At 40.3% G+C, this 286,843-nt stretch overlaps 2 protein-coding genes and 4 long non-coding RNA genes across 9 annotated transcripts; 3 read left to right on the top strand and 3 right to left on the bottom strand.

Moving 5' to 3' along the window:
* The first annotated feature begins 45,136 nt into the window (after positions 1-45,136).
* Positions 45,137-47,722, top strand: LOC143138989 (uncharacterized). The gene is made up of 3 exons (XR_012990311.1): positions 45,137-46,179; positions 47,464-47,569; positions 47,659-47,722. It is a non-coding gene; the product is annotated as an uncharacterized LOC143138989 (long non-coding RNA).
* Positions 47,723-48,346: 624 nt separating this feature from the next.
* On the top strand, positions 48,347-49,459 carry LOC143138983 (uncharacterized). Its single transcript, XR_012990310.1, has 3 exons — positions 48,347-48,549; positions 48,640-48,744; positions 49,023-49,459. It is a non-coding gene; the product is annotated as an uncharacterized LOC143138983 (long non-coding RNA).
* A 14,742-nt stretch (positions 49,460-64,201) lies between these two features.
* Positions 64,202-199,292, bottom strand: snupn (snurportin 1). 4 transcript variants are annotated; one of them, XM_076302570.1, is made up of 9 exons: positions 199,254-199,292; positions 172,167-172,331; positions 130,347-130,530; positions 129,616-129,720; positions 129,324-129,420; positions 101,807-101,904; positions 74,657-74,734; positions 65,260-65,340; positions 64,202-64,967 (listed from the first exon to the last, which is right to left on the bottom strand). In XM_076302570.1, exons 2-9 carry the CDS (start codon positions 172,322-172,324, stop codon positions 64,662-64,664), a joined length of 1,107 nt encoding a protein of 368 aa, XP_076158685.1. In that variant the 5' UTR covers positions 172,325-172,331; positions 199,254-199,292; the 3' UTR covers positions 64,202-64,661. The 4 variants fall into 4 exon arrangements, with proteins under 4 accessions (XP_076158685.1, XP_076158682.1, XP_076158674.1 ...); XM_076302567.1 differs by having other exon boundaries at positions 199,204-199,285; XM_076302559.1 differs by lacking the exon at positions 199,254-199,292 and adding an exon at positions 190,494-191,248.
* On the bottom strand, positions 183,655-185,069 carry LOC143141936 (uncharacterized). Its single transcript, XR_012990834.1, has 2 exons — positions 184,739-185,069; positions 183,655-183,818 (listed from the first exon to the last, which is right to left on the bottom strand). It is a non-coding gene; the product is annotated as an uncharacterized LOC143141936 (long non-coding RNA).
* A 28,211-nt stretch (positions 199,293-227,503) lies between the features above and the next one.
* On the bottom strand, positions 227,504-276,247 carry cav1 (caveolin 1). The gene is made up of 3 exons (XM_076302545.1): positions 276,136-276,247; positions 275,356-275,523; positions 227,504-228,617 (listed from the first exon to the last, which is right to left on the bottom strand). The coding sequence occupies exons 1-3, from the start codon at positions 276,169-276,171 to the stop codon at positions 228,276-228,278; spliced, it is 546 nt and encodes a 181-aa protein (XP_076158660.1). The 5' UTR covers positions 276,172-276,247; the 3' UTR covers positions 227,504-228,275.
* Positions 275,824-284,000, top strand: LOC143141848 (uncharacterized). Its single transcript, XR_012990802.1, has 3 exons — positions 275,824-275,912; positions 283,675-283,729; positions 283,861-284,000. It is a non-coding gene; the product is annotated as an uncharacterized LOC143141848 (long non-coding RNA).
* The last annotated feature ends 2,843 nt before the right edge of the window (positions 284,001-286,843 follow it).

Here is a 286,843-nt window from a genome sequence, read left to right as displayed (position 1 = left end):
ACCCATTTTTCACCTTTTTAGCTAACCTATAGATATCATGGGACATAAATTAAGCAATTTGCATAGTGCAGTCATGTTTTTTTGTAAACAAGCCCCTCAAAGCATGTCTATCTCTAGTAGCCCAGATAGCAAACAATCATCGAAACCATCTTCAGTCAACGTTCTGCTGCCAACATTAACTTTATTGAATCAACATTGAACTCTGTTGTTAATCCGACAACAGTTTGCACCCTCAAGAATAATGTTAAACCATTACTAAAATTCAAACGTTTTTTAAACCACAATTCACATAGTGAAATATTTGGAAAATGTATCACCTGCTGTTAAATTATATTTGTCTAATTTATAAATGACCATTGACAACTTCATATCAGGTTGCAGAGTAAACCGACATTAACAGAAATAGCACCCAAGCATTGTGTCTTGCCCACCCAAACAAAGTCAAGAATTGTTTTATTTAGTTGTGCATCTGCGCAATGTGCAGCCTCAACCCAGATTGGATGTAGATAAGTTGGTGTTGAGTGTAATGGTAGCTAGCTGGTACATAATTGTACAGTAGACCTATGTATGTGTGTTAAGTAACCCCCCCCCCCCCCCCCTTTTGATGCATTAAAAGAAAACTCTGGCCATTTTTCATATAGATCTCTGTTTCTCGAAGTCACTGAATACTGACAGTATGAGAAAACCCCCCAAAAACTATCGGTGCTATCTAGCTTGAGTTGCTGCAGCCAACAGCTAGAGTAGCGAGGCAGCTACAGTGCTACACTCTGGGGGCATCTTTAAATCATGGCCCCCGGAGTGTAGCTACTCTACTCTAGCTGTTGGCAGGGATTAAATATAAAGGACCCTGATTTGTGTATGAAAATAAAATACATTAGCCACACCATGTATCAAAATAAAATACTGTATTTTGAAAGTTTACTAAAAATACTCTTTAAAGGGAGCATGATATCATGTTGCAAACCTTCCATATCTGACTATTTAATCTATTCCTTCATCAGTACACTGACTCTGTTGATTAAGTAGACAGTGTTTGAGAACCAGAGCTGGTTACCTATGAGAAATGACATAACCTGCAAATAGTCAAAAGATCAACTATGCTGACCTGCCTGTTACATCTCATAGCCTACGTATCGTTAACGTCATGCAACATCAGTCTTCGAGCCATCTTTCATTGGAGGTAGCGATACCTTGTCCTACCTACACACACTTTTTTGGTAGCAGTCTAAGCGAATAAGCCTGGTAAAGGGTCAAAGATGAAAGTACAGCAAAGGCATATTTGGTATCCCTGGAATCTTCTTTTATGTTAATTAAGAATTGCATGTGCTTACAATGCCAATCCTTAATGGAAAAAGATGACAGATATCTCAGTGAACCACAATGACATCAGTATTAGTCCAAATAATTTGCACATGATGACATCAATCTCCAGAGCTGTTTGAAGGATCTTCATCAAATTTGGCATACTTACTCACTATAAGGGCCTGAGGCACTGAAGTTACTCAAGGTGGAGTCAGTTTGAAGGATCTTCATCAAACCTAACCTCAGAAGAAATAATGACTATTTCACTGGTGATGACACTGATCAATTTTGACGTACTTGTATTAGATGATTAATCAGAATCATGTAAAAATTATATGATGTCAAGATGTTGATGATGAATATATCTTAATCATCATTAGTCATAATGCATTGGTTGAATTGGCTAAAACTTCATATATTGATTATTATCTTAGTGGGATTATGGTAATGATGATGATATTCACATGCCCAAAATGCATGTCTGGCATAGCGCCACCATTTTGTAACAGAAAGAATATTTGTCCTACCATTCATAAATGTTTCATCAGATTTGTTTCAGGTTTGATGTCAATTACCTCATAGGCAGGGGCCCAATTTGGGGCAATTTGGGGGCCCAAGGCGAACACAGCCACGGGGGCCCTCCATATCTGTTCTTTTAATACAAAAATGCAGAAATTGGCCACCCCCAGTGCATCTGTCAAAATATAACCTTGCACCAATTGAAGACGGAGAAGTAAATAAGGGAATTAAATTTCAGTTTATGTAAACCAAAATACCAAATATGTTTATTTTTTATAAAATCACACTGGATACTTATAACCACCAAGTAATGGCACAGGCTACAGTATGCCAACAGTCATACAATATGATAACAGTATAAACAGTATGTTAAGTAGTATCATTCCATGTCAAATAGGCAATATCCAGGAAAATGGTTGCTGCACCGTCTCAGATTTTCTACCTAATATTTAGGTCCCAAAACTAAGACCTGCAAAATATGTTTTGGTTAAATTCCAATGTTTTCATGATTTTTTTCACCTTTGATTTTGTGTCATTTCTCTCTCAGAAATGCCTGATCTTGGAGGCCATATTTGGGCATTAATGTCTTGAAAAGTATTATTCCTAGCCTGCCCAAACTTTGTCTGGTGGAAGACAGACATGTTCTCAGTATGACTGGACCGTTAAACATTTGCACTGCATGTCATGAAGCCCTATATAGAAGAAAAAGTGCAAAACTGGTGATATTAAGGGTCTTGTAAACTCATTGTTTGTATCCACATGGCACCAATCATTATTTTGTATACAATACTTTATTGATGTTGAGCCAATATTTGAGGTCTTTGCAAAAATTGCACATGAAGATATAAGGATATAACAAGGTGTGATTGCATTTTTGGTAATGATTTTGATGTAATAATATAGTAGGCATAGCCTATGTAAATAATGGTTGATACCACATGTGTACAAGTTTAGCCTACTAGCCTACCATTAATGTCATTTTTTTTTTGCACGTTTTACCCATGTTACCCATTATTGTGCCTAGACGAGGTTTGAACAAAATCTGAGATGGTGCAGCAACACATCTGATTGACACGAAATGACCCATAGTATACAGTGTGTGTGTGAGAGGAAAGGGTTGGAGAGGGGTAGAGAAGAGATTATATGTTTATGTGTAGGCTAACATGTTCCATGTTCCATATGTGTTGTGCATGCACATTACTTGAAAAGAACTAGCTCCAGTTATGTATGAACAGTGAAGGTAACGATCTCTTAAACATGTGAAAAACGTGAACTTGAAGAAGTGAAAATTGAACAATATGAACTATGAATATTGAACAACTTGAAGCTACATCTATAAGTGTGAACATGCTTAACAAAATATGGGAACAAAAAATGGGAAACGTGCATTACGAATATAATCAGTGGGAGCCCTGTGCTTGTTTTCCTGCAACAAGAAGGTTCCATCTGGGGGTGATGGAAGACAGTGACACCCTCAGTGTGTTTGAAATGTCCAGTTGATTGCGCAATTTGGTCTTAGTTGCAGTCATTGCCGAAAACCCGGCCTCGCATAGATACGTGCTGGGAAATGGTAGCAACGTTTTCATCGCTTTTACGGCTATCTCGGGATATTCTGCTTTGGTTTTGATCCAAAAACCCGCCAGAGAGGTTTCCTTATACACACTCTTAAGACCACCGTCATTTGCAATTTCGATCAAATGCTCTTCCTCCTGCGCTGACAAGTTAGGACTATTCAATATTGACAAATGGGTTGCGGACCCACTCATTGGTTTGCCGTGTATCTTTGGAGGATGGGAAGTAACGCTCAAACTCATTTGAAAGCGCAACAAGGTTGTTGCTCATTCTAGCAGTTTAGCTAACTTCGTGTGACACTACCGTTCGCCAAGAAGGTGAAGTGAGCTGACCTGAGGCTGCGCAGCACTGAAGGCAATATGTAAAAGTGTTGAAGGCGGGACAGACAGACGTAAGAAAATAGACCTTGCAAAATGCAAACATGCGTGCAATCAAACAACTGCATATAGGCCTATGTCATGTAAAAACGTGACATTATTGCGAATTAAATTTAATTTAGTTTGCATGCATTTTTTTTTTTAACTCATGTTGTAGGCTACGGCCCGGTTAGGAATGTCCCACAGCCTGGTACCGGGCCGCGGCCCGATGGTTGGGGACCGCTGCTCTAGGGCACTTAAAGTTAGCCTCGTGAGACCATCTTGATTTTGTGAGCTTCAGTTTTCCACTCGCAGATCAGTCTGGCATCTTTCCGATAGAGAAAATTTGGAGCAGTTCGCCAAATGAGCAGCCAATCAGCGTTGGTTTTGAGGTGGGTTTAGCTGTAACGCAACTAACAACATGACGGCATCCACAGATGAGATGAGCATTGCGCAAGTTTTATCTGAATTATAAAATATTCCTGGGGAAGTTGTGAAGCTATGAGTCTCAGAGAGAGAAGGAGATGGTCTTAAAAGGCAACGTTTCGATCTCAACAGATCGTATTTGCCTGATGAAGTAAATAAAGTATCTCTCGGAGCCCATACAGTGTGCAGACCATCTGCTTCTCTCTCTGACACGTTTTGTCTGGCACCTGTTACAACATATTTTGGATGTGCGTCTCTACAAATAAGCTATGAGTCTCAGCCATGCAGCTGGGAGGAATGAACGACACAGACGTCCTCCACGGCCGATTCCAATCCGTAATGGAGGAATATACTTTCTTCAGAAGTGTAGAGCCTACCGTGAAAACTTGGTGGGGATTGTCATTGATGAGGTTCATGTCACATACAAATGGTATGTTTTTTTTAAGTATATTTTTTGGGCTTTTTATGCCTTTAATGATAGGACAGTGGAGAGTGACAGGAAGCGAATGGGAGTGAGATCAGGGGTGGGATCCGGAAAGGACCACAGGGCGGGAATCGAACCCGGGTCGAACGAAAAATTCCTAGATGGACATGCAGAGCAAATGCAAAGCATCCAGAGTCATCTGGCAGAGTCAGGTTAACTTAAAGTAGCCTTGAAACACAATTGAGGCCTGAAACCAGGTCCTGTGAAGCTGTAACTAGATAACTATAGTAAAATATGGATTTTTCACAAATGTAGATAAAACTAGACTCTCCAGAATGTTAGCTTTCATTTGACACCAAGATTATGCTTCTACTCAAAGGGGTTCTTGTGTAGTAAGACCTTTATTGTCAGTAGGTATTGGTACATTTCCCATCAAAATTTAGCTACGAAGCCATTCACATGACGTTTGAGGGGTGTTATGTAGGACTCTTACTCTCTTGTTTGCCCCAATTCCATGCGATTTCTTATATCTCGAGAACCATTGGTCGCAGAGATACATGGGTGGGCTTAATCTAACCATGAGAGTCACGTGAACATGCCGGACGGAAGCGTCTTCCAGCACACAGAAAGGAGTTTAAAATGTATTTGTTTCTAATTCTTTGCTTTTGTATGAGCTGGACACCTACCAAAGGTATTATGAATAAAACAACATGGATATTCCACTACTATGGATTCTTACCGACATTTCAAGACCATGTATGACGTGTCGAACTATTGGCATCCTTGTCTAATCCACATTGAAAGTAAGAGTCACAGTAAGTGATGGCGAACTGAAGCTTTCTGAACCAGTGAAGCTTTCAATCCAATTGTATCGAAAAAAGGTTCAGTACTCGAAGCTTCAGAACTCTATGAGGACATCTGGCGGTGAAAGTTAATGATAGCATTGTGTCACAAACTGCTTCATAGATATTAGCCATGAATATCTTTGAGTCGAAGATGATTACATTTTGAGTATGAAATAATGAATCACACACAATGACATAAATAACCAAGCCTATTTGGGACCTTGTGTAACCTGTGTTGTGTTGAACCTGCGCAGTTCAGCCCTGCACACGCCCGGATTCGAACCCACAAAACAGCTACATCATGGGTCGGAGGTCGAGCGTGTTAACAATCAAACTAAATGCCTAGGATAGCAGCACTCTTGAGGCGTCGGGAAGTGAGATTTGAGTCAATTGATTGGGGAAGTGCTTTGACAGTGGCAAGGGCATACTTTGGGACAGTGAAGGTGCTTGTGACAGTTAACAAACAGTGATGGTGCTTATGGACAATATACTCGCTATGAACTCTCTACTCGCTTTAAACTTACTTGCAATAAACGCTATACTATACTCGCTATGAACTTTCTAGGCTATGAATCAACTCTCTACTCGTTAAACTATCTAATGGCTATTACCTACACTTTCTATAAACTCTCTACATGCTATAATAATCTCTATTTACTATGAATTCTCCTGACTTTGTTGACTCTCCTACTGCAACAACCCACAAAGTCGCACCCTGTGTCGCGCAACTTTAAAGAAGCCCTATGCAGGTCTGGTTATTATTTGTTTCTGGGTTTTCGCCTGATTTGGGCTCGCATTTTTCACGACATAGCTCCCCCTGCAGCTTCGGTAGCAAGTGACTGCTACACTAAACCCCCACTAGCTAGCGAGCTAGCAATCAAGAAACCAAGCTAAACACATACAGGACTCACAATAAAAAGGTCGAGCAAACACATTGTTCAAGAGACTATCAAACCACATTACAAAAACGAAGTTCACCCAAGGCTAGGCTACTTACAATTTCAACAGTAACAAAGCCAAGTCGGAGTCCGTTTTGCAGTCTTCTTAGGAACTACAATCTGACTACATTTTCGAGGCGCGATTGGATACTTCCGCTGAGTCACATCCGAATTTGTTCAGTCCGGGACCAGAAAGTTGCATATTTGTTTTTTCCGCGGAGAAGCACTAGGGGGAGACAAAGCACCCACCAAACGACCCAAAAAGTGTTGTAGAACCATCAGAACGACTCTCAACCTGCATAATTAATGTCATTTTTGCTAAAATTGTTGCATAGGGCTTCTTTAAAGCGTTGAATTCAATTTCAAAGCAGTCACGTGGGTGTGTGAGAGGCGAAGCTTCGGACGTCACTGGTCACGTGATTATCACAAAAGAAATCAAGCTCCGATGCAAACCTTCACTCCAAATTGGTTCATGTCTTCGATACACGCCTTGAAGCAGGGGGTTCACGGGTAACATCACTAGTCACATTTTTACGAGGGGGTGGAGGGGGGAATTTTATAGTAGTTAGATAGATAGATCGATACTTTAGTTTGATAAGATGTATAGTGCAATTAATCAAATACAGTAATGCACAAAACATTTTTGTCATAGAAAGCTTACCATAGATCGATTCCTGAGACTCTTAGCTTTAAAATGAGGTATATTACGACTATGGTGCTTCATGATATGGTGCATAAAATTGATTGGAATGATGTTTTTCACTGTCAATCTATTTGTAAAACAGGCCTACCTGCGGGTATGTAATTGGGCTACAGGTTTTGTAAAGGAATAGCATGTTTGACACTGCATTAGTTAACATCAATGACATCAACAATATAAAATATAAAAAAACATAACTCTTAAAGAAGAGTAAGCTGAAGAGATGAGACTTTAAACCCCTCTTGAAAGTCTCAAAACTATTACACAAACGCAGAATATTAGGCAAATCATTCCACCAACGAGGGACCAGTGAGGAAGAGAGTCTCTTATTGTTAATGGTTGGTTGACAGAGCAGACACTCATCAGAGGACCACAGTGGGTAATTGGGGATGTAGAGCTGCATCATGGAATACAAATAGCAGGGAGCAGATCCATTAAGTGTCCTAATTAGCTGGACATGGTCTAGCACAGGGATGGGCAACTGGTGGCACGCGGGCCACATGCGGCCCTCGGATCAATTATCGAATATCATTCAAATGCTGGTTTTACAGGTCTTTACCACATCTGAACCGGATCCTTATTGTTATGATACTGTCCACCAGTAGAGGGCGCTTCCTATATATATACAGGTGGGTCTCAAAAATATTTAATATTGTGGAACAGTTCATTTTTACCCTTTAATTTAGTTAAAAAAGTGGATCTTTCATATATTCTAGATTCATTAGATATAAAGTGAAATATGTCAAGCCATTTTTTGTTGTAATCTTGATGATTATGGCTTACAGCTCATGAAAAACAAAAATATTAGAATATGGAGGTTATATTACAGAAATGCCGACCTTTTGAAAAGAAATGAACTAATCTCACTAATTTGACAAATCTAAAATAGTTCATTTATACACTCAATACTTGTTCTGGCTGCTTTTGAACAAATTATTGCATCAATGTGGCGTGGTATGGAGGCAATCAGCCTGTGGCACTGCTGAGGTGTTATGGAAGCCCAGGTTGCTTTGATAGTGACCTTAAGGTCATCTGTATTGTTGGGTCTGGTGTCATTTTTCTCTTGATAATAAACTATAGATTCTCTATAGGGTCCAGGTCAGACAAACTGTCTGGACAAGCACAGTAATACCATGTTAAGCAAACCAGTTACTAGCAGTTTTGGCACTGTGGGCAGGCGCCGAATCCTGCTGGAAAAGGAAATTAGGATCTCCATAAAGCTTGTAAGCAGATGGAAGCATGAAGTGCACTAAAATCACCTGGTAGAAGGCTGCAATAACCCCAAATCATCACTGACTGTGGAAACATCAAACTGGACTTCAAGCAACTTGGATTCTGTGCCTCTCCACTCTGGACCTAACCTGACTCACGCCAGATGAATTTTGTTCCGCTTAGCTCCGCCTAGCTTCACTCACATCCATCTGGGACCTCTTCCATTGAGAGTGATTTCTGCACCCAATTTTATGGTACAGCCAATCAGGACACAAGGCGGGAGTTTCATAGATGTGACATAGTGTAGAAGCGACTGTGAGACTGTTATCAGCGTCACGGTTGGCTTCGATGTGAGTGGTTGAAGTAGCATGTCAATAGATGACAGACATTTTTTGATTAGGCCCAGCCTTCTGAAGCAACACTCAAATGGATTGGTCCCAGATGGATGAGTGGAGCTAGGCGGAACGAAATTCATCTGCCGAGAGTCAGGTTACTCTGGACCCTGATCCAAATAAATTCTGTTTTTATGTGAAAAGAGGAGTTCTGTATCTTCTTAGCCCAGGTAAGACGCTCTAACCTGGTCTCTGATTCAGGAATGGCTTGACACTAGGAATATGCTACTTGTAGCCCATTTCCTGGACACGTCTGTGCGTAGTGGCTCTTGATGCAGACTCCAGCCTCAGTCCACTCCTTGTGAAGTTCTCCCATTTTAATCAACTTTGCTTGATAATTCTCTCAAGGCTGCCGTCATCCTTGTTGCTTGCGCACCTTTTCCTACCACACTTTTCCATTCCAGTCAACTTTCCATGAATATGCTTTCATACAGCACTCTGTGAACACCCTGCCCACCTTCTGTGGCTTACCTTTGTGGAGGGTGTCAATAAGTGCCTTCTATCAAGTCTGCAGTCTTTCCCATGATTGTGGTTGTGTTTACTGAACCAGACTAAGAGTTTAAAGGCTCAGGAAACAGACATTTCTGTATTATAACCTCTTTATTTTAATATTTTGAGGTACTCATTTTTGGTTTTCATGACCTGTAAGCCGGACTATCGAACCCTACTGGTCAGGCATTTTTGGCCCTAAAAAGGAGATACAGGTGTGTCTCAAAAAATAAGAATGTCATCATATTCAAGCGGCCCTCAACTCGACCGGGCACACCTAATTAAATACAAAATCCTTGCATTAGCCTTAAATATATTTTCAACTAAGTGCCGTGGAGCACTGAAAGTGGACAAATGTACTGTAGGCCTGATTGGCTATCACTCTGACTTATTAGAGGTAGCCATGGAGCCCATGATCTCCATATTCAAGTAGGCTATAGAAGCAATTATGAAAGAGTTTCTGCAAGAATTCAATTTATAATTTTAAATTATTCAAAAGGGCAACAATTAAACTATACAATGCTCAACTGAAGCCTATGTAAAGAGCTAAATTACCTAGATTGTGGTAGACCTTATTGTAATTTATTTCAGTTATCACTAGGCTATAGACCTCTTCACGGTCCACATCACAGAAAAGGTATGCGCATGTCAGGGTCAGAAAGCTTTCCATCTAGGGCTGGGATAAACGATTATTTTTTAAACGATTAATCTAGCGATTATTTTTTCGATGCATCGATTAATCTAACGATTCATTTTTTCAGTCCGATTCGATTTTTATTTGATTATTGATTATCTCCCCATTAATTCACTAATAGCAACTTATACATGTTTATTTACATATCTGCATGAAAAAACTAATTCTTTAACATTGCAATATATGTTTATTGCTCTTAAGATTCCAAAATAAAAGACTATACAAGTGCAAAGTAATGCATTCTTAGTCAGAGGTAGCATTCAATAAAGTTCAGTAGTGTATGTCTAATTGAGTGCCTGTGATTTTAAGACGTTCGTGTGGGAATCCTTGCAATTAACATTAACACAGTTAAAAGGCTGCTGATGTGTGGATGCAATTCATAACGTAGTTAGTTCAAATAACGGTTCGTTCTTCTCCTTTGGACAAGCACGTTTGAGTCTTGTTAAACACTTTTCTATTTACATCGGGATTTTGCAAACATTGTCAATAAAATGAGCCCTGCATGAGTAACGAATACAAGCAGCTGCAAGTAAGCATGCTAAACTTGACATCCAAACAGTATTCTAACGTTAGCTTTGAGATACTGCTTGATTGCATACTGTAACTTAACTTAGTTTAGTCTCCTCACTGTACTATGTTGTGATAAGACCTTAGCAGAGTTTACTTTAACTTTAATGCAGCAGTTTTGAACAAATTTGCGCGGCATGGTCACGATGCTAAGCGGATTTAATAGCAATTTAGCTCACTGTGTTCTGGTTTGGCTAGTCTACTAAAGTGTTACGTAGACCTTCAGACTGGATTGCCCCTCAAGTCATGTGATTTCAGGGAATCAGAGACCTTATTTTAACACAATAGTGGCAACAACAATCCTTCAACAATCGTAAATATTTTGTTAAATGCACATGCAGAGGAGGAGCAGTGTGCTCGTTACGAGAGAGAGCGGGCGGGGCGAGGAAAGGCTGTGTGAGTAAAAAGTGCAGCTCAATGAAATTATTTTATCTTATCTTTAATTTAAATAGTAGGCCTACAACATAGAACATCAATGTGTGGTGGCCGTTTTTGATTTCGAGATGCCCAGCCACAGATTAGTCAACGTATGGAAAACACTGAAGGTGTCCAATTAAAAATATTTAGCAGCACGTTATGCTTGACGAATCGACGCTCATATTTTGCGTCAACGTATTTTTTTGCGTCGACGTCATCGATTACGTCGACGCGTTGTCGCAGCCCTATTTCCATCCTATTCACCTTATTCAGCCCCGCCCATTTTTTTAAATTCCACGTTGTCTTTAAACGTCCGGTCGGCTAGCTACGTCTAGTTAGCTTCATTGGGATAACACGGCAGAAGAGGATAGAGAGGCTAACTTACAGAACAGCCGCTCCAAAGTCAGTTTTTTTCCTAACTTCAGATAGGAAAGCTGTATAACAGAAATGTCTTAAGTCACCAAAATCCTAAATAAACGTTCCTAACTTTAGGATGACCCATAATATATGATGCCAGTCATCTCGATAGAGCTCTGCTATCTCAAAGTATCGCAATGGATGTACTGCTCAATCGGAAGTTCGGAGACAATGTGGGCAAAGCTAGCGCCCCCATGTTTGCGCGCGGAATAAGGTGAATACATACAGTCGGTTAAGACGTTCGGAAAGGTTACCGCCCCCCACGAGTGGGAAAGCATGCTAACCTCACACAATGGAAGTCAATGGGCGAACTAGCTAACAGTAAGACTTTATACATTCGTTTTACATTCAGGTGGAGTTCTGCTTGTTTCTGAACACAATAATTTAAAGGAATTATGTTTACTTAACTGCCCAGTGTATGGTAACAACTTAATTCACCCTCGATTGCCCAATGTTGACGACAAATTTCTCTGGAAGCTATATTCCATGGTAGCATCATTAGGTTGCTAACTTTATATCGTCAGTGTAACATAACCAACTGGTACACATTACTTGTTAAAACTATTCCCACGGCCATTGTAGGGAATGTGCATTCATGTGAGAATAAATTCAGATGCAACTTACGAGTATGTGATGTTAAGGCAAAAGGGTTAGCTTGCTAAACCGAGCTACAAAGTCCGGCCATTGAAAGCAGTTCTACAATGAGCACACTCGAGACAGTTCTGGCCGTTTAACTGGAATTAGCAAAATGAGGGAACTTAAATGTTACTCTTAACCTCCTTGACACACAGATAACTCTCAGTTGAAACGTGTTTGTGCCGTTTAGTGATGTTTGCTAAAAGATTTAATATTTTTATAGGTGCTTTCTGTACTCAAGCCGGTGCACCTCCATTAGATTACATGCAATCGAAACAAATGTTTTCCCCCTCGGGGGCTTTTCAGCCACGGCAACAGGGGGCGGTAACCACGATTATGACTAGTTGCCGACTGTATCTATTGAGTGTGTATGAAAGAAACATCAAGAAAAATGCTTATTTGTACTACTTTTATGCATGTGCTGGGCTTGTCAACCAGATAGCCGTATATGTCGGGCTAATGAATCTCTGGCCACTTGCTAACGTTGTCTACCCATTCTGTAGTCAGGTGGCTTATGTGGGTTTGAAATGTTAATTTTTAAAGAGCGGTTGGACTGTCTTTCTCCATTGAACATGGAGAAAAATTATGTCTCCATTTTTTTTACCTGTTTCAACCCTATTTTTCTGAAATTGTATATTTCACTGTAATTAACACCATACATTTTGCCTAAATCACTGGCTATGTGAATAAAGTTCACAAAACAGATATTTTCAACAGTATGATTGTATGTCAGTATTATGATTGTATGTCAAACAATAAGAGATAAGATCAAGAACCAATCAGTTTCACCAAATACACATACTCCATTGCTGAAAGATAGCGAAAACAACAGAATCACAGATGAGACCTCGAACAACATTTAATTCATTTACATATACACAAATTAGATCTCATCTCCACAATTTCCTCATCAAAATATACAACTAGTCTACTAGACCCTATTCGTACTCACCTTCTTAAGACTGCTCTCCCTTTCTTGGATGTTTTGCTCTAGATCAGGGATTCCCAAACTGAGCTGCCACTAATTCAATGCGATCAGGGCATGTACCGCAGTCGTTTAAGACATCTGTTATTAAGCCCTCCCTCAAAAAAACCTAGCCTTGTATCAATAGATAGATAGATACTTTATTGATCCCCAAGGGGAAATTCAAGGTCTCAGTAGCATACAGACATCACACACAACATGCACTTACAGCAGAAAGGGTAAATATAAGTATATACATATAACAAAACTCCACTATACAGTAGAGACCGTAGAAGATAAGAAAAACTAACAAAACTAAATACTAAATATACTATATAAATTAAATAAAATTCCACAGTGTGCTTGAGGGTGAACAAGCATGAGACGCTTGCAGTGACAGGGCCGGGACTGGCCTGTAGTTCTGTGTGCATGGTAAGGTGCTCAAGAGAGTGAGTGTCATGGTGAATACTGGTCCTCCTGGATCTCAGAGCTGCCTTTGATACAATAGACCAGCGGTTCCCAAACTTTTCCCTCCGCGTACCACCGCCTACATTCCGACTCGGCTCGCGTACCCCCACCATCCGACACATAAACCCCCCCCCCCCGCGTTGACAATATTTGTCCGTTTCCCGGTTTTAGGTCCGTGCATTTGGTCAGTTAAAAAGTTATGAAAATTAGCCTGCATAGTAGCCTAACTACATCCACATACAATATCTTATCTTATAATAGGCCTACAACAACGCATGACAAGGATGTATTCGTTTGTACAACACTAACAGCCTAGAAAGACTAAACTTAGGCTACCTTTAGTTTGTTAAATGTAAAGCCTAGCTTAATGTTACCTTTCTTGCCCATCTGAAATAACTCCTAGCTTTGCTCCTTCCCTCCTTTCTGTTTTTGTTGTTTTCAAAAACCTGTTATATCCGCGAAACTTTCCCCCCACGGACCATCCAACGCATTCAAAAGTAACGCATTCTATTAGCTATTCCAGGCGTCATGTTTAATAAGCTGCCCTTTTTTTGATGAACACATACAGAGTTTATAAATGATATCCTTTAATTTCACGTTTTCATATCATTATGACCTGATTCGAAATTATGTATTTATTCATGAATTAATTACAAAAGATTTAAATTTTATAGTCTACCTGTCCGCCATAGCCCTTTTCATCTCGCGTACCCCCTAGAAGCAGCTCGCGTACCACCGGGGGTACGCGTACCACAGTTTGGGAATCCCTGCAATAGACCATGACATACTACTTAGGCTTGAAAACTTGATAGGCATCAAAGACTCAGCAGTCACTTGGTTTAGATCATACCTTCCTAACCGTCAACAATTTGTACAGGTCCATAATAAACCATCTACCCAGAATATGGTAAAATAGGGAGTGCCTCAAGGCTAAGTACTGGGCAGATGATACACAACTATACCTCTCCATAAAATTAAATGATGAATTAACCCATTAGCCAAACTTGACACATGTATAAGAGATATAAAGACATGGATGACGAATAATTTTGTGCTTTTGAACAGAAGTCATTGTTTTAGGTTCTAAAAAGATGAGGGATATCCTATCCAAATCACAGGCTACATATAGTGATCTTCCACTGACCTTATCCACAAATGTTAAAAACCTAGGAGTTATAATTGACCAGGACCTAGCACTAAATAATCACATAAAACAGATCACCAAAACTTTATTTTACCATTTAAGGAACATTTCAAAGATAAGGAAGTCTGGTAACACTTCATAACTACACACAATTCATAATTTATTAAGCCTGTGTTACCTATTAGTTAATGGTTTGTTCATCATTAGTATTTTTTTGTTCATACATAATTTATAATCAGTAAAGCATTTGTTCAAAAAAAGCTTGAAAAAAGCTTGGTGAACAATGGGGGGTCTTCTGCACCACTTGCACAAAGTTGTGAATAGCTAGCCAAGTGTGGCTGCAAATGAGAGTGCCGTGGAAGATGCAATTGTTTTAGATTGGGGTTCACTTGCACAGAACTGTGCAATTGCAAATGTGAATAAAAAAGTAAGTTTGCAGTGGGCGAGAGCCGATTTCCTGATTCTGGACCGTGATGTATATGTACACCGTCCTGGATATGTTGCCCCCAATACAACACTTGCTGACTGCCAAGCAGGGAGGCATTGGCTACCATTTTTAACAGTCTTTATTATGGGCAGGGCACAACCTCTCAATCTCAGGCTGGACACTCTAACCACAAGGCCTTTGAGCTGGTAAAAATGTGAATAGAACTTATGTTATTTTTTCAATCCTTCCTTTTAACTCAGTCCCAACAGAGTATACTATTAAAGCAACACCCACCTTGAAAAATGCCATGAATTTTTGCGATTGCCTTTTTCTAAAAGTGTGGCCGAATATTTTTAGGGACAAACATATTTTTCCATTAACATGTCCTTTAGAGAGTATTTGTATCAAATGCTATGCTCGGATCACTGTTTGAGTAATTGATATAACTAGATGTACCGCATAGAAGTACAAAATATGACCGCCGCTCAGTCCTGTACATCCGTTCCGCGAAAAAAAATACACTAATCAATTTGTTTCCATCTTTTACTCCATCCCCCACTCTTGAAATTTTTGTGTATGCTTGTTTGGCATGCCTGTGTGTGTGTGTGCGGCTGCACAGAAAGTAGCCTACTGGTGCTGCAAAGGTGAATAGATTGTAGAATAGCCAAAAAAGTTGTAGCATTGTTATAAAACCTTTAAAATCTCTAAACAATCACAAGTAGGGCAGTTCATCACAGTTCATCCATTGCAACTGGATTGATGAAAGGTCACTTACACCTGTAGGTTACATTTTATTTGGGAAAAGCAGAAGGTATCAGCATAATGTTATATTTTTTTTTATTTATTATTTCTTTATTTATTAATAAACAAAAACATATCTGTCAGTTCCATGCAGTTTTCAACAGCTATCAAAAACAAAGGTCATTTTTGGATGGATGGATTTTTTGTGAATGTTTTGGATGGATGGATTTTTTGTGACTGTTTCTTCTTCTACATAAGATTTTAGTCATCTTTAGTTCATGTGATACTTTATTGTCAATGCACAAATTAAGTACCAGTAGTCTGAAACGAAATGCAGTTTTACATCTAAGTATATAAGTATAAGTATATATACTCTTTTGATCCCGTGAGGGAAATTTGGTCTCTGCATTTATCCCAATCGGTGAATTAGTCAAACACACTCAGCACACAGTGTACACACAGTGAGGTGAAGTACACACTAATCCCGGCGCAGTGAGCTGCCTGCAACAACAGCGGCGCTCGGGGAGCAGTGAGGGATCAGGTGCCTTGCTCAACGGCACTTCAGCCGCTTCCTACTGGTCGGGGTTCGAACCGGCAACCATCCGGTTCCAAGTCCGAAGCGCTAACCAGTAGGCCATGGCTGCCCCACGAACAAATAATGGTATGGCAGTCTCTGTGCCATGGCCCAGCAGACAGGCTCCAGCGAGGAACCAGTGGTGCAAATAACTAACATGTCCAAATGGGCCTTCATAAAATGCGTCGCTAGACTGTTCATACACATTTTAACAGGCCAAGTTGAAGAGCTGTTGTCCGTTATTGTTCGTGCAAATATAGGCTGATTCATGTTCCCTTGCATTGTGTAACTGAGGTCCATGGCTAGTCTGGCTTTCACCATACCAAGCTCAATCTTTTAAGAAATCAAAAAATAATCAGACAGATCAGGCTGGGTTCACCCAGCCTAGTCCATGGTAGGCGCCCGATATTGTTTAATTTTCCGATTGAGATATCCACGCTCTGGCTATTCTAAATGCAAAAATGCATCAGGGAGTTATGACAAAACCGTAACTGTTAACAAACTAAAACCTAATAGAAAGCTGTTAGCTTCCCTAAGCTACAGGTATAAGGTAGGCCTATTTACAACATAAATTGTCAATAGGCTATGCTGGCGACACAAATAAAATCGCCTTTGGAAACCAATGGCTTACGTCTTACAGTATCAAGCGGACTTAAGCTGCCACATCGTGGCAAACAGTTGTAATAAAATTCACGCAGCTCCGTGAATCACGGAAAGTGCGAATGAAGTAGTCACTTCTAAATGGGACCAACTACACAGTAGCTTAAGGTTTGTTGCTAAAGCAGCCATAATGAAAGCCATAATGAATGTGTCATTGTTTGGATAGGCTACTTCACACACACATGCTTTTTAATCTCACAGACCACAACTACCAGGCTAGAATCAAAGCACATCGATTCCCCTCTCACACCCTGCACACACTTAAAACAAATAAACAGGCGTCTCAGTCTCACGCATGTATAGCCATAGGCAAAACTGTATCAGACCGGTGTAACGTTAGTAAATCTTCCATTGCACAGAATGATTTTTGTAGCACGTGCAACAAATAATATTACGATTATGTGTACAGCCCTGCCTTGGATACATCTCTCAAAGTGCGCTCTAAAATATTTGGTTTAGATGTAGATCATCACGGGTGCATTCATTTTGAAAATAGAGTATTGAAGTAGCCTAGTGGGTGTATGGGAATGAACGTTAGCTCAGATGCTTTTTGAGACTTTTTTGTGGTCTTAATGCAACACTTTACAAAGCACTGACAGGGCCACCAAGGACTGTGACCAAATCAACAGCAGAAAAAAACCTATTCAGCAAGCAGAAATGTCCCGGCCCGGTGTTTGCATCATAGACAGGTTATCTTTCAGGTATATTTTCCATTAGAAAACCATCGCGTTAGGGAACGTTGTGGCTAACTTACTTAGCTTGTTAGTAGGCCAGAATGAGATGACAGTCGAAAGATACAATTAGAGTGCTGCTATCAATTTGCTTGGTATAACCGCATTTATAGTTTTCTACAAATGCAATCAAATTGGCCTCCATCACTCAACCAATGCTAACGGTAACATTATTGTACCTAGGTCCTTATTGATATTATAAGATTAACGTACCTGCAGTAAAAACCAAGCATGTCCGATAAACATTCTCAGATTTATTTCGGCTTCAAGAAGAAATGGGAATTACATTTCATGTGAAAATCGTCCTATCCTTATTAGACGTTCTCTGCGGTAAACTACAGTCCTTGTAGGAAGCGTCCATTGTTTTTCCAACCCTATTTTAACTTCCAACAAAATTACGTCTCACTGCAAGGATGCGCCATCTAGTGGACAAACAACTACGTATCGCCAATACTGGAAATGCAGCCATGATGATGATAATGATGGATATTTGTCTTTCCTTTAATCCTACTGAATTTGTAATTATGTATCGGCCGTTCTAATTGCCGATACCGATAGTATGTCCGTGCCTGTGTGTTAGGGTGCATCAAATTTGAATGGGAAATTTTAATTTCAAAATATCAATTTGGCTGGCATTGCATTTTGTTCCAATTAACATAAAAATGACTTTTGCACAGTTTTGAGTAATTCCATTGAGATTTAGGGGTGCCACCTAACACATGAACTTTGGCGAAATTTCGAAAAATTTGCAATTTTTAGTCTAATTGCCAAAATTTGACCTGGAAATGTTGAGTACAGTGAACTTGTATACAGTAACATGTTCTATAGGGTAATCAAAGTAAAAGTTGTTTGTTTGCCCTTTGGGTAACTTGGGCATTTCTCAGAATTCAACTTTCAAGATTCTCCATTCACTGTCCTATAGACAAAATGAATGGAGGTCAATGGGACATGTTCACGTGGCCTTACCCTGAATTCTGTGCGCCAGTGATGGATGTCGGACACACATATACAATTTAATTGACTTTAGTGTTAAACACAAAGGGCGATACTGACAAACTTAAAAGAACAAACCCTCTCTAGTGGCTAACTCACTGACTAACAGGGCCTAATAGTAAGAGCTGACACTAACTAAACTCCGAACTTAACTGCTCAGTCTGTGCCAGAGTCTCTGCTCCACTGAGCAACATCACCAGGGAGAAAGAGAGAGGGAATGGAACCTGAACTCTGAACCTAGCCAGTGTGTCTCCCCCCAGATATGTCTCCCCCACCCGCCACCCAAGAGTAACCGTCCTATTCAGGGATTAGCTTGGGTTTGCAGCGGCAAAGGTTTGGTTGTTGGTTGCGGTCATGTTCAACTCACACACACACACACACATACACACACACAAACACACACACAAAGACACACACACACACACACACATACAGACACACACACAGAGAGAGACATACACACAAAGACAGACACACACACAAACACACAGACACACACAAAGACACACACACACACACACACACACAAAGACACAGACACACACACACATACAGACACAGACAGACACACACACACACAGAGACATACAGACACAGACACACACACACACACACACACACAGACATACACACACACACACAGACACAGAGACACACACACACACAGACACAGAGACACACACACACACAGAAACACACACACACACACACACACAGACACACACACACACACAAACACACACACACACACAGACATACACACACACACACACACACATGTTCTCCACACCCAAAGAGATAAATAGAGAGAGAGACAGAGAATAAGGGATACAAAGGTGAGAAGAAAGACACACCCAGAGAAAGCGGATGAAAAAAGGAGAGACAGGGCCAGATGTATGTTTTTGTGCCCACGTCAGGCATATTTCATTCGCAAAGTGCATGTAAAAGCATGGCGAGGTATGTACAAACAGGCCGCACTGAGGAAAAAGCGTAGACTGCCTGTCGTGGGAGCTGCAAATGGCTATTTGCGCTTTTCCGTGTCATGCATATGCATTCATAGGAGGGTCAGGGGTAAGTGGGAGTATCGCGCAAACACAGGAGACGACAAGTGCTAATAGCATTGATTAGGTGTTCCGCCATATGTATGAAAACAGCGCATGTCTGTTTTGCGGTGAAAAACTTGCGCCTGTTAAAAGCAGGTGTAATCAAAATCGCGGTTGAATGCGTCAATTAGAGAAACTTTTAGAGACAGCTGAATAAGTATTCAGAGCATCAGTTTTCTTCATTGTGCAATAAATAGTTCAAGTATTTTTAAGTAGATTAGTAGAACTACTAGGCCTACTCTGTATGTGGCTGCTCGTTGACATTTTATTATCATGTATGATCGCTAAAGTTTGATTCTTTTTAATGTCACAATTGGTTAACTATTCAACTGTGCTTGTGGTTCAGCTGTGGGCACGCAATTAGCTTTGCAGAGGGGTCGGGGAAACAACTACAGATATCATAGTAATATGTAATAACACATCCAACACAGATCAAGATCACCTCAAACAGAAAGATCACCTCAGTTTTCTTGAGCTGTAGTATTGTTTACCTCAGATCTCCATGGCGACCATTGAGCACTGTTAACCACTTTATCCAACAAAAACAGATGTGCGGTGGCACCCCTAAATCATAATGTACTGGAAAAATATTTTGCATGTGTTGTTTCTACATATATTGGAACACTTTTAGCACCCAGCCATATCAAAATTCAAGAATTGTGTTTTTTGATGCACCCTACTGTGTGTGTGTGCATGTGTATATGTGTGCACCGCCATCTATAGGCCAATGAGTGTGCAGTCACTAAATGTACACATGACCTAAATTTTTTTAGACCCCCCCCATGGATGAAATTCTACGAAACTTGGCATACCCCCAGAGAATGCTAGGTTAATCATACACATGCAGTTCTGAACATCTTAAATGAAGATAGGGGCGATTAAAGCAGAATGATATTACATTTTCATTTTTTACCGGGGGGGTGCAAATCACAAATGAGTGATTATGGGCCAGGTTGCCCTTGAGACCAACATACCATAAAAAATTCTGCCACGGTTCAGGTAGTTATTTAGGAAAAACTGCATTTTTTGGGTTTCGGGGGGCCCACAAGGTGGGGGAGTGGCCCCCGGGGACCAAACGAAAAGTTTCCGTAAAAGTCTAGCGGGGCTACATACACACCAAATTTCATGTGCCCCGGTGTTTCGGTGTCCCGGGTATCGTTGACCAAAATTTCAGGAAGTAGATGATGGGGGGGAAAAAAAAAAAAAAAAAAAAACTTTGACAATCCCTATTATGACTGCTTCGCTAGCGGCGGTCATAATAAGCATTGAATAGCAATGGGGGCCATCTTGAAAAATGGCCACCATATTGAATTTTTGAGAAAAGTGATCCTTTTACCCTTTCTTTTCTTCACACTTACATAGGCTACGGAAGGCCTTACAGACTTCAGCTGGTACTAGCTATGTAAAAGTCTATTAAACTTGATTTAACAGAGATCTCTGCTCAGAGATCTCAGAGATCTTTGTGCTCTGAATGGGTGTAGACAAGAACTGGCAGAGCAGGCTAGGCCTACACTCAAGCATAGGCATGAATTGATAGTATTGATATTGAAAAATAATTTTTTTTAAGCAGACAATTTTGAGCATTTTAGGCACAATTTCTTGTTAAAGAGATCAATCATCAGCCTAAAAATGTTTTATAATGTTGTGTTGTTTATGTGGTCCACTTTTGCACACTACCTTGTAGAATATCATTGTTTTTGGCACCAAACCCTATGCTATAATACCAGCAATGTGAGGTTTATGGACAAAACACCAAATTCGACCTTTTCTGAATTTGACCTCTGATTTGGGTTCTTCAAAACCTTCCAAAAAATGGAGACATGTTTATTTTGATTTTAAGAACCCCTAGAACAAAGATATAATACTCTCCAAAAATTAACATGCGAATCCCACAAGCCCCCAAATTAGACACATAGGCCCCCCTACTACTGTTATCAGCTCAGGATTAGGCAGAAAATCTGCATTAGCTAAGACTAATTTATTTAGGTACGGTTTGCGGCCCTTGGGTAACAATGACAGTGCATACCTTGACAGCTCAACATGCCGGTCTATTAGCTGCGCCATTTTTCTGACCCCATGCTGCGCGCGCACCCAACCTAGGCTTTGGATGATTACAAACATTGGGGGTCTATAGGACAACTGAAACAACACAAAATAAACAGGGTAACTTTGTTGCCTGTTTCTGGAAATATTCCTGTAGGCTATACTACCTACCTATGCTGGTACATTGAACAACATGAACATACAACATGAACTTAAACTTATTCATTACATTACATTACATTTGGCTGACACATTTTTAACCAAAACGACTAACAACATGGTTGTTTAAGTTTTAAAGCAATTCTCTCAACAATTATAGGACAATTTAAAAAAGGTAGAGTACAGTAAGAATAAGTGCATTATTGAGTGCTGATTTTAAACAGTTGAGTGACAGTTCTAGACGGGTGGTAAGTAGGATCAGTAAGACTAGTTGTAAGTAGTGCTATGAGAGGAGATGTTCTCTGAAGAGCTGGGTCTTCAGGAGTTTTTTGAAGATGGAGAGGGATGTCCCTGCCCTTGTAGGAACTTGCAGTGCGTTCCACCAACGAGGAACAACAGATGAGAAAAGTTTGGATTGGCCTGAGTGTACTGGTGGCAGAGCTAGACGTTGTTCGTCTGAGGAGGGCATTCAAGTAGGTGGGAGCAGAACCGGAGACTACTTTGTAGGCAAGCATTAGAGCCTTGAATTTGATGCGGGCAGCCATAGGTAGCCAGTGTAACTGGATGAGCAGCGGAGTAACATGTGCCCTTTTGGGTTGGTTGTAGACCAGGCGCGCCGCCGCGTTCTGGATCATCTGAAGGGGTTTCACTGTGCAGGCTGGGAGTCCTGTCAGGAAGGCGTTGCAGTAGTCAAGTCCAACTGAACCAGGAGTTATTCCCCACTGTCTTCCAGTAGCCTATTGTATAGGTTATAGCTTAGTTAGCTTGTTCATGAATATGACTTGATGTTTTGTAGCCTACGTTTCCGTCAGTCTTTTATCCCATCTTTACCAAGAAAACCCTTTCGACACCCTACTTTAAGAGACCAACCACCACTCATGCTGTTGATGTTGAATTATGGGTATCTGACAGAAACTGATCAATCTGACCAACAATTAACGTCGATTTGACACTTTTTAGCTGTCCGGGTTTGCAAATCTTTCATTTATAAAACTTAAGTTGCGCTATTTGTTATTATGATCACAGCACAGCTTTACTATGATATCATTACCATATCATTACATTATCACAATTAAAAAGTCATCATAATCATCATCGTCAATATGGTATGTCACACATATTGCCCCATCATTTCTTGTTATCATGTAGACTCAACTAGGCTACACTCTCCACCACCTGCTCACTGTCCCTCTGCTCTGCATGCTTGCTTACATCTCCTCGTTCAAATTCAACGAACTTCAACATGGGTCGGCGTTGTAAGTGTCAGATTGTCTGTAGTAGCGCAAGTAGGTAGATAATAGGTTATCATGAAAGCAGTTTAATTTAGTAGGGGTTTGACACCCAGGTGGAGTTAATATTAGGCTATTTAGGTATTTATTTATTTGGTGGCATATTCATGGTTCAGTGCATGAAGCCTACTACAGACAATCTGACACTTCCAATGCAGACACATCGTGTTGTAAACCTTTATTAAAAGTGGAGCATCACAAAAACTTCCATTTGAACTGGAGTTAAACAGACAAATCTGTGACCAGGTATTAGAGGATCAACCATCAGCTGAACACATTTGCAAAAAAGGGGGCAGTTATGTTAACTCCAGTGGCAAAGTCAGCAGTCCAGCCAATTAACATGATAGCCAAATACCGTATAACACCGGCACCCGCCACAATTTCAACATGTAGGCTACTTCCATTAACTATTTTGTTGCGCTCATATAATCCTGGCTCTGAGCCAAAATGGTAGGGGTGGGGCCTGACAAGAGCTGTTATTAGATCAGTCCAGTGTCAGTATTGAAAATGAACCAATTAGCCGCTGACTGTCCTTCCTTTAGTCCGATCGTTGGCCAAATGAATCATACCCAGATAGCAAGCACACGTTGTCACAACGTTGCCATTGGTTGGCAGTGTCGGAGGTGGAATTTCAACGTTGAAACAATGTCACAACAACCGCAGCGCCTCAAGCAATTGTATATAGAATGTTGGTTTATAGAATGTTGGATTGTTCTGCGACAAGCTGCGTCAAACAAAAATATTTAGAGGATCTACAACGTTGAAACACAGTCACGCCAACGGCAGTCCACCGACTGGCTGCAACTGCAGCGAATGTCAACAACGCAAGATTTCGGGTTTTATTATTTATTATTATTATTTATTGCATTTGTGAGATAATTTTAGAAGTTTGTAAGACCTCTTAAAGGCCTCTTAAAACAAGAGGATTTACAACGTTGAAACACAGTCACGCCAACGGCAGTCCACCGACCGGCTGTTTGCAACTGCAGTGATTATCTTAAACGTGCTAATTACGTGATAAATTATAAAACAATCTTTTTTAATACTACAAAATAACATTTGCTAAATGAACCTTAACTTTTTCAGCCATAGGTGTGTAGATTATACATACCTGCTTCTGTTTGTAAGACTAGGATATTTGTTTTCCCACATGCAATCAAGAAAAGCAGTAGCCAACTTATTCCTATGACCAATAAGTAACTAAGTATACCCACAGAAGTCACTGAAAAAGAGTGCATTTCCCAAATAGGTCAAGCTATCGCAACTCCAACAAAAAGTATACTATAGCTCACCCATTAGAAGTTCCACTCTAATGGGTATAACTGTTAAGCAGTTAGGCTATTCATGGTGGAACTGATGTCCAACTTTCTGGTTATAGGCTAGATGAGATCCAAGCACTAATCATGTAACATCAGATATTTCAGTTGGAGTTGCCCGTGACCTCACCATAAAATATGACTGCCATGGTCCAATAAAGTTTTTCTGATAGAAAATTCCTTATGTCTGACTGGGCATTATTTAAATGTGTATCATAATGTGCCACTGCAATTACACCTAATACAAACAAGTAAATCTTTGTATTAGACAAAGTTAATTTGTCAAATGATTTCAGCCTTCCCCCTAATAACTCACAATTTAAGTGAATGTCATCTTACAGTTTCATGTAAAGTATGTTTGTTGCTGAAAACCATGACACAAACCCAATGTTTACAAGCCCATCATTTATTTAATACTGGCATTTCACAGTATACGAGATCACTATTTCACTCATGAGTGAGTAATCACTTTCCCAGTAGCGTGCCATTAAGTCCCAGCCAATCTCATTCTGAGCTGCAGAGAGCACCTGAATGGACCAGATAGAAACAAAAAAATATACATTAGACAGAGAAATAGATAGCATGGATTTTAAAAACAAACAAAAAAGTTGCATTACATGTTTGTCACACTCATTTTACAATGTACAGTGGTGCTATTTAGTCAATCACCCTCTAACACACACACACAGCAACACAGCTGAAGGTGTGTGTATTTGCAAGCATGGATCAAATAGGCCAAAGGCACATTTACAGTGGTTTCTGTACTTACTTGGTGTACTTAAATAAAAATATTCAATGGAAATAACAATTGACCAATTTCAATATATGAATTTATCTTGTCTAGGTTCTTATTGAATTGAATTTCCCCTTGGGGATCAATAAAGTATCTATCTGTCGATCTATATTGAAAACTATATTTTGAACTTTTTTCACTGTTGTGTAATGATTGATTGGAAGCATACTCTGACTTCACCACAAGTTGTGTTGTTTGAAAGAAATATTCATGCTTTTCATGTTTTTAATGTTTATCACTGTTATAAAAAATGCCCAGCAAGAAACAAGTCAGTGATTGGTCAGTGTACATGTGGATAATGCAGAGCGACATACATGGCATGGTGCTGGTAACAACAGGAAATGGATGCTTCTGAAACAGAGAAATGATATTAGATTAGTAAACAGAGTGTGCTTTTAGAACATTGGATAAATGGTTGCTGATAATGGGCAATGTAGATATTGCATTAAAAATAAGCCATTTCTTTCTACAACAGTAGAGAACAGTTTTGCAATTATGTAAGTGCATACTGTGTGTGTAAGGCGGTCATACTGGTTTACTAGAATGACCAACATAACCTGGCATGGCCAGATAAATCAGCAATGTAGACCGGCAACACCAGCTAAAATGACTTGAGATGATACGACAAGCAAAACCAGCTGAATTACCATCGCAAGCTGGGTAAACCAGCCGAAGCTATGTTGTCGCATGAGTTTTGCTGGTCTAGCAGGTCAACCATCATAGGGTGGTCAAACAAGCTGGTCAACCAGCAAACCACCTTAAGCTGGTCAGGCTGTTTTTTTTCAGCAGGGTAGCCCTGACTGTAGCCTATAGCCCTGGTCCCTTGTCGGACCTCATAGTTCAGCAGTTAGCCTACACATCAGATGTATGGAATAATGAACACAGTATGCCAGGCTGTGACAAGTAAATACAAACGTTGTTGACATGTCACGCAGTTTCTAAGCTAAAACATCGCCTCACTATCCGCTAGCTGCCTGTGCCCTGAATACACGGCAGAAAAACAGTCTGTGTTGTGTTACGCTGGTAACAGGAAACAGATGCTACTGAAACAGAGAAATTATATATTAGTAAACAGAATGTGCCTTTGGAACATTGGATGAATGGTTGCTGATAATGGGCAATGTAAATATTGCATTAGAGATAAGACATTTCTTTCTACAATAGTAGAGAACACTTTTGCAATTATGTAAGCGCATACTGTGTAACCTGAAAACTGTTGCACTGATTAAAAAAACAAAAAAACAATGTAATTGATCTCAGCTGGTATTTTGTCTATAATGGAGTGGAATGGAAATTTCTAAGTGATCCCAAACTTTGGTAGCCTAGAAATCTAGACGCACCCTAGCGGCCAAGGTGATGTAATTTGCTGCCAGGGTAGTCTAGCAACTCTCCGTTGGCTTGCGAGTTGGAAAAATTCAACTTCAGTCAGGCCAATCACATCGTGTATAGAATCAGTAAGCGGACTTAACATAATGATGGCATAGTTGCGACTGTTCTGCGTGAATTCCCTGCTACTTGAAAACAAAGAAGATGGATGCTGCTGCTGGCGAACAGCGTGACACGAGTTAAGCTTTGTTTAAATTGGCAAAAGTTTGAACAACTAGCTCCGCTGGTGGGAAAATGCATGGTTGTAGCACTATCCTATTGCGTGCAGAGGGAATTTGAAAGACAACCGTTTATCCCGCCCCTTGGACTGAGCACTGCGAATGGTCCTACATCAAGATGTGAGGTCTGGCTCATCAGGCTAAAACTTTGGTAGTGCATGTTTACAAGAATTCCCCTCACAACTCCAAGCATACAGACAGTGTCTTCATCATCCTCAGCCTCCATTGAAGAACATAAGACAGGTGAGTGTGCCTCCAGTGTCAACACACACAATCTGACATCTCATAGCTCATAGGACTACTGATGTGTGTGTGTCTGGGGGTGTAATATAGTTACCTTCAAGGAAATAAAGCCCTCATAAGTACATTTTTCCAGAGTCTGAAAGCACACACACACACACACACACACACACAGAGAGAGTAGGAGAAAAAAACTGTAGGCTACACTACACATTACAGGTTAAAAGGTCCACTGTGTTCATCAACAATATAGAACATATAGGTTGCTCTCGTGCTTATGATGTAACACACACACCTGCGCGCGTATGAATAAAAGTTAACTGAAATCAACTGATTTTCAATTCACCTGGGATCGCCAACGACAGACTTTGGTCTAACATTAGACACTGTGGTGTTTTGGTCAACATTCAGGTAAAGTAGTGGTTATAAGGTCACTTTCAAGACCGCAACACCATAAACCAAGAACGATAACTGTGTAAATTAGCGTTAGTCGGATTCGCTCGCTAAAGTTAGCTGAAAACGGTTACGTTAACGTTAGCTATATCGCTAGCTGCTATAGCTTGCTTGATGCTAACAGTTATCTAGTAAACTTTACGCTATTGTCTGTCACAATAATGGCAGAGAGCAACAAATTGCTATCAAAAAGGTCTTTAAGACGGCATACAAAAAAAAATACAGAGGCCATTGTCTCTATGCTACAATCACTTAATGTGGAAAAAGTTAGCGTTACCAGAGAATGTCTAATAAGGGGAGAACTGCCACTCTCGGAAAACTTCCGGTTTCTGAACTGGTTGCAGTTCCTTCTGTGGTTCCACATGAGGGCGCTCGTCCACGAGTGCAGAATGCATGGAGGTCTATGGAGCTATACCCCTCAAAATCCACTTTTCTCGGGATATAATTTTTTTTCAAGTAATTTGAACATTGTATTCGAAAGGGGAGGCAAAGAAAATAAACTTGGTGGAGTATTATATTTTTTAAAGTCACTTAATTGTTCTAAAAAGCCTTTCAAACGTGTCAATGACGTCACTCATTAGCACAATGCTAGCGTGTTATGGGCAACAACGACCCAAACTGTAAGAAATCAAAAGGACTTAAGTACTCGTTCATTCAACTTTTGACCTATAACCCATGTTGAAGTTATACAAACTACAATCAAATCTGAGATTTGTCAACGACAATCAGGTGAAAGAGACAAATTTAGCCGTCTAGCTCCATTGACTCCCATTCATTCTGCACTCATGGCGATCGCCCCCAGTGGAAATATGGTGGAACTGCAACCAAAATTCGGTACAATGGGACTTAATACGGAGTGGCAAGGCTCTCCGTAGACGGGCTCTGGCGTTACTCACGACTCCGACTGCTCCGACCATGGCTCCGACTCCTACATGTCAGGGACGGAAACGTTAGACAGCTGTGATGGAGGAGACTGGTGTAACGTTAGTACTAGCTCTAGTTTAGAGGACATAAGCGCCACCTGTGGTCTGGAGGAAATCCAAAATATCGATTACTGTATGCAAGACGAGGACTTTGACATTGACATTGACAGTCCTGATGAGGAATATGACAACATTAAATTACGTGACGATTTAAAGGCGTGGGCAGTGGAAACAAACACACCAATCAGCCATCTTTCAAGTCTTCTTGCTGTCCTTAACAAACACCTGCCCGATGCAGATCTCCCAAAAGATGGTCGGACACTTTTGTCAACTCCTAAAAGCATAGAGGTGGAAGAAAAAGCAGGGGGCTCCATGCACTATTTTGGATTAGCTAAAGGTGTATTGGTGAGGATGCAGGACAGTCCCACCCTAACAATCGCTCAAACACTCCACCTGCAAATCAATATTGATGGCATGCCACTTTTTAAAAGTAGCAATAACCAATTCTGGCCAATATTGGCATTAATTGAAGAAGACCCAGACCAAATTCCCTTCGTTGTGGCATTATACTCTGGGTTTAAAAAACCATCAAATTTGGCAGAGTATCTCTCCGATTTTGTGGAGGAGATGTCAGTCATCTCCTCAAGTGGTGTTATGTACCAACAAAATCACAAAATAATCATTTCGGCCTTTGTATGCGATGCACCAGCAAGAGCATTCCTCAAAAACATAAAATATCATAATTCGTATTACGGCTGCGAGAGGTGTGTTCAGGAGGGTGTTTGGTGCAATAACAGATTAAACTTCCCTGAGACAATGGCGGCACCACGTACAGACGAGAGCTTTAAGGCCAAATTACAAAGTGATCACCACAAGGATGGTGAAAGTCCCCTCACTGACATCAACATTGGCATGGTCTCCCAATTTGTGCTCGATTACATGCACTTAGTGTGTTTGGGAGTAGTGAGAAAGCTCATTTGGTTGTGGATGCGAGGCCCACTACCCACAAGAATTGGCAACCGAACAATAACATCAATATCACAAAAAATAGTGGAACTTGGAAAAAGCTTGCCAAAAGAGTTCAATAGAAGAGGGAGATCCCTAACAGAGGTGGACCGTTGGAAAGCAACTGAATTTCGGACATTTCTTTTGTATACGGGTCCCATTGCTCTCAAAAACGAACTGCCTGATGTTATGTACGATCACTTCCTCCTTCTGCATGTGGGCATAACCATTCTATGCAGCCCACAGCTGTCAAAAACATACTGTGATTACGCCGAGAAGGTGATCAGAGTCTTTGTCCAAAACTTCTCTGTGATTTATGGCGATTTCATTGTGTACAATGTCCATAGCTTAATCCACCTGGCAGACGATGTCAGAAAATTTGGCCCCTTGCAGAGAATTTCTGCCTTTCCTTTCGAAAACTTTCTGCATCAACTGAAAAGAAAGATCAGAAAGCCAAACCAACCTTTGCAGCAAATTGTAAAACGCATCGCTGAACAAAAACTAAACAGCAGTGTCAGTCAGTCAGTCAATGTCAGTCCAGTGTTGCACAGTCTACTCTCTCACTACACCTGTCCCAAATTCTTTTTATCAGTCCATGCGCCTAACAACATAGTTTTGAGTGGGCACAGCATATTCAGAATTGAAAAAATGTTCAATGCTGATGGCTGCACACAGTTTTTGGGACGGAAATTTTTAAACAGACAGTCGTTTTTCACATCCCCAGTTGACTCCCTCAATTTGAATATTGCTTTTGTTCAAGGACTGTCTGTAGAGGTGGTGGCTTTGTCAGAGAAAACCATTGATGCCAAAATGGTTGCAATGCCTGTCAAACATGGCTTTGCAATATACCGACTGAACCATACATAATTAATAAATAAATAAATAAATAAATAAATGAGTTAGTTAGTAATAAATAAATAAATAAATAAATAAATAAATAAATAAATAATTTAGTTAGTAATAAATAAATAAATGAATAAATAAGTTAGTTAGTTAGTAATAAATAAATAAATAAATAAATAAATAAATAAGTTAGTTAGTTAAAGCTAAGTTCATCTGTTCATCATTTCAGTTTACAGATCATGTTCGCAATTGTACTATTTACGGAAAAGAATGAGGTTGAAGTGGTGCCCACAAGCTGGCTGAGTGTCGACCAAAAAGTGTCGTTCTGGCCACCATACAAAAGTATGCAACGGGGTAAGGTGGCTGTCCAGAATCAGGAGGATCCTGATGAGACATGGGGGGAGTTCTTTGTCAGGGTACTGAAGAAATATGGTGAGACCCTCCTGTAAACAAACACAGAGAGAAAGAAAGAGAGAGAGAGAGAGAGAGAGAGAGAGAGAGAGATAACATGATTCATCATAATGCAACTTCATTTCATTTCTATACATGCTGCAATATGGTTCCTTGTTTAACAAATGTTTCCCTCAAATACAGATTCTTATGAAGCGGCCAGGAAGAAACTGGTGAGGGCCACCAAGAAAGACTCCCTCACTTCTGAGGATGAAAGTTTCAGAAGGCCTAGAATGTAAGAACCGTACAGTACACAAATTAACAAAAGTCTAAGATTCACTGATGTTTTAATACCTGTGGTGTTGTCCTGTTGTCATACTGCAGGCCCTCTGCCAAAGTGGTGGAGCAGTTTGAAGCTCTACCTCAGCCACGCCATTCCATCGCCAACCAGCAACCAGCAAAACAACCAGCGAAACAACCAGTGAAACCACCTGCGAAACCAGGCTCCTCCAAACAGCTACCTGTACTCCAGCCTGTACTCCAGCCACCACCGGTGTTTTCATCGGTCTTGAGTGCTCCCACTACCTCCTACTCACAGCCTGTGACAAACACATTCGGTACAAAACATTTTGCTGGTCTGCAACATGACTGATGATATCATTTGTGTAACATAATCATTTAAGTCACAACACTTTCTAAAGCAATGTGAAATGTTTCTGTTTTTCTATTAAACCTTTCTTACCTATAGAGCGTGACCAGCTAATTTTCAGGGCCTTGGAGGAGATAAAGGCGCAAGTGCGCCAGAACACCCTCCTTCTCCAGGCCCTGGCTAAGAAGCAGCCAGCACAAGCAGCGCCCTCTCTACCAGAGGAATTCACATTCCCAATTCAGACACAAGAACATCTGAGGAGAGTGGAGAATGTGTTATTAGAGAAAGCACAGGAGAAAGCTATGGTATGTATTTGACTACATTGATGACCACAACATGGTGAAAAATTTCACGTTGGTTGAATACTTTGGAACCAACTGCATTATGTTTTGTCAACAGTACACATTCTATACAGTTAAGAACAAAAGTATTCATACCCCTGGCAAATATTGATTTAATGTTAATTTTCTCTTGACCAATATGTTTGAAAATGACACTTCTACATGGCTAAATGTTGTAAGATAATGTGGTAGAATCAGTTTTCATATTTTTTGAACATTTTTATGAAAAATGGCATGTCCAAAATTATTCATACCCTTTTTAAATAATCACTGGAAGCATGTTTATTTGTCATCACAGCTCTCAAAATGGTTCTCATAATACATACCAAGCCTCTCAATGTCTTCACAATGATTCTAGACAGCTAGCCTAGCCCCGCCCACCTAGATCTTATTTCAGGGAGATCTAGTCTGGAAACCTAGTTCATAACCATTTAAAAATCAAGCAAAAGCTATATTCTTTGTTCAGGTGTGTCCTTATAAAAGGTTAAGCAGAGTTGTGCATTTTAAGAAGAGTGATCCATGATCAGCATCCATGATGACCAAGTGGTCCATTTTGGGATGTGCTGCAAATGTCAACCATCAAAACACCATATCCACAGTGCAGAATAGCTATTATAGAAATGTATTAGCTTGGGGTGTTTTTTTCCAGACAATGGGACCTGGTGACCTTCTCAAAGTAAATGGTAACACTAAAACAAGGGGCTACAGTAAGATTTTTGGAGGAAAAAAAATCAGGCAGTCTGCCGAGAAACCCGTCCCAATAGGCGGCATCGGGCCATTAAACCACACAATGATCCAAAACATACAGCCAAACAAGGCTTTCCAGTCATTATCTAAAAAAAGGTATGAATAATTTTGGACACAAAATTCATACATATGTAAAAAAAAAGATGAAAATGCTTCTATTTCCATGTTTCTACCACATTGTCAAGCAACCTTTTGACATGTGGCAGTTTCATTTTCAGTCAGAACAAACATATTGGTCGAGAGAAAATCAACATTAAATTAATATTTGCCAGGGGTATGAATAATTTTGTTCTTAACTGTATAAAATCTATATACATCTGTACATTTCTGTTCTTATCTGTAGACAACACACCTTACAGCACTTGGTGGGATGAATGCTGGGGACGCGGTCAGGAGAATAATGCGTCACCTCATCACAGACACACTGGCAACCCAATACAATTGGCTTGGCCGAGGAGGCCAAAAGAAGGCTTTTGCAGCTTTAAAAATCACTGCAGCTATAAGAGGTGTCTGAATGCCACTGCATTGCTGTCATTGTAAAAGAAAAATTAAATACAGTGTGCTTAATAGACACTTTTTGATTCTCCTGGAAATAGTGCATTGTATTTTCAATGATCAAGAACTGTTACCTGTTCAGGTGCTGCGGCAGCGCAAAATATCACTGCCAGCGAGTGCGACAGCCACATTAAGAACTGGCTTAAGTATAGCAGTGACCGCAGTGGAGGAAGGAAGAGGAGAGCTGAAGAACCGCAGAGCCCTGTAATCGGTATGTTACAGACCTGAATAAGAAGAGGGAAATCCAAAGACATAGTGGCAGACATTTAAGTATATGCAATGGGTCATTCCAGGTTAAATCATCTAAGGTTCTTGCTGCACCATCTCATATTTTGTTAAAACATTGTCTTAATCAAGAATGGGTCCCAAAACCAAAAGCCTGTAAAATATTTCTGTTCAAATCCTGTCTTTATCACATTCATATAATTGTCAGTCCTTAGAATTACTTCAGTTTTGTAGCTTGGAATTCACATTATCTAGGAAGCAATGTTTGAGCATTTATGATAAGTATTATTCATGGGCACTACTATTTCGATATATGATGGCGTCAAAATAGCTATTTAGAATCATCAGTGTCTCTACACATGAACTCGAGCATTGAGAACATTGTTCGTGTACACAGTTTACTAAAAAGAAAGGTTTTGGACAACTCACTCCTTGGCTGGCATGATGGCGGCGAGCAGAAAAACTAAGTTTTTAAAAACCTTTCTTTTAGTAAACTCTGTGTACACAAACAATGCTCAAGTTCATGTGTAGAGACACAGATGACTTCGATCAAAGTTTCATGTTGTGTCGAGCCTTCTTGGTGTTTTAAAAATAGCTATTTTGATGCCATCATGTATCAAAATAGTAGTGCCCCTACGATTTCCATTAAAAAAGCCATTTGACCCGAAAACGACGACAAGCTAAAAGTGGCGCTTCGGACGTAGGCTATAATTATGCTTTTAAACTAAAGTTTGACTAGGGTACATTCACAAAAACACCCTAGGATGCATTCTGGCCAGTTACGCTTTAACAGCCCCACTGATGTTCGTGTTCCTAGCCTAGGCTACTCCACCAATTACCAAAAAATGCAACCTCGTTTAATCTTAATGCGCATTTGTTGCAGAGACACCGTGATTTTATATCATCCAAAGCCCAGCTACATTTCTTTGAAAGACAACGATCTTTAAACAAAGCAGGCTACCTACAGTACATAGATGGCAATATCAGTTGTGCTTTAGACTGACAGAAAATACTGAGGCAAAAAGTCCTACCCAAAATAGAAATCTCTCCGATTTTCTATTAGCCTATACATGGCGGTACTCGGGACTTTCAACAACAGTTGCTTATATTTCTGTATTATACCAAAAACATAAATATCTATGTATTTTAATTATTCCAAAGTAGCATAGGCTACAAAATATGTCGAGCTATGTGCTACATTTGAAGAGTTTCAAAACGCCACCATTTTAATGAATTTTCATAAATATTTTTTTTTACATTTTGTTTTCCAAATAATTTCAGTTGAACTGTAACTGGGTGTTGTTATTTTATATATCTTTACTCAATCAAAACAACACAATACACATTAAATAACCTGAATGTTTTAAAAAAAGGAGATAGCGTTTTGGAACCAAACTCTTCATTTCTTCACACAAAAGTAACCAAGTTTAGCTTAGTCTTCTAACCTTATTTTAAGACAATAATTAAAAATCTTACCTTATCACATGTCAAACAGTCACCAAGTGTGCCCTAGCTATGGCTAATCCTAGGCCAAACTGACCTAATGTCGCGTGGTTCATGCAAACATCACGTGCATTCATTCTCAGGTAACATTTTGTCGCGTGGCTTTAGTAGGCCTGTGCATGCTGTGCATTTCACGATTGATTGCAATATGAAAATGCTATTTGCAAATGGAGATGCATTTTCAACTAAAAATATAGCCTAGCATGCCTCAATACAACGCAATTCAGATCGTTACAACGTTAAGCGCATTTTCATATAATAGATGGGGACAGTAAACATTTTTTAAAAAATAATTAAAAAAAAACATTCTTACCTCCTAGGCCTAGTTTCAGTGATAACCTCCTAAATGGGCAATCTGTCACTGATGGTTGTCTCCTTTTCTCCACAGCTACTCAGCGCCAGCGTCTGCGTCAATTGGAATTCAGTGATTCGGATTCCAGCGATTCTGACTCCGAGTAAGTAGCACATATGGCAAACCCCACATACTTTGCATTGTTTTGATAAATGGATCGATGAGCAAACTCTTTTGTTTTTCCAGAATAGTTCCATGATCTGGAGGAACCGGAGCAGCCCACCCCCCAATTCCTTGTTGGTGTTTTTTTTAAACATTTTTTATTAATTTATTTCTTTGTTATTTTTGTTATTGTCAATAAATATTATAAATAATATTAACATTTATAACATATTGCCTGCCTGTCTTGAATTAAGCAACAAGCCCCAAGAGGCCACTGGTTTTAGAACAGCTGTTAGGCATGATGCGCAATTGCGGAAGCAATCATTTCCATATAGGCTTGTAGGCTACTGGAGAACAAGTCATTGCTCATGATAATAAAAGTATAATGTTCATTCATTTTCACGGTATGGACTAGCAATGGAAAATAAAAACAAAATGTTGGCAATTGGTTATAAGCCAACGTTTTGCAATAAACGGATTTTTGTAGGCCTATTGTGACGCACGACGATTTTCTCCGTGCCAACGTCAAAACAACGTTACCCCACCGGACAAAATGAAGTTGGCACAACGTCAGTAAACAACGTCATGCCAACGGATGATATGCCGTTGTGCCAACGTTGTGCCAACGTATGCTTGCTATCTGGGTAGCCTATTCTATCGGCCCAAAAGCTGTGTTGGCCCACCGGAAAAATGTCAGAGCCGGTATGCCAGAGCCGTTAAACTCTCAGACTATGCCCATTCTGTATATTCATTTAGAAAGACAGGGCAATAACTTCACAGAATCCCCCTTTGCCCAGTTAAGGACAGCAATAGTACTACAAGGATAATAGTACTCACCCGAAGAGAAAAGTTTGATCTTGAGTCTATATTTGAAACTAGCTACAGTTGGGGCAACTTTGATGTCATCTGAAAGTTGGTTTCAGAGCTGAACTGCATAGCAACTAAAAGCTGCTTCACCATGTTTAGTTCTAACAGCAGATTTTACTAAGAAATATTTCTCCTGAAACCTGAGAGGTCTGAAAGGTGTGTACTGCTGAAGCGTGTCTGCTAGGTAATTTGGTCCCATTCCATTTAGTGATTTATAAACAAGCAGAAGAGCTTTAAAGTCAATTCTGTGACTTACTGCAAGCCAATGCAGTATTGGAGTAATGTGGTCAGTCTTTTTAGGAAGGCCTGTGAAAAGCCTGTTGCAGTAATATTGGAGATTAATGCATGAATAAGTTTTTTTACATCATGTTTTCACATTAGACCTCTAAGTTTGGCAATGTTTTTGAGGTGGTATAAAGAATCAGGGAACTGTCCCTAGTAAATATGTTACATTTCAAAACTTTATAGATATGGGGCTTGTTCGAAAAGTTCATTCATATAGAGGACTATATAGGGGGCTATCTAGGGAAAAAGTGAACCTGTCGATTACTAATTTCGGACACTCGGGATGTTGCTGTTGCCACATATTCATGCGCCGGATTTTCGTCAATTATCTCGGTCGCATAAACAAACGCAAATGCGAGTTGACACACGTGTGTGAGGCCATGGACAACAACGGTGCTGTTTCTGGATGAGTATTAAGGCTGGGATTTCGCAGCTGCATTGAAATAATATTTGAATATATATGGGTCATTCTACAGATTCGGTGCCATTTCAGTAGTGTTAGTGTCCCAAGATGTATTACTGTTATAACCTTTCAGAACATTTATCAAACTACACTTAAATTACAACATTTCAAAGTTTTACATGTTTTTAATATAGAGTAGAGAATAGGATTTTAAACTGAGATGAATTTCAATACTTATATGTTTGCTTTTCTTAAGAGTATTAAGAATTCCGCCTGTCCCCATTGACCATCATGCAAATAGTGGGACTCATTTTGAGTACACAGTTTTAAATAATAATGTTTTTTTTTTTGTTAAATTAATTGTATATGCCCCCTTTTTCATGCATTATGCATTTTCTCAGGAAAAGGCATTTTATTTTCAGAGAAATTTAGGCTTTTACCCCTGTCCTTGTATTTCTTTCAACCCCGTAACGCAACAATTCCCCCCCTCACAATAACATAATGGTTTGCTCCTTTGGACATCATTTATGCGGAAGTGACATCATAAAAGTCTTCAGAGAAGCCTGGTGTGACAACTGGTAAGCTGCTCTCTCATTTTTTATAAATATTTCATGTTATTTAAGCACATATGGGCTTCGTCAATCTCAGGTATTCAACTCTGTTGTGGGGGAAATTCATAGTTAAGAAGATTTTACCAAAAATTGCTTTTAAAGCTATGAAGTATAACAATGTTTAAATTGAATAAGGCCATGTGGCACACTGGTAGCTGCTAGCATCGCGAATTAGCAACAGATTAGCACAAAATCTTCAACCCCATCACATTCAACCCCATCACATTTTTCAATGTTACGGGGTTGAATGGCTGTTACAGGGTTGAATAGCTATTAAATCTTAGCAATATTTAATGTATTTTACTTAATACCAATCATATTTTCTTGTTGATGTGAATGTTTGTTGTTTACGGCTTTACAGTATCAACTAAAAGTAAGAGGAATTTTCGAATGAATAAGTTAAAAAAGTGACAATGATCTTAGTCTTGGAGAGTAAGCAGGTCATTGACTTGACCTTGACCTACAATTTCAGATTCAACAATGGCAAAAACAGCCGCAGAAAGGCAAAGAGAGTACAGGGCAAGAAGAAATGCTGATCCAGAACGAAGGGAAAGATACCTCAAGAGTGAACGCAAGAGATGGGAAAAAGATGTTTTAGCAGGGAAGAAGAAAGGAATTGGAGATCTAGACAAGAGAGGTCAAAAGATGAGGAGAAAGGGATGGAGAAAAGCAAAGGAGCGGCAAAAGCAAAGAGAAATGTCTGTTAACACTATTGCCACCCCTCCACAAAGCCCTGATAGAGACATGGTGATATCACATGAGCCCACAAGGTTAGGAAAAGATATTTACCATGTGGAATCAGTTATCAGGTGTGTCTATGTGCTAGAGAGAGTGTGAGTGAGTGTAGGTTTGCACACCTGTGTGTGTGAGAGTGTGAGAGAGAGAGAGAAAGAAAGAGAGAGACCAATAGAGAGTGCATACAAATATGATTTCTGATATGATTGATATGATTTCTTTCTTGATTATATGATATGATTTCTTTGTACACTCTTCAAAAACTACTTAGCATTTATTTATTTCTACTGCTTATGAACTTACCTTGTTGTGTCTGTATGTTTGTTTTAGACAATCTGTGGAGGGGAAGAAAAAATCAAAAAAGACAAAAGACAAATTGAGAAAGCAGGTCGCAGAATTACAGAAATCTCTTGATGAAGAGAGGAGGGCCAAAGAAAAGTTTAAAAAAAGGCTCCAGCGTTTAGAAAAGAAGACAAAATCCACAGCTGTAGCAAGTGATGTCAGAAGATCTGTGCTGCATCACACAGCACTCGTTGCGCAAATAAAGGATCATTATAGGAAGGCAAAAACTGAAAGAGAGAGGCAAATAATATCTAAAATTGTGGCGGGTAACATTATTAAAAAGTACAGACTGCAATCATTTTCAGAATCTGCTTTGGGTTTTTCAAAGAAACGCTGGAAGCTCACAGGAAGTGTATCTACATTTCAAAGGAAGGTAATCTCAAACTTTGTGGACATCAAGAAAAGGGTGAGGGATTTCTTCATTCATGATGATATAAGTCGAATGACCACTGGCAAAAAGCAAACTAAAACAAAGGACAAGCAGAAGAGGTTCCTCCTTGACACGTTGAAAAATCTGCATAGGAAATTTCTTGCAGAGAACACAGAAGAGTTTTCATACTCCATGTTCTGCCGCCTCCGTCCTTTCTGGGTGGTTTACCCTTCCCTTGCTGATCGGGACACTTGTATGTAGGGATGTCCGATATTGGCTTTTTTGCCGATATCCGATATGCCGATATTGTCCAACTCTCAAATTTCGATTCCGATATCAGCCGATACCGATGTCGATATGTGGGTTATTTTTCCTCAAAACTAATTTAGGTAACATCTCCTGTTATGGAATTAACACAACATGCTTAATGTTATTGTGATGCCCCACTGGATGCATTCTTGAATGCAACAAGGCTTTCCAAATGTTAACATTGTCTGTGCAAAATAAGAAAAATACTTCAACTTAATTTAGGGAAAAAGTGCCATGTTTATTTTTTTTTTTTTAATTGTCTCAAACAACAGTTTGGATTACACTCTCCCTGAGATAATCTTGACAATGCCCACAACAAATAGGGCAAATTTGACTTCTTCACAAATGATAAAACATTGTACCTGAACAACTATGTGCAACATAGCAGAATGTAAAGCCAACTAAAATAACAGGCATAGTGTATGACAGGCTACCCTTTTTCTGTGTTAAATGAGCCTGCATTTGTAGGATGCTTCATGAACTGTTTCTTTAACTAAAACTCAATCACCTTAATTGAATGAATGCACAAATATGAGTCACGGGTGTCTGTTTTTACAGACAAGACAGACCCTCACTCTAAACCCGTCCTTCCTCATATACAGATATCTAGGCTATATTTAACATTTATTTTATATTTGGCCTGTTATGAAACCATGTATTGAACAATTTAAGCACAGCTCAGCTTTAAGAAACTCAAATAGCCTAGATGCATGCTTAGCATTTTGTGATCATGAAGGCTACTTTCACAAACTCTTATAGTCAGCTGTCCTCTGATTTACCGATATCTAGGCGACATTTGTAATATTTGTTTTGTATTTGGCCCGTTATGAAATAATGTGGAACAATTTAAACACAGTGTAAAACTTAAATCCCAAATTTGGAGACATCCACGTATGTTGAAATTTACTGCAAATTCAAAACGGGATTAGTCTGGAACGGCTAACTGTACAGGGGACTGCTTTACACCTTTCTGTTCGGTAAGGTCTGCTGTTTGTTCTGATATATGGTTTGTCATGTGTTAAACGAAGGGTTCTGAAGTATTCCACCGAGATGAATGGGTAGGGAGATGGACGCAAAACCTTCGGTAGAATTTATGATTAAATTGAATGATATTATTTACTTTTCTCGTGAACCGTTCACCACAGCAATTAGCGGCTAACATCGATTAAAAGCTGAGAAAAAGCTCTTTCATCTGATACTTGTGATGTCTGTGTGATGAGTAGGATGGGTTAATTTGGACGCACTTTCTTTCTTGCGCTGTCACTTTCTCCACTGCGTAATTTGGCCATAGGCCATAGGCTAAATATATATCGCTATTAGTAGGACGCAAAGCAGAATATTTAAAGAAGGGGGCACCAAGCCACCGTGGCCTGTAAACCTCTGATTTTCAAAGGGGCGTCACGGCCAACGCAAGGGGCTACTACGGCCACGAGCAAGTTTGTTACTGCAGCCATCCACGCTTGTTTGTATGCTTCAAGACGCAGATTGATGAGGTCATCATCTGTGCGCCGGTAAACGCTTCAGGAGCGCATAGGCACTATTTGGGTGTAATGCAAGCATTATGTTATCGGTTTTAAGGCAAAAAAAATCCGATAACGATATTAACAGATATTACATTTTTATGCTAATATCGGGCCGATAATATCGGTTGGCCGATATTATCGGACATCTCTACTTGTATGTGTAAGCTTCACGAAAACCTGACTTTTGTTGCAGAGAAGCTGAAACAAATTAAGCTTATTGAATCGTCAGTGCTTGAAGATTTAGTTGAAAGTGTGTGTTGTAGTTCCTTGAATAAGCAGTGTATATACGGTGAATGTGAACTATGCAAGAACCAAACTGTTCCAATGTCAAGCTTGTATGCTGGTGATGAAAACGTTGTCTTTCTCCAGTGGATGGTCAAAGAAAAGCAAAGAAAAAATGAGGAAGGTCAAACAGTAAAAGTCACTGTGAAGGATGAGGTCAACAAGACGCAGGAACAACTAGTAGAGTTGTTTCATACACTCCTCTTCAGGTTTCGGAGACATCTCTTCAACATTAAACAGCAGTATGCTTACTGTCGTGAGCTCAAGAAAAACATGTCTGCAGAGGAGTGCCTTATCCATATTGATTTTTCAGAAAATTTCACCTGCAGATATGGGACAGAGATACAGTCTGTTCACTTTGGTTCATCTCATGAACAGGCCGTCCTCCACACAGGTGTCCCCTACATTGGACAGAATCAGCAACCAACTTGCTTCACAACCATATCTCCATCAAGGCATAAGGCTCCTCCTGCTATCTGGGCACACCTCAATCCTGTGCTTGATGACCTGCAACATACCCACCCCAACATATCAACAGTACACTTCTTCAGTGATGGCCCTTGTACCCAGTACAGGCAAAAAGGCAATTTATTTCTGTTCAGCACAGAGCTGGCCAAGAGGGGCTTCAAGGCAGGGTCTTGGCATTTTTTCGAGGCAGGGCATGGGAAGGGAGCACCAGATGGTGTTGGTGCAACCCTAAAAAGAACTGCAGACAGGCTGATAAGTCAACGATGTGACATCCCAAATGCTCACACACTGTACAGGGTCTTAGAGGAGAACAACACTGCCATCAAGCTGTACTTTATTGAAGACGAGGCCATCGAGAAAGCCCTCCAAGATATGCCAGCCAATTTACCAGTAGTTCCATCCACAATGCGGATCCACCAAGTTGTTTGTGTGGCTGCAAGGCAAATTACATACCGTGATGTGAGCTGTATGTGCACAGTCCACAAGCAACTGGAATGCCAGTGTTTCAATACACAACATTTCACATTTACTCCTAAAGCTACATCAATCGTGTCACGGAATGAGGTTGATTGGGCAAATCCAAACATATGCGGGAAATGGTGTGTGGCCAAATATGATGATGATTTCTATCCAGGAATAATTCTAGCCACAGATGAATCTCATGTGCAGGTCAAATGCATGTGCTGTGCTGGACCAAATAGGTACTTCTGGCCACTTCTTGATGATATCCTGTGGTATCCATTTGAGGACATCTTGGAACACATTGATCCCCCTACTCCGGTGACTTCTAGACACATGGAAATACAGAAGGAAGTGTGGGCTAGGCTCTCTCAGTTAAAATTGTAAACAAATTGTAGGCTTACCTATAGGTTATAAATGTTAAGATGTTTGCTCAATGTTCAAACAGACATTCCTGCCATTATCAGATGGATATTTGTATGAATTATTGTTATCAGAAATACTGTTGTTCATTAATGTGTTTTAATCTGTCTAGATTTCATCTACATTGTTTAGATTTTTGAAGCTATGTTGACAGTAGGAATGTAAAAATGTTTAAAATGTTTTAAAAATGGCAACATGTGCGTGATCTCACAAAAAAAAAGATAAAACATGACACGTGATGATTTTCAACCCTGTTACGATGCATTCAACCCTGTTATGAGATGATTCTTTTACATTTTTGTATTAAATAAACAGAATATAACATCAATAGCTTCTTTATTGTGTGTATTAAATCAGGGTGAATAAGTCTATTTAAATTTTGTCAGGAATTACGCAGCATTCTTGACATTTCTAGCGAAAATGTGGAGTTGGATTAGACATTTCTTCATAATAAGCTGGAAAGGATGGTCCTTTTAATTTTTTTAAATTTTCTCTTTAATTACAATATGCCATTATTTACAAGGGACATCTAAACTGTGAGATTATGCCAGAAGCTGATCTCAAACTTATTGGAAAAATTAATAGTTGAATAACAAAATGACTGTGATGGGGTTGAATTAAATTGGGACTTGTTTAAGAAAATAATGCAGAATAATAACTTAATACTCTATGTTAAGATGGGAAAAGGTATTTTCTATCAGGTACACACATTACTTTGTCACATCAATTAAAAAAATCTTAACATTTTAATGTTAATTATTTTATCCTCCTCAATCACAAATGGCACCGAATCTGTAGAATGACCCACATGTATACATTTGATTATTAAAATAAAACAGTGTAACTGAGATCTGTGTAGATCCTAACTTTATTTAGGCTAACACAACATGGGGGTTACATTAGTTACGTTGCTGAATTTGCCTACGAAAATATGGCTACACATTTGTAATCCTAAAGATATTATCAACTATATAACATGATATAACCGTTAAACGTTTTTAAAACTTCCATAGGCTCTCGTGCATGTATAGCGTCTTGTCTTGACTAACGTGAGCTAACATCGATACAGTGAGTGTTTAGAAATGGATCCGATTCAGGCCTTAGTTGTGACTGTTGGTTAAAGTATTGGTGCTCAGGTTAAGAAGGCGAAATAACACGGCAAGGGCGAGACGTCTCCGTATTTTGCTCGCCAGACATAATGTCAACGAAATGGCAAGGGTAAATATCACATTTATTACTAGCGGCGTTACTGTTAATGCTAGCGCCCTTCTTGGCAGGACGATTTCATTCAATATAGCTTAATACTGCTTGTTCTTTTATAGAAAGTCTGTCGACACCCTTTGTCAATTCTGAGTTTGATTTGTAAAAAACAAACCCCCGATAAAAACAAAACTGTTACGTTAGTATTAGGCTACGGTTACAGTAATATCTCACGAGCTATGGATCTGTCTTGCAGTGAAGTTGGTTTAACGATAACGTTAGGCGTACACCTTTTTAAAATATCCACAAGGTGGAGCCATAGGAACAACAGTTAGGCAAACGTGTTCATAAAGTGTTATCCCACAACTAACAGACTTTGCCTTTCAGAAGTTAAAACAAATCTTTTATATTGCTAATATATTGCAGAATTCTCACTTATTTCTCATGATCCTCCTGTTGACGTGGGGAACCAAGTAACCTTTCACATAATTGGCTTGCAGCAAATATATTTTTAATTGCCATGCAATGAGGTGTCGACAACTTTTATATTTCAAGTGTTGTACATAAAACATTACCATCTTACTTCTTGTTTAAGTAGTTCACTATGACAACTTAAAAACTACAAATAAAAAACACACTTAGTAGTTTAGTAGTGACACTTTATTTGGTGCCCTTTACAGCCGGAGCCTGCAAGATACTGTGTCAGAAATTAACATATGCCCCTGCTACAGATGTTTTTGGACGGGACCTCTGACCTGAAGGAAGATTTTCGCCTTGGCCGTCCAACAATAATGAGGCTGATTGCGGTCTTGCGCACTGACGACTGGCGGTATTCTGGCTGGGGCCTTGAACTAGAGGTCCTAGTATTTCTGTTCTGGCTCGCCAGTCCCACCGCTTACCGAGTGGTGTCACGGGCCTTTGCCATGCCACGCAGCACTATACATGATATAGTCCACAGGGTGTCAAGTAAAATCCTTGGGTTCAAGCAAAGAATTATCTCCTTCCCCTATGTCATGGAGCTGGACGCCATCGGCGCTGGATTTGCGCAGCTGGCACGTTCCCCAGCCTTTTCAAAGGTTGTGGGAAGCATTGATGGCTGCCAAATTCGCATCAAGCCTCCATGACAAGACCAATCATGTTACTTAAATAGAAAACTTTTTTTTTCAGTGCAGATGCAGGCTGTATGCAACCACAAGGGGCTGTTCCTGGACATTTGTGTTGGCTACCCAGGGTCAGTCCACGATGCCCGTGTGTACAGGAACAGCCCTATTTTTGCGGACAGACATACCCGTCACAGGGTTACCTTCTCAGGGTGTCCGCGCGGTAGTAAAAGGTAGTAAATAGAATCTACCAAAATTAAGGCCCTTGAAAGGTAGTAAAAGGTAATAAATGCAATTTGACTTGGTAGTAAATTTTTCATCACCACCTCAATATATGAGTTTACATTTTTTGCTTAATATTTGTGTCTACATGTTTTAACTGCCTAATTAAAAAATATATACGTGCTAACAGGACCTGAGTGAGTCGGAGTCGATAGCAATGATGTAGAAGTAAACTGTGTAGAGTTCCGTGGTTGCCCCACTAACACAAAACGTTAAGGGAACGTTCGGGAACGTTAGTGTATGGTTCCCTAAAGGGTAGTTCGAACCAAACCAAAAACTAACGGTTAGGGAACGTTACCTAAGGGTTTCTTAACGTTCCTAAACGTTAAGGGAACCAACCAACCAAAACGTTCTCCTGTGGTTGCACAGTACCTTCACACAACGTTCCCGTTTAGTTGTTATTGGTTGTTTTTGGTTGTTCTGAGTGCACCCCCACGCCAGTAGGGGGAAGACGCCTGGTCTGCATTCAGAACCGATTGCAGTTTCACGTTGGATTAAACAAACAATAATACTTCGGTAAATAAAATATAAAATATTTTTATAATAGTTTTCTGCTATCACTAGAATACATTCAGAACATGTTTCATTTGTTCCTGTAGCCTACCATTACCATTTTACATTCACACATTTTACATTATTTGCATTCGAGGCTTCTGATTAGGTGGCAATGACGTCAATGGTAATGCGTCTCTATTCATTCCAATTCCATGCCGTGTTAAATGTGTTATATGGCATTGTGTGATTGATTGCGCCTCTATCAGCTTTAGAAACTGGAGACAATAACAGCTATAGTCGATACTAACACAAGCTCCATTTCAGTTTTTGAAGTAACATACAAAATGTTTGCAGTCACTTGATTTAGATCCACTCAAATGATTGGTCTTATAAAATCTAAGTAAGGTAAACATCATATCAAGATAATATTTATTTTAGGCTAATATCAATTTTACTAAATAAAAAATATATACTTTTGTGCTTTTTTTTACGTATTAGGTGAACTTTAAACAAAAATCTATCAATAGAACACTTTTCACAACTAAGAAAATTCACTTCTTTCATTTCACAATTCACTTCAGTTCAATCAGACAGGCTCTCCCTTACACGTAGGCCTACCCCCACGCCAGTAGGGGGAAGACAGCGCCTCTGCTTTCAGGTGATCGATTGAAGTCTTGTCCTGACTTCCATAAACGGGCTCTGTTTGAATTCCGTGATTCTTGAACGCCGCTGGAAGAAGTCTTGGAATGGATTACACTCGTCTTGAATTCGATCTCACGAAAGTAAGTGAAATATGTTACAGTTTCATGATGTAGGCCTAGTGGTTGTAATGCAAGAGTTTGAGGTTTAACCTTATGTCCTTTCACTTGTAGGGCTTTGTTATATTCCGATTCTGCCAAGTTTGTAATTTACCAGAGCACATTGCTCGTTCGTCTTTGTTTGAGCTGTTCTCAACGTGTTATGTTTTGCAGCATTGTATGTTTTGTGTCATCGTGTTAACCTGCTCACGTTGATGTTACAAATAATAGCACTAGGCTACCGTTTCTTTTAATTAGTTTTAGTGTACAGTCAGTCCTTTTAGGCAAGTCACTCGGCAGCAGTGGTGTAGGCTAGTGGATATAGGCCTACTGTAAGTAGCTGGATCTAGGCTACTGTGATGTAGGCTAGTTAGCTGTAGTGGGTAGGCTATACTGTGATCAACCCCAAATGAATCCTAGTCTATTTTAAGTGGGTATACTGAGATGGTGATGCTTTTTAAGTTGGTATAACCTACTGAACAGTCCTGCATATGTAGGCTACACTAGAGCCATAGAGATGGCTATAGATAATGTCAGAGAATGTCTAATAATCTGACTCTGATAATGTATAGGCTACACTGTCGGCGGCCATTTTGTAACACAGTTGATCGGATAGACGATTCAAGTGAATAGACCTCTGAATTTTGCCTTCAAAAAGCTGAGATCCGGTAGCCTATCTTGCCATTTTTGCTATGGGAAAATAACATGGGGAGAGAAATATTGCACTCTCCCGGGGACGAAGAAGTCTGAAATGCAGACATTTTGCTCAACACACGTTTGTCCTCTGCCTTCGAGTGGTAGGCTAACTGTGATCTTCAACAGGCCTACGTTAAGACAGCAACTTAGATTTTTGCTACCCCAGACCTAACTTGCAATGTAACTTGTCATAGGTAGTTAGGTTAAATTAACACCCTGATCTCCTTATAGGCAAAGATGGCAGTTTTGGTTCCTTTTTGTAGGCGAACTTCAGAGGTCTGTTGGGAAGCATACAGGAAGGGGCGGAATGTGTGTAGTAGGCTATACACAGCTGCCATACTGGCTTTACAAACTAAGCCCATGCATTTCTATGGATGCTGTGTCTCCCCATTAGAAATTCTCTGGGCTACAATACAAAAATCAAGTCAAAAGCTGGGCCAAATATCCAGTCAAGAAAATCTGGTTGTGTACAGATGACTGATTGCTGCAATACTATCAATAATAGTTTTCTCTATATGGAAATACTGCTTTGCTCTACTACTGGCTCACAAAAACCTTGTTCTCTTAACGTAGATTCATACACCAAAGCTATGGAAAAATGTCAGCGGCTGATGGACACTTCTAGCATTGAGGCGGAAGATGCGAGCGTCCACAAAAGGCAGTGCATGGTCACGTGATGGTAAGACCTCTTAAATACAGACTACATTATTTGCACAATTCAAATATTCTTTTTGCAATCAGTGCAGATTGTATGGTCTTTTATTTCAGATGAATCCGTTCCGCAAGCAAGAAAGCATTCCAGGATGGTGCGTGTGCCTGGAAGCCCTGTCTAAGTTAACATTTATACATGTATTATTAAAGAAAACCAGTTGAGTCATATTTCCTACCATGGAACTACTGACATTCATGTTTATTAACCTAGTGCATATCATGTTACTGTTCTGATGTATTTGTCTCTTCCTGCCTTTTATTAGGTCAGCAGATGTCACTGCCTCCACCACCTGCATGTGAGTTTTTCTTTTTAGCGATTGTTTAATGTAACAGCATAGGTTTATCTTTTGCAAATGTCATGTGCAAGAAAGCTACCATAAATTAACTGACCAATATTCATATTTACTTTCTTTTTAGATGAGTCAACACCACACAGGCAACCAGCTCATTGCCCAGAGCTGGATGGGTCTATTATAACGCCTGCCACTTCATCTTGGGACCCAGTTGAAGGTACAGTGTCTTTGAATTTTCCATTTCCAAGTAAATACAATTTCATGACAAGGAACTTGAGAGTAAGTAACTTTTTTTTTGTTGTAAACAGCACAAGTGACTCATCACACAGGGGGGGGGGCTTGACCATGGAGACGGAAATAAGAGGTAAGAACACTCACTTAATTTGTTCACATATGCAGGTATATAATATATTTAACAACTAAAACTAACACCATCCATTTTCCATAGCAATAAGGACAATCATTACCGCATGGCACAGCGAATGGACGCATTTGAGGAGAAGATGGATGAGCTGCTCGTGCTCTTAAGGAGCTCCCAGTCACCTCCCTCTGCTCCAGTCGATGACATATTGCTGTCGTCCTGCTCGACAGTCACTGAGCTGCAGGAGAGGAGGAACAAAATGCCCTCCCTCCAGGACTTGGGTGCCAGTTGAAGGTACAGCGGCTTTGAATTTTCCATTTCCAATTAAATGCAATTTCATGACAAGGGATTTGATTGTAACTTAACTTTTTTGGTTGTAAATAGCAGAACTCGTCACACAGAGGGAGGTGACTCCTCGCCCAGTCGGTCGCCCAGTGCTGGATGGGTCAACTTTGACTCGCCCTTCTTCACCTTGGGTGCCAGTTGAAGGTACAGCGGCTTTGAATTTTCCATTTCCAATTAAATGCAATTTCATGACAAGGGACTTCCCTGCGCTAAATGCTGCAGAGGCGGAGGACCTGATTGGGCTAGCACTGAAGTTTGCCCCACACAGACGGTAAATTGAAATTTGTTCATAACAATCAAAGGAATGGGAAAACTACTTTTTTTGTGATCAGAAAAAAAGGGTTGTTAGTAAGGCACTTTGTCTTGTTTTTTTCAACATGTTCATTCTTAGTATGACATCAAACTTTTTTTTTTCTTTTTAGGCAAGCTGAGGACTGATCTTGTTGAGACTCGACTCGGACTTGAAGGACTGGAGCTCTATTTTTTTTTTAATTATTTTTAAAGCTTTTGTATTTTTTTTTGTTGTATTAAACCTTTTGTATTTTTCTTTAATTAAAGCTATAGTATTGTCTATCAAAGCTATAGTATTTTTTTGTATTACAGCAATTGTATTTTTTACACACAAAAACAACCACACACAGGAGCAGCTTCTTTCGCACTGTTATCACTCTGTGGATAAGTGGAGTCATCCCCACTTTGACACCTGCACATTACTTACTTTATCATTCCAATATACGTCTTGCACTCTACATTTGCACTATTACTTTGCACTCAACAGCCCACTCCATGTGTACTTGTATTGGTATTATGTCTTTGTATATTGTGTTGGTATCTGCCACAATGTATATTGTTGTCTATTGTACAGTGTGTCTATTTGTTGAATGTAGCACCTACCAAAGTCAAATGCCTTATGTTAATATACTTAGCTAACACTAAGTCTAATTTATATATATATATATACACACACAGTGAGGCCTTTTATATTGTTTTTTTTGTCTTTTGATAATTTTATATTAAAGTTATAAGTTCCATCGATTTTGCCTGTTCATTCTTTCCTGCTAATATATAATAATGCATTCCTGCTCGTGCTGTTTAAAGTAATTGGTATGCAAAGGTTGCAATGTTAGGGGAGGGTTCCCTAAAGATTGCAATATTTAGGGAAGGGAACGTTCCCTAAATGTTAGGGAACGTTATGGGAACAGTTAGGGGAAGGTTTCTAAAGTTTGCAACGGTTAGGGAACGTTAGGGGAAGGTTTTTTAAAGTTTGCAACGGTTGGGGAACGTTATGGGAAGGTTCTCTAAAGTTTGCAACCTTTAGATAACGTTAGGGGAACGTTTTATATAACCAAGAACTAACGTTTCCGGAATGTTCAGCAAACTTTCCATGGGAACCAAAACTTGCTCAAAAACTAACCTTAGGGTAACGTTTGGGAACCAAAAACTAACGTTTCCGAAACCAAAAACTATGGTTCCCAGAACGTTTTGGAAACCATAAATTGTTAGCTGGGTGACAGCCTATCAGCGACGCCAACAAACAACATTTTCGCCTTTTTGCTTCAGTTGATATTACAGGGATACAAACAACGCGCTTTTCGGTGACTCCTTCACGTTGCTTTGGGCGACTTATATGAATCGTGCAGATCCGAAGAGTTTTTTAGGGGCCAGGGATGCAGGGATGCTTTTCGGCGACTCTCGCGTTTTTCACGTCATCTATCTAGGCCCTACCGCAGGCTACCAGAGCAGCGTTTATCATATGGGCCTGCTGGTCCGGTGTCCGGTGCTTCTGTCACTCATCTAATAATATTTGTTCATGTAGCAAAGGAGCGGTAGATGTAGGCCTAGGCTATCCTATCACTCTGATAGCAGCTAAAAAAATATAGGCTACACTCACTCCGTTAGGAGGCAACTCTCTCAGTTTACACTAGGCTACTTCAGCTGGAAGTTTTAACAACTGTAGACTTGACTAGTGTAAGCTTTCGTTAAGCTGACGGTAGCGCTGCCATCTGACTGTGATCATCCAGAACCGTGCAATAAAATTCCACCTATCCCATCAGTAACAAAGTTCGAACTAGTCACTGACATAGTAACTGACAACCGTAACCGTAACCGTACAGTTTTTAACGTATCCTAGACCTAGTATCTAATGTTACGTAATTGCAAGAAAACGAGTGAAAACTATTCCTTAGTTTTAACCACGCAAGTGCGCGTGTCATTTATTAAAACGGTAGAAAACTGAATCAAAGACGGTGCATCAACAAAAACAGCATGCAGTTTAAAAGTCCCGTTATTTAAAGTCCCAGACATTTAAAGGGACAGCGATCACTCAAGACAGACCTACACCACAACTGAGTGATGAACGTGAAATTCTTTGAATAGCCTACAAAACACTGCATTTAGATGACAACTGCGTGAAGAACCACGCTAAAGTTGATGGCGAATTAAGTTTATGGCATTCACATTTAAATCATTCAATAGCCTATGAAAACTTGATCAGTTAAATTGTTCTCATAAAAGGAACAGCAGGCCTACAAAATATTCCAAATAGGCTAGTTTTATTGCAGTGACAGAAAACTGCAACATATGAGTTTAAAACCATGTTAAATTTGAAAGCATCTAGCTAGTGACAGGAGGTTTTAGGGGGGGAAAGAAACTCTGTAACCTACTTGATTCCACAGTCAATGTTCAGTATTTGGCCTATAATTTAGCCTATACTATTGGCATTTGAATCCATGAAAACTAACCAAAATCTATAATTTCCTATCGACAACAGACCAGTAATGCATCGAATCGCATTGCTACACATTTTGAAGTATTGAAAAGAATCAAATCAATGGCTTAAAGAATCTATATTTTATCAAATTGTGATTAAACTTGATTTACACTCCTAAATGGCATCCTTACCTACCTACCTAACTGTTGTTTTGGGAAGTATTTATCATGCAAGCATCGTGCATCCATGCTGAGTAATGCAATGAAATAATAGTTTTCAATTTTGCATCAGTAAAGCAGTCCACTGATGTGCATGTTTTCACGGACTGCTTTGTGTCAAATGTGCAACAACAATACCATACCAATAATAATGGCTTTATCCATATAAATAGATTTCTGGGCCTATCCTTAGACTGGAGTTGTTGGGTTTTTTTTTTTTTTTGGGGGGGGGGGGTAGTCGGTGTTTGTTCTTCATTTTTCACCACACATGTTTGGTGTTTTAGCGTCATTTGTGCCAAGGTTATCATTCACCTTATTAGGGCTAAGGGCTGGTTAGGATAACTCAAGAACTAGGGTTAAGGTAAGGACAACTGAAACTGAACTCCTCGACACTACAAAAAAACATTGTCATTGACAATGACCATACTTAATGATCACAATTAGAAATTATTAGTGTACCTAATATTTATGATTTATACCTTATAGCAAGTAGTAAGTGGTACCACCCCCCCCCCCCCAAAAAAAAGGGCTGCTGCTTGATGTCGTGTTGGTAGTAAAAAATATTGTGGAGGTAGTAAAAAGTAGTAAATTCAACTCTATGATTCCTGCATATACCCTGCTTCTCCTTGGGGACGGCGGGTACCCCTGTACACCATCACTGATCACCCCATACCGGGAACCTGTGGTGAGACCAATAGAAAGGCGGTTTAATTACCATCACGCCAAGGGTCGTTCTATAATTGAGCGGGCCTTTGGCATCTTAAAAACGCGTTGGAGGACAATCTTTTACAAGGCCCTGGAGGTGAAGCCCACCTTTGCTCCGGTGGTGATAGCATGTTGTGCAATTATGCACAACATTGCTATGAATTTGGACGACTTGCGACGGAGGAGGTGGTCAAAGTGAGGGATGACAACCAGGATCAGCCTCACCAACAGCAGCTGGATCCTAGTGGGGAGGAAGTGAGGAGGCAACTGGCAGCTGCTGTGATGGGTCAAATCCAGGCTGTTGCTCCAGAAGGGCATGATTACATCTAAATTAAAACATATTTTTACCCCAATGTGCTTTGAGTGTATGGAACACTGTTTCTACTTTATGCAAAGCCAATGTATAAAAATCTACAGTAAAACATAAAACAATTATAATACTAAAAATGTAATTGAATATAATAATTTATTAATTAAAAATAAAACACAAAATAAATAATAGTAAAATACAAACAACATTACAGCTTTTCCACAAGCCTCTCCAGGATACTGAGGAGCCTGCCCTCCTGCTCCTCGTCCCTTCTGGCCCTCTCCTCCGCTCTCTCTGCATCCCTCTCGAGGAAGTCCAGGACAGGGTCCACCTTTCTCTTCCCTGTCCTCTTCCTCTGGGTCTCTTTCTCGCCCTCCTCTTCTTCCTCACCTCTCGGCTCAGGGGAAGCCACTGCAGACTCACTGAAGTGGTCACCCCCTGCGGATGTGATGAGGACTGGGGGGCTGATGGAGGGTTTTCCTCCCATCGCCTCATCCATCAGGCTGTACCACTTCCAGGTACCTGCAGTGGTTTCCCCTGACTCTGTGCTCACACCTGTGGGGGGGTTTTTGAGCTCCTGCAACATTCAATGTGGTCACAGTTAGGGCATTGAACCTGCAACTTTGCAGGCTACTGAATGCTAGCCCAGCTCCTTAACCACTGCATTACCGTCAGCATATGCATGTCTTCCTTATACAGGTTAAATGTTAAATCAGGCTTAGAAAATGAGAAAAATTATAAAATTGTAAACTCTTAAATGTAAACCTTGGCATTGCCACAAACTACTTACTTTGTATTTTTTCTTTAAGTTCTCCCACTTTTTCCCTGCCCTAGCAGGGGAGACCACTGCCTCCAGCCCCATCTCCTTCAGGATAACCCTACAAGAACATTTTTACTATCATTTCACATGAATATCACTTGGTTAAATTCTTATCTTTTTGTAGTTTTACTTATGTATTTCATGCAACAACTTACTTCCATCCATGCTGGGCAGCATTTATTTTGCCAGAGAAGAGCCTTTCCTTACTCTTTCTCAGCTTGATGAGGCGGTCAACGTCCTCATCAGTCCCTGAGCACAAATACATCTCATTAATCAGAATAGTCATGTATTTAAAATATTTAAATGTAGGTTATCTCCTTAACGGTTCTAACTTTGTTTACCTTGCTCTAAATGCCACTTTGTTTCAGTGATTGTGCTACAAAACTATCAATCTCTGTAGCACCAGTGCAATGACAAGCCCTTGCTATGCCTGTAAGTTAGCCTACATTGCCTGTAAGTTAGCCTACATTGCCTGTAGGCTACCGGTAAGTTAGCCCACTACCTAGCCTACATTGTAACATTACAAAGTTACGTGTTACGTGTTTATTCATCCCCTTGTCAACTAAACTCTTAATAATAATTCAAAATATAACTAACGTTAGCTTGTAGGATGATAAAGTTGTTGTGACATTACAATTACATGTGGGGTTAAGAGAGTATTTTCAGCTAACGTTATGCAAAAATCTTGTCAATGTCAAACGAACTAAGGTAGTGTTACCATTAACGTTAACATACACGTCCTTTGCCTTAACGTAACGTTAACAAATCGTAACATTAATTGAAAATATATTGCGATGACTAAATTCTGACTCAACTGATTACACGGGAATGGATTCATTATCGTAACATTATATTAACCACCAACAACAAAACATCACTTACATTTGTAGATCATAGCGTCCATCTTCTCAGCTGGGCTGGCGATATCAGCTGCAGGTCAGCTGTCAGGCTACAGACGGCTGTTTTGAGTTTCGCGGGAATCGGGATGGCCCGCAATGCATTATGGTCTAGGTAGTGTACAGCCTCTGTACCCTATATTTAGGCATGTCGCGCGACGATTTTGTAGGGGACGAATGTAGTGAACGAAATTTTCAGTTGGATTTCGAACAACACTACAAAATGGCTGATTCACTATATAGTGCACTATATAGTGAACGAGTGAACTTTTTGAACAAGCCCTAGGTTACCATAAGGGCTGCTATAGACTCCAATTATGGAATATAAGCAGAATAATGAGAAAAGCCTGGTAAAGGTAATGAATAATAAGTGCAATGGGGAGTTACAAAGCTTTGCTGCTTGGCCGCTAATTAAAGAAAATGGTCATGACATTAGTTAGATGGTAACGATTTTTGACAAACATATAACCGATAAAACAGATAGAATTGAACAAAATGAATGTTATATTTATTACATTTTTACCCTCCCACTAACGTAATAACTTTGTAATCATTAGATGATAATGTAAGAGAAAAACAAACTATATTGGTTGCTAGGTAGATGAGGTTTAATATAGTTGGAATGACTGAACAGTTAAATAGGTGGATAGTTTATATGGTTAAATTATTTGCTAGGTAGATGAGGTTTAATATAGTTGGAATGACTGAACAGTTAAATAGGTGGATAGATTAAATGGTTAAATTATTTAGGTAGATAGTTGACGATAACTGACAGTTGGAATGGCTCTAATATTTGCTAGCAGTTATGCTAACTATGTTAACAAAGATAATAATGCTAACCAAGTTACTTAACTTAGCTAATGATTTATAGTAGTTATGCTAAAATATTAAGAATGCTAATATGCTAACCATGTGACTTAGCTAACTTAGCTATTCATTTTTAGCAGTTATGCTAACAATGTTAACTATGCTAACCATGTAACTTAGCTAACTTAGCTAATGTTTTCTAATAGTTTTGTCAAAAATTATAACTATGCTAACAATGCTAACTAGCATGTTAACTATGCTAACCATGTGACTTGACTAACTTAGCTAATCATTTTTAGTAGTTAAGCTAACTATGCTAACTAGCATGTAAACAATGCTAAACTGCTAACTATGTTAACCATGTGACTTAGCTAACCTAGCTAATCATTTTTAGCAGTTATGCTAACTAGCATGCTAACTATGTTAACTATGCTAACCATGTTACTTAGCTAATCATTTTTAGCAGTTTTGCTAAAAATGCTAACAATGTTAACGATGTTAACATGCTAACTTTGTTAACCATGCTAACTAGCTACAGTGGGTAGGAGTCATAGTTGATGAAAAGTGTTGACATAGTTGATGACAAGTTAAAAGTTGTTGATAGACAGCTAGTGAATGTATATAGTTTAAAAGTTGAATGTAGATAGTTTAAAAGTTGTTGATAGACAGCTAGTTTAATAGATAGATAGTTTAATGATAGTTTAAAAGTAGACAGTTTAAAAGTTGAATGTAAAAAGTTCAGTAGTTTAATGGGTTACATTGTTTAACAGTGGATTATTGTAGTGAGGACTTTTATTTTGAAACAGTTTTGGGCAGAGGAAACAGTTGAATAGGATGTGTAGTCTTAATTGACCCAGATTGTATGCTTAAAGCCTGAGACTGGCAGTTGATCCAGGTGGCCTGAACACCTGCCAACACCTGATGTCATAATCGGCAATGTTAAGTCTATGGGGATTTTTAAAAAGTTTTTCTTTAACCCTTAAAGGTGTAGCGTCACACCGGTGTGACGGGAATGTTGAGAAATGAACGTTCTAAAGAATATCTGGGTTCATTGAATTCAACATAGAATTTTAGAACCTTCAATTGTTGCGGAACTTAGAATGTTCAAAAACCTACACCTTTAAGGGTTAATAGTTTAAAAAGTATAAAAGTTGAAAAGTTGAAGACATAGCAGCTTAGTCCGTTTGAATACCTACGTTACAAAGTTTGAATGAAGTTTCTAAGTTAAACTGTTCAAGAGAAATTGCGTACGGAAAAAGTGGTAAGCGGAATAATAATAAGAAGTTGCCTAGGAAGAACAGTACAGTGCATTTTCATGCACTGTAACTAGAAATGCAATTCCAAGGAATTACCAGTGCACAGTGTTGGGCAAGTTACTTCAAAATCGTAATGTACTATGCATTACTTATTACTGTCATTTCAAAGTAATTTGTTACATTATAATATTACTGTCTCTGAATTGTAAGGCATTACACTACTATTGCATTACTTTTAAGTTACTTTCACCAAAATATCTAGAAATATGGATTTGCCATTCTAAATGCAGTTCATTACGCTCAATGCAGCTCATTGCTCATTGAGGGAGATGTGGTATAGCATAATGACTGAGCTAGGCTTAAGGCTAACAACATACAGTAAGAATGCAATAGGCGCAGTGCTCATGATGCAAAACAAGGAACAATCATAGTCAGAATTTTGTTAAAAACCGACAAAAGGTCAAAGTCTGGTAAATTGTGATATAAATACTGTAACTTTAAGGCCTAGGCCTGCCCAATAGAGAGCCTATTGTAAATCAAAGCTTAATAAAGACATGTCAAGATGGTGGCCTACTGGCCATTTTGGTCCCCTAAGTGAGTGGCTTTGAGTGAGTGACATTTAAATGATAACTCAAACACCTAAAGTAAAATAAAAGGCCTATTATACAGACCATTACTGTGTGTTTTTTTAACATTAATTTCTGAAGAAATGCTGTTTTCTTATAAATGGTGCACGTCACTTTAAGAGCATTGATCTTTACGTTCTCATAATGCCCTTTTGCCAGTTCTTGTTTACAAGCCTTGTTTGTTGAGTTACATTGATAGCACAATATTAACAATAATATGCACAATGTTAAGTTGTTTTAAGCAGCCTTCATTGCTTTGGAAAGTATGCAATGACATGTTGCTTCACATTTCGTTTTGCAAATAAAAGTGAATTATGAGCCTGGTATCCACCTAGCTATCTGAATGGATTTTTTTGTCGACTTGGCATATCATGTGCTTCATGTAGCCTAAATGCTTGGGAAACGAATTATTGAAGACCCACCAATTCCATACTAGTACTACAGTGTATGTGGTGGCGATTGAGAGAATCCAAAAAGTATCAAACTTCCATGTACCATGGTGTTAGTGCATTCTGACATTGTAAACGTTATTGATGAAGAGTGAAACGCAGTTTGCAGTAAAGCTACTATTCATTGGTTACATTTGGGTGCCCCCTCTGTCCTTTGGTGCCCTACGCAAAGTGCGTGATGCGCGTGGTGCGCGTGGTGGGAGCGGTGGCACTGCCAGGCTACACAATCTTTTTCTGCATTTCTATCCCTTTATTCTCTTTAATTCAAATTCACAGCTCAAAGCTGACATGCACTAGAAGAACATAGTTTGTGTTTTATCAAGAATAAAAAAGATTAGCGTGGCACCACTTTAGATGTTTCATTAAATGACTTGTGCTATTTCGCGAGGCATAGTGAGTTCTTTCGGTTTCGCACACAAAGTGCACTAACTATTATGTTCTTCATATCCTTGTCTCTGACAAGCTAAAAATAATGAGCGTAGGGTTATGTCCATCCCGCAAATAGAGTCCGACTTTGAGTCTGCTGCAGCCACAGTCATCTTCAACCAGTATCAGGAGTTCTACTATTTTGCGCGGATTTTTTCTCGTCTGTTGTTCTCGCGGTGGTGTTTGCGAATATGTATCAAAACAAAACAAGCGCTTAATTTTGGGTTAAAATGCATTGTAACGCGCGTTACTGAAGTTTGTACCGAGTAAATATTACCCAATTTTTTTTTGGTAATGCCTTACATTACCGCGTTACCGCAAACAGCAATATATTACAGTAATTACATTACTTTTGTAACGCATTACTCCCAACACTGCCAGTGCATGAAAATGCTAAAGTTGTGATGTAAAATATCATGTATAGTTAAAACAGATAATACAGAGATGGTTACTACGGTGATGCTAGGATAGACATGGTGGTTGCATAGCTTAATAAAAGTTTAAAAGTAGACTGTTTAAAAGCTGAATGTAGATAGTTTAAAAGTTGTTGATAGACAGTAGATAGTTTAAAAGTTGTTGATAGACAGCTAGTTTAATAGATAGTTTAAAAGTAGACCGTTTAAAAGTTAAAGGTAAATAGTTTAAAAGTTGTTGACAGATTAGAAGTTTAATGAATGTTGATATTCAAATACTTAAATGGCTGTGTATAGGTAGATATTTGATGATAACTGAAAGTTGGAATCGCTCTGATGTTTGCTAGCAGTTATGCTAAGATTTTTAACTATGCTAACCATGCTACTTACCTAATGTTTTATAGCAGTGCTAAAAATGCTAACATGCTAACCATGCTAGTTAGCTAACGTTTTCTAGCAGTTTTGATAAACATTCTAACTATGTTAGCAATGCTAACATGCTAACTATGTTAACCATGTGACTTAGCTAACCTAGCTTATCATTTTAAGTAGTTATGCTAACTAGCATGTTAACATGCTAACTATGTGACTTAGCTAACCTAGCTAATCATTTTTAGTAGTTATGCTAACTAGCATGTAAACAATGCTAACATGCTTACTATGCTAACCATGTGACTTAGCTAACCTAGCTAATAATTTTTAGCAGTTATGCTAACATGCTATAACTATGTTAACCATGTTACTTAGCTAACTTATCTAATCCTTTTTAGCAGTTTTGTTAAAAATGCTAACTAGTTAACTATGCTAACCATGTTACTTAACTAACCTAGCTAATCATTTTTAGCAGTTTTGCTAAAAATGCTAACAATGCTAACTATGCTAACTAGCTACAGTGGGTAGGAGCTAGTTGATGACAAGTAACAGTTGCAATGGCTGAACAGTTAAAAAGTTCAGTAGTTTAAAGGGTTAAATTGTTTAATAGTGAAATATTGTAGTGAGGACTTTTATTTTGAACCAGTTTTTGGCAGAGGAAGCCGTTAAACAGGATGTGTAGTCTTAATAGGGCCAGTTTGTATGCTTAAAGCCTGAGACTGGCAGTTGATCCAGGTGGCCTGAACACCTGCCATAGGATTCTAATTGCTTAACGGCCGTATTATGATGTCATAATCGGCAATGTTAAGTCTATGGGGATTTTTTAAAAAGTTTTTCTTTAACAGTTTAAAAAGTATAAAAGTTTCAAAGTTGAAAAGACATACCAACCTGATCTGTTTGAAGACCTACATTACAAAGTTTGAATGAAGTTTCTAAGTTAAACTGTTCAAGAGAAATTGCGTACGGAAAAAGTGTTAAGCGGAATAATAATATTAAGAAGAAGAAGTTGCCTAGGAAGAACAGTACAGTGCATTTTCATGCACTGTAATAAGAAGTTGCCTAGGAAGAACAGTACAGTGCATTTTCATGCACTGTAATAAGAAAAATAAGAAGTTGCCTAGAAGAACAGTACAGTGCATTTTCATGCACTGTAAAAAGCCTTGGAATAACAGTACAGTGCATTTTCATGCACTGTAATAAGAAGCCTACGAAGAACAGTACAGTGCATTTTCATGCACTGTAATAAGAAGTCTCCGGATTTCAATAGATGGGATGCATCCCCTCTAATAAGAAGAAGCCTAGGAAGAACAGTACAGTGCATTTTCATGCACTGTAATAAGCGTTATTTGTATAGCACTTTTCATACACAGAATGCAGCTCAAAGTGCTTTACATTTGGAGCATTTAACACAATAATAGAAAGAAGAAAAAATTTAATAATACAAACAACCAACAATAAATAAAACAGATTTAGAATTAAGTAAAAATTAGAATTCACAAGATGGTAAGGAGATCGATACAACAACACTTACAATACCATTAATGTAGTGAAAATAGGAAGACCCTGTAAATAAAATAGCAGCAGTAGAATGTAAAATAATGTGAAGAAATAGGCTACAAGATAAAACTGAGTTAATTAAAAGCTCTCATATACAGGTATATTTTCAGGTCTTTTAAAAATATGTTTACATAATTTGTACAGAGGCATGGTGTTCCATAGCTTTGGTGCATAATGAATAAAAGCAGCTTCTCCACTTTGCTTGTGGAACACTTTGGGCACAATTAAAAGGTTAGCAGTTGGAAGATCTTAGGTTCCTTTGTACAATTTTCAATTCAATTCAATTCAATTAAAATGTAGTGCTCACATAAAATTATACAGAGTATATGTAGTGAAATGCTTTGTCCACTGTCTCCATGGCTCTACAATGTGTAAATAAATAAATAAGGAAATAAATAGAAAAAGAAGAAGAAGAAATGTCTGAAGTGCATGAGGTGTTTCCAACATGCTTGTGCTCCTGCTACAGTCCTCATTCAGTATCCGGATAGCTTGGGGATAAAAAAACGTTTCTGTGTTGGCCCTCAGGCAGTGATAACGTTTCCCAGAGCGTAGGGCAAGGAAGAGGCAGATTTTCTTTACTCTAGACCAGGGATTCCCAAACTGTGGTACGCGTACCCCTGGTGGTACGTGAGCTGCCACTAGGGGGTACGCGAGATGAAAAGGGCAATGGCGGAAAGGAGTTAAAAATGATTAATTAATTAATACTCTAATTAATGAATAAATAATACATAATTTCGAATCGGGTTATAATGATATGGAAACGTGAAATTAAAGGAAATCATTTGTAAACAATAGGCTATGTTTTCATTAAAAAAATAAGCTACACACAATACACGTGATTTCCTGCGGGCAGCCAGAATATCTGGCGCGTTAGTTTTGTTGAAGTAGAACAAGTAAACATGGAAAAGTGGCTAAAAACAGGGACACTGTCCAAAAGGTCTAATTAAAACGATGGAAGAGGAGAAGCGAGAGAAACAGAGCAGGACACAGGAAACGATGGGATGGAGGCAGACTAATGAAGGTGGAGATGGAGCGCAGGGGGATAAAAGAAAGAACGAGACAGAAAAGACTGCGCGAAGAAAACAAAAGTATGATGAGGCATACAGTATAGTCCTAGGCTTCACGTGGATTGGGAGACAGACTGCCCAAAGCCACAGTGCGTGGTCTGCACCTAACCATTCTAATGTGGTTCTCCACACTGTTTTTTTTAACGTGAGAGCTCATAGACCAGTTGTACATTTTGATTATGTTATCATGTAGGGCGGCTAATTAAATGCCTGGAATGAGTCAATAGAATGTGTTACTTTTTTATGTGTTGGATGGTGGGGGTACGCGAGCCGAGTCAGGATGTAGAAGGTGGTCCACGGGGAAAAAAGTTTGGGAACCGCTGCTCTAGACTTTACTCTTCTGATGTAGATTTCCTCTAGGTTGGGTAGTACACTCCTGGTGGTACGTTTAGCTGATCTCACTACTCTCTTTAGGGCTTTACGGTCTAGCTGAGTGATGTTTCAATAGCAAGCTGTTATATTCCCAGTAATAATACTTTCAATGGTGGCTCTGTAAAAGTTCTTTAGTAATTGCTAAAAAGGTAGCCTAAGTACAGGTGTCTGAGGTGAGAAAGACGCTGGTGTGCCTTTCTCACCAGTGAATCAACATGTTTGGTCCAAGACAGATCTTCAGAAATACGAACACCAAGATATTTAAAACTCTCTACCCTTTATTCAATCTGGAGTGGTTGGTAAACTTTCTGCTGATCACGCCTGATATTTTGAAATGAATTAATCTAGATTAATAAATCAATTTTCTCCCTAAAGACTAAAGTTTTTAAAATGGCATATTAAATACAACATAAATCACAAAATAATGAGTAACCGGAAAGATAAAAGTAAAACACTATCATTATTTAAATGATAATAATGACACAATTATTTTGTTTTAAAGTATTAATTTCTTAAGAAATATTACTCATTTGATGCTGTTTCACCAGCTCCATTCAAATATAGCCTATGGCTAGTCCACAAACTATAACATTGTTTGTGCCACATGTACAGCACAATATTAACAATGATAAGCATGATATTAAGTTGGTTTAAACAGCTTCCTTTGGAAATAGAAGCATGCAATGATGATGACATGATGCTAGCTAGACACGTTCTGTTTGCAATTAAAAGTTAATTATGAGCCTGGTAGCCAGTAGCACCTAGCTAGCTGAGTGTATGCAATGTAAATGCGTTTCAATCGGCATATCATGTAAACAAATTCAAAGACAACTCTTCAGATTCTTGTCCATTTTCCAAATCACAGTGAGTGCAGCCTATGTCAAGGTGCCCTGGCTGTCAGAGTTTATCCCACCCACACAGGTCAGTAGTGGGAACCGGATAAATCCGCAAAATCCTCTAATCTCGTCTTTGTTCATAATTTCCTATTATAAGTTTCTTATATTAAAAAGGAGATATCAATTATCAACAATGACAAGCCAGCTGGAACCTGTCACTCGTTTTCTCTCCCTCTCGTGCGCGCGTTCGCGTTCTCAATTAAATGGAGGAGCATAAGTTCCAGTTTGATCTTAATGGAGAGGACCCAAAAAGTATCATCTTTATGTAACATGCTGTTGGAGCATTTTGACATTGTAAACGTTGCCTACCAAGAGTGAAAAGCAGTTTGCAGTAAAGCTACAATTTATTGGCAAAATGTTGGTCCCTCCTGTCTCTTGGATGCCTATACGCACAGTGCGTGATTCGTGTGGTGGTAGCGGCAGCACTGATCACTGTGCTTTTACATCAGGCAACTTTTTAAACTGAAACTTTTCGCCTACAAGCTCCTCACGGTTCCTCTCCATCTTCAAACTCCATAGACAATAAAATAAACTCTCAGGCTTGCGGCTTCCGTTACATGACATCAGCCCACCACAAAGGAAATAGGTAAACACAATACGGCGATTAACGTGTTAATTTGGACAGCCCTACTATAAACATCTCCTTAGTCTTGGTAGGAGTAGGTTGCTGTCTTGGCATCAGTTTGAAAGTCTGTCTACCTTATTCAAGTAAGCCTGCTCATTGTTCTTAGAAATGAGACCAACTACTGCTGTGTCATCAGCAAACTTGACAATGATGTTGGAGTCATGTACTGCCGTAGATCCATGTGTGTAAAGGGAATACAACAGTGGACTTAACACACAGCCCTGTGGTGCTTCAGTGTTGAGGGTAAGGGATGAAGAGGTGTGGTAGACTGTAAAAGGTAGACTGGATATGGGCCTACAGTTGGATGGTGGCATCCAAGTTATTCTTTACAACAGCTGTTTTCAGGGACTTAGGAAATGTGCCGGACAATAATGATGCATTTACAATGTCAAGCACGTCTGTTGCTATGAGGTGAAGAAACAACTGGTAGATAGAGTGTCTAAGCCACATGTGGAAGAGTTTCATACTAGTCTATCAAACTAAACTCTGACATCAAGTTAGTTTCACTTCCCTTGAAGCTGGCAGTTCCAGATGTTGAGTTAGCAATTGAGAAGATATGTTTATTCTGATTTTAATAAAAAAAAAAAAATCATTGCATTTATTAGTTGAGAGACGTTCTGGTGCTAATTGTGAGGGGCGGGGTTTGTTAACTTCTTGACAGTTGAATGCAAGGCTTACTTGTACAGTACTTCTACTGATGATATTTGAGAAAAAAGAAAAAAAAAAAACAGCCTTGCTTCTCATATATTTTAAAATTATACATGCGGAGCATGTCTTTATGGATTTCATAGTGGATCTGAAGTTTGGGGACTCGAGTCTGAAACTCGGACTCAAGTCGGACTTAAGTTGCAAAAACAGTGACTTCAGACTTGACTTCTCTGCAGTGTACATACACACAGGTGTATGCAAAGTTGTACACAAAGATACATATGGCCCATAGATTCAAGTAGTCCAGTAAAATAATCATTTTAGACACTTCCTTTCCACTGGTCTGAAAAATGTTATGAAGTAAAATAAAAGTGCATTCTTTTTGTTTTGTTTTTGGTGTTTGCCTGTACATATGACAAAAACATCACTTCCATGTACATTTGTCTGGTTACTGACATTTTATTTCCATATGAACACAACACACATGAATTAGAATATTAAAATCAATTCACATTTCCAGCCTATACTGGTGAGTATCAGTTGGATGCAAACACATTAAACCTTAGCACAACATGAAATGAAAGATTAAAATGTAAGGAACCAATATATATATTTTTTAAATGGTTCCCAGTTAAAACTTCACATTCAGATAAAACATTGGTCCCTATAATGAAAGTATGAAGACTAAAATGTTGGCTAACAACACAATTATATCATTACCATGGGTAATTTGTGAGGATAAATATCCCGCTGAAGTAACCTCTACAAACCTCTACTCTGAGGGAAGCCTTAATTTGCTAAGCACCATCCACATTTCTTAACCTTCTCTTTACCTCAAGTTACCATGCAGTGCTTAATGGTTCTAATCTGCAGGAGTTCTGTTTGTGTTCAGATGCCCATGTGTGCTTCTCTCTTGTTTTGGAGGGAGTGTGTTTCTTTAACATCAGGTGTAGAGAGATGTTCTAGCTCATACCGGCCATTCTGCTCAGCTGGATGGACATCACTGTATATTGTCTTCTGCTTAAGTATTTGCTGAAGCTGGTGCTGTGCATACTCTGGCTTACATGTCAGGGGACACTGAGGTACCTCCATGCCAATAATATCACCTATCATGTAGGGTCTTAACCAACCCACTAAAGGGGTGCTGCCAGGAGTATAATGAGTGTGCCGGTGGTAGAAGAGGAAGCCATCTACCTGAGGGAGAGGGATATCAGTATTAAAAGATGCGGTGTATTTTATACCAGTGAAACCTTCTTAAAATAAGTCCACAGGGTCATATTCTTTACAAAAGGATTCCCACAACAGCCAATATCATTATAGGTTTGCTGAACAAACTGAATGGATAATCAAAACAGCAGTGACCCGAAAACACATATGCTTCAGAACACTCGATAACAATGTTTTTCACAGATGCTACAATAATAGTTGGTAGGTACAATGATATAACATAATTTTGTCTGAACTATTCGCTTAAGGGTTTTCTTACATTGAAGGTGTACTCTTTGACAAGTGCTTGCTCAATGGATTCTTTTGTGCACGCAGTGCTCTGAAGGTTTACAAACCGAAACTGTAGAAGGAAATCAAGATATCATGTGGTTAATCCATTATATGTACTGTATCTGACAAGTACTTTATTAGACCTTACATGGAATGATTTATTATAATCTTTAACATTATGGGCCCCATCATACAACCAGCATTTTCTTGTTTGTGACAGGAAAGCGCATTTATAGTTATTCCACCAGGCTCCCACGCTAAGGTGAACCTTGCGCAGCCACGGGATGATGAAAAAACTAGGTGTCACTTGCATGATCATAAATTGCTATTTTGACGCATCTGAAAATGATAACACCCCTGACCAAGAAAAAATTGGTCTTAAGTGAAATGTGCAGTATTACACTTTTACAACAGAGTACAAGTACGGACGGGCGTAGTAACAATAACTAGGGGGCGCGGCTTTTGCGAATGGTCATTTTGAATGCAACAGTTTAGAACAAATTCGTGCAGCATGCTAATGATGCTAACCAGATTTAATAGCAATTTAGCCAGGTTCTCTTGCCAGATTGTTAATGTTTGGATTACATGTGCATGCTGAGGAGGGATGCACCTGTTGAGGGAGAGCGAGAGAGAGAGAGAGTGCACGGGGGCAAGGACTCATTGTTGAGGTAAGCCTACTTCTATCGCCTACTCTGGTAGAGTTGCACATACTAGCTACAATGCAAGATATATTTAGCCTATATTTAGTCATTCTTAATGTGACCGGTCGAGGCAAACCCTTCGAGATACTCTCAGATAACGGAACCAACTTTAAAGCTGGAGAACTTGAACTGCGGGAAGCTTTTGCCTCGCTCAGCCCAACAAATAAAGTTCACCTTTAACCCCCCAAGTGCGCCTCACTTCGGGGGCTGTTGGGAGAGGGAGATAAGGTCACTGAAGCAAGCCCTACAGGTGACTATTGGCTCACAGTTACACCCAACACCTTGCTGATGGGGCGGCCTGATGCATCACTTCCTCAGGTAGTGTATCCCAAGTCAGAACTCCTCAGCTGACGAAGATGGTGCCATAGCCAACTACTCGCAGATCACTTTTGGAAGACCTTCATCAGGAGCTACATGCCAGTGTACAGACCCGCCAGAAGTGGCTTTCAGACCCTCCCAGTCTGGACGTCGGGGATGCTGCTATATATCATGCATGTTGCTTGTGTGCTGCATGTGCTAACCTCATGGCCATTGGCGTTAGCTTAGCACTAACCATGGTAAACTACATGAATGCCACCTAGTGGACAGATGTTGTAATTGTATCAAGCTGCATATTTACTATGCTGCATATTTAACTATGACTGCATTTCCGGCGGGAACTGCGAAAGTGTGCTTGCCCTGGTCCGGTCACCAACGTGAGCAGACAGTGGCATACGCTATGCTGAACCTGGCTTGATCCAGGCATTGTAACAGTGCCTTTCAGTGTTGGAGCAGTGGCAATATCTCAAAAGCTCTAGGAGAGGGCTATTCAACTATTAGCTTGCGGGTTGAATGCGGTTCGTTGGATTTTACCTGTGGCCTGCCTTCGAATTTAGCTTCTATGACTGAGATCAAATCAATAAAATAAAATGACAGCAGTGATTGGCTGCAAAAATAAATAATGTCACGCGTCTTGCGCCTCTCAAACTGGGCTATCAGGTAACCAGTGGCGGCTGGTGGTTAAAAAAATAACGGAGGAAGGAATGTCTGCTTGATTGGCGTTAGTGGCAAATGTGAGGTTGTGATGGCATATGTGAACAATAGAGTATGTAGGCCGCCTACCCAGACACATTTATAGCAGCAGTATGTACTATGGGGGGGACAATTTGTTCAGGGACAATGGACTTTGTAATATAATTTAAATATATAACTCACTTTGGATAATAGTGCTAAATTAATAAATGTAAATGTAAATAAATGTAAATTTAGGTCTGGGAAGTCAGGGAAGATATGTAGGTCTAGTTATGAAATACTGTTTTCCAGATGTGCAAAATTACGGAAAGTCTGGAGGTTTTGCTCAGTGTAATACATTGGCAAAAAAGTCTATAATAATAAAAATAGACACTTGTTTTATAAAACCATGTAACTATTTACCATTAAAAATAGACCTTAAATGTGGTTATTTGTAACATGCTATTGTTTTTAAAGCTGTTAATGTGACAGGCCAGCAGTAGGCTATGGCTGATTGTTTTCTGTGCTAACGTTACCAGTTAGCCATGAGTAGCCTATTTGTCTGACTATGTAGAATTCAGTAGCCTACACTTACCATCTTGTTTTGGAATATGAATTTTTGGAGCTGGTCTTCCTGCTTTGATAAACATTATCAGTGTATTCGCAGTGTATTTGAATGTATAAAAGATTTGAGATTGTCCTCTGATTCCATTGTACTGTTTATTTCACGAGCAAAAAACAAGCTTTCCGTTCAACATAAGATTCGTAGTTTGCCTGCAGATAACATTCTTGAACCGTTGCCGCTAAAAACAGCACCCCCTATCGCAATTGAAAATTACTGTACGGAGGAGCTTCCTCCCTTGGCCATTGAAAACGACGTGATTCACGAGCCGCTGGGGTCCGAGGCGTTTATAATGGACTTCAATGAGGGGCTTGAGGAGGAAGCTCCTCCATACAGTAATTTTCAATTGCGATAGGGGGTGCTGTTGGCATTTTGATCTAGGGGAACGATTTTGTTCATTCAAAGTGTTAAAAATAGTAATATTAACAGTAATTTATCAGATTAGTAATTCACTTTATATATTTGTTATTTTTCTCTGAAATTTTAGGGAGGGTGTTCCTCCCTTTCCTCAATGAAGGAGCCTCCTCTGCAGGTAACCTACAGAGGAATTGAAATTATGAAATATGACCAAGGCATTAAAAAGCTGCTTGTTTGTCAGGATACTTTTTCACTGATTTATTTTAAAAAATATGAGCTATGAGTGTGAATGTTATATATTCCATTCCACAAATTATGTTTTACTGGTTTATTTGACAAATAATCTATATGGATTTGCTCTATAAAGACCTTATGTCTGTTTGGGATTGTTTTGAGAGCCTATTGATGTAGCCTATCTCAGATGTATCTCAGAATAAAGGAATACTTCATATTACTCTAAACCACCGTCTGTAAATCAACTGTATACTACTGCCTACATTGCACTATATTTCTTGACCTGTCTCTGTATATTTCATCACCTTTCTATACTTGCCTCACATTGCAACACAGCTCAGATCTTTGGTTGCTATGAAGGCCAATCGTTCTAAATGGATGGTTGCTATGGCCAAAGACCTGTTCTATCTCTGCCGTTGTCAAGCGGGCTATCGTAGAATTCTGATTAATCTTATCTTATTTGAAACATCTCTATTTTACTTAGCCAACTTCCATACAGTGGGTCCCATTAAGAAGTGGCCACTTCATTCGCGCTTACCGTGATTCACACAGCAGCATTATTCAATTAATCTGTCACCATATGCCTATGCCTACAATTGCAAAAAAAAAAAACATTTTAATTTGATTCACATGAAACGTCACATTTAATGTACATGTTGACAATGAGTAGGCTAGTTTTGGTTGTTGGTGGTGTTATTGCATCCCTTAGTTATGCCTACAACGCAAGTTCCCTCGCGATTGGAAGCTCCTGTAGACCATAGTAGACGCATTTTAAAACATCGCGTTAGGAGTTAGTAGTCCTCGCCACTTCTTTTAAGCTGTCACAGACGTACAGTGGGTCCCTGTTAAGTTTGGACGGGTTCCTTCAGGAATCACGATCCCCATTTTCTTGGCAGAAATGGCACAAACTGCAGTTGACACAAACAACCACAAGGTGTCACTTGGGTGCCACTACTATTTTTGATGCGACTGACTTACTGCTTCCATGACGCAGCGGGGGCAGGGGAACTTAAATTGATCACGGTAGTTTAAGCTTACACTTGACAAAACATTCTAATATGAAAATGTAGATGCAATTGTTGTAAAATGGTGCAGCTCCTTTAAGAAAGCACCGTGTGCAGGGATGGAGAGAGAGAAAGTGAGAGGGGATATGTGTGTTAGAACTTAGCGTGTGGAAAAAGTATGTGCTGTTGAGACTGGAGAGAGTCATATTCAAAATAATGCAAAAAAAAAAAACAATTATCCTCATTCATTGCAACCAAAGCATGCCTGCTTGCCGATGTTCAAACGAAAAATATATCAAAGCACCTTTTGCGTTTGAATGTAGCACGAAAAAATTTTTAAACAGCTGGACAAATGATTTAGCTAATTGATTATATAACCTGTACACCAGCAATTGTTGAACATTTACCTGTACAAGTACATTGACAGTAGCCCAGCCTAACAGCATGTTGTAGGCCTACTGTAGAAATTTCACTTAAATTGCAACCGCAACATGCCTGCTTTCCAACGTTCAAACGACAACGAAAAAGATAATAAAACAACAAGAGGGTTGAGTCTGAATGACACTGAGTTTTTAGACACTGAGTTTTTGTAGTTAAGAAATATTTTCGTATAAAAAAAATTGTCATTCTTCAATCTCCTTCACTGACGCCTATGGAAAAGGCTTAACGTCCCAAAACAACGATCAATGATCATCAAATTTCTCTCTCGTATTGCTCCTCATAACCATCTATAAAAAAGTGTTTTTTCTTTTCTTTTTGAGCACATCCGAATCCCAGGACATAACGCACTGGACCTTATAATAGGCTCGAGATATAATTCCAAAGGGGGCAGATAGGGGCCACTGCACTTAAAACTTAAAAAGATGAAGCTTTCCGAACTTTGAAATTGCGATCAGTGACTGGCATCGGGTGAACGAAGCTTTTCGAAGTTGAACAGGCTATTTGCTATTTGCTACAAAACTATTTGCGCACCTCCATGTCACAGGAGAGACTAGGCTCTCCCTTCTATGAAAAAGACGTTAGGCTACCTGCAAACTGGCCTATTATTTCATTGCTGAGTTTGCGGCAAAGCAAGACATTTTTTTTTTTTCCTGAGTCAGGATATGGCGAGTCAGTGTCATTTATTTGTCCAATGTTAGCCTATAGATACAGACCAGTACATCTTATCAATAGTTTGAATGTCGTGTGTGTTTCTGCTCATTGACAAATACCGTTCAGCACAATGATTCATGCCCAATTAATTCCCCCTGTTAAAGTGTTCGCCTTTGTTAAGCGTTCATCTTCCGATAGTTCGTCAAAGTGACGCTTCACTCTCCGTGCTCTAACATTTTCAAATGTACTCTGAACCCCCATTTATTTGCGAGTGTCTGCGCTGTAGCCTTGGCCTGGTCAAAGGCACGCAGGTAGTCAGAAAGGACCGGTATAGAATTTTCCAGCAATTGCATTGCGGGGGTAGCGACGGAGGTCACAGGCCCTGGTGCGACTGCACTTGCTGCACCAACTATATTTACGCCACTGCGTGGAGCGCTAATGTGTCTACTGTAAATCATTCATGTGCGAAAGTCATTAGGCTGGAAGCGCTAATGTGTCTAAGCTCATTAGTCTACTTTCAATAGGCCTACTGTACAGCCTGAGAGGGGGAACATAGCCTACTGTAGAGTAAACAATCAGTTTACTTAGTTACATTTGTTTAGTTAAATCTCCATGATATGCTTAGCCTATAGAAAGACGAAGTCGGGAAAGTGCTTCGGAGAAAACGTATTTATTGAAATAATGAACAGTCTACATTCAACATTCTACAGTCTAAATTTAAAGCACGTTGAATCCCTGGGAAGATCTGCGTGTTGTGCGGAGGAATTCGTTGATCTTATTGATGCAGTCCTTCAGTTCACGCTTTCAACCGATCATTCTCGGCGTCTCTCTCGGCTACTCGAGCTTTCTCCCCTCCCCCACCCCCTTCTTTCACAAGCAGTGCAGCTTTCTGAAGCGGTGCCTTTTGAAGCTAATGCAACAAATACCACCAATATTGTTGTGTGGCAATAAAAGTATCCAGGGTTTGCGCAAGTAGCCTAAATATATAAATAAATTAAGGACATACAATCCTTAACGTGAAAAAGCTTAACGTAGCTTAATGTCCCAAAACAACAAGTAGTTTTATGCGCTCATTATAAAGAAAGTTTAACGTGTCCCAAAACAGCTGTCAATTAATCACCAAACGTCAAGAGGGTTGAGTCTAAATGACACCGAGTTTTATACACTGAGTTTTTGAAGTTAAGAAATATTTTCGTAATAAAAATGGTCATTTAACCAATAAAGGATGAAAAAAATGTAGCCTACAGTAGGCTACATGCAACCCAGCAGAAGACTATTATAGGCTATTGGCAAATCATTGAGCATCATTCACACATTGTATTCTGCACAGTTTCTACACGTGGAGCGCTAATGTGTCTAGGCATACTGTAAATCATTCAAAATGTGTTTAAGTCATTAGGCTGGAAGAGTGTCTACTGTCAGTGACTAATGCGAGAAGCGGGTTCTGTGTTGTAGGCTATGCATTTTTCCGACACTTGGCTGCAAGTTCCCCTCCCCCACCCCCTTCTTTCACAAGCAGTGCCTTTTGAAGCTAATGTAACAAATACCACCAATATTGTTGTGTGGCAATACAAGTCTATCCAGGGTTTGCGCAAGTAGCCTAGCCTAAATAGGCCTATATAAATAAATTAAGGACATACAATCCTTAAAGCTTAACGTAGCCTAGATTAATGTCCCAAAAAGTCGTTTTATGCGCTCATTATACATGGATTTCTATGAAACGTCACGAAAACATGCATGCGCAACCAAGAGGCAGAAAGCACCATAGAACAGCATAGAGCAATGCAAAAGAGCAAAAGAATAAAATGAGTTTTTGTGCTGACAACTGCACCAATTCGAAATCACGATGGTTAGAGAATGTTAAATATGTTCAATATCCCTAACGGAATGCATGTCTTCGCCAAAAATGACAAAATACGATGTTATGTTATTAATGCAAATGAACGGCACACTTTGAAATATAGTCGGAAATGAGATGTTATTATCATTGAGACAACAGGGGTATACAATAAAATCCGATTGTAGCTTACAGCAGCCAACTATTTAGGTTAAGTTTATAATGTTGTGGACGGCCACCAAGCGTCTTCTGCCCCACGGCTGCGGCACAGTCTTGAGTGACCGGATTCGTTTTCCTTTGTCATATGAATGCTGTCATTTTGTTAACATTACTGTTAAGGAGATGCTGTAGGCAAAGGCTATATTTCAACCTCGTTAGTGTCAGAACTATTCACAAGCTTTCTGGGCAGCATTTTTATGTTCTGTTAGCAAGCGAACTTCTCATGACTACCGACAAAGTAGCCTATACTGCCAGCTGACGAAGCTCTCATTTTAAAACATTACTGAGAGACAGACACTGTACAATCAAGAAATCTTGCCACTGAATCCAAAACAATGTTTAACATTATGTACAAGGCTTAGGCTACAGTGGACTAGCATGTTGCAGGGGCTGCTAAAAACACAGAGAAACGCACTGAAAACTCGGCCAATCACAGCCCTTCTTGCTGTCGAATGTGCCGTCTGGTTCGACCGTGAAACGCTACAGCGGACTATGCTGCCCCCAAGCGGCTGCAGTTGTACTTACATTTCACCATTCACCATGATCGTGAATGAAGTGTCAATTTTTAACGGGGACCCACTGTAGGTGCTACTTTTACGGCTAAAGTGCTTCGTAAATTACTGTTAGTAAAAAAAATAGCAGTCCTAAAGTTACAAGTGATGGAGTTACGAGTGCAAGCATCTTATATCAAATGACCATGGCATTACGCTAAACAACATAAATCCCAATTAGCAACATACATCTCCTCCCTATAGCTAGCCACACAAGAAATTAATGATACTAAATCTCTGCTTAGCATGCTTCTCCGCTTAGCATTCTAATAACAGAAGTAGCACAACGTTAACTGTATAAAACACTTACTTTCATAAAGGACGCATACCATCCAGCACATACACATGGAAACTGATATTTTAGGTTCTTGGCCACAAACTCAAAACGTGTCTCTGAAGCCCTGTTCTAGAATCTTTGCTCTGAAGGCTGCGTTGCTAGGCAACATCAAATAAACAAAATGAGAGTCTTTTCAAGGTATTAAAAGTGTACTTGTGATTACGAATGTGTGGTTTGCAATTAGAATAAACAAGAAATAACATTTCCAATAATTTCCCATGATAAATTACATAATATTTGCACCTTTTCATATACAAAATTTGGTATCGATATGTGACAGTGTTCCTGAGATATGGACGACTTCCTGTTTCGGAGCTTCGCCGCCGATTTCGTTTGGCTGTGATGGGCAAACGCTTCTGAAAATCAAAAATCCTTTCTGTAACTTTTGTGAGGTTTGGTCCAAGGATCATGTACGTCAAGTTCGGACCAAATTTGTGACCTGTGAAACTTTAGTTTGCAAGCACACTTAACTATTTGTTCAACCAAGCAGTGTTGATATAATTTCTTTGTATTTGTACATGACATTACATTCTGTATTTTGTACATTTTTTGTTGCTGTAATTACTTTCACTATTGATTGACAATGGGTTACCATCGAAAACAGACAAAAAAGCAACACTTAGCCCAAACATTTTCAAATGACTGCAGGATAAATGTCCTTACGTTTTTTATTCAGAGGAGTTGCTGCTTACATCTTGTGACAGTGCGTCTTCAGCTGTGCTTCATATGTGCCTATTGCCATAGACTAGGTTTTTCTTGGTCAGTGGCGTAATGCTTTTTAGATAGTCTAAGATAGCGATTTTTAGATAATGCGCTAAACCACACCTTTTGTTGAGTGTACGATAAGAATAAGCTTTGCATTGTGAATACCAGCGCTGTCGCGCTTGTCAATTGACAGCTGCATTAAATAGACCTACCTATGCATTTTCTATATCAACAAAATGGCCGCTGCGAACGTTATTACCTGATTATTACGTAGATCGAATATGCCTAATTATATTGACTGTCTACTGTATGCACAATTGCACAATTTCAACCCAAATTTTGCTGCTCTTATTTCTTCATTGTATGTGCCTTCTTATTTTTACTTTTTATATTGTTTACTTGAATGTTATGTTTGTCTGTGGACGTAATTGGTAAAATATGTCTTGTCTCCACCGTGGGATAGTGGGAAACGTAATTTCGATCTCTTTGTATGTCTATTGGACAATCCCTTTCAGCTGCATGATAACAGAGCACCAACGATGCGCCACATATTTTATATTTTAACAATGTGCATGCCGAAGAGGAAAATGATAACTCTGTCAGTCACAGACTAGCAAAGACCAGGCTAAATACATCTTGAGAAATGGGACCAGACATACACAGCAATTGTAACTGCTGTCAGGTTTAAAATAGACTATTTTAATAGTGAATGCTATGAAGGATTAATAACAACTTACAGCATTTTGCTTGGTAATTTCCAACAGGCCCCCTTCTTCCTCCATCTTTGACTGAAGCCAGAAAAACCTGAATTCTGTCTGAGAAAAGAAAAAAAAAATAATACATAATATTCTGGAGCAATCTTTTGCCCGTTGCAAACGAATTAGGTTGGTAATGTACATCGTTTCGACATGAGTAAGTTACATAAACACAATTCTTCATAACTGCCGTGTTAGTAAAATGATTGAATGTCCTGTGAATTAATAACTAGATGTAACGTCAACATGTGATTACTAGCTGTCTTTCAATGATATAATGTTAAAATGTTTTCCGCTAAAATGGGTCGTGATGCAGATCAAATGTATCTTTATGATGATGCGCCGTTAGTAGGCTACGTAAAGGCATGCTGCACACACTTGGTTGGGCTAACGAGCGGCCAAAGAGTAGTAGGCTAGCCTAGGCTGACTCATTAGTTATGTGCCGCCAAAGATTTTTTCACCGTCACTAATTCTGTTATCAACATTCCTCTTTGGCTGCTACTATTTGCGATGCACTCTGCTTTCGACATTCATTTACATTAGATTCCATTCTTTTCACCAGCTTCGCACTTTGCAGCCGGGTAAATCACGATTCAGTTATATTTGGTCGCTGCTCCATAAAATCCATTGTTCATCCAGTGTTTGCCTGTTAAAAACTTCGGCGTTGATGTGTGTGGCAAGTGACAGTGCACCTAGACTGTAGGCCTATAAAATGGCAATGCACTCATGTTGAAAAGTTCCTTCTTTTCAACTGAACTCAAAGATAATGAATATAGCATGAATATAATATTTTCTGTTTGTTATGCCCTTTAAAGTGTGTGGGCCTACATTTTGTGCATGCACTTCTGCAGTAGCATTTATTTCAGTTTATATCAGCTATATTTCTGAAGAATATATTGTGTTGCCTCAGGTCTGCTGCACATCTTTTGAAATTTGATTAGAAATAATCAAATAGACCTATGTCTTGAAGTTCAGTTAATAAAGTAACTTGCTTTGCTTTCATTTGAATCCCAATCAAGATAAACCATAATTGCTTTTATGTTAATATGGACTCCTGTAAAGTTCAGAAATGCAAAATAATAGAATTTTAATCATATGATAAAATATGTGATTAATCGTGATTAACTATAGGAATTCAAAGGTGTAATGCATTCCCGTGTATAGTTAGCCATTCCAGAGTAATCCAGTTTTGAAATAAATTGTTGCAAAATTCAACATGGCCTTTAGGCTTAAAAGCATTTCTTAAAACGGATCTGTGCTTACATCGCCTAGATATTTGTAAATCTTAGAATCAGAGAATATACAGCTCATGGTTAAGAGTCTGTCAATGTAGCCTCAATGATTTTTAAATGTTAAATATAGCCTTTATATCTGTACATATTAAAATCAGATTATGTAGGCTACACAGTATAGTTACTGTAGATCAAGTTAGACAGCTCCAGAACTCATGCCAATGATTGTCTTAAAGGAGCCACACCACTTTTATGACACTATGGCATATGAATGCTGTTCTGTTGACTAATCATGATATCACATTTTATACCGTATCTATAGTGGCTGGTGAAAAAGTTGAGTGGCTTTTTTTTTGGGGACCGAAAAGCAGTGACCGTTCATTTGAGTAAATGCTTTGTTTGTGCAGTTATCTTGAGTCTGTGCGTTTGTGTGTGGTGCGCTTGGCACATTGTGATAAATGTGATAACCATTAGTTATAATAGTGCCATTTTGGGTAGGCCTAGGAGTTGCGTGACCAACTTTTAAACATTTCTCGGGGGAGAAACCCCTGAATCCCCTCTTACATAGGACATTTCATGTCTGGGCTTAAGTCTCGAATGTGTTGAGTTTTATTAGGCCTTAACAAGCCCGCAGTAAGCTACAATGCATGACTACAGGGATTAAAGTGAAAAAAAATCGTTTGACTGAACTTTTTTCAGGCCATAAATCATACGTTGTTCATATCTACCTATAGAGATAGCACCCCTTTTGTGGTCGCGACCTATTGGTTTTTAATGTACAAAAAGATGCAGAACAGCAAAGTAAAGGGAGTATTCGCCTTATTCACACGACGGCCATTGTTTAAACCAAAACGAGGCTACAGGGTACACTTACTATATAATTAATGCCACCTACTGGTGAATGCATAGAACATAACAATCCTATGGTTTGTGTACCCTGTAGCCTCGTTTTAGCTGCCAATGGCCGCCATGTGAATAAGGCGAATTGAGAGTGTTCTTGATTGAGATTGAGTTTTCCTGATGAACAAAAATATATTTTAGTACCATCCCTGACCATTGCTGATTAGCCATTGCTGTTCTTTTCTACTGCAGCAATATTGTAGAAAGGCTTTAACACACTCTTATTTAATTACTTCAGGCCAAAAGTGTTTAAAGGGGAGATTTTTTTCTTGTTAATATGCAATTCAACACCAAGTAAAATCTATAAAATCAAGTTTGCAAGACTTCCCATTTCCTCATCAAAGTAACGAATCAGAACATCATATTTCCATTGTTGCCTCATCCACATTTAATGAAAACATGGTAATTTTGAGTTTTACAGACAACTCAGTTTTCCAATGAGCAGCAATACTGTGTGTGCTCATGCAGGAGGTCTGCGCATCTGATAACGACAATCTGGAGACGGCACTTTTGTCTTCAGCAACAGATTGTATAAGGTTGACTGTGACAAGAGGTTGCGAAATGGTGAGGGACCGGTCGTGTTGCGCTATGAAAGAACATGCGTAGCCTACTTTCTAAACGTAAAAACGGTCAGCCATAGATAAACGTAGCCTACCTCTGTCGTGGTGGCTAGTTGCACCAGGTAGGGAAGATGTCCTGAAGTGCACGAACGTTAACCTTATGGCGGTCTTCTGATTGGTGGCGTGCTAAAATGTTTTCCTATTGCATCCATAAACAATTTTCTTGCAGCGAACCGCGCAAAATCAAACCCCTGGCACTTTAATTTCTTTACACCATGGCTTGTTAGTTCTCCCCCGTTTCCAACAGCTGCCCATCTCCATTTATTTTTTAACTTTTGACACCTGCCTTCCTTTAGCAACAACGCATCCATGACAGCTAGTGGCCTTGCCAAATAGACGCACACAAATCATGACGCTAATATGCGAGGTTCTGGTAGGCCTACTGTTTATGGTTTTGTGCTATAAATTAATAATATTTTATAGCAAAGTTTTAAGTTGACTATTTTAATTGTATGGCTATTTTTTGTCAACATACACTCACAACCTACTGTCATTAAAAGTGAGGCCTAATCAAAATAGGCTACAAGGCCGTCTGTGCGTCACAAACACGACTGACCCCCTTACTCGACAGTTCGCGATGATGACAATATTATTATTATTTTATGTTAACACGCTCAGTCAAAACCTTCCGTCGCAAATTGTGAAAAACATTGTTGTACATGTCATTACAGACGGGATAATAAATTGCATAGGCTACGGTTTATATTGCGTCGCTTTACACATAGCCTAATGTTAGTTGCATTGATTAAAAACTGTAACAATAATAGTAGCCTACATCGGGTAGCATAGCAGGCTATCTGTTCTAGTCATAGGTGACACCCAAAATGAATGACCTCCCCTGACAAGAGTTCGCGATAGTAAGAAATTGTCTACATTGATGCACGGAAAGAACACAGCCGCTTCTTCTCCGAATTCGCACATAGAGCTCACAATATCATATCCAAAAAAGTTAAATGGATTGGCCAACCTCATCAGCTGTCTCGATTGTGTCACTATAATCCAACTTTTAGACCGTTATAGTCCTCCATACGTGTTCTTTTTTTTTAAGCAAACGCCCGAGAAGTGTGTAGCTTCAACATAAACAAAGCGAAACTCATGGCTGACGTAGGCTATCTTCTTGAGCGGTCACTGATTGAGACACAGAAAGTTCTCAAGAACACTATTAGGTCTTTAAACATTTACCTAATATTTGTAGTTGCCTTTAAAAGGAAAAGCAAAGGTGATAGTTCCCCCCCCCCCCCTCCTATTTTTTTTCTCATCGGATCTGCATCGATCTCAAATATGACATTTTTAAAATCAAATTGACGGAAATCCGTCCTACGACAGAGAACTTTAATTAGTACGGTGTCTTGTGTAATTCCGCTGGATTTTCTTGTAAAAATTGATTTTTTTGCATATTTTGCTAGTATTGAGTCTAAGGAACAAGATTTTTTTTGTCTTCAAATTTTCACGATCCATTTTCACACTTAGATGACATCATCATTTATATAATGCATAATTAAGACTGGGACTACTGTCACTTGGGGGTTAAATGTGAGAAAACACTGGTAAAGAGGGTATTCTGCCTAATTTTTGGGTGCTGATTCTGAATATCATATTTACTTAGCTGATTTTTTAGTTTTAAACCTGCTAATTAGCATTTGCGGCCTAAAACTGGCCTCCATAGGCAACATAGAATGGGTGAATAGGGTAAAAAATGTAACTCTTTGGTATTCTTATGAAACTTTACTAGTTGATTATTTATGTAGAGACAATATTTTTTTGCATTACAAGTTTTCTGAAAATATATGTTTATGCATGTAATTTAACAATATCTCATTAATTATGCGCTAATTTGCATACATTTCAATTACAGACATCTGAATATTGGATAGTTAACATTAAATGTAGTGACGTTCAGGTTTGCCTTCAGAACTTTTTCTGGATTCAGAGCCTCAAAAGAATGGCTTGTTCAAGCACCAGTCCTAGGTTATGCCGATTTCAGTCATCCCTTTATCTTAGAGACGGATGCATGCCATGCAGGATTGGGGGCAGTTCTGTCACAGGAGAAGGATGGGTTACAGCGACCAATAGCCTTTGCTAGCCGGGGCTTGCGGCCAAGTGAGAGGAACATGTCAAATTATAGTGCCATGAAACTCAAACTCCTTGCAGTCAAGTGGGCAATCACAATCAAAATGGCAAGTATCTCCTGGGCAACACGTTCACCGTGTACACTGACAACAACCCCTCCAATACCTGCAGTCAGCGAAACTGGGCGCTCTGGAACAGTGCAGGGTTTCTCAGCTTGCCCTCTTTATTATAACATCAAATATCGTCCTGGGACAGCTAATTGCAATGCCGATACCCTTTCTAGGCTTCCCACAACTCTTTGCGATCTGTGTCACACAGCCTGGACGTCCCCCTGCCGCTTGCCATAGCCAACATGCAAGCCTCGAGTGCACCTATCCAAGACTCTTGGATGACAGAATCTTGTATGGTGGACACCATCCCTGGTCAAACCAAAAGAGACCTGAAAGTCCTGCTAGGTACTGATCCCTGTATTTCCAGATACCTGTGGTTTTGGTGACAGGGACGACCACATACCCGTTAAGACAAGTGGAGTGAACCAAGGGAAGTCCGCAGCTGATAAAGCAGTGGTCCCAGATGCAGGAAGTGGATGGGACCTTGTACCGAGCGATCTAGGCTCCTCCTTCCAGGGATCCAGTGCTGCAGCTTTTGCTGCCAAAGGTGTTGCGAGTTGAAGTGCTCACTAGCCTACACAACAACCACGGCCATCTGGGGGTGGACAGGACCACAGATTTGATATGACAGAGGTGCTTCTGGCCCCAGATGTGGCATGAGATGCAAAAGTGGCGTTCTGAGTGTGAGCACTGTGTGGTTGCTAAAGCAAGACAACCCAAGCCAGAACCTTCTTGGGAAATATGTTAGCCTTTGTTAAGCCTTTGTAGATAATCTCCATTGACTTTACTCTCTTGGATTGGGCTAGCATAGGAGAACGTTCTGGTAGTCACAAATGTTTTCTCAAAGTTTACCCAGGCCTTTCCCACCCCTTATCAGAGAGCTTCCACCGTAGCTAAGATTCTAACTGAGAGATGGTTCTATGTGTATGGTGTGCCAAGGAGAATCCACTCTGATCAGGGGCGCAGCTTTGAGGGGGAGCTGTTGAAGCACCTGTGTGACACCTACATCATAACAAAGACTAGAACCACCACTTTCAACAGGACACTTCATGACTTGCTCAGGACCTTACCCCCTGAAAAGAAGCGTAAATGGCCCCAGTTGCTCCCTCAGCTCCTGTTCGCCTATAATACCACCATGTACCAGTCCACACAGCACTCCCCATACGAGCTTATGTTCGGTCAGAAGCCACAGTTACCAGTCGACTACCTACTTGGAAATACTGGAGGTGACCACAGGGACAGTCCACCGACTGATTGGGTGGTGCAACATCAAGAGTACCTGACTTCTGTCTATGCTAGTGCTAGGAGACACTTAGAAGAGGCTGCGGCATATCGTAGGCATGGTGGTCCTAACACTGTAGTCCTCTTCAAAGTGGTTGTATGCACATCCAACCTCACTGAGGCCAGGTGCAGGACAAAAAAGCTTATCAAGGAAAGAAGAGTAGTTGTCCGCACACTGCAATCATAACACATAACGCAACGTTTCGACCCACCAGGGTCATCAGTTATGTTTTTAACTCAGTAAATGTAGTTCTTCTGGGAGATTGCAGTGTGCGGTCCTGACACTGTACCCATATTACCACCTGGCACTCTAGTCTTTCAAGTGGGCAGTGGTAGTGTAGTGGTTAAGGAGCTGGGCTAGCGTGCAGTAGCCTGAAAGTTGTCGGTTCAATTCCCGGCTTTCACTGTTATGCCCTTGAGCAAGGCACTTAACCCCAAGTTGCTCCGGGGACAATGTGATCCCTTGTAATATAGCTGACATACAGTATGTAAGTGACTTTGGTCAAGAAGTGTCTGCTAAGTATAATGTACAGTGACTCTTTTGCAAGAACCATTTTAACGGTCGCCACAAAATCCAGGATACATGGGTGTCTACCAAGTATGAAATTGTGGAGTGTCTTGATAGAATTGGCACACACTATAAGATCAGGCCGTATGGGGAAGAGACCTTCCACTCATAATACTGCCGGACAGCATTCAAACCCCTTCCACCTCCCACATTCTGTTTCACATGAGTTCTCTGCCAGTGTAGCAGAAGTAAATATTCTCCCCGTCCCCTTCAGGCCTTGGCAGTAGATAGGTATGCTACCAGGAGGGTGAACTTTAAAGCCAGATGTGTATGTGGAAAGGCTGACCTGCAGCGCTGGCTTACACGCCCACCCGTGGGTGGTGATCATATACGTAGCTTTCTCTCTGGGAGAACACAACCGGTCATTTGATATTTTTGCCGCATGGGTGTTTGTGGTTGTTGTTGTTGGAAGAACATGGCTTCATTCTTAATTCTAAAACTTCATTGCTTCTCTCGCACGCCCGGCCTGTTGGCTGTGGATAACCCGTTGCTTTTAAAGAGAGCAAATGCACATGGTTTAGTGTCTAAGCAATGTTTTCCCTTGAGTTTTTTTTTTTTGTATTAGTTCAGGCTGTGAGAGGGCCATCCGTGGTTTGTCTGTTTGTTTGTACCTTATATTCTTTTGTTTCTTAATTTTGCCTACTGTTACTCAACTACCCATGCCTATGACACCTAGTGGTGTACTGTGTTGCCTGTACTATTTTAGATTATTTCCAAGACAAATTTATCTTAAGGTAGACAATAGAATGACATGGCAGGTCAAGGAAAGCATCAAGAAAAGCAAAGATTAAGAAATCGTTTTTGACATAGGCAACAAGGGTGGAGGTGTTTTTACACTTTTCAGACACTCAAAGTTTGAAAACTATGGATATTGTTTTAGAACCAACAACCTTTCTACATTATCTGGGGGTTTTGTGTGCAAAAAGTGGAATTAATTGTCAAAAAAATAGAAGAAAATGTGAAAATCACTTTTCGTACTAGATATAATCACTTATTTTAAAACATACAGAAAAAAACACTAAAGATGGATTGTGAAAATTTGAAGACAAAAAAAATCTTGTTCCTTAGACTCTATATTAGCAAAATATGCAAAAAAATCAATTTTTACATGAAAATCCAGCGGGACCCTATTTTCCAAACACAGCGTACTGTACTAAATCCTTGTGACTAATGTCCAGCTTATTATTTTAACCCTGTGTGGGTCTCTTAAAAATGCATCAAGTATAATTAATAAATATGGTTTTCTGTGCAACATATGCATACTTTGCTATTGTTTCAACCAGCCTGTTGTCCATAGCCTGTCAAGAGAGTGGCGCCGGAACGATATTTCGCATAGGCTACTCAATGGTGCTATTTCACACGCATTATAGCGACCCTCACTCACCGGGGCTAGGTGGAAGGTGTTAATAGCAGATTGGTGTAGCCTACAGTGGACAGTCACTTGAGATCAGGTCTGCATTCTAGAATGTTAAGACGCATCAAGACGCATTGCCTGTTACACACACCTGTTGCGCATTGCCATTCGCACTGCTGCGTAAAGAGCATAACTATCTCAGTGACAGGTGTTAATCGTGTTAATTACACGTTAATCACACGTTAATCACGATGTAGCCTAATCAGTTCTGATAAAACAAAACAACTATTTGTGAACACTACTGAAAAATACGAAATACCAAAAATTTCTACTCAATACATTCAAGCCAGCACCTAGACACGGCTATAGGCCTGTAAGAAAACTCTGACACAAACTGCCTGTCATTTCAATTGTTTTTTAAAACGTGGACGGGTAAATTTTAACAGCTATATGTTGTAATAGGCTTGAACGGAAGTGGCAATCGAATCCCTTTTGCGCTCCGCACAGGTGCAAGAGCGGGTCACAGTCAATAGCCCTTTTCACACAGAGATCACGCAAAATTTGCGGGAAGAGGAGACGTTTTTTTGCCGCATAGTGTGTCACCATCAGATGCAGCAGGTGTGTGATTTTCAAAACCATGGCGGGAGAACCGTCTGCACTTTGGTTAGCTGCTGCGCACATTTTTAGTAGCCTACCCTATAAATGCAAGTGAAGTTGCTTTGCATTATAGTGCAGTATGTGTTGATGCTTAGAATGTCGGATTCTTGCGATTGCGTCTTTGGACAATAAAAAGTAATTTGGAAGGGCAATTGAAGAGAAGCAAGGAGCAGTTCAGATGAAAGACTCAATGATCTTAAACGCAGTAGACAAAGACGTTTGTCTTCTTGGTCAATTTGCGTTGGGATCTAAAACAGTGGCATATAGAAATATTCAAATGGGTGAGCACAGAAGAAAAGAAACGGGTGGGCAAAGCGAATTTGATTGAACATAAGAGGGGCCTAGATTAGATACACTATGAATCATAGGCATGTTATATTTATGACATAAAAGTGGAATTTACTGAAGCATTTCATCACAGCTGACAAATTAGGACCCATCCCAGTAACTGTCTGTTCAGTTTGTTGAGGTCAGGCAAGCGCTTCTGCAGTTTGATGGCCAAAACTGACAGACTAAGAAAAAGCTATTTCCCTCAGGCCATACGACTCCTCAACATGGACATGCCAACTCGTATTAATACCATGGACTCTATCCCATTTTAATATTATTTATTAGGGCCCGAGCACCGAAGGGCGCAAGGCCCTATTGTTTTTGTAAGGATTATTATTAGGGCCCGAGCACCGAAGGGCGCAAGGCCCTATTGTTTTTGTAAGGATTATTATTAGGGCCCGAGCACCCGAAGGGCGCAAGGCCCTATTGTTTTTGTAAGGATTATTATTTTTATTATTATTGTTATTCTACTTTTTTGCTGTCCTGTTTTTGAGGTAGTTAACATGGTCGAATACTCTTGAAATTTGGCACACACGTCAGGTGTCACGCAACGCAGTTAGGTACAAGAGCTTGACCCCGGGCGTGGCCCAGGGACTCGCTAGCGCCCCCTTAGGTGACTGATCCTGTGGTTGGCAAATATTTTGAGGTGGTTAACATAATCGAAAAGTCTTGAAATTTGGCACACACATCAGGTGTCACACAAAGCAGCTAGGTAAAAAAGCTTGGCCCCAGGTATGGCCCATAGACTCGCTAGCGCCCCCTTACGCCCCCTTAGATGACTGATCCCGTGGTGGGCATATACTTTCAGCTACAAACACCAAATTTGGTAGGTGTGTGCATATCCCCAAGATGAACAACTTTCGTATGTACAATGCATTAGCCACGCCCACAGGAAGTGAGGTAATTGAGAATTTGTGGGTTGTGGACATGATCAATTTTAACGTACTCCTCCTAGACGGTTGATCCGATTCATGTCAAAGTTGGTATACATGACGCCGAGATGTTCCTGATTCTAAATTGTGAAGCCTTTTTTTGATATGTTGTAATTTGACAAAATGGCGAAATTGTTAATTTTAATACCGTTCCACACAAACAATAAATGTGTCATAATTCACCATGCATGGCTTGAAATGTTTTACATTTCACAGGTCATTAAAGACCATGTTAATGATAATATTCACATGCCCATAATGCATGTTTGGCATAGCGCCACCAACTGGCAACAGAAAGAATGGCAATTATGCTGATTTCACATGATCGATCAATTTGAACATACTCCTCCTAGACGGTTTGTCAGATTCATTTGAAATTTGGCAAACATTATGCCAAGATGTCGCTGATGTTAAATTGTGAAGGTATTTTTGAATGTTGTAATATATTTGATATGATTTTAATATCTCACCACATAAACAGGAAATGTGTCATAAATCACAGTGCATTGAATGAATGGTCTGAAACTTCTCAGGTTAATAGATATCATGATTATGATGATATCCAGACACCCAATGGGCCTGCCTGTCATAGCGCCACCACCTGGCCAAGCAGGAAATGTGCCAGAAATGGAAAATGCCTTAAGTGATTGATCTGAAACTTTATAAAATATTGGATATCATTATTGTGATGATATTCACATGCGTAATTCAAAGGCCTAGCATAGCGCCACCATCTGGCCAAGCAGGAAATGTGCCAGAAATGCTCTATGCTTTGAATAAATGGTCTGAAACTTCTCAGGCTAATAGATATTATGATTATGATGATATCCAGACACCCAATGGGCCTGCCTGACATAGCGCCACCAACTGGTCAAGCAGGAAATGTGCCAGAAATGCACAATACCTTAAGTGCTTAATCTGAAAGTTTACAAACATTTTGGATATCATTATTGTGATGATATTCACATGTGTAATTTCAATGCCTAACATAGCGCCACCATCTGGCCAACCAAAAAGTGTATCAGAAATGTTCTTTGCTTAAAATGAATGGTCTGAAATTTCTCAGGTTAATATATATTATGATTATGATGACACCCAATGGGCCTGCCTTGCATTACGCCCCCACCTGGCCAAGCGAGTAAATGTGGCAGAAAATAAAATACAAAAACAAATAGCACACGCATCAAATATGTACATTTCACAAACGCACCACATCGGTGCTTTGTTGGATTCCGACATGTCACGGGTTGCGGCCCGCAGGTGCTCGGGCCCGCTATTGCCGCTTGCGGCTATATTTAGGGCCCGAGCACCGAAGGGCGCAAGGCCCTATTGTTTTTGTAAGGATTATTATTATTATTATTTTTCTATATTATTATTGTTATTCTACTTTTTTGCTTTCCTGTTTTTGAGGTGGTTAACATGGTCGAAAACTCTTGAAATTTGGCACACACGTCAGGTGTCACACATCGCAGTTAGGTACAAGAGCTTGACCCCGGGCGTGGCCCAGGGCCTCGCTAGCGCCCCCTTAGGTGACTGATCCCGTGGTTGGCAAATATTTTGAAGTGGTTAACATAATCGAAAAGTCTTGAAATTTGGCACACACATCTAGTGATACAGTGAATAGACAGGGATAAAAGCTTGGCACTGGGCGTTGCCCAGCAACTCCATAGCGCCCCCTTATGTCACTGTGACTTGTGGTTGGCATATAGTTTTAGATACACACACCAAATTTGGTGGGTGTATGTAACTCCCAAAAACAAACAACTTTTTTATTAACATGCCATTAGCCACGCTCACAGGAAGTGAAGTAATTGAGATTTTGTGCGTTGTGGACATGATCAATTTTAACGTACTCCTCCTAGACGGTTGATCCGATTCATGTCAAAGTTGGTATACATGACGCCGAGATGTTCCTGATGATAAATTGTGAAGCGTTTCTTTGATATGTTGTAATTTGACGAAATGGCGAAATTATTAATTTTAATACCCTTCCACATAAACAATAAATGTGTCATAATTCACCATGCATGGCTTGAAATGTTTTAAATTTCACAGGTCATGGAAGACCATGTTAATGATAATATTCACATGCCCATAATGCATGTTTGGCATAGCGCCACCAACTGGCAACAGAAAGAATGACAATTATACTGATGTCATTTGATCAATTTGAACATACTCCTCCTAGACGGTTTGTCAGATTAATTTGAAATTTGGCAAACATTATGCCAAGATGTCGCTGATGTTAAATTGTGAAGGTATTTTTGAATGTTGTAATATATTTGATATGATTTTAATATCTCACCACATAAACAGGAAATGTGTCATAAATCACAGTGCATTGAATGAATGGTCTGAAACTTCTCAGGTTAATAGATATCATGATTATGATGATATCCAGACACCCAATGGGCCTGCCTGGCATAGCGCCACCACCTGGTCAAGCAGGAAATGTGCCAGAAATGGACAATACCTTAAGTGATTGATCTGAAAGTTTACAAACATTTTGGATATCATTATTGTGATGATATTCACATGTGTAATTTCAATGCCTAACACAGCGCCACCATCTGGCCAACCAAAAAGTGTATCAGAAATGTTCTTTGCTTAAAATGAATGGTCTGAAATTTCTCAGGTTAATATATATTATGATTATGATGACACCCAATGGGCCTGCCTTGCATTGCGCCCCCACCTGGCCAAGCGAGTAAATGTGGCAGAAAATAAAATACAAAAACAAATAGCACACGCATCAAATATGTACATTTCAGAAACTAACGTCGGTGCTTTGTTGGATTCCGACATGTCACGGGTTGCGGCCCGCAGGTGCTCGGGCCCGCCATTGCCGCTTGCGGCTATATTTAGGGCCCGGGCACCGAAGGGTGCAAGGCCCTATTGTTTTTGTAAGGATTATTATTATTAGGGCCCGAGCACCGACGGAGCGCGAGGAGAGGTGCGAAGCCCTATTGTTTTTGAAAGGATTATTATTATTATTATTTGTTCACCTTTTTGCTATTTTTGAGGTGGTTAGCATGGATGAAAAGTCTTGGAATTTGGCACACACATCTGGTATCACAATGGCTACACAGGCATAAAAGCTTGGCCCCGGGCGTGGCCCAGGGACTCAGTAGCGCCCTCTTAGGTGATTGATCCAGTGGTTGGCACATACTTTCAGCTAGACACACCAAATTTTGTAGGTGTGTGTATCTCCCCAAGATGAACAACTTTTGTATGTACAATGCATTAGCCACGCCCAACAGGAAGTGAGGTATTTGGGATTTTGTGCGGACTAAAATGTGATGAATTGTGATGCCAAAAGAGGTGCTTCCCATCGCTGAAAACGCATGAAATTTGGCACACACGTCAAGAGGTACCGTGAATACACAGGGGAAAAGCCTTGGCACCGGGCGTTGCCCAGGAACTCCATAGCGCCCCCTTATGTCACTGTGACTTGTGGTTGGCATATAGTTTTAGATACACACACCAAATTTGGTGGGTGTATGTAACTCCCAAAAACAATCAACTTTTGTATTAACATGCCATTAGCCACGCCCACAGGAAGTGAGGTAATTGAGATTTTGTGCGTTGTGGACATGATCAATTTTAACGTACTCCTCCTAGACGGTTGATCTGATTCATGTCAAAGTTGGTATACATGACGCTGAGATGTTCCTGATTATAAATTGTGAAGCTTTTTTTTGATATGTTGTAATTTGACGCAATGGCAAAATTATTAATTTTAATACCCTTCCACATAAACAATAAATGTGTCATATTTCACCATGCATGGCTTGAAATGTTTTACATTTCACAGGTCTTTGAATACCATGGGAGTGATGATATTCACATGCCCATAATGCATATTTTGCATAGCGCCACCACCTGGCAACAGAAAGAATGGCAATTACACTGATGTCACATGGTCAATTTTAACATACTCCTCCTAGACAATTTGTCAGATTCATATGAAATTTGGCAAATATGATGCCAAGATGTTGCTGATGTTAAATTGCGAACAGATTTTTGATATGTTGTAATATGTAATGATTTTAATATCTCACCCTATAAACAGGAAATGTGTCATAAAGTCACAGTGCATTGAATGAATGGTCTGAAACTTCTCAGGTTAATAGATATTATGATTATCATGATATTCTGACACCCAATGGGCCTGCTTGGCATAGCGCCACCACCTGGCCAAGTAGGAAATGTGCCAGAAATGGACAATGCCTTAAGTGATTGATCTGAAACTTTATAAAATATTGGATATCATTATTGTGATGATATTCACACATATAATTCACATGCCTAGCATAGCGCCACCATCTGGACAAACAGGAAATATGCCATAAATGCTTTATGCTTTGAATGAATGGTCTGAAACTTCTCAGGTTAATAGATATTATAATTATGATGATATCCAGAGACCCTATGGGCCTGCCTGGCATAGCGCCACCACCAGGTCAAGTAGGAAATGTGCCAGAAATGGACAATGCCTTAAGTGATCGATCTGAAAATTTACAAACATTTTGAATATCTTTATTGTGATGATAATCACAGTTAAGCAAATGTAATTTTCATGCCTAACATAGCGCCACCATCTGGCCAACCAAAAAGTGCATCAGAAATGTTCTTTGCTTAAAGTGAATAGTCTGAAATTTCTCAGGTTAATATATATTATGATTATGATGACACCCAATGGGCCTGCCTTGCGTTGCGCCCCCACCTGGCCAAGCAAGTACATGTCCCAGAAAATTAAATACAAAAACAAATAGCACACGCATCAAATATGTACATTTCACACACGCACCGCGTCGGTGCTATGTTGGATTCCGAAATGTCACGGGTTGCTGACCGGAGGTGCTCGGGCCCGCCATTGCCGCTTGCGGCTATATTTAGGGCCCGAGCACCGAAAGGGCGCAAGGCCCTATTGTTTTTGTAAGGATTATTATTATTATTATTATTATTAGGGCCCGAGCACCGACGGTGCGCGAGGCCGTCCCGGCCTTGCGCACCGAGAGGTGCGAAGCCCTATTGTTTTTGAAAGGATTATTATTATTATTATTATTATTTGTTCACCTTTTTGCTATTTTTGAGGTGGTTAGCATGGATGAAAAGTCTTGGAATTTGGCACACACATCTGGTATCACAATGGCTACACAGGCATAAAGGCTTGGCCCCGGGCGTGGCCCAGGGACTCAGTAGCGCCCCCTTAGGTGATTGATCCAGTGGTTGGCACATACTTTCATCTAGACACACCAAATTCAGTAGGTGTGTGTATCTCCCCAAGATGAACAACTTTCGTATGTACAATGCATTAGCCACGCCCAACAGGAAGTGAGGTATTTGGGATTTTGTGCGGACTAAAATGTGATGAATTATGATGCCAAAAGAGGTGCTTCCCATCGGTGAAAACGCATGAAATTTGGCACACACGTCAAGAGGTACCGTGAATACATAGGGGAAAAGCCTTGGCACCGGGCGTTAGCCAGGAACTCCATAGCGCCCCCTTATGTCACTGTGACTTGTGGTTGGCATATAGTTTTAGATACACACACCAAATTTGGTGGGTATATGTAAATCCCAAAAACAAACAACTTTTGTATTAACATGCCATTAGCCACGCCCACAGGAAGTGAGGTCATTGAGATTTTGTGCGTTGTGGACATGATCAATTTTAACGTACTCCTCCTAGACGGTTGATCCGATTCATGTCAAAGTTGGTATACATGACGCCGAGATGTTCCTGATTAAAAATTGTGAAGCTTTTTTTTGATATGTTGTAATTTGACGAAATGGCGAAATTATTAATTTTAATACCCTTCCACATAAACAATAAATGTGTCATGATTCACCATGCATGGCTTGAAATGTTTTAAATTTCACAGGTCATTGAAGACCATGTTAAGGATAATATTCACATGCCCATAATGCATGTTTGGCCTAGCGCCACCAACTGGCAACAGAAAGAATGACAATTATACTGATGCCATATGATCAATTTGAACATACTCCTCCTAGACGGTTTGTCAGATTCATTTGAAATTTGGCAAATATTATGCCAAGATGTCGCTGATGTTAAATTGTGAAGGGATTTTTGATAACTTATATATTTGATATGATTTTAATATCTCACCACATAAACAGGAAATGTGTCATAAATCACAGTGCATTGAATGAATGGTCTGAAACTTCTCAGGTTAATAGATATCATGATTATGATGTTATCCAGACACCCAATGGGCCTGCCTGACATAGCGCCACCACCTGGCCAAGCAGGAAATGTGCCAGAAATGGACAATGCCTTAAGTGATTGATCTGAAACTTTATAAAATATCAGACATCATTATTGTGATGATATTCACATTCGTAATTCACAGGCCTAGCATAGCGCCACCATCTGGCCAAGCAGGAAATGTGCCAGAAATGCTCTATGCTTTGAATAAATGGTCTGAAACTTCTCAGGTTAATAGATATTATGATTATGATGATATCCAGACACCCAATGGGCCTGCCTGGCATAGCGCCACCACCTGGTCAAGCAGGAAATGTGCCAGAAATGGACAATGCCTCAAGTGATTGATCTGAGCGTTTACAAAAAATTTGAATATCATTACTGTGATGATATTCACATGTGTAATTTCCATGCCTAACATAGCGCCACCATCTGGCCAACCAAAAAGTGTATCAGAAATGTTCTTTGCTTAAAATGAATGGTCTGAAATTTCTCAGGTTAATATATATTATGATTATGATGACACCCAATGGGCCTGCCTTGCATTGCGCCCCCACCTGACCAAGCAAGTACATGTGGCAGATAATAAAATACAAAAACAAATAGCAGACGCATCAAATATGTACATTTCACAAACGCACCACGTCGGTGCTTTGTTGGATTCCGACATGTCACGGGTTGCGGCCCGCAGGTGCTCGGGCCCGCCATTGCCGCTTGCGGCTATATTTTATTATTGTTATTCTACTTTTTTGCTCTCCTGTTTTTGAGGTAGTTAACATGGTCAAAAACTCTTGAAATTTGGCACAAGCGTCAGGTGTCACGCATCGCAGTTAGGTACAAGAGCTTGACCCCGGGCGTGGCCCAGGGACTCGCTAGCGCCCCCTTAGGTGACTGATCCCGTGGTTGACATATATTTTGAGGTGGTTAACATGGTTGAAAAGTCTTGAAATTTGACACACACATCAAGTGGTACAGTGAATAGACAGGGATAAAAGCTTGGCACCGGGCGTTGCCCAGGAACTCCATAGCGCCCCCTTACGTCACAGTGACTTGTGGTTGGCATATAGTTTTAGATACACACACCAAATTTGGTGGGTGTATGTAACTCCCAAAAACAAACAACTTTTGTATTAACATGCCATTAGCCACGCCCACAGGAAGTGAGGTAATTGAGATTTTGTGCGTTGTGGACATGATCAATTTTAACGTACTCCTCCTAGACGGTTGATCCGATTCATGTCAAAGTTGGTATACATGATGCCGAGATGTTCCTGATTATAAATTGTGAAGGTTTTTTTTTATATGTTGTAATTTGACGAAATGGCGAAATTATTAATTTTAATACCCTTCCACATAAACAATAAATGTGTCATAATTCACCATGCATGGCTTGAAATGTTTAAATTTCACAGGTCATTGAAGACCATGTTAATGATAATATTCACATGCCCATAATGCATGTTTGGCATAGCGCCACCAACTGGCAACAGAAAGAATGACAATTATACTGATGTCACATGATCAATTTGAACATACTCTTCCTAGACGGTTTGTCAGATTCATTTGAAATTTGGCAAACATTATGCCAAGATGTCGCTGATGTTAAATTGTGAATGGATTTTTGAATGTTGTAATATATTTGATATGATTTTAATATCTCACCACATAAACAGGAAATGTGTCATAAATCACAGTGCATTGAATGAATGGTCTGAAACTTCTCAAGTTAATAGATATCATGATTATGATGATATCCAGACACCCAATGGGCCTGCCTGGCATAGCGCCACCACCTGGCCAAGCAGGAAATTTGCCAGAAATGGACAATGCCTTAAGTGATTGATCTGAAACGTTATAAAATATTGGATATCATTATTGTGATGATATTCACATGCGTAATTCACAGGCCTAGCATAGCGCCACCTTCTGGCCAAGCAGGAAATGTGCCAGAAATGCTCTATGCTTTGAATAAATGGTCTGAAACTTCTAATGTTAATAGATATTATAATTATGATGATATCCAGACACCCAATGGGCCGGCCTGGCATAGCGCCACCACCTGGTCAAGCAGGAAATGTGCCAGAAAATGGACAATGCCTTAAGTGATTGATCTGAAAGTTTACAAAAAAATTGGATATCATTATTGTGATGATATTCACATGTGTAATTTGCATGCCTAACATAGCGCCACCATCTGGCCAACCAAAAAGTGTATCAGAAATGTTCTTTGCTTAAAATGAATGGTCTGAAATTTCTCAGGTTAATATATATTATGATTATGATGACACACAATGGGCCTGCCTTGCATATTGCCCCACCTGGCCAAGCAAGTAAATGTGCCAGAAAATAACATGCAAAAACAAATAACACACATATCAAATATGTACATTTTACAAATGCACCACGTCGGTGCTTTGTTGGATTCTGAAATGTCATGGGTTGCGGCCCGCAGGTGCTCGGGCCCGCCATTGCCGCTTGCGGCTATATTTAGGGCCCGAGCACCGAAGGGCGCAAGGCCCTATTGTTTTTGTAAGGATTATTATTATTCATTATTGTTATTCTACTTTTTTGCTTTCCTGTTTTTGAGGTGGTTAACATGGTCGAAAACGCTTGAAATTTGGCACACACGTCAGGTGTCACGCATCGCAGTTAGGTACAAGTGCTTGACCCCGGGCGTGGCCCAGGGACTCGCTAGCGCCCCCTTAGGTGACTGATCCCGTGGTTGGCAAATATTTAGAGGTGGTTAACATAATCGAAAAGTCTTGAAATTTGGCACACACATCAGGTGTCACACAAAGTAGCTAGGTAAAAAAGCTTGGCCCCGGGTATGGCCCATAGACTCGCTAGCGCCCCCTTACGCCCCCTTAGATGACTGATCCCGTGGTGGGCATATACTTTCAGTTACAACCACCAAATTTGGTAGGTGTGTGTATCTCCCCAAGATGAACAACTTTCGTATGTACAATGCATTAGCCACGCCCACAGGAAGTGAGGTAATTGAGATTTTGTGCGTTGTGGACATGATACATTTTAACATACTCCTCCTAGACGGTTGATCCGATTCATGTCAAAGTTGGTATACATGACGCCGAGATGTTCCTGATTCTAAATTGTGAAGCTTTTTTTTGATATGTTGTAATTTGACGAAATGGTGAAATTATTACATTTAATCCCATTCCACATAAACAATAAATGTGTCATAATTCACCATGCATGGCTTGAAATGTTTTAAATTTCACAGGTCATTGAAGGCCATGTTAATGATAATAGTCACATGGCAATAATGCATGTTTGGCATGGCGCCACCAACTGGCAACAGAAAGAATGACAATTACACTGATGTGACATGATCAATTTTAACATACTGCTCCTAGACGGTTTGTCAGATTCATGTGAAATTTGGCAAAGATTATGCCAAGATGTCGCTGATGTTAAATTGTGAAGGGATTTTTGATATGTTATATATTTGATATGATTTTAATATCTCACCACATAAAGAGGAAATGTGTCATAAATCACAGTGCATTGAATGAATGGTCTGAAACTTCTCAGGTTAATAGATATCATGATTATGATGATATCCAGACACCCAATGGGCCTGCCTGGCATAGCGCCACCACCTGGCCAAGCAGGAAATGTGCCAGAAATGGACAATGCCTTAAGTTATTGATCTAAAACTTTATAAAATATTGGATGTCATTATTGTGATGATATTCACATGCATAATTCACAGGCCTAGCATAGCGCCACCATCTGGCCAAGCCGGAAATATGCCAGAAATGCTCTATGCTTTGAATGAATGGTCTGAAACTTCTCAGGTTAATAGATATTATAATTATGATGATATCCAGAGACCCTATGGACCTGCCTGGCATAGCACCACCACCTGGCCAAGCAGGAAAATGTGCCAGAAATTGGTAATATTGGTTGATCTGAAACTTTGCAAAATATTGGATATCATTATTGTGATGATATTCACATGTGTAATTCAAATGCCTAATATAGCGCCACTATCTGGCCAAAAAGTGTATCAGAAATTTTCTTTCATTCGCAAATAAATGTGCCCTAAAATAACATGCAAAAACAAATAGCACACACATCAAATATGTACATTTTACAAATGCACCACGTCGGTGCTTTGTTGGATTCTGACATGTCACGGGTTGCGGCCCGCAGGTGCTCGGGCCCGCCATTGCCGCTTGCGGCTATATTTATTATTATTATTATTGTTATTCTACTTTTTTGATTTCCTGTTTTTGAGGTAGTTAACATGGTCGAAAATTCTTGAAATTTGGCACACACCTCAGGTGTCACGCAACGCAGTTAGGTACAAGAGCTTGACCCCGGGCGTGGCCCAGGGACTCGCTAGCGCCCCCTTAGGTGACTGATCCCGTGGTTGACATATATTTTGAGGTGGTTAACATGGTTGAAAAGTCTTGAAATTTGACACACACATCAGGTGTCACACAAAGCAGCTAGGTAAAAAAGCTTGGCCCTGGGTATGGCCCAGAGACTCGCTAGCGCCCCCTTACGCCCCCTTACATGACTGATCCCGTGGTGGGCATATACTTTCAGCTACACACACCAAATTTGGTAGGTGTCTGCATCTCCCCAAGATGAACGACTTTCGTATGTACAATGCATTAGCCACGCCCAACAGGAAGTGAGGTATTTGGGATTTTGTGCAGACTAATATGTGATGAAATATGTGATGAATCATGATGCCAAAAGAGGTGCTTCCCATGGGTGAAAACGCATCAAATTTGGCACACACATCAAGTGATACAGTGAATAGACAGGGATACAAGCTTGGCACCGGGCGTTGCCCAGGAACTCCATAGCGCCCCCTTATGTCACTGTGACTTGTGGATGGCATATAGTTTTAGATACACACACCAAATTTGGTGGGTGTATGTAACTCCCAAAAACAAACAACTTTTGTATTAACATGCCATTAGCCACGCCCACAGGAAGTGAGGTAATTGAGATTTTGTGCGTTGTGGACATGATCAATTTTAACGTACTCCTCCTAGACGGTTGATCCGATTCATGTCAAAGTTGGTATACATGAGGCCGAGATGTTCCTGATTATAAATTGTGAAGCCTTTTTTTGATATGTTGTAATTTGACAAAATGGCGAAATTATTAATTTTAATACCCTTCCACATGAACAATAAATGTGTCATAATTCACCATGCATGGCTTGAAATGTTTTAAATTTCACAGGTCATTAAAGACCATGTTAATGATAATATTCACATGCCCATAATGCATGTTTGGCATAGCGCCACCACCTGGCAACAGAAAGAATGACAATTATACTGATTTCACATTATCAATTTGAACATACTCCTCCTAGACGGTTTGTCAGATTCATTTGAAATTTGGCAAACATTATGCCAAGATGTCGCTGATGTTAAATTGTGAAGGGATTTTTGAATGTTGTAATATATTTGATATGATTTCAATATCTCACCACATAAACAGGATATGTGTCACAAATCACAGTGCATTGAATGAATGGTCTGAAACTTCTCAGGTTAATAGATATCATGACTATGATGATATCCAGACACCCAATGGGCCTGCCTGGCATAGCGCCACCACCTGGCCAAGCAGGAAATGTGCCAGAAATGGACAATGCCTTAAGTGATTGATCTGAAACTTTATAAAATATCAGAAATCATTATTGTGATGAAATTCACATGCGTAATTCACAGGCCTAGCATAGCGCCACCATCTGGCCAAGCAGGAAATGTGCCAGAAATGCTCTATGCTTTGAATAAATGGTCTGAAACTTCTCATGGTAATAGATATTATAATTATGATGATATCCAGACACCCAATGGGCCGGCCTGGCATAGCGCCACCACCTGGTCAAGCAGGAAATGTGCCAGAAAATGGACAATGCCTTAAGTGATTGATCTGAAAGTTTACAAAAAAATTGGATATCATTATTGTGATGATATTCACATGTGTAATTTGCATGCCTAACATAGCGCCACCATCTGGCCAACCAAAAAGTGTATCAGAAATGTTCTTTGCTTAAAATGAATGGTCTGAAATTTCTCAGGTTAATATATATTATGATTATGATGACACACAATGGGCCTGCCTTGCATATTGCCCCACCTGGCCAAGCAAGTAAATGTGCCAGAAAATAACATGCAAAAACAAATAACACACATATCAAATATGTACATTTTACAAATGCACCACGTCGGTGCTTTGTTGGATTCTGAAATGTCATGGGTTGCGGCCCGCAGGTGCTCGGGCCCGCCATTGCCGCTTGCGGCTATATTTAGGGCCCGAGCACCGAAGGGCGCAAGGCCCTATTGTTTTTGTAAGGATTATTATTATTCATTATTGTTATTCTACTTTTTTGCTTTCCTGTTTTTGAGGTGGTTAACATGGTCGAAAACGCTTGAAATTTGGCACACACGTCAGGTGTCACGCATCGCAGTTAGGTACAAGTGCTTGACCCCGGGCGTGGCCCAGGGACTCGCTAGCGCCCCCTTAGGTGACTGATCCCGTGGTTGGCAAATATTTAGAGGTGGTTAACATAATCGAAAAGTCTTGAAATTTGGCACACACATCAGGTGTCACACAAAGTAGCTAGGTAAAAAAGCTTGGCCCCGGGTATGGCCCATAGACTCGCTAGCGCCCCCTTACGCCCCCTTAGATGACTGATCCCGTGGTGGGCATATACTTTCAGTTACAACCACCAAATTTGGTAGGTGTGTGTATCTCCCCAAGATGAACAACTTTCGTATGTACAATGCATTAGCCACGCCCACAGGAAGTGAGGTAATTGAGATTTTGTGCGTTGTGGACATGATACATTTTAACATACTCCTCCTAGACGGTTGATCCGATTCATGTCAAAGTTGGTATACATGACGCCGAGATGTTCCTGATTCTAAATTGTGAAGCTTTTTTTTGATATGTTGTAATTTGACGAAATGGTGAAATTATTACATTTAATCCCATTCCACATAAACAATAAATGTGTCATAATTCACCATGCATGGCTTGAAATGTTTTAAATTTCACAGGTCATTGAAGGCCATGTTAATGATAATAGTCACATGGCAATAATGCATGTTTGGCATGGCGCCACCAACTGGCAACAGAAAGAATGACAATTACACTGATGTGACATGATCAATTTTAACATACTGCTCCTAGACGGTTTGTCAGATTCATGTGAAATTTGGCAAAGATTATGCCAAGATGTCGCTGATGTTAAATTGTGAAGGGATTTTTGATATGTTATATATTTGATATGATTTTAATATCTCACCACATAAAGAGGAAATGTGTCATAAATCACAGTGCATTGAATGAATGGTCTGAAACTTCTCAGGTTAATAGATATCATGATTATGATGATATCCAGACACCCAATGGGCCTGCCTGGCATAGCGCCACCACCTGGCCAAGCAGGAAATGTGCCAGAAATGGACAATGCCTTAAGTTATTGATCTAAAACTTTATAAAATATTGGATGTCATTATTGTGATGATATTCACATGCATAATTCACAGGCCTAGCATAGCGCCACCATCTGGCCAAGCCGGAAATATGCCAGAAATGCTCTATGCTTTGAATGAATGGTCTGAAACTTCTCAGGTTAATAGATATTATAATTATGATGATATCCAGAGACCCTATGGACCTGCCTGGCATAGCACCACCACCTGGCCAAGCAGGAAAATGTGCCAGAAATTGGTAATATTGGTTGATCTGAAACTTTGCAAAATATTGGATATCATTATTGTGATGATATTCACATGTGTAATTCAAATGCCTAATATAGCGCCACTATCTGGCCAAAAAGTGTATCAGAAATTTTCTTTCATTCGCAAATAAATGTGCCCTAAAATAACATGCAAAAACAAATAGCACACACATCAAATATGTACATTTTACAAATGCACCACGTCGGTGCTTTGTTGGATTCTGACATGTCACGGGTTGCGGCCCGCAGGTGCTCGGGCCCGCCATTGCCGCTTGCGGCTATATTTATTATTATTATTATTGTTATTCTACTTTTTTGATTTCCTGTTTTTGAGGTAGTTAACATGGTCGAAAATTCTTGAAATTTGGCACACACCTCAGGTGTCACGCAACGCAGTTAGGTACAAGAGCTTGACCCCGGGCGTGGCCCAGGGACTCGCTAGCGCCCCCTTAGGTGACTGATCCCGTGGTTGACATATATTTTGAGGTGGTTAACATGGTTGAAAAGTCTTGAAATTTGACACACACATCAAGTGGTACAGTGAATAGACAGGGATAAAAGCTTGGCACCGGGCGTTGCCCAGGAACTCCATAGCGCCCCCTTACGTCACAGTGACTTGTGGTTGGCATATAGTTTTAGATACACACACCAAATTTGGTGGGTGTATGTAACTCCCAAAAACAAACAACTTTTGTATTAACATGCCATTAGCCACGCCCACAGGAAGTGAGGTAATTGAGATTTTGTGCGTTGTGGACATGATCAATTTTAACGTACTCCTCCTAGACGGTTGATCCGATTCATGTCAAAGTTGGTATACATGAGGCCGAGATGTTCCTGATTATAAATTGTGAAGCCTTTTTTTGATATGTTGTAATTTGACAAAATGGCGAAATTATTAATTTTAATACCCTTCCACATGAACAATAAATGTGTCATAATTCACCATGCATGGCTTGAAATGTTTTAAATTTCACAGGTCATTAAAGACCATGTTAATGATAATATTCACATGCCCATAATGCATGTTTGGCATAGCGCCACCACCTGGCAACAGAAAGAATGACAATTATACTGATTTCACATTATCAATTTGAACATACTCCTCCTAGACGGTTTGTCAGATTCATTTGAAATTTGGCAAACATTATGCCAAGATGTCGCTGATGTTAAATTGTGAAGGGATTTTTGAATGTTGTAATATATTTGATATGATTTCAATATCTCACCACATAAACAGGATATGTGTCACAAATCACAGTGCATTGAATGAATGGTCTGAAACTTCTCAGGTTAATAGATATCATGACTATGATGATATCCAGACACCCAATGGGCCTGCCTGGCATAGCGCCACCACCTGGCCAAGCAGGAAATGTGCCAGAAATGGACAATGCCTTAAGTGATTGATCTGAAACTTTATAAAATATCAGAAATCATTATTGTGATGAAATTCACATGCGTAATTCACAGGCCTAGCATAGCGCCACCATCTGGCCAAGCAGGAAATGTGCCAGAAATGCTCTATGCTTTGAATAAATGGTCTGACACTTCTCATGGTAATAGATATTATAATTATGATGATATCCAGACACCCAATGAGCCTGCCTGGCATAGCGCCACCACCTGGTCAAGCAGGAAATGTGCCAGAAAATGGACAATGCCTTAAGTGATTGATCTGTTTACGAAAAATTTGGATATCATTATTGTGATGATATTCACATGTGTAATTTCCATGCCTAACATAGCGCCACCATCTGGCCAACCAAAAAGTGTATCAGAAATGTTCTTTGCTTAAAATGAATGGTCTGAAATTTCTCAGGTTAATATATATTATGATTATGATGACACCCAATGGGCCTGCCTTGCATTTCGCCCCCACCTGGCCAAGCAAGTACATGTGGCAGAAAATAAAATACAAAAACAAATAGCACACGCATCAAATATGTACATTTCACAAACGCACCACGTCGGTGCTTTGTTGGATTCCGACATGTCACGGGTTGCGGCCCGCAGGTGCTCGGGCCCGCCATTGCCGCTTGCGGCTATATTTATTATTATTATTCAATTATTATTATTATTATTATTATTATTATTATGAATTATTCATGTCACTTTACTATTTGATTGAAATATTTATTATTAACTTCTGTGTTTTATTTATTATTTTATCTGTTTTACTGAAATTCTTTCTATTTTACAGTCATAAAGCTACCAGGCTTACATTTCACTGCTTGTTATATACTGATATAACTGTGTATATGATGAATAAATCTCTCTGAACTCTGAAAGGAGTGTTGAACTCTGATCTGTCCATTATCATTCATGTTGCATGGGCATGAATGAAATATTTCTGTTCAAGGACTATATACACAGAATCGAGTCAAATGCTATAACCCCTTCTGCCATACATGGGGTTACATTTAGAATGATTATTTCACAATAAATCACTGATTTTATCTGGCAATGTACAGCATTTCTGTTTTTTGCATGTTGTTCCCAGTCACAAAGATGTGAAGATTCTGGTAAGTTAGCACCATAGATATAGCTACAGGGCTGGTTTTGTGAAAGGTTAATTCCTATTCTATTATTTTATAAAATTGTAGCTTTAACTTGAGCTGACTAATGATTGGAGCCAAAACAACTGATATCATGCACACAGCTATTACATAGCAATACAGAAGACAAACATTTTAGAAACAATGATTGCATATCCATGAAAAAAAAAACAATAAAAAAAATGTCTCGATTTAAAATATTGTAGTCACACTGTGAACAAAAAATGGCAGGCCTATTTTTTAGATCATCATTTGGGCATTCTTCTTTATAGACAAATTGCAACCAACATTTGGCGCATACAGCCTTCTATTGCAAAGGAGTGTGTCATTTAATCATCTTTGCTTTGCTCTCTTTTTGTTTTACAAGGATTGACACTTCACACTACATAAAAAGTAGGCTATATAGGCGCAACTGAAAGGGTCACCTCTTTCAGAAAGAATGTTTCTGGACCTCCCACAACTGTCCATTTAGTTTAACATTTCCTCAAAAATGTGCTACCTCAAAAAAAAGAAAAACATAAAAAATAAATAAATAACAACTCACTGAACAGTCATACACTGGGTGACCTCTCCAACACATTACATCCAGGATGTAGTAGGTCCTGTCAACTTCACTGAAAATGCAGTCAAGGATGGTATAATCTACAAGGAAAAAAACACAATAATAACACAATTAAATTGTTACTCTTTTAGAAGTGAAAATGTAGTGTGTGTGTGTGTGTGTGTGAGTGAGTGAGTGAGTGAGAGTGTGTGTGTAAAAAAATATGAAATGATATGTAAGGATTTTAAGCTGAAAAAAAGCCCTAGAGACCAAACGAGGTCAGAGGAATACAGGATAATGTGTTGTAGCTTGTTGTAGACATCTTATGGATGACTTGTTTGTAATTAGGTAAATAGCTTATGCAGTTATGAGCCACTAAATTGTCATTTCACTTTTTCTCGATTGCCAAGACACATTTCTTGAAATTAAGCTCAATTTCATAAAACTTTAAAGACATACACTACACTCCCCAAACCAAGTTTGGACTTCAGTGGAATCAGACATAGCAAGGTTATTTGCACATGTTGAACTTTGCCTTGTTTAGTTATGCATTCAGTTTATTGAAATCCAAGAGAAAATCCATAGCCTAAATAGCCAAATGTGTAACTTCTCACTAGCTTCATCTACATATACAAAACTGACTGACTGACTGACTGATTTTTGTAGTGATTCTTCATTTCAGTCATCTGAACCATGCATGAGGGAGTGTTCCTATCAATAATTTTCCCTTGCCGAAATATAGCCAATATTTGGAGCGTTATTTGAACCCATTCCCAACAAGCTAGCTTGTAATGGTTGATAACAATGAATTCCTTGACGTCTTGTGAATTTATGTGATATCTGCATACAATAGGAGTACCTCTGAAAGACACTGAACCGAAATCGCAGGGTTCTACATTTACATTTACTCATTTGCCGGACACATTTGTCCAAAGTGACTTACAGTAATGGAATAACATTTGGGGTATTAACATTTAAGCATTTTCAGATTTTTAACTCTGAAAAATAATCCAAGATGGCACAACTAACTCAAACGCAGTATTTCTGTATTAACACATAAGTTCAGCGTTTGTGCCCTTATATCTGTAAAAGTTAGCGAGAAATCTGAAAACAATCTGAGGTGATATACAATTTATCTTCCAGCCACCTACCAGCAAACAGCTACCTGCAAAGCACATCCTTGTTTACAAACTCGTAACACCCACTCTACTCAGAGTTGCTCTGTCTCTTGTAGTCTCTAGGGTGAAATTTCCTAGGGTGAAATTTCCTAGCAGATTCCTCTTGGTTGGAAGAAGGCAGTAGGCCAGGGCTATTCAATTAGTTTGTAATGGGGGCCAGTTCATGAAAAGCATCACAACTGAGGGGCCGGAGAAATGCGGCTTGAAATCAAAATAATCACATTAACAGCTGTAGATACAATGAAGTACAACAGCAGCAATATGGGTGTTCAAGTGTTGTATTTTGTACATGCATAACAACATCATTAGCCGGTTGTTGGTGGCTAATATGGAATGAAATCTGTGATGACAGATAACAGTAATGGAATCTGAGCTTTGCGCAGTAACTGCTAGGTCCAAGATTTCCAGTGAGTACAAACAGGATTCAAACACTGTTCAGTTGAATTAAATGTGTAATCAGTCGCATATGTAGCTCTTCTGACTTATAGGCCTACTTGTTACATTTGACGTTCCCACCATTTAAATGACATGACCGTGATCTCTAGATTTTTTTAGCAGTTTTTTTTTTTACCAGACCCCCGTGGGATTTTTTTATTTTCTGGTAGCTAATCACACTATTTTAACATGTTTTGAGAGGGACAGGCCAATCTTTCTTCTGACACATGTCACGTTACCCCATGTATTAAACCAAATGTCACTGCTTGAATAAATGAAAATCATAGCCTACTGAACATGGGCATCGTCATAGTTCACGATGACAATGAAAACGTTTAGCCTACTTGGTTTCTGACAGAATTATTATTTTTTTTGTGCCAACATATTGTAGAAACACAACCACGGCCTTTATTTGGTAAACGGAGGTGCAAATCATCTCCTTTAGGCTACTTTCTTTGGTTATTATAGCCTAGTCTACGATTCACTTTAACCACAAAAAGTTTTGCCGTCGCCACATTTACAAATATGCAATTTATCTTCATTAGGCTATCAGTGATACTTTTTGATTCGAATCGCAATTGAGTGCGCATTTAATGTAACATGCCACATGATTTCCAAGAGGCCTTTAGACAGGCTCATTTCTGACTTCACTAGACTATTATTGCATTTGTTTATGTTGTAAGACATGAGGAATAGCCTAGGCTACGCACAAATTCATCATTCACTAAGTGGACACAGAGATACTCCAAGTTTTTCTTTCGCTATCGTTGCGAAAAACATAGCCATGCTACTATATAGAAATACTTTGAAATTCCCTTTGAGTCGGATCTGCTCCACCTTTCCACCAAGTTTTGCAGAAATTGTGCCCGTGTTTTTTTGGGATATTGTTGACAGAAACTATTTGTGTGGAGCAACCTGTTAAATATTAGTAGTTCATAAACTCCAATGTAGTGTCTAAAGCGAACGAGAGATGCAAGAGTGGAGAACGGCTCACGCGCTTGCTAGAGATTACATTTTTTTAAAAGGGCCAGTACAAATGACCTCCGCCAATTAAAGAGCCCTGCAGTAGGCTTTCAGTAGAAAAGCCTACTGATTGCAGTCTTTTTTCTTCTCATTTCTTGTTGATGATCGGTAAGAAGCTATGAGGTAAAGGATTCAGGCTCCTCAGATTCCCCTTAACATTGACTGAGATTGCAAACTTAATTCAGGGACTGTTCGTTATTTATAAAAGGGGCCACCGGAGGGATTTTGGGTGCTTCAGACAAAAGTTGCATGACCCTCCCTTGCCTGCAATACATTTTTCCATGACCCTCCAACTGAATTTCAATAAAAGACATGACCCTCCCTGGCCAATTGTCAATGTCTTCCGCCCGCGCTCCTTAACGCTTAGCAAACACACTGACATAGGCTAACATTACAAACTCAACCTGCTTTCTGATCTTACACATCACACTCCACCAAGATAGTGGACATTTCAGTAGATTTACTCACTAACATTGTTGTGGAAACACAATAAGCATGGAAACTAAATGCACACTTCCTGCATAACTGCATTAGCCTACTTGAAATAAGTTACTTCTCTAGTAAATAGTATTTACATGAAATAAAACAATAAAACATTGAGACCATTCAACAAAGGAATCTGGGTAATAACAAATTCAACACATGAACTGGTTGCTATGGACACGTCTCTAGGCTTCCTCTCAGTCATTGTAAAGCTGCCGAAGCTGACATTATCCAAAGCTCCATTTCTCTGACGAGCGTCAATTTGGGAGCTTGCATGCTACTCCTTCCTTCTCAAATGACTTGAAAAGGCTGTTTGCACAATTTCACAAATAATCACAGGGGCCAACTTTTTCCGGGTTTATCACGTATTTTAACTTTTCCCCCGCTGTCTTGCCGTTTTAATATTTTCCCGTAGAATATGCCATAATACTCTCATAACATTAGTCCTGCCATCTGGCCTGTCTCTGTGTTGTCCTGTTGTTACCCCCTTGCCCTTCCAGCCACTTTGATTTTTTGCTGTTTTCATGAATACAAAAGTTGGGTGACCCCCCTCCTAGACAAAAAAAAGTTGGGTGACCCTCCCCTCAACAAAGAATAAAAAGACATGACCCTCCCCTATTTTCCTCCGGTGGCCCCTTCAATAAATAACGAACAGTCCCTAACTTCATATTTTTACTTATATAGTTTCATTACATATAAAATAAATAGAAAACAAAAACATCAACCCACGAACACACAAATCTGGATTGCCTTATCATTACAATTTCTTCCTGTGACATACTGTATCAGTACTCATCATGTCGTTGGCATATAAATACGGTGCACTTTCCCCATTTTTTTCACATTGTTCCTTCAACCATTCAATTATATATTTTTCACTCACTATTTTTCAGCCATTTGTCTCGTGTTGGTGGATCTGGTTTGTACCATCTTTTTGCAATGGCCTTTTTACAAGCTGCTAACAAGATCTTAAACAAGTATCTGTCGTCTTTTGATACAATATTCCCTGTCATATTACCAGAATACAGCACTGTACATGACAGGTATATTTTGACATTAACCAAGTGAACATACTCCCAAAACTGAATAATGCCAGGGCAGAGCCAAAAGACATGTGAACGGTTTACATCTACCGCTTCACATTGTCTGCAACATGGCTGGATACTGACTGAAATTTGCTCTTAATTTTGGGGGTTACACTTAAAAATAAAAACATCTTATTAAATTCTTCCAAATACTTTGTATTTCCTTGAATTGTTGTTCCTATTATAGTTATAATTATTCCATTTTTGTCCAAGTTTACATTTGGTATTACAATACAGTGGGCATCGCTTTCAAATGACCACTTCATTCGCGCATTACGAGGCCGTGAAGATGCATGAAGCTTTAGTACCACTTTCAGCCACTGTGCGTCGCTCTGCCACTGTACATCGCTCTGCCTGCCGCCCCCCTTCTGAAAAAGCAGGAGACTTGCCGAGAGTAATCCCAGCCTACGAATTCAATAACAAAATAAATCATGCATAATTAAACATTACCTCGATTTAGGCTACTTGGGTATGTCTTAAGGCTTGACTACACGGTGGTAACGAAATTTGCTGTCTACATTATTGTCAGTGTTGGGTTAACGCAACTACGCAAATCAAAACAGTGGTGTGATAATTGAGCCAGTAGAGAAATAACTGTTCAGAATGAATCTGTAGCCTTGGGTAGGCTTCTGCGACGTTTTTAACAGGCTACGCTATAGAGGCTTAGACAACTATTAGCGTGTTTCCATCCAACTTCCTAATGCGCATTTAATCTATTCGAATAAGAGATCCCGGTTGGAAACACGTGAAATGCGCATCAAAAATCCTAATGCGCATCTATATTTGATTCGCTAGAGGGGGGTGGATTAACTCTCGATGCGCATAAGGTATAATGCGAATAAAGTTGATGGAAACGGTTTATTCGCATCGTGTGACGTAACCTTCAGAGAATCTCAGCAATCTCTGGCGCTTCCCTATAACATTAGGCAACTTGGTGTGTTCTCTTGCTTGTTTCCGTAGAATAAAACTGAATACACGCATCGGTGCACAGCTGTTTTGCTGACGCTAATGTTTTCGCCAACAACTCGATTGGCACACATCGCAAGTTTATACAACTAGTGCAGTGCCCGTTCAAACATGCCATTCCTGTAGAAAACCTGTAGCCCGATACATGCCCGCAGGTATGCCTGCTTTAACAATAGGATGATAGGGAAAAACATCATTCCAGCTAAGCATTCAATAATGTATACTGAATATCATAATATATTAGCCTATAATTAATGTGCAGTAGCCTAAGAAGAATTTAGGCATGACTGCATGTGATTTCTACAGATCGGAATGGAATAACAAATGTTTTGAGTTAAGGCTATAGGCCTAGCTTATTGCATAACTTTCCTGATAGTGAAGACAAGCCATTTTGTGATCGTTTGACATTTGCAACGATGTGACTCAAAAGCAGTGTTTGGTAGCATAAGTGACGTTTCTCTGTCTGCCACTTGTTGTCTAGCTGTGTGGCACGTCTTCTGAAACGTTAAATTCGGGACCATTAGCCCATGGCTTGTTTCAATTTGGGACCTTGCAGTCGGAAATGTAGTTTGTTTATTCAAAGTCTCACGTCCAATGTAGCCTGGGCTATTCAAAGCATCAGTTTATTGCACATACTTTTCATGTAATTTTGAATAGAACTACATACTCGTGTTTGTTGGCCTGTTGTTGCAAAATCCGCGTAATCATTTTATGCAAGTAAACATACAGGAAGTATTTATTGTTGAGATCAGAGATGATAATCAAATATCTTGCATTTTAACCGTGATTTGGTGCTGCCAAATCTCCGCTTATCCTCTCTCTGGTCCTGCGCGCAGTTCTGTGTGAGAGGGTGGCTATGGTAGAGCGGAGAAAGCCAACGTGTGTTTCTTTTACCGATATATAACGATATATTTAGCTTTTTTTATCCAAACAATGTCAAACTATGCACTGTACTTACTCATGCCAGTAGCAAGACACTACTCATGCCAGTAGCAAGACACCTGCCAAGTTTGAAATCGAACGGACCAACGACACGCAGACAGACAGACAGACATTCCTGCAATTTATGGATAGATAGATGCGATGGCTTGTTTGTTGGGATAGACATCCGACAACGAGTAGCCTACTCGGGGCAACAGCCAGGTCTATCATTCGTCATAATTCTTCAAACCCTGACTTGTGAATCTAAAGGTCTCCACCCACTGTTGCTCAGTGAAGTAGAGCTATAATCGGCCTTTAAATTTAGGCCCGACAAGACCCGACCCCCACAGAAATCAGCCCGAGCCCTGACCGAGCCCGAGACTGACAGCTTTTTAAAAGCCCGAACCCGTTTACAGCCCGACATTATTCAAATGTCCGCACGCACGCAGCTCTTTTGCCTTTTGTCAAGAATGAGTAACATTTGACATCATTTATTCATGACTAACGTAGCCTAGGCCACTTGGAAGTTGGAACAAAGAAATAAAATAGCAAGTCCTCTCAGCATTCTGAAGTTTGCGGGAACCCTCCCATACGCAGCCCCGACATTAAATAGTTCTTGCTCAAGCTTTTCAAACCCCTCGCCATTTACGATATTAAAAGGCCTAATGTCTTTACAGCGAAAGCTGACACACTTCTTCTCCGTAATCATTTGTTTCACCTTTGCAGGGTTTGATTTTGTTGCTGTAGCCTAACAAACGATGTGATCCTGATGGGCACTGACAGCTTTGATCAACATGCCTTATCAGCGACGAATTCCCTGCCGTTCTACAGAATGTTGCATCCTTTGGATTTTACATAACCACTGGCTCATTATTCTCATTATGCACATGATCAAAACTTTTCCACACCTCAGACTTTGCTTTCTTTGCCGGTGCAACTAAAACGCCTGTCACAAGAGGCCAGCCTCTGTTTCACCTAAGCATCCATTTCTGCATCTTTCTCGCAGCTAACCGAAACGCATCACCTGACCGCTCATTTAGCTTACCGTGCAAGCCCGAGCCCAGCCCGAGCCCGCGTGAAATGATAGAAATGAAGCTCTATAGAATGTACTGTATACAGTGAAGTGCCAAATTTAGAAGAGTCATTTCCAGTGGAAGAACAAAATGCTGAATGAAGCCCAAAGATATGAAGGCATATCTGGCAAGTTGTTATTTTTTGAAGACGTACTGTAAATGGTTGGGCTATAGGCCTAGTTTGCAAGAAGGAAACATAAAGCGTGAGCATGCCACACTATCCACAGCTGTGGTAGCGGGGGTAGGAGGATTACTGTTAGCGCAGGATTTATATAAAATTATATAAAAACAGAAGGCCTGCCTCGAATGCAGGCTTGCCCAAAAAAAGGCCTGTGGTTTGCGCAGCCTACAGTAAGTAGGTCAGTGAGTTAGGAGTCCTCTAGACTTCTTTTAAGCTGTCTCAGAGGTGGAAAGTTGCGTTCGTTGGGGGCAGGGCCGAATTAACATATCATAGACCCTTGGGCCCCCCCTGCCCCCCAGCCAACGTGAATCTGGCGGTCAGTTAATAGGCCTATCTGTGAGGCCAAGGCTCACCAAATAGCCCGTTTGTTTACAACTAACATTACATTTAATTAAACTGCTTATGCTATGCCGAAATAGTTTCAACATTTTGAATATCAGTGTCGGGTGAATTAGGAAATGCCTTATGGCTGAAAGCTGCTTGGGATCCCCCCCTGTCAAGCAATAACCATACAAAAAGTTAAAAACAGATGACATGATGCGCGTCACTGACATAATGCGCAAATAATATAGCCTAGATATTCCAATATATTCGAATACATGTGTTTATTTTAGAGGGGATATTTGAACGTCATTTTTGAGCAATTTTGGCAGCCCTAGTCCACTGTAGGCTACGCCAATCGCCTATTAACACCTTCCACCTAACCCCGGTGAGTGGGGGTCGCTATAATGCGTGTGAAATAGCACCATTGAGTAGCCTATGCGAAATAGCCTTAAAATCGTTCCGGTGTTGTGTGCCTTCTGGTTTCTCCACCTACTGGTTTCCTTGTGCGTGCATGCGCTGCAGCAGTTGTCAGACATTCACAAACAAGTTGTTTTAGGCGGTTTGAAGTCGCTTTTCATACGCCATGAGCGCTCGGCTACATTACAGCCACTCGGACAAAAGACATGTAAAAAAATATATGTTTTGAAAACTAGCATTAAACTGGATTCGATCCCGCAAAAGCAACACACGCGTGACTCTCTCCATCCTGATTCCCTACTCTTTGAGCCAACTAATATGTTACGCGAATCAATTAACTATTGTAGGCTACCATTAATTAATAACGTAGGCAACACCCAGGTAACATGTTGTCCAGGCTATCTGAAACAAGGGGTTGCCTCTCATCTACAACAACTGGTTGGGCTGCTACAGTCGTCAGTGCACTGTGCACAGTAGGCCTATGCTCTTTGTGATTGATCAACTAAAAATAAAAGATGTATTTGGTGATGACGTTATTGTGGGCCTAGTAGACCTAAATTTTGAGAAATGAGAAACGATCTACATAGCGCACAGTGTTGCGCGGTCTGCCCGAAATTAGATCAATACAGTAAAGCATCAATACAGTAAAGTCAACAGTAAAGAAGCTGAAGACGCTAGTTAAAATAATAAAGACACCCCTTCAGGAAAAGCGATATAGGCTATGGGAAATATTGGGAAAAGTTCTTAAAGATGACAGTAGTACAAGTTATGGTCTATGTAGGCCTACTTCTTGCGAAGCCATTTAAGTATGACAGCCAAAACGGGCAGCCTGCAGGAATAAATCTACCGGTATGTATAGGTTCGCGCATGCATAAAAGTTACCTTAGTTCGTTGTGTTTGTGACTTTAAACAGTGGATGTGCTTTAGTAAATGTGCTTTGTGCTTCATTCAGCATTATAAACCAGTTCTTACGCTAACGTTTTGACCAGCAATGTATCTCAGTCTTGCCTATACCTTGCCTCACCATTTCTGTTTTCGAAAGAAAGATGTATGTCCATGGCCTTCAAATCGTATCCTATAGTGTTCTAATCCTTGGTGGTTGCGTGCGTGCCTGCGCTCTTATTCTCAGACTCTCTCCTGCGCAAACATTATGTCCTACTGCGTGTAGTTCTACTGCATAAAGTTTCGCAAATAAATTAGTTTGTTTTACAGAAATGGCCTACTGTCACACTGCATGCAGGCTATAACCAAAAGCACACATTTTGTAAATAAGCGGGTCGGATCGCGGGTCGGGTATAATTTTGTCCTAATTAATATTCGCGGTCCGAGTTGCGGTCGGGTTGATTAAAATATCGGGCGACCGCGGGCCGCTTGTGACCAAACCCGCGCAACACTGCACCAGACCGCGATGTCTTCAAGGGTTGAATGAAGGGAGTTTGCAAAAAATAGTGTATTTTTCAAGTCATTAAACATTCTTAATTTTCGAATGTATTTGTCAGGGAACATCTGACTTTTAAAAACCATAGGCCTGATAGTCGCTCAGACAAGGAGTTATAAGATAAAGGCAATACCATTTGTGTCACCTAATGCAGTTCAGTGAATTAGCAAGATACCATCAGAAGCCAAAAATCATAAAGCACCTCTCTCCCCTGCGCATGAAGCTGTCTGCGTGTTGTAGGCTAGATTTGCGTAAGTTCTTTCTATCTGCTTTACTTTTGTGAGTTGCGACCACCTAGGCTATGTTATAGACGTTCTATGAGGTACCAGTGTTTAGCTGTGTCACAAAACAATAAGCTTTGTCAGACTTACTTATTACTTTTAAAATGATATTCAGGGCTATATACATTTTAAACATTCGGGGCTGAAGACCCGACAAAGCCTTGCGTTAATTCTTTAGATGGGAAGTGTCAGGAATTTTCATACGAGAGACGTTCTCATTGGTGGTTAGTATAGGGAATTGACAGCAACATATCCAATCACATTATGAGAGATGCTGAATTTAACATAAACTGCGATGTTTGATTTTAAATTAATATAAATTTAGCCGGGACTGTAAGCTGGCACACGTGGGTGCTCGATGTTTTCAGTGGGTGCCCGAGAGACGGAGCACCCACGGTATCGGCGCCTATGACAAGCGTATCTCGCGGTTGCATCCATTACAAACAAACATGCAATGTGAACGTCTGGGATTGGGAAGAGCACTAAATGCTCTGAATAAGCACGAAGTCAAACCTTTAAATGAAACACTTTAATAATCAAAAAAATAAACCGCTAATGAAGTAAACTTGTGACCATCAAAAATCGTTTATCACCTGTAACTCAGTGATAACAGGACGTAACAGGAAGGCATTTGGCTGAGCAACGGAGGTTAATATGCTCTATATTTTGTCCAAATGATGTCTGTCTATCATCGTTGCACTCGGAGAAAACCAGAATGTTTAATTTGTCCTGCGTTTCTTCTACAGCTGCAAACGGGATTCACTCGCAGTTAACCAAATATTTCTTTATTAGGGCAGGGCAGGCATATTTCTGGCTATTAAATTATTTCTAAACCAGTCTGCTAAAGTCTGTAGTGAAGTCTGTGTAGGGTTTTCCAGGCTCCATTTCTTTTTACGAGACACCCTACTCACTTGAGCCATCTACCGGTTGTTTGGGTTGTTGCAGCGTCTCACTGGGAAAATACAAATTAAAGTCGCGTGACACCGCGTGATCCCACGCGCGGACCGCGAGTGAAGCTGGCCAAGTCGAAGCACTGCCCACTGTACTTCCTTCACATACAAATATTTTAAGTAATCCTGGTTGCACAATGTTTAGTTTTGTTTCATATCTTCACTCATGAACACTCAATTCTCATCCTTTGTTACTGTGCACAGTGCTGTCATTCCACTCTGTATCCATTGTTTGACTCTCTGGTCTAAAGTATTTGGGGTGAAATGTTTGTCATAAACTACCCATCTAATTAGTCTGAGATCTGCCTCTAATTGTATTTTATTATTCTATACGTTAGATTTATTCATTTGGCAGACGCTTTTATCCAAAGTGACTTACAGCAATAAAATAACATTTAAGCTACAGTTACAGCTACCACAATAGAATAACATTTAAGCTACAGTGCAGAGGAAACCTTAGCTAGGAATTACCACTGCATCTGTAGTACTAGAGGATAGGAGTAGAAGAGGAGGTAGAGGAGGGAAGTGGAGAGGATGGAGGTAGAGGGAAGAAAGGGAAGAGCATGGTAAGTGTGTATCAGGTGTCTGAGGTTGTCAGAAACGCTAGGAGAGGAGGTATTCTTGGGAGAGCAGTGTCTTCAAGAGTTTTTTTTAACACCGAGAGGGACGCCCAGCTCTGGTTGGACTTGGCAGATTGTTCCACCATCATTGTTCCACCATCAGGGCCCACAGATTTTTTTAAAAAGTCTGGATTGCCGTGGGTGTGGAAATTTATATTTTTGTAGTACTATACCATACCACAATAGCAAAAATAAGATCGGCAGAATAGGCAGTGACTGAAACAGGTAGGACTTGTGTAAGAATATTCATTTGTGAACTAAAGTCCAATGAAAGGAAACTTCAACTCTATTTAAATCTATCAACTCGATTTTATTAATGAAAACTTCAACATAGAATAGAATAGAAACTTTAATAAATGTTACATCATAGGCTTTCTGGCGATATGATTGGTTAAAGCAGGGGTTCTCAAAGTTTTGATTGGTGAGGGCCAATTCAGGAACCCAACATTAACTGAGGGCCGCCAAAGGGGCGGGGGGATAAAAAGAAAAAAAAACATGGAAAAAAAAATACCATTTGTAATCATTTTAATGACCAGGTTGCATCTCTACAGTTTATATTTATTACATTAAACACATTTTAATTCATAACTGTGGCTAAACCTGGCAAAACTTGTGAAAATCTTAAGAAAAATTGCAATGCACACACAATCCCTGGGGTTCTCTACCCTCAACAGACAAATTTGGGATATAACTGTTCTGGTTGCAGTCCATTTCAAGTACAAACTTATTTAGAACAAACAGTCTCAGTGTGCCTTGCTTCTTATTAGCATAGGCCTTATTCAGGGCCAATACCAGCTTCAGTGGGTCCCAGTTAAGTTTGGACGGGTTCCTTCAGGAATCACGCACCCCATTTTCTCAGCAGAAATGGCACAAACTGCAGTTGACACAAACAACCACAAGGTGTCACTTTGGAGTTCTGCCACTACTATTTTTAATGCGACTTGACTTACTGCTTCCATGATGCAGTTTCCAAGTCAGTAGCACAATCAGAGAAAGCTGAGCCATTACCAAACATATATGATAAATACAATAGCGTGAATTTATAGATCATACCCTATTTGTCACGGTTACTTGACAAAGATAGATTTGATAGTGTAACGATAAGTAGACTTACAGCGGAGGCACGGGAACTTAAATTGATCATGGTAGTTTAAGCTTACACTTGACAAAACATTCTAATATGAAAATGTAGATGCAATTGTTGTAAGATGGTGCAGCTTCTTTAAGAAAGCATCGTGCGCAGGGATGGAGAGAGAGAAAGCGAGAGGGTGTGTTAGAACTTAGATGCGTGTGGAAAAAGTAGGCCTAGACGTGCTGTTGAGACTGGAGCGAGTCATATTCAAAATAATGCAAAAAATAAATCCGCAGATAAAATCAATTATCCTCATTCATTGCAACCTCAGCATGCCTGCTTGCCGACGTTCAAACGAAAAAGATATCAAAGCACCTTTTGCGTTTGAATTTAGCACGATTTTTTTTAAACAGCTAGACAAATGATTTAGCTAATTGATTATAGCCTGTACACTAGCAATTGTTGAACATTTACCTGTACAAGTACATTGACAGTAGCCCAGCCTAACAAGCATGTTGCATGTTGTAGGCCTTCACTTAAATTGCAACCGCAACATGCCTGGTTGCCGATGTTCAAACGACAACGAAAAAGATATCAAAGCAACAAGGGTTGAGTCTGAATGACACGACTCATATTGCTCCTCATAACCGTCTATGAAAAAAAGTGTTTTTTCTTTTCTTTTTGAGCACGTCCGAATCCCAGGACATAACGCACTGGACCTTATAATAGGCTCGAGATATAATTCCAAAGGGGGCAGATGGGGCCTACTGCACTTAAAACTTAAAAAGATTGAACGAAGCTTCCCGAAATTTGAAATTGCGATCAGTGACTGGCATCGGGTGAACGAAGCTTTTCGAAGTTGAACAGGCTATTAACAACTATTTGCGCACCTCAATGTCACAGGAGAGACTGGGCTCTCCCTTCTATTAATTGAAAAAGACTTTATGCTACCTGCAAACTGGCCTATGATTTCATTGCTGAGTTTGCGGCAAAGCAAGATATGGCGAGTCAGTGTCATTTATTTGTCCAATGTTAGCCTACAGACCAGTTTCCATAGTGCACATCTTATCAACAGTTTGAATGTCGTGTGTGTTTCTGCTCATTGACAAATACCGTTCAGCACAATGATTCATGCCCAATTAATTTCCCCTGTTAAAGTGTTCGCCTTTGTTACACTATTTGGTTTCGTGATGTAGCCTATGATAAACACCATATGGCCAAATATGTGACTCAGCTAATGTTATAGGCTATACAATTCCCCCTCTTAAAGACAAGCTGGTGTAGCTTATTAGACTAGGCTACTATTAAAATGCACCGACGGTAGCCTTGGCTATGTGTAAAGTAAGCTATCGCATGATTTCATGCACGTAAGTTCATGCATCTGTCAAGTTCGCACAGGGCCTCGCACCCCCTTGCGACTGCCCTGCAGCTCCTCCTAAGACAGCGAGGAAAAAGTTAAAATACGCGATAAACCTGGGAAAAGTTGACAGGTTTGTTTCGGTCCCGGTGATTATTTGTGAAATTGTGCAAACGACAGCCTTTTCAAGGCATTTCAAGGATGGAGTCGTAGAATGCAAGCTCCCAAATTGACCCAGTAGCCTACAGAAGGCATCAATAGCCTAAATTGTTGGGTCTGGGGAGGGTCATGCGTTTTTTCTCAATCACTTTGGAGGGTCATAGAAAAATGTCTTGCTGGCGAGGGAGGGTCTTTTTGACTAACGCTCCCAAAACTCCTCCAGTAGCCCCTGAACAGTCCCTAATTGATTATAGCCTGTAGGCCTACACCAGCAATTGTTGAACATTTACCTGTACAGGACATTGACAGTAGCCCAGCCTAACAAGCAGATGTTGCAAAAGACATCAAAAGACGCAATTAATCAGAATTAAATAATGTAATCTGCATCGCTTTATTTAACAAACTGCAAGCAACAAGAGGGTTGAGTTCGCTGTGAGGCCAAACCCAAGAGCAGAGCCTATCTGTTAAGGCACTCAATAGGCCAGTGGTTCTTAAACTTTTTGTCTGGCGACCCCACAAAAAAGTATGGCGAGGTCTGGCGACCCCACTTTCCCCAAACCCATTCTAAGTCCTTACTCAAATACACCCCTCAAACGTTAACAACTAAATCAAGCAAAAACTAGAAAGCAAAGTAATTTGTTTTATTTACTCCATATGAACAAGAACCGAGAAAACCAAACAATCACGATTAAACAAGTGTAGGCTGCCGCCATATCAGATCAGAGCGCTATGTGCGTAGCGCGCGCACACACAAGCACGCACACACACATACACATGCAGCATTAGGCCTACAACGTTACATTAATTATATTTATGGCGATAACAATAACAATATTTTTTTATTTCCCTTTTCTGGTTTACTATCTTTAACAATTTCAATGGGAAGGGTGGGCATGCTTCCGTGAACATAGCAAGTTAATTCTAGGAGGAATGCTGCATACGGCGACAGCGATTTTCCTCCACGGTGCTGAGCCGACATCTGTATTTTGCGACGTCGTTTCATTTTGACAGGTTTTAAGCTCTCATTCGCCAGAACATCGCCGCAAATCACACATTGTGCGTGGTCGAGGTTATCTTTAACTTGGTAAGTGAATGCATATTTCAGAAATTCTTTCTGATAAAGCCGACGCGCCGTTTGTTCTTTTTTATTCTCACCGGCCTGTAGACTTGTCCCATTTGAGGATCACGGAGGAGAAGACGCACTGGTAGATGGCACTTCTGAGCTTTTGTTAATTTTTTTAAGTAGCCACTTGTCCATTTTGGCTAGTAGGCTACCTATGTCTTTTGTTTTGTTTTACTTAAAATAGCGGGAACAAGTTGAGTTTGCATAGTGGGAGCAGATAGTTACATTGTTTCTATCAGCGGACCAGTAGCCCATAGACTGAACCAGATCTCTTAACTGCGTGTAAATAAGAAAAAGGCAGAAAAGGCCAATATTATTTTCCTTTGTTTCACCTAATAATAATTTCAGACTGAATACAGAAAATAATTGGCGACCCCACGGAAGTTTTTGGCGACCCCATGTGGGGTCGCGACCCCTAATTTAAGAATCACTGCAATAGGCTATAACGAGCTGTGTGCGCCTGGAAAGACAATAGAAGATGCTTTCTGAATAGCACAGCGAAGACGGCTTTGGTCATCCCATACCCTCCCCCCACTTCCTGTAGCCTACCATTATGACTTGTTGTCGTTTTGGGACATTAAGCTTTTTCACGTTAAGCCCCCCTCCCCCACCCCCTTCTTTCACAAGCAGTGGGGGAGCGCGGGGCACAAAGTAGCCTAACACTTTTTGGTAGACAAAGGAGGGTTCTCCGCGCTTCTGTCGTTTGGCCACAATCCGGTGCAACCAGGCCAGGACAGATATTTTAGAGCAGGGGTGTCAAACTCATTTTCATAGAGGGCCACATAATTGAATTTATAGGTTACTGAGGGCCACATAATCGGCGAACATGTGCATGGTGCAACCATGAAATCGGTATTGCAGTATGGCTTATTCAAAATTGGTGTGAAAAAAATGGTCCTAACCACTTTAAAACAGTGTGGCTGAAATAAAAAACAAAAAGCCTACAACAGTAACATTTTCAAATGCAAAGCTTAGGCTACAGTGGACTAGCATGTTGCAGGGGCTGCTAAAAACACACAGAAACACACTGAAAACTCGGCCAATCACAGCCCCTTGCTGTCGAATGCGCCGTCTGGTTCGACCGTGGAACGCCACAGCGGACTATGTTGCCCCCAAGTGGCTGCAGTTGTACTTACATTTCACCCAGCTGCGTGAATCACCTTGATCGTGAATGAAGTGTCAATTTTTAACTGGGACCCACTGTACCAAAGCACCACAGGAAAGCCTGACGGCCACTAAACACCACTAAATGGAGATTCATTCTTTTCAAAGCACACAGTACAGTTGTACAGTTTTAACAGTTGTACAGATGTTATCAGATGTTATCGCGGGCCGCCAGAAATGTTTCCGCGGGCCGCCATTGGCCCCCGGGCCGCACTTTGAGAACCTATGGGTTAAAGGATTTATGGCGCTAATTTCTTTTACTACATGAAAGACAAATCAAGAGTTGACGTCTCATTCCACTGGAGGAGAAACAGCAAGAAGCACTATGCACCGTTCATATTCACATTGACTGAAGGAGAAACTGCTGGATCTACTAAGGTAAAAACAAGTTTTTTATGCTATTAAGTATAAGTTATAAGTATAAATACTCTTTTGATCCCGTGAGGGAAATTTGGTCTCTGCATTTATCCCAATCTGTGAATTAGTGAAACACACACAGCACACACACTAATCCCGGCGCAATGAGCTGCCTGCATCAATAGCGGCGCTCGGGGAGCAGTGAGGGGTTAGGTGCCTTGCTCAAGGGCACTTCAGCCGTGCCTACTGGTCGGGGTTCGAACCGGCAACCCTCCGGTTACAGGTCCGAAGTACTAACCAGTAGGCCACGGCTGCCCAACTACTTGTAGTGTTAATTTCGTCAGACAAGACAAGAGGAAATATGTTCGTCAACAACCTTTTTTTTCATGACTAAGACGAGACGATGACGAGACTGCGCTAATGTCCTGAAACACTGACTATAGGCGGGTCAATATAGGGTTCAACGTCCAAAAAATTGGTACAAAAGGTTTTTTCATGGATTCTGGTACTGTTGGACATGCTAAATAACATACTAAAAATCTAGTGAAATCTGACCTTGGGAAAGGGGTCATTTTCAAAATGGCCACCAAAAGGGCTGTCAAGAGGTTAACATGGCTATATCTAAATTACTATTCAGCCTACAGGGGTGAAGTTGATGTCAAATTGTGGTCATATTAAACAAGAATATGATTTTAAATGGTAATATTGAAAATGTTTCAATGCTCTACCTTTTTCAGCCATATATTAAAATCAATGCGTTTTAATACAGAGCAAATGGAATACAGGATTATGAACCATCTCCATGGCATGGAGGAAGATAAGACATGTCTTAACTGGTGTTATATCTCATCTAGAGGTTATATGCTTTTAGAAAATATATAGTTTTGGGTGTTTAATCTGTTTTGCCTGGACAATATAGGCTAAAATTCATCCCTTTTACACTAGATTCGCCTATACAGAATAGAGGGCAATCCATTGTTCATGGCATGGAGGAAGATGGGACATGTCTTAACTGGTGTTATATCTCATCTGCAGGTTAAATGCTTTCAGAAAATATATAGTTTAGGATGTTTAATCTGTTTTCCCTGGACAATATAGGCCAACATGTATCCGCTTTACACTAGATTTGCCTATACAGAATCGAGGGCAATGTATTGTTCATGGCATGGAGGAAGATGGGACATGTCTTAACTGGTGTTTTCTCTCATCTACAGGTTATCTGCTTTCAAAAAATATATAGTTTAGGGTGTTTAATCTGATTTCCCTAGACAATATAGGCCAACATGTATGCACTTTACACTAGATTCGCCAATACAGAATAGAGGGCAATGTATTGTTCATGGCATGGAGGAAGATGGGACATGTCTTATCAGGTGTTATACCTCATCTGCAGGTTATATGCTTTCAGAAAATCATTGTTTAGGGTGTTTAATTTGTTTCCCCTAGACTGGACATGCCCAAATGTATCCACTTTACACCAGATTCGCCTATACAGAATAGAGGGCAATGTATTGTGCATTCATGGAGGAAGATGGGACATGTCTTAACTGGTGTTATATCTCATCTGCAGGTTAAATGCTTTCAGAAAATATATTGTTTAGGATGTTTAATTTGTTTCCCCTGGACTGTACATACCAAAATGTATCAGCTGCACACCAGATCTGCCTATACAGAATAGAGTATTATGCAAAGTGGGAACATAAGTTGATTGATGTTATATTTCATGTACAGGGTATACGCTTTTAGAATATATATAGTTCTGGCTGTTCTATGACTTTAGAACCATAACCAATGCATAGGTATGCATATATTTGTGTGCATCAAATACATGTTGGCATCTATCATAAGGGGGGAGCTAATTCAACTTAATATTAAACTATATTTATTAGTATATCAGAAATAATTACTATATCATTATTCATCATCATCCATCATCCTCCAGTCCTCTGAAAGGAAGTTGTGCAGATTGTCACATTGTTCATTTTGACATGTTCCACAGGCAGCAGTGATGCGTAATCCGTATCTACATTGACAGAAGAGTGTCTTGCAGAAATGCACACAGTTACAGCGGATAACTTTCAAAAGCTGTGAAGCTTACTAGCAGATTCAGTTGGAGGGAGACGTTCTGGAGTCACAAATAATGACGCAAGGACAACCTTCCTACTCAGGGTGTTGTGCCGTAATGTTGTAAGAGAGTCTGTGGACTTCCCACCAAAATGTACAGCCATCACTTGGCATCTTAATTCACCAATCACCTCTGTTGTTTGATTGGGAGTAGTGAAGGCATTGGCACATGACTGAAGGACAAAATCTCCTCTTCTGGAATGCTGTATTTTGCTGACACCAAAGATCCTAGAGATTAAAGTTGACATATTTCAACTTTATTCTCAAAATGTAATGTTTACATGTCGACTTTAAACAACATGTTGGGTTTGGCTTCTCATCATGGCAAAAATATTTGTTTTCTTCATGTGTGGCCCTAATAGTCTGTCGTATGTATGTGACTGAACTGACAGAAAGTCGTGAAAAAAAGGAGAATGAAATTATGTCTATCGTTCTCTATGCTTTAAGTAGACTGAATTGGCAGCATGGTTGGAAAGTTGTGGAAAAGGAGGGACTAAATCTGATTAAACATGAAAAACACTTTCCTAGGCTGAATAATGCGTCAGATATAGCCAAAATTAGCTTCTGGTGGCCATCTTGGACGCCATTTTGAAAATTATAAGTCTTTGAAAATGATGAACTGATACTTTAGTCTGACATATATGAATCAGTGACCTCTAAATCTGATTAAACACGAAAAACACTTTCCTAGGCTGAATAATGCTTCAGATATCCCAAATTAGCTTCTGGTGGCAGATTTTACTAGGTTTTCAATATGTTATTAAGTACATCTAAAGGTATCATAATCAGTTATAAAACCTTTTGTATCAATTTTTTTGAGGTTAGGTGTTTTTTTATTTCATATATTGACCCGCCTACTAAGACTATCTTAAGATGCATTATTGTTGACAAAAAAAGACGAGACTAAAATGTTTTGCATGAAATAAAAACTAAGTTAAAATCTCTCTTCATTTTCATCTACAAAATGAGAAGACAGAATATCTAGCTACATTTTCAAAATATTCCGAATGAGTTTAAGTGCAGCAGCTTTCCTGTAGGCTAGTCTACGTGCTGTTGCTGTAACCCTGTGGCTGCAACACGAAACTACATGGAACAGGAACACTGGAGATTTCTGCCAGAGTTAGCAAGCTAACTACCTAAGCTTTATGCCACAACTCTACATACCCATAACTTCATAAATTGAAGCTTCTCTCTTACATATTATCTTACATATACAAATTAATCAACTATTTCTAAAACTATTATCTAACTAATTACACTGATGATGCAGTTTGGTAGCAAGTAAGCTAATATGGAAGGTTCGCTAGCAAGTTAGCTAAGATGGAGAGTTTGTGTTGCGTTTGGGCGCATATCGGCATCTAGCGTGACGGAGTAAAACATTAATACTTGGGTCTACGTACAGTGTTTCTCAAACTTTTTCAGAAGGACCACTTAACTAACCAATACAAAAGAAACGCATGGACCACCTAGCTAAAAAAAAAAAAATACACCTACTTCAACAGTATATTAGCCTACACAATAGGCCTACTCACCTTGCTTATTGTCTTTGCACTTTTCTTATTGTGTCATATGATTTAAGCTGGCATATCTTACATAGACAGTGTTGCAGAACTGTTTGGATTTACATACAAGTTGGTTCAATATTGCAAACAACTCATCTATATTATATTTTACCACGTCTGCTCGTGGACCACTTGGGATAGCTTTGGGTCCACACTTCGAGAAACACTGGTCTACGAAGATCATGACCGTGGTCCAGTCAAATCTTTTACCGGTCTATGGTCAAATCCCAGCCGAGCTATAACTGTAGCTCGACTTACCTGTGCATGTAAACATACTGACTGACAAAAGATCAGAATAAGTAATTATAACAGACGAGTAGCCCTTAGGACACACAATATTGTTGGAAAATTGAGATGTGTGAAACACTATTTTACTCAAATGGTAATCAGAAATAATTTGTTATGAAAAAAAGACTAAAATGTTTTGACTAAAACTGACTAAGACTAAGATACCTTTAGTTTTCTTTAGACTAAAACTAGACTAAAATGACTAGACTTAGTTGACTAAAACGTGACTAACAAAAATTATATTTGAATGACTAAATATGACAAAGACTAAAAAGCACATTTCGTCACAAGACTAAGACTAAGACTAAATAAAAAATAGGTGACAAAATTAACACTAATTACTTGTTATCCATGTGTTTGTTTCAAAATAGTTTTTGCCGTAATAATGATAGCTGGTGAGGCCACCCCACGTTGAGGGAGGTGCGTCACTGGATTAGGTGGTGTCGAGGGAAGGAGGTGGCAGGAGACAGCAGTTCATTACAAAAATATACTGCAGAGATTTATTATGTTCATAAACAAACAGGCAGATCCAGGAAGCACCATTGGGATCCAAACATGAAATCCAGGGATCTTTAGTCCACAAACAAACATGTAAACTTGCCCTTAAACTAGGCAACAGGAACCTACTCTTTGCTCCCTGTCCAAACAAGGCGACCTTGTAACTTTGGACCAACTCCCCCTTGCCTCACAGCAAGCAGGGGTTAACTTCACATTAAACGAACAAACATTAAACTCTATGACTTCCCTGATTTCTGGATCTCTAGCTTTCCATGTGTCTTCCTGGTTCTCCTGTGTTTCCAGTCTATCGTGTCCCTGCCTGTGTGAAATAAGTCTGCCTTTAAATAGGCTAGGTAATTACCCAATTAAGTATTGGGCTAAACCATTATAGGGCGTGCGTGTGTGTGTGTGTGTGTGTGGGGGGGGGGTGTCTGTTCCATTAACCCAATCACAGTTAAAATCAACAGCTTAATACAGACCCATAAATACACAATACAAACTCATACACAGCCATAAACCTGGAACTGAGTGCAGGTGAGTGCGTTTGGTTGCAGTCCATGCAGGTGTGGCACAAGGGGGTAGATAGGACTAATAAGAATGTGACACTTGCTTCAACTCCAAGCTGTTAATATATCAGCCACTTGTTAACAGTATCACAAACCTCTTTTTATTGAAAAATATAGATTATGAACAGACACATCAGTACAGTTACAGGAGTTTTTCTTCTTTTTTTTTTACACACAAACCACCCCCCTCCCAGCCCACCCCATTCCACCCCGACTGGACCAAATAAAAAAAAATACATTTTAACAGTACAGACAATTATAATGGAAAAACATACTTGGAATTGAAACATGAATACAAATATGATTTCTGTGAAGGATGGCATTCTTTCAAAACTATATCATGACACACCATCATGGATTACTATAGTCAGGTGTTTATATAGTGCAGCTTGAATATAGGGGGGGGGCAGTCATTCCTCAGGAGTCAGCCAGGATGGCCACTGACTACACCGGTAGGGCTTGGAAGTTACTAAAATATGACATTAGTGATCCCCATACTGAGAGGAATTTGTTAGAACCTCTTATTGTGAATTTGATCTTCTCCAGATGCAAAAACATCATTACATCTTTAAGCCACTGTGCTGCAGTGGGTGGGGCGCTTGATTTCCAATGTAGTAAAATTTGCCTAGATACAAATGCTATAATGTTAAGCTGTTTTTGTGTCAAGTGTGTGTCTTCATCTGGTACACCAAATATGGTGATCATAGCGCATGGTTCTAAAGTCATCTCAAGAACTTCAGATAATACATCAAATATAGTTGACCAGTATCCTACCAGTGTATGGCATGACCAGAACATATGTGTCAAGTCAGCTACATTAGCATGACATCTTACACATTTGCTGTCTACATTAGGATAGAATGATGATATCTTAGCTCTACACCAGTGTAGGCGATGTACAACCTTGAATAGGATTAAACCCAGTCTTGCACAGGAAGTGCTGTTGTTCACCCTTGTTAGAGCTTTAGTCCATATGTCTTCTGAAATTTCAGTTCCAAGTTCCTTTTCCCATGCATTTTTGATCTTGCCTATCTTAACATGATCAAGTAACATAATCAATGAGTAGGAATGTGCTGTGAAACCTTTCAACCAGGAAGGAACTTCCAAAAGTGAGTCCACTAGGGACTTTGTTGGAAGAGCCGGGAAGTGTGAGCTATGGCTTTTAGCAAATTGGCGAGCTTGAAAGTAACGAAATAAGTCAGTTTGTTGAAGGTCATACTTGGAAATCAAATCATTGAAGCTAGAATATATCCTATTCTTGTAAAGATCACTAAATCTTTGGAACCCTTTCCTATGCCATCTTGAAAAGGCCTGATCTAATTTGGCTGGTAAAAACGTATGATTGTTACACAACGGGCTCTGAATCAGAAGTGTTCCCCTCGTATTAGTATGCATTCTGAACTGAGTCCATATTCAAAGAGTGGAGATGACTACTGGGTTAGACGTAAACTGTAAAATCTTGATAGGAAGGCTAGATGAAGCCAGAGCATGCAGAGAGGACGACCTGCATGACCTGCACTCCAACCCGCACCAGTCTGTATCTGGAGATTGCACCCAATATGTTATTTTGTGGATGTTTGCTGCCCAGTAATAGTTCCTGAAGTTAGGGAGGGCTAACCCACCTACTGCTCTTGGTCACTGGAGTAAGTCTTTGCCTATCCTAGGGTTCTTACCATTCCATATGAATTTTGAGATTAATTTATCTATCTGATTGAAAACGGATTTTGATAAGAAAATAGGGAGACATTGAAACAGAAAGAGAAACCTTGGTAATATATTCATTTTGACACAGTTTATTCTGCCAGCTAAGGTCAAATGTAAGATATCCCACCTTTGTAGGTCTGATTTAAGTTTAACAATAAGTGGGGCAAAGTTCTCATCAAAAAGATCTGTGAAGGCAGGAGTTATTTTAATGCCCAAATATTTAAAACCTGACCTTGATATATGAAATGGTAGGGCCTGATCTGGGATTTTCATCGCTGATTTATTTACAGGTAAGCATTCGCTTTTTGAAAAATTAAGTTTGTAACCAGAAATCTGTCCAAAAGTGTTCAGCAGTGAAAGTATGTCGTTGATACCTAATAGTGGGTCTGAGATGTAGAGCAACATGTCATCTGCATAGAGGGATAGCTTGTTTTCCACTCCCCATCTGGGAATACCCTTTATTGAGGGTGCAGATTTTAGGGCAAGGGATAATGGTTCTATTGCTATTGTAAATAAAAGTGGACTAAGTGGGCAACCTTGTCTAGTACCCCTAGATAATGTAAAACTTTGAGAACGCAACTGGTTGGTGACCACTGATGCTCGTGGGGAAAAATAAAGAAGTTGGATCCACTGGCTAAATGCTTTACCAAAACCAAATTGTTTCAAAGTAAAAAAAAGATAATCCCATTCCACGCGGTAGAATGCTTTTTCCGCATCTAAGGAAACCACAACTTCTGGTACGACATCGGGTGAAGGGCTGTAAAGTACATTTAAAAGATGTCGCACATTAGAAAACAAATATCGCCCTATAATAAAGCCTGTCTGGTCGGTTGAAATGAGGTATGGCAAGGGTGCCTCCAATCGCATAGCTAGCCGTTTAGATAGTATTTTTACATCAGAATTTAACAGCGACACCGGGCGGTATGAACCACATTTAGACGCATCCCTACCGGGTTTCAGCAAAAGTGAAATTGATGCCTCAGTAAGGGATCCTGGCAATTTACCTTGAGACAAGGAGTGGTTAAACATATCTAACAGCAGGGGGGCTAGCTGACCAGAAAATTTCTTATAAAAATCGATTGGGAAGCCATCAGGCCCTGGGGCCTTCCCGTTTTGCATGGCAGAGATGGCAAAGGTGACCTCTTTAAGGCTCAGCGGTTGATCTAATTGTTCTTTTTGGCCATCAGAGAGGGTGGGAACCTGTATTCTATCAAAAAAATTTTAAAAAAGTGATGTGTCTTTAAATGATTCCGTACTATACAACTCAAAATAGTAGTTTTTAAAGATATCATTTATTTTTGAAGGGTCTGTGATCAGCTTTCCTGTAGTATCTTCAATTTGAGAAATATGTTGTGATGCAGATTTAGATTTTAGTTGATGAGCCAAAAGCCGGCCTGCCTTTTCACCATGTTCATAAAACATCCCACGTGATCGCATAATAAGTTGCTCTGTTTCTGAAGTAGAAAGTAAATTATACTGAGTCTGAAGATCTATTCTCTCTTTGTAGAGTAATGGACTTGGAGATGTGGAACACTTCCTATCTAGATCAAATATTGAATCCATCAACTGTTGTTTTTTTCTTTCTCTCTCTATTTTGATAGGCTGAATATGCTATTATTTCCCCTCTAATAACAACTTTAAGTGTTTCCCAAAGTAATGATGGAGAAACTGAGTCTGTTCTATTAGTTTCTAAAAAACTATTGATGGCTATAGAGATCAAACTGCAAAACATCTCATCTGATAATAATGTAGTATTAAAGCGCCACTGAGGACGACTAGTATATATGTGACTAAAAGAAAGATCCATAAGTATGGGGGCGTGATCTGATTCTACGATGGCACCATATTCAACCTTCTCTAAGGAGCTCATCAGTTTTTGATCAATGAAAAAGTAATCAATTCTCGAGTATGAATGATAGACATTAGAAAAAAAATGAGAAAGTTTTGCCTTGAGGATTCAAAATGCGCCAATGATCTACACATGCTGCATGTTCAAAAAATTCTAAAAATGTACTGGCCATTTTCAAGAGGGTATGTACTTTAGGATTGGATCTGTCTAAATTTGGGTCCATGACACAGTAAAAGTCACCTCCTAAAATCAAAAAAGGAGAATTTAGATTTGGCAGTTTACCGACAAGTTGTTGCACAAACCCTGCATCATCCCAGTTAGGAGCGTACAGGTTTACTAGTAGAACAGGTGTAAAAGCCGTCCAGAGACTATAACATAGCGGCCTTGTGAATCAGATATAACACCAGAAGAGGTCAACTGAATTTTCTTGTGTAGTAATATTGCTGTTCCTCTTGCTTTAGAATTAAAACCAGAATGAAAGATTTGTCCCACCCACTGTTTTTTTAAACGTACTTGGTCAGAATTACGTAGGTGAGTTTCTTGAAGAAATATAATATCAGTTTTTAAATTCTTAAGGTGAGTAAATATTTTAGATCTCTTTACTGGGCTGTTGAGCCCTTTAACGTTCCATGATGCGAAACTGATCGTTGACCCCCCACACCCATCCTGTAAACTGTTAGTCATAGCCACCCCATAAAGTTATAAATGTAGTGTACATGACTCCTTTTGTCCATATATAACCATGTAGATGTCACGCCTCCCTCCTTCGACAGAAAAAACATACAATCCCAAAAATGTACAGTAAATATAGAAAAGAAAAATGGTTCAGTCATTAGCCCAAGCATCCCCAGAACATTCCTTTTCTCTGCCAAACTGGCAGCGCGCAGGATTCGTCCCCCTTCTAAACACTTCCAACAATTCACCTTAATCATCTAAACTTTGCTTTCGAGAGCTCCTGAATATTAATGAAATAAACTCCAAATATAAATCAAGGTCCAGTATTTCGCCAAATGAAATAACACTTAAACATGCCATAATAAAATAACGAATCCAAAAGTCTTGAAACCAGGGATTAATGTACGATAACGTTGCTAGTCAAGAATTAGGCTACACTGAGTTAGCCGTGGCTTTTACTTTACCCAGCGTCATTGGATAGCCAGTGTTCAGTTAATCCTCATGTTCAGGACCATCAGAAATGTCGGCCTTCCTCTCAATTTTCCGAGCGTAGAACGCCTCAGCATCCGATGGTGTCTCGAACGTCAGCGTCTCCCCTCCATAAGACACTTGTAGGCGCGCTGGGTAGAGAAGCCTGAATTGAATTCCCTTCTGGTACAGAGCTGATTTGACGGACTTGTAAGCTGCACGTTTCTTAGAGAGGTTGGCACTAAGGTCAGGATATAGCCTCAATGTATGTCCCTTATACTGCATCTCGTTCTGCCTAGCCCAGCGTAATGCCTTCTCCCTGTCTGGATAGCGGTGGAAAGCAACAATGATGGCTCGAGGTGGATGACCATCTTTGGGTTTCTGCATAAGAGCACGATGCGCCCGGTCTATTTCAGGCGGTGTGGCAAACACCTGATTTCCCATGGTGTCTTTCAAAAGCGTGGAGATGAAAGCCATCATATCACCGTTGGGCTCACTGCCCTCTGGCATGTTTATTATGCGAAGGTTTGCTCTCCGACAACGGTTCTCCAAGTCATCGACGCGCTCTACCAGTGTAGCATTCACAGCCTGTAATTCAGAGATGGCTTTCTCCACTTTAGAGAGTGTTTCAAAGTTCTCACCCGCAGTGCTCTCCACAGATGTAACTCTTTGTCCCAGTGTATCCACCATTTCCCGAAAACTAGTTATAGATGACTGGATAGGCGCCAGAGAGGCTTGAATGAGTGCAGCCATGTCCTCTTTAAGATTTTCACGTTGCTTTTCCATTTTTTGCTGTTAGCATCACTGCGAGTTCGTTACTAGCTGTAGCCGTCGCCATATTAGCCACTCTGCTACTAAGCGTTGATTTCTTCAACTCTGTATCCCCTTTGTTTTTCTGAGAACTTGGCATGTTCCGAACGTGTGATTTTGGTAACAAATTGAATAAAACAATCAACTGAAACTATTAACTCGATGGCAGTCTGTATAATAGGGAGTTTCAAGGTAATTAAATCCAAGGTATCAGGAGACACTCGTTTGCACGTCTTGTCACTACATATCCCAAACCGGAAGCCGAGTCTTGGACATGTGCACAAACTTGTTTTACTTGGATGTGGGCTAAGAAAGGCAAATTTACAAAAAAAAAAAAAAGGTGAAAAACTTCAAGCAATTTCTCAATACCTTTTCCTACTGCTGAATTATGTTTGTTTCCACCTGGAAGTACAGAGGCGAAGCGGTTGACACAGTAGCCACTCTTTGTATAAGCAGCTGTCGATCCCTGAAAGAGAAGTATTCAAATTAGTGTGGGGTAAGAAACTTTTGTTTTATACAGATTGATATGGATTGCTTTATTGAAAAAGATTATTTATTCTGATGGTACCATTGCTACATGAATAATTATTATTGGTTGCAATCATTTGTAATGTTCTGTGTATCCTTTGTTTAAATTTAAGATTCATCAATATTTCCAAACCTTGGAGGCAATGATAAGAGATCGCTTTCCGACTGGACAGACCACCAACAACCAGTCTGAGTCCAGTTCTGCAGGCACTTCTACTAACCATTCTGATAACATCAGCTAAAAAAAAAAAAAAAGTCATGCAGAGACAATTAATAACAAAAACAATGTGACAAACTAAATTATTGCATTAACATGCATGTCCAAATATCTCACTTTGAATGGCTATTCAAATTGCTAGGGATGTGGATAATAATCATTTACACGATGCGTTGTAATGCGAAAGTAAACTCGAGCCAGCTGCATCATGTTATATTTTGTTTTACAACGGAATTTACATTGAGGGCCTCATTAGGTTTAATGTGAAAGTAATTGTGAGTTATAGCCTATTTATAATGCAAGAGGCAACACAATATTAAGTATAGACATAGGCCTCCTTGATAATCCTTGAAAAAGGAGAAAGCTTATTATGTAGTGTTTCTCACCTTTTAATAACTTCCAAAGGAAAATTAGATGAAATCTGTAGGTGAAGATTACACCTCTAACGGAACTGTAGCCATGTGCAGTAATATAGAAAATTGAGGATGTGACTAATTGTGATGGATTGTGATGCATCGTGAAATGAAATTGAATCTTTGACAGGATAATCATAATGGAACCAAATTGTGAGACCAGTGAAGATTCACACCCCTACAACTACAAAAAGAAAAAAAATAATGTCAGGTTTGGAAACTTGTAATGGAAACCTGGTTAGCGTAATGCTTGGGCAACTTTTTTATCCTCTGGATCTCCATGTTCTGATCTTCGGCATCCTCCTGAGACCCCTGTGGTTTCATGTCCATCTCTGCAGTCTCCTCCTCTTCACTGTCTGCTCCAGTCCAGTCCCCATCTGCCAAATGTCGGGCATGGTTGACATAGTTCAGCCTTTTCCTATGAATAAGAAAACATGCACATCAATTCATCTTTCATCAGGATGTGCCAGTTAAGTCAGCCTTTGTATTGAACCAGAGTTACAGCACAAGGTTAAGGGTGATATGGATCAAAAAACAACATCTACTGGACAAATTTTGCATGCCAGTGCTCTTACGGATAAGTGATATGTAATGTGATCTATTGGAAGAGGAGTTTCAAGTGTATTTTCTATGTTGAAAATTCTATGCTGTATGCACCATGAAGGAGGGCCTTAACGGATCCCCGGTACAGCATGCGGCACATTTGCTGTTGTTGTATCCCATTAGTGCCTGTTCAAAACATGCTATTCCTGTAGAAAACCCGTAGCTTAATTAGATGCCCACAGGTAGGCCTGCTTTAACCCATTCCCACTGGATGCTGCACGACGAATAATTCTCTCTCCCGCCGGTTGCTGCATAGCGCAACATTGAATCTCCCGCTGGTTGCTGCGTAGTGCAGCATGCTTTTTATTTCATGTTTCTAGGTGTACAGGGCTTAGATATTAAGGTTTTGGTAGACATTGACAATTCTTAGTATTTTTTTCAGAAAACCCTCAGGAAATAAGGTTATTTAGTCTAGAATGCCATAGGATTCTATAGGCGTTTCTAGCAGGCATTTTAGGAGTAAATGGGTTAATGACTCAAAAACTGGTAATTGGTAAAAACTAGGGGTGTGAATCTCTCATGTAACAAAACGATACGATTCGCATCTAGATACATGGACACGATTCGATACAAGAAAAGATACATGTTCATAAAAAACGATTCAGTACGATTCGATGCGATGCGATTCGATGCAGTTCAAGAATGGAAAGGATTCTGAAAGATTTTTTATCATTTTCTCAAGGTGCACATTCATTTTATATTATCAATTATCATGGTCATGGTTGTCAATTAGGCAAAAAAAAATGTGTGAATATTATTATCTAAACTGAGGTTTGTATCATATACTGTATTGAAATGAAAAAAGAATAGTCTACATTTCAGTCAAACACAGCAGCCAAATACAACATAAAAATACTTTATAGATATAACTCTATAAAATCTATAAAGTCTGATTGTTTTCAAGGAGCTGTAGCCTTGTTGAGGTGAGACAATACCGAAATAAAATAAAACCGTGCTTAAGACACTCCTGGCCTTTTCTCATATAGCCTACAAGAATAAAATAGGCCTACATATCAATGAACTCTGGGCTTATTTTGTTCCAACGGTAGACCTAATATGCAGAAACCTATAATGCCACAAGTCTGGGTGAATATGAACAAAATAATTGGCTAATAATTTGTGCATCGTTTTAGCAGCAAGGGCCAAATTATTATTTAACATTAAGGAAATCCCTTCATCAAACGTAAGGCTACTCTACAGACTATCGTTGCTGTGTTTAATTTCGTTCTGGATTTTGAAACAACGACCGAGTGCGAGTTGTCACGTGCTTAAATTGCAGTAGATGTATGGGTAATGAGGTCCTTTGACAACTTTGGGCAATGAATGTAGCCAAAAACGAACTGCATTACCCACAAATCCATGCCACGTGTAGTTTCAAAATCGGAAATGGGATGAACGCGCTGTTTGGAACGTAAATGAGAGTCTGAGCGAGCAGAAAAGGTTGTGAACCAATTTGTAACAAGTAAATCGATATAACGACCGGTTCATTTGAGTTTTATTCCGATACGGGGCTTCACGTATCGATGTAGCCGTATCTTACAGGTTAAAAACGGATACCGATACGTATCGGTTAATCTTTACACCCCTAGTAAAAACAGTATCTGGTAGCCTATAAGTGACATCATGCTCTGTCTGCCACTCGTTGCCTGTAGCTAGACATGCTTTGCATGGGTGGCATTCTGAACCATCCTTAAATTCAGGACCATTATCGCTCGTTTCGTTTGTTGCAAAATTCGCAGAATCATTTTTTCAAGCAAACTGTATAAAGAGGCATTCTTTATTGTTGAGGTCAGACACGATAATCATCCAAACATCTTGAATCTTGACTACCCATACTGTGCACGGACTCAGTGCTACCAAGTGCTACCCTCTTTTCCTCTGGTCCTGCACTGTGCTGTGTGAGAGGGGGAGTGGCCAGCTGCTGAGGCTCTCCATTACTGCCAGGTAGCGGGGATCCTGCGCCGGAGACGATATGTGCATCGCGGCCTTGGCCGTTTCCGAGGTGGGATTACCAGGTCAACTACATGGCCTGCCTTGAACGGTGCCAGTTCATTGCAACAATCTGGAGACATCTTGGACGAGGTCGATCGGGATCCGGATGATGCCATCACAGCCTGGTCCGCAACACTTCATGTTGGGCCACTGCATCTAACAATGCAGTGCATCGACTCTACGACCACAACTCAGCAAGAGAGTGCCCAAAAAGGGGAGAGCTCCTGCTCTCGAATATTCAACATCCAACAAAGTCGACAGCGCAGCCAAGACTCCCATCAAAGTAGCACTTGTCAATGCTAGATCCCTAGCTAATAACACATTTATTCTGAATGACTTTTTTTACCAGCCATAACCTACATCTCCTCTGTATTACGGAGACATGGCTGAGTGTTGGTGAGTCTAGCCCTTTCTCTGAGATATTACCAACTAACTGTACCTACTTCAACTCCCCGAGAACAACTGGGAGAGGAGGTGGAGTAGCAACTATTTTCAAAAATAGCTACAAATGTAGACAATTACCACCGACGCTTTATTCCAGTATTCTCACCGGGCTGTTTGCAGCGTGGGTGAGCCCGGTTAAACACAAACATGCATCTACCGACCTCCTAAAATACAACAAGTACTTCATTAATGATTTTACGGATTTTCTGGCTGAAATAATGCTAAAATATAACCGGGTACTTATTGTCGGGGATTTTAATATCCATGTTTGCTGCCAGGCTAAGCCGATGGGTAAAGATTTTTTAAATGTCATTGATTTTAATCTGATACAATATGTGACGGGCCCTACACATTTACAGGGCCATACACTAGATGTGGTACTGTGATGTGGTATTCCTGTCTATAACCTCGATATATGCCATACTATTTTCTCTGATCATATGCCTATTGTGTTTGAGTTTACTCTACCATGTATTAAACTGTGCACTTCAACACATTGTTGCCGCACGCTAAAACCCTTTACAGCCACTGATTTTTCAGCAGCTTTCAAAATTCTCATCAAAACTCACCACTTAACGGCAACACAGAGGAATTAACAAATTAGTGTGGCCTGCCCCCACTGCTAGTTCTGCCCCACGGCCTGCCCCCACTGAAGTTCAGAGTGTGTTGCAAACTATTTGTTTCTCAGCAAAAGCCACAATGAAACTGTAACAAACAAATGTAGAGACATATCATGTGGAGTTTTTTTTTTTTTTTTTTTGGCAAATAGCCGTATAATAAGCAGGATAATGTAAAGAACGCCTTCAGGGCGAAGCAAGACCAAAAATGTAAAATGTAGTTAGCTATTACGTTATTGGCGTACACCATAGGCACACACAGGCTAACACGCAAACCTGGGTCAAGTCAGGTCAGATCAGTTCGTGTCACATATGGAGCGCAGAAAGGTCATTTTTCATCACTAAATAAAAAATGCCATTTATTTCCGTAAATCACACGCCACATATTTCTGTAAATTGCTTAGCCCCAGAGTATCCCTCCAACATGGTAATTGTATTGCCCGATTCAGGACAGTCTGCCCTACACAGGCACACGAAATGCATGTAGAGCTATGAGCTTTGCTGTGGTGAGATACATAATAAAATCAATGCTAGTACTAATACATGAAATGATGGCAGATCTGGATAGCCTAACTGCTGAAACTGCTGAAAAAAACAATATATAATATGTGTGTGTGGCACTTACAATGACCAGAATAAATCCTTATGAATAAAGGTAGTGAAAAATGCCCTAAAAACAGCTTAGGGTTCTAAGGGTTAATGTAGCTGATAACGTAATAATCGTCAATAACAATAATTTTGTCCGTTTTTAATGTAATAAAACCCATAAGGTAATAAATTGGCAATAATGTAATAAACGTTCTGAACCAATAACCAATAATGTAATAAGTCATGTTATTGGTGGGGTGGGGTCCTTTAATAATGTAATAACTGGAGCCAATAATGTAATAATATACTAATATCACTCTCTATTGGATATAAAGTGTCACACTTCCATGACACATTTACCCTTACCCTATTGTCTCTTTCAAATACCTGCTTTAAGACCTGACCACACACACAAACATTTACATGTATTCATTTGGCAGACACTGTGACTTACATATGTCAACTATATATATACATATATACATGTTTATATATAAACATGCTTAACAAGCTAACTGTACTGCAGGATTGCATAGCTGATTTGAAAGACTGGATGTCTCAGAATTTCCTACAGCTTAACTCTGACAAAACAGAAGTCCTTTTCATTGGCCCTGACAAAGTCTATAATCAAGCTAAGACTTTTCTTGGAAATTTAGCCTCAAATAACAAGACTACTTCTAGAAACCTAGGGGTTTTATTTGATACAGATTTAAAATTTGACCAACATGTAAAACTCCTTGTGCAGTCCTGTTATTATCAACTGAGAAACATTTCCAAAATCAGATCAATGCTTTCTTTAAAGGACACAGAGAGAATTATACATGCATTTGTCTCATCTAGACTTGATTACTGCAACACCTTATTCACCTGTTTAAATCGTAATTCCATCTCTCGTTTACAAACTGTTCAGAATTCAGCAGCCAGACTTTTGACAAAGTCTAAATTTAGGGAACACATCACCCCAGTTCTGGCCAATCTTCACTGGTTTCCAGTGAGTTTTAGGATTGATTTTAAAATCCTCCTTATTACCTATAAAGCATTACATGGTTTGGCACCTGACTATTTAACAGATTTATTAACCCCCTACTGTCCAGCTCAGCCCCTCAGATCCTCCAGCCTGGGACTTTTAGTTGTTCCAGAAAGTAAACTGTCAACTAGGGGTGACCGATCATTTGCAGTTAGAGCACCCAAGCTTTGGAACAGCCTCCCTTATAACATCAAATCTGCACCATCTGTGGCTGTTTTCAAATCTAGTCTAAAGACCCACTTATATAAAATTGCTTTCCTTAAATAGTGAATGACTCCACTCATGTCTCTGCTAATTTATTATCATTGGGGGCCAAGCAGCGAAGCTGCGAAGGCACCCATTGTTTTTCTATTTTTTCTTATTGGGGGCCAAGCAGCGAAGCTGCGAAGCCCCATTGTGTTTGTTAGTTTTCTTATTATTAGGGGTCCGAGCAGCGTAGCTGCAGGAACCCTATTGTTTCTGTACCGTTCATTTTTTGGCCAAAATTCTGTAAAAGTCATACTGCAGCCTAAACCGTAACTCCAAAACTCTTGAAATTTTCAGGTATGGTTACCAGTACCCCCCTCTACCCATAACCCAAAATTTGGGGTACTGCACCCAAAGGTGGCGCTATTGAAAAAAAAAGTTAATTATGCTTATTTCTCCTTACCAGATTCACCTAGACTCAAAATTCTTTCAGAATATTAATCTCTAAACTCAGATGCATCTTTTTGGCCCTGGTCTTATGGTCTACAAATGTTTACTTTTTCCACAATTTCATGGAAAAGCCAAACATTATAAAAAGTTTCACACTCTTCAAAAATAATCGAATCTTCACTAAAATTCTCACAGACAATGTTTAGACCAAGCCTCACAAAAGTTATCGCTCAGAATTTTGATATTTTGTTCCATTTCAGAGATATAGGCCAATAAAGTTAGACCACTTAGGCCTTTTTTCCTAGATCACCTATATTCCTATAAACCGTAAGTCCTAGAAACTTGACATTTTCAAGTATTGTTACCAGTACCCCCCACTACCCATAACCCAAATTTGGGGTACTGCACCCAAAGGTGGCGCTCTTGTCAAAAACGCTTATTTCTCCTTACCAGATTCACCTAGACTCAAAATTCTTTCATCATATTAATCTCTACATTCAGATGCATCTTTTTCACCCTGGTCTTGTGCTCTAAAAATGTTTACTTTTGCCACAATTTCAGAGAAAAGCCAAATATCATAAAAAGTTTCACAGGCTTCAAAAATTATCAAATCTTCACCAAAATTCACAGACAATGTTTAGACAAAGCCTCACAAAAGTTATCAAAAGAATTTGGATACGTTGTTCCATTTCAGAGATATAGGCCAATAAAGTTCGACCACTCAGCCCATTTCTCCTATATCACCTATATTCCTATATGAGTAATTTTTTTTTTTCTTGGATAACAACCATACAACCATCATTAGGTGGATACCATTAACAGTGCACATTTTCAGATATGTACTCTTTTTTATAAAGCCCTTAATTCTATTGTCAAATGTATGCTAGGAATTTTCTTGATGTTGTGTGTTTGCCAACACACATTTTCACCATTTGAATGTGACTGCTCAATGTATATGATTGTCAGTGGCTGAGTGGGATAATGCCTAGTGCTGGTGTTTCTTAGGTTGAGAGTTTGAATCCTGCTAGAGCTTTAGGCTCAAGATGCACATGCTATTGTTATTGAAGATTCACACTATTGAACAGCACCTGAATGACATCAGACAATTAACATTCACACTCATTAGTTGCCAAGAATCAGAATGCCGACACACTCTATGACATATAGGGGAACTTCTTTGTTTACTATTTTTCCTTCATCATTAAGTCTATCATATTTATATTTCATCCATTACTGTTCTTTTCTATAAATGTCTAATTGCCCCAGAATATCCAAAAGTTTTCAGGTGTACTCTTTCAGGAAAGCCCTTCATTTTATTGTCAAATGTATACTTGGAGTTTTTCTTGTGTGTTTACCAACACACATTTTTACCAATTGAATGTGACTGGCCAACATGTAGGATTGACAGTGGCTCAGTGGGATAATGCCTTGTACTGGTGATCCTTAGGTTGAGAGTTCAAATCCCACTTGAAGCATTAGTGAGTTGTGGATGTTAGCATACTACAATAGAATGCTGTTGGGTTGTGGAGGATAACACACTATAACATTACAGCTACTTGTCAATATGGACTTGTAGTGCAAGGCAAGTATTACTGTATAATTATAAGCTGTAGCCTATAATTATTTGTTATTCTTATAATATTTGTCATTTCTTATACATATTTAGTCGGCTCTTCCACTTGACAGAACAACTCTATATCGGTTAAGGATGTCACGCATGAAACAATGCTGCAGAAACATGAAAATACGACTTTGAGTTTAGTAGGCTATAATTTTCAGTTCCTGTTTATCTATTGCACAATGGGTAATAATTTAAAGGAATCATGTTGCAGTCTTGTAAATAGTGACCCTGCAAGATCCCTAGTCATTGCAAAATCATAGTCTGTGACTTAAAACTCTACTACTTGTCTTTAGATGTGAGAGGGTCTGAGACTGTAGTCTTTCAAAAATCTTTTCCAAATCTTTGCAAATCTTTCCAAAGTTTACCCGCTGGGAAACCCTGTAGCTCCGGAGCAGGGGCTCAGACCAGGATAAATTGTTTGCTCGCCCTCAGTTCGCTCTTTTGTTCATCTCAACCCAGCACTCCAGTGTGTCCTGCTCTGTGTGCGTCTTTGAGTTAACGTAAGTCATCACTTTAATCACCCTCACTATGACTTTTGTGATGTTTATCAGTTTGTAGAGTAGCTCTGCCATCATGTGTAAAGTTAAGGTCTTTGTTTGTTGGTTTGGTGTGTTGGAGTCCCATGTGAGAGATGATTAAGTGATGTTGGTTGACTTGGGATGTCAAGTATTGTTTAGTTGTACCTTATATAGCCATATGATTTCAGTTTATTGTTCAAATGTCAATTGGTTTGTTTGTGAGTTGGGATCTGTACTGATTTACCCCATTTCACTGATTACTCCATTTTCTGTTTGTTTCCTCTTTGATGCAGCACACATACAAGTAAAGAACAAAAGAACAGATGAATTGAAACTCAAATAAAGTTAACTTGTGTTGCACCGAAACCTGCCATCTCCGTGTCATCACTCCATACCATTGAGCCTTCTGAGTCACACCATTGAACAGCACCTGAATGACATCAGGCAATTAACATTCACACTCATTACACACTGCTGGTGTTTGTTAGGTTGAGAGTTCGAATCCTGCTAGAGCTTGAATCTCAAGATGCACATGCTATTGGTTATTGAAGATTGACACCATTGAACAGCACCTGAATGACATCAGGCAATTAACATTCACACTCATTAGTTGCCAAGAATCAGAATGCCGACACACTCTATGACATATAGGGGAACTTCTTTGTTTACTATTTTTCCTTCATCATTAAGTCTATCATATTTATATTTCATCCATTACTGTTCTTCTCTATAAATGTCTAATTGCCCCAGAATATCCAAAAGTTTTCAGGTGTACTCTTTCAGGAAAGCCCTTCATTTTATTGTCAAATGTATACTTGGAGTTTTTCTTGTGTGTTTACCAATACACATTTTCACCATGTGAATGTGACTGGCAAAGATGTAGGATTGACAGTGGCTTAGTGGGATAATGCCTTGTACTGGTCATCCTTATGTTGAGTGTTCAAATCCCACCTGAAGCATTAGTGTTAAAATACTGTTGGGTTGTGGAGGTTAGCATACTAGAATAGAATGCTGTTGGGTTGTGGAGGTTAGCACACTATAACATTACAGCATTACAGCTACTTGTCAATATGGACTTGTAGTGCAAGGCAAGTATAACTGTATAATTATACGCTGTTTATCTTATTGACTCCGACACAGAACCCACCGCCACAAATATAATTCAATTCTGTGGGAAACACTGCCTTCCATTATCAAACCCTTCATCTTATCCACAACAAATAAATAGTCCTGTAGAATCAAGTATTGTTAGAATACTGTTGGGTTGTGGAGGTTAGCACACTATAATGTTACAGCACAGGGTAATCCTAATTTTATGCATCACATTTATTCCAATCCAACTCAAAAGTTTTGAACGACAGAAAGTGAAGGTTTTATCCAGATCAAAACCAAGAATAGATTATGTGATCTAATCCAATTTCAGGATCCTTGTTTCCCTTTGAACAACCCATTTTCAAGATTTGATCCAATCCGATAGCTGAAATCCGGTAACTGAAATCCGATAACCGAAATCCGATCACGTTTCTTTTGAACAATTGTGCCCAAACAATCAAAGCATATATAAAACTAAAAAGCTATGCTATCATGTTCGTTTTGCTCGGACCCCGTAAATCACCGCTTGCGGTTATATTTGGGGGCCAAGCAGCGAAGCTGCGAAGGCACCCATTGTGTTTCTATGTTTTCTTATTATTATTGGGGGCCAAGCAGCGAAGCTGCGAAGGCACCCATTGTGTTTCTATTTGTTCTTATTGGGGGCCAAGCAGCGAAGCTGCGAAGGCACCCATTGTGTTTCTATTTGTTCTTATTATTATTGGGGGCCAAGCAGCGAAGGCACCCATTGTGTTTCTATGTTTTCTTATTGGGGGCCAAGCAGCGAAGCTGCGAGGCAACCCATAGTGATTCTATGTTTTCTTCCCTATTATTGGGGGCCAAGCAGCGAAGCTGCGAAGGCACCCATTGTGTTTCTATCTTTTCTTATTATTGGGGGCCAAGCAGCGAAGCTGCGAAGGCACCCATTGAGTTACTAGCTTTTCCTATTATTACACTTCTGCCATTGGAGTCTATGGCAGCCCATAGAACGCCTGGCTAAAAAGTGCAGATTTTTTGGCAGAAAGTTTCGGGACACTCCACTGACCATTCACACTCATTTACGGACCTCTAAACCCAGCCATCTAGCGCCACCAACAGGTCAAAATCTGGCCGAAAATTGAACCGCTGGGTCTAAAGTTATGAAATTTGGCACACTGATTCAGCACTGTCCCATGATCACTCTCAACAATTTCCAGAACTCTATGCCCAACACTCTAGCGCCACCAATGGGTCGAACCTGGATTGCATTCACGCATGTGACCATTGAATGGTGCGTCCGATTTTCACATATCAGGCACCGTTGGAATCCCTGGACCGACCTAAGTTCAATGACCCCTATTACGTCACTTTCTGCCATATTGGACCTCCGCCATATTGGATTTAGTCCAAACTCTACGAAAAGTTTCAGCGGTCAGAAATTTCATCCGATTTTCATGGAACTTGGCGGAGATGATCTTCTCCCCGAGCCGCACAAACGATACTTGTCAGATTTTTCTATTTCATTTTTGTTTGCCCGTGACAGCCAATCAAATATGGTGATGAAGCCGCCAAACAGGAAGTGGACAAACATCTAGGTGACACTTTGAGTTAACACAGCAAAACTCGATAACATTAGTCAGGACACTTTCTCAATCACTCACAGCAATTTTTATGTATATACATTGAACGCTCTAGCGCCACCACCAGTTCAATGTTGGACATGCAATCATGCGTGTGATCCTTGACTCTTTTGTCTGATTTTCACAATTGAGGTAGCATCTGAATCCTTGGACCATCCCGAGTTCATCGACCCCTATCCCATCACTTTCCGCCATATTGGTCCTCCGCCATATTGGATTTAATACAAACTCTATGAAAATATTCAGCGGTTACAAATTTCATCCGATTTTCAAGGAACTTGGCGGAGATGATTTTCTGACCGAGCCACACAAACGATACTTGCCAGATTTTTCAATTTCAAGTTTGTTTGCCCGTGACAGCCAATCAAATATGGTGACGAAGCCGCCAAACAGGAAGTGGACTAACATATCGAAGACGCTTTGAGTTAACACAGCAAAACTCGATAACATTAGTCAGGACACTTTCTCAATCACTCACAGCAATTTTTATGTATATACATTGAACGCTCTAGCGCCACCACCAGTTCAATGTTGGACTTGCGTTCATGCGCGTGATTCTTGACTCTTTTGTCTGATTTTCACAATTGAGGTAGCGTCTGATATGATCACTTTCCATCATATTGGACCTCCGCCATATTGGATTTAGTCCAAACTCTACGAAAAGTTTCAGCGGTTACAAATTTCATCTGATTTTCACGGAACTTGGCGGAGATGATCTTCAGACCGAGCCGCACAAACCATACTTGTCAGATTTTTCAAATTCCACTTTATTGGCCCATGACAGCCAATCAAATATGGCGATAAAGCCACAAAACAGGAAGTGGGCTAACATCTCGGAGACGCTTTCATGTATGAAGTCCAAACTTGGTACAGGGACTTTGTATCTGATTGTGAGGACACGGGAAGAAATTGGCATCATTTGGCCTCCATAGGGGGCGCTGTAATACAGGAAGTGAGCTTGTATCTCAGCAACACTTCGGTGTATGAAGTCCAAACTTGGTACAGGGACATATTAGCTGATTGTGAGGACATGAAGGAAAGTGGTCTCATTTGGCCTCTAGGGGTGCTGTAATAAAGAAAGTGAGCTCACATCTCAGCAACACTTTGGTGTATGAAGTCCAAACTTGGTAGAGGGACATGGTAGCTGATTGTGAAGACATGCAAGGAAAGTGGTTTCATTTGGCCTCTAGGGGTGCTGTAATAAAGAAAGTGAGCTCACATCTCAGCAACACTTTGGTGTATGAAGTCCAAACTTGGTACAGGGACATATTAGCTGATTATGAAGACATGGAAGGAAAGTGGTTTCATTTGGCCTCTAGGGGTGCTGTAATAAAGAAAGTGAGCTCACATCTCAGCAACACTTTGGTGTATGAAGTCCAAACTTGGTAGAGGGACATGGTAGCTGATTGTGAGAATGCACAAGGACATTGGTGTAATTTGGCTTCTTGCTGTGAGTGCTTGCTCATGCCATGGCAACGCCATTCCTGCTATAGCGCACTGCTTGGCCCCCACATTGCTGCTTGCAGCTATATTTATACTTTCTTCCGCCATGGAAGTCAATGGCAGCCCATAGAACCGACTGGTGAAAAGTTTTAAAATTTGGCACAGTGATTGGACACAGTCCCATGATTCATTTCACCAAGTTTCAGGTCGGCACCTTGAGCACTCTAGCGCCACCACCAGGCCAAAGTTGGACATGCGTTCATGCACGTAACTTTTGACCCGTTCACCCGATTGTCAAAAATGAGGTATCGTTGGAATCCTTGGACCAAGCCGAGTTCAACGCACCCTATGACGTCATTTTCCGTCATGATGGATTTTCCGCCATTTTGGATTTCATCAAAATCACTTAAAACGTATCAGAGGTCACAAATTTTGTCCGATCGACACCAAACTTTACAGATATCATTTACAGACCATGCCTCATTAATGCATTGCTTTTTGTCTTCGGAACTAAAACCGTTCGTGCGTAACAGCCAATCGAAATTTGCGGCGAAGCCGCCAAACAGTAAGTGAGCTCATATCTCAGCAACCCATTGATCTATCATAACCAAACTTAGTCCATGGACTCAGGACCCAATCAGGGGGACGCTCAAGAAATCTGGTGACCTTTGACCTCTAGGGGGCGCTGTAATTAAGAAACATGCCTTTTGGCCTGTAGCAGCAGTTGTGCTTAGAATTAAAACGCACTAGTGGTGTCTGGTACTACTGTTGAAGGTCCTTAGGCCGACCCAAGCCAACTTGTGATGTCATCATAATTGATTCGGCCGCCATATTGGATTTAATCAAAAACACATACAAGTTTTTCAGAGGTCACAAATTTCAGCGGATCCTCACCAAAATTAGCAGAGACCATCTTCCGACCATGCCTTATCAGTGTGTTGCTTTCTGGAACAATTGACAGAAGCATTCGGCTGTAACAGCCAATCGAAATTTGCGGCGAAGCCGCCAAAGAGGAAGTGAGCTCATATCTCAGCAACCCTTGCATGTATCAAAGCCAAACTGGGTGCATGGACTCAGGACCCAATCAGGGGGACACTCAAGAAATCTGGTGACCTTTGACCTCTAGGGGGCGCTGTAATTAAGAAAGATGCCTTTTGGCCTGTAGCTGCTGTTGTGCTTAGAATTAAAATGCACTAGTGGTTTCAGGTAATACTGTTGGACGTCCTTAGGCCAACCCAGGCCAACTTGTGATGTCATCATAATTGATTCGGCCGCCATATTGGATTTAATCAAAAACATCAAAAAGTTTTCACAGGTCACAAATTTCATCTGATCTTCACCAAAATTGGCACAGACCATCTTCAGACCATAACCTATCAATATATTGCTTTCTGGAACAATTGACAAAAGCATTCTTCCGTAACAGCCAATCAAAAATGATGGCAAAGCCACCAAACAGGAAGTGAGCTCATATCTCAGCAACCCTGCCATGTATCATAACCAAACTTACTACATAGATTCATGAACCCATTAGGAGGACGCACAAAACATTTGGTGACCTTTGACCTGTAGAGGTTGCTGCAATTTGCAATATTGCATTTTGATCGGTAGTTGCTGATGTGTTTCATCTATCCTTTATTTTTTGATGTGAAACTGATGACAACATGTTCCATCCAGTTCATTCTAATGCGTGCGTGCAAGAGCGGGGAGGGGCAGGACGGGGTGGGACGGGCAGGGGTGATTAGGTGGGGGGCTGGCTGGCGGAGGCGGTGGCAATTCTCAGCCCTGTTTCAGCCCTACAAAATCAGTTATGTTTTGATGTGACACTAGTTGAAAGTGTTGATCGCGGATGTCTGCTGAGTTCTATCTTGTCGCCATGGCTACTCCAGCCTATACTGCTTGGCCCCCTCATTGCTGCTTGCAGCTATATTTGGGGGCCAAGCAGCGAAGCTGCGAAGGCACCCATTGTGTTTCTATGATTTCTTACTATTATTATTATTATTAAACATCTTTCCTCTGCCATTGGAGTCTATGGCAGCCCATAGAACCGTCTGGTAAAAAGTTGTGAAATTTGGCACACTGATTGGGGACAGTCCCATGATTAATTTCACCAAGTTTCATGTTGGCACCTTGACCACTCTAGCGCCACCAACAGGCCAAAGTTGGACTTACGTTCACGCACGTAACTTTTGACCCGTATGCCCGATTGTCACAAATGAGGTATCGTTGGAATCCTTGGACCAAGCCTAGTTCAACGCACCCTATGACGTCATTTTCCGCCATGATGGATTTTCCGCCATTTTGGATTTCATCAAAATCACTTAAAATGTATCAGGGGTCACATATTTTGTCCAATCGACACCAAACTTCACAGATATCATCTACAAACCATGCCTCATTAATGCATTGCTTTTTGTCTCCGGAACTAAAACCGTTCGCGCGTAACAGCCAATCGAAATATGCGGCGAAGCCGCCATACAGGAAGTGAGCTCATATCTCAGCAACCCATTCATCTATCATAACCAAACTTAGTAAATGGACTCATGACCCCATCAGGGGGACGCTCAAGAAATTTGGTGACCTTTGACCTCTAGGGGGAGCTGTAATTAAGAAACATGCCTTTTGGCCTGTAGCTGCTGTTGTGCTTAGAATTAAAACGCACTAGTGGTGTCTGATAATACTGTTGTAGGTCCTTAGGCCGACACAAGCCAACTTGTGATGTCATCGTATTTTATTCGGCCGCCATATTGGATTTAATCAAAAACATCAAAAAGTTTTCGCAGGTCAGAAATTTCAGCGGATCCTCACCAAAATTGGCAGAGACCATCTTCAGACCATGCCTTATCAGTGCGTTGCTTTCTGGAACAATTGACAGAAGCATTCGGCTGTAACAGCCAATCAAAATTTGCGGCGAAGCCGCCAAACAGGAAGTGAGCTCATATCTCAGCAACGCTTTCATGTATCAAAACCAAACTTAGTACATGTACCTCCGACCCCATCGGGAGGACGCTCAAGAAATTTGGTGACATTTGACCTCTAGGGGGCTCCGTAATTGACAAAAATGCATTTTGGCCAGTAGTTGCTGATGTGCATTATTTTGCAATGGAAGTCAATGGCAGCCCATAGAACCGTATGGTAAAAAGTTATACAATTTTGCACACTAATTGGGGACAGTCCAATAATTCATTTCACCAAGTTTCATGCCGGCACCTCAAGCGCTCTAGCGCCACCGACAGGCCAAAGTTGGATTTGTGTTCACGGACGTAACTTTTGACCTGTTGACCCGAATGGCAAAATGAGGTATCATTGGAATCCTTGGGCCAAGCCGAGTTCAACACACCCTATGACGTCAATTTTTGACCTCTCTGTTTAAATCACAGCAAGTGTGATCATATCTCAGTCAATCTTTTATTTTTGATGTGAAACTGATGACGGCAAGTTCCATCCAGTTCATTCTAAAGCGTGCGTGCAAGGGTGGGGCGGGGTGGGATGGGCAGGGGCGGTTGCGGTGGTGGGCTGGCTGGGGGAGGGGGTGGCGACACTCAGCCCTGGTTCAGCTCCACAAAATCAGTTATGTTTTGATGTGAAACTTGACCTTGTAACTCAGCCAATCTTGGGTTGTATGGCATGGAACTTGCTGTGACTGCTTAACCCTTTCGTGCCCGTGCCGAACATTCCATTTTTGGTGCTGGATGACCTCCTCACACAAAAAACCTTATTTCTTGAGTATAATACATACCATCAATGGGATATACATACCATTGTAATCAGAAGGATCAGTTCTATGAAATGATGTAAAATACATATGGTAATGTTGATATAGTAATGAACAGTATTTATAAATCCTCTCCAAATGTATATCCGGAATTTGTCAAAATTTAATTTCATTCACATAAAAATGAATTTTCATCATATTTCTCTACAAGATAGAGAAAAATATAGAGTGTATGAAATGTTCAGCAAGTTGTGGGCTATTTAACAAAAAAGACTGTATTGGAATATCATTAACCTTTCAAAAGTTATTATAATTTTAGTGATCAGTGTAAAAAAATGCAGGAAATGGGATTTAGAATGTTGACAGAATTCACATTCACTTTCTCACCAACAACATAAAAGTATGCATAAAAACTAATAATCAAGTCAGAAACAATGGTTTAGATGTATTTGGTCTATAAGAATAAACCATTTATTTGTATATAAGCAAATGCTACAGTCAATAAGAATGACATTAAAAAAAAAACATACTGTACCTTACCAGTAATACAGGAAGTAAGTATACTGTATTCATTGAAGACCATTTCGGAAAAGAGACATAAAATACATTTGATTCAACAAATACAACTTCCTTATATAAATCAGTATAATATGAAAATTATATACATATATAAAATGTATTATTATTCATGAAAAGCTAGGAATACAATCAACATCACTCAAAACTCAATGTGTTCTAAACATTTGAAAGTGGATTACATACTTAGAACAAGCCTGTAGAGAATAAACACATACACACATATACACACAAACTCATACCAACACACACACACTTACAGAGGAGGATAGGGAAAGGTGGGGTGGGGAACCTGAAGGTTGAACACAGAAGAGCTATGACTCATTACTAAACGCATCCCCTTTTGCAGAATGCCAAATCTGACAGCAATTTGTTTATCAATAAATCAAATTCGCCTACCGTTACACTCCAGGGCCATACAAGCTACTTTAGTTTTATTATGTACGTTTTTTATAACAAGCTCCTGCTGTACAGGAATATGTACTTGATGGAAAGACGACAGAGTAGTAGTTGGAGCAGCTGAAGGTGAGGCTGAAATTTCGGAAATGCCTACCAGCTGTTGTGATAGATTTCCTCCAAATTCTTTCTGGTTGTAGCTACCAAACCTAGGTTCAACACCAGATTCTGCATTGCATTGTCAAACTTGAAATAACAAGAAGCTACTGAAAACGGCAATGTCAATGGATTAAAAGTGCTTTCTGGTATTCTGCGTTTTTTGGAGTACAAAATATGTATTCATCATTTGGTCAATGTCCCCTGATCCCTGCCAAGACTTGGTTCCCCAGTAGCAATGGATATTAGGGAGGGAAGTGAACCCCATGTAAATGATCAATCCCAGAAACCTGTGAAACTCTTCTGGGGTCTTTGTCCCATGCCCCTGCACTGTTTGCATACGACGGCCTACTAAGCACAAGCTCCCATTCCTTCCGGTTGGTAAAACCACATATGCCTGGGACAACAATGTGAATAAAAAAGAACATAACAAGTCTATTTCACACAGTGTTTTAGTCTGCACCATCCTACGCACGGCACATAAATCTATACCTTCTTCCTCCATCCCCTCATGGTCTTCAGCATTGTGAGCGCAAGCTCATGAGCAGTCAGCTACCTCTTCAGGCTTGCGAGAAGGTCTGTGTAGGTCTTGTCATCCTCCATCTGAAACAAGAGCGAAATCATACAAATACCTTTATTAATGTAAAAAATAAAATCACAAAACTACAGATTTGTGCATGTATGCACACAAAAGAAGAGGTAGCCTAAACTATTGAAGCATCCTCAGAATATACTCGAAATATTTCTAAGTAGGCCTATGAAAAGTCATTGTATTACACATGGGTTTAGCTACCCTAAATCTGATTGCCTGGCTGGCATCAAGATAAAGACAGATTACATTTCACCTAGTAACAAACTGCTGAAATGCAATAATGACATTTCTGACAGAATATGTGATTTCACATCATGTTTTCTATAACTAACGTTACATATTGAGAGGAGTTGTGCTTCATCTATTTCAAGTCATGCCATCTTAGAAAATGTTGAGACAAGCACGTCTGATGTTTGTCATTTAGAAGTTAGCAAGCTAAAATAGTTCACTACAGACTGCACTACAGATAACAACCGGAGGAAAGGCAATAAGTTAATCACATTTCTGACAGAATATGTGATTTCACATCTTATTTTCTACAACTACATACTGAGAGTAAAAATATCGCCCAACTTATTTCATGTCAGAACGTAACGCAACTTGAAACGCGGCGCCCATTGATTTATTCAGCTTTGGTTTGCTATACTGTCTTGCCAATATAATGCTTACCTAACAAGCAAATTGGTACTAGAAAACAAACTTACCTACAGGTTATATACTAACAGGTTTTTAAATGAAACTGTCAAACGAAAATAACGGACATCAAAAGCAAACGATAATATTGCAAGCAGTTCAGAATTATACAGTTAGCTAAAGTTACGTGATGATGCACTAGCCCCCCCCGCTAAGCCATAATGTTGACGCTGATGAGAAAGCATATTACTGTCAAATAACATGATTTAAGGACTTCAAATTAAGATAAACCATAACTAGAACCGATGTAAAAACAATATTACCTCAGTTTATCCAGCTGTGTGGTTTCCAGTCGAGGTAAACTCCAACTTAAGTGCAGGTGGCATCCAGCTGTCCACGTCAAATGCAGGACTCAAGTGAAAATATTTTTTCAAGACTCATCTTCAAGTATCCAAAACATTTCGCGCCATAAACCCCTTAACCAATCATATCAAATTGAAGCTTATGTTGTCAGCATTACGGGAAAGATTTCAGAAATAAAATCAGTCATTGGACAGCTGAGATATTAGAAGATTGGCCATCGTTACTTTTGTAACGAAATTAGAACGGTCGGGCTCGTAAGGGTTAAGGCTATATGCCTGATGCAACGGCATTGACTTACATGGCAAATCTGGCCTGCTGAACTGCCTGCTTGGCCCCCACATTGCTGCTTGCAGCTATATTTGGGGGCCAAGCAGCGAAGCTGCGAAGGCACCCATTGTGTTTCTATGATTTCTTACTATTATTGGGGGCCAAGCAGCGAAGCTGCGAAGGCACCCATTGTGTTTCTATGATTTCTTACTATTATTATTATTATTATTAAACATCTTTCCTCTGCCATTGGAGTCTATGGCAGCCCATAGAACCGTCTGGTAAAAAGTTGTGAAATTTGGCACACCGATTGGGGACAGTCCCATGATTAATTTCACCAAGTTTCATGTTGGCACCTTGACCACTCTAGCGCCACCAACAGGCCAAAGTTGGACTTGCGTTCACGCACGTAACTTTTGACCCGTATGCCCGATTGTCACAAATGCGGTATCGTTGGAATCCTTGGACCAAGCCGAGTTCAACGCACCCTATGACGTCATTTTCCGCCATGATGGATTTTCCGCCATTTTGGATTTCATCAAAATCACTTAAAATGTATCAGGGGTCACATATTTTGTCCAATCGACACCAAACTTCACAGATAGCATCTACAGACCATGCCTCATTAATGCATTGCTTTTTGTCTCCGGAACTAAAACCGTTCGCGCGTAACAGCCAATCGAAATTTGTGGCGAAGCCGCCAAACAGGAAGTGAGCTCATATCTCAGCAACCCATTGATCTATCATAACCAAACTAAGTACATGGACTCAGGACCCAATCAGGGGGACGCTCAAGAAATCTGGTGACCTTTGACCTCTAGGGGGCGCTGTAATTAAAAAACATGCCTTTTGGCCTGTAACTGCAGTTGTGCTTAGAATTAAAACACACTAGTGGTGTCTGATAGTACTGTTGGAGGTCGTTAGGCCGACCCAAGCCAATTTGTGATGTCATCATAATTGATTCGGCCGCCATATTGGATTTAATCGAAAACACGTACAAGTTTTCGCAGGTAACAAATTTCAGCGGATCCTCACCAAAATTGGCAGACACCATCTTCAGACCATGCCTTATCAGTGTATTTTTTTCTGGAACAATTGACAGAAGCTTTCGGCTGTAACAGCCAATCGAAATTTGCGGCGAAGCCACCAAACAGGAAGTGAGCTCATATCTCAGCAACCCTTGCATGTATCAAAGCCAAACTGGGTGCATGGACTCAGGACCCAATCAGGGGGACGCTCAAGAAATCTGGTGACCTTTGACCTCTAGGGGGCGCTGTAATTAAAAAACATGCCTTTTGGCCTGTAACTGCAGTTGTGCTTAGAATTAAAACACACTAGTGGTGTCTGATAGTACTGTTGGAGGTCGTTAGGCCGACCCAAGCCAATTTGTGATGTAATCATAATTGATTCGGCCGCCATATTGGATTTAATCGAAAACACGTACAAGTTTTCGCAGGTAACAAATTTCAGCGGATCCTCACCAAAATTGGCAGACACCATCTTCAGACCATGCCTTATCAGTGTATTTTTTTCTGGAACAATTGACAGAAGCTTTCGGCTGTAACAGCCAATCGAAATTTGCGGCGAAGCCACCAAACAGGAAGTGAGCTCATATCTCAGCAACCCTTGCATGTATCAAAGCCAAACTGGGTGCATGGACTCAGGACCCAATCAGGGGGACACTCAATAAATCTGGTGACCTTTGACCTCTAGGGGGCGCTGTAATTGAGAAACATGCCTTTTGGCCTGTAGCTGCTGATGCGCATTATTTTGCAATGGAAGTCAATGGCAGCCCATAGAACCGTCTGGCAAAATGTTCTGACATTTGGCACACTGATTTAAGACAGTCCATTGATTCATGTCACCAAGTTTCATGTCGGCACCTCCCGCACTCTAGCGCCACCAACAGGCCAAAGTTGGACTTGCATTCACGCACGTAACTTCTGACCTGTTGACCCGATTGTCAAAAATGAGGTATCATTGGAATCCTTGGACCAAGCCGAGTTCAACATACCCTATGTCGTCGTTTTCCGCCATGATGGATTTTCCGCCATTTTGGATTTCATCAAAATCACTTTAAACGTATCAGAGGTCACAAATTTTGTCCGATCGACATCAATCTTTACATATATCATCTACAGACCATGCCTCATTAATGCATTGCTTTTTGTCTTCGGAACTAAAACCGTCCGCGCGTAACAGCCAATAGAAATTTGTGGCGAAGCCGCCAAACAGGAAGTGAGCTCATATCTCAGCAACCCATTCACCTATCATAACCAAACTTAGTCCATGGACTCAGGACCCAATCAGGGGGACGCTCAAGAAATCTGGTGACCTTTGACCTCTAGGGGGGGCTGTAATTAAGAAACATGCCTTTTGGCCTGTAACTGAAGTTGTGCTTAGAATTAAAACACACTAGTGGTGTCTGGTAGTACTGTTGGAGGTCCTTAGGCCGACCCAAGCCAATTTGTGGTGTAATCGTAATTGATTCGGCAGCCATATTGGATTTAATCAAAAACACGTACAATTTTTCGCAGGTCACAAATTTCAGCGTATCCTCACCAAAATTGTCCGAGACCATCTTCAGACCATGCCTGATGAGTGCATTGCTTTCTGGAACAATTGACAAAAGCATTGGTCTGTAACAGCCTATCGAAATTCGCGGCGAAGCCGCCAAACAGGAAGTGAGCTTATATCTCAGCAACGTTTTCATGTATCAAAACCAAACTTAGTACATGTACCTCAGACCCCATCAGGAGGACGCTCAAGAAATTTGGTGACCTTTGACCTCCAGGGGGCTCTGTAATTGGCAAAAATGCATTTTGGCCAGTAGTTCCTGATGTGCATTATTCTGCAATGGAAGTCAATGGCAGCCCATAGAACAGTCTGGTAAAAAGATATTCAATTTTGCACACTGTTTGGGGACAGTCCAATAATTTATTTCACCAAGTTTCATGACGGCACCTCAAGCGCTCTAGCGCCACCAACAGGCCAAAGTTGGCGTGTGTTCACGGACGTAACTTTTGACCCGTTGACCCGAATGTCAAAATGAGGCATCATTGGAATCCTTGGGCCAAGCAGAGTTCAACACACCCTATGACGTCAATGTTTGACCTCTATGTTTAAATCACAGCAAGAGTGATCATATCTCAGTCGATCTTTTATTTTTGATGTGAAACTGATGACAGCAAGTTCCATCCAGTTCATTCTAATGCGTGGGTGCAAGGGTGGGGCAGGGTGGGACAGGAAGGGGCGATTGCGGCAGTGGGTTGGCTGGGTGAGGAGCGACGACACTCAGCCCTGGTTCAGCCCCATAAAATCAGTTATGTTTTGATGTGAAACTTGACCTTGTAACTCAGCCAATCTTGGGTTGTATGGCATGGAACATGCTGTGACTGCTTAAGGCTATATGTCTGATGCAACGGCATTGACTTACATGGCAAATCTGGCCTGCTGAACTGCCTGCTTGGCCCCCTCATTGCTGCTTGCAGCTATATTTATTATTATTATTAAACATCTTTCCTCTGCCATTGGAGTCTATGGCAGCCCATAGAACCGTCTGGTAAAAAGTTGTGAAATTTGGCACACCGATTGGGGACAGTCCCATGATTAATTTCACCAAGTTTCATGTTGGCACCTTGACCACTCTAGCGCCACCAACAGGCCAAAGTTGGACTTGCGTTCACGCACGTAACTTTTCACCCGTATGCCCGATTGTCACAAATGAGGTATCGTTGGAATCCTTGGACCAAGCCGAGTTCAACGCACCCTATGACGTCATTTTCCGCCATGATGGATTTTCCGCCATTTTGGATTTCATCAAAATCACTTAAAATGTATCAGGGGTCACATATTTTGTCCAATCGACACCAAACTTCACAGATAGCATCTACAGACCATGCCTCATTAATGCATTGCTTTTTGTCTCCGGAACTAAAACCGTTCGCGCGTAACAGCCAATCGAAATTTGTGGCGAAGCCGCCAAACAGGAAGTGAGCTCATATCTCAGCAACCCATTGATCTATCATAACCAAACTAAGTACATGGACTCAGGACCCAATCAGGGGGACGCTCAAGAAATCTGGTGACCTTTGACCTCTAGGGGGCGCTGTAATTAAAAAACATGCCTTTTGGCCTGTAACTGCAGTTGTGCTTAGAATTAAAACACACTAGTGGTGTCTGATAGTACTGTTGGAGGTCGTTAGGCCGACCCAAGCCAATTTGTGATGTCATCATAATTGATTCGGCCGCCATATTGGATTTAATCGAAAACACGTACAAGTTTTCGCAGGTAACAAATTTCAGCGGATCCTCACCAAAATTGGCAGACACCATCTTCAGACCATGCCTTATCAGTGTATTTTTTTCTGGAACAATTGACAGAAGCTTTCGGCTGTAACAGCCAATCGAAATTTGCGGCGAAGCCACCAAACAGGAAGTGAGCTCATATCTCAGCAACCCTTGCATGTATCAAAGCCAAACTGGGTGCATGGACTCAGGACCCAATCAGGGGGACGCTCAAGAAATCTGGTGACCTTTGACCTCTAGGGGGCGCTGTAATTAAAAAACATGCCTTTTGGCCTGTAACTGCAGTTGTGCTTAGAATTAAAACACACTAGTGGTGTCTGATAGTACTGTTGGAGGTCGTTAGGCCGACCCAAGCCAATTTGTGATGTAATCATAATTGATTCGGCCGCCATATTGGATTTAATCGAAAACACGTACAAGTTTTCGCAGGTAACAAATTTCAGCGGATCCTCACCAAAATTGGCAGACACCATCTTCAGACCATGCCTTATCAGTGTATTTTTTTCTGGAACAATTGACAGAAGCTTTCGGCTGTAACAGCCAATCGAAATTTGCGGCGAAGCCACCAAACAGGAAGTGAGCTCATATCTCAGCAACCCTTGCATGTATCAAAGCCAAACTGGGTGCATGGACTCAGGACCCAATCAGGGGGACACTCAATAAATCTGGTGACCTTTGACCTCTAGGGGGCGCTGTAATTGAGAAACATGCCTTTTGGCCTGTAGCTGCTGATGCGCATTATTTTGCAATGGAAGTCAATGGCAGCCCATAGAACCGTCTGGCAAAATGTTCTGACATTTGGCACACTGATTTAAGACAGTCCATTGATTCATGTCACCAAGTTTCATGTCGGCACCTCCCGCACTCTAGCGCCACCAACAGGCCAAAGTTGGACTTGCATTCACGCACGTAACTTCTGACCTGTTGACCCGATTGTCAAAAATGAGGTATCATTGGAATCCTTGGACCAAGCCGAGTTCAACATACCCTATGTCGTCGTTTTCCGCCATGATGGATTTTCCGCCATTTTGGATTTCATCAAAATCACTTTAAACGTATCAGAGGTCACAAATTTTGTCCGATCGACATCAATCTTTACATATATCATCTACAGACCATGCCTCATTAATGCATTGCTTTTTGTCTTCGGAACTAAAACCGTCCGCGCGTAACAGCCAATAGAAATTTGTGGCGAAGCCGCCAAACAGGAAGTGAGCTCATATCTCAGCAACCCATTCACCTATCATAACCAAACTTAGTCCATGGACTCAGGACCCAATCAGGGGGACGCTCAAGAAATCTGGTGACCTTTGACCTCTAGGGGGGGCTGTAATTAAGAAACATGCCTTTTGGCCTGTAACTGAAGTTGTGCTTAGAATTAAAACACACTAGTGGTGTCTGGTAGTACTGTTGGAGGTCCTTAGGCCGACCCAAGCCAATTTGTGGTGTAATCGTAATTGATTCGGCAGCCATATTGGATTTAATCAAAAACACGTACAATTTTTCGCAGGTCACAAATTTCAGCGTATCCTCACCAAAATTGTCCGAGACCATCTTCAGACCATGCCTGATGAGTGCATTGCTTTCTGGAACAATTGACAAAAGCATTGGTCTGTAACAGCCTATCGAAATTCGCGGCGAAGCCGCCAAACAGGAAGTGAGCTTATATCTCAGCAACGTTTTCATGTATCAAAACCAAACTTAGTACATGTACCTCAGACCCCATCAGGAGGACGCTCAAGAAATTTGGTGACCTTTGACCTCCAGGGGGCTCTGTAATTGGCAAAAATGCATTTTGGCCAGTAGTTCCTGATGTGCATTATTCTGCAATGGAAGTCAATGGCAGCCCATAGAACAGTCTGGTAAAAAGATATTCAATTTTGCACACTGTTTGGGGACAGTCCAATAATTTATTTCACCAAGTTTCATGACGGCACCTCAAGCGCTCTAGCGCCACCAACAGGCCAAAGTTGGCGTGTGTTCACGGACGTAACTTTTGACCCGTTGACCCGAATGTCAAAATGAGGCATCATTGGAATCCTTGGGCCAAGCAGAGTTCAACACACCCTATGACGTCAATGTTTGACCTCTATGTTTAAATCACAGCAAGAGTGATCATATCTCAGTCGATCTTTTATTTTTGATGTGAAACTGATGACAGCAAGTTCCATCCAGTTCATTCTAATGCGTGGGTGCAAGGGTGGGGCAGGGTGGGACAGGAAGGGGCGATTGCGGCAGTGGGTTGGCTGGGTGAGGAGCGACGACACTCAGCCCTGGTTCAGCCCCATAAAATCAGTTATGTTTTGATGTGAAACTTGACCTTGTAACTCAGCCAATCTTGGGTTGTATGGCATGGAACATGCTGTGACTGCTTAAGGCTATATGCCTGATACCAAAGCATTGAGTTTCATGCCAAATCTGGCCTGCTGAACTGTCTGCTTGGCCCCCACATTGCTGCTTGCAGCTATATTTATTATTACGCTTCCGCCATTGAAGTCTATGGCAGCCCATAGAACCGTCTGGTAAAAAGTTGTGAAATTTGGCACACTGATTAGGGACAGTCCCATGATTACTTTCACCAAGTTTCATGTCGGCACCTCCCGCGCTCTAGCGCCACCAACAGGCCAAAGTTGGACTTGCGTTCACGCACGCAACTTCTGACCTGTTGACCCGATTGTCAAAAATGAGGTATCGTTGGAATCCTTGGACCAAGCCGAGTTCAACGCACCCTATGACGTCATTTTCCGCCATGATGTATTTTCCGCCATTTTGGATTTCATCAAAATCACTTAAAACGTATCAGAGGTCACATATTTTGTCCGATCGACACCAAACTTCACAGATATCATCTACAGACTATGCCTCATTAATGCATTGCTTTTTGTCTTCGGAACTAAAACCGTTCGCACGTAACAGCCAATCGAAATTTGCGGCGAAGCCGCCAAACAGGAAGTGAGCTCATATCTCAACAACCCATTCATCTATCATAACCAAACTTAGTCCATGGACTCAAGACCCAATCAGGGGGACGCTCAAGAAATCTGGTGACCTTTGACCTCTAGGGGGCGCTGTAATTAAGAAAAATGCCTTTTGGCCTGTAGCAGCAGTTGTGCTTAGAATTAAAACGCACTCGTGGTTTCTGGTACTACCGTTGAAGGTCCTTAGGCCGACCCAAGCCAACTTGTGATGTCATCATAATTGATTCGGCCGCCATATTGGATTTAATCAAAAACACGTAAAAGTTATCGGAGGTCACAAATTTCAGCGGATCCTCACCAAAATTGGCAGAGACCATCTTCAGACCATGCCTTATCAGTGCATTGCTTTCTGGAACAATTGACAGAAGCATTCGGCTGTAACAGCCAATCGAAATTTGCGGCGAAGCCACCAAACAGGAAGTGAGCTCATATCTCAGCAACCCTTGCATGTATCAAAGCCAAACTGGATGCATGGACTCAGGACCCAATCAGGGGGACACTCTATAAATCTGGTGACCTTTGACCTCTAGGGGGCGCTGTAATTGAGAAACATGCCTTTTGGCCTGTAGCTGCTGATGCGCATTATTTTGCAATGGAGGTCAATGGCAGCCCATAGAACCGTCTGGCAAAAAGTTCTGACATTTGGCACACTGATTTAAGACAGTCCATTGATTCATGTCACCAAGTTTCATGTCGGCACCTCCCGCGCTCTAGCGCCACCAACAGGCCAAAGTTGGACTTGCGTTCACGCACGTAACTTCTGACCTGTTGACCCGATTGTCAAAAATGAGGTATCATTGGAATCCTTGGACCAAGCCGAGTTCAACGTATCCTATGTCGTCATTTTCCGCCATGATGGATTTTCCGCCATATTGGATTTCATCAAAAACACTAATAAGTCTTCACAGGTCACAAATTTGGTCCAATCGACACCAAACTTCACAGATATCATCTACAGTCCATGCCCCATTAATATGTTGCTTTTTGTCTTCGGAACTAAAACCGCTCGCGTGTTACAGCCAATCGAAGTTTGCGGCAAAGCCGCCAAACAGGAAGTGAGCTCATATCTCAGCAACCCATTCATCTATCATAACCAAACTTAGTACATGGACTCAGGACCCAATCAGGGGGACGCTCAAGAAATCAGGTGACCTTTGACCTCTAGGGGGCGCTGTAATTAAAAAACATGCCTTTTTGCCTGTAGCTGCTGTTGTGCTTATAATTAAAACGCACTAGTGGTGTCTGGTAATACTGTTGGAGGTCCTTAGGTTGACCCAAGCCAACTTGTGATGTCATCGTAATTGGTTCGGCCGCCATATTGGATTTAATCAAAAATACGTACACATTTTCGCAGGTCACAAATTTCAGCGGATCCTCGACAAAATTGGCAGAGCCCATCTTCCGACCATGCCTAATCAGTGCTTTGCTTTCTGGAACAATTGACAGAAGCATTCGGCTGTAACAGCCAATCGAAATTTGCGGCGAAGCCGCCAAACAGGAAGTGAGCTTATATCTCAGCAACCCTTGCATGTATCACAGCCAAACTGGGTGCATGGACTCAGGACCCAATTACGGGGACGCTCAAGAAATCTGGTGACCTTTGACCTCTAGGGGGCGCTGTAATTAAGAAACATGCCTTTTGCCCTGTAGCTGCTGTTGTGTTTGGAATTAAAATGTACTAGTGGTGTCTGGTAATACTGTTCGAGGTCCTTAGGCCGACCCAGGCCAACTTGTGATGTCATCGTAATTGATTCGGCCGCCATGTTAGATTTAATCAAAAACATCCAAAAGTTTTCACAGGTCGCAAATTTCATCTGATCTTCACCAACATTGGCACAGACCATCTTCAGACCATAACCTATTAATATATTGCTCTCTGGAACAATTGACAAAAGCATTCGCCCGTAACAGCCAATCGAAATTGGTGGCGAAGCCGCCAAACAGGAAGTGAGCTCATATCTCAGCAACCCTGCCATGTATCATAACCAAACTTACTACATATATTCATGACCCCATTAGGAGGACGCTCAAAAAATTTGGTGACCTTTGACCTGTAGGGGGTGCTGCAATTAGCAATATTGCATTTTGATGTGTAGTTGCTGATGTGTTTTATCAATCTTTTATTTTTTGATGTGAAACTGATGACAACATGTTCCATCTAGTTAATTCTAATGCGTGCGTGCAAGAGCAGGGCAGGACGGGGTGGGACGGGCTGGGGTGTTGAGGTGGGGGGGGCTGGCTGGCGGAGGCGGTGGCAATTCTCAGCCCTGTTTCAGCCCTGTTGATCCCGGGTGTCTGCTGAGTTCTATCTTGTCACCGTGGCTACTCCGGCCTATTCTGCTTGGCCCCCACATTGCTGCTTGCAGCTATATTTGGGGGCCAAGCAGCGAAGCTGCGAAGGCACCCATTGTGTTTGTTAGTTTTCTTATTATTGGGGGCCAAGCAGCGAAGCTGCGAAGGCACCCATTGTGTTTGTTAGTTTTCTTATTGGGGGCCAAGCAGCGAAGCTGCGAAGGCACCCATTGTGTTTCTATGATTGGGGGCCAAGCAGCGAAGCTGCGAGGCAACCATTGTGTTTGTTAGTTTTCTTATTATTATTCCTCTGCCATTGAAGTCAATGGCAGCCCATAGAACCGTCTGGTGAAAAGTTGTGAAATTTGGCACACCAATTTGGGACAGTCCCATGATTCATTTCACCAAGTTTCATGTTGGCATCTCAAGCACTCTAGCGCCACCAACAGGCCAAAGTTGGACATGCGTTCACGCATGTAACTTCTGACCCGTTGGCCCGATTTTGGAAAATGAGGTATCGTTGGAATCCTTGGACCAAGCCGAGTTCAACGCACCCTATGACGTCATTTTCCGCCATGATGGATTTTCCGCCATGTTGGATTTTAGTGAAAGTGAAACTAAAACTTCACAGGTCACAAATTTTGTCCGATCGACACCAAACTTGACATACTTGATCTTCACATCAAGCCGCACAAAAGTTATTCCTTTTCGTCTTCGGTACTCAAACCGTTTGCCCGTAACAGCCAATCGAAATATGCGGCGAAGCCGCCAAACAGGAAGTGAGCTCATATCTCAGCAACCCATTCACTTATCATAACCAAACTTAGTACATGGACTCAGGACCCAATCAGGGGGACGCTCAAGAAATCTGGTGACCTTTGACCTCTAGGGGGCGCTGTAATTAAGAAACATGCCTTTTGGCCTGTAGCTGCAGTTGTGGTTAGAATTAAAATGCACTAGTGGTGTAATACTGTTGGAGGTCCTTAGGCCGACCCAAGTCAACTTGTGATGTCATCGTAATTGATTCGGCGGCCATATTGGATTTAATCAAAAACACGTACAAGTTTTCGGAGGTCACAAATTTCAGCGGATCCTCACCAAAATTGGCAGAGACCATCTGCAGACCATGCCTCATCAGTGTGTTGCTTTCTGGAACAATTGACAGAAGCATTCGGCTGTAACAGCCAATCGAAATTTGCGGCGAAGCCGCCAAACAGGAAGTGAGCTCATATCTCAGCAACCCTTGCATGTATCAAAGCCAAACTGGGTGCATGGACTCAGGACCCAATCAGGGGGACACTCAAGAAATCTGGTGACCTTTGACCTCTAGGGGGCGCTGTAATTAAGAAACATGCCTTTTTGCCTGTAGCTGCTGTTGTGCTTAGAATTAAAATGCACTAGTGGTTTCAGGTAATACTGTTGGACGTCCTTAGGCCAACCCAGGCCAACTTGTCATGTCATCATAATTGATTCGGCCGCCATATTGGATTTAATCAAAAACATCAAAAAGTTTTCACAGGTCACAAATTACATCTGATCTTCATCAAAATTGGCACAGACCATCTTCAGACCATAACCTATCAATATCTTGCTTTCTGGAACAATTGACAAAAGCATTTGCCCGTAACAGCCAATCGAAATTGGTGGAGAAGCCGCCAAACAGGAAGTGAGCTCATATCTCAGCAACCCTGCCATGTATCATAACCAAACTTACTACATGGATTCATGACCCCATTAGGAGGCCACTCAAAAACTTTGGTGACCTTTGACCGGTACGGGTGCTGCAATTAGCAATATTGCATTTTGATCTGTAGATGCTGATGTGTTTTATCGATCTTTTATTTTTTGATATGAAACTGATGACAACATGTTCCATCCAGTTCATTCTAATGCGTGCGTGCGTGCAAGGGCGGAGCAGGACAGGGTGGGACGGGCAGGGCTGATTAGGTGGGGGGCTGGCTGGCGGAGGCAGCAGCAATACTCAGCCCTGTTTCAGCCCTACAAAGTCAGTTATGTTTTGATGTTACACTAGTTGAAAGTGTTGATCGCGGATGTCTGCTGAGTTCTATCTTGTCGCCCTGGCTACTCCGGCCTATACTGCTTGGCCCCCTCATTGCTGCTTGCAGCTATATTTATTATCATTTCTGTTTGTTTATTTTGTCTTGGGTACTATACTGTATACCTTTTCTATTTTCTTTTTATATATATTTAGTTAAGTTTGTGTTTGTAGTTTGGTAGTTTACTATTTTATCATTTTTATTATTATTATTATTATTACTATTATTATTATTATTATTATTATCATTACTATTGTTTTGTTTTTTGCTTTGTTTTGTTTGTTTGTTTGTCTGTAGAGCACTTTGTGCTTGAAAAGTGCTATATAAATAAATGTTATTATTATTATTATTATTATTATTATTATATATCACAAGGGAGTAACTTGGGGTTAGGTGCTTTGGTCAAGGGCACAGGGAAAAATCACGATTACTACATTAATACCTTTTAATGGCCTTAAAAGTTGATGTACTATCTTTTAATACTTTTTAAAACCCAATTTTATTATTTAAGGTTTATTTATACATGGACAGTGCACATTAATGAACATAAAAATGTAAATGCGCCAGAGTTAGCCAACATGGCTATTTTGCATCTGTTGTCCATGGGCCTATGTTAACAGGCCAGATGTGCCTAAAAGAAACTGTACACTAGGGGTGGGCGATATATATAGTCTGCGATAATATCGTGATTGTTGTTTTAACGATGTGCAAATTGACATTATCGAGTATTTAAATTACTTATTTAGTATTTAAATGACTTATTACTCAAAATCACGCATTGAAGACTCATACATTCCCAGGAGGTGTATGCGGGAGAAGCCCCTGGCTGCAGCAGAGCAAGTGTCACGTGATCACTAGTGGGTAGGGCTGTAACGATATAGACCCTTTCAACAATAAAAACAAAAACAATGCTTGAACGTTCTATTTGGTTCCCAATCTACTTCCTCTGCATTAAGATAACATATGGAATGTTAAAAAGGAAGTCTTGTGGGGCCAACTATGATGCTGATAATGGAACTCTCTTGAAAGGGTCTATAGAGCTGGTAAGTCCCACCCCTTTCGCTATCCCCGCTGGACCTCAAGATTGAAAAATTGTTAATGCAAGTGAATGTGAGAAAATAATTATTTTCTGGTCCCGTTTGAATTTTGCCATGAATGTCAATATGTTGTCTGTGAATTTTTAATATAAATTTCTGTGTAAAGAATGCTACAATTTAGTTTGATGCGGTTAAACTTTGTGTGAGAGCACTTTGTGGACTACAGCTTTCCCCTAGACGACAGCTAACTAGTTTCCCATAACAACCATCAGTTGGTCGAGATGAAGAGGGTTATTAAGATCGACTTTGAACATGGTGAACCATACAACTTTACAATTACACTGTATCATAATGTTAATGTGTTGAGTGAAGCTAGACATGTTTCAAATATTTTTGTTACCATGCGTGTTTATTCCTGCCGTTACAAAAACTAGCATATCAGCTAATGTTAGCAATTAGCTCACGTCACATAGGCGACATGTAGTCTTTCTCGTTATGTCTTATCCACAACTGCTAGCCGAAAAATCATATAATATACTGTAAAACTCGTAACATGAACAATTATATTAAAAATTCACAGACAACATGTTCACATTCATGGCACAATTCAAATGGGACCAGAAAATAATTATTTTCTCACATTCACTTGCATTGACGATTTTTCAATCTAGAGGTCCACTGGGGGTTTAGCGGATGGGCGGGACTTACCAGCTCTATGCGATTCGAAACCGAAATCACGACACTCATATCCACGATACTGTGTTGCGGTGTAAAAAGGCAGAACCGCGACACATCCTTTCTAGTGTTTCACGCAGTGCTTTGCAGCTTACGCGGCCGCATAAGCAACACACATCTCCCGCTTTACTTAGCCTACGTTGTCCAAAAATAAATAAATAATTTCATACCTCTCATTGTAGACTGTATACTTTACCAAACAGTATAGAAGTAATCCCCCTCTCCTTGCCCCGCTCTCTCTCATGCTCCCTCCCTCTCACTCTCCCTCCCTCTCCTGCTCAATGAACACACGCAACTCGGCCAACACAATCCAAATAAAACATTCACAATCGTGAAAGCAAGGACGCATAGAAGACGACTAGCTAAATTAGCCTACTATTAAATCAGCTTAGCATCATTAGCATGCTGCACATATTTGTTTAAAACTTTTGCATTCAAGTTGACTGAAACAGGGCCTGTCCCAAGGAGAACAAGTATTACCTTGAAACTTAAACACACATGGGGAAACTGAACAGTCCAATCAGTAGATTATGTTAAGCTAGCCAACTATGCTACTTTGTTTACAATATTTCCAGGCTTCAACCAGACAGCTGAATTAAAGAGGTAGAGTTGTAATAAAAAATAGTAGGCCTAGGCTATGGGCTAATCTGCATAAAGTGTGCCGTCATAAGTATCAGACATAGTAGTACCCTGATATAAAAAGATTTTACTGAATATTATTACTTTTATACTTTACTTTTATTATTTTTATATCAGGATACTTCTATATTATTACCTTTATTATTATATTATAGAAATCCTCTGGTCTTCTAATGTTATTTAATATAATGTCTAGCCCACCCCCCCCACCCCCACCCAAACAAAAAAAGAAAAAAGAAAAATCGAGGCCCGTGCGTCAAAAATCGTGATACAAACCGAATCGTGAGGTTGGTGTATCGTTACAACCCTACTAGTGGGTCACAACGTTGTCGCACACACACCTAATGTTTATTTTGGGGATATTACTTGGGATTTTATGCGGCTACTTCTGTTCAAGTAGCATTGATGAGACAGTCACGTATTTCCTACACGGTATTATATGGAGAGAAAACATTAGCCTTTGATTATTTTAATAGTCAGTTGTAAACAAAGAACTAATCTCATGTAACTTTTTTTTATGGACTGAAGTTCGCTCTAAATATCTACGGTTACCGATTATGCTAACCGTTAGCATCTCTATGGGATTTCTCATATACATTAGCCATAAGCTAACGCATTAGTTTCTATTCTGTAACTTGGAATGCTAGCACTGTAGTTTTACAGTGAATCCTATGCAAAGGTTTGAAAGGAACTTCAGCTTCAGACTTTCTCTTGGGAAACTGTTAGGCCTATTCATCCTCTCTAATGTAGCTGGCTAGACCATGTCATTGCCACACACACAAGTGGGGGCAAAATTGGAAATGTGTCAATGCATTGGTTGATTTGGTTAAAAAGTCACAGGTTAGGTTATTGGTTATTATTGTAATGATGCTATTCGTAAATAATGAGCTGTAAAGTAACTCAGACTTTAACAATTTTTTTTTTTTTTTAAAGGATATCAACTAATTATCATTATCGTCAAAATCACAAAAAATAGAGATATTATTTTTTGTCCATATCGCCCACCCCTACTCTACACACATCATTGCAGACCTAAAAGATAAAATAAGGGGGTTCCGGTTACGTCATGAAGGAGTAAGACGTGGTTAAGAGAGCTCCTGAAAATTTTTACGAAAAAATATAGCAAAACGGACAAATCAACTGGTGTAGACAGTACAGTGCTTAGTTTATACTTCGCAGTAGACCTTTTATGTGTTCAAGATGTCCAAGGTGTCCAAGATGTCTAAACAATCTTCCAAAAAGCCAGAACAAAACCAACCGAACAGCCTATCATCAGAAGCTAGCGAACTCGAGGAAGCTAGTCAACATGTTAGCAAAACGGTGTTGGATGGTCTTGCTGCCCTACAGACGGAAATTCGCTCATTTAAAGCTGAAATCGGGGATATGATTGACCAAAGATTCCAACAGCTTTCATCCTCAATACGGAGCGAACTGACGGCACTGAAGACCGATACCAGTAATGCTATTTCTGCTGTGAAGGAAGTTGCTAGCGAGCAGGCTACAACTTTGGCCGAGCTCGAGCGAGGTGCCTCATTCACTTCAGATGAGATCACCAAACTTCAACAGGAGGTGCGACTCTTAACAAAATCTGTTTCACAACTAAACGAAAAATGCACAGATCTGGAAAGCCGGAGTAGAAGACAAAACGTACGAATTCTGAACATTAAGGAAGGCGAAGAGAATGGCCAAAACAACAGAGATTTTATTGCAAAAGTGCTACAATCTGCCCTAGCCCTGGATAATCCCCCAATGATAGACCGGGCTCATAGAGCCAGCAACGTTATCCAGAGCGCATGGAACAACCTGCACCCACGGGCATTCATCATCAAACTGCACTACTTCCAAGAGTGGGAGATTGTCATGCGGAAGGCTGCACAGTTGAAGACCATCTCCTATAATCAAGAAAAGATCCTCATCTTCCCCGACCTGCCACCAGCCATTGTCAAGCAACGCGCCCGCTTCAGCAGAGCCAAGGAACTTCTACGTGATCGCCTAGACGTTCGATATGGTTTTCAATATCCAGCAACCATGCGGATCACCTACAAGGACGACGAACAACGATTCACAGACCCTGAGAAGGCAGTTGCATATGCAGAACGTCTCTTTGGCACCGGTAACGTAGCTACGGCTGATACCAGGCTTGGAATTTCACCATTTTGGGGGCAAGGCCACTTGGCCTTCAGTTGGGCATATTTGGTGGGGGGCACAAAGGCCACATGTCAGGGCACCAAGGCCAAAGTTAACCATACAGTAGGCTATAAAAATGATTGAAATTGTATTTAGCCTATTCAATAGACCTGCATCACTGTATGAAACATTAAAAAAACATGACATATTACATAGAACGGTAAATCATCTGATCATCTAATATTTACAGATATCTAGGCTATATTTAACATTTAATTATATTTGGCCTGTTATGAAATCATGTATTGAACAATATAAGCACAGCTCAGCTTTAAGAAACTCAAATAGCCTAGATGCATGCTTAGCATTTTGTCATTATTAAGGCTACTTTAACAAACTCTTAGTCAGCTGTATATCCTCTGATTTTAATATTAACCGACATCTAGGCGATATTTGTAACATTTATTTTGTATTTGGCATGTTATGAAATCACGTAGGAAAAAAATTAAACACGTTGTGAAACTTAAAGCCCAAATTTGGAGACATGCATGTCGAAATTTGCTACAAATTACTCTGGAATGGCTAACTGTACAGGGGACTGCTTTAAACCTTCGTGTTCGGTAAGGTCTGCTGTTTATTTTGATATATGGTTTGCCATGTTTTGAACGAAGGGTTCGTTAAGTATTCCAAGATGAATGAGGAAGATGGGCGCAGATCCTAGAATGTATGATTCAATTTAATCATAGTATTTATTTGTCTCGCGAACCGTTCACCAAATGGCTAACATCGTTTAAAAGCTGAGAAAAGAAAAAGCTGATACTTGTGATGCCTGTATGATGAGTAGGCTACTTTGCGAGTACTTCAACTGAGAAGAATGGGAATCTGGACGCACACTTTCTTGCCGTGCGCTGTGACTTTTCCACTGCGTAAAATGCTACAATAATTTGCGCTGTGAAAAAATATTTTGTCAGGCCATAGGCTAATGAAATACGCTATTAGTCCGACGCAAACCAGAATATTGAGAGAAGGGGGCACCAAGGCCACCGTGGCCTGTAAACCTCTGATTTTCAAAGGGGCATCTCGGCCAACGCAAGGGGCTACGACGGCCATGGCCGTCGTGGCCGCCGTGAAATTCCTACCCTGGCTGATACATCTGAATAGCATCTTGGACATATATATATATAATTTTTTTTTTTTTTTCTCCATGTCTGCTACTGTTTTATATCTTCCTATCCCCTAATTTACCAGTCCGAACGTACCAGTCTTTCATGAGAGGTACTAAGAACCTATTTCAGCTATTTCTTGTTGATTTAGTGACTGACTGAATTACACTGACTGAGTTATAATTTGCGCAATTTACGTTTTGCTTTTATCTCACAGCCTGATGCAGGCTATCGGGAACTATTGGAGCTCTTTTATTTTAGATAGTATTAGTTTCAGGACTCACTAGAATGCCCATGATAACTTGCGATTTAGGCCATGCGTGCCACGGGTACGCATTTGGTTTTTGTGCTTATTACTGTTGCTTTTATTTCTCCGTTGTTCATGTGTTTAATGCACCACTGTTTATAGTTTACCTGGGTCTTTTGGGTTTACACAGGGTTTTTTGGAACGTAGGGAGGGTGGTTAGGGGTTTGTTTGTTAGTCAAAGTTTTGTCTGCCTCTGTACTTACGAAGGACTGTGCGGGTCGTGGGGAAATGGGTTAATAATAACTGACTCTGTGTTTAAATGAGGAGGCCTACTGTACAAGCCATTAGAAGCCTAGATAAAAGGAGGGGACTCACCTTCACATCCTGGAATGTTAAAGGCATGAATCACCCTATCAAGCGTGCTAAAGTTTTATCTCATCTGAAGGCACTGAATTCAGACATTATGTTTTTTCAAGAGACGCATCTTAAGAAGGATGCTCACTCCAGACTAAGGTCCAACTGGATAGGCCAAATTTTCCACTCTACTTTTTCAGCGAAGGCCAGGGGAACTGCCATCTTAATACGTAAAGGCATTCCTTTTAAACACAAATCAATAATCGTAGACAGAGATGGAAGATACACTATAGTGACTGGTGAAATACACTCTTTACCAGTGACTCTCGTTAACATCTATGGGCCAAACTTTGATAGTCCCCAATTTTTTCAGAAAGTGTTCTCTCTGATACCCGAGTTATCACTCACTAATCTAATTATTGGAGGGGATTTCAATTGTGTCATCGATCCATATTTGGATAGGTCTTCCACACAACGAGCTCCTCCATCCAAAACCAGGGATTTCTTAAAAGTATACATTAATAATACAAACATATGTGACTTGTGGAGAACTTTTAATCCTTCAGGCAGAGATTACTCTTTTCATTCCTCAGTCCACAATGTTTATACGCGTATTGATTATTTCCTGGTTGATAGGAAACTAATGCCCCATATCCTTAACGCTAAGTACCATGACATCTTAATTTCTGATCATAGCCCAGTCACATTTATTCTCAACCTAACTGATTTTTCCTCAACTAAGCCAATATGGAGAGTTGACCCTCAGCTTCTGAGCGATCCTGCATTTAGTGCTTACCTCCGTGCAGAGATCAAAATATTTTTTGACATTAACGACCAACCAAATACTTCTCCTTCATTATTGTGGGAGACCTTTAAAGCATACTTAAGGGGGTGTGTCATCACATTTAAAGGGAGAAGAAATAAACAGAACAAAATAACTTTACTAAACTTAGAACAGGAAATCCACCAGCTTGACTGTGAAAATGCTGAGTCACCTTCCCCTGATCTGTATAAGAAAATACTTCAACTCAGATTCAAATATAACCAGATTATCTCACAAAGGCTTTCAACGAAGTTTAAGTATGTAAAACAGAAGTATTTTGAATTTGGCGATAAGCCTCACAAGCTGCTAGCTAGACAATTACATAAATTAGAGAACGATCGGTCAATCCATAAGATTAAATCTGACTCTGGGGCACCCTTGACTTCACCTAAAGATATCAATATCGCTTTAAGCAATTTTATGAAGCGCTTTACTCTAGTAAAACTAATCAGGACCCAGTCCCCATTGAGACATTTCTTGACAAATGTAACCTGCCAACATTGACGCAGGATGATCGTGATTTTCTTGGGGCAGATATAACACTAGAAGAAATAAACAAAACTATTAAATCATTGAAATCAGGGAAAACACCAGGCCCTGACGGGATACCCTGTGAAATATACAAAAACTTCAATGAATTAACACCATTCATGCTCAAGATGTTCACCCACGCCCTGCAGGATGGACTTCTCCCTCCATCTCTCTATGAGGCAGTGATAACGGTCATTCCCAAGAAGGGCAAGGACCCTGAGGAGGTTGGAGGATACAGGCCCATATCTCTCATAAATGTTGATCAGAAGATTTTAGCAAAAACCCTGGCCAACAGACTTAATACACTTCTGGGAAAATTAATTGCACCAGACCAAACTGGATTTGTTTTAGGGCGGAGTTCATTCAGTAACCTGCGCCGCCTCTTCAATATTCTCTACTCCTCTCCTGTTAACAACACAGACTTGGCCATCATCTCCCTGGACGCGGAAAAAGCGTTTGATCAGGTCGAGTGGCCATATCTATTTGCTGTTTTACAGAAATTTGCTATGGGTGAAACATGTATTGCCTGGATCAGAACTCTATATAGAAACCCAAAAGCACAAATACTTACAAACAAAACTTTGTCATCCCCGTTCAACCTCCAAAGGGGTACTAGACAAGGCTGCCCATTATCACCATTACTTTTTGCCCTTGTGAAAGAACCTCTTGCTGATACAATTAGGTCAGAAATAAATATTCATGGATTTAACTCTAAAAATACCTCTCACAAAATATCTTTGTTTGCAGATGATGTCCTCATCTACGCAACAAAACCACTCTCAAGTGTGCCAGTGATTTTACATATAATTGAAGACGTCAGCAGCTTCTCAGGCTATAGAATAAATTGGGGGAAAAGTTAACTTATGCCAGTTGGGCTTATAGACTCCTCTCAACTTTCACATCTTCCATTCAAAATATCTAAAGATAAATTCACCTACCTAGGCATTGTTGTAACCAAACTGCCAAAATCTCTATTTGTTGGAGAAATTGAAATCAAATATTCAATTCTGGAGATCCCTCCCAATCTCTCTAATTGGAAGGGTTAATACTATTAAAATGATCTTCCTTCCACAGCTGTTATACCTATTCCAAAATCTCCCTGTCTTTCTCCCTAAAGCATTTTTTAAACAACTGGACTCACTAATCATGCCCTTTGTCTGGCATTACAAAAATCACAGGATCAAAAAAGCACACCTTTGCAAACCGAGATGTGAGGGGGGGTTGGCACTTCCAACCTTCCAACTCTACTTTTGGGCGTCCAACCTTAGAACTATAGCACTGTTGCTGAACGATCATATTGAATTTGGGGCGTGGATGGAATTACAAAGGGAGCAGTGCACTTATGATTTAACAGCCATAATACTCTCTCCAACCGGCCATAAAAGAACTGTTTATAGGGACAATTTTATTATCCACAATATGATAAGGATATGGAAACAAATCAAGATGTCCTGTGGTGCAAACTCTCTATCCTTTTTACTCCCCATAGCAAACAACCCGTCCTTTACACCTTCAATGCTGGACAGCGGCTTCAAACATTGGAAGGAGGCGGGCATACATTGCATTGGGGATCTCTACCTAAATGGGAGATTTGCGACCTTTACAGAAATTCAGGAGAAATATGGTCTCCATAGGAATAATTTCTTTAGATTCTTGCAAATAAGGAACTATGTAGTCACACTCAAAAGATTTTGCAACAGCTAGCCCCTCCTGCTTAGACAAATGTCTTAGGAATTATTTTAACAGCTACTCCATCTCGTCGTTATATAGCACACTACAGAATCTCCACTTACCTTCAACAAGTGCAATTAAAGCAGCTTGGGAAGAAGAACTAGGGTTAGAAATTTCTGATGGACTTTGGAAAGATAGCCTAGAAGAAATTAAACACTGCTCCAGTGGTACACAGACTCCACTATTCAAAGACTAAATTGCACAAGATATTTCCTAATGTCTCTCCAATTTGTGACAAATGTAAGGCTGGTGATGGGTCACTAGCTCACAGTTTTGTTCTTTGTCCCAACCTAAAAGGATACTGGCAGGGCATTTTTAAAGTTTTTACTGAAGTCACACAAAAGGACCTTGAGCCAGATGTTCTTCTTATATTGTTTGGGCTGTCAGAACAGTCATTCAAACTGTCAAAATCTGAACAGCAATTCCTGTCATATGGACTGCTGACAGCAAAAAAGCTTATACTGACCTTCTGGAAGAATCAACAGGCCCCTTCCCTACAGGCATGGCTTAGTGAGCTCACTAACACTTTACACCTTGAGGAAATTAGATTTTCCTTAAGAGACAAAAGGCACCACTTTGATAGGATTTGGGCTCCTTTTGTAAGCTATCTTGAAGTAAATACTTAGGCCGTAACTGGTAACCACCAATTCAAAATTGTTCTCCCCCCCCCCGACCCTTCTTCCCATTGATGTGCAGGCAGACTGTTTGTTTTTTGTTTTTTATTTGTTTGACTGTTTGTGTTTTGTTTGTTTTCATTTGGGTGGGTGGGATGGGCTTAGTGGATTAGGTATGGTGATTTGTCTTGATTATGCTACTACTGTACATGATTCACTTGTTCTTGTGTTACAAGGTAAAACCTGGAGAACAATAAGGTGATCTTGTTTACTGTAACTTGTCAAATAAGTCTTCAATAAAAAAACCTATCTGGGAAAAAAAAAAAGATAAAATAAAGCTGCCCCAAACGATTATTTTATAAATTATTAATCTAACGATAATTTTTTCGATTAGTCGACTAATCTAACTATTATTTTTTCGATTAATCTAATGATTAATTTGTCCATTAGCGATTATTTTTCCATTCCCAAATATCAGAAAGTTAACATTTCAATAATTTTTTGCATTAACCTTTTTTATGTTTCATGTATGAGGCTATGACGGCTAGTTATTTTAGGGTCCAGCATCAGCATGGTTAATTAAATGAAATGAAATTAAACATAGAATATTTATGTGTGGCGGCCAATTTTTATTGTGTGGCGCCCCGCCACAGATTAGTCAATGTATGGGAAATACTGATTATATGATATATGATACTATTTTGTGATTTGTATATTGTTGTGATTGAATGAGAGGTGTATTGTATTGTTGTCTGTCTTTCACACTGGGAACTGTTTAGCTTAAGCTAACAGTGTATTTAACCTTACTGTGAACGTTAACATTCGGGTTCACCCTGTTCCACTCAGAGTGAATTGTTCACTCGCTAACGTTTGTCTATTTGTCAGGGTGTTGATTCCTTATTGCTTCTCATTGAAGTTTCTTATAAATGTCATTCCTTTTATTATTATTAGTGAATAAATGTTGTATTGTTATATTTCATTATACTTCTGGGTGTATTGGCAATTCATTTGTATGCATTCACCACTAGTGTAATTACTTACACATACATTATATATTTTAAATTCTGTAAGACTACATCATACACAAGCTTTAAGGTAAGTGTAGTATTTTTACAGTGGAGGCACCGCACTATTTAATTCTTTGATTGTATTTAATTGTTTAAGAGCCTACTGGTATTCAGGAATTGTCAGCCAACTCGCCATTCAACCGCTGAGACCTTAGGATCCTGTTGCGCCACTGTTTTATAGTTTATGTATTGTAGCAAGTGCCTGTGCACACCCGTTAAGAAGGGGTTACATGTGTACTATTTTATTGTCATTACTTGTGTGTGATGTACTTGTGTGCGCCTAAATAATACTACAACCACAACACAGAGTACAGGCTGGGACGCTATGTAAAATGTATATAAAACGTAATCCTATCAGATATACTCATCTAAATGAACATGATACTCTAGGGAATGTACAAGATATACCTCTTTAACCCTTTTCATGCCATCATTTACTGAGGTTTGCTCACTTACGTTTTCTGAAAATCCAAGAATCTCCGTCGGCGTTCTCCCTGCTCCAGTACACTGTATTTACTTTTATATTGACACAGCCTTGGATGGGGTGCTGATATATTGTTGTGGTCTTGGGATACAGTAAAACTAACAGACAGAGCTTTGGTCAGATCATCCATCTTGGCCCTGTACAATCAAAAGACAGCTTATGATTAATGTACAGTAGGAACTCAACAAAGTACAGTGTTTCCCATACATTGACTAATCTGTGCCAGGCCACCACAAGATCAACACTGTACAAAAGTAGCCTAATGTAAGGTATTAATCCCCATAGAGAGTAAAGAAGTAACGCAATAGATGAAGCTGACATTTTTTTTACAGTAGCGAGTAACGTGTAGGCCTAATACATTACGGTTCATGACGCTGCTTATCAAAGTATACGCAGCAGGTCTCTTTCAAAATGTCCTGTTACAATTGCAGCTGCTTCCAATTATGTTGAATATTTAGAAAGTAGCCTACATGACGGCATTTTTGAGCTAGTGAGAGTCAGATTTTTGGCTTCTGGCAGTAACTTGCTAATTAACTAAAGCAAGACTTGAGTGATATCACACAAGGCGCACATCAGTGAATTAAATGAAATAGGTTAACATGCTTTATTACAGTGCATGAAAACGCACTGTACTGTTCTTCCTAGGCTTCTTATTATTCTTCCACTGACTGCTTTTTCTGCACGCAATTCAGCATGAACCATTTAACTTAGAAACTTCATTCGAACTTTGTAACGTAGGTATTTTAAAGGACACAGCTGCTATGTACTTTTCATCTTTGTAACTTGTATACTTTTTAAACTATTAAATAAAAACTATATAAAATATCCCCATAGACTTAACATTAGCGATCATGACATCACAATAGGGCAATTAGAATCCTATACCAGGTGTTCCGGCCGCTTGTAGAAACTGTCTGTCTCAGGCTTTAAAGCGGAAATGAAGCAGTGAGAACTGTCATGGCCAAGTACCCCTGGCTGCAGCTTGCAGATCGGGGCTGGTCTCAATGTGGGGCGGAGCGCAATGGTGAGCTCAGCCCAAAATCAGCTCGTCATTCCCCGTCCTCTCTGTGTCCGTCTATTTACCCGGACTCGGAGTTAAATTTTTCTCAAGGAAGAATGCTTCACTAGAGCGTATCCTCCTTGAACTACTGCCCACGTTAATCATGTCCCTTCCCCCCTAACCTTCTAGAATCTGTACACCATCGACGTTTCTTGGGTAATCTAAGTAGGCTACGCTATAAAGATCATTACATCCAGTCTGCATATACATAGGCCTATATGGCACTAACATTATCAATGCATTTTATCTCTAGCATATCGGTATTTTCTTTAATAGTTTAGTAGCTTGTGCGAGTCCCAAAGGGAACATACAACAATAATATAATATAACAACATAATATTGGCCTCTATATAGCCTATTGTTTATGTGCATGTTTTTAATTGGCATACCTTTGTTACAACCTTGACACAGCCATAAAAAAAGTGTAGTACAGTTGTAACAGTAGCGTCATGAATGTAACAGTTCTAAAATCGTGAATCCTGCTGACTTAAACAAAGAGTTTCTGTTTTCAGATAAAATCAACAAAAAAGTCCAAATGTATGACTGTTAACTCATTGAGTGCCAAAAACGTAATATTACGTTTTTCCTTCCCATGCGTTGATTGCCAAAAACGTAATATTACGTTTTTAGTAGGGCTGTCAATCGATTAAAAAAATTAATCTAATTAATTACATACTCTGTGATTAATTAATCTAAATTAATCGCATGTAATTTTTGCTGTGAAAGTATTTTAAATATTTAAATTCAAATGAATCATTGAATAATCAGCATTAGTGACATTAAAGTTCAAAGAGTCTTTTATTATTAGTTTCACTGTTCAAATAATTGCCATAATAATCTATGATATGACCTAATATGCTGAGGAAATAAATTAAAAAGTGCTTAGGGAAGAAGTTTTTTTTTCACATACAAGGCATTTCAGGCCACAGATATAACCTAGGGGACACAATGAAAATAAATTAACACTCCCCTCAATGTCAACACTTATTTCTTTGCATTGATGTGCGACTACAGAGTTGATGAACTCCGGTAATATGCAAATCCTTGCTGCAGACATTGCAGAGGACTTTATTTTCAACACTTTATTTTTTATCAACACCATCAGGCCGTTTTTTAAAAGTAAATGTTCCAATCAATGATCCAGGCAGCACGTTTTCTTCTCTCTCCTTCATTTTACAGTCTAATTTTTACTGACTAGAACGGCTCGGGATCAAAGGTCATACGGAATCGATTAATCTGCACAAATTTTTTTAATCAGTTATTTTTTTCTCAAATTAATCAGTTATTTTGACAGCCCTAGTTTTTAGCTTTTTTTTTAAATTACAAAACTACACACTCTAACACACCTTATATGTGATTTTGGGAACTCTGTGATGAATGGAAATGAAATATATGACGATCGTGAATCTCATGAAAACGCACAATCTGGACATTTTATCTGGACATTTTATCATAACTCGGTTGCCGCTTTGGGTCGAATCAGTGACGCATGCACGTCAGGTCAAAACCAGGCTATTTTCGTGGGTCTATAACTAGGTGGCAGTCTCGCCAGGTCTCGCTGATCACTTCCCGGAAAGTTCACACAAGTAAGTAACAGGCAACACTTCATATTTCATGAAAGACGTTATATCTCCATTTCTAGAAAAAAACAGCGATTTTGATGACTAGCAACTTTTTAGCTTGGGATTTCTCAGGAACAAAGGGCATGTAGAAATACACGGTTTGCACCCACCGAGAGCTTAAAGTCTCACCTTTTAAATGAGCCATTGTATGTGTTCATAGCTATAACACAGAACATGCTGTGGCTGTACAAAAATCATCAACAATGGTCTAGATTGCTGGCACTCTAGGACAAAGCTCCCGAAAACAGCTTGGCATTCAATGAGTTAAAACTAATTTATTGCATTAGCCATTGCAGACCATATGTCACAGTGTTATGATAGCTCTTTATGCTTATTTTGGTCCACTTGATAAAACCAGTAAATATAGTTGATAAACTGCTTATTTCTTACATGTCTGAAGCATTTGGTCAAACAGTGATATTTCAGGTTGCTCTGTTAACTTTAATTGGGTGTGATCGCGGCACAAAAATCAAAGTGTTGCGCGAAAAAATCAGTTAATTTTGCCATAGAGACGGGTTTCAACTGACCCGCACAGGTCATATGTTTTTATTTTCATTTAATTACAGTGCATGAAAATGCACTGTACTGTTCTTCCTAGTCATCTTCTTATTATTATATTCTAACGCAGTTAATGCAGCTTCAACCGTTTAACGTAGAAACTTCATTCAAACTATGGTACGCAGGTCTTACTTAAGACATGGGTGCTTTGTACATTTCATCTTTGTAACTTTTATACTTTTTAAACTATTAATTAAAAACTATTGAAAATGTCCCCATAGACTTAACATTGGCATTTATGACATCACAGCAATTAGAATCTTATGCCAGGTGGCCAGGCCACCTGCATCAACTGTCAGTTTCTCAGGCTTTAACCCTTACAAGCCCGACGGTTCTAATTTCGTTAAAATTTTAACGATGACCAATCATCTAATATCTCAGCTGTCCAATGACTGATTTTATTTCTGAAATCTTCCCCGTAATGCTGACAACATAAGCTTCAATTTGATAGGATTGGTTAAAGGGTTTATGGCGCGAAATGTTTTGGATACTTGAAGATGAGTCGTGAAAAAAAGTTCACACGTCAGTCGTACATTTTGACATGGACCGCCAGATGCCACCTGCACTTCGTTGGAGTTTACCTCGACTGGAAACCGCACAGCTGGATAAACTGAGGTAATATATGTTTTTACATCGTTTCTAGTTATGGTTAATCTTAATTTGTAGTCATAAAATCATGTTATTTGACAGTAATATGCGTTCTCATCAGCGTCAACATTATGGCATAGCGGGGGCTAAGTGCATCGTCATGTAACTTTAGCTAGCTGCATTACTCTGAACTGCTTGCAGTATTCTCGTTTGCTTTTGATATCAGTTATTTTCATTTGACAATTTCATTTAAAAACCTGTTAGTATATAACCTGTTAGTAAGTTTGTTTTCTAGTACCAACTTGTTTGTTAGGTAAGCATTAAGCTAATTAACTTATTGCCTCTTATTTACCTCGCTAGGCAGTTTGTAGTGAACTGTTTTACCTTGCTAACTTCTAAATGACAAACATCAGACATGCTTGTCTCAACATTTTCTAAGATGGCATGACTTGATATTCTACTCTTCTCAATATGTAGTTATAGAAAACATGATGTGAAATCACATATTATGTCAGAAATGTCATTGCATTTCAGCAGTTAGTTACTAGGTGAAATGTAATCTGTCTTTATCTTAATGCCAGCCAGGCAATCAGATTTAGGGTAGCTAAACCCATGTGTAATAAAATGACTTTTCATACTTCTAAATATTTTTGAGTTACTCAGAATGCTTCAATAGTTTAGGCTATCTCTTCTTGTATATGTATGTGCACACACGCACGCATAGTTTTGTGATTTTATTTTTTTAATTAATAAAGGTATTACATTTGTATGATTTTACTGTTGTTTCAGATGGAGGATGACAAGACCTACACAGACGTCCTTGCAGGCCTGAAGAGGTAGCTGACTGCTGATGAGCTTGCACTCACAATGTTGAAGACCATGTGAGGATGGACGAAGAAGGTATAGATTTAGGTGGCGTGCGTAGGGTGGTGTAGACTGCCACTAAAACACTGTGAAATAGACTTGTTATGTTGTTTTTTATATGTTGTTATCCCAGGCATATGTGGTTTTACCAACCGGAATGGGTGGGAGGTTGTGCTTAGTAGGCTGTCGTATGCAAACACACAGTGCAGAGGCATGGGACGAAGAGACCCCAGAAGAGTTTCACAGTTTTCTGGGATTGATCATTGACATGGAACTTCACTTCCCTCCCTAATATCCATTGCTACTGGGGAACCAAGTCTCTGAAGGGATCAGGGAGCGTTGACCAAATGAGATATACATATTGTGTACACTTTTTCTCCATTGACATTGCCGTTGTCAGTAGTTTCTTATTATTTCAAGTAGGGCTGCACGATATATCTAAAATCTATCGTTATCGCGATATCTTGCACTCGCTTAACATTTGCGATGGATATACCGCACAGATTACTTAATTTTCTATACATTTCGATAATTTTTTTGTGCCGTGCGCATTCCATACAGTCTATGGTGTATTCACATTCTGAATGTCAACATATTTTACCAAACCGATGCGGTCATGCTGCCCTAGAAGCCCGTCCCCTACCAGTTTAGGTGTGTGGTGTTTTAGGTGTTGAGGCGGGAGCTAATGTCGTGATGGCTGAAGATAGTGAGTCGAGCGAGGTAGGTTACACTTGGGTGAAGAGGAATTGGTGACTAAAAGGAAAAGCATGTCTGTTATATGGAAATATTTTGGTTTTATTAAGGATGACGTGTTACAAACACATTGCCAAATGCGTCCTTCACTGTGTTAAAATAAACAATTTCTTTCGTTATAGTTATAGGATCAGAAGATATCTGTCTTTCACTGTAAGGCTTGTATTTCATGACTTGCATTTAGCAAAAGCCCCAGACAGCAGCAGAGAGGTAATCAGGATTCGTTATTTGTAAAAGTTGTTAAGCCTACTTCGTTGGACTGTGCGATCGCAACCCCTTACTTTCACTTTCCGCTGCACTCGGCATGCCGGTAGCCTAATAACGTGAGATGCGCAGCGTATAAGGTTGGAGAAAAACATGAGGTGGAAATATTTAAATATCGCAACTTATATCATTATCGCAGAACTCAATAATGTTATCGCATATCGCATGTTTTCCTAATATCGTGCAGCCCTAATTTCAAGTTTGGCAATGCAGAATCTGGTGTTGAACCTAGGTTTGGTAGCTACAGCCAGAAAGACTTTGGAGAAAATCTATCACAACAGCTGGCAGGCATTTCCGTCAAAATTTCAGCTTCGCCTTCAGCTGTTCCAACTACTACTCTGCCGTCTTTTCATCAAGTACATATTCCTGTACAGCAGGAGCCAAAGAAAAAATTTTGGCTTTGTTATAAAAACAACACATAATAACACTAAAGTAGCTTGTATGGCCTGGAGTTTAGCGGTAGGTGACTTTTTTTGGTAAACAAAATTGCTGTCAGATTTGGCATTCTACAGAAGGGGATGCGTTTCGTTTTGAGTCATAGGTCTTCTGTGTTTAAGCTTCAGGTTCCCCATCCCACCTTTCCCTATCCTCCTCTCTCTGTGTGTGTGTGTGTGTGTGTGTGTGTGTGTGAGAGTTTGTGTGTATATGTGTGTATGTGTTTATTCTCAACAGGCTTGTTCTATGTAATCCACTTTCAAATGTTTAGAACACATTGATTTTTGAGTGATGTTGAAGTTGATTGTATTCCTAGCTTTTCATAAATAATACATTTTATAGATGTATATCATTTTCATATTACACTAATTTATATAAGGAAGTTGTATCTGTTGAATCAAATGTATTTTATGTCTCTATTCAGAATTGATCTTCAATAAATATACAGTATACTTACTTCCTGTATTACTGGTAAGGTACATGTTTTTCTTTTATATATCATTATTATTGACTGTTGCATTTGCTTATATACAAATAAATGGTTTATTCTTATGGACCACATAAATCTAAACCATTGTGTCTGACTTCATTATTAGTTTGTATGCATACTTTCATGTTTTTGGTGAGAAAGAGAATGTGAATTCTGTCAACATTCTAAATCCCGTTTCCTGCATTTTTTTACACTGATCACTAAATGTATCATAACTTTTGAAAGGTTAATGATATTCCAATTCAGTCTTTTTTGTTAAATAGCCCACAACTTGCTGAACATGTCATACACTCTATATTTTTCTCAATCTTGTATAGAAATATGATGAAAATTCATTTTTATGTGAATGAAATTAAATTTTAAAGAATTTCAGTATACATTTGGAGAGGATTTTCAAAGACTGTTCATTACTATATCAACATTACCATATGTATTTTACATCATTTGATAGAACTGATCCTTCTGATTACAATGGTATGTATATCCCATTGATGGTATGTATTATACTCAAGAAATAAGGTTTTTTGTGTAAGGAGGTCATCCAGCACCAAAAATGGAATGTTCGGCATGGGCACGAAAGGGTTAAGCAAACAACCTCATTCTCTTAAGACTACACATCCTGTTCAGCTGTTTCCTCTGTCCACAATTGTTTCAAAATAAAAGTCCTCGCTACAATAATTCCCTATTATATAATTTAACCATTTAAACTATTCACCTATTTAACTGTTCAGTCATTCCAACTATATTTAACCTCATCTACCTATCAAATAATTTAACATTTAAACTATCCACCTATTTAACTGTTCAGTCATTCCAACTATATTAAACCTCATCTAGCTAGCAACAGTCTAGCAACCACCTCAAGTACCCTAGAAACAGCCTAGCAACCATGTAAAATGCCCTAGCAACAGCCTAGCAACCACTTCCACAGTTACAACCTAGCAACCAACATAGCAACAAATGAGTTTAACCTAGCAACCAGCACAGCAACCACCACAACTAACCTAGTAACAGCCTAGCAACCACCTCATGTACCCTGGCAACAGCCTAGCAACCATGTCAAATATCCTAGCAACAGCTTAGCAACCACTTCCACAGTTACAACTTAGCAACCAACATAGCAACAAATGAGTTTAACCTAGCAACCAGCATAGCAACCACCACAACTAACATAGCAACAGCCCAGCAACCACCTCATGTACCCTAGCAACAACATAGCAACCATGTCAAATACCCTAGCAACAGCCTAGCAACCACTTCCACCGTTATAACCTAGCAACCAATATAGCAACCAATGAGTTTAACCTAACAACCAGCATAGCAACCACTACAACTAACCTAGCAACAGTCTAGCAACCACCTCAAGTACCATAGCAACAGCCTAGCAACCATGTCTAATACCCTAGCAACAGCCTAGCAACCACTTCCACCAAGGATTAAACTTCTCCGTCGTGCAACGGATTTCCGTCAATTTGACAATTTGTTTTTTTTTTTCACTTTAATCCCTGACTTCCACAGTTACAACCTAGCAACCAATATAACAACCAATGAGTTTAACCTAACAACCAGCATAGCAACCACCACAACTAACCTAGGGAACAGCCTAGCAACCACTTCAAGTACACTAGCAACAGCATAGCAACCACCATTACTACCCTAGCAACAGCAGAGCAACCACCACAACTTCAAACTAGCAACCAGCATAGCAACCACTTAATTTGGCATAACAACCAACATGTACCCTAGCAACTTTATCTGCATTATTTGTTTTTACTCTGTATGATATTTTACGTCATATATTTTGCATTTTCATGCACTGTATTTCCTTCCGGAAATACTTTTCTAGTTGCATTTGATATGACTATATAAATGGCACTCATGTTAACTTGAAACAGAGGGACTGAAGATATCAATGACATGTGATTGAACTCCACACGCTCACATTTCACGAAGCAAATTTAAACAGTTTAAACGAATTTTGCACAAAAAGAATGCTGCACCTTTTTATCTCTGGTCGTATTAAGTAGACCATTCATGTTTGGATGGCTGTAAGATTATACATAATTACATGCTATGATCTTTCCGTACACCATATCTTGAGAATAAAACATTGTTACATTTGTACCGCTGTTACAATTGTAGGCTACCAGTTCTCCCCTACCCAGTAGGCTACTGTTAGCCTAAGAAGCATCTAACCTCCGTGTTATTTTCTTTTGAAGTTGAGAAAATGCCTTTATATATTTAAGCATTCTTCTTAGAGATTATGTTGAGAAATATAACTTGTAGGAAACCAGGTAGGCCCTACGGACATGGTCAACGTGAGAAGACGTGCTGAAAGTGGGCTGAGCTCAATGTTGCGCTCCGCCCCACATTGAGCCCAGCCCCGATCTGCAAGCTGCAGCCAGGGGCTTCTGAACTGTGACCATTTTTTGGTTGCTTTTTCATTTTTGAAGATACATGGATTTTTATTAAAGCAACACCAAAGAGTTTTTTGTACCTTAAAATAATGTTTCCAAAATCGTTTCAGTGGTTCATCAACTTGTAACAGAGTGAATGGCACTTTCTGCATTCGCTTCGCGGCCCTCTATCGGCTATAACCGCACTATGTAAGTTTGCCGGATCGGGTAGCGGATCTGTAGTTCAATGGAATGAGACATGAAAAACTACAAATTTGACTTACATCTGATGTTGCAAAACATCTATGGAGTAAAACTTGTGCCACCTTAAACCGAATTTGAATATGTTGTATTTGCATTTGAATTGCTGAATTTGAACAATTGTATTGGAAAAACGAATTTGAATAGTATATGTTGAAACTGAATTCATTAGATTGTAACTGAATCTCAGGCAACTTGAAATTGAATATAATATTTTGAAATTGAACTCATTTGCTCTGATACATAAATTATCCTGACTGAAAATTTCGCTCTTGGAACTTTCACATTCAGTTCTCAAAATTCAGTTTCAAAACGTGAAATTCAATTTCAGTCTACCGAGACAAAAACAGCTGGTAGCTCAGGAAAAGCAATCGAGTGCAGAGCTATTGTGATCGCGTGACTAGTGCCGAGCGCGAAGCAGAGCATAGTGTGGGCACTTGGTTTGCACGGTTATTAGATCTGCACACACGATTCATAAAACACATTACGATTGTAGGCCTACTGTCTCACCTACCGTTTATGTAATTTTAAACAAATAAAACATTTGTTGCAGTATTATTTCAAACTTCTAGCTTGTCAATCCTTGAAATACAGAACTAGGCTACCCAGCCATCAAACATCGATGTAGCCTAGGCCTACTTACCTACCGTTTTTGTAATTTTAAACAAATAAAAATGTTTTTGCAGTATTACATCTAAAACTTCTAGCCTGTCAATCCTTGAAGTACAGAACTACCCAGCTAGCCATCAAACATCGATGTATGGTCTTACCTACCGTTTTTGTAATTTTAAATAGGCTAAAACATTTTTTACAGTATTACATTTCAAACTTCCAGCCTGTCAGTCCATACAGAACTACTCAGCTAGCCATCAAACATCAATGTACTGTCTACCAATTGCAAACTTCTAGCCTGTCATTCTTTAAAATGTCATGGGCATAACTTTCTCTCGTTTTCGTTTTTCCTACTCAACTACTGCTCTATTTCTTATCCTGGACGGCCACCTACTGGATAGAAAAGGCAACAACCTAGTAATTATGTGAATAAAAATCTACATGTTTGAATGAACAAAAAAGGACAAATCATTACCGTTTTCTTACGTTTAAAGCCACTCTTGTAATACTATGATGTGTAGGCTACCTTTATTTGCTTCCAATTACATATGGTTATGGTTACGCTTTTGTCCAAAGCAACATAAATACAAAACAATATAATACTTAAAATTGAACAGGGAACAAATGAAGATGTTGGTCAGACTATAATAAAGAGAATAGCAATAATAAACAACCATGTCAATTCAATCAATAACCTAATGACATAAACAATGAGAAAAAAGGGAAAATAGTAATAATAAACAATAATGTACATTCAGTCAATAATATAATAAAAATAACAATAGCATGGTAAGACTACATTATGGAGAATATCAATAATAAACAACAATGTCAAATTAATCAACAGCCTAATGAAAATGAAACAATACTATACAAACCATAAGTGTTAATTCAAGTGCATGTTGAACAGATACGTCTTTAGACCCCTGTTAAAAGACCCAAAACTATCACAGGAACAGAGAGCACTGGGCAACTCATTCCACCAACATGGAACCACTGAGGAAAAGTCTTGAATTTGACCTATGTCTGGTCGACACAACAGACACTCTTCAGAAGAACGCAGTGGGCAGTTGAGGATGTACGTCTTGATCATTGAATTAAAATAACAAGGAGCAGATCCGGTCAGTGTCCTATAGGCCAAAGTGAGAGATTTAAATTTAATTCTGCCTAATAGGGAGCCAATGGAGAGTAACTAGGAGAGGAGTTACATATGTCTTTGGCTGATTAAAGACCAGGCGTGCGGCAGCATTCTGAATCAGCTGTAACAATCTTACTACACAAGCAGGTAAACCAGCTAATAGTAAATTACAATAGTCCAGCTTGGAGATGACCATGGCCTGAACAAGAAGTTGTGTGGAATCCTGTGTCAGATAAGGTCTGTTCTTCCTTATGTTGCAAAGGATAAACCTACATGATTTTGCAATTGCATCATATCTAATATCAGCTGATTACACACATAAACTAAAATTTAGATTGCCCATACATTTGGAAATCCATCACCACCAATGGCAAACAATTGGTGATGGTGAATTGGCAAACATCAATTCCAGAGAAAACAACAGTGGACATGTTTATTAGTGTGTAAAGTGTTTTACAATATGTGTTGCATCTTGCAAAGATATTTATTAAGAGAAATCAAGCTTCGGTGTCCATGTCTGATCGGTGCCAGTCCATTGTCCTCAGTCTATCTCACTGTCCACTGTTCATTGAGGCCTCTCAACCTATGAAAATAAAACCAACAAACAATCAGTGTTTAGCTTAAAGGTCTACTGTGAGTCTTTCTCGTTAATTGTTTATTCATCTCTGCGCAAAGAGGTCTCATAAGCATCAGGCAATCAGGATACACAAGTCTGTGCACCTAAGAGACAATCAGTTGTTTCTCACACACACATGCATACCTTGGATCGTATACATCATAATAAATATCATTACACCTTCTCTGCACACACACGACTTGGTCAATACAATGAGTTAATTAAGAACCAAGGACATTTCTATCATCATACAACACATTATTTGCAATCTACACACACATTACTGAAACAGAAGTATCAAGACAACACACAGTTAAAGTATAATAATTAGGTTATTGTAATATACTGTGTCTATTTCTCAATAACTTTTACAAAATCTGCATGGAGTCGATGAAGAAGCATAAATCAGCCTGTAGAAATACTGTTAAACTAGGGTCTCTTGAGTCTTGATCATATTATCGATATAGAACATATTCAGTTTGAAACTCTTAGAAGCTAGCTAGCTACCATTTGCTAACAAAGTTATCGCAATCCAGTTGTCTGGCAACATCACGGCACGAAAAAATTGCCCCATGTAGCATTAGCTAACAGACAACACAACGATGAAAAAAGCTTAACTAGGGGGACATATCCAGTTTTCCATGAATGATACTGTTTAACCTGAGATTGTAACGTGTTCTTACAGGCCTAAAAGGCACAATGATATGACAATGGCCAATCATATTGTTCTATCAAAGAGTAACGTTATAGTAGTCTAACTGGTTCTGAACTATGGAAAAAACTTTAACTTAGTCGATGAAACTATGCTGGCTAGCCAGCCAGCGCTAGCATAAAATGTACATTATATAAAGTAACGTTAACAGACATGGCATATGATATCAACTTACTTGGACGTTTTCTGATGTGCCAGTCGCTTCCATCTCTTCTTTCTCTGTTCGACACTGTAAGGAGGTTCAGGAGACAGCTTGCTAAGAGGGTGCTATGCTCTTTGCTTCGCGCTCGGCACTTGTCACGCGATCACAATAGCTCTGCACTCGATTGCTCTTCCTTAGCTACCAGCTGTTTTGTCTCGGTAGACTGAAATTGAATTTCACGTTTTGAAACTGAATTTTGAGAACTGAATGTGAAAGTTCCAAGAGCGAAATTTTCAGTCAGGATAATTTATGTATCAGAGCAAATTAGTTCAATTTCAAAATATTATATTCAATTTCAAGTTGACTGAGATTCAGTTCCAAACTAATGAATTCAGTTTCAAAATATAATATTCAAATTCGTTTTTCCAATACAATTGCTCAAATTCATATTCAAATTCATATTCAAATTCGGTTTAAGGTGACACAAGTTTTACTCCATAAACATCACACTTCATCATCAAAATTATGCAACATATTCTACCTTGTCTGTGGACATTATTTGCAAAGCCGGTGCTGGATAAACAAATAGTGCGTGCGACAGAGGGAAAGTTCTTTGGTGTTGCTTTAAACCTGAAATTCAAGTAGTTTCACTGGAAAATGACATGTCAATAACGACTTGCGCCACTAGGGCGCGGCCATGTTTTAAAAATGCAGGCGCTACGTCATCAGAATGGTTAGCGTTTGTTCGTGGATGTTTTATCCATTAGCGGACGTTCACTATTTCAATATGCCTACGCAAATTCTGTTGATGTTTGTTTTTGTGTTTGTACAAGAACAAGGGCCGCTGTAATGTAGCCTGTAGGCCTATCAGAGACAGTACTTAATTAGATTTAACTTCAGTCGCAATAATGTGTTTGGATGTTCTCGCACAACTTGTGGATTACCGCGACCTGAAAATGCAGTTGCATCGTTGATGAATTGGTGAATAAACTCGGGGGAGCGAACTTCTCATGTGTGAGTAAGAGGTTTCTTTTTGTAATTGAGTAGTATCGATGATTGCATTTGTTTCGCTCAAGTAGTAGTGGAAACTATATGCAGAGAAGCTTTAGTACCACTTTGCGTGAAGCTTTAGTACCACTTTCAGCCACTGTGCGTCGCTCTGCCACTGTACATCGCTCTGTCAGTAGCCTGACTGCCGCCCCTTCTGAAAAAGCAGGAGGCTACCTTTAAACATAATTGTTACCGAGAGGAATCCCAGCCTATGAATTCAATAACAAAATAAATCATGCATAATTAAACATTACCTCGATTAAGGCTACTTGGGTATGGCTTAAGGCTTGACTACACGGTGGTAGCGAAAATCGAAATCTGCTTTTGATAGCCTACCGGTGCCGCTCCACAAAACGAAAAAATATCTTTTAAAACAATATATTTTTCTCTTTATTTGCTGTCTACGTTATTGTCAGTGTTGGGGGTAACGCAACTACGCAAATCAAAACAGTGTCTTAATTTGCCCTACTTCTTGACTGCAATGTAGTCAATTGACTGCTTGACATGTCATTTTTATTTTTCTGTACAATAAACAAATACATCTGCTTTATGCCGCAGAATTACATTCATATTTGGCTGACTGCAGACGCGCCACTTCCCTCCCCATATTCCAAGATTAAGATAGTAGCCTATACAAAAAGCACTTCATACTATCATAAAAATTCATTAAAACGAATAGCTATTTGCAATTTGACAAAACACTGGTCCTCATTTTGCGAATGCGAGGACGATATGAGCCTGTTGCATTTAGTTAGATGTCCGAGTCACGAATAATGTTTGAAAACCACTGGCTCGTAATCACAATAATTTAACACACGACAGTTGGATAGCCTACTTAATCATGTCCCCATGCCTACATTTTTGTGAGTAGCATAGAGATCGTTAAAAATGGCATAAAAAGTATGGCTCTCCGTTTGGGACATCGAAAACTTATATTTTTAATATAGGGTAGACTACCGTCGGAGATGCTGACTTGCAAAGGACTCGGGATAACACGTTATCTCCACTATCATCAGTCATGCCCCTTGATCAAAGTGGGGAATGAAATAAAAGTTTGAGAACCACTGGCTTAACAAGTTACCTGCAGTCCAGAACACACAGAATCTGTTGCAATATTCTGATGATATCGGCGATGATATCAGCAAATGTTTGTTTTCCAAATAAGAATTTCACTTCACCATGCACCTTCGACAATGAATAGCTCATTAGGGCCCGAGCACCGAAGGGCGCAAGGCCCTATTGTTTTTGTAAGGATTATTATTATTATTATTATTATTATTATTATTATTATTATTATTGTTATTCCACTTTTTTGCTTTCCTGTTTTTGAGGTGGTTAACATGGTCGAAACCTCTTGAAATTTGGCACACACGTCAGGTGTCATGCATCGCAGTTAGGTACAAGAGCTTGACCCCGGGCGTGGCCCAGGGACTCGCTAGCGCCCCCTTAGGTGACTGATCCCGTGGTTGGCAAATATTTTGAGGTGGTTAACATAATCGAAAACGCATGAAATTTAGCACACACATCAAGTGGTACAGTGAATAGACAGGGATAAAAGCTTGGCACCGGGCATTGCCCAGGAACTCCATAGCGCCCCCTTACGTCACAGTGACTTGTGGTTGGCATATAGTTTTAGATACAAACACCAAATTGGGTGGGTGTATGTAACTCCCAAAAACAAACAACTTTTGTATTAACATGCCATTAGCCACGCCCACAGGAAGTGAGGTAATTGAGATTTTGTGCGTTGTGGACATGATCAATTTTAACGTACTCCTCCTAGACGGTTGATCGATCCGATTCATGTCAAAGTTGGTATACATGATGCCGAGATGTTCCTGATTATAAATTGTGAAGTTTTTTTTCGATATGTTGTAATTTGACGAAATGGCGAAATTATTAATTTTAATACCCTTCCACATAAACAATAAATGTGTCATAATTCACCATGCATGGCTTGAAATGTTTTAAATTTCACAGGTCATTGAAGACCATGTTAATGATAATATTCACATGCCCATAATGCATGTTTGGCATAGCGCCACCAACTGGCAACAGAAAGAATGACAATTATACTGATGTCACATGATCAATTTGAACATACTCCTCCTAGACGGTTTGCCAGATTCATTTGAAATTTGGCAAACATTATGCCAAGATGTCGCTGATGTTAAATTGTGAAGGTATTTTTGAATGTTGTAATATATTTGATATGATTTTAATATCTCACCACATAAACAGGAAATGTGTCATAAATCACAGTGCATTGAATGAATGGTCTGAAACTTCTCAGGTTAATAGATATCATGATTATGATGATATCCAGACACCCAATGGGCCTGCCTGGCATAGCGCCATCACCTGGCCAAGCAGGAAATGTGCCAGAAATGGAAAATGCCTTAAGTGATTGATCTGAAACTTTATAAAATATTGGATATCATTATTGTGATGATATTCACATGCGTAATTCACAGGCCTAGCATAGCGCCACCATCTGGCCAAGCAGGAAATGTGCCAGAAATGCTCTATGCATTGAATAAATGGTCTGAAACTTCTCAGGTTAATAGATATTATGATTATGATGATATCCAGACACCCAATGGGCCTGCCTGGCATAGCGCCACCACCTGGTCAAGCAGGAAATGTGCCAGAAATGGACAATGCCTTAAGTGATTGATCTGAAAGTTTACAAACATTTTGGATATCATTATTGTGATGATATTCACATGTGTAATTTTCATGCCTAACATAGCGCCACCATCTGGCCAACCAAAAAGTGTATCAGAAATGTTCTTTGCTTAAAATTAATGGTCTGAAATTTCTCAGGTTAATGTATATTATGATTATGATGACACCCAATGGACCTGCCTGGCATTACGCCCCCACCTGGCCAAGCGAGTAAATGTGGCAGAAAATAAAATACAAAAACAAATAGCACACAAATCAAATATGTACATTTCACAAACGCACCACGTCGGTGCTTTGTTGGATTCTGACATGTCACGGGTTGCGGCCCGCAGGTGCTCGGGCCCGCCATTGCCGCTTGCGGCTATATTTATTATTATTGTCATTCCACTTTTTTGCTTTCCTGTTTTTGAGGTGGTTAACATGGTCGAAAATTCTTGAAATTAGGCACACACGTTAGGTGTCACGCAACGCAGTTAGGTACAAGAGCTTGACCTCGGGTGTGGCCCAGAGACTCGCTAGCGCCCCCTTAGGTGACTGATCCCGTGGTTGGCATATATTTTGAGGTGGTTAACATGGTCGAAAACGCATGAAATTTAGCACACACATCAAGTGGTACAGTGAATAGACAGGGATAAAAGCTTGGCACCGGGCGTTGCCCAGGAACTCCATAGCGCCCCCTTACGTCACAGTGACTTGTGGTTGGCATATAGTTTTAGATACACACACCAAATTTGGTGGGTGTATGTAACTCCCAAAAACAAACAACTTTTGTATTAACATGCCATTAGCCACGCCCACAGGAAGTGAGGTAATTGAGATTTTGTGCGTTGTGGACATGATCGATCAATTTTAACGTACTCCTCCTAGACGGTTGATCCGATTCATGTCAAAGTTGGTATACATGATGCCGAGATGTTCCTGATTATAAATTGTGAAGTTTTTTTTTGATATGTTGTAATTTGACGAAATGGCGAAATTATTAATTTTAATACCTTTCCACATAAACAATAAATGTGTCATAATTCACCATGCATGGCTTGAAATGTTTTAAATTTCACAGGTCATTGAAGACCATGTTAATGATAATATTCACATGCCCATAATGCATGTTTGGCATAGCGCCACCAACTGGCAACAGAAAGAATGACAATTATACTGATGTCACATGATCAATTTGAACATACTCCTCCTAGACGGTTTGTCAGATTAATTTGAAATTTGGCAAACATTATGCCAAGATGTCGCTAATGTTAAATTGTGAATGAATTTTTTAATGTTGTAATATATTTGATATGATTTTAATATCTCACCACATAAACAGGAAATGTGTCATAAATCACAGTGCATTGAATGAATGGTCTGAAACTTCTCAGGTTAATAGATATCATGATTATGATGATATCCAGACACCCAATGGGCCTGCCTGGCATAGCGCCACCACCTGGCCAAGCAGGAAATGTGCCAGAAATGGAAAATGCCTTAAGTGATTGATCTGAAACTTTATAAAATATTGGATATCATTATTGTGATGATATTCACATGCGTAATTCACAGGCCTAGCATAGCGCCACCATCTGGCCAAGCAGGAAATGTGCCAGAAATGCTCTATGCTTTGAATAAATGGTCTGAAACTTCTCAGGTTAATAGATATTATGATTATGATGATATCCAGACACCCAATGGGCCTGCCTGGCATAGCGCCACCACCTGGTCAAGCAGGAAATGTGCCAGAAATGGACAATGCCTTAAGTGATTGATCTGAAAGTTTACAAAAAAGTTGGATATCATTATTGTGATGATATTCACATGTGTAATTTCCATGCCTAACATAGCGCCACCATCTGGCCAACCAAAAAGTGTATCAGAAATGTTCTTTGCTTAAAATGAATGGTCTGAAATTTCTCAGGTTAATATATATTATGATTATGATGACAACCAATGGGCCTGCCTTGCATTGCGCTCCCACCTGGCCAAGCAAGTACATGTGGCAGAAAATAAAATACAAAAGCAAATAGCACACGCATCAAATATGTACATTTCACAAACTCACCACGTCGGTGCTTTGTTGGATTCCGACATGTCACGGGTTGCAGCCCGCAGGTGCTCGGGCCCGCCATTGCCGCTTGCGGCTATATTTACACTTGTTACTGTTAAACGTAGGCCTAACTGGTATCATTACAAACATTATTCTGTGTCCTAAAACTGGCATATTTTATGGCATTGTGTCATGTAAATTCGTTGCAAAATCTAGAGAAATGTGTGAGGTGGTCAGCGGGGGACAATTGAGACACACATTGGATTGTGTTATTACTTGAACATTCCACACTATCCACAGCTGTGATATCAGGGGCAGGAGGATTACGGTTAGCGCAGGCTTTATATAAAATTCTTCAACAGAAGGCCTCGAATGCAGGCTTGCCCAAAATAAAGGCCTGTGGTTTGCGCAGCCTACAGTAAATAACAGACCCGCCACAATGTGCGGTATGATGCTTTTTTACGAGCAAGATGTTTTTGGTGTCCTACGCACACTGCATGTTCTTAAATAACAATGATCATCAGTAATATTCGACCATTAATTTGTGTAAATGGGCAAGCGTGACCACCTTGATTGGCTGATTGGCTGATGATTGTAACGCGGGCATGATTCCAAGCACCTCCCTTACGATGATGAGTGACAGGTGACAGGTCTCAGAATGTGTGCGCTATACAAGGACGGAATATGATGAATAACTGGGGCCGTAGGCTATTTACAAAGGCTTTTATCTTACCACTAGGAGTAGGCTACTCCTAAATCGCACTAAAAGATTTTAGCTTGGAGTTTTCTCTTAAAAGTTATTCACAAAGCCTTTCAGACAACTCCTAAACTAGGAGTGAGTCTTAGTTGCTATGGATGACGTCATTACTCATGCACGAGCTTGACTGAAGTGACCACCTTGATTGGCTGACGATTGTAATGCGGGAATGATTCCAAACACCTCCCTTCCGATGATGTGACGTGACAGGTCGGAGAGTAGTGCGAAGGACGGAAGATGATTAATAACTGAATAAAAAGGCCTAGCTTAAATGAATAAATAGTAAGGCAAAACAAATAGCCTAGTAGCCTAATGAAACATAGGCCTATGGATTGATGCAGTACCTTTGCAACATTATTAAATTAATCTGTCACCATATGCCTAGGCTAAGTTTGCAAACAGGAGAACATTTTAATTTGATTCACAATGAAACGTTACATTTAATTTACATGTTAACAATGAGTAGTTTTGGTTGTTGTTGGTGGCGTTATTGCATCCCTTTTATGAATGCAGAATTGTTCCCTCGCGATTGGAAGCTCCTGTTGCCACATAGGCAGGGATTAAAGTGAAAAAAAATCGTTTGACTGAACTTTTTTCAGGCCATAAATCATACGTTGTTCATATCTACCTATAGAGATAGCACCCCTTTTGCAGTCGCGACCTATTGGTTTTTAATGTACAAAAAGATGCAAACAGCAAAGTAAAGGGAGTATTCGCCTAATTCACACGGCGGCCATTGTTTAAACCAAAACGAGGCTACAGGGTACACTTACTATATAATTAATGCCACCTACAGGTGAATGCATAGAACATAACAATCCTATGGTTTGTGTACCCTGTAGCCTCGTTTTAGCCGCCAATGGCCATGTGAATAAGGCGAATTGAGAGTGTTCTTGATTGAGATTGAGTTTCCCTAATGAACAAAAATATATTTTAGTACCATCCCTGACCATTGCCGATTAGCCATTGCTGTTCTTTTCTACTGCAGCAATATTGTAGAAAGGCTTTAACACACTCTTATTTAATTACTTCAGGCCAAAAGTGTTTAAAGGGGAGATTTTTTTTCTTGTTAATATGCAATTCAACACCAAGTAAAATCTATAAAATCAAGTTTGCAAGACTTCCCATTTCCTCATCAAAGTAACGAATCAGAACATTCTAGATATTGTTCATATTTCCATTGTTGCCTCATCCGCATTTAATGAAAACATGGTAATTTTGAGTTTTACAGACAACTCAGTTTTCCAATGAGCAGCAATACTGTGTGTGCTCATGCAGGAGGTCTGCGCATTTGATAACGACAATCTGGAGACGGCGCTTTTGTCTTCAGCAACAGATTGTATAAGGTTGACAAGAGGTTGCGATATGGTGAGGGACCGGTCGTGTTGCGCTATGAACATGCGTAGCCTACTTTCTAAACGTAAAAACGGTCAGCCATAGATAAACGTAGCCTAACTCTGTCGTGGTGGCTAGTTGCACCAGGTAGGGAAGATGAAGTGCACGAACGTTAACCTTATGTACGGTCTTCTGATTGGTGGCGCTAAAACGCTAAAATGTTTTCCTATTGCATCCATAAACAATTTTCTTGCAGCGAACCGCGCAAAATCAAACCCCTGGCACTTTAATTTCTTTACACACCATGGCTTGTTAGTTCTCCCCCGTTTCCAACAGCTGCCCATCTCCATTTATTTTTTAACTTTTGACACCTGACTTCCTTTAGCAACAACGCATACATGACAGCTAGTGGCCTTGCCAAATAGACGCACACAAATCATGACGCTAATATGCGAGGTTCTGGTAGGCCTACTGGTTATGGTTTTGTGCTATAAATTAATAATATTTTATAGCAAAGTTTTAAGTTGACTATTTTAATTGTATGGTTATTTTTTGTCAACATACACTCACAACCTACTGTCGTTAAAAGTGAGGCCTAAGCAAAATAGGCTACAAGGCCGTCTGTGCGTCAAAAACACGACTGACCCCCTTACTCGACAGTTCGCGATGATGACAATATTATTATTATTTTATGTTAACACGCTCAGTCAAAACCTTCCGTCGCAAATTGTGAAAAACATTGTTGTATGTCATTACAGACGGGATAATAAATTGCATAGGCTACGGTTTATATTGCGTCGCTTTACACATAGCCTAATGTTAGTTGCATTGATTAAAAACTGTAACAATAATAGTAGCCTACATCGGGTGGCATAGCAGGCCATCTGTTCTAGTCATAGGTGACACCCAAAATGAATGACCTCCCCTGACAAGAGTTCGCGATAGTAAGAAATTGTCTTCATTGATGCACGAAAAGAACACAGCCGCTTCTTCTCTGAATTTGCACAGAGCTCACAATATCATATCCAAAAAAGTTAAACGGATTGGCCAACCTCATCAGCTGTCTCGATTGTGTCACTATAATCCAACTTTTAGACCGTTATAGTCCTCCATACGTGTTCTTTTTTTTTAAGCAAACGCCCGAGAAGTTTGTAGCTACAACATAAACAAAGCGAAACTCATGGCTGACGTAGGCTATCTTCTTGAGCGGTCACTGATTGAGACACAGAAAGTTCTCAAGAACACTATTAGGTCTTTAAACATTTACCTAATATTTGTAGTTGCCTTAAAAAAGGAAAAGCAAAAGGTGATAAGCCCCCCCCCTCCTATTTTTTTTCTCATCGGATCTGCATCGATCTCAAATATGACATTTCTAAAATCAAATTGACGGAAATCCGTCCTACGACGGAGAACTTTAATCCTTGCACATAGGCTACGCATTTCAAAACATTGCAACATAAAATGCCACAAAAAGCTGTTTATGAATAGGTCTTAGTGAGTTAGGAGTCCTTTCGACACTTCTTTTAAGTTGTCCCAGACTTAGGTGCTACTTTTAGGTCTAAAATGCTTTGTGAATTAGTTTTTGTGAAAAAAATTAGGAGTCCTAAAGTTAGACACGCCCATTATTTTTAGGAGTTGCTCCTAAATTCGCCAGTTAGGAGCTACTTTTAGCCTTAAAATTCTTTGTGAATACGGCCCCTGAATAAAAAGCCCTAACCTAAATGAATCAAGAGTAAGGCAAAACAAATAGCTCAGTAGCCTAATGAAACATACGGATTGATGTAGTATCTTTGTAACATTATTAAATTATTCTGTTACTATGCCTACGTTTGCAAAAGAGAACATTTTAATTTGATTCACAATAATGTTACATTTAATTTACATGTTGACAATGATTACCCTAGTTTTGGTTGTTGTTGGTGGCGTTATTGCATGTTAGTTATGCCTACAATGCAAAATTGCTTCCTCACGATTGGAAGCTCCTGGAGCTGCATAGGATTTCAAAACACGGCAAAATGCCGCAGGTTTGTGAATAGGTCTGTGAGTTAGGAGTCCTCTCGACTTCTTTTAAGCCGTCACAGAGGTGGGAAGGTGTGATTTGTTGGGGGCAGGGCCGGATTAACTGGGCACAAATGTCTGATGGCCTCCCTTCCCCCCAGCCAACGTGAATCGGGTGGTCAGTTAATAGGCCTATATCGTGAAGATTTTTCCTGCCATCTAAGGCACAAGCGCATCTGTGAGGCCAAGCCTCACCAAGTAGCTTGTTTGTTTACAACTAACATTCCATTTAATTAAATTGCTTTATAGGCTATGCCGAAATAGATTTCAACATTTTGAATATTAGTGTCGGGTGAATTGAAATGTTCTCAAAGTAGCATTATGGCTGAAAGCTGCTTGGGATCCCCCCGTCAAGCAATATAACCATACAAACGCGCTTCCTGCACTCATTGTTTCAAAAGGAGTAATTTTGGCTTTGTCAGAACTGAAGAGCTGTGGACGGCACGCAACGCAACACAACACAGACCCTGCTTCTCTCGCGTCAGTCACTGACATGAACGAAACACAGAACCCGCTTCTCTCACGGCAGTCACTGACAGTAGCCTAGAATAAATGCATGGGGAAAAACACTTCCCCATGACAAAGACATCGTAAAACACTGAAAGTTAATATTTTGAAACTAGCAACATACAAAACGCGCTTCCTGCACTCATTACAGAATTACGCATAGGCTACTTGGAACATAACACATTTGACAAAGGACAGCTTTGTCAAATGTGTTATGTTCCAAGTAGCCTATGCGTAATTCTGCTTTGCGTAATTCTGCTTCATAAAGTTGAACAAATACATTTGCTTATTTCACAGAAAAATATAAATAGCCAGTTAGGGTCTACAGTGCAGAGTTGGTAAGTTATGGTAGGCCAACTTGGAGTGAACATACAAACAGGGGAAATTCTTTCTCTAGTAGCTGAGTAGCCTGATGATACAACAATTCTGTCGGACGGTCATTGAACAATTTCTAGCAGGCAAGGGAGGGTCATGCAACTTTTGACTGAAGCACTCAAAATTCCTCCGGTGGCCCCTTCAATAAATAATGAACAGTCCCTAGATTGCTGCTGGGCTATGTCTTGGTGCATGTCTGTTAACAACTCATTGCCGTCAAAACGCGTAGCCTATCTCACGGTTGCATCCATTACAAACAAACATGCAATGTGAACGTCTGGGATTGGGAAGAGCACTAAATGCTCTACTGAATAAGCACGAAGTCAAACCTTTAAATGAAAAACACTCTTTAATAATCAAAAAAAATAAACTGCTGCTGAAGTAAACTTGTGACCATCAAAAATCGTTTATCGCCTGTAACTCCGTGATAACAGGACGTAACAGGAAGGCATTTGGCTGAGCAACGGAGGTTAATATGCTCTATATTTTGTCCAAATGATGTCTGTCTATCATCGTTGCACTCGGAGAAAACCAGAATGTATAATTTGTCCTGCGTTTCTTCTACGGCTGCAACCGGGATTCACTCGCAGTTAACCAAATATTTCTTTATTAGGGCAGGGCAGGCATATTTCTGGCTATTAAATTATTTCTAAACCAGTCTGCTAAAGTCTGTAGTGAAGTCTGTGTAGGGTTTTCCAGGCTCCATTTCTTTTTACGAGACACCCTGCTCACTTGAGCCATCTACTGGTTGTTTGGGTTGTTGCAGCGTCTCACTGGGAAAATACAAATTAAAGTCGCGTGATCCCACGCGCGGACCACAAGTGAAGCTGGCCAAGTCAACGCACTGCCCACTGTATGTGCAGAAAGTTTAAGGTTTTTTTAACAGTGACGCTGCACAAATAGCTTTAGGCTATATTAGATGCGGGCTACTACCGCTATAATGGTTAACACCTCTCTCCGTTTTTTGCGCTGAGGTGGTTTTTTTTTTTCGTGGATGATTTTATTAAAATATATTTTGAGCCAAAAGTGTGTGGGGGGGGGGGGGGGGGGGGGGGCATGTGCTTCCGGCACCTATGGCTTGAGCAGCTAAGCATCTAACCCAGCCGAATCGAGCCGAATAGACCTCTGAAGTTCGCCTGCAAAAAAGCTGCCATCTTTGAGATCCGGTATCTTGTGATTTTACATGGGGTTTTTGAATTATCGCACCTGTTAAACTCTCACGGGGACGAAGAAGTCTGAAATGCAGACGTTTTGCTCAACACACTTTTGTCCTCTGCCATAGAGTGGCTCCTGTGATCTTTGGTATGTTAAAGGTGCTAAGCGATGCCACGCATTTTTTAGGCTAAAACATTTTATGTTACTTACTGCAAACATCACCTAACCAACCGCTAACTGTCTGTGTCCTGAATACACTGTAAAAAAACGTGATCTCTGTGGGACAGCCTAGGCTCCAAAAACGGCAACAAAAACAACCAGCTAATCACAGCAGAGATGCGCGTTTAGAAGAGTTTCAATCAAAGATTCTAGAACAGAGGCCTGTTCTAGAATTTTTGGTTTCAATTGCACGGGAGCAGCGGGGGAGGAAGTAGCGAGCTAGCTCTCCGTTTTGTTTGAAAGTCAACAGAAGTGATGTTACCCAGCATCGCTTAGAGCACCCTTTAAAACGCCAAACTTAGATTTTTGCTACCCCAGAGCTAACTTGCAATACAACCTGCCATCTCCTTATATGGGCAAAGATGGCAGCTTTTTTGTAACTTCAGAGGTCTATAATTCTACTCTCAACTTTGGACGAATGAGGTGGCGACACATCATCTATGATGACGTAATCGTGCATATCTGGTAAGTCATGCAGAGGGGTATTTCACAAAACCTAGATAAGGGATTAAGCTGGGATTTTAGGTTATCCTGGATGAATTTAGCCTTGACTTGGTTTCACAAAAGAGATGGCACATAAGTTACCATGGGGATTTATTCTCTGCACCTAGCCTGGTCCCGACCAGGCTAACAGCCAAGCTAAGTTAATTCTAATGGTAATTATGTCGTCTTATTGGTTCAGCTAGCTGTCATTCACATCAGACCTCCGTGCTAATTTTTAAGGAGCTTTATTCCATTTATAAACTATTTGCTAAATGTATTTGCTCGCAAAACAAAACAGATTGTCTGCCTACTACCATATAGTTATTATTTTAATTGTGATAGCCTTATACTTATTAACATAGGCCTATGTACTCTTTGTTTGTTTATTTTATTGATAGACGTTTGATGAATAGCCTACTGTAGTTGATTGGAAGTGGAGGGGCAAGTTCTCGGAGGTATTTTCAACTATAATATTAAGGTATATCATGCATCTTTGCAGAGGCAAGCGCTTTCTTAATGACGTTGCGTTCCGAGACAAGAAAGCACTCACACGTGGGTGCATACGTACATTTGCATTAAGTTGGTCTACCACGCCTACTCCCGCTGTTTTACAGAAATAGCCATGATTCCCCATTCCAAAATTGACAACTTTACTTCATTGTTAGTCTATATCAAAAGCGGTTGTTCACTTTGTGTGAATGACGCTAATTTCCGCGTCTTTTTTATTCCAACCGTGGGCATTTTGGAGCAGAAACGAGAACGCGCACACATGCTGAATTACTTACACCTGGCTTGACATAGTTGCTCCTACTCATCTTGGATTGGCGTTAGTGAAACGAGTTTAGCTAGGATGACCAGACAACGCTATGTCAAACCTCGCTTTATCACTTATCTTGGATGTCTTAATTCTGCCTTTGTGAAATACCCCTCTGATCTAGTTGTATTGTTGCCATGGGAACTCATTTGTTTACATAAATTGTCCAAGCTTATATCACAGTGTTGCTGCTCCGTCTGAGAATATGTAACAAGAGAAGCCTAATGTAAAACGAAGGTTTAGTAGATGTAACATGTTTCACGCATTTTGGGATAAACAAGACCTTCGTCAATATCAACAGATGTTAACATAATCAACACCCCACCTCTCAAGCCTACCACATGATTCAGCTAAAACCGCCAAGCAAACAACCAAACAAACCAACCAATGGTTTTAGCGCCCTAGCTTCTAGAATCTTTGCACACAACCAACAACGTTTGTTTTGGGCACGGCAATCAACCAACACAGCAAAACAAAAGAACTAATGCTAGTTCTACTGATTAGGCTTTGTGGTCCACTGAAAATGTGCCTCACTGTTAGGTCCATCTTCAGTGATCATGCATAATGTAATGTTTATTGTTGTGCTAAAATGATTAATAGAAACTAGGCTAGAATGTTAGGCCTACTTTGGCCAGAGTTGCATCATGCAAACTTTTTCAAAGTCACAAAATGTGATGATTAAGTTAGCGTTTGCAAGCTAATGAAGCTAACGTAGGATGTTAGCTATCGATACGACAAAATGTGTACCAGGATACTGCGGGAGAAATAAAGTGGTAAGGTAAATTGGACAGTTAAGTAAAACCATTGACAGCATTGTGTTGAGAAACAAGCAACCCCATCTACATTTTGGATCCAGTGTTATGCTCTTGGCGTTAAGTTAGCGCTATGAATAGCCTTTCCTATGTGCTAACGTTAACGTTACCAACTCACTAACGTTAACGTTATTTAAGTCTCGCAGCCAGAAAACAAACTGTTTAGAAGCAATACATATATGCTGGCCTAGTATTACTAGTGTTACTAACCGAACAATACGTTTGCGTTCTCTCAGAAGTCCTAGCTCCACAGGACTCACCAGAATCAGAGAATGTCTGCCAGAATAGCAGCGTGAAACTAGCGACAGTAAAGAAAATTCCAATATGACAGCCATTCGCTAATCCTTCAAAATAAAAGTCAGACCCTATCATTACTTTTTCCATTCATGAAGAAGAAATGTATTCATTTAAAACTTTATCGTGTTACCAAAGGTAGAGTAAAGTTTGAAAATAAGTAAATAAGACATTTAAATGGAAAATACAGTACTACTTAAGGTTGACAAGCACTATTGAATTTCAAATTGTGTGGCTGTGAAAACAATATTGTGCATATTTAAAAGGGGGTGAAATGGAATCCGTATAACATGTCCTTTCAGGAAATGTATAGATATATATACCAAATTGCCTTTGTAGGTACCAGGCCATCCTAAGTTTGTACCGAGTCAATTGACAAACAATGTTGAACTTCAAATTGTGTGGCTGTGAAAACAATAAGTTGTGCATATTTAAAAGGGGGTGAAATGGATCCCTTACATGTACTTTCAGAATATACAGAGCCCCTCTACGGAGAGCCTCCCCACTCTCTATAGACCTTTCCGGAATAAGTCCCGCCTCCGAAACATCCGGATCCACCCAACTTCTGGTTGTCGAATGTCTATGGGAAATAATATGGCGTTTCGAAAAATCGTACCTGTCAAACTCTGTAGGTGGTAAAGTAGAAAAAGCTGGTGGGCCGATTGGTCTACATACTTCTGCCATCTGGTTTTCCCTGGATTTTTTGATTGTCGTGCCGTTAAAGTAGTAAACGATTATTAATGCTAACCCGTTCTGATGTACGCGGGCGGAGGAGGGCGTTAGATCTCGCTCACAACCAGTCACAACCTAACGCAGTGTTTCCCATACATTGACTAATCTGTGGCGGGCGCCACGAAATAAAAATCGGCCGCCACAGATGAATATTCTATGTTTAATTTAATTTAATTTTAATTAAATATAAGGTCAAATCTTTGCATTGACATTGAGCTGCGCTTTTTACGCACGCAGCCTTTCCTTGCCCCGCCCCGCTCTCTCTCGTAGCCCGCTGCCACTGCTCTGCATGTGCATTTAACAAAATATTCACGATTGTTGAAGGATTATTGTTGCCACATAGAAGCATTGCATAGAAGACGTCTGGCTAAATTGCTATTAAATCCGCTTAGCATCGTGACCTGCATTGAAGTGAACTCTGCTAAGGTCTTATCACAACATAGTAGGCTACATTGAAGAGACTAAACTAAGTTAAGTTATGAAATCAAGCAGTATCTCAAAGCTAAGGTTAGAATACTGTTTGGATGTAGAATTTAGCATGCTTAGCCTACTTACAGCTGCTTGTCAATTTCTTTGAAGGGGTCATTTTATTGACTCTGACACTGAATGTTTGCAAAATCCCGATGTAAATGGAAAAGTGTTTTCCAAAATTCAAAAGTGCTTGTCCCAAGGAGAAGTACGAACCTTTATTTTAACTATGTAGAAAACGTTATGAATTGCATCCACACATCAGCAGCCTTTCAACTGTGTTACAATTGCAAGGGTTCCCTCAAACGTCTTAAAAAGTGACAGGCACTCAATTAGACCTACACTACCAAGACGATCTTAAAGGAACACGCCACCCAAAATCAGTAGTAATATATGTTCTTACCTTAACTTTCACGAGTTGAGTCATACCTCTCCCGCGCCGGTAGGTGCACTCAAACGCTCTGTCGCGCGGCGCGAATGTGTTAGCATGTTGCTATGCTAGCGGGCTCTGCCGTGGCCGTAGAGAGAGGAACATAGCAGTAACCAAACACCTCCACGGTTTCCCTACTTAAATACAGTTGCACGAGTAGTTGATAAAAATGTGTACGTCACACAACATGAAACGTGGCGATTTTCCAAGCGAATAAACAGGAGAACTACAATGTGTGGCGCAATAGCACTTGGGAGTACTTCGACCTAGCGTGGTAATATTATTAACACCTAATTGTAGATCCTATCCACCACAGAGTTTAGAATCCATGCTGGATCAATCCTCAGCCTCTCCCTCCCCTCTGAGCGAGAGAGAGGCAAACACACTAGAGATGCGCTGATGGGCTATTATTTCAACCATAACTGCATAGCAAAACTTATCATCCATCAGCCATCCATCAGCACCAAAGTTTGTTGACCAATTTTCAAAACTGCATCCGCCCACCATCCGTTGGTTGTTTTAATGTAGGCTAGCCTATATGGGTGATGCAGCGCTGCTGACGTGAGGCTAGAAAGCCTTTGCCTGTTCTAGAAAGACTGATCTAATGCAGCAAATATATTAAAAGGCTAAAGTCGTACATTGGCTAGGCCTATCCCCAGAATATCAGCAGCAAACTCAGTCTCTGTCGCGCAAAACAGTCTCCAAATAAAACGCACATCGGCCTGTTGCCTATTCTGCCATGCAGCTTGTGACAATATATCGTCCAAAATGCTTGATTGCATTGCATTGTCCACATTTTTAGCTAAATTTTCATGTACCACATCAGCATTTTTGTTCAGTGAATCTTTTGTAAATTGCTTTACAATTACCGTCGGGCCCTTGTCAGCAGACTTCGGCTTGCCTCTTGCCACTCACTATTCACTCCTTGTCTTCCGATGTCATTTCTGAGTCATCTACAGATGTTTACACACATTCACCTCCCTAAATAGAACCAACTTGACGTTGACTTCAACCTGTGTATCCTAGATGAGACTGCCTGGGTTATTTTGTTTCGATATTAGCCTATATATAAAACACATAATTGTAGCCTACCATTCAGGGAATAGGCATTTAAAAGAGAGACAGAGAGTGATATGACTCAGAAAAGATTCACTGAACAAAAATGCTGATGTTATGTTACGTCAATCTGAGTAACGTATTCTGAATACTTAGATTACTTCTGCATTGAATTGCATTTTATAAGTGTAGGAATGCGGCCATCCAATCCTGCTTAGGCCTACTACTAAACAGGCCTATTCTGGTGTGTTCTTCTGTTCCAAATGGCTGAAGTGTTAGGCCCACATAGGAGAATGTAAAGTCAACTAAGCTACCTGATACAACTTTAAAATAGCAAGTTGACCATTAAAACTACAGCAGGCGACTAGGCTAATTAAAATAAACAAATAAATAGGCTACTTTAAGGGCGTAGCCAGAAATTATCGATCCAATGTGTGTCTCAATTGTCCCCCGCTGACCACCTCACACATTTCTCTAGATTTTGCAACGACCTTACATGACACAATGCAATAAAATATGCCAGTTTTTAGGACACATAATAATGTTTGTAATGATACCAGTTACGTTTAACAGTAACATAAGTGTAATGAGCTATTCATTGTCGAAGGTGCATGGTGAAGTGAAATTCTTACTTTGGAAAAAAAGACATTTGCCGATATCCTTGGATGGGAGATACTTGTGTCGTTCAAATTGGCACTAATACGCATGTGCATAGCAAAAATCACAACTTGGGCTTGCTGTGCAAGTAAGATATTTAAGGTGTCTCAACTGTACACATGTCTCAATTGTACTCAGTCTACCCTAATTAAGGTGTGCCTGTGAGATTTTTCGGTGGCATCAACCCAGTAGGCAACAAGTGAGGGGCGCATATGACAGGTGGAATGCAAATGACCTGTAAATGTAAACACTATGGGCTAGGCTACTGTATATCAGTGCTCTCAAAATGAACGTGATCGCGTAATGACAATCAAAAACCGCACGTTAAAATATGCTAGGCCTACTCGCAAGAATAATTCTTCAGAGGCTGTACCATATAATTCATTTTAAAACGTAAATGTAGATCTAGAAAAATCATAATCTATAAAGCTATTTTAAGTTAGAATAAAAAACGTAGAATGCAGTGCCTATTTTAGAGATTGGTTTTATTGTAGCCTCTAAATCAACACGTGAACTAGGCTTTGCTTATTGCTTAGCAAACTGTGTAACTGATTGGCCGAAGTAGCTGAGCTATTAATACTTGGGAAAATATCCTTTGAACAGACATCAGGAACCATGATCAGTGAGGAACAGGAGTTACCTCCACTTACTTTACTCAATTTGCTGTGCAAACAGTCATTTCAGGGTCTCCGATGACGCTTCAATGCGCGCTGGCTGCGTTTTGAGGCTAGTGCAAGACGGCAGGGCTTGGATTTAAACATGTAAAAAATTTCATCATAGCTTTCAGGAGCTTCTGGGAAATGGAGTTGCCTTAATTTATTTAGAGAGTGAACAAACTTATGAAACAGATAAGTATCGTCATGTAATCCATTGATTTCAACAATGTAACTGTATTCTAAATACCAACTATTTAACTTGTAACTGTATCGGGATACAGTTACTCATAATTTGTATTCTGAATACGTAATGCCGGTACATGTATTCCGTTACTCCCCAGCACTGGCTGTCAGCCATAACATGTTAATCGTGATGCCGTAAGGACCAAGCATACGCGTTAATTTGTTAGAACCCGATTGACGCAAAGTGCGTCAAAAACACACACCCTTTCTTCTTTGATACATTGCTCAGGAACTGTTCATTACAGCGAAACTTTTATTGCGTGACAGAGCAGAAGTGGGGCTTTCCAACGAGACTACGCACGTACGATCAAGTATGAAAAGAAAATCTTGAAATGAAATCAAATTGCATCATATTTACAGTATACTTCTCCAGTATAATTCACCTAGTCACCCATTACTCTCGTTTGAATTACTCGCAAACCCGTGATCGCATAGATATGGCAAGCATATCAGATGAAAGAGGAGACACAGGGCTATCCATTGGTACTGTAGCGTCTGTGTCCGTATGAGTCTTCCTGTTCCAATGAATGGCCGTCCTGGCCAAAGGTGAATCTTGTCTGAGGGTGAGATCGCTACATTGGTGTCAGAAGTGGGATGGGCCCCTCCCGGGGCACGAAGATCTACAGATCAAGACGGAGAAGAAGGCCGAAGACCAGACCAGCAAGATGGCGGCGGACCTCAGCAGATGTTCCAATGGTCCTTTTAAGGACTAGCCAGCTCGCTGAGCTCGCCACTTCGGAGGATGGGGGACCTTCCGGCCCGGCGCGGGACCTGTGCAGGCGACCAGCGGGACCAGCCCTGCACAGCCGACGAGAGCTGCCAGCGCTGGAGGAAGCGGCCCCGGCAGAGGAGTTCCTGGCTCGACGCCGATGTCGATGCTGCCGTCATCCGAGGATCTCATCCATAGAGAGCGCGAACTCTCTGACGACCTTGGAACACGACCACAGCGGCCGGGTTTACACCGCCAGCTACGGAAGGACTTCCAGAGCGTCAGCTGCCGGTCGAGAGTGTGATGGAGTCATAGCTGCTAGTTCGGGAGCTTGCGGTGCTCCAGCTAGTGACCAAGAGGGTAACGTCGACCTGTAGAGCCTTAGGAGCTATCGTTTTGTGTACTGTTCGAGATTTTAAGTGCGCACGTTCCGGTTGACGCAAGTCTGCGCAATGTTTTTCATGTTTTGTGTGTGAGTTCCTGTGTGTCCCGAGCCTGCTGAGAGGGTCGGGGTCTCCATTTCCCGCCACAGTGGAGCATCGTTGTGCTCGAGAGACAGCCGACAAAAGTTCTACAAGAGGCCAGCGCGAGGAGGGACCTCGACGTGGACTGCTGACCGCCTGGATATCGGCACACTGTGGACAGGTGGCAACGGCCACGAGCTGTCACAGTAGCCAGAGGGGGCTACCGAACGTCCAGGGGTTCCAGCGTATCCGGGGGTTCGGCTTGCAGTGGGACTGTTTGCTGCTGTTTCAGGTAGCGCAGCTGCACGGCGGGAAACTGAGGGCCCAAGCGACACCACGACCCACGTCTGGCCGGTTCTGGTGCTTGTTCGGGGGAGAACTGACGTGACAGAGGCAGCCGAGAGTCCTTCCAGTCGGGATTGGTTATCGTGCAGCCGGAGGCTTTCCGGTCACTTGGACTAAGCACTGGGATTGACACCGACGCAGCCGTGAGCGGTAAGCTGAGCTGTCATTGCCGGGGACGACAATGGCTCGGGAGGGGGTTATGTAGTGTCTGTGTCCGTATGAGTCTTCCTGTTCCAATGAATGGCCGTCCTGGCCAAAGGTGAATCTTGTCTGAGGGTGGGATCGCTACAGTACCATGAATATCGATCCTTTTGGCTTAACAGACGAAGTAACTGCAAAATAATAACGTCATGTACACAAACCAACGCTGCACACCCATTATTCTCGTTTGAATTACTCGCGGACCCGTGATCGGATAGATATGCCGCGCATGTCAGATGAAAGAGGAGACACAGAGCTATCATTTGATATCAAGTACATTCTTCTGGGTTATAAAACAGATGAAGTGACAGCAAAATAATAACTTCATATAGCTGGACTTACCCCACGTTTATAAATTTTTGTCTGTTTTTGTGGCAAAGCATGTTTATAATCCAATGCTATCGTGTGTTTCTCTATGGCAAAGCATGTTCATAATCCGGTTTTGAGATCCTAGCAAATTCCTGCATGGCATCCAATGCAAGGCTCACATTGCATCCCAATTTGTTCAACAAAGAAACCCCATTTTTTGCCTCTACTTTGTTCATGGCAATGCAGTAAAAAGATGTAGAGAATTATTATGAGTGCATACACCATGCAGTCAAAATGATATTTTGTGAGATACATGTCAAAATATAAGAATTTTTATAATACGCTTTTTGTATTTTTATTATTTAACATAATAACCTAATGGTGATATATAATGGTGATAACACTTCTCGGTAGGGCCCTCTTGGAATTTTTGCTTGGGGCCCCCACAGACTCTAGAATCGCCTCTGCACATGTGATTCACGCTTGATTTCAGTGGTCTATAAAAGTAAATCGTTTGCAAGGTTCAGCCTCTTTTCAACACAAGTTAACTTTGGTTTGACTGTGCTGAGAGTTTGTTGGCTGTTATTGAGATAATTGAGAAAGAAAGAAATCGTCGACAAAGACACTAAAGACATGACGAGACGAGATTTTTTTTTTACGAAAAACAGATAATGATAAGCAGACTAGGAATCAGAGGCAGAGTCGTATTGAGTCGATAGCTTTATTTTGCATGACCTTGATCAGAACAGTAACATTTTCAGAATGTATTAACAACCTATCAAACATGCATGACGATTTCACGCAGGGTTAGTGCCACTTCCGTAGACAGGCTCTGGTGCCACGAACTCCATTTCGGTGAAGACAAACTATGAAACATTGCCGTTGCTATGCAATCTTGACTCGGGAAGTCGCGGCGTCCGAAGCGTGCGTTAGCTTAGTGCTTCTTACTGATATATTTCTACTTTAATGGCACCGACAATCAAAAAATCCAGTGGAAACTAGATGGCAGAAGTGAGTAGGCCAATCGGCCCACCATTTTTTTCTACTTCGCCACCTAGAGATGTTTGACAGGTATGATATTTCGAAACGCCATGTTATTTCCCATAGACATTCGACGCCCGGAAGTTGGGTGGATCCGGATGTTTCGGAGGTGGGACTTATTCCGGAGAGGTCTATTAATCCCATACCGAATTTAGCTGCAGTTCACCAGAGTTCACCTAGATGGCGATCGCGGGTGAGTCCAAAATACATGGGGTCCTATGGAGCTACATGGCTAAATTTATTGTTTTCACCTATTTAACAACTGAAACTGTAACCCACCTAAAGTTCCTAACTTATTTATTTCCAAGTATTTACTGCCCTGTATATATCTGCTAAGCTGTAAGTTTCTTATCCGGCAGTGAAGATAGAGGGAGAGCAGATAAGTAAGTATTAAGTATTTATACTTTTTTGATCCCGTGAGGGAAATTTGGTCTCTGCATTTAACCCAATCGGTGAAAAACTCCTGTTTTTCACGTCAGTTCGCGCCCCACCTGGCATGTCTCCACGACCCACATTTTGAGAAACGCTGTTTTACCCTCTCTGTCTCCACTCTGGAATATTTTGTTAATGCGGAGAAAATACGTTTTTTAACTCATTGAATGCCAAGCTGTTTTCGGGAGCTTTGTCCTAGAGTGCCAGCAATCTAGACCATTGTTGATGATTTTTGTACAGTTACAGCATATTCTGTGTTATAGCTATGAATACATACAATAGCTCAATTAAAAGGTGAGACTTTAAGCTCTCGGTGGGTGCAAACCGTGTGGCTAGTTTTCATCAAAATCGCTGTTTTTTTTCTAGAAATGGAGATATAACGTCTTTCATGAAATATGAAGTGTTGCCTGTTACTTACTTGTGTAAACTTTCCGGGAAGTGATCAGCAAGACCTGGCGAGATGTGATAGACCCAGAAAAATGGCCTGGTTTTGACCTGACGCGCATGCGTCACTGATTCGACCCAAAGCGGCAACCGAGTTATGATAAAATGTCCAGATAAAATGTCCAGATTGTGCGTTTTCATGAGTTTCGATCGTCATACATTTCATTTCCATTCATCACAGAGTTCCCAAAATCACATATAAGGTGTGTTAGAGTGTCTAGTTTCGTAATTTAAAAAAAAAAGCTAAAAATGTAATATTACGTTTTTGGCACTCAACGCATGGGAAGGAAAAACGTAATATTACGTTTTTGGCACTCAATGAGTTAAAAGGCAGCAACTTTACCCGTTTCGAACACACCCTATGTATGTTCTGTGTTGCTATTTGAAGGTATGGATCTAATAAGGCAGATTTAGAGAAAGTACTGTATTGCGTATTAGGTGAAAAAAAACAGTACACAAACTGTAGATCTATTTCAATAAAACATGACATGTTGTAGTGCAATGAAATGTGTCTTGTCTGTAGGTCTTACATGTCAATGGCAGTTACATCTTGGAAAGAATGAATGCAGTTAAAAATGAAAAGTAAATAGCACAGACATAGCAAAAATTAAGGCTGAATCTCATTTTGAGAACAGTGTTTAGCATGTTGTTGTGCAGTGTGTAAAGATTGATCGAAAGCAAACAGTGATTTGACTACATGTTGTGTTGTTTGAAGGCAAAATTGGCTTCTGCTGCATGTTTTAAATGTGTTACAGTCTTTTGCTAGCCTGGGTGTTCCCATGCTGCCTTGCGCGCGATTTGATTCACGCTGCTAAGGCAGCCTGGAGACCATGGAGCACATTTTCGCCTGAGATAGGGGACCAATCACAGAACAAGGGGGAAAGCAAGACGATGATGAGCTATGCACAGACGCATTTGATAGACATCCGTGGCACCCAATAAACGGATCTGGGCATTTTTTTCAAATACGAGAAAATTAACGTTTGGTTCCCAGATGACGTCTCATTGAGAAGTGGTGGCGCTAGCCAGGCTAGTCTTTTGCAAGCAGAATCAGAATCAGTTTTATTGGCTAAGTATACTTACGGTACACAAGGAATTTGACTTTGGTAGGTTAGCTCTCTCTACATTCAACAAATATACATGTACAGTAGTAGTAACAAATAGACATGTAATAGTAACTTTTACATTCAGTAGACAAATAGTAATATAGGCACATACTATACAATAGAGCCAACAATATACATATAGGCACATATCAACATAATATACAAAAATACACATCTACATCAGGGAAATGTTGCAGAAAAACCTGTGGTATAGTTTATTTTTTGTGTCACGGGGCAGCCATGGAATGAGGTCTTTGTTATGCTCAGCATGGACCTCTATCCAATGCTTTTAGTGTGTTACTGACCTGACTGGTGCAAAACCTTGTAGACAGGAGACAAGAGTGTTGAATACTGGTCATTACATTACATTACATTTGGCTGACACATTTTTAGCCAAAAGCGACTAACATGGTAAACAGTTTAAGCTTTTTAAAGCAATTCTCTCAACAATTCTAGGACAAAAAAGGTAGAGTAGGCCTACAATAGGAATAAGTGCATCAGAGAGTGCAATAGGAATAAGTGCATCAGTGAGTGCTGTTTTTAAACAGTCAAGTGTCAGTTCTAGTCAGGTGGTAGGTGCTAAAATCAGCAAGACTAGCTGTAAGAAAGGAGATGTTCTCTGAAGAGCTGGGTCTTCAGGAGTTTTTTGAAGATTGAGAGGGATGTCCCTGCTCTAGTAGGAACTGTGCATTCCACCAACAAGGAACAACAGATTAAAAAGTTTGGATTGGCCTGAACGTGCCGGTGGCAGAGTGTCATTTGTTTGAGGAGTGGTCGGGAGATAGCATTATGCCTGTATGAGGGCATCCAAGTAGGTGGGAGCAGAGCCGGAGACAACTCCATTAGATGAATCTAGTGAGATCTCAGGGGCAGATGTGATGGTCAGGTCACATACATGATGGATCTTTTAAAGTAGGTATGTTCCTCCACAGCTGTATCCATCCACTGTGGTTGGGCATCCTTGAAGGCCTGAGGCTGCTGGAACACCAACACAGCTTGGTCTGCAGGTAATAATAAGATGGAGTCATATTAAAGATGGAGAGAATTGGATGAGGGCCTATGCATTCGTGTACAGAATAGATGTAGTTAAGGTTTTTAATCTCTGTGTTCCCTATAGCCTACTGAAACTCAGTAGGCCCAGGTTATTCTTATTGGGACACTGACCTATGATTTGATGATTTCTAAATTAAGGATGTAAGTTTGGATGTTGACTTTCGTAAATAGCAACGTGTAAATCATTACTTCGTAGCCCATGTCGTTTAGCATTTTCAAGCTTACTATCTACGACCATTTAAGTATAATGTAAGACATCTTTAAGCACAGAAAATCAAGGATGCCTTTAACACCGTGTGTATACTCTGTGCTACCATAATGTTGCATTAAAAAAACCGTGTCAATACCAAATTTAGCCGCCTACTACCCAGATAGCAGTAGACTCCGGACAGACTCCGCCTTCAAACTGGCAAATCCGTGTAACTGTCACCTCTGTTTTACTGTCGTGATGGAGACATTGACCCGGATCAGACACCAGGGGGCGGGAAGCACAGTCACAACTGATACGGCCAGCCATCGTGACGGAAGCGCAAATTTTTAGTTCTACGATTTCGTCGTACTGCCTCAGAGCTGAGTTAGACATTAAAGGAAGCGATTGGTGAACACGAGAGCTAGTGAAAAGAAGAGTTTGTTTGATTTGTTTCAGGTAAGCCTATTTGCTTCAACTATATTAGAATGAAATACATTATTTTTGCTTTTATATAATGTTAATGGCTCCTTTTGACGTTTACGCTACTTTAAACTGGTCTTGAACAATTAACTAACGTTAGCTTTTGGGGTAAGCAAGGGTTAATGAAATGTTAATTTTATCCATGTACAAATTAATTTAGCAACGCTTTTTATCCGAATCGACTTAATTTGGTCAATTTACTTGTTGTTACTTCAGGGCTAGTCTACCTTAGAGCAACTTAGAGCTGAGATTTTAACCCACAATTTCCTCCTTAACCGCTGGCGCATCCTCTGTAAGTCAGAAAATAATTGAGATGTGTTCTATGTAGTGAGATACATGTTTGTATGTTAAAATAATGATTTTATACAGTTAGGCGTGTATCCAAGTATCAAATTAATCATGCCTTCTCCCTCCGCCCCCGTCTCTTCAGCCCCAGGACCGAGGTGTTCAGGTGGCGTGACTGGCATGCCCCGTCTGCAATCCTGTCTTTCAGTAAGGTAAGTGTAAGTCTTGTAGCACTGTTTAGCCTATGTTTCTGACATTTAAAACTCAAAAACCAAAATATATTACATAAAGGTGTTATCAGGGATTAAAATTCTCGTTCGTACGATGGACAATCGTCATTTGGAAATTCGAGTCCCCAGTGGTGCACTTGTAATCAAAGATAACGGTCTCTCTAAAAGCTGAATGTGGAACGCTGGACACGTGCTCCACTCTAGAATCTTTCGCCCTCAGCGTGACACCCCTGTTAGAGCATTTGTGAAGAACATAAAGGCTCACAATGCATATCATGGATGTGATAAGTGTTGCCAGCCAGGTTTTTATTTCAACCACAGAATGACATAACCGGTAGATGATTTTGTGTTACGGACTGACTCATCATTTTCAGATAGAGTCCATCATGATGGTGGTCCTGATCGACCACATGGCTTTTCTGGTCTAGATGTTGGCATGGTTACGAGATTTCCTTTAGATTGCATGCATGTTGCATGCGTTATAAGAAAGCTGTTAAACGTTTGGCTGAGAAGTCCCCTGAAATGTCGCTTTCATCAGTGGCTTTACATTGCGCCTCTCCATGGTCTCAGTTGTTTTCATGGAGCGCGACACATGCTCTGTTCGAGTGTTAGCTGCAGTTCATGAACTTTTTCTTAAGTCTATTTAAGAGCTCAAGTTTACAGTTATGGCCCACTTTGACTTTTGATAAACATTCAAATGAAAGAATCTGTTGTTGGATGTTGGTTTCTTTGGACCACTAAAAAGGCCAATGACAACAGGTGACAACAGGTTCTTTCATTTGAACATTGTAAACTTGAGCTCTTAAACAACGGCAAGCCATCAATGTTGATCTGCAAACTAAAACAGAATCAATAAGAAATCTTCTCACATGGCTTTTCTGGTCTAAATGTTGGCATAGTTGTAGATTAAATGCATTGTTGCATGTTTAAGTGTTATAAGAAAGCTGTTAAACGTTTGGCTGAGAGGTCCTCTGAAATGTGGCTTCACACAACCTAGTTCCCAGAGTTTTGGTAAGGGTTTAAAGTATAAGTATTGAGTACATCAGGCAATGTCTGTTGCTGGAACTCAATGTAGTACTGTGTCTTGTGTATTCTCACTGGATTTGGATGTTAAAATTGTTTGGTTTTTTTTTTGTTGCTTAAATTGATAGAAAAGGTATAGAAATAGACATTCCACTTCGTCTTCAAATTTTTACCCTCCATTTTCACATTTTTATGACATCATTTAAGCGGAGCTTAATTTACAGTATAGGCCCACTACGAGGACCTAAACCATGCTGGATTTGGATATCATTTTTTTTTTTTGCTTAAATTGTTTGAACAGGGTTAGAAATAGATGTGACCTTGAGAAACTTTGACCAGATCTAGGCTTAAAGGTTCTTGACTACGCCACCTGGTGCCTCTCACACCAAGATATAATTTGCACATTAACTGCTGAATACCTGATCTCAGGCAAGCAGGTTCATAGAAATACACCAAAGATGAACTCGACAGAGACGTGCTTCCAGTATAAAAATAACAGTACTTTATTAGACAATAATGTAATTAAAAGAGCCACACCGTCATGACAGAGGCACAATAGGTGCGAATGGGAAGGATGGGCCTAAAGGGGGAGACCAGGACTGGTATTGGCTGCTACCAGGGACAATATCATTAACAATGTAACAGGACAATAGATTGCTCTTGTGTACCGGCCGCCCAGCAGCAAGAAGTTCATTTCTCAATTTTCGGACTTCCTGTCAAACATAATGTCTAAGCATGAAAGAACTCTGATCCTTGTTGATTTTAATATTCATGTGTGGTGCCCCTCTAAGCCTATGGTGTCTGATTTTATACAACTGATTGACTCGTTCGGTTTTGTCCAGCATGTAACTGGCCCCACGCACAGACTAGGCCATACACTTGATCTAGTTTTAACATCTGGTGTTCCAGTCAGCATTCAGCATTCAGTCAGTAGTCAGCAGTCAGCTTCCATTGGGCTGATGAGCGCCTTGGCTAGCCTGCCTTATGTCTCTGAAGTCCCCCATCCCTCCGTGACGCTGCACATCCAATGTCTGGACAGAGGGATTGCTCAGCAAGGGTGCCTAACGTCAATCTGCAAGAGATCTGAGGCTGCCACGACCACCGAGCTGCGGCTGACATGCGAGCTGCCATGCTAGCATCTACCGGTGCCTGGAGTCTGGATTGAGTGCTAAGAAACTCTGATGACAGCGTCAACCATGAAACAACAAACAACAAACGGTCACTGTCTAGGACCACCGAGCTGATAATCAGCAGGGTCGTCCATCACAAATTCGGACTGTCTTGTCCTTCCAGTGCTCTCCAGACTGCCAGTGAATTCTCCGGGTTGGTCAGTTATAAAGAACTTTGTTGGTGTTGCATTGTGAAGACACAGCTGTGCGCAGTTTTCACACGGGTCATCTTTGCCCTTGGACATTTTTAGCCGGTTGGAAATTGGACTAATTTAATTTTTTATTTTTATTTATTTTATTTATTAATTTGTTTGTTGTATGTCTTGGTGTCACGGGTACGCTGGCGACTACGCTGGTCCGTCCGGCATCTTTTGTGTTTGTTATTTCTTAAATGTATGTCTTGGTGTCACGGGTACGCTGGCGACTACGCCGCTCCGTCCGGCATCTTTTGTGTTTGTTATTTCTTAAATGTATGTATTGGTGTCACGGGTACGTTGGCGACTACGCTGGTCCGTCCGGCATCTTTTGTGTTTGTTAGTCTGTGTCAATGACAATGTCTTATATGTGGAGCGCTTTGGGTTGCACTCTGTGCATGTTAAATGCGCTATAAAAATAAATCTGTAATTCTGGAGATAGTAAACGCATGTTCTTCAGACCATCATGCTGTTGTGTTTACATCATCTCTGTCCCCCTCCCCCGCAAAACCCCCTCCCCCTGTACGTCTCTCTCGCAGTATTAACCCTCTGACTGCCAGCAAGTTTTCTTCTGCCTTCTTAGCTGCTTTTAACACCTGTACTAATGAAGCATCACTATGCCATCCTGACACAGAAGAGCTTACATCCCGGTTTAATTCCACCTGTCTCTCCATCATGGACTCTGTAGCCCCTCTTAGACAGAAAAGATCTAAGTCTAGAGGTGAACCTTGGCTAAATGACACCACCAGAGCCCAGAGGAGAGAATACAGGAGAGCTGAGAGAAAATGGAGACACGACAAACTCCAGATCTCACTAGAAATGCTCAGGGACAGTCGCATGAAATACCAGGAAGCGGTTAAGGCAGCGAGAGTTACATTCTTCTCTACTCTCATTAACAACTCTCACAATCCTAGGACCCTATTTACTACAATCAACTCCATTATCAGCGCCCCCCTCCAGTACCACCCTGGACGCATCCCCAACACAGTGTGAGACATTTCTGAAATTTTTCATTACTAAAGTTGAGGACAAGTAAAGGGAGAATTAACATCTCCCCCCCACACTAATCCCTACTGTCTCCCTCAACTGCTCCTCTTCCCTGGCCTGCTTCAATCCCATCTCTTTAACTTCCCTCTCTGAGATCTATTCTGCCATGAAACCTACTACCTGCCCCCTTGACATAGTCCCCACTCCCCTTCTGAAAGATGTCCTTGTCACAATTGGTCCCACCATCCTCTCCATCATTAACAGCTCCCTAGCCACTGGTAACGTCCCATCCTGCTTCAAACATGCAGTGGTCCAGCCCCTACTGAAAAAAGCGAACCTAGACTCCACCCAGCTCAGTAATTACAGGCCGATTTCTAAACTCCATTCATGTCAAAAATTCTAGAAAAGGTCATTCTCTCCCAACTGTCCCCCTATCTTACACAGAACAACATCCTGGATAAATTCCAGTCAGGGTTTAGGGTGGGGCACAGCACCGAATCAGCCCTGCTGAAAGTGTCTAATGACCTGCTCCTCGCCGCAGATGATCGTCACTGTGCTGTCCTCATGCTGCTTGACCTCAGTGCAGCGTTTGACATTATCGACCATACGATCCTTCTTGGTCGTCTCCAACATGGGGTCGGTCTTAGAGGCACTGCTCTATCCTGGTTCACCTCCTACCTCGCCAACAGATCCTTGTCTGTTAACATCGCCAAATGTTTCTCCCCCTCAGCCCCCCTGTCCTGCGGGGTCCCACAAGGCTCCATTCTGGGCCCCATATTGTTTTCCCTATATATGCTCCCCCTTGGTTTAATTATTCAGAAATACAATGTCTCCTTCCATAGCTGCGCAGACGACACACAGCTTTATCTCCCTCTGAAACCAAACGACCAGTCCAAGATCGACAGTCTCACGTCCTGCCTTGCTGAAATTAAGTCCTGGATGGCACACAACTTTCTGCAGCTTAATGAAAGCAAGTGTGAGATTGTCCTTTTTGGTCCCCCAAACTCAGTCAGTACCATCTCCAGCAGCCTAGGCACCCTCTCCACCCTCACTAGGCCCCATGCTAGGAATCTGGGTGTCATTTTTGACTCAGAGCTCCGTTTTGACAGGCAGATAAACGCAGTGGTGAAAGCCAGCTTTTTTCAACTCAGAAATATTGCAAAGATTAAGACCCTTCTCAACCCCCCAGATTTTGAAAGGGTAATTCATGCTCTCATCACATCACGACTAGACTACTGAAACTCCCTCTATACCGGCATCACTGAATCATCCCTGTCCCGCCTGCAGCTAGTCCTAAACGCAGCGCCTAGACTGTTAACAGGCACAAGAAAACGAGACCACATCACCTCTGTCCTAGCCTCCCTCCACTGGCTTCCGGTTCGTTACAGAATTGATTTTAAAGTCCTTCTTTTTACTTTCAAAGCCATTAATGGAAAAGCCCTCCCCCTACATCTCAGACCTCCTCTCCCCCTACTCTAATGTTAGGTCCCTTAGATCGGCCACGCAGGGGTTACTGACGGAGCTGAAGGCCAATCTCAAGCACAGGGGCTAACGTGCCTTTGTAGCCTAGAAATCTAGACGCGCCCCTAGCCTAGCAACTCTCCGTTGGCTTGTGAGCTCCAGAAATCGAAACTTAATCAGGCATTAAAATTGTGTATAGAGTCGTTTGGTGGGCTTAACATAATGATTGAGTTGCAACGGTTTGGCTTGAATTCCCTGCTACTTGAAAACAAATATCCTATTGCGTCCTATTCCGTGCAGAGGGAATTTGAAATACAACTGATTATCCCGCCCCTCGGACTGAGCACTGCGAACGGTGAGTGCCCAGACCCTACATTTTAATGTGGGTCTGGCTCGAGAGGCTAGTGCCTTTGCTGTCGCAGCCCCCAAACTGTGGAACAGCATCCCTACCTCCATCAGATTCGCCCCTTCAGTTGACTCTTTTAAATCCCAACTCAAAACATACCTTTTTTCTCTAGCGTTTCCCGATTCATCTTGACCGGAGCCCTGCTTGTACTGTTGTCTCTTTCGTGTATTTGTATCGTCTGCTTTATGATGTGTTTTTTTGTATGGCCTGCCTCTGTCTTATATGTTATATGTTATATGTTTGCTTCCCACTGGTCTCTGTAAAGCACTTTGGTTGATACAAGTCATGTTTAAACGTGCTATATAAATAAATCTGATTGATTGATTGATTGATTGAAGATCCACCCACCACATGCTACATATGTGTGTAATAAATTGAGAGGGAAAGTGTGTGATAAATTAAATTTAATAAAATAAGTAACATTTTGAATTTGTGCTTCTTTTCTGAAATACATTAGTACAAGGTTTTGATTTTTAGATAAATTATCAACATCTTGGAATAAATTAACACTCAATATACACGATCAAACTACTGGCTACTGAGTTCAACAAGGGGTATTGGATGTTACTGTTTAAAAAGCTTTATTAGTAATCCTTTATACATTTGACAATCTTTTTAAAGCTTGAAATTCTGAACAAATACTGTAACTCCTTGATTTGTTAGTGACATTGACTATATAGTACAAATGGGTGCCAGACTGGCCCAGATCATGACGATAATTTGCACATTTGGCCCGGATCCGCCAAATAAAAAACACATCCGGTTCAGAGCCGTCCCAGAGCTGGGCCAGATCATGAAAACGGATGCGGAACGGTATTGGCCCGTTGGGCCAAAAGACACCGGCCCGGGTCCGTTTTGCACTCATCATGACGACTCTTCGTTGCTTCTTCTCAGGTGGCTTCTCATAACCCAAATAAAGCGTTGGGTAAAGGTTTTCTTCAGTTGGCGCAGTGATGATGAACATACATAACATATACTACATAAGAACATTTCGGGGGATGTTTTAAGTTCAGGTTTTCAGCCAATTTCTTTAAGCCTCGTCGTCGTCGTCATCGGCAGTGGATGGCAGCTGTAGCTACATCTCTGGCACGAACCATGCTTTCTTCACCCAATAATTTAGTTTTGTGCGGTTGTAAGAACATCCTCAAACGGCACACGTTGTTCCCGAGCTTTTTAAAGGCATAATATTATTCAGCAACAACGCGACAATACAGCGATGCGATTAGCCTGACAGCTGATCAGCAAAATACACAGCTGAGGCATCAGGTGCAGTGGACGGCCACACAATTCCATTGGAAGTGTTGCCCACAAAAGTTTCACAAACGTTTCCCCAGCAACCACCCCAGGAAACTTGTGGATAGGCCTGAATAATATGCACATGAATTGACACGTGTTAAACTCACCTCAACATGTCTTTTGCAATCATTTAACCCCCCATGGGCAATGCTAAAGTCACTGTTACAAACAGTGCAGCGTGCAAGACTAGGCCTATTATTATTTTTTACTCTTATGAGACAATAGCCTACACTTTGAAATGGGTCTTACATTTTACTTTTTTTGAGGCACTGACTCTGCCATGACGCTCCTGTTCCTATACACTGAAGTGATTAATTAAGTTCGGGAGAAAAGAGATAAAAGCCCGACTACACTGAAAACTGATTGGTTGATTTAGCGAAACAGGCCAATCGGGATGCTCTCTGTCTTGGATGCGCTCAGGCACACATGCACCACCCCTCTCTCCCGTCGTGTGTGCGTTACACTCAGATGCACACACGGTTTCGCATGCGCGCTCTTGATCGCTCACTATAGATTCCGGGAGATGTTGCCTAATTTGCGGGCGTCAGGGAGCCGCTATCAATATGCGGGAGACTCCTGGAACTTCCGGGAGACTTGGGATGTCTGGTCAGAGGATTCATATGATTTAAACCGGCATATCTTACCAGTGGCAATTCTAGACATTTTTAACAAGGGTGGCACTGGTGAGGCACTGATTAATTCAAGGGTGGCATGAGGCAAAACATCCAGATAAACAGAAACAGGCTCAAGATGTGAAATTAGCACAAATACATTAGGGAAACCAGACACAAACACCATACTCATAAATTGAAAGAAAAAAAAAACACAAATACCTTAGTCTTACATAAAATGTCTTTGTATTTGAATAAAATAATACAAACATATTAAAGTTAATTATCTAAGTTGTCTGTCCATGGGCTATGCTGTGCTAAAACAAATTACATCATGGGGACATTAAAATATAATCCATTTTATTCTATTCTACTAAATGAAGATATACAAATATACTCATCCAAGACGTTTTCCCCCACAATAACTTACAGTATATCTATGCGCATCTATTTTTGTAGCTGTTAAAATAATTCGACCTGCTTTTGTGTATATTTGTTTATTTTCTTTAAAGTTCTCAAAAAACTTGAGGGTGTATGAAGGAGTATATTGTGTATGTGAGCACTTTCATCTTCCTAAATCTCAATATTATGATCACAACAAGTGTGGGCAAATTATTAATTACATTTTCACGTGGGGTAACTTGTTGCAGGGCAACCACATAACCGGTTCCATGTCTTCCGATTGGATGATTAATGATCAGTTTCTTGAGAACTTTAAAGTAGTGTAGTAAAGTGAAGGAATGTATTGTGTATGTGAGCAAACATTGTTCACGTTGCACATGGGGCAACAGGGGCGTGCAGAGACCTTTGAAGGGGCAGGGGCTCAAATTTTAAAAAAAGGGCACATGGAACAACATTTTCAAAAAACGTGTTAACTTTATTTAAAACTTAATTTTGATTACAACCCAAAAGAGAATACATAGGCTACATCTTATTGATTAAATTCAAAGCTAATTTTAATAGCCTAGAAATCTAGACGCACCCTAGCGGCAGCAAATATGTTATTGCCTAGTCTGGCTTGTCAGGCTATACTTTTAATGTTTATCACAGTGAACTACCACCATTAGCAAGCTGGTGTCTTGCAGATTCACGTGCTGTGCGTGTGGCCACTGAGTGAAATGACTCGTAATGTAGCCTACTGTAAACAGAGAACGACGAGTGGAGTTGGGTTAGTTAAACAACTACAGTAGCCTATGTCGTCCGCTTATGACGATTTAGAAAAGGTTTGCCTACTCTGTTTTATGAACTAGGTCTAATAACCTATAGCTACTATAACATAGTAACCTAAACAGAATATGTTATGAATGTTCAGCCTTAGATTTTCGAAGCTGCCAGGTTATTGAAATGGATGGACCATGACATGGTTAAAACGGGTTTGATAGCCTACTTCATTAAACATGAAACAACTTTAAACATTTTATTCTCTATCTCTAAGCTGAATACTATTGCATGTTCAGATAGGCTAACTGCCAAGTGACCTTACCGACCTTGCCAAGTGACCTCCCAAACGTCTCCTGCAGCACTGTGCCTGCGTGCACCTTCTGAGAGTTCACTGAATGTATGATGTCACGGATTGGTGGCCACAAGGCATTTCAATTAACACACAAAATTGTTATTTTTGTAAATTTCTAATTTCATAAACTATTAATGAGACATTTTAGCGAATATTCACGTTGGAACTAGCGGACGTATTACAAATTTTAAAAAGTAAAAAACGGGTCTTGTCAAAAGGGCACTTGGACATCAAAGGGGCAAAAGGGCAGGTGCTAGAGCCCCTGTAGCCCCCCTTCTCTGCACGTGCCTGTGGGGCAACTTGTTGCAGGTCAACCACATAACCGGTTCCATGTGTTCGAATTGGATGACTAAAGTTCTCAAGAAACTTGAGGTTGGTATGAGGGAACATGGTGAGCAACCTACATGTTCCTTATCTGCCTGAATCTCAATATTCTGAACAACTCTGGGCAAATTACAAGTCAGCACCAGTGCTGCATGCATTGTTTTGCACTTTTATAATCACATCACCAAAAGTAGGTTATTGGTTTTACCAAAAGTATTTGCCAGTTTTTTTTAAACTACAAACCTATAAAGTATTTTGATACAAAATATGATGCCATTTTTTTCCAACTAAATAAAATACAAATGACAACATACTATTTTGTATTTTAAATACATGTATCAGACATGCCTATCCCTGGCTTTTGGCTGCAGCAACACAAGCTAGGTAGTACTGATTGTTTTGTGTTTGTTTACGTATATAAGTATCAGGGTTTCTGTTGTCCGGTAATTACCGGACATTGGCGGGAAAAAAAATGAAATGTCCGACAAAATTAAATCTCTCCGGTCAAATTGTCCGATTGAAATTGGCTAATAATCCCGTCCCCTAACGCAATCTGAATTTGAGAATAAGCCTTAATATGTAAGCCATATTATACGTCCTCTGGCTATGTTTTTAAATGAACAGGCTCTACCGTTTGAAAAGTAAGCTATTAAACAACACGCATAGCCTATGCTGCATTTCAAATAGGAAGTGCACGCTTAAAACGTCCATGTTAAACAACGAACAAATGAGTGAGGCGGTTCAAACATGGCCAGGCCCAGGCAGACTAGCCTTAAAAGTTTTTTCAGAGGCCAGACGCGATGGATGATAATAAATTGGTAACGTCTGAAGCCTCAGATGTCCGGTCAACTCCACCACCACCAGATAAAAAGCAGAAGTGTCGGGCGTATCTGTCGGAATCAGTGACATTGGAAGTGGAGTTGCGGGGGGTGCGGCCGCTCCAAGACACTGTCATTCTCCGTGTACACTGGACATGCAAAGTGTTCTTTACCCAAAGCATACAGTAGGCCTATGCGTTCTCTGTCTATGATCTGCAGGGTTAGGGCCTCCTCGACGAGGCGATTACTGGTCCGCGGATAATTTCTGGCACAATTAAACGGTATCATTGAACCGCGGCCAAAAGAAAAAGAAACTAAACATTTCCCAGAATAGGAAACATTTCTTTATGTATTGTTATCAAATAAAGAGGCATAGCATTAGGGGGTAGTGGTGTGAGCGCTCATTCTTGTGTGTGCGTATCTGTGTAAGTTAAACAGTCACCACTGGAGATAACGTGGGTAGCAGCAACAAACAACGTAGCCTAAACAACGAACGAAGCGGACTCTTCTATACAGCCTGATTATGTCATTCTTTAAGCTACATAGCCTGTCTCCAGTTTTCCTCAATTTGACTAATTAAGAAGCGATAATAGGATATTTGACCGGCATATCATCAAAATGTCCGGAAAACGAAACCTCTGCCGGTCACTTTGACCGGCACCATTTTTTTCTAGCGGAAACTCTGATAAGTATATATATATAAGTATATATACTTTTTTGATCCTGTAAGGGAAATTTGGTCTCTGCGTTTAACCCAATCGGTGAATTAGTGAAACACAAACAGCACACAGTGAACACACAGTGAGGTGAAGCACACACTAATCCCGGCGCAGTGAGCTGCCTGCTTCAACGGCGGCGCTCGGGGAGCAGTGAGGGGTTAGGTGCCTTGCTCAAGGGCACTTCAGCTGCGGCCCACTGGTCGGGGCTCGAACCGGCAACCCTCCGGTTACAAGTCTAGAGTGCTAACCAGTGGGCCACGGCTGCCCTTGGAAAACGGCCGTAGGGGCGGCCGGTGCATCAGGCCGGATTCGAACCGGCGATGCAATTCTTAAAGTGCTTTAGCACAGCGCTGCCTTTTCTATGTATGCCACGGACACACTAAAGTAACGGGTGACAGGGGCGGACACGGCACCTTGCCGGATTCGAACCGCCGATGCTACTGGCACACTCCTTCAAGTAGCCACGTCTACTCAACAGAGCTACAGAAGCGCTTGTTTTGTGTTTATGTTATGTTTTGATCCAATTTGACAGCTTTGCTATGTTGCCCACCCAAAATTTCTACCAGCCCACCCAAATATAGTAGCCTAGCCTAGGTTAGAACCAGCCCTGCCCTGCATGGAGACATGTTTTACGATAATAATGGAGAAAATGTTAGCAAAACTTTAGGTTTTTGTTAACTGAATCTCCTTCCCTCATTCATCTATTTGCGCAACAGCCCACATTCTGCGTTCAATCCAGCGAGACAAGTGAAATAAATGTTTTTGTTTTTTTAAGCGGACATCGCCATAGGCACGATATTTAGGCTACCTCTGTTAGGCCTAAAAAAGTTGTGAATTAAGGAGTATTTCCTGATCGGGGAAACCTTTCGGTCCGCGGTACTATAATATCATTCAATTGTGCCGCAAATTAACAGACAGAAGTAGGGCGTAATTTTAATTCATGGCTCCGTAGACCAGCAATCTACTCATCGAGGAGGCTCATAATTTGAGAAAAAAAAAGAAAAAAGTATGCCAGATGGCCAGTCCAGCCCTGCGTTCAGTAATTATTTAAGCAAAAGTGGAACGTGCGCAATGTTTCATTTATCCCTCCTGATCGGGATGAATAAAACAGGCATGGGGGACGAAAGAAACAGTTTAGCCTAAGCTATTGAAGGAGAAATTTTGGATTACTAACATTTTCATGTATTAGAAGTGATTATTAATAATTGTACATGTATTAGAAGTGAATACTAATCTACATTTATTACATAGAAGTGATTAACATTTCATTTTCTTATATTCTTTGTATGCTTTCTATACATTCAATACTGTGCATCAACTTTGTTTTGTCTGTCATTTGCTCTCTCCATGTCATGGTTTTCTAATAAAGGTCATGCGACCCCCTTTGTCACGAGTTAAGGGTATTCTGCCTGAGGCAGTAATATTAGGAATATCCCGACAGGAACTAGACTATGGCAAGAGAATGCTGAAGGATGTATATGTATTGTATTGACCAATTATCTACTTACTTGGAGTAGCCACATGACTTGCGTATGGCGCATGGATCACATGCTATGTCCAAGAAGTGTATATGTATTGTTGTATTTCTGCATGTATGAGGATTTTTGGAAAAGACCATTGTACTCATGTGATTTGTATTACCAATGTAATTAACATGTATAAGATGGGGCTTCGCCCTAGAGAACTTTGAGTAGTGTTACTGGAACATGATGTTGCTAGTGACCTGCTCCCGGTATCGTGAATAAACCTGCAGTGGTTCCTCACACCTGAGTGTTGCCTGGATATTTTTGACCACACTATGTAAACTTCCCATAATTTCTATATTTTACAAAAAATGCTTGTCTGGTTGAATGGTCATACATGTCTTCAGAATATCGCTACCTGTAGCCTCGATGCGACGAGTGTTTAGTGAGTAGGCCTAAGCTTGATGAACCATAAATGAAAAGTTTTCTTAACATTACATTAGAACATTATTGCCATTAAACACTTTTACAAAAGTATAGGCCTAGCCTACAGTTAACACTTAATGACTGTGTGATTAGATAAATAGGCACTGGCAGATGCAATAAATAGATATCTTTGCGTGTTAGCACAAGCAGTAGCCTGTAGGCCAATAAAGGCAAGCGTGTTTGCCGCTTACATTTCTGACGTCTGATACAAACTGCTGCAAGTGCATCAAGAAAGGTCCTGCCTTAGACCATGTTAATGGGGGTGGCACCTGGGGTGGAACGTAAAGTTTTGAGAAGAATGCCTGAAGCAAGAGATTCAGTGAACATGGTTAGAAGCAAAGGAGTGAGCTTCGCAGAAAATTTCTTGAAAAACTCAGCTGAAAAACCATCAGGGCCAGGACTCTTCCCACTTTGCATAGCCATAATAGCTTCCCCCACCTCTTCTGCATTAAGTGGTCTATCAAGATTTTCAGCTGTGTCCTCTAATAGTTTTGGTATGGGAAGATTAGCAAAGAAATATAACAGGTCATCAGCAGTAGGTTGCTGTTCTGAAGTATAGAGTGATATGTAGAAATTCCTGAAAGCGTTGATTTCTGCGATAACTCGTCAGGCAGCAGATTGACGAAGTTGGTGTGCCAAAAGATGGCTAGGTTTATCACCATATTCATAGTAAGAGTGTCTAGATTTCAGGATAATTTCTTCCGCATTACTTGTGCTAAGATTTTCAAATTCGGTTTTGAGGAGGAGCTTCTCTTTATACAAAGCAGGGGCGGTGCATGAGATTGGTGAGAGTAAAAGATCTCAGCTGCTTATCATATGCCACATGTGATATTAGTTGGCCTCTCATGTAGGCTTTAAATGCTTAATTTTTAAATGCATTTGTGTCAATAAAGAGTCAGATAGGAGAGGTGTATTAAATCTCCAAGGTGGACGAGATGTAGATTTGTGGACAAAGTTAATGGCCATTAAGAGGGGTGAATGAATGGTCTGAGATAAGCCTAGCATGGTAGTTGCATCTTTGAATAAGTGGAAATAGTTTATTGTCAACAAAGAAATGCAAGCATTTGACGCTGATTGGCTGCCTTTGCTGCCACTCAAAAGAATGTAACTTTGCCGACTTCGGAACACGGACAAACCAACTTCTTACAGCTATGGCCCATTCACAGATTTAGCCTTATACTCTAGGTAAATAAAGTAAAAGATCATCTGTATAAACAGTTTTTGTGTTGTAAGTTAGCTACCTGAAGCTCTGTGATGCAGTGTTGGGAAGGATACTTTCAAAATGTATTCCGTTACAGAATACAGAATACATGCCCAAAAATGTAATTTGTAACGTATTCCGTTACATTACTCAATCTGAGTAACGTATTCTGAATACTTGGTTTACTTCTGCATTGAATTGCATTTTATAAGTGTAGGAATGCGGCCATCAAATCTTGCTTACTAAACAGGCCTATTCTGGTGTGTTTTTCTGTTCCAAATGGAAGTGTTAGGCCCACAAAGGGGAGAATGTAAAGTCAACTAACCTGATACAACTATAAAATAGCAAGGTGACCAGTAAAACTACAGCAGGTGACTAGACTAATTAAAACAAACAAAAACAAATAGGCTACTTTAATTAAGGTGTGCCTGTGAGATTTTAGGTGGCATCAACCCAGTACAAGTGAGGGGCGCATATGACCTGCAAATGTAAACACTATAGCCTACTGTATATCAGTGCTCTCAAAATTAATGTGATCGCGTAATGACAATCAAAAACCGCACGTTAAAATATGCTACTACATGTAGCAAGAATAATTCTTCAGAGGCTGCACCATAATTCATTTTAAAACGTAAATGTAGATCTAATTAGAAAAAAAAATAAGCCATAAAACTATTTTAAGTTAGAATAGAAAACTTAGAATCCAGTGCCTATTTTAGAGATGGGTTTTATTGTAGGTCTAAACATGTGAACTAGGCTTTGTTTATTGATTAGCAAACTGTGTAACCGATTGGCCGAAGTAGCCTGAGCTATTAATACTTGGGAAAGTATCCTTTGATCAGGAACCATGTTCAGTGAGGAACAGGAGTTACCTCCACTTACTTTACTCCTAATTTTCAGGGTCTCCGATGGCGTCCATAATGCGCGTTGGCTGCGTTTTGATGGGTGGATAGTGAGGATAGTGCAAGACGGCGGGGCTTGGATTTAAACATGGAAACAATTTCATCATAGATTGCTTTCAGGAGCTTCTGGGAAATGGAGTTGCCTTAATTTATTTAGAGTGAATAAACTTATGAAACAGAGAAGTATCGTCATGTAATCCATTGATTTCAACAATGTAACTGTATTCTAAATACCAACTATTTAAATTGTAACTGTAAGGGAATACATTTACTCATAATTTGTATTCTAATACGTAACGCCGGTACATGTATTCCGTTACTCCCCAACACTGGTGCAAGTGAAGACAGTTTAATGCGCAAGTCCTTCTCAACAGCATCTATTTTAGTCTTTGGTGATGTTTTGTCTTCACTGCTGTGAAAGCAGAGAAACCTGTCTTGCATAGGTAGGTTGTGGCGAAGGAGATCAAAACCTTCAGCGTTTCTTTGCCAGAAATGGGTACTCTACCATGCCTCGTCCAAAAATCCACAAGTGGCTGCCCTCAGAAAATCATGTGCATTTTGGGTAGCTTATTTTTTAATGAAACATAGAGTTTACAAATTATTTCCTTTAATTTCACATTTCCATATCATTAGATAGATAGATAGATAGATACTTTATTGATCCCCAGATATTTATTGATAACCAGATGCAAAATTATGTATTATGAATTAATTAGATAAGATTTAAAAAAAAATTTTTAACACCTTTCCGACATTGCCCTTTTCATCTTGCGTACCCCAGTTTGGGAATCCTTGCCCTAGACTAACATAAAAATATCTGCCAGTAATGTAGGTTTGAAACCAGTTTACAACATTATCAGAGACCAACCCACTTCGCAAGGCAGTGAATTAAAACATTATGATCAGTTGTGTCAAATGCTGTACTCAAATCCAGAAGAATAAGGATTGAGACTTTGTTTAAGTCAGTACTGAAGTTAGTCTGAGATCATTAATTATTTTTACTAGGACCGTTGCTGTGCTGTGATTTGATCTAAAACCTGAAATTTTTCGAAAAAACTGTTTTCTTTGAGGAAGGTATTATTTTCCATATAGATCTTCATTTCTTGAGGTCACCGAGTACTGTCAGTACGAAAAACAACAAAAACAATTGGTAAAGCAGCCAGGCAGCTACAGTGCTACACTCTGGGGGCATGAACATGATGGCTCGTGAACATGCCCCCAGAATGTAGCACTGTAGCTACCTGGAAGCTAGGCAAATCAAGCTAGGTAAAACCGATTGTTTTTGGGTTTTTTTTCGTACCGACAGTACTCATGACCTCAAGAAACGGAGATCTATATGAAAAATCGCCGTATTTTCTCCTTTATGTTCATTACAAACAACTTTTTCCAAGTACTTTGCTCAGGAAAGGTAGGTTTGATATAGGCCTGTAATTACTCAGGATAGTATGATCAAGATTTGACTTTTAAAGTAAAGGTTTCACGACAGCGGTTTTAAAAGCAGTTGTAGATATACCTGTTTCTAATGAGGTATTTATTATCTTGAGAAATAAGGGAGCCAACTATCATATACCTTCTTGAGGAATCTAGTAGGGACTGGATCCAGAGCACATGTTGAGGAACTGGTCTGACTTACAATTTTGCTGAACTCAGATTGCTTAACCCATTCGCGCTGGATGCTGCATGACGCAACATTGACCCTCCTGCTGGATGCTGCATAGCGCAACATTGACCCTCCCGCTGGATGCTGTGTAGCGCAGCATGCTTTTTATTTCATGTTTCTAGGTGCTACAGAGGCTTAGATATTACATTTTGGTAGACGTTGACAATTTTTAGTATGTTTTAAGAAAACCCTCAGGAAATAAGGTTATTTAGTCTAGAATGCCATAGGATTCTATAGGCGTTTTTAGCAGGCATTTTAGGAGTAAATGGGTTAATAGTGTTGAAAAATCAGAATTTTGGGAGCCCTTATAGAAGTGGTTGGATTATTTTGTTTAAAAAGTGCAGATCTGCATTACGTTTGTGGTTTATTATGTTGGGGTGGGAGTTCTAATGGTTTAAACTTCAAACATCCAAAAACTAGAAACAGAAATTAGAACAGAAAATAGAAACCCATTTGATTTAACATATTTTAATGTGCTCTGCATAACATGATGTGTACAATAAACATGAAAGGACTTGTGTTATTTTGAAATATAATGATACAGCATCCTGAAAACAGCAGTTAAAGATACACAAACATGAAAAGTCCAATTGAGATATAAATCACCATAACATGCTTCTGTCAGACATACTAGCCAACACAGTCTGATCATCAGTGATGATTCACCCACAAACAACAGATATACTGTGATTACATGAGCTGAGGCAAAGACTGAAAATCAGTGCTGAATGTCCTTATCTGTAACCGTAGCATTATCTTATTCTCAAGAAAAAATCTGTCACGCACATACACCCTACAACATGTTGTACTGATTACAAGACTTACAACTTTAACAGAAAATTAACATTTATTATTTCATGATCAGTGTTCAGATAATGTTCTCATTAACCCCTTTAATACCGGTATATTCTTTATGAAAGTTCTATATGGCTGAAGTCAAAGAATACATTGTATGTATGATTTTGTTAAAGTCAGCAGGAGAAGGCAGAGGCCAGTGTAGTGACCTTCTGAAGTGATACACTCTTTAGCTCGGTAACATAAAAGCTTGTTGTTAAAGAAAAGCTGAAGGGATGGTGTTTTAAGGTTAAAGCAGAAGAGCTTGTGATTGTCTACTAAATTTAAAAAAACTTTAAAATGTTGATGATCTCTTGCAAGTCTGGTGTTCTTTTTAGTACAGTATTTTTGCTGTATTCCACTCATTTTCCAACCTCCCTAGAGGCATTATTACACTACTTTGGTGGTGGAAACTCGTATGCTGCTGAAGCATTTGCCCATGGCTTCAAACATGGGATCAAGGAATGTATGCACACAAATAGAGTATACACGGCTCACACACTGAATTTCAATCAGGTAACTCTTAACACAGGGCACTACAGCCCAGATGTGCACAAAAGAGAGAATAGCAAAGAAAATGCCCCACACCAGTGCAAGAGGGATGCCAACAAGTGCTGTCAGCAACCGATAGCACCAGTACTTGGTGACAGTAAATGTAGTGAAGCTTGCTTTCCACACACCATCAAAGCTGTAAGTCCCTGCTGGCTCTGCAATGACATCTTCAAACTCTACCTGCGGGAAAATAAAAGTCCCTGTTAGTAGACAAAAACAGCATGAGTGAAGGGAATAGCCATATTTGGCTGTCATTATGGTGCAAGATGGCTAGAGTTTGAAATGTTGAAATGTTGCTGCCTCACTTTTATTAAACAAATAAAAGTGAGAGATAATTCAATATGATTTATAACAGCCAATAAACATTTGAATATTAAGGAAAGGAAAGTCGATCCTTCACCTGAAGCAGCCTTTACATTGTCAAACGTCTGGTTTAAGTAGTACAGTTCTACAGTGCAATTGAGCTAGCCAAATTCAATTCAATTCAATTCAAAAAATGTTATTTATCCAGAGGGGCAATTTCATCATTGTTCAGATCGGATTCAGGCCTCATTATGTGGAAATAGATCTGATATGAATCGGACATGTGCCAATGCGACTGCAGTCTAAACAGGCAGATCAGATATTTGCTGTCATTTTCAACTCTCTACCCTAGTTGGCAGGTCTTTCAGCGCCATGGCCCCTAAGCTCTGGAATCCCTACATGATTGTCTCTCCTTTCCTTTCTTCAAAGCTCACCTCAACAACACTAACCCGAACATTAGACTCAGCCTTGAGTACAGTACCATAGAGATTAATTTTCTTGATCTAAAAATCAGTATTGACACAGAGGGCGTTCTTCATACATCAATTTATAGAAAAAGTACTGACAGGAACACCATGGAAGACACCAGGAAGGGGCGACAGCTTCCATCGCAAAAGTCTAATCTCAAACATACCATATGGGCAGTTTCAAAGGATCTGTGACAATGAAACTGACTTTGATCATCAGGCTACTGACATGTTTCACAGGTTTGAACGCAGATGCTATGGACATGGTGTTCTGAACAGAGCTCTCACAGAAACAAAGTCCTTTCACCGCAAACAGCTGTTGACAAAGAAACCTAGAAATAAACGGTCCCCCAGAATCTTTTTTTCCACACAGTATAGCAACATGGCCTATAAGGTCAAGAATATAATCACAAAGACCTGGGAAATTTTACTGAGCGATGACACTCTTTCCACACTTTTTACAGAGCCCCCCATGGTTTCCTTCCGAAGGGCGCCAACCAGGGTAGGAATTTCACGGCGGCCACGACGGTAGCCCCTTGCTTTGGCCGTGACGCCCCTTTGAAAATCAGAGGTGTACAAGCCACGGTGGCCTTGGTGCCCCCTTCTTTAGCCTAAATATTCTGTTTTGCGTCCTACTAATAGCGATTTTTATTTAGCCTGTGGCATGTCAAAATAATCTTAGCATTCACAGCGCAAATTACGCAGTGGAGAAAGTGACAGCGCAAGAAAGAGTGCGTCCAAATTCACCCATTCTTCTCAGTTGAACTACTCGCGAAGTAGCCTCATCACACAGACATCACAAGTATCACATGAAAGAGCTTTTTCTCAGCTTTTAAACGATGTTAGCAGCTAATTGCTGTGATGAACGGTTCGCGAGAAAAGTAAATAATATTACATTTAATCATAAATTCTACTGAAGGTTTTGCGTCCATCTCCCTACCCATTCATCTCGGTGGAATACTTCACGAACCAAACCATATATCAGAATAAACAGCAGACCGAACAGAAAGGTGCAAAGCAGTCCCCTGTACAGTTAGCCGTTCCAGAGTAATCCCGTTTTGAATTTGCAGTAAATTTCAACATACATGGATGTCTCCAAATTTGTGATTGGAGTTTTACACTGTGTTTAAATTGTTCCACATTGTTTCATAACGGGTCAAATACAAAATAAATATTGCAAATGTCGCCTAGATATAGGTTAATCAGAGGACAGCTGACTAAGAGTTTGTGAAAGCCTTAATGATCACAAAATGCTAAGCATGCATCTAGGCTATTTGAGTTTCTTAAAGCTGAGCTGTGCTTAAATTCAATACATGATTTCATAACAGGCCAAATATAAAATAAATGTTAAATATAGCCTAGATATCTGTAAATATTAGATGATCAGATGAGTTACAGTTATATGTAATATGTCATGTGTCATGTTTTTGTAATGTTTCATATAGTGATGCAGGTCTACTGCAGTGAAACTTTGATCATTTGTATAGCCTACTACTGTATAGTTAACTTTGGCCTTGGTGCCCTGACATGTGGCCTTTGTGCCCCCCACCAAATATGCCCAACTGAAGGCCAAGTGGTCTTGCCCCCAGAATGGTGAAATTCCAAGCCTGGCGCCAACCCTGAAGGATGCTAGCCTTGTGAGACCATCCTGATCTCGCGAGCTTCAGGGTTTCACTCGCAGATCAGTCTGAATACTTTCCGTTAAAGAGAATTTGGAGCAGTTCACCAAACGAACGTCCAATCAGCGTTGGCTTTGAGGCGGGTTGAGGTGTGACGCAACGAACAACATGACGGCATCCACAGAGATGAGCATAGCTATCGCGCAAGTTTTATTCAAATTAGAAAGTATTCCTGGGTAAGCTGTGAAGCTATGAGTCTCAGCCATGCAGCTGGGAGGAATGAAAGACACAGACATCCTCCACGGCTGATTCCAGTTCACAATGGAGGAATATACTTTTTTCAGAAGTGTAGGGCCTACCGTGAAAACTTGATGGGAATTGTCGTTGATTAGGTTCATGTCACATACAAATGGTAAGTTAAAACATCTTAACGTTAGTCACGTTACCTAACTTAATTGTATGTTAAACGAAGGCATTAGAAGAACACTTTGTTCATCTAATTGGTTGATTTGGCCCGTCGATAACCAACAAAGGTAGTGATAGACAGATGGTTTATCCAATCAGCTAACCAGTATTTCCGCCCCTTCCCAAAAGTTCTTCAATGAAAAGTTCCCAGATGGATATGCGGAGCAAATCCATCTGGCGGAGTCAGGTTAGAAGGATGCCTTGGTCAGAAGCCATCTGCCAGCCAACAAACCTGCCTTCCACTTCCCTAAACCGACAGGTACCTAAAGGTGTGGTGCCTGCAACCATTGCGACAACATTTTGAGGGACAATAAGTTCATGGATGTACACACACAGAGAAGTTTCCAAGTTCGCAGCTTCGCCAACTGCAGCACCACTTTTGTGGTTTATAGGCTACAATGTGAATGTTCCGACAAAGACGGGCTGAACACAAGAATGCCATTAGGACCCAGAACCCTAACTATCCAATGGCCCACCATTACAAGACTGCTGGCCACACTAACCAGATCAAGGCCATGGTTATTGAAGTAGTACCAAAAAACATCAGGGGGGGAGATAGACTGAAGCGTCTCTTACAAAGGGAAACATTCTGGATACATACCCTTAAAGCCACTACACACCCTGGCCTAAATGAGGAAATTGACTTCTCACCATTCTTGTGATGTAATATTGACAATATAAATATGTGTTTACTAATAATAATGTGACATCTTGTAATATCAAATCACATATCTTGAATTTCCCCTTGGGGATCAATAAAGTATCTATCTATCTATCTATCTATATGCCTACATGTTTTTGTGTATATCCACAACGGTTGACACTTATACCACTATGTAACATCTTGTAATATGTGGATTGTTTTTGCGTCTTCAGGCCTTAAAGGAAAATTCCGGTTTTTAGCACTTTAAGGCCCTTTTCTGGTTTGTTTTGGATGAACTAGAGTGGTGGACACCGAAATTTTGACGATTGGTCCTCTCTTGACTTGGCTTAATTTGCAAAGGATGTAGAGTAGGCTAAGCACCAGTTTGATAAATGAACCTGTAGTGGAGTGATAACTTTTAAGAAATAATCTGTAGCCTAGCGTAGGCTACTGCAAAAAATATTAGGTACTAGTGACGAGAATCAGCCAACCACTCAGTCTCAAACCGAACTAAATGGCCAGTTGAATGTTAATTCTCCAAAAGGCAAGCATTTTTCCCTGAATCGTGCAGGCCTAATAGGCAGTGTTGCAGAACTGTTTGGATTTACATACAAATTGGTTCAATATTGCAAACAGCTCCTCTTTTTATATTTTACCAGATCTACTCGCAGACCACTTGGGATAGCTTGCGGACCACACTTTGAAAAACCACTGCTGTATGTAAATTTAATGAAGTTGTTTATTGAAAATTGACCTATTTTGTATATTCGCTTTAGGAGTTTCATCAGTTTTAGATGGTTTATCTTACCTTTCATCTCCCATCATGTCTCGCAAGGGGCCATAGTTGGCTCTATAAATGTTTAGTGCATTTTGAAGGGAGTATATTATGTTAAGGCAGACTGGTTCTAATCCTGGGTGGAGGGTCATACAGACAACAGGGGTAATGGTGTCTAGGGATCGACCAATTATCGGCCGGGCCGATTATTAGGGCCGATATTTAGCATTTTTATAATAATCGGTATCGGTAATTTTTTCCAAGCCAATATTGAAATGGATAAAGAATGAAACGCGCTACTTTGTCTGTAAAGCGTCTCTCACTCCCTGCATTTGCTACTCTGTGGTCGAGAGCATTGTCCCGCCTACTACACCGTCTGATTTGTTAGCACGAATGCAGCCAATCAGGATCGAAGACTGAACACAGAGAAAGTTTAGGATTCTCACTGAGGCAGACTGTAGGCTAGACTGGGCTTCAGCTGTACGGAGCTATTTTTCGAAGGTAAAGGTACCTTACATTGCTGAAGTTGCAATGAATCACATCATTGCAACTTAGCTTTGTAAGCTACTGTCTCTTTGATCCGGATCAATAAGTAAAGCACCCACTTCCTTCATTTAGCGAATTCTCGATTGATGCACGTTATATGCTGTTTAGCCTAGTTAAAAATTACAAAGAAGTCCGCACACTAGAGCTCCATTAATTTTTTTCTTTTTATTCACCACATAGTGAATAAAAAGCCTAGTTAGCCTACAAACTCGGGTGCTGCCCCCGCCTCGTCCATTAATTGTGAATAACGGGACACCTCGGCGGACGTTATCCCTACATATCGGCCTACATAGTAGACAAGTCCTAAATTATGCGATAGCGAATGTCAAAAAGTCTAGTTGCTCCTTTTTGAAATGGACTGTCAGAAAAGACCAGGCTACAGGCACCCAGGGCCAGCCGTAATTTAATCCGACCTGAAGTAAATTGCGTCCTGAGCTGGCTATTAACGTGCCTTTTAGGCTCACAAAAGTGTAGTTTATAGCCTACATATGGACACAAATTGCATGCTTAAATAGCCCAATAACTATTTTAAAACTGTTTTGTTAAACTATTCAACAGTAACACTTGCCATCATGCATGCACCTCTCCCTCTTTCCGTGCACTCACACACACGATGGCAAAGCATCCTCTTTGTGACAGGTCCCTAAACAAGCACATACTGTAGCCCATTGTGTAGGCCTAGTCTATGAAAATAATTGCTATCACTCAGCTCTTGGATTAACATCATACACAGGATTTACACTTGTGATGCAAGTTAATAGACAATTGTGTATCAAAAGAAAGAAAAGTTTGCATAATTAAATGCTTTTGAATTATTTTTTTGCAGCATATCGCCTTTACTATCTACCCTCCTTTTTTTTTTTTTTTTTTTTATACCATGTTTTTATTCAAGAAAGGTAAGACAAAACAGATCCATACATTCAGGTACAGTCTCTTCTTGATTTCTGTTTTCTTATTTTGAATCAAACCCATCCCACCCACACCACCCATATACTGCCATTTAAATAAATAAAATAATAATAATAATAATAATAAATAAGTAATAAAAAAAAAAATAATAATAAAATTTAAAAAAAGGTGGGGGGGAGGAGGAAGTTGAGGGAGGGAGTAATTCCCACTCCGTGTAGAGGGCACATCATATATCAGACAACACACAATTGTGCATATAGGGCAAGGTCTTACATTATCAGGGCCTTATATCATCTGGGGGGAGAGTGTTAAGCCTCTCAAAGTATGACAACAATGGATCCCATATTTTATGGAATGTATTGGTTGATCCTCTAGAGAAATACTTAATTTTTTCTAATTTTAGGAATAGCATCAGGTCCTTAAGCCAGACTGATGCATTCGGTGGTTGATGAGATTTCCACTCGAGGACTATCCTTCTACGAGCCAAAAGGGAGGCAAAGGCAAACGCGTTTTTCTTATCAGTAGTCATTAAGACTTCACTCACTAGTACACCAAAAATGGCCATTTCTGCATTTGGCTTCACATCGGTGTCAAACGCTTCATTTAAAGTTCTGCAAACAGATGACCAAAAGTCTCATAACTTTGGACAAGTCCAAAACATATGAGCCATGTCTGCTGAAGTAGAATTACAGCGGTCACAGCGGTCATCAATGTCTGGATAGATTCTGGACAGCTTTAATTTGGTGTAATAAATTCGGTGAAAAACTTTAAACTGTATCAGGTTGAGGCGGGCACAGGAGGATGTTCCATTAACTCTACCCTGAGCACAGTCCCAAGCTGCATCAGGTATCTCCATCCCAAGTTCTTCAGCCCAATCATTCCTGATTTTATCTAATGACACCTTTTGTAAAGAAAGTATTGTGTTGGATATAATTGAAATCTGGCCTTTACTCTGCACAGGAATCTGTAAGATGTTGTCCAACTCTGAGTTTGCTGGTAAGGCTGGAAAGGTTGAACTCCATGTTTGGATAAAGTGACGGACCTGAAAATATCTAAATAAATCTGACCGTTGTAGTTTAAATTTCTTTGTAAGGTCATTAAAGCTGCCAAAAAGGCCATCTATATAAAAGTCACTACATCTAATAAGACCCACTCTTTGCCACTGTTTAAAGGTATGATCCATTCTGGCTGCAGGCAAGAGGTGGTTATTGGAGATAGGGCTACACATAGAAAAATCAAGAAGTTTGAAATGTTGTCTAAATTGCGCCCAAATTTTGAGAGTAGAATGTACTACGAGGCTTGATGTATACTGTGATGGTGAGAAAGGTAATTTTGCTGTAGCCAAAGCAGAGGTAGATGTTGATAAGCAGGAGTTTGCTTCAACTTGGCACCATTCCAATTCTGGAGAATGAAACCAGTAAATAACTTTTTGTATATTTGACGCCCAATAATAATTCCTTAAATTGGGAAGCGCTAGGCCACCTTGGCTCTTGGGTCTCTCTAGAAACTCCCTCCGGATTCTAGGAGTTTTACCATCCCACAGAAAAGAAAAGATTAACTTATTCAAAGACTGAAAAAATTATTTGGACAAAAATACTGGGAGACATTGAAACAAATACAAAAATCTAGGTAAAACATTCATTTTTATACAATTAACTCTACCTGTGAGAGATACGTATAGGGCTGACCATCTCTGAAGATCGGATTCTAGCTTTCTCATGAGGGGTTTGAAATTCTCTTCATAAAGATCAGAGAAGTTACGGGTGACCTGTATGCCTAAGTATCTAAAGCCAGACTTGGAAATGCGGAAAGGGAGTGCAGTCTCCGAAATATGAAGAGCTGAATTATTGATTGGAAAGCATTCACTTTTGGACATGTTCAATTTGTAGCCAGAGAAAAGCCCAAATACATGTAACATTTCCACAACATCAGGGACACATGACACTGGATCTGATATATAGAGCAATAAATCGTCAGCATATAGAGAAATCCTATGTTCAACTCCCATCCTGTGAATCCCATGTATGGCGTATGATGTTCTCAACTTAATTGACAGGGGTTCTATAGCTAATGCAAACAAAAGAGGGCTGAGGGGACATCCCTGTCGGGTACCCCTTGACAGAGGAAAAAGTTGGGAAGCCAATTTGTTAGTTATTACTGATGCTTTTGGGGAAGTATATAGCAGGCGGACATAAGAGATAAAATTAGAACCAAAGCCAAATCTTTCTAATACGGCAAACAGATAACCCCACTCGATTCTGTCAAATGCCTTCTCCGCATCAAGGGAGACAACCACTTCTGGAATCCCCCTGGATGCTGGAGAGTGCACAACATTCAACAGTTTACGAATATTTGTGAAAGAGTGACGGTCCTTCATAAATCCAGTTTGGTCCATTGAAATTATTTGGGGCATTACAGTATCTAATCTTGAGGCAAGGATCTTGGCTAATATCTTTACATCTGTGTTTAGAAGTGAAATTGGCCGATATGACCCACACTTAAGCGGGTCCTTACCAGGTTTCAACAGAAGTGAAATAGATGCCTCTGTTAGGCTCTGTGGTAGTTTTGAATGACTCAACGAATGGTTAAACATTTCAAGGAGAATGGGGGCTAGCTGAGATGAAAATTTCTTGTAAAACTCCACAGGATAGCCGTCTGGCCCTGGGGTTTTACCACTTTGCATTTTCTGGATAGAATCAGAGATCTCTTGTAGTTGCAAAGGTTTGTCCAATTCAGTCTTAACAGCCGAATCAATCTTAGGGATATCCAAATTGTTTAAAAACTGTAACATGTTTGATGTATCATGAGGAAATTCAGATGTATACAAGTCTGAGTAAAATGCTTTAAAAGTATTGTTTATTTCAACTGGATCTATTGTTAACTGTGAATCACTGAGAATCTGTGGGATCATACGAGACGCTGATCTGCATTTCAGCTGGTAAGCTAACAAGCGACCTGCTTTGTCTCCATTCTCATAGTAGTGTCCTCTTGACCACAGGAGGTGCCTCTCCGTTTTTTGCGTCGTTAATAAATCATACTGAGTTTTCAGAGTGATTCTGTCTTTATATAGTTCTGGAGTTGGGGCTGTGGAATACTGGCGGTCTATGTTTCTTATTGAGTTAATTAGTTCTTGCTCCCTCTGTTTTCTTGCCTTATTACGTGATATGGAGTATGACATAATTTCTCCCCTAATAACAACTTTCAATGTCTCCCATAAAGTAGATGGTGATATTACGTCTGATCTGTTGAATAACAAAAACTCATCAATTGCTTTAGATATGAATTCACAGAACTGTTTGTCTGCCAACAGGGCTGTGTTCAGTCTCCAGGTATTGCGCTGCGTGAGATTTTGAGAGAAAACAAGATCAAGAATCACTGGTGCATGGTCTGATTCCACTATGGCAGTGTACTCTACTTTCTTTACTGTGGGAAGGAGTATTTTATCAATAAAAAAATAATCTATTCTACTGTATGTATGATGAACGTGTGAAAAGAAAGAGAATTCTTTTCTGTGTGGATAGAAAAACCTCCATGGGTCAACACAGCCAGTCCGATCCATGAAATCACAGAGAGCTTTGGACATTTTGGAGCGTGTTAAAGTTTTAGGATCGGAGCGATCTATAGCTGGGTCAGTCACAGTATTCAGATCCCCAGCAAGAATGAGCCTATGAGAATTTAGATTTGGAATCAGGGAGGTGAGTTTATTAATGAAGCCAACATCATCCCAGTTAGGGGCATATACACTTATAAGTACGACAGGGGTGTTAAAGAGGGAACCTGTCACTATTATAAACCGTCCTTGAGGATCAGAGATAGTTTTTAAAGGCGTAAATAATATTTTTTTATGGATCAATATGGCCGCTCCCCGTGCCTTAGCGTTAAAGGCGGAGTGGAAGGTCTGTCCAACCCAGTTTTTCCTGAGCCTAACTTGATCTGCTATGGTCAAGTGAGTTTCTTGTAAAAACGCTAGTTCCACATTTAATTTCTTCAAGTGGGAAAATATTCGTGACCTCTTAATCGGCCCATTCATGCCCTTAACATTCCAGCTTATGAATCGGGTGGATGGCGCGCCTACTTCTGCTCTACTATAATTTGTGCTATCAGCCATGCGCCATTAAAGGAGGGGAATGGGGTGGAGTGTAACTACACCCCATAGCAGAAAGGTAAACGTATGTCAAAAACTCCTCCAAAATAATAAAAGAAAATGAACACAAAAAACCCTTTGGCAGTATAAAAACCCGTTTTAACACAGAATACATAAAAATGGTTATGTCAATAATTAAACCCATCCCAACATTAAACATAACACACACATCTCCAATGTCTGCCTCCTGAACATAGGCAAACCGCTGGCCCCCCTCTAAATCTTGAATCTTCCGGAGGTGCGTTATTTAACTAAGCCGTTAACCTACGGGAGAGCCTTTGGCCATCTAAAAGTTATACTTGAAGCTATTTAAAAAAATAAAATAAAAAATCAATATTGCCGTCTAACATTCGCCACATTATGACAGACTATTCCGACAATGAGCCTAAGCAACGATAGGTGCAACTTTAAACAGTGACTAACATTGTGTGCTAACATTATATATGGCTAGTAGCCACCACCTCCACACATGAGTCAGTTTAGAATGAACCCAAACAAAGTCAATTTAGCGTTTGAGAGTAAATGCACATAGTAGGCTGGGAACAGTACAGATTTACCTCAAAATGCCCGTGTTAGTCCTTTTATGCTGCTATTATCAGTTGGTGAGGACATCATCTCTCCTCAAGCAAAGTTCAGTCTGATAACATTAACGGAGGTGAACTAGCCGCCAGCCGTCAGCCAAAGTAGTCACATAGCAATCCGTCGGATCTCTTACTCTTGAGCCATCACCTGTTGATCATAGAACGCCTTTGCTTCCTCTGGTGTGTCGAATTTAAGCGAATTCCCTCCGAATGAGACTCGCAGACAGGCTGGATAAAGTAACTGGAATTTTATTCCCTTCTTGTAAAGTGCTTGCTTGATGTTGTTGAATTCCGCACGTCTCCTTGACAGACTAACGCTGAAATCAGGATATATTCTCAGAGTAGAATTCTTGTATTTCAGCTCATGTTGTCTAGCCCAACGCAGTACCCGCTCCTTTTCCTGGAATCTTTGGAAGCATACCACAAACGGCCGAGGAGACTTTCGAGTATGTTCAGGTTTTTTGCCCACTCCATGCGACCTTTCCAAAGCTGGAACAGAGTCAAAAACCTCACTGCCCATAATGCCCATCAGCAAGTTTGACATAAACACCACAGGATCCTCGCCCTCTTCACTGTCTTCAGGAACATTCACAATTCTCAAATTAGATCTGCGAGAGCGGTTTTCTAAATCCTCGATGCGATCCAGGAGCTGTGTATTCTGTGTTTGCAAAGATTTGATTGCTGCATCTGCTGCGAATAACTTTTCAAAATTCTCCCCTGCTAGGGATTCCGTTGCAGTCAATCGGGTTTGAAAGTTATCTACAGTCTCTTTTACAGCGTTCATAGAAGTTTGCAAAGGGCCAACAGATTCCTGAATGAGGATGGAAATATCCTCTCTTAAACTGGCACGTTGCTTTGACAGCTCTTCCACCAACTGGTCCATGGAGATTCCATCGCCATTCCTAGAGGAGCATTCGTTAGCAGGGGAGGCCATAGTAGCTAGCTTGCTAGCAATGGTGTTCCACGCGGAACAGTCGGTGCAGCTGAGGTCGACTGTTTGTGTGTAGAGGTGCTCATTATATGTTCGTGGCTAATATAAGACGTTATAACAGTAGTTTTATTATAGTTATACGGCGTTAAAAACACTTTAAAGGAAAATTATAGGCAAGTTAGGCCGGAGCTCGTCTCTCTTGCTTCTTACTCCAGCATGGCCCAAACCGGAAGTCCTCTACCCTCCTTTTTGACAACCGACATATCGGTTTTACATATCGGTTATCGGCCTCCTGTTTTGGTAATAATTGATATCGGTATCGGCCCTGAAAAAACCATATCGGTCGATCCCTACTGGTGTCACCCATTTTTCTAACCACCTTAGCAGTCATACGTGACAATAAACAACATGAGTAACCTTTGCCAATGTAGGCTATCAACCAAAGCCATAATTCTCATTGCCGGAGGAGTCTCCTTGCAGCACACATTCTCTGCTTCTGTGGCCATTCTGGTGCGATTCCCGCAAGTGCACCTAGCAAAATATAGGTAGGTACAGTAGGTGTGTTTGTTTAGAACATTTAGATGTACATATTTGGTGGGCTATGACCAAATGGTCTTTGAATGATGGCATTGTGGAATTCAAACCGTAACTATCCGTTCCGATAGCATACATTAGCAGGCTAGACCAGTGGCTGAACTGCATTTAGTGGCGCTTATAACCTGTGTTGTGAAGTAAAATATCTAACTGGAAGATTGCAAATAACTGTTTTGACAGTGTAAGTCTTTATTTTAAAACGTTTCCAACTGTTTATTACTTGAAAGCAAGATGACGATCGCCACAAACGTTTACCTCTTTTAGGAGAAAATTTAAGCTCACATGTAAATATTACCATTCTATCCCAGATAGCAAGAGGCTGGCAGACCGCTGCCGGTCCACTGGGGTAATGCTCATCGGTTCTCTGGCGGTCCGCTGGCAGGTTGCAGACAAATTGCCCAATATCTTGCCATTATTGGTCTAAAATCTTTTTAATTTGTTCAGTTATACTCCATATATCATTTTAATAACTTTTCTTAATATTCATGACAAGTTAAATTTAAAGAGATGGTGGTCCAATGGTGGACCACAAGTGGCACACCACCGGGGGCATACCACCAGCGGCCAACCAACGTTCATCGACAAACGATCAGGAACCGATTCAGGATCAAACACATACAGTAGGGCTCTATTTTGCACTCTAGCGCAATTGACTTTGTATACTCGCGCTTTTGTCTTTCCTATTTTGCAGTCAGCGCATATTGGAATTTTCCCTCCACAGGTACATGTGCGCCCACGGGGGCGTTTCAGTGAAAAGAGGGGGAGTGTTCCGGCGCAAACGGTCCCGGTTGATATTTTGCAGTTTCAGAAAATAATTCCGCCACAGACCTGGTCTAAAGTCAGTGGCGCTAATTCAGATGCTATTTTAAGGGCGCATGCATGGCCACAGGCCTGCAGGAATGAATGCTATGCACACCGATCTACAGACACCCTGTGCACAGATGGAAAATTTAAAGCCTTTGATAATATTTGTCTGTTTCACGGGTTTGTTCGTGCATTGGTCAACTAAAAATTTAGTAGCCTATATAGTACATCTACATGCAATGTCTTTACAACAACAACGCCTAATTACGACCTATTCATTTGGACAACTTTATACAGCCCTATAAAGGCTAAAGTTACCTTTAGTTTTGTTCCAATTTACCATTGTGTATGGCTTTAAACATTGTGTGCGCTTTAACATCAGCCTATAAGCATTATTCCAGCTGCGCTAAGGTTTTGACAAGTACCACAATTTTGCCTACCTTGTTGTAGCCCATCTGAAATAACTCCAAGCTTTGCTATGTTCCCTCCATCCTTTCGTTGTTTTCAAAAAACGTTTTATATCCATGATGGCCTTGAAGTCTTGAGTTTGTGAATTAACCAGCAACCATAGACAGTAAAAGAAAGCAGCAAGTAGCCTTGGCTACAATTTCTGTAGTTGCTGCGTCCATTCATTGTTATTCTCTCTCCTGCTCAAACAAAAGTTGTGCGTGCATTAAGTTGATGATAACGTGTTTACAAACTCTACTTTACATAAAATATTGTAAATAGCCTATTGTCATGCAGTTAATGGGATACTGTGCAGAGTTGGAAAGTTAGGTCAACTTGGAAACTGTTTCTGTTGCCTGATGGTAAAGTACAGCCGTAGCTTACACCTGCATGGGCGCTTGAGCGCCTGTGTTGCGCAATGCACTTTGCTCCTCTCATCTATACGACGCAGTTCCCATTTCTGCAAACCATACATAATTACAAGGACAAATATTGCTACACGAGGGAAATCAGTGTGGTGTCCGATGTGAAAAAATAGGTATAAATCTAGCGTGCACATTTCCACGAATCACGGATGTGTTGATGAAATTAGGAAATATTAGAGGACTTAATGAGACGTGATTTTGAACTGCATGCCAATGCCATTTAATCCAAATGCCCCAGCAGCAGCACGGGAGAGGAAAGCTTATCTGACAGATCTGCATTGTCTATACTCTATAGTGAGGTAGATTACATTGCAAAAATATCACCATGCATTCATAACTTTATGATTCAGTGAGAGTGATCCCAAAACATTGGAAAGTGACATTTCTGTATTACATTTTGTCAAGAGGAAAAATCAATAGCAAACTGTTCCCAACTGACTATAGCGCTGTGAACCGTTCCTGGCTGCGCCTAGCAATTCCGCCATCATAATAGCAATCCGCTATGAAACAAGCGTGCCTGTTGTTAAAGGGAATGTGAGATGACGCTCTGATTGTTTTTTTGCACGTTACGCCCAAACCACACCCATGATTAATGTAGCTACTTCAGACCACCCCATTTTAGATTTGCGTCGGGCGCAACAGTCATTAACCCGCCGGTAAAATAGAAACAGCGCCCAAGATCTGCCCACAAAGCGATTTGCGCGAAGTCAATTGCGCTAAAGTGCACGATAGAGCCCATAAGGTTGTAGGCCTATCTCCGAAGACATTTTGTGCAACAATTTTGACTCGAGTTTTAGCATTTTTTTTTTTTTTTTTTACCAAAACCGGCTTACAGGGCATTCATTAATACTAATACTTAGAGACCACGGCAAAATTAATGAAAAAACGATGGAATGGCACCTTTAACAGCATGAAAAAACTTGGAAAGGGAAATGCTTTTTGTCTCTCTTAAGAGAACAGTCTGCATATTCTATCAACTATTAACACATGCTCCAGAAATACAACTGATTTATGTATAGAGAAATGAGAGCATACACAGAAGGTAAGAAGAAAAAGAGACATCCTCTTGTAAGCACCTGTAAAATACTGCACTGTGTTTTTCCCCATGTCACTAAGATGACCACAATGCTTTATGTTTTAAATGTTTATGTTGTGATATGGAATTCTATTGTGATATTCTATCTATATTCTATTTTATGAGCAACCAATGATTATTTGTTATTTTACTATGCCCGCGAAATGTGTGCACTGTGAGCGTTCCATCTCCTCAGGGAGGAGAGAGCCGCTCAGTCCATGGCCGGGTTGTGAAGAGAGAGGTCCCATTAGAAGTGCGGCTGCCCAAGCTGAGTTATGGACCAGTGATAGAGCACAGACCCACTCCCGTTTCAACCACTTCACCTCTGGGACTTGCCATTCTTCGAAGATGGACTCGATTGTGCTCTGGTGCTGAGGTCACCGGACGACCCATCTCCCTGCTCCCGCTGTTGGCAGGCTGACTGCAACGTCTTTCACCGGAGTAACTACTAGCTGCAAGGCAGCTGCTTGCCTCCCGTTCCCGGGACTGCACGGAGTCTCCCGATCTATGTGATCGGGAGACTTACACTTGCACTGACATACACTCATTCTCGCCACGACCGGTGTCGTGTCGAACTGGGCTACCTACGCAAGCGCAGTTGGAGGAAAAAGCGTCACAATCGATTGTTGACAGTATGACTGTAATTTTGAGCTACCTCAAATGCTCAGATGTGTTACCCTAGCAACTGCACTGTCTTGTGTAACTTCTGTCGCGCGACAAAGCTGTCAAATTCATTCTGGGGCAATTTGTCGAAGAGGAAAGACGCATCTCTACAAATAACAGTAAGTTAAATCTAATTCAGCAAAATAATGGTACCTTAGTTGTCCTTATTTACAGTGTATTGTAATAACCTACTGTAGGGTATAACAACATTAATAGTTTTTACGCTGAAAACTGTTCATTTAAACCTAAATTATGAAAATAAATAAGTTAACCTATATGTGCCTGGTTTGTAGGCTACGCATCGAGTAGGCTAGCCTAGTCAATAAGTTACCGTTTACCATTTAAGCTTATAAATCAGTGAGGTTAACTACTCAACTTAAATTTAACGATAGATTACTAACTTTAACTACCATTGACTAGGGGTGTAACGGTTCATGTATTCGTATTGAACCGAAACGGTACGGGCGTCACGGTTCGGTGCATGAATTTACACGGAGAATACACGGTATAAAAATACATAAAACTCGTGTGCGGATTAATTAATGTTATGCGCAATTACTGTTAAGTAGCGAGAGTTACGGGAGTTCTTTAGCGACACCTAACGCTAATCTGTAGCCTCGCCTTAGCTCTGAAGCTCTGATTGGCGCCTATGTTTTTTTTTGTCAGGTCGTCGGTCGAGTCCGTCAGTCATTAGCAGCACTAAGGTTAGACCTACAAGAGTTAGAGGATCCGCTGGTCTCTTTAAGATCGCAAGTTTGAGAACTTCAGTTACAGTAACGTTAGTACAGGCGAAAGAGTGGTGGATAAGATTAAATTGTGTGTCGGCGTTGTTCAGCATTGGGTATGTGAGTGGAAAAAATGCTACACATATTCGAAGCCATCACCCAGATGATGTAGGCTACCAATCACTGAAACGAGGGGAAAGAAACTTCCCGTGCGCTTCAGCAGCCTTTGGATACACATACAAATAGGGCCAAAACCTATGGCTTAAATTAAATGATTTCGTAATGACAGAAAGCTATGTAAATCGGGTGGTAATTACCTTTATGTTGGGGTAACTTGTAACTTCTCACATGAGGAGCTGGTAGTGTAAGTGCAGACAGTAAAATAAAGTGACAACGCTAACCAGGCTAATAAACAAACCATGCTACGGTGAGTTAACGTCAAAGGGCAAAGTCACGTGACTTCTAGTTGTAGTCTGTTTATGAAATGAAAGGAGCAATTTCGTTTTTTAAAAAAAGGCAAAATAATGTGATATTTTCACAGTTAGTAGGCTAGATTATTACTTTACACACAATGAAAAATATTGAGGCAAATTGTAGACCCTTCCATATACAACTAAACACAGATGTTGAAGGTCTTGCTTAAGTGGATTTTTAAAAATAATTTTCTATGTAATTTGCACTTTCAGAAATAAGAGATGCTGTAGGCCTATTTTCAGTTTTATAGCTGATTGTCTTATTTTGTTTACAAGTTACAGATTGAGTCTGGGCACTTATTGTACTGTTTAGCCTACATCTTACACACTTCAGGCTGTTGCAGATAGCTCAGGGAAGAGACTGTATGACACTAGGTGGTACAGCCTGAGGCATGTACAAAAAAAAATGCTTTCTGCATTTTTGTTTTGCTTTTCCCTCCATTGTACCGAACTCGTACCGAACCGTGATGTCCGAACCGAGGTATGAACCGAACCGTGACTTCTGTGTACCGTTACACCCCTACCATTGACGTTAGGTCATTAATTGGCGGTGAAATGGGCTTTCGACTGAATTGACGAATGCTACAAACTAATGTTAATGGTTCAGTGATTTATGGTTGTAAGTTAGTGTAACGTTAGCAAGCCAACTACAGCTACATTTGCTTACATTTATGCCTAGAGTAGCATCGGTATGTATTTATTTACCGTTTTAAATAATTACAGGTTCATAGATCATTAATTTGATGTCAGTGTTATTTTGTGTTAAGTTTATATTAGAAATGTCCATAATCGCTAACGTTAGTGCTATGACATATTATCTTAGTGCCGAGGCTACCCTGTATCACTGTCCTCAGTGTTCCCTCTGTTTTTTTTTAAAATGTGTTTTCTTTTTCCAGCTCAACACAACGCTCTGCAATTTGTTGGGGATCGAGAGGAGTGTAACGGCTGCATATCATCCCCAAACTAATGGCCTCGATGAGGCTCATGGTCTAATTGTAGAAAGGCAATTATTAAATAAATACAATGTCTATGTGATGACAGAATAACACAAATTATTTGATAAATTTCTTAGATTGTCAACATGCCTGCCAAGGTCCTAGTATGTGTCTATCCATTGGCACAATTGAGGTAATGTTTGTGATAGTTTAAAATGAGCAAGGTTATCATGACTAATATAAGTTCTTCTTACGTTTTCTTTGTACCTATTATCTTACACCTGCAAACTGTTAAATAACACATTTCTTGCTGCTATTAAATAACATATTTTGTGTTATTTTTTGGTAACAACAAAGAACTTTCTTAAAGAAGATTATTGATTGTGGAGACCAGGGATGGACAGTGCAGACTATGCAGCACAACAAGCAGGAAGATTCTGCAGCTGTGGCATTTTAGTATTGATGGTAAATGCTAATTACTACTAATACCTAGTGTTATTGTTAGGCATTTACAATTGCTATACTGTTACACAATTGTTATAAGCTTAAAATGCCATTTGCTATCTTCAGAGGGGGGACATCAATGCTGTACAAACATCAATGCATGCGGTCCAAACGGCATGCATTAAAGTGGCTTGTGCCCTGGTTCAGGGCAAAGGTCAGTGGCATTGAATACTGAATAGAGCTGAATGTAGCTCTGAAACATCTATGGGATGTAAACTATGCTTAGTTAACACTTGAAGACGCAACTTGAATGCCTCCTTTCCTAGCGCTTCTGACCAGAGCTAGTGAGCGGAGCGTGAGCGAGGAAGGAGCGGAGCGGATGGAATTTGGATGGAGCGCGGAGTGCATTTTAATTTAGAGGCCAGAGCGGGCGCTCTGGTCCGCTCCAATTTCGCTCAGATACCGCTCACTCCACCCAGAATTAATTTCTTCCTAATAAAACCAAGACCGTTAATTTTCAATAATTGGCCATGGTAAACTCGTTGATGAGGATAGAGTTTGTTAAATATTTTAGTAAAGAAACTGATATGGCATACACGTGTACTATTACTATTACTACAAAAAAAATAGATACGAACAACGTAGAGCAAGAGCAACCATGCGGTGAAACAGTTTCAGTCGGTAAAGATTCATATTGGAATCTAAGAAGAATATGAATATGCTTCATATTAAGTACAAGGCTAAAGTAAATACAGGCTAATAGTAAAAAATAAAATAAATTAGTTTTGCCATTCAAAGTAGGCCTAATACGGTTTTGTCGCTGTTCATGAAATTATAATAATGATTATAATATTTTTTATAATTCATAATTATAATATTGTAATATTTCATAGAGATAGAAGCGCAGCAGCAACAACAACAGCAAAAAAGTGAGACATTTAAAAGTATCTTCAAGCAGCCAGAGCCCCAACTATATCTAGAACGAGAAAGAAGGAACTAGACACTAGGGCTGTCACTTTACGTTTGAAAATCGATTGCACAATCGATTGGACCAACCAACACAAGTTTCGAAAACGAAAAAGGGGAATCGATTTTAACCAAATATGTACACTATTAATTTTTAACGAATTAAACAAATAAAAAGACAGATGTAACAAAACTCACAAACAAGCAGAAAAATAAAATAAAGAATTCCGGAAGTGCAGTAGGCGTTGCGAAAACTAAAAATAACATTCCCACCAATTTTACGCGCGCCTAGCCTATTAGTTTCAATCAGCTGCTGTTGGTGTTTTGCGAAAATAAAATGGAGGACAACGGCGATCAACCTGTGCCACAAGTGATAACCCCTAATCATTTTAGGAGTTCGATATGGAAGCACTTTGGGTTTTGGACTAAAGGTCAAACAGTGAAGAAGGACAAAGTGGTGTGTAAACTGTGCGATCGTGACTTCCCATACCACAGCAGCACTACAAATATGAGGGGGCATATTCAGCTTCATCATCCAGATGAATACAAAGACCTAGACCCGATAGAGCCACCTGCTAAACAGCCAAGACTGACACACTTTTTCCCCCCGTCTGCACCTCTACCTGCTGCATGGAAAGAGGCTATAAACTCGAAGCTCGCAAAGTTCATTTGTCGAGACATGAGGCCAATTAGCATAGTGGAGGGTGAAGGTTTCATTGATTTTGTTCATGAACTTGAGCCGAGATATATTATACCTAGCCGAACCACAGTAACTAAGAAGATTGCGAAAATCTATGACACTAGTCGTGAAAACATGCATCAGATTTTGAGTGGCAAAAACGTTGCTCTGACTACCGATGGATGGCACAGTGACAGCACACGTCATTTCAGAGACTTGGGAACTCCACGATTTTGTACTGCAAACGAAGCAGCTGAGAGGTAGCCACACAGCAGAGAATGTTGCAGAGTGCATCGCAGGCATATTGAGGGATTTCGCAATACAGCCTGATTCAGTTGTTGCAGTAACTACCGATAATGCACTTAATTATGTTAATGCAGTGGAGCAGCACCTGGGTGCTGTTAACATACCGTGTCTGGCCCACACAATCAACCTGGCTGTACGCAAGGGGTTAGATGTCAGAGCCATAGACACAACTCTTGCTAGGCTAAGAAAAACGGCTTCTCATTTTCACAGATCCACTACAGACAGCAGCCTCTTGGAGGATAAGCAGCGTATGCTAGGCCTAAAGCCAGAGAAGCTCATTAATGACTGTGTGACACGATGGAACTCTACCTACGATATGATTTGTAGGGCATCTGAGCAACAAGCAGCAGTGGCAGCCGTGATCTTTGACAAAAAAATGTCTAATCTAGAACTGACCACAACTGAGTGGCGTCTGGTTGAACAGGTGCGAGAGACACTTAAACCTTTCAAAGTCGCCACCCAAGCGTTGTCCACATGCAAATACCCCACATCCTCAGCTGTACTGCCTTTGCAACATGTACTTTTGTCTCAAGTTGAAAAAATCAGGTCAGAGTCAGACGGGAGGTCTTGCTTGAGGGAAATGGCCACTAAAATCGAGGCAGACTTGAGCAAACGCTATGACTCCAAAAATGAAGCTACATTTATGCTTTTGAATAAAGCTGCTTACTTGGATCCTCGATTTCATCTTTTAATTCATTTATCGGAGAAACAGAAGCAACAAGTGCACGCAAACATTAGAGATGAATTGGCACTGCAGTCTGGCGACAATGACGAACCCGTGGAGCCATGCAGCTCGGCAACAAGCAGGGAAAAGACGGCCTTAACAGCAATGGGGGATCTGTTTGGAGACATCTACACAAGGAGATACGAAAAAGTGAATGACGTCGAAAGCGACCTCTTACAGGAGATGATGGCTTATGAAAAAGAGCCACCATTGCCAGCTGACAGCGATCCGCTTTTGTGGTGGAAGACTGGAAGTACGAAATACCCCCACCTTGCGCAGCTGGCAATGAAGTACCTGAGTGTCCCTGGGACATCAGTGCGGTCGGAGCGCGTCTTTTCAACAGCTGGACATATAGTGAATAAAAAACGCTCTGCTCTGGACCCCGAAAATTTTGATCGACTTGTTTTCCTGTCCAATTATTTGTAATGGCCCTAGCCTTATTTGCACGTTCCATTATGCCGTGTCGGTTACGTTCAATAAAAAAAAACACATGGCCTGTTTTTAAGTAAGTCCATTTAAAGTTTCATTTTTGACCAGTTGTAATGGATTGAATCTAGCCTGGGTGCCATTCCTAACTTGAATCATTACTTTAAGTAATTTTGGAGATTTTTGAATAGCCTGAAGGCCCGTACACACCAGATACGATACGAAATAACAGTGCGAAAATGCGAAAAATTCGTGTGCGAAATTTTCGCACTCAAAGTGTACACACCAAGTCCGATGCGATTATTTTATTATTTCGCATTCTATTTCGCACTCACGTCACGCAGGTTCACACAGCGACTTTCAGTAAGCAGGGAGAACTCATAAAATCATCAAGATTTGAAACGGATTATAGCCTTGATCATTCATTGAACCGTGCATTGGCTTGAGAGGTGCTGGGGAAATTCCTAAAGCTTACGGCCATCCCTTGTCTATTCTACTTGTGCTATTGTGATAATTGTACAGTCGAACCACTGATGGAACACATAAGTTGGTTGGGCTCATTAGTGCACCCATACTGTACACCCACCCCACTACACAACACACACGCAACCAGATTCTAACGCTAGGCGGGAAGGGACATGATTGTTGCCAGTAGCCTAGTTTAATGAGGATACGCTTTTATAGAGTTAAGCATTCTTCCTTGAGAAAAATTTGAACTCCGAGTCCGGGTAAATAGACGGACACAGAGAGGTCAGCAGGGAATGACGAGCTGATTTTGGGCTGAGCTCAACGTTGCGCTCTGCCCCACATTGAGCCCAGCCCGATCTGCAAGCTGCAGCCAGGGGTGCCCACATATTGGACTCGAGGTATGCCATTTGGGCGGACTGGTGTAGCCTAACAAGTTGTAGGATAGGCATGGCCTCATTTAAAATGTTACATGCCAAAATGCTATACGCCAACACGCTATAAAACGGCCATAGCCTATATCATGTACATCTCACAAAACCATTTCACACGCAGGCTACGTCAAAATGTATCTGCTAAGGAGCGGAGGCAGAGACAGCCTGTAGAAATGAGCATGGGATAAAATCGCACTGCTGCAACAAGTGGTAAAAATTGATCAGCTTGTATGACGATGATCCAACACACAGCAAAAGCTAATAATGATAGCCTACCAGTTATTAGCTTACCTTTATAAGATCCACAGAAAGTTTTTCAGAGTTCCACATTGGGCTACTTCAGTTATGAAGCATAAAGCAAAGTTAACGCACCAGGAAATGTGAGGCAAAATTACGATAGTGGTAACCCTGGACATAATGCTGTTGTCAGCAGCATAGCCTATCATGACCTATTCTTAAAACTTCCATTTCCATGAATGCATGTTGTATTTTTTCATTGCAAATATGTGCAGTGAGAAGTCCTCTGTTCACTGCTGTAGTGAGATTTCATTCTTTTTGGTTGAGTGTAAAATGGGACGGTGGTAAGAAGTGGGGAAAGCTGTCTGTAAGGAGTTCGCACTACGTAAGAAGTTCGTCAGGAGTACTCTTGAACACCTGAGAGAGTCTACTGTAACGTAAACTCTTTGTAACTTTGGCATATAGGCCTATTGAGGAGACTAGTCATCGTGAGCAGTAGGATCGATCACCCAATCTATCATCTTTTTTTCTGCTCGTCGTTCTATTGTGACATCAATGGAACCCTGCAAAATCATTATTTGATTGGTCAACAGCTCTTTTTCGCATGCGAAATTTCGCATGAAATGAGACCGTTGCGAAAATGTTTTTAATCGCAACGAATTTCGTCCTCGGTGTGTACAGACTAATACGAATGCATGTGTTTAATAGGCTGCGTAATTTCGTGCGAATATTTCGTCTGAAAAATCGGACTCGGTGTGTACGGGCCTTTAGTCATATAAATGCAGCCTGTTGTAGACGGCGACACGACAGATGTTATTTCCCCCTCTATCCTATATTTTACGTAAGTTTAGATCTAGGCCTATGTATGTTACACATAAATGTCTATACACTGTTTTGTATGACTGCTTTGGCAATGCAAATGCCCTTTTTGTCATAAAGCACCTTTGAATTTAATTGAAAATTGTCTCTAGTCCTAGAGAATGTAGCGACCCTGCGAGTTTGTTGGCATAGCCTACACGAAATTCATGTTCAATGTAAGCTAGTCCTTCAGTGAATTTTACATTTTATTTTCAACCTCTTTTCATGGGCTACAATCGCCTACGTAAGCGAAATTTGTTGTTGAATGTTGCATGAGAATGTTGCACTCCTGTTTATCATTGTGCACAAAACTTCACGCAAATAAATCGTCAGAAATATTGCTGACTTGTGCGTCTCAAGCACCCTTACGTTCATTCTAATACCTGTTAGTTGTCAGTGGATTGGCCTATATTTGGCGTTGAAAATGGAGACGTCTTTTTTACAATCGATTCCATGAACACTTATGTCTCAAAAATCGAACAGGATTTTTTCATAAAAGTGACAGCCCTACTAGACACAGCCTTTTTTAAAATGATCTACATGGATTATGAACCGCTGAGTACAGGAGAACGAGAAGGGATGCGACTCTTTGGCAGCGTGGCCCAGCCAGGCTACACACCCCCCTGCTACAACACTGTGTGGGACACCCTCATGCCGCATGCTCTTGGGGAGATGGAAGCAAAGCTACGAGACTTACTGCAAAATGGTGAATGGTTTGTTCTGTCAGCGGACATTTGGACCAATAGAAGAGGGCACAGCTTCTTCGGCATCGTGGCCAGTTTTATTGATGGGACGTTCCGGGGACACACGGTTTTATTGGGCTGTGACCACATACAAGGGAACCACACCGCTGATCGCATTTACCAAAAGTACGAAAGTGCCCACAACTGCCTGCATCACTAGATGGAGCAGCCAGTTGCACATGACTGTTTCAGAAAGATCCATTGTGGCAAAACAAACTCAAAACGAATGCTACTCATCTCACTCTTAATGAAGTAAGGCAGCTGACGCACCTTGTCCGGGTGCTTACCCCCCTAGCAGACCTAACTGAAAAATTACAGAAGGAGTTAGGGAACCTGGGAATGATTCTACCCGCCGTCACCGAAATAAAATCCCTGCTCTCTAATGATGCTGGTCTGCCCATGACAATCGCAGCCTTTGCGGAAACATTGGCAAACAACATGTCAATTCGGTACGAGAGATATTACACAGACAAGCATCTCGTTTTAGCATCAGTATTAGACCCCAGATTCAAGACTGAATGGATAATCCGAGATGAGTCTATGTGCAACAAGGTTGGGGAGATCCGGGACATCCTCATTGAGGAAACCATCGGAATTAACCCTTCAAGCGGGACACCCGACACCGGCGACAACACGGGCCCATCCGACACTGATTCTGAACCAAAATCTGTTTGGCTCATATTACAGCGAGCAGCTGCACACGCCTACTGACGCCAAAGGTGAGGTAGAGAAATATCTTTCATCCCCGAGGCAGAACCCGGACGTAGAGGTAATCTCGTTTTGGAAAGACAATGCCGTGTTTTTACCCCGCCTGGCCAAAGTAGCTCACAGAGTGTTCAGCATCCCAAGTGGCTCTGCAAGTGCCGAGAGGGTGTTCTCCGCTGCTGGCCAGAAATCATCGGACTAGTCTGAAGCCTGAGACCTTGGCCAGATTTGTTTTCTTGAAAGTAAATGCAAAAGAACTAGCCTAATGTAGGCCTTCCTGTCTAATTCATTTTTATTTAGCCTATTATTAGTTAGGCTATGATGGCAATAGTGAGGTCTAGCCTATGGCCTACAGACGCATTTCATCAGGCACGTGCAGAGAAGGGGGGCTCTAGCACCTGCCCTTTTGCCCCTTTGATGTCCAAGTGCCCTTTTGACAAGACCCGTTTTTTACTTTTTAAAATTTGTAATACGTCCGCTAGTTCCAACGTGAATATTCGCTAAAATGTCTCATTAATAGTTTATGAAATTAGAAATTTACAAAAATAACAATTTTCTGTGTTAATTGAAATGCCTTGCGCCACAAATCCGTGACATCATCCATTCAGTGAACTCTCAGAAGGTGCACGCAGGCACAGTGCTGTAGGAGACGTTTGGGAGCACGGTAAGGTCACTTGGCAGTTAGCCTATCTGAACATGCAATAGTATTCAGCTTCGAGATAGAGAATAAAATGTTTAAAGTTGTTTCATGTTTAATGAAGTAGACTATCAAACCCGCTTTAACCATGTCAATGCTCAAAATTATAGCCTGACAAGCCAGACTAGGCAATAACATATTTGCTGCCGCTAGGGTGCGTCTATATTTCTAGGCTATTAAAATTAGCTTTGAATTTAATCAATAAGATGTAGCCTATGTATTCTCTATTGGGTTGTAATCAAAATTAAGTTTTAAATAAAGTTAACACGTTTTCTGAAAATTTTGTTCCATGTGCCCTTTTTTTCCCTATTTGAGCCCCTGCCCCTTTAAAGGTCTCTGCACGCCCCTGCATTTCATATTTAAAGTGCACTCTTTGATGCATAGCCTGCCTAATTCCTTTATTTTATTGCTTAATTCTTATTTGAATTTAATAATAGGCTACATGAAGGCAGTTCAATAGGCTACATTTCTGATCGGCTAATTATGGCCGCATAGTTATGGTTAAGCAGACACTTTAATCCTGTTTTGTTTGTTTAAAACTTGGATGCTAAGGCTGTAATGTTTAGGCAATTAATGTCTTCATTTTTTGGCTTATGTGTATTGACGTTGCCAAGATTGCTCTTTTAAAATAAATGTTCTATGAGTGAAATATATTGTCGTAGTTGCTCGTAGTTGGGATTTAAGTTTTCTGCTTAAGGTGACAATTCGGCTTGTAGATTATTTCTCCCTCTTTTAAATTGGAGCGAGCGTGGAGCGATTTCGCTGGAGCGGGAGGATTTTTTAGTGGAGTGGGGAGCAAAATTGAGCGGAGCGGCCTGACGCGAATTTGAGCGGAGGAGCGGCCGAGTGAGGAGCGGGATATTCGCACCGCTCAGCTCCGCTCACTAGCTCTGTTTCTGACAACCTCACACACCAGATGTGCACCATATTCCTTCTTCTACCTCATTCTCCACCTCCTTTTCCTCCCTCCTCTACCTCCTCTTCTACTACATCTCCTCCTCCCATACTTTGACTAGTACTTAAATTGTTGAAACCTCTATCCTCTAGTACTAGTTCTGACAGACGTAGTGGTAATTCCTAACTAAGGTCTCCTCTGTAGCTTAAATGTTGCTATATAGAGCATCACAGTCCCGCCCACAGCCGATGCCGGAAGTAGGAATTCAATACAATTTCTCCATTGACAATTGGGGTATAAGCCATAAAAATGTAACTGCACATGGTAGACTTAAAACCAGCTACGGCTGTACTAAGCGATTGTAAATGCTCATATAGACACCAAAAGTTCATGGGGCACTAACCTTGTTTTGAGATAAATTCTTTTATTTGCGATGTCTTGGATAAGTACTTCATTACCCACAATCCTGAACAATCCCACAGTGATGCCTCTGATTGGTGGAAAGGCTGTTATGGTCTGTTATGGTTATGGTTATGGTATAGTTTGAAACTTTCTCAGCGAAAATTATTGACAAAGATGGCAGAGTCTTTTACTGTCTATGGCAAAAATCTTAATATGATTAAAAACTTTCTTGACTAATATTGGTACTTGTATCAACAAGGATTGTGGTTTATACATCACACAAACTTAGTCAGGGCCAATCCACTATCAAATAGACCACTGTAAATACACCACTAACCACTCGGTGAGTTGCACAGTTTTGAAAACGAATGTTAAGGGTTGTTTTAGGACATGTTTGAGCATGCCTGTAGGCAGCCACTCTGACTAGTCAAAGGCGATTCAAAACGAGTCAGAAAAGTCGAGACAGGACCAATCGTCAAAATTTCGGTATCCACCACTCTAGTTCATCCAAAACAAACCAGAAAAGGGACTCAAAGTGCTAAATACCGGAATTTTCCTTTAAGTATAGGGTTGTCAAGATAATGCGTATAAAAATTAAGGCTGATTAATCACACTCCGTAGTGACCTAAAAACAAACATGAAACAGTAGCGTAGGCACTAGTGTAGATGTAACTTCATAGGTAGCGCAGCTCGATAGGCAGCGCAACTTGATACATCCGTGCTATCAATTTGTGCCATGGTAGCTTATCTCGACAAAGCAGCCTAACCCGACACAACGACTCGCCGGCGATGTGGATGGGCTTTGCAGCGGTTGCTGCCTGGCTCTCAGCTCACAGAGCTGACTTCAGTGCATCAAAGAGCTCCAACTGAAAGCACTTTGGGGTGGTGGTTTTAATTTGTTACTTTAATACTACTTTTAAATATGATTACTGCTGTTTTGATGACAATTGTATTGTAAGTTGTCGCCGTTTTTTCACACAGGTAACATTACCGCTAATGGTGGTTTTGGCTTAAGCTAGTAAGCTAAACTGTATGTTTTTTTTTCTTCTGCTGCTTAACAGTTAACATTCTAGGCTAACCGTTTACGATAATGTTCGCATGCAGCCTGTCAGGGTGAAAATTGGTTTCACCCTCTTTGCTTCCTTTTGAAACTTTTGATTAATATTATCACTTTTACTATTATTATTAAATAAATGTTTTATTATTCTATTTCACTATATCCTGGGTGTATTAGCAATTCCTTTCTGAATATGCATCCACCACTCGTTTAATGAACATTTTCCACACTGTATTTAACTTCTGTAGGAATACAGTATACACAAAGTAAGTGTAGTATTTTTACAGTGGAGGCACCGCACTATGTAATTATTTATATCTACTATTCATTCCTATGCTAATTCTTAAGCCTACTTGTATACAGAAATTTCAGCCACCTCACCATTCCACCGCTGAGAGCTCAGGATCCTGTTGTGCCAGTGTTTTATAGTTTACACCGATAGTAATTTGTGCCTGTTATGTGCACCTGGTAAGAAGGGGTTACACTCTGTTCTAGCTCAGTATTTTCTTCACAGGATCTCCTGGGTCTTGGGTTGGAGGAGCACATTTTGTTTTAATCCAACTTCATTATGACTTGACTCATGTAAATGTGTCTTATTTTAAAACTAACCATCAAAGTTCATGGTTTAAATGTACTGGCTTCACTATCTTTGTTATTTGTTATTTGTTGGCCAAATTCTCCGATTCACACCTAAGTCCTTTTTTACATGCTACCAGTCAAGCATGTTGGAGTTATGCACATTTTCCCCTTAGCACTTCTTTAGCCCCACAGTGCGCAACTTCAAAACCTCTTAGTAGCCTGTATCAACGATGATACAGTTTTGAAAACTATATTTCCTCCTTATTTCAGATGTAAAATGTGCAAGAGAACATTAGGCTACAATTTAAATAGACATTTTGAACGCTGTTTTCCCTTTTGCTTCCATCTCACAAAGTCCACTACAGTAAAGGCTCATAATCTTCATCTTTCTATATTTGTTCTCCCTCTATTATGTTCGGACAACTTTATACAGCCCTATAAAGGCTAAAGATACCTTTAGTTTTGTTCCAATTTACCATTGTGTATGGCTTTAAACATTGTGTGCGCATTAACAGCAGCCTAAACATTATTCCAGCTGCGCTAAGGTTTTTTGCCTACCTTGTTGTAGCCCATCTGAAATAACTTCAAGCTTTGAAGATATGTTCCCTCCATCCTTTCGTTGTTTTCAAAAACGTTTTATATCCATGATGGCCTTGAAGTCTTGAGAAAGCGTGAATTAGCTTAAATCAGCTTATTATGTGCTGTTAACCAGCAACCATAGACAGTAAAAGAAAGCAGCGAGTAGCCTTGGCTACAATTTCTGTAGTTGCTGCGTCCTTTCATTGTTATTTTCTCTCCTGCTCAAACAAAAGTTGTGCGTGCATTGATGATAACGTGTTAACCCTTTAGGCGCCAGAGGTTTTTTTCCGAAACGATCAATTTTGACATCTTCATTTCAAAAGGCTATATCTTAAAAGTGATAAGATAGAGACTTTCTGTAAATTAGAGAAATATTAAGGATGACCCAAAGTTTATGTAGAGATTAAATGTTTATATCTAATTTGCATATTATGACGTCATATGGTGGCGGCCATCTTGGATTATAGAATTTTCATAAAGTCGCATGTTTGAATGATAAAATGCACCACTTCTTTCCCCCCAAAATGTCCCTCACCTTCTGTATGCTATATTGCACAATACTGAATGCTCAGGTAAATAGTAAGTAGTGAACAAACTGTGTAAATCATTACTAATAAATGGCAGAAACAAACCAAATGCATGTAGCGGTAGACTGGCCTTTTGCTGTAGAGATTTTTCATTAACTACATACAGTAGGCACTCTGATTCCATGTATGGGGCACATATATATTATTCAGATGACACACAAACACAAGTAGACAAGACCTGTTTAGTCTTGCTCATTTGCCACGGCAAGGCAGGAGTGAGATGACAGACAAGACAAGAGACAATGTTAGTATTTTTTTTCTTTTTGTTGTTTTTGTTGATGTTTTTTTGTTTTTTTTCTTAGGTGACAAAGACACACACATCACAAGGACATGAACACACAAAAAAGAACACATAGTGTATGTCCTAAATGATCAGGGAAATAATTAGCAAATCAACAGTGTAAATCATTACTAATAAATGGCTGAATTTTTTTTTTTATGTAGCAGGCCTTTTGCTGTAGAGATAATGACTCCCTATCCCTATCCATACAGGGCCGGCATTCCCATCATCTTGTGATAGACTATGCATGACCTAATATGTGTGTGTGTGTGTGGGAGAGGGAGAGGGAGAGAGCGTGTCACCACCTCCACCATGCGAGCAGCATGGCCAGATCTGCCTCGCGCGCACCGAGTGGAGAGAATTTGCGCAGCTCGGACTAGGCCTACTGTCATTCTCATTGCGACTCCCCACACTGCCACTACGTTCCCCCCTAACTGTCCTATGAGCACTTCGACCTCGTCTAACATACCCAGTGGCATTAGACAAAGGCTCCACCACGTTACTGTCGCCGCGATTGTGGAGAGGCACACGTACGTTCAGCAGAAGCTAGCGCTATGGACATTAGGCTACCTCCAGCCTCGTTTGCCACACCACTAACACCCTGCTAACTTCCCGATGAACACTCCGAACCCGAACTCCGAAACATTATTCCCACCAGTGACATTGGGCAAACGATTCAACTTTTGTGCTTGGTGTAAGCTAAACTATGGAGTAAACTCTCACTTTGTCCAGCTGCATCATTGCAAGGCAGGGACGCATCTGAAGCCTCACTAAACGAATCACCGTCATTTTCTGAAGGCAGATATTCCCCTTCAGAATCAGGGTCCGCGAATAGAAGACCCAACACTTCATTTCAGGTAAACTTTTTTGATGCCATTAGACGATAATCTAATGCAAATACTCGCTAACGTTGACAATATCGCTCTGACAAAGTGGCTCACACGCACACTAGCTCCGGTATTTCACGCACTGATTCAATGCGCTGTAGCTAGAAAGTTTTGTTTAAAGCGTGCCCTTTTTCGGACTCGGGGATGACGTATGACATGTCTGCCATCTAGTGGAGGGGAGGTCGAACGAAATATGACACCCTATTTGACTAAATCGGCCGTTTTATTCAGTACCGCATCTTGTCGAGTAAACTCGACTGTGGCGCCTAGAGGGTTAACAAACTCTACTTTACAGAAAATATTGTAAATAGCCTGCTGTCATGCAGTTAATGGGATACTGTGCAGAGTTGAAAAGTTAGGTCAACTTAGAAACTGTTTCTCGTTGTTGAGTTGCCTGATGGTAAGGTACAGCTGTAGCTTACACCTGCAGGAGCGCTTGGCCGCCTGTGCTGCGCAACGCAGTTCGCTCCTCTCATCTATACGACGCAGTTCCCATTTCTGCAAACCATACATAATTACAAGGAAAAATATTACCACACGAGGGAAATCAGTGTGGTGTCCATTAAGATGTGAAAAAATAGGTATAAATCTAGCGTACACATTTCCACGAATCACGGATGTGTTGATGACATAAATTAGGAAATATTAGAGGACTTAAGGAGACGTGATGTTGAACTGCATGCCGATGCCATTTAACCCAAATGCCCCAGCAGCAGCACGGGAGAGGATTATCTGACAGAAGATCTGCATTGTCTATAGTGAGGTAATGTTAGATTACATTGCAAAAATATCACCATGCATTCATAACCACGTGATTCAGTGAGAGTGATCCCAAAACATCGGAAAGTATGTCTTTGTCACATTTCTGTAGAGGAAAAATCAATAGCAAACTGTTCCCAACTGAACAGTGCTTATAGCGCTGTGAACGCTCCTGGCTGCGCTGGCAAATCCGCCATGCTATGGAAAAGCACGCCTGTTGTTAAAGGGAATGTGAGATGACGCTCTGATTGGTTTATTGCACGTTACGCCCAAACCACACCCATGAGTAATGTAGCTACTTCAGACCACCCCATTTTAGATTTGCGTCGGGCGCAACAGTCATTATCCCGCTGGGAAAATAGCAACAGCGCCCGAGATCCGCCCACAAAGCTACTTGCGCTTTGCGTTTTCATAATTCCGTTTTCCGTCGTTAAGATAGAGCCCTTAAAGTGGAAATGAAGCATTTCCACTTTGCTTTTTCATTTTTGGAGATACGTGGATTTTCATTAAACCTGAAATTCAAATTGTTTCACTGGAAAATGACATGTCGATAAATACTTTTGCCACTAGGGCGCAGCCACGTTTTAAAAATGAAGGCGCTACGTCATCAGAATGGTTAGCGTTTGTTTGTGGATGTTTTAGCCATTAGCAGACGTTCACTTTATTTTAATATGCCTACCCAAATTCTGTTGATGTTTGTTTTTGTGTTTGTACAAGAACAAGGGCCGCTGTAATGTAGCCTGTAGGCCTATCAGAGACAGTGCTTTATTAGATTTAATGTCCTGTTCAGTTGCAATAACGTGTTTGGTTGTTCTCGCACAACTTGTGGATTACCGTGACCTGAAAATGCAGTTGCATCGTTGATGAATTGGTGAATGAACTCGGGGGAGCGAACTTCTGATGTGTGAGTAAGAGGTTTCTTTTTGTGATGGAGTAGTATCGATGATTGCATTTGTTTCGCTCAAGTAGTAGTGGAAACTATTAGCAGAGACTTGCGAACCTGCTGAGAACCTGTTGTGGGTACGCTAGCCTACGTCTGACTTGTGTAGGCTACTCTGTAGTAGCCTAGGTCTGTGATTGTGACAGGCATGATTTTGTGGATAGGCGTTGTTTATGGACAGTAGTAGGGCTGGGACAACGCGTCGACGTAATCGATGACGTCGACGCAAAAAATACGTCGATGCAAAATATGCGCGTCGATTCGTCAAGCATAACGTGTGCTGCTTAATATTTTTATCAAAACCGGCCAGCACACATTGATGTTGTACTATTTAAATTAAAGATAAGATAAAATAATTTCATTGAGCTGCACTTTTTACTCACACAGTCTTTCCTCGCCCAGCCCGCTCTCTCTCGTAACGAGCCCGCTGCTCCTCCTCTGCATGTGCATTTAACAAGATATTCACGATTGTTGAAGGATTGTTGTTGCCACATAGAAGCACTGCATAGAACACAGTGGGCTAAATTGCTATTAAATCCGCTTAGCATCGTGACCATGCAGCGCAAATTTGTTCAAAACTGCTGCATTAAAGTTAAAGTAAACTCTGCTAAGGTCTTATCACAACATAGTACATTGAGGAGACTAAACTAAGTTAAGTTACAGTATGCAATCAAGCAGTATCTCAACGCTAATGTTAGAATACTTTTTGGATGTCAAGTTTAGCATGCTTACTTACAGCTGCTTGTATTTCGTTACTCATGCAGGGCTCATTTTATTGACTCTGAATGTTTGCAAAATCCCGATGTAAATGGAAAGGTGTTTTCCAAGACTCAAAAGTGCTTGTCCCAAGGAAGTATGAACCGTTATTTGAACTAACTATGTTATGAATTGCATAAACACATCAGCAGCCTGTTAACTGTGTTAATGTTAATTGCAAGACGTCTTAAAGTGACAGGCACTCAATTAGACCTATACACTACTGAACTTTATTGAATGCTACCTCTGACTAAGAATGCATTACTTTGCACTTGTATAGTCTTTTATTTTGGAATCGTAAGAGCAATAAACATATATTGCAATGTTAAAGAATTCATGTTTAATTCATTCAGATATGTAAATAAACATGTATAAGTTGCTATTAGCCAATTAATGAGGAGATAATCGATAATCGAATCGAATCGAAATCGAATCGGACTGAAAAAATGAATCGTTAGATTAATCGATGCATCGAAAAAATAATCGCTAGATTAATCGTTAAAAAAATAATCGTTTATCCCAGCCCTAGACAGTAGGCGAGTTTTAATTTGTTTATGTAAGCTGACATAAAATAGCATGCTGTTCACTTTAAGTAAATAAATGAACCGATGTTCCGCTTGTAGCAACCACAGATTTTAGGAGTTATGCTATGCTAGTTACAGTATGTGCTTGTTATGTTATGCTATGCTAGTATTGTATTACAGCTTCTACCATGATAATACATTGCAGAACTGAGTATGGGTGTAAAAATGTGTGTAGTCTCAGGTGATCATTGTAGTCCCCTAGCCTACTCCCTCCGCACAACCTATCAAGAGTGTGTTAGTTGGTTAACTGCTGTTTATTGGGCGCTCCAGTTTTTCGGCTCAGGTGTCCCTCAGCGACCGCATTGCGACCTCCAACATGTCTCGCTCTAATGACAGCATCTGGCACGCCGGATTGGACGTGATACATCTGTTATTTTGGATGAGATGTCCTAGGTTCATTTCCTGGCAGCAGACACTCTCCATGTGTGCCATGTCAGTGGACATAGGGACACAAACCCCACATAAGCACCACCGATTGTTTTCTGTGCGCTCAGATACACCTCTCTCTCGATCATCTATTTCTCCTCCAGTGTCAGGCTCTGTGGGGGCCACCTAAACTCCTCTTAGCTCTTACTGGCTCAAAAGCATAGGCAATTGGATGCCTGCCCTCATTGGTGGGTCTATCCCATTCGTCCATATCCATTTTGTAGAGGCAGTAAGCTAACTGTGAGGCTATGACAGCCCAGTGTTTCCCATACATTGACTTATTTGTGGCGGCCCACCACAATATCAACATTGACCACCACACAATGATTTTCCTGGTTGTACCAAGGAAGTTAGCCTACAGGGACTATTCTCAGGTGCTGCATGATATCATTGTGCTGCTGCGCCCATGGTGTTCCTTGATTATTACGCTGGAAGGAGAGTAGTTCCATGCCAAATCAGCCTAGAAAATTGCCACGTTTAATTTTCCGTTGGTCTTATTACACTTTCTGACTTGAGAAAAGACAAGTTTTAAATATAGCCGCAAGCGGCAATGGCGGGCCCGAGCACCTGCGGGCCGCAACCCGTGACATGTCGGAATCCAACAAAGCACCGACGTGGTGCGTTTGTGAAATGTACATATTTGATGCGTGTGCTATTTGTTTTTGTATTTTATTTTCTGCCACATGTACTTGCTTGGCCAGGTGGGGGCGTAATGCAAGGCAGGCCCATTGGGTGTCATCATAATCATAATATATATTAACCTGAGAAATTTCAGACCATTCATTTTAAGCAAAGAACATTTCTGATACACTTTATGGCCAGATGGTGGCGCTATATTAGGCATGTGAATTATATGTGTGAATATCATCACAATAATGATATCCAAAATGTTTGTAAACTTTCAGATCAATCACTCTGTTTGTCCATTGTCCATTTCTGGCACATTTCCTGCTTGACCAGGTGGTGGCGCTATGTTAGTCATGGAAATTACACACGTGAATATTATCACAATAATGATATCCAATATTTTGCAAAGTTTCAGATCAACCAATATAGGCATTACCAATTTCTGGCACATTTTCCTGCTTGGCCAGGTGGTGGCACTATGCCAGGCAGGCCCATAGGGTCTCTGGATATCATCATAATCATAATATCTATTAACCTGAGAAGTTTCAGGCCATTCATTCATTCAGGCCAAAGCATAGAGCATTTCTGGCATATTTCCTGTTTGGCCAGATGGTGGCGCTATGCTAGGCATGTGAATTATATGTGTGAATATCATCACAATAATGATATCCAATATTTTATAAAGTTTCAGATCAATCACTTAAGGCATTGTGCATTTCTGGCACATTTCCTACTTGGCCAGGTGGTGGCGCTATGCCAGGCAGGCCCATTGGGTGTCTGGATGTCATCATAATCATAATATCTATTAACCTGAGAAGTTTCAGACCATTCATTCAATGCATTGTGACTTTAAGACACATTTCCTGTTTATATGGTGAGATATTAAAATCATGACATATTACAACATATCAAAAATCCCTTCACAATTTAACATCAGCAACATCTTGGCATCATATTTGCCAAATTTCACATGAATCTGACAAACTGTCTAGGAGGAGTATGTTAAAATTGATCATGTGTCATCAGTGTAATTGCCATTCTTTCTGTTGCCAGGTGGTGGCGCTATGTCAAACATGCATTATGGGCATGTGAATATTATCATTAACATGGTCTTCCATGACCTGTGAAATTGAAAACATTTCAAGCCATGCATGGTGAATTATGACACATTTATTGTTTATGTGGAACGGTATTAAAATTAATAATTTCGCCATTTTGTCAAATTACAACATATAAAAGAAACGCTTCACAATTTAGAATCAGGAACATCTCGGCGTCATGTATACCAACTTTGACATGAATCGGATCAACCGTCTAGGAGGAGTACGTTAAAATGTATCATGTCCACAACGCACAAAATCTCAATTACCTCACTTCCTGTGGGCGTGGCTAATGGCATGTTAATACAAAAGTTGTTTGTTTTTGGGAGTTACATACACCTACCAAATTTGGTGTGTGTATCTAAAACTATATGCCAACCACAAGTCACAGTGACATAAGGGGGCGCTATGGAGTTGCTGGGCAACGCCCAGTGCCAAGCTTTTATCCCTGTCTATTCACTGTATCACTAGATGTGTGTGCCAAATTTCAAGACTTTTCGATTATGTTAACCACCTCAAAATATTTGCCAACCACGGGATCAGTCACCTAAGGGGGCGCTAGCGAGTCCCTGGGCCACGCCCGGGGTCAAGCTCTTGTACCTAACTGCGATGTGTGACACCTGACGTGTGTGCCAAATTTCAAGAGTTTTCGACCATGTTAACCACCTCAAAAACAGGAAAGCAAAAAAGTAGAATAACAATAATAATATAGAAAAATAATAATAAATATAGCCGCAAGCGGCAATGGCGGGCCCGAGCACCTCCGGTCAGCAACCCGTGACATTTCGGAATCCAACAAAGCACCGACGCGGTGCGTGTGTGAAATGTACATATTTGATGCGTGTGCTATTTGTTTTTGTATTTAATTTTCTGGGACATATACTTGCTTGGCCAGGTGGGGGCGCAACGCAAGGCAGGCCCATTGGGTGTCATCATAATCATAATATATATTAACCTGAGAAATGTCAGACTATTCATTTTAAGCAAAGAACATTTCTGATGCACTTTTTAGTTGGCCAGATGGTGGCGCTATGTTAGGCATGAAAATTACATTTGCTTAACTGTGATTATCATCACAATAAAGATATTCAAAATATTTGTAAATTTTAAGATCGATCACTTAAGGCATTGTCCATTTCTGGCACATTTCCTGCTTGACCTGGTGGTGGCGCTATGCCAGGCAGGCCCATAGGGTCTCTGGATATAATCATAATATCTATTAACCTGAGAAGTTTCAGACCATTCATTCAAAGCATAAAGCATTTATGGCATATTTCCTGTTTGGCCAGATGGTGGCGCTATGCTAGGCATGTGAATTATATGTGTGAATATCATCACAATAATGATATCCAATATTTTATAAAGTTTCAGATCAAATACTTAAGGCATTGTCCATTTCTGGCACATTTCCTACTTGGCCAGGTGGTGGCGCTATGCCAAGCAGGCCCATTGGGTGTCAGAATATCATCATAATCATAATATCTATTAACCTGAGAAGTTTCAGACCATTCATTCAATGCACTGTGACTTTATGACACATTTCCTGTTTATAGGGTGAGATATTAAAATCATGACATATTGCAACATATCAAAAATCCGTTCGCAATTTAACATCAGCAACATCTTGGCATCATATTTGCCAAATTTCATATGAATCTGACAAATTGTCTAGCAGGAGTATGTTAAAATTGACCATGTGACATCAGTGTAATTGCCATTCTTTCTGTTGCCAGGTGGTGGCGCTATGCAAAATATGCATTATGGGCATGTGAATATCATCACTCCCATGGTATTCAAAGACCTGTGAAATGTAAAACATTTCAAGCCATGCATGGTGAATTATGACACATTTATTGTTTATGTGGAAGGGTATTAAAATTAATAATTTTGCCATTTCGTCAAATTACAACATATAAAAAAAAACCTTCACAATTTATAAGCAGGAACATCTCGGCATCATGTATACCAACTTTGACATGAATCGGATCAACCGTCTAGGAGGAGTACGTTAAAATTGATCATGTCCACAACGCACAAAATCTCAATTACCTCACTTCCTGTGGGCGTGGCTAATGGCATGTTAATACAAAAGTTGTTTGTTTTTGGGAGTTACATACACCCACCAAATTTGGTGTGTGTATCTAAAACTATATGCCAACCACAAGTCACTGTGACGTAAGGGGGCGCTATGGAGTTCCTGGGCAACGCCCGGTGCCAAGCTTTTATCCCTGTCTATTCACTGTACCACCTGATGTGTGTGTCAAATTTCAAGACTTTTCGTTTATGTTAACCACCTCAAAATATATGCCAACCACGGGATCAGTCACCTAAGGGGGCGCTAGCGAGTCCCTGGGCCACGCCCGGGGTCAAGCTTTTGTACCTAACTGCGATGTGTGACACCTGACGCGTGTGCCAAATTTCAAAAGTTTTTGACCATGTTAACTACCTCAAAAACAGGAAAGCAAAAAAGTAGAATAACAATAATAAAAAATAATAATAATAATAATAATCCTTACAAAAACAATAGGGCCTTGCGCCCTTTCGGTGCTCGGGCCCTAATAATACAGAATAATAATCCTTACAAAAACAATAGGGCCTTGCGCCCTTCGGTGCTCGGGCCCTAATAATAATAATAATCCTTACAAAAACAATAGGGCCTTGCGCCCTTCGGTGCTCGGGCCCTAAAAATAATAATAATAATAATCCTTACAAAAACAATAGGGGTTTGCGCCCTTCGGTGCTCGGGCCCTAATAATAATAATAATCCTTACAAAAACAATAGGGCCTTGCGCCCTTCGGTGCTCGGGCCCTAAATATAGCTGCAAGCAGCAATGCGGGGGCCAAGCAGTGCGCTATAGCAGGAATGGCAATGCCATGGCATGAGCAAGCACTCACAGCAAGAAGCCAAATTACACCAATGTCCTTGTGCATTCTCACAATCAGCTACCATGTCTCTCTACCAAGTTTGGACTTCATACACCAAAGTGTTGCTGAGATGTGAGCTCACTTTCTTTATTACAGCACCCCTAGAGGCCAAATGAGACCACTTTCCTTGCATGTCCTCACAATCAGCTAATATGTCCATGTATCAAGTTTGGACTTCATACAATGAAGCGTTGCTGAGATATGAGCCCACTTCCTGTATTACAGCTCCCCCTATAGAGGCCAAATGCTGCCAATTTCCTACTGTGTCCTCACAATCAGGTTCCAAGTCCCTGTACCAAGTTTGGACTTCATACATCAAAGCGCTGCTAAGATAGGAGCTCACTTCCTGTATTGCAGCGCCCCCTATAGAGGCCAAATGATTCCAATTTCCTAGTGCGTCATCATAATCAGGTAACAGGTCCTCATAGATATATACACTAGATGTCGCCTTGACTACTGCTGTTCATTGGAACGAATGCGTCAATCGAGACGCCATCTTGCTTCAGTGATCCACTCCTCTATAATGCATTAGCGTCAATCTGGGCAAAGATCTAGCGAAAATAAAATCACCATAAATCGTCAAAATCTCAAGCAATTATCTAGTTTTTTGGGTTGTTCCAACTGACAGGCATGTATTTATGGTTGAGCCTAGAGAAAACTAAGCTTAAGACGATAATAAAGATACATTTTACCCGTCTAGCCCCATAGACTCCAATTCATTCTGCACTAGCTAGCGGCGGCCCCTAGAGGAACAATGAGTAAACTGCAACCAGGTTCGATACAATGAAAGTAAACAGGCTCTTCGTAGACAGGCTCTGGTTGAGGCCACATACCCCTCGTCTCGTTTACTCATGTAAGTTATAATCTCACCAGAAGTTGCTGTAGATCTGTAGAACATTTACCTCTGCTACTACATAGGCTACGCCAGTCGTTACTTTTATAATCATGGGTCAGTGCCATGGGCAAACGAGATGTAGCTGAATTCATAAATGACAAAGCCATGAGAAAGGTGATTTTCTTACGTTTCAACAACAAAGAAGCCGATCTGCCATCATTGTGAGAAGTTCCCAAATTTGTCGCTAATCGCTAAAAAGGTTTTCTATCGCTGGGGATGGCCAAAGGTCGCTAAATAGGTAACGCTGACAATACAGGAGAACTAGTTTAGCGCTTCAGATCCCTGTTCCAAGATGGCGGCGGTGTTGACGCATGCTGAGAAGCAGAAGGCGACATCTAGTGTATATATCTATGACAGGTCCTTATACCAAGTTTGGACTTTGTACACCAAAGCGTTGCTGAGATACAAGCTCACTTCCTGTATTACAGCGCCCCCTATAGAGGCCACATGATGCAAATTTCCTAGTGCGTCCTCACAATCAGATACCAAGTCCCTGTACCAAGTCTGGACTTCATACATTAAAGCATAGCCGAGATGTTTGCCCACTTCCTGTTTGGTGGCTTCATCGCCATATTTGATTGGCTGTCACGGGCAAACAAAAATGAAATTGAAAAATCTGACAAGTATCATTTGTGCGGCTCGAGCAGAAGATCATCTCCGCCAAGTTCCGTGAAAATCGGATGAAATTTCTGAACGCTGAAACTTTTCGTAGAGTTTGGACTAAATCCAATATGGCGGAGGTCCAATATAGCGGAAAGTGACGGGATAGGAGACGATGAACTCGGGATGGTCCAAGGATTCAGACGCCACCTCAGTTGTGAAAATCAGACAAAAGAGTCAAGGATCACGTGCATGAACGCATGTCCAGCATTGAACTGGTGGTGGCGCTAGAGCGTTCAATGTATATGCATAAAAATTGCTGTGAGTGATTGGGACAGTGTCCTGACTAAAGGTATCGAGTTTTGTTATGTTAACTCAAAGCGTCACGGAGATGTTAGCCCACTTCCTGTTTGGCGGCTTCATCGCCATATTTGATTGGCTGTTACAGGCAAACAAAAATGAAATTGAAAAATCTGACAAGTATCGTTTGTGCGGCTCGGGCAGAAGATCATCTCCGCCAAGTTCCGTGAAAATCGGATGACATTTTTAACTTTTTGTAGAGTTTGGACTAAATCCAATATGGCGGAGGTCCAATATTGCGGAAAGTGACGGGATAGGTGTCATTGAACTAAGGTCGGTCCAGGGATTTCAACGGTGCCTGATATGTGAAAATCGGATGCACCGTTCAATGGTCACATGCGTGAATGCAATCCAGGTTCGACCCATTGGTGGCGCTAGAGTGTTGGGCATAGAGTTCTGGAAATTGGTGAGAGTGATCATGGGACAGTGCTGAATCAGTGTGCCAAATTTCATAACTTTAGACCCAGCGGTTCAATTTTCGGCCAGATTTTGACCTGTTGGTGGCGCTAGATGGCTGGGTTTAGAGGTCCGTAAATGAGTGTGAATGGTCAGTGGAGTGTCCCGAAACTTTCTGCGAAAAAATCTGCACTTTTTAGCCAGGCGTTCTATGGGCTGCCATAGACTCCAATGCCGGATGTATAATAATAATAATAGGAAAAGCTAGTAACTCAATGGGTGCCTTCGCAGCTTCGCTGCTTGGCCCCCAATAATAATAATCCTTACAAAAACAATAGGGCCTTGCGCCCTTCGGTGCTCGGGCCCTAATAATAGTGAAAAATAATAATCCTTACAAAAACAATAGGGCCTTGCGCCCTTCGGTGCTCGGGCCCTAAATAGGTAAATCTTAGTCACTTTTAAATGTGATGCTAGCAGGCGAGTTGCTAATAGTCTAATCTGATTCAATGATCTATGCTAGGCTGAAGCTAAAAGTGGTATCGCCAGACTCAGAGAACGGCTGGATGAACTGGAGAAAGGTAAAAATCAATTGTTTAACTCAAGGGGAGGTGGAAAATGAATATAATAACCCCAAATGGTGGAACATCCCTTTAACTTTGTTTCATATCACATTGAGCTGAGTCTTAGGTCATTCCAAGTCCAGAATGATGGCAATAATAAAATGAGCCTAATACTACTTCTACTACTACTACTACTACTACTACCATTGGCGCCGCCAGCCGTAATCCTGTGCGCACTGTGTGAATTTTTCAACTCTACAATTTTTCAATGCTTTATTCATGAAATCATTCAATATTACAGCAATAAAAATATCTTGTCTTAATTGAAACATGCTTCACACACAAATGATAGCCTATGTTTAGGGCAAAAAGAATGGACATTCAACATAAGGGGCCCTATCATGACAGTCTAAAGCACATCATCACTAGTCAAAAGCTTATTCAAATTTAGTAGGATGTCCATTGTCCAGTCCACATTAGGAGTGTTTTCGTTATCAAACGTAGAGCGCATGGCACAACAAGGTGTTCCTAGGTTTCTTAATGAGTCATGGGTGTGTTTGAGCCGTAACATCGTTTAAACCAATGACATCTGTCATTCCCTTTAACGGCGCAAAGCGCAATGTCAAAGAATGCATCGGTATTTTGACAGTCAACGGCGCATTTGAAGGAGTCTGCTTGCAAGACCGTATGGAACAGTCATTCCACTAAACCTTTTTGCTTTACTAAAACCTAACCATAGCCTTTACGCGTTTGCACTCGCCTATGATTTGAACTCATTGGCAAAGTGAAACTAACTTCACCATGGTGTCAGTCAACAACAAGACAGTTATAAGCAGTAAGTTACTTTCACCATTGACTGACAATGGGTTACCATCGAAAACATAGGCTGGAAAAAGCAACACTTACCCTAATATTTTTCGATGGACTGAATAAAACGACGTTTAAAGGTAAAATATGCAGTATTGGCAATTTCCTTACCGTTTTTTTTTTCGGTTTTTGCTTATTTTTTCGCTTGCTCTGTCATGACGAATGTCTGAGAAACTCCATCGCTACCTTTTTCTAGCCGGTGCCTGGCGTGTATGTGTATTTGAATGCAGTAAAGCAATTCGTTACACTCGTTATACTTCCTGACATTGAGGCCGTCGGCCCGCCGGCCCACAGTTGTAAGGGTGGTTTTTCCGCTCACAGGCGCTAGGGGGAAGCGAGACGGCCACCATTTAACCCGAAAAAAGTCATATAACCATTCCAATGACTCTGAAGCTGGTAAATGAAGGTAAATGAAGCTAAAAAACTTGCATATTAAGCTAAAAAACCTGCATAGTGTGCCTTTAAAACAACGTTTATCCTGCAGAGGAGTTGCTTATATCTCATGATAGTGCATCTTCAGCTTTGCTCTTGTCTAATCACTTTTAACCGTCATTACCAATTTGCAAATGCATAGTGAGATGTATTTTGTAATATCTTTATTCTAATTATGATTCCCATTGTAGCCTAATTGTGTAATTTCTAATGTTTTGCATGGATGTGCGCTGGTGCGCGTTCATGGAGGATAGAAGGAAGGTGCGTTGTGCACCCGCCAATATGACTGTTGACAAAGAACTCTTAAAATAACATATACTGTAAAGAACACGCCATAGACTTCTGACCAGGTTTCTCTTGGTTAGTGGCGTAATGCATTTTAGGTGGTGTACAATAGCGATTTTTAGACAATGCGCCAGGCAACTCCCTAGGTTGTTAATTGCCACACCCCTGAGCACATTGTTTAAAAGATAAACATGCAAAATAAGAAAGTAAAAAATTAGCGCCCTGGGCCATGGTGCGTACTCTAAAGTTAGTGGCGCCCCTGACTACTAATACTACTACCAGAGAGGGTTAAAGCGGAGCGAGAGGCGCAAACGTTCGACAACTTCCGCGTTCGATTATTGCAAGGGGGGGGGAGGGGGGAATCCCCCTTTATGCAGACCAGAGTAAGCCCTCACTGCACTAATGTCAATGGAGACTTGTGGAATTTTACCAATAAATTGGTCATTATGTCTTTCTGGATTTGTTGAAGTGTTTGTGACCATTCCAAGCCTAATAGTGTAATTTTTTAGTGTTCGGATTCGTAATAAAATAAGTTAATATCAGACCATGCTGCTGCCAGTTACTGTCTGGTTGTTAGCATGCTAGCTAGCCTCTTAGCTAAGGTAACATTTTAAACGGAGAAGTGTAATTTTTTTTTAAATGACAACTAGCTGAATAACATTACTGACATTAGTTAAAGCAAAGTCCTTTTAGGCAAGTCCCTCCACTTGGCGGCCATATAGCAACGCTTTTAGGGCACTCATCGGGCATCCTATTCGGCAGAAATGCGCGTGCGCAAGGCTTCACGACACCAATCTTCCAATCTTGCTCCAGTGGCGAGTTCACAACACATGATTGGCAAGATGTCTTCACAACACACCATATAATTGGCTCAATGTATTCACATCACACCACATGATTGGCTCAATGTATTCACATTCATTCCACGTTTTGCCGAGGAAGGGGTGGGATATGTGTAGACAACGGACAAACTAGCCCCATGCATTTCTATGGAGGTTTTTTTGAGTGCTGTGTCTCCTCATTAGAAAGTCTCTGGTTAAAGTGAACTTGCAACAGTATATTAAGTTTAAGCAAAGTCCTTCAACTACTAGTTACTTGTTAGCACATAGCTGTATTGCCATAGCTACTCCCATTCACTTGTATAGCGTTTTAAGCTAGCGTTAGCTAGCTAGCTAGCTCGGTTCACATACTAGTTAAATTATTCATTCCATGTCCTAAAAAACGATTCATTGGTATCATACATGATTATAGACAATAATACTGTGAACACAATTATGTTTATCTGCTCTTATTGCTTGTTAAGAGAGAAAGTTTATTTAGTGACGTAAGGTGACACTCCCACTTATGCAGACCGGAACTGTCCCGTTTTGCACCCATAGTAACGAATTACGTTGCTCTATCTTGCTAGTAATCAAGGATCATTGCTACTACTACTACTAATAATAATAATAATAATAATATACAATAATAATAAACAACAATTAACAGGGTCAAAGATGTTGTAGACGAAACTGTTCTCAGATGCTTTCTGCTAACTGCACGAGTTACAAATTCTGAATCCTCCTTGAAAATGATTCTACCTTGTGTCTTTTATTTTGTCTTTTTAATCATTCTCTATTTTGAAATGATTTTACCTTGTGCGTTTTATGTTTTTTTATTTTTTTATTATTTTTTTTTATTTATTATTATTACTATGATCTTTACCTTTTTAACTATTCTTTCACTACTGCCCTTTTATGCTTTTATTTTTTATTACTGCTTGCTTTTGTTTATATAAAGCACATTGAATGACCTCTGTGTATGAAATGCGCTATATAAATAAACTTGACTTGACTGACTTGACTTAGAGCATTGGGATTGTAGAATTATGGAAAAACTGAGCAAGAGTAGAATTGAGATTGCAGAATTCACTGTAGAAAGGTTTTTGTTGGACCTATTTGGATTAGTAGGTCTCGGGACACTGTCAACTTTAAAAGTAGATCTTGGTCCAACAAAGGTTGGGCACCCCTTACAGTAGAGGTAACAGTAAGGAGAATATGATAATCATATGTCAAACTATATAACAAAATATAGCTGCAAGCAGCAATGAGGGGGCCAAGCAGACAGTTCAGCAGGCCAGATTTGCCATATAACTCAATGCCATTGCATCAGACATATAGCATTAAGCAGTCACAGCAAGTTCCATGCCAAACAACCCAAGATTGGCTAAGTTATAAGGTCAAGTTTCACATCAAAGCACAACTGATTTTGTGGGGCTGAACCAGGGCTCAGTGTCGCCGCCCCCTACCCCAGCCAGCCCACCGCCGCAATCGCCCTGCCCGTCCCACCCCGCCCCACCCTTGCACGCACTCATTAGAATGAACTGGATGGAACTTGCTGTCATCAGTTTCACATAAAAAATAAAAGATCGACTGAGATATGATCACACTTGCTGTAATTTAAACATAGAGGTCAAACATTGACGTCATAGGGTGCGTTGAACTCGACTTGGCCAAAGGATTCCAACGATACCACATTTTGACAATCGGATCAACGGGTCAAAAGTTACGTCCGTCAACACACGTCCAACTTTGGCCTGTTGGTGGCGCTAGAGCGCTTGAGGTGCCGGCATGAAATGTGGTGAAATTAATTATTGGACTGTCCCCAATCAGCAGGTTATTTGGGCTGCCATTGACATCCATTGCAGAATAATACACATTAACAACTACAGGCCAAAATGCATTTTTGCTAATGCAGCGCCCCCTAGAGGTCAATGGTCACCAAATTTCTTGAGCATCCTTCCGATGCGGTCATGAATCTATGTTGTAAGATTGGTTATGATACATGACAGGATTACTGAGATATGAGCTCACTTCCTGTTTGGCGGCTTCGCCACCAATTACGATTGGCCGTTACGGGCAAATGCTTTTGTCAATTGTTCCAGAAAGAAATACATGATTATGGCATCATCTGAAGATGGTCTGTGCAAATTTTGATGAACATCAGATGAAATTTGTGACCTGTGAAATTGTTTACGTGTTTTTGATTAAATCCAATATGGTGGCCAAATTAATTAAATTGACATCACAAGTTGGACTGGGTCGGCCTAAGGACACCACTAGTACTTTTTAATTTCAAACATATGAACAGCTACAGGCAAAAATGCATTTTCGCTAATTACAGCGCCCCCTAGAGGTCAAAGGTCACCAGATTTTTTTGAGTGCCCTACTGATGGGGTTGTGAGTCCATGTACTAAGTTTGGTTATGACAGATGAACGGGCAACCAGTTTTAGTTCCGAAGATGAAAATTGATAACTTTTGTGCAGCTTGGTCTGAAGATGTTATGTGCTAAGTTTCGTGAAAATCGGACAAACTATGTGAGGCGTTTAACTTTTTAAAGGTTTTTGAAAAAATCCAAAATGGCGGAAAATCCATCATAGCGGAAATTGACGTCATAGTTGAACTCGGCTTGGTCCAAGGATTCCAACGATACCACAATTTTGACAATCGGGTCAACGGGTCAAAAGTTACGTGCGTGAACGCACGTCCAACTTTGGCCTGTTGGTGGCGCTAGAGGGTTTGAGGTGCCGACATGAAACTTGGTGAAATTTATTTATTGGACTGTCCCCAATCAGTGTGCCAAATTTCAGAACTTTTCGCCAAACGGTTCTATGGGCTGCCATAGTCTCCAATGGCGGAAGCGTAATAGTAATAGGGAAGAAAACATAGAATCACTATGGGTTGCCTCGCAGCTTCGCTGCTTGGCCCCCAAAAAAGCCCTGAAACAGGATGCAGTTTTTTTTTTTTCTTTTATCGAACCCTAAAGGCATTTATCGCCAGATCTGGGCCTACTGCATATAACCTAATTAGTCATTTAGTAGTTATCCTACTCCCAGCTACTGACAATAACCTAGAGTTGCAAAAAAGTTTTTTTGTTGGGTAAGTGTCCTTACCTTGACAACGTCATCATTAATATGATTTGGATCCCGATTAACCAAATCAATTTCCTTCGTATGAACATCCAGCTCTGTTTTCTCAAGAATGCTATCGTTGTCCATGTCTTTGTTATTTGGTTTGTATATGTTTCCTTGTTTTCTAATGAATGGTGCCTGGAGATACTCCTGTAAATAAAATGGAAACCAAATGAATATCAATGATAACTGCAGACGTTGCAATATAAGGCCCTTTCTGTATGCCTTTTGTAGCCTAGGTAAAATGTGTAGGGGGGAAAAACAGCGACGGCACCACACCCCTCCAAAGACACTCGCCACTAGGGGAGCCAGTGGACTATTTATCCAAGTGAAAACTTTCTCAAAACGTTTCATTTTGCAGACCTATTAGAAATGTTAATGTGACCACCCATTAGGTTTGACTAAAACATCATCCACTGTAACCTGATAACCAAATCTGATGCGTTACCACCAGTGTGTCTGGTTATCTAAAATGGTAGGCAAGAATAAACGAAAACGAGAATCCAGCACGGGCAGTTCCAAGATAGAACTCCTCCAAGGTAGGCTATGATGCAAGTTATCATGTTTTAAAATAGCAGCCTGGGCCACCAGTAACAATCGTCAAATTGTGCTTGAAAAGTTACTCATAATGACGCGATAGATAAAATTAGGATATTTGTGTCGTGAAACAATTCTGAAATTCTATACAAGGCTATAGCCTAGACTAATAGTAAAAAGTACGCTAACGGTAAATATTTAAAAAGTAGCCCAACAAGGTCTTACCTCTTCTGGTATGCTGTCTTTGAGTCCACCAGTCATGCTGTCACAGCTCACGAAGAGCAACCAGATGAGCGGTTCGACCTAATGTAAGATGTAGCCTCCAGAGGAAATTTCGTGGGAGGAGTGGGGAACGGGGAAAACGCGCCTGCATAAAGAAGCCTAAAAAAGACGGAACAGTAACGCAGGCTTGGTCTAATAGGACAGTAGAACGGATGACTAGGCTATGGGGAAATTGAACCAAGCAGTGGTAAAATTAACGTTATACCACTGCTTGGTTGAATGTCCTATTGTCATGCGTTCTTTAGAACGTACAATAACCGTAGGTTATGAAGTAGCTCAATACTCCGAACTCGTTGTGAAGTTTAAATGATCAGTGACGTTGCATCAGAGCTATATAAAAAAAAGCTTTCTGACAGATGTTCAGAACATAGCAATATTGTAGCATAGGCCTATGATTGGGATGGCTTTTAGCTTTGTTACATGGCAGTAGGCTAAGTAAAATAGTGATTTTACTAATGTTTATCAGAATCCTAGGTTATGCCTGCTTGACAACGAGTGAGATGGAACTAATGCCTTTGACCATAGCACCCATCCATTTAGAACTACAGTTCGCCTTTGAGCGACACACACACAAAACAATATAATAGCCTACTTCAATTTAACAGGGAATAATTTAAGAGTGTGTCCATGAGAGGACCAGGCGGGGGTGATACATGCTACGCCCCTCCTTGTTTTAGTCCAAAAAAAAAAAAAAAAAAGGTCCCAAAATTTCTTAAAATGTTGACGTCCCTCTTGCTGTCATATTTAAACACAGCAAAGTAACAATCCATGCCATCAAAGGTTAGTTTAAAACTGGAGTTACAAGGCTTGAGGTGTGACTGTTAGTCCAGGACTGCACGTTTCCCACCATGTCACAGGCCTTTTGGTGAATACCCAAAAAATATTCAGACCTAAATATCTCTGATGAGCAACCTCCTTTTTTCAAAATTCTTTCAGCACATGAAAGGGCCATCTGTAGACTATAAATCAAAAGAAAAATGCTCAGCCTTTTTATTTTTGTCATTGTAATCGCCTAAATAGTGTGATTCAGCCAGTGATTTCAAATCCATATCTAGGCCTACTTCAATGATTGGTTGAAAAATAATGTTTATGTAATTTATGGTCAACAAATTGAGGTACATTATCATCAATCATGTCTACTGATCAGTTCCAAGCTAGATTTAATGTATTGAGTGCAACATTTTCCTTAAGGTAGCTCAAAGTCACATCATGGGGTGACATACACCAGTATATCTGTAGGTCCAATTTTTGCACCTACGCCATCAGGGCTAGAAGCAGTCACTTGGACTCAAAGAATAATTTATAAGATTTTGGTAGCCAAAGGTCAAGGTCATGGTGACCTTATGTACACCATATTGTGGTAAAAACCTCTAACAATCTCTGACATAATTTCAAATGTGATACAAATATTCACTTTGACTCACAGATGGAATTGGTGGTCAAAGTTTTCCCCCCCTCAAATTTGGTACAGACATTCACTTGCACTTTCTTTGTCTTCGTCCTTCATTAGTCTCATTAATCAATGCCTCACTTAAGGGAAGAGGAGAGATAGACTTCTCTGCATAGTCTGTCTGCCTCTGCACCCCCTCCATGTTTGGTACTGTCTGTCCACCAGCCACTTTTACCACTGTCTTTATACCTCACTGTTTGCGTGCTATATTAGCACATTAGCACATATGCATAACCCCCCCCCCCCTTCCATGCCACAGCCGAACTGTGGCCACACTTATACATTTTCTTAAATAGTTAAATATATAGATATATAGACTTCACTTTATTTCTGCATTGTTGCACTGTTGGACTTACTCATTTGCACTATCACCATTGCACTACCATCATGACACTCATTCACACAGAGCACCTTAGAGCACCTTACCATACCTTACTATGCACAGAGAATCACAGGCTCAGTCCCTGCCTCAGTCATTGCAAGCGCCTCTGATTGATTAATCACCACTATGTGGATACTGTTTTTAGAATTTAGATTAAGTGTTAGTTAGTATAATTTGTATTTTTGTAATTTGTATTTTAGTATATTTTTATATATGGTATTTAAGTGTTAGTTAGTATAATTTGTATTTTAGTATAATTAGCATATTCTTTATCTTCTACTGTCCTTATTGCTTAGTTGTGTTTTTATATTATATACTTTAATTACTCTTTCTGCTGTTAAAGAAAGTGTTGGTGTTGTCTGTATGCTGCTGAGACCTTGAATTTCCCCTGGGGATCAATAAAGTATCTATCTATCTATCTATCTATCTATCTATCTATCTAGTCTTTCATTGAATTAGGCCCATGACACCTCCAAGGCTCAATACTGGTATCTGGCGTCCCAGACTCACCAACCTCCAAACTCATGATGGTGTTGTCCAACAAATTCTTAGGTCATTTGTCTTCTTTGCTGTGGTGGTTTATGATCCAATCAGCAACATAGCCAGACCAACCGTAAGCCCTTGCTGTGGGCACCCACAAATACCTACACATTCTTCAGTCAATCCTTTTCATTGCTGTGGCTGTTTATGATCCAATCATAATTTTAATTCATTAATCATGAAATTGTGATTATTCTTCAGGCAATTATTGTACCACCAAAATCCGTAATTGTGACATCCCTAGTTCAGAATCGGGTCGGGCTGGACGTATTGTCTCAATGTCATTTATCAACTAATTCTGGCTGTCAAATAGACGTCTAGAATATGGCCTGGCAGAATGTGTATTTGCAACTAATTTTGGTTGTCTATAGACGTTCAGAACCGGGTCGGCCTTGACTATTGTCACAATGTCATTTATCAACTAATTCTGGCTGTCAAATAGACGTCCAGATCATAGCCTGGACGGACCGACAAGATATCTTGGACGTCCATAGATGTTGCTTGCTCAGTGGGAGAGCCCTGGAGGCGTCATTGAAATATTTTTTTTTGTATATCATGAGAATGTGAGCTCAGTTGACCAAATTGTTTAGTAAACAGGCCCACAATTTTGTAAAAGCAAAAATATATATATACATCTTGCAATACACACAATTTTGTAAAAGCAACAAAAATATTATATACATCTTGCAATACACACACACACACATAGCCTGTATCACCCCCCTACTAACTGATGTGTAAGCCGGTGTACTGAAGTGTATGCCCCCCCCCAACCACCCCCACCCCCCCATTCCTTATTTTCATATCAGAAAGTCTAGAATCATTTGGATTTTCCTTGTTGTGCCCAAAGCTTCAAAGAACTCCTCACTTCTTAGCTGTGACAGGCACAAGTTTAGGACCCCCTGAATGCTATTAGATATGATACAGGGATAACTTTATTAAGGAAACTCAAGTAAATTAACTGTATCTTGTAAATACATGTTTTAGAACTTAAATGTGGTGTAAGAGTAACTCATCTTGTATTTGATGATTTTTGAGTTAATAAACTGTAGACTAGTTGAGTTGAGTTATTAGGCTAAACATAATAGCTAACGTCGGGATGAGCAGGAGACGGTCTACAGAAATAGCCAGGTTTAATTTATGATGGCTGTGATCAAACATTTCAGATATGCTAGCAAAGTGAAAGTGAGATTGTGCAGTCTAGATGGCTGTGGTTAGTAGTGCTTTTACTGGGAAGTTTTTATTTAGTATTATTTAGCGTGTAAGGCTTTTAATTCCTTATCAAAAGTGAGGAGGACGACTGCCGTTTCTTAAAAACTGGGGGTGTCGTATCCCCCGTGCCACCGTCGGGCCTGTCTAAAGGCCTAATTACCTAAGGAATTCAACCTTCATGCACTAATAATTATGTAGCCTATTTGTACTATGTAGCCTACTCAATTACATCAGTAAAAATACATATATTGCCTATAATTTCACACCAAACTTTACAATAAATTGACAGGCGCTTTCTGTTTTTTTACATTTGAATATGGCTTGACCAGTCCCTGATGATTTCCAGATCTCTTCTTTATTGGACTTGAATTAGTGCCTGAAGAAACTTGACAAAGAAGCCTATCAATTTCAGAAATATATGACTCAATTTGGAAAGTTGATATAAAGCCTCATGTGGTTGCACACTAGTAATTCCACCTGCCCCTAAAATGGCCCAGGCCAATCCCTAGGAATGTGTATGCTGCAGGGGAAATAAGAAAACTGGAATGTGGAAATGTAAACACACTAATACTTAAAGCTATCATCTGTTGTTGGAGTCTGGAGTTAACTGGTACAACGCTACTTTTTGTCCACATGAAAGAAGCAAGTGTGGCTGGCACCTCACTTCAGTAATATGAACATGTCTGACAAACCAGATATGGTAGGTCATAGTAAAAAGCCTAACTTGTCCTAACTACATGCGAGCATCTAAAGTCAAGTAGTCAAACAGGCTTTCAACCATATATTTTACACAGTGAAACAAAACATCATTTCACTGGGACCATGGTGCTACATAAAAACACAGTGCTGACAGGACAACATTGAAGCGCACACACAAAAAATAAAGTACAGACACTGCATGAAGTGTAGTACAAGTAGACAAGTAGACAAACATTAGACAGAACAACAGACATAAACAGCAGGCAGACAGAGTATAACAGATTTGTCACAGAACACAACAAACTTATCTATGGACATGTGACTATAAGGAGGTATATATAGTGGTAGATAATTGAATTTAGTAGCAGCAAGAGAAAGAGAAATGTGCAACAGTGCTTAACTATATGTGCAGTTGGCAAGCTTGCCTCTATGTTTTATTATTGTTTAACAAAAGCTTTTTTCCCCATCCTGGTGTTATGGGCCATTATGCTGCGGTACCTTGGGTGTGTTGGGTCCTCAATGATCATGCATCTGACTGTTGTGTAGCATTGAATGCTCTTTGTTTACACTGAATCTGTTAAATATGCCGTGTCATGTTTGTCATTCAATGTAGCAGATCACCAGTGACAAAAAGAAAATACAAACAAGCCGCCCAACAGAAATGTCATGGCCAGTCTCTAAATGAACACGTAGGTTTTATGCATATCATGACTGCATATCATGTATGGTTGTTGCATTGCGTGCATCTATTTCTGTGGAAAGGGTTAGTTTCTAGTTTTAGGTTTAAAGCCAGTTTTTACTGATACACTTACTCCCAGGTTATCTTATTTCATCATTCGTCATGCGCACCATGGCCAGAGCAAAGTCAGATGCACAAAGTGGGCTGAGAAAAAGATTGATACATATATCAGAATTTAACACTGGTTGAATGAGATTGGTTTATTTAATTTCACTTCACCGGAGAGGTCTTGCCCATTTCAGAGTCCCCACATTGACGAAGCTTCCCATAGATATAGGTACCTATATTGCCGCCAAACTTGCGCCCTTAATCTTTATGTGACCGTTGTTATTTTCCAGATAAATACAGCCGTGTATGACTTGGCTCCATAGGCCCTGTAAAAAAATGATAATTATAAACCTGTAAACTAACAATGACATGATGAACATGCGACTTTCAGTCACACAAAAGTATCCACATTGTCTGAATAATAAGTCCGAAGGCAATTCGGGAGAGAGCCATAGTGGATTGGCCTGGCCACGCCCACATAGATCTCCTTTCAGGGAGTTACTAGTCTGAAACACTAACGTTTCCATCGGTCGGCGGATTACCTGCCCAATCAGCGATGAGAGAGGATGATGCTATAGTTTTGAAATCAAAAGCAGCTTTGGTAAACGGTAGTAGCAACACCTGCAAACTTCAAAAGTTGCAGTCGGAAGAATGTGTACATTTATTTACAGCAAATGTAGGCCCACATACATTGTTTCCTGACTGACAATACTGTTTATTGTCAGTTTGTAAAGATAAGGAGGAGGTAACGTTAGGAATCTCTGGTCAATGTGATAGGTTAGACTGGACCAATGATTTCAAAGTTAACAATATGTCTACACCCTGCTAGTGTTGGAAAGGTTTCGCAATTGTGAGTGTCCAGACTCTTCACTTTGTGAAAGTGTTTGGTTTACCAGGCTAATATGGATAGCATCCAAAAAAAACAAACATTTGTGACATTTTGCTGGATTATCACTATGTTGGAACAGATCACCTCTCAAAAGCTGCTTTTTAAACTCTGCTTTTCTTGCTGTGGCTACCGTAAGAATTACTGCAACTGTGTTGTTCAACGTCACATCTATGCCATCAAACTGAGCTTGAGGCTGTGCAGTAGAAACGGCACCCAGGACAAAAACTGGTTAAAATAAACTTCACTTTATTTCAAATCCTATGGAGTGTTTCTATCCATTTCTTAGAGGTAGCCGTGGCCTACTGGTTAGCACTTCGGACTTGTAACCGGAGGGTTGCCGGTTCGAACCCCGACTAGTAGGCACGGCTGAAGTGCCCTTGAGCAAGGCACCTAACCCTCACTGCTGTTGTTGCAGGCAGCTCACTGCGCCGGGATTAGTGTGTGCTTCACCTCACTGTGTGTACACTGTGTGCTGAGTGTGTTTCACTAATTCACGGATTGGGATAAATGCAGAGACCAAATTTCCCTCACGGGATCAAAAGAATATATATACTATACTATATATATTGCCTATGATTCAAATACACAAACTCAATTCAATTACACTTTGACACTGCTACTTTTAAGTGACTAAGGATTTAAGTAAATTAATTATCCTTAGAATCCCGCTTTGTGTATGTAATGCTTATTTTTATTCTGCTAAATTCTTTTAAAGTTCATTAGTATAATTTATATTTTTTCAAATGTAGGCTATGACTTTATGCCTCTCCTTTAAACTGTTAATTTTTAATGTAAATGTAATGTTTATTGTAATTGATTGTCATTGTAAGTCGCTTTGGACATCTGCTAAGAACTAACATAAACATGGTTTACAGCTGCAATATATTTTTGCTATAATATATTTGCAAACATATTATCAACAGATTTATTCAACAGTATATTTATTTATATTTAACACATTTCCTTTTTTCAGCATATTTGCGATGTCACAGGACATTTTGAGCAAAAACTGCATATATTAAATTAGACATGTTCTGTATCGTTGCTTGTGGTGTCGTATGTGTGGTCGTTTACCTTTGTGATTAAGCATTTTAAACAAAAGAGATTGTCTCAGAGAGCTGATTATATAAAGTTCTCTGACTTAGAATCAGGCTGACAAGCCCAGCCACTCAGAGCCCATTTGCCAAGCCCCACAAACTTTCCTGGCTCAGGTTCAGGAAAATGCTGCTTCAAGGAAGGAATGGAAAATCTGAGTTCCTTTTGCCTGGATACAGTAAAACACACACAAACATGATGATTGGTGATTCAGAGTCTGTACTGTGTATCGTTCTTACAGCTATTTCCCACAATGGTGTATCTCCCTTATTAATCCTGCACATGGCATTAGAACAGTGGACTCAGTGAAAGGCTTTGTGTACTGTTGAAAATCTCTCTGTTGGTCTCTCTTTATTGCTTTCCCCATCTTTGAGCTTGGTTTTTGTCTGAAGAGGCACAGCATCAGTCTCTCTCTCTTTCTCTCAAAGGATGCAAAAACTGAAAAACAAGCTACAGCAAACAACATTACAGATGTGTGGTCAGGTATGGAGATGATCACTTTCCTTGTTTCTTCTAAACTATCTTTCCCTTTGCCATGTCTAATTTTAACAGGGTTTACCCATGCTGATATCTACTTTTTAAAGTTTATTTTACATAACTTTATTTTGCTTTAGGCCTATTGTAAGAAGGCGAAGACCTGTGGGAATGAAGTGACTGACAGTCTTTGCAGGACCAGCTGAACCTGCATCACACCATTCTTGTTCATTGCATGGAGTAACTGACTTTGTAAACAATATAAACATTCTTTTTTTCACTTTGTTTCACATAGTCAATCATTTTCTGATTTCAAGATTGTCAACGTGGTAATACTGAAACCAGGACATAGGTTTTCTAAGTAGGACTATATATTCAGGAAAATCTACAGGGAAAATCTATCTCTCAGGGAGTTGTACGGTCACAGTCTTCAGTAGCTCCAACACCTTATTGTTATTTAATTTCATGTGAGTTACAAAAAAGCTGTTGGATATGTTAGTGTTATGAAAAATATACCAAAAGAGGAAAACAAAAATAGCTTGCAATGCCCTAGAGTGTCATGGTATTGTTTAGTTAGTTAGCGGAATTGTTTTGATGTTTAGCATTTGGCCAAAGGCAACAAGTGGTGAAATTACTGTAGGCCTAGGTGTCCAGTGTCTTCTAGCAATTACCCCCCAATCACCATGCAAGTAGTTTTAATTCATTATAATCAAATTAAATGTATTGCAGTGTTGTCTTATAACTTGTAGCATGCATAGAGCAGATTAAATAATATATATTGTGTGTAATGTGAATGACGTAGAAGTAACCACAATGCACAGAATGTGAGATGGGAATGTGGGATGTTCACATTTAGTAATATGCCTGTTAAGCTAGGAGACTGTCTTGTGTCTCCATTTCAAGGTACTGTAATGTGTCTGTGTATTCACCATTAGCGATCTGAGTCAGTAATTATGCCGGTAAAGCCAAACTGTTTGGGAACTCGGCTCTCCGGTGTGGGCCTTGGTGAGACTAAGTTGGTGGAGCATGCCATCTTTTCACCTAAGTCATGGACCCTGTGTTTCAGACAGAGCTGAGGAGTGAGGGGTCTAGAGCAGTTTTGACGGGTGAGCCAGGCTGGGGCACAGGCTCAGAGAAGGATGGCACATAAAAAAATACACAGAAAAAGTAAAACGCCTTCAAAAGTTACATCACTATATCCTAGATACTAGTACTAAACTGCACATTACTAATAACCAAACATTGTGTGAAAAGGAATGCAAAATAGGCAACTGGATGTGATATGGAGTGGCAATAATTTAATGCAACAACAAAGAAAGTGTCAAATCAAGCAATAGCCTATTAGAATAAGTTATCCCACCACAGTTGTGCAACTTCATTCAAACTACCTGTTGAGTTTAGGAGTTGACATGGGACATGAATGGCCTTGCTATAGCCTCAATAGGGATCGTTGAATTGGTGTTTTTGTGGTTGTGGTTTCTTTTCTATATACATGTTGCACATATAGAATGTGCGTGCACACCATATGCACAAATCTGAATATTTGTGTGTACGCCACCTTTTAGCATGAATTCTATGTACATTTTTAGAATTGAGACATTAGATCTACACAGCTGTAAAACACTAAACATATTCCTCTACTTTAGCCCCCCCGGATATTTTTCACATAGATCTCTGTTTCTGGAGGTCATCGAGTACTGTTGGTACAAAAAAAAAAGGCGGTACCTAGCTTGAGTTACTGCAGCCAGGCAGCTACAGTGCTACACTCTGGGGGCGTTTGACCCCAGAGTGTCATGACACTGACAAAAGTTTGTGTTCCAGACACGTCTGTGGCATTTCAGTCCTATGATAATAAATCTGGATTCTTATATGCACTTCAGACATTTAATCGTTTGGCAGGATAGCCATTGATCAAAGTCTTCCAGTTCACCTCACAAAATAGCACTATAAATAAGTCACAGGTAAGAATTTGGACTGAATTACAATGTAGGACAATATTGGACAGATAGAAAGAAGGGTGGAAAAAGTAAGAGGAGGAGAAGGACGAGCATTTCATGGTGTCTAGCACAAGAGAACATTGCATGTGGGGATAAAATCTCATGGCCAGATCTAGAAGGAAGGCAAGATCTAGCCTACATTTTTTTGCTTTTTTTGTGCTTGTGTTCTTTGAACAATCCCTCCTCACCACCACACACACACACACTTTATTTATTTATTTTGAAAAGGGTTTTTTAGTGTGTAGTTTTGCAGAAATGGCCAATAGTTGCAAAAATAGTGCCTATGAAATCAGAAAAATATGTTAACTCGAGTTGTTGAGGGATAAAACTGGTGATTGGACGGCAGACATATAAGCTTGAATATCATCAGTATTTTAATGATAGAATTAGAACCGGTTGGCTAGAAAGAGTTAGTCAGTTAACCCAGTTCAAAAGTGGAAGGAAGTTGCAACCATAAATTAGCACATTTCCCTCTTATCACATTAGTTAATCCCTATTCCTATCCCTATATGCATCTACAGCAGCACTTGACACAGGCATAATAAATCCCAGCCATCATAGGATGTTACTGCACTGCTGGGAAATTCTCTTTTTCAGGTGGCTGAAAGCATTACCTTTCATGAAACTCACTATGTATGGGTGCAACACAAGGTATTACCTTTGGGTGTAGCTCACTACTTGAGAGTGAAGAATGCAATCTCTAATACAGTTCCTCCCTTCTCCCTGCTGTGAATATGTGGTACATTCCATAGAGGAATGGGGGATGGGACGCCAAAAAAAGGAGAGTTGTGTAAACTGCAGAAACAGAAAGCTGGCGTCTGAACTATGATGTGACTTCCTAAACTTTTGGAAACATATTCTATACTGTAGTTTACAGTATATATATATATATCAGGTAAACAGTGATAGAGTGACCAGTGATAGAAAGGGTTATAGAGCTTTCTCCATAGAGTTTAATAAATGTCTATTGATGTCTCCATAGAGTCATGGTCTCTTTCCTTGCAGCAATAGAGGGTCGTACTAAGCTGTTATTTTTGTCTCTGCAATATATCCTCTGAGCTCACAATGCTCCATGGAGACTTAGAGGAATTTTAAGTTGTAGCTTTATTAGCTGTGTAGCAGAGAG

The sequence above is a fragment of the Alosa pseudoharengus genome, unplaced genomic scaffold (genome assembly GCF_046254945.1).
Source record: "Alosa pseudoharengus isolate Yale_2024_CS ecotype anadromous, Long Island Sound unplaced genomic scaffold, YU_APseudo_1.1 YU_APseudo_1.1_scf_10, whole genome shotgun sequence".
NCBI classification, from domain to species: Eukaryota; Metazoa; Chordata; class Actinopteri; order Clupeiformes; family Clupeidae; genus Alosa; species Alosa pseudoharengus.
The sequence above is the reverse complement of the archived record's forward strand: the minus strand, read 5'-3'. Positions and strand labels throughout refer to the sequence as shown.

Excerpts from the sequence above, each read along its gene's own strand:
- snupn (XM_076302559.1), bottom strand. The coding sequence starts at position 190,522 with ATGTCGGAATCCAACAAAGCACCGACGTG. Across the intron at positions 74,735-101,806 it reads ACCCAGTGTATGACTGTTCA|ACAGAATTCAGGTTTTTCTG; the intron begins GTGAGTTGTTAT and ends TTCTTTTCTCAG. Across the intron at positions 65,341-74,656 it reads AAATTACCAAGCAAAATGCT|TTTCGGTTTGTAAACCTTCA; the intron begins GTAAGTTGTTAT and ends TTCCTTCTACAG.
- cav1 (XM_076302545.1), bottom strand. The coding sequence starts at position 276,171 with ATGACTGGTGGACTCAAAGACAGCATACCAGAAGAG. Across the intron at positions 275,524-276,135 it reads AAGACAGCATACCAGAAGAG|GAGTATCTCCAGGCACCATT; the intron begins GTAAGACCTTGT and ends TTTTATTTACAG. Across the intron at positions 228,618-275,355 it reads TTAATGATGACGTTGTCAAG|GTAGAGTTTGAAGATGTCAT; the intron begins GTAAGGACACTT and ends ATTTTCCCGCAG.